This window comes from Lynx canadensis, chromosome A1 (genome assembly GCF_007474595.2).
Source record: "Lynx canadensis isolate LIC74 chromosome A1, mLynCan4.pri.v2, whole genome shotgun sequence".
NCBI classification, from domain to species: Eukaryota; Metazoa; Chordata; class Mammalia; order Carnivora; family Felidae; genus Lynx; species Lynx canadensis.
In genome coordinates, this window is record NC_044303.2 from 129,199,889 (window position 1) to 129,488,246 (window position 288,358).

Sequence of the window (288,358 nt, forward strand, 5' to 3'; positions counted from 1 at the left end):
GTATCTTAATAAGACTCAGAACCTTAAGTGAAAAGGTGTCATTTATTAAAATTTCAGGAGGTGAGGGGGTGGAAGGGTGTTTCTAGAACCCCTCAAATCACCCCCCCCCCCCAGATGTAGTTGCTTCATTCACGTACCAGTGACGCTGACCCTGGCAGGAAGTCACTTGTACTTTTCACTAATTGAGGTCCTGCCCTCTTGAATCTTGCAATCTAAAAGAGAGAACTTTGATCCGGGGTGATAATAAAACAAGTAAGTAATTAAAGCCCAGGGATGCGGATTGAGTAACTGCTCTGTCCCAGGTATTGGCATGGAGGTGCCGGGCGCACTGAGGTGGAACCAGACTTGTTTGCCTTTTAGAACCTCACGGTGTATTGGAAGGGACAAAATACATCAGACGGTGATAAGGAAATGTGTGTGAGTAAAAGGAAAAGAGGTGTGTGTTGACAGAAGACAGCCTGAAGAGTTTAGCAAACAGGAACGTTTCTCAAGAACTTGAAAGCGTTGGAGGTCTTTCGAAAGGGCTAGTTATACACTGCCTGGAGGCTAAGGTAGGAACTGGAAAGGGACTTAGGCCAGCCCTTGCTAGCTGGAGGGTTAACTGTATGCTTCAGCACAAGGATCTTGGCTGGAGAGAAATGGGAGCCGGAGCATCGATGACTCATTCTCATCTACTTGACATCATCTTCAGATTTTCGTTTAACTTTTCCCATCCACGTCAGATGCCCCTAATTCTTGGGTGGTCTGCCATGCCACTTCCTGCCAAGTCCCAGCAACTTTATTCTGGGTGGAGGTCTGGGGGTACTGGATCTTATTTCAAAAGGAGAGGGGAAATTGAAACCAGAAAGGCTTTGTGACAGACTTTAGGAGATTCTTTTTTTTTTTTTTTTTTTTTTTTTCTCCCAGCACAGGTTTCTCCAGGCTGGTATCTCTAGCTTAGACTTTCTATTTTATTTATTTGTTTGTTTGGTTGGTTTGGTTTGGTTTGGTTTGGTGAGAGTTAACTATTCAAAATGGAAGTCCTTTTATAATTCAATCTAGTTATGCAAACATAGCCCATTGATGTTAACAAGTAGAGACCAGATGCAAATAATCCACTGGGGCATAACATGGAATAACTAGCAGGAGCTAAAGCAGGCTGTCTCCCCACCACCCTATTACCTCATAAGAATTCCTTCCATGTGGAAATGAGCATGAGGAGAATTTTAAAAAATAATAAAAAACAGGACTCTTACGATGTTTCAAACGGCCTTAAAATGACAGCAGTAGTGGAGATGCTTGGATCACACAAGATTGCCATATAAACAACTGAAGTCACTCCAGAGTTCTGTGGAATTAGACATGCGTCCCTAAGAAAGGTTAGGTGCCTCCATCTCATGAAGGATAAATTGATTCCAATGGGAAAACAGATTCCAAACGGAGGTCACCGAGTCAGTGATTCATACCCAGGTGCACACGAAAAGATCTGGTTCTCTGCAATTCATTGAACAGGGCATCGCTGCCATGATGAAATTTTATGCCGTTCCCTGCAGCACTGGGTGTTTTAACTGTTCTGGATAGATAGTCAATCAGTTGTTAGGTGAGGCCGAATACAGGGAATCCTAGAATGGCAATGGTGAGGCCATTTTCTGCAGCAAAGAAAGTTTTAGTTGAGTAAAAGAGCTAGGCAATATAAACAAACTTACAGGGAGTCACCAAACCTCTGAGCTGGCCACCATTTCTGCCTGCTTCTCTCAAAATGCCATTGCCTTATGAGTGGCTATTTGATCAAGAGGCCTAAGTCTTGACTAATGTAGTGGGTCTGATTTTCTGCTTTCAGAATAATTCTTTATTTTAAAAGGGTTTTTTGTTGTTGTTTTTGGTATTTGTGTAGGTGTGTGTGGGGAGCGGGGGGGGGGAGGTGCTCCAGGACTGTGAGCTCTGTGAACCTTCCTAAGTGGCTGAGATTAAGATGAGAAGTTCTTGGGGGCAGAGGGTTGGCATGGGGATGGGGGCAGTGGGGGAGAGAGCATTACTTTGTGAGGAAAGCCAGAGTCCAGAAAAGCATTTGGGTGAAATCTTCCTGATTTAGCTCTGGGACAGAATTAGACACAACCAGGAAATCCCCAAAAGGTGCCCAGTAAATGTTGGCAGAATGAAGGTTAACCAAAACTCTGAAGCTCCTCTTGCGAGATTGTCCAGCTCTTCAATGTTCTCAACAGGAGTTCTTCCTGAAGTCAACCCTAAATCTCTCCTCCAGCATCCTTAGCTCATTTCTCTCTCTTGTTCCAAGGAGAAATAAGATGCTGACACTGCTATTCTTAGGCCCCAATTAAATTTGTACATATTAAAATCTGCCCTCAATCTTCCATTTTGTGGGCTACATAACCCCAATTTTGTAAGCTTTTCTTTCAAAAAGGTAATTTCAAACATTTCCATGTGCCAATCTTCAGAATCACAAATGTTTAGAAATAACTTACAGGTTACCATATAGACGTAGCCACACTGAAATGAGTAATGTACTTAATTCATGAAGGTGCCGCTTCCTGTTGAAATCCCTGCATCCTGGGCAGTGGGGGGCAGCGCTGCAGGTTTCTGCCTTCTCTCTGGAGCCTGGAAGGAGGTGAAAGCTGATGAGCCAGGCTAATAAGATGCAGCCTCACACTGATTAAATGTCCATTTTCTTGGGGGAAATGGCTGACAGGAGCAGGATAAAGCTGTCAGGAAGCTTGTAGCAATTTTCCCAAATCTACCACTACCAGTGAGCTTTATTTGTGTGCTTAGAGCTATTATTAGCAAAACAATGGCTGGAAAATGTACCAAGGAGAAAATTAAGAAATGACAGGCTTGTTTTTAAAAAGAAAGAGAAAAGTTTCTTTTGTTAAATTTTGTTAAGTTTTTTTGTTTTGTTTGTTTTTTTTTCAGCAGAAAGTTTCACTTAGCAAAATACATCGTCCAACCATGGCGTCTGGGTGAGGAAAGTGAACGAGCAAGAGTGAGCTCCGGTTACCTGTGTGGAGGCATTAATTTCAGCGGCTACTGCCCAGGTGGGAGCATGAGCTCAGGGCTCTCTACAAGGGATGCGAAGGGGGAATTTAACAGTACAATGTAGAGTTTGCCTTAAAATCCTAAAGCCACCTGTAAGCCATGGTGTAGGTGCTGATGGGGTAGAGAGGGCATGCAGGAGTGCAGTGGTGAACAGAGAGAGCTGCTGTTTTTCCAAAGTAACAGGGGTACCTGGGTGGCTCAGTTGGTTAAGTGTCCAACTCTTGGTTTCTGGTCAGGTCATGATCTCGAGGTTCTGGATTTGAGCTTCGTATCAGGATCTGGACTGACAGCTCGGAGCCTGGAGCCTGCTTCAGATTCTGTGTCTCCCTTTCTCTCTGCCCCTCCCCCACTCGTGCTGTCTCTCTCTCTCTCTCTCTCTCTCTCTCAAAATAAATAAACTTTCTCAAATAAATAAATAAACTTAAAAAATAAAAATGCAGGAGCGCCTGGATGGCTCACTTGGTTAAGCGTTCGACTTCGGCTCAGGTCATGATGTCAAGGTTCATGAGTTCCAGCCCCATGTCGGGCTCTGTGCTGACAACTCAGAGCCTGGAGCCTGCTTTGGATTCTGTGTCTCCCTCTCTCTCTGCCCTTCCCCATTCATGCTCTGTCTCTCTGTGTCTCTCAAAAATGAATAAATGTTAAAAAAAATTTTTTTAATAAAATAAAAATACAAAAGGAGTAACAGAGAGGTATCTAGCTAGGGTTGTGCTGTTCAATACCGTAGCCACCAGCTACAGGAGGCTATTGAGAGGGTGCATTGTGGCTGGTCTGACGAGATGGCTGTAAGTGTAAAATACACACTAAAGTTCAAAAGAGTTTATACTAAAAAAAGGATGCCAAAAACATCATTAATTGCTCTTAAGATTGACTACATGTTGAAATGATATTTGGGATAGATTCAGTTAAACAAAATATATTATTACAGCGAATGCTTCAACAGGGATGAACCTTGAAAACATGCTAAATGAAAGAAGCCAGATGCAAAAAACCCACACATTTTGTGATCGCACTTGTATGAAGTGGCCAATAGGCAAATCCATAGACAAAAGGTACAGGAGTGGTTGCTTAGGGCTGGGGGGGAGGGGGGGTGGTTTCGAGGGAAATGGGAAGTGAGTGCTAATGGGTATGTTTATTTTTTTTTTTTTCACGAAGTGACGAAAATGTTCTAAAATTGATTTTGGCAATGTTGCACAGCTCAGTGAACATATTCAGTTGTATATTTTATTTCTTTTTTACTTATTTATTTTTATCTTTAAATTTTTGTTTAGTTGCACATTCTATTTTATTTTTTTAATTTTTAATTTTTAATTTTTTAAAAGTAAGCTCTACACCCAACGTGGGGCTTGATCTCACGTCCCTGAGATCAAGAGTCGCATGCTCCACCAACTGAGCCAGTCAGGCGCCCCTCAGTTGTACATTTTGAAATGGGTTAATCATATGGTATGTGAATTATATTTCAATAAAGCCATTTAAAATAATTTAAAAATTTTGGAGGCAAAAGAGCTAATTTTACCTGTTTATTTTAAACTTTTAACAATGAGCTACCAGAAAATTTAAAATTACTTAAGTGGATGGCAGTATATTCTGTTGAAGCCTGTGGGCTAAGCAACCAAGGGTGAAGCGGCTATGGAAATCTAGGGCTAGTGCTGCCCAAAGTGAAAGTCATAAACACAGGGCAGAGGACCTGACAGAAAGGTTCACCTTTGGTGCAGGGTGAGCAGGAATGAGGGGTGAGGGAGAACCTGACTTGGAAGGTTGGGGGTTTTGAGGATAAGGGTAAAACTCGAGGACTGGGGCAGGCCTCTGCACCAAGTACCAGCACACGGGGCTGAGGAGCAGACCAGAATTTTTGGTCTCTAGGCAAACAGGGGGCGCTGTCTTTAGTCACCTCCCCGGAAGACTCTTATCAGCCCAGCCGTGAGCAACACTGAGTTATCTTTCTCAAGTGGCTGCCCCAGCTGCCTCAGGCTCTGTTCTCCAACCTCTGGGGCTGAGAGGAGCCAGGGCTTGACTCACCAGTAACATATTTGCCTACCTGGAACCCAGCCTCCGTGAGATGCAGACAGCAGGGGGGGACCTCCAGCCTTACCCAGGAGGGTGAAAGCTTGGAAACTTCTTCAAGGAGTACTAGCCAAGGGAGTTTTTCTGGTCTGTTTGTGAAATGTGATAAACAAATCCTAGTGTTAGAGGTTTTGCTGATTGTAGCAGAAGGGGAAGCCTTGGGTACCTTCTTGGTATCCTCTCCTTCAGTGAGGTTTCTTTCTGACTCAGTTACACACCCATTCCCAAAAACGTATAACACTATGTCAAAGAACACAGCTCAGTGGATGTTGGATAAGGAAGCTACACTTTTAGGGCCTCCACAGAGAAAGGATCCCATGGCTCATCTCTGGAGACGAGAGAGATAATGGGACTGAAGGATGCAAAGGGGTGATTAGCCAAATGAACTGCAACCCCAAAGGCCTAGTTCTGGAGGAGAGGTGAGTAGCCTAGAAAGGGGAGAGAAAATCAAATACACTGTACTTGGTGTAGAGTGAGTATTTGGCACTATTGTGTGCCCTGTCCAAAATATGTCCTGACATTTGCTCCCACTGCAGTAAACTTTACTTTTTTTCATGACGACTGCGTATCAGGTTTCCACAGACCCAGTGGGTCGCAAGAAAAGAAAACGGGGTAGGCAAATTTTGTGAACCTAGGGGCATTGTCTGAGCAAAGTAAGATCTCCTGTTTTCTTGTCCTGATGGAGTAGCAGCAGAAAGTTAATGAAAGTCAATGAAGGCAGAGGAGACACAGACGAGACCATCTTCTATATGACTGTAAGCTCCCTAAAAGCAAGGATTAGAAATTATTTGCCTCTCATGTCCACAATAGGGCCTGGAGGGTGGTGAGTACTCCAGGAATATTTGTAGCATGGGTGGATGAATGGAGGGCAGGTGAGAGGCACAGGACACAGGAGATAATTAATTAACATTGGGTTATGTAATGATGTTTTGCGGGGGTGGGTGATGGCAAGGAAAGGCTGGAGAAAGATTTCATTTATGTGATAGGCAAATAAATTCTGGAAGTGTTAAGTTAAAACTAGTATGATTGCATATTTAGTTTTGTCATCTTTCTAGCTTTTTTTGAGCAGTGCTTAATGCTGAATCAGAGTGAGGGTAGAAGGGGGAAAGGAGGCCTAGAATTATAGCTCATGGGCCTCTCTCATTCTGGATCTTGTAAAATGCAAACCACTGAGGAGTGGACAAATGACTTAATGATGATGTTGTCAGGGCCCTCAGAATAAATATTGCCTTTTCCATTCCCACCGCTGGTTCTACATAGTGCAAGCTGACGTATCCTCGAAAGGCTGAGATCTCCTCATTCTTATCTTCTGAGTCAGGCAGCACGAGATGGTGAAAAACTTGCTCAAAAAGCATTTGTATCATTTACCCCTGTCCCTTCAAGCCAAGGTGATCCTTTCTGGCCAAGGATCCTGTCCTATAAGTGAGTTGGCTTTTTGTATTTGGCAGTTAGAAATCTAAATTTAAAGTCAAGGTACTTAAAAGTCAGAATACAGAAAGAGTTTCTATCTCCAGATAGTTCTATCATGGAGCTCAAAAGGCTCATCTGGAATATTAGAGGGCAGGGAACTTCAAAGAAAGCAAAACCATGTGTTATTATCAGAATGAATGTAGATCTCTAAGAATTCTGTGAAACCCTCTTATGTGGGTCCATGGCATGCTAGTAATTGAGGTGGACGTGGTCCTGGCTGGGTGAGCTAAGAAAGCTGGATTCTTCCAAGGAAATAACTTTCTATGATATCATGATGGGGATGTGCAGGTGCAGTTGGGTGGGAGCCCTTGGCAGCAGGGCTCCCTGTCATGGGTCCAAATCCCTGGTGCCCGTGCTCTCCTGCTCAAGTCACTTCTGCTCATGGACCTGTACTATGACTCACAGGCAGCCAGCAGCAGCTGAGAGGAAATGATGTGGCAACTGTGTCCAAAGATGATGGCTAAATGTTGAAAATAGAAAAGAAAATCCATTAAAAAAATATGCCGTTGTATTTTATAAAGGCTGTGCAAGATTTAAAAAGCATGTTTAGCATTCCAAGTATTTTCCCTTTTGTGTCTTTAGAGACTAGCTCTGAGAGTGATTTTTTGTTTACTTAACATTTAATCAAAAGAGATTTGGACCCCGCCAGCTTTTGAACAACAGCTTCAGTAGCCCTGCCTCTTTGCATTTAGTGCGAAGAGAGAAACTTCAACCAGACGGAGAATTTGATGTCTGTAATATGCACTAAAAGATCAGCTGGTCTAACTTTACAGGGCTAATAAAAGGGAAGAATTTTCCTGTGCTCAGGTCTTTTATGAATTATAAATAACCATTCACTTTGGAAGATAGCACATCATAAAATTTTTTTTCACAAATATGCACAAATCCATTTTAAGATCCAAGGAAAAAGATGTTCAGAAGTCTCAGATGTACTCAGTTTTGATTTCGTGGGGAAACATGTTCTTTTACCATATGGATGCTTTTAAGGGGGCCTTCAGCTGGGGCTCAGTAATGGTACCCCAGTGGCTAAATAAGGGATTTCTTTCCTTCTAACATTATTTCTCTGTTATTAAAGGTGGAAAAACCTTCCACAAATAGCATACTATTAGACTGCTTTAGGGGGTGTCCTGGGAATCAAGGTTATGTATCTGCTCCAGAAATACTGTCTGTAATTATCATTCCTCAGTGGTTCTGAGGATGCAGTCTGGGTGTTTTCATTAATTTCTTGATTCTGCTAGTCTGGAGTGCGTGCCTGCTCTTGATATTCAATATTTTGCAGTAGGAGTTTTTTGTGTTTTTTTTTTTTTTTTTTTTTAGGGTCACAGGTCTCTCCCCCTCCCTTCCTCTCATAATAACCATTTCCTGGCTTCTTTTGTCTGCTAAAATAAAAAGGTACGAAAGACTAGATTTGAAAAGGAAGAGAGCTCAGATGTGAGATTCTTCCAAATCCAAGCCTTTATCTACCCTATTTATAATTTAATATGAATATTAAGAGAGAGAGCATTCAGATCTGACAAACAACTGAGGAGAATCCACAGGTCAGACTAGCATATCGATGTCTCTCCCCAGCACATTATTATGAGTGTTTCCAAACAAAGTTGAAAGAATTTTACAGTGAATACCCATATGCCCCACCATCTAGTCATAGATTCTACCCTTAACATTTAACCATTCTTATTTTATCACATATCTGTACATCTCTCCTCTATTAATCCTTTCAAAGTAGATTGTAAGCATCAATCAATTTCCACTTAAAAACTTCAATATTTCCTTTCTTTTTTTCTGTTGTAAAATTTATATACAATGAAATGTACAATCTTAAGTGTACATTTTCTGAGTTTGGACAAATGTATACCTGTGTTCCCAAGCTTCTGTAAACACATAGAACATTACCATCATCCCAGAAAGTTCCCTCGTGCCACTTCCCGTCAATCCTCACCCTTACTTCCCTTCCCAGAGGCAACCGCTGTTTTGAGTTTTGTCACTGCAGATTAGTTTTGCCTATTCTAGAATTTCATGTAAGTGGGATCAAATAGGATGAACTTTTTAATGTAAGACTTCTTTCACTCAGCATACTGTTTTTGAAATTCAGTCATGTTATCGTATAACACTAATTCATCTGTTCCATTGTGTTGCTGAGTAGTATTCCATTATATGACTATACCACAGTGTGTGTAGCTATTCCCTGCTCATAGATACCTGGGCCATACTCAGTTTTTGGCTATTGTGCCTAAAGCTGTTGGGAACATTTTTATAAAAGTCTTTTTAAAGACTTATGTTTTCGTTTCCCATTTGTGGGAAAAGACCCATTTGTGTTGACTGCTGAATCACAGGATGAATGTGTGTTTTGTTTCAAAGAAACTGCCATTCCTCTTTCTAAAGTGGGTGCACCATTTTGTATTCCCACCAACAATGTAGGAGAGTTCCAGTTGCTTCCCATCTTTGCTGACATTTAATGTTGTCAGCCTATTTACTTTTAAACCATTTTGGTGAGGGTGTAGTAATGCCTCATTGTGGTTTTAATTTGCCGTTTACCAATGAATAAGGGCATTGAACACGTTGTCATGTGCTTATTTGTCATTCATACATCTTCTTTTGTGAAGTATCTGTTCAAAACTTCTGTTCATTCAAAATTTTCTTTGTCTTTATTGTTCAGTGGGAGTCCTTTATACATTCTGGACTGATGTCCTCTGTGGAGTTTATGTTTCACAAATATTTTCTTTCAGTCCATGACTTGCCTATTAATTTTCCTTTAAATTTTTTAAAATATTTATTTATTTATTTATTTATTTATTTATTTATTTATTGCCAGCACGCTGGGGAGGGTCAGAGACACAGGGAGAAATTCCAAGCAGGCTCAGGGCTGTCAGTGCAGAGCCCCATAGGAGGCTCCAATGCACAAACTATGAGATCATGACCTGAGCAGAAGCCAAGAGTCAGACACTTACCTGAGGGAGCCAGCCAGGTGCTCCTCATTTTATTTATTTTTTTTTTTAATTTTTTTTTCAACGTTTATTTATTTTTTGGGACAGAGAGAGACAGAGCATGAACGGGGGAGGGGCAGAGAGAGAGGGAGACACAGAATCGGAAACAGGCTCCAGGCTCTGAGCTGCCAGCCCAGAGCCTGACGCGGGGCTCGAACTCCCGGACCGCGAGATGGTGACCTGGCTGAAGTCGGACGCTTAACCGACTGCGCCACCCAGGCGCCCCCTCATTTTATTTTTTAAATGTTTATTTATTTATTTTTTAGAGAAAACGAGATTGCTAGCGGGGGAAGGGCAGAGAGAGAGAATCCCATGCAGGCTCCCTGCTCTCAGCACGGAGCCTGACAGGGGCTCCATATCACAAACTGCAAGATCAAGACCTGAGCTGGAGTCAAAGAGACAGACACTTAACAGACTGAGCCACCCAGGATTCCCTTGCCTATTCATTTTCTTAAAAAAAAAATTTTTTTTTTAATGTTTATTCATTTTTGAGACAGAGTAACAGAATGTGAGTGGGGGAGGGACAGAGAGAGAGGGAGACAAGATCTGAAGCAGGCTCCAGGCTACGAGCTGTCAGCACAGAGCCCGATGCGGGGCTCAGACCCACAAACCGCTAGACCGTGACCTGAAGTCTGGTGCCCAACCAACTGAGCCACCCAGGCGCCCCTTGCCTATTCATTTGCTTAATGGTCTCTAGTGATGGGAAGTTTTTTTATTTTGATGAAGTCTGATTTATCAGTGTTTTCTTTTATGGTTATTGTGACCTAAACAAAGCACATTGATCTCAATAAATGGTGTACCCAAAAATCTATTGTAGCCTCAAAAACACTCAAAGCTTCACTGGCTTAATTGCAATACATGTGTCTTCCTGAAAAAAACATCTATTTACATGCATTTTTGGGAACAACTGAGGAAAACCTGGTGACTTGTAAACACTCACTCTCAGTATCCCAGAGGATGAAACAAATTCTAGACCTCCCTTGCTACTTTGCACTACAATAACAAGACTTCTGTTTTCGGTTTGTTTCGTTGCGAAGATTTTTATTTTTTATTTTTAAGTAATCTCTCCACCCAAATGTGGCTCAAACTCACAACCCTGGGATCAAGAGTCGCATGCTCCATAGACTGAGTCTTCTGTTTTATTGGTGGAAAGAGTCACCACCTGGTCAAAGTCATGTTATGGTATCAAGTCATTCCTTTGGCTGATGAGCATCACAAATGTTTTTTTTTAATTAATTAATCATATGTTATTGAGAAATCATATTATAAACAGTTTGAATGTATGGCATGAATGGATGAAGTCTTCCCCGCAAAGGCTTTAAGGAATTGAAATAAAGGAAAGAAATCTACAGAGAGACCCAGGTGTCAGGGACAGCATGGGGCAAAATTAAGAGCAGATTGAAGAGGGGAATGGTCGGCAATGAGAAAAGCAGAACTTGGAAAAATAGAGACCAGCTGAAGAGACATTCAACCTGTTGTGATTCTTTCAACCTGTTACTGGGCTCCACATCTTCCCAAGATTGCACCCCAGACTCTTTGCCAAATGCTGTGTTGTCACTAAAGCTGTTTGATTTCTCCCTTTGTTTCCTTTTGGGACCTAAGGGACACTCAATACGGACATGACATTTTGAAAACTAAACTCACATCTTTTTCACCCTATCTTCATTGTTGTTCTGGCCTACTTTCTCTTAGACACTTTCTTGAGGGTGTGGGCTGAATGTGGTCTTTCAAACTTTCATGCCAACTCCCTTACGTGTCTTTCCCTCTCTGATTCCATCTTTTCCTGGGATCATTAATGTTCTGAAACTGCTCATTTAGTTGTGGGTTACCCTGGGCCTTCTGTCCTCTATTTTTTTTTTTTTTAATCACTGATATGATTTCCTTCTTTATTAGAGACTGATTCAGGAAAGAAAAGGGGTGAGACTTGAGTGGATGATTTTTGCTGTTTGACTACAGGTTGAAATGAGCAGTTGGATTTTTGGGTTTCATTGATCCTCTAGGTTTTTATAACCAATTCCTTTGGTTACTGATTGTATGATTCTCACTGGAAATTATCTGGAAATATGAACTATGGAGAGAGAGCACCAATTAGCAAAGTGCTAGGTGGTTTTAACCCTGGAGAATATTCCCCAATGACTATGTGGGTGTGCCTGCCAGGCCTGGAGAGGATCTAGGCTAACGATGAGTTTCCTAACCCACCAGTCCTCGTCCAGTTGCTTGAGTATGAAGATTAGATGTGGGTGGTAAGATTTCCTGGCCTCCTGGATCTATTCCTGAAGAGAGCAGATAAGGTCAGGATGAGGGAAGTCTACATTCTGAGTTAGAAAAATCAAGTACGACTTCAGGGTCTCTGAAACAAAGATATGTCCTGAGTAATTCATACACAAACATGATTGAAGTAATCAGAAGGGAGAAATGAATGGGGTTAGAGTCACAGGGCCACATGATAAATTATGCCTGGCTATGCAAGTAGGTTAAATCATTTCCTAAGATGTTGCCAACAGCACAAATATCTGCATTTAGCAACACATGCAACCAAAAAGGGAACCAAAAATACTCTCCAAGTTTCTTCTCCTTTGGAATAGTGATTCCTGCTATTTTACTGTCTCCATTGAGGCACTCAGGGATCTTGGGTGAAGTCAGCTAGGTCGGTCCCCCTGGCCAGCCATGTGGGTGGACTTCAGTGGGTACCCGAAAGTGGTGGGGAGGGTTGTGAAGCTGTCCTGTTGCCAACCCTCCCCAAGACCATTTTCTGCTCCTGCATATTTTTCTTTATACCAATGGGAGTGGGAGGTGAAAGTATCCAAAACCCAGTCTTGGAATCTTTTTTTTTCTTTTTTTCACTTTGAGCTACTTCAAAATGTATATAAAGTAAAATGCAGAACCTTGAAACCCTGTTTCAGCCTGAAACTCACTTGGCTCAGTTGGATTGGCTGGGCTGCAGGGTCCTTTACAAGCAGAAGAGCCTGGGTAGGATAAGAGAAATGGATAATTCTGGATGGGACCCATGGGAAGCATACACTGATTCTTTCCTCTGACTCTTCCTTTCTTTCTTCCTTCTTTATTTCCTCCCTCCTTTTCTCCCTCTCTCTCCTATTCCTTCCTTCCTCCTTCCCACCACCACCCCCCTTCTCTTTTTCGCCCTTCCTCTCTTCCTCTCTGTATTCTTGTTTTTTTTTTTTTTTTTTTTTAACGTTTATTTACTTTTGAGACAGAGAGAGACAGAGCATGAACGGGGGAGGGTCAGAGAGAGAGAGGGAGACACAGAATCTGAAACAGGCTCCAGGCTCTGAACTGTCAGCACAGAGCCCGACGCGGGGCTCGAACTCACAAACTGTGAGATCATGACCTGAGCCGAAGTTGGACGCTTAACCGACTGAGCCACCCAGGCGCCCCTCTCTGTATTCTTGTATTCTGCCGCTCCATCTTCTAAGGAACTGGTCTGAGAACAAAGGGAGAGACATGGTAAGGAAGAAGACTAAAGAAACTTTTCTTGTGACTGAATAAAAACTGACAATAAAAATGCCAAAGTTTGGTGATTATACTGATAACTGAATGGGAAATCAGTACTGTACAGAAGCTTCACTTACTTCTTAGGCAAGATAATTCTTTTGATATATTTACCAGAGTTCGGCAGGAACATCTGGCTGACTAGCAGTTATATTTTCTGAAGGGAGGGGGCAGCCATTGCTACAGTCAAGTATCCTCTAACTTTTCCTTAGTACCATAAGGTTTATCTGAAACTCACAATATCTGTGATCTTCTGAGATCCAAATTTCCCTTCAAGCTGATGTTTGTCTTTCATTTGTTTTCTAATTAGCATTCAGGTTTCAGCCCTAGAGTGCACTGCCAGAGGCAGAATGTCTCCCTTGGTGGTGACCCTTGTTGTCATTCTTCTAAAGTGAATTCACAGGACTGTTCTGTGACTTTCAACTTTGCTCTGTGGTACGAGGTCTGTGAATGTTTAGTTGACAATACGTGTGCGCCTCTCTCATTTCCTGTTTTTAAGGGCTGCACTTAATTTATTTGAAAGGGTGGAATATTTTAAATTACAATTCAGCAGTTTTACTAAGGAAGGCTGTAAAACACAATGAGCAAGGAGTTTTACTTCCTCCTCACAATTGCTACTCCCCGGTTTTGAAATCTTGATATCCTCCAATCAGTGGGAATGACTTTAACTTAGGCTGGAACAGTTTGAACAGCAACCAAGCCATGGCTGGAACTATAGAAGGGCAAGGGATTCCTGCACACTATAATTCCATTTTTCCAGACGCCTTATTAGTACCCGGAATGTGTCTGCCTATGCTTGATATTGTTCTATCATGTTGAGTTCCCCTCCCCCAGGCACAGCATTTGGATTGGTTACAGAATACAGTTGCTCAGCCAATCAAGTGAAACCTTTCTCCTGCAACCCTAGCAACACCTGACAATGGTCATTGACAAATGTTAGCAGAAAAATCCCTCACAAATCCAACCAGCCATGAAAGTGGTTTCTGGCGAGGGCAAACAGCTAGTCCTGCCCACAGAGCACTTTGTGTGGCCAGAGGACTTGGTGTTTGGTGCCAGATCTGTAAAAACAGAACCTGCATGTGGATGCCTACCTCAGTATGCCACCACTTAGGCTGAGCTGGCTTTGGTCAAAGCCATTGTTGGAGTCAGCGATCTGTTGTATGTGTGTATGTAGGGGTGGGTCTCATCTTCTCCCCCACCGACCAAACCCTCATCCCCAAACAGAATATTTTCAGTGGTTGGAGAAAAAGTCCACGTAAAACTTCGGCTCCAAGGTCACACTTCTATGTTGGATGGTAATTTGTTCCTTGGGGTAAGGCAAGAGGAACATTTTCTGAGGGCGGCAAGATACCTGGCTGTGTCCCCAGTGGCACTTTTCCAAGCCTTCTGGCTACACATCTTTCACTTCCCAGCCAGCCTCTGAACCCTGTTAGGGTGCAGTTGGCCTGTCTGGCTCACCTGCGGGCACATTGGGACACTCCTCTCAGGAGGCTGCTAGACCTAATGAGCTCTCACTGCTCTCCGGGAAGCTTCATGACTGAGGGATCTGTAGGCAGACCTGGCAGAGGCTAGGGTGGGGGAGGGGGCAGGGAATGGAGAATAAGAAAGGGGACCTGCCAAAAACATGCACAGACAATTCATACGCAAACACATGTTCCCACAAAGACATAATAGCTGTGTGTATATGATACCCTCCTGAAGTCCCCTTACACGATCATTCCAGTTAGTCTAGCCACCTTGGAGGCATATTTCAAACCCTGGTTGAGTAATCCATTGTGTGGTGATTAGCTGTTAATGAAGCTGAAAATACCTAAATCATCCAAGAAGTAATCTGAATTAATTTTTTTTTTGGTTACACTGCAAGACAAGTCGGTGTCAAGACAAAGACCTGGGGGACACAGAGGCATTTGCACACACAGATATAATGCACACACAGAGATAAACCTAGGTAAGAGGAACAGAGGTAGAACAACCTGGGGTACAAGATGGGGAAAAGAAAGGAAAGGGAAACTTCAAGGACAGACATGAATTGAAGAATGGGAAACCCAAGGTAACATTTTGAAATTAGTGATGTTCATTCAATGCTCCCCACCCACACCCCAGACACCCTCTATTAGGACCACCCTACAGTGCCTGTCTGAATTTAATTTTCCATGGGGGCTGGGCGGAGGGGGTGGCAGTCAGTTTAACGAATTCCTTGGGATTATAAAATGGTAATGGCTTCAAGTCTTAGCCTTTCAGGGGATAGTGATATTTTTCAAAGGGGGCTCATTAAGGTCCAAAGAACCAAATCTCTAATGGTTGAATTGTAAATTGAGAGGAATATCTTTAGTGTGGAGATGTGGCCTTGCTCAAACACATTTGTAAGGTAGAAGCCTTACAAAGAAGGCTGGGGAGGGTGGGGAGTGCAGAGGCGAGCCAACCATCAGATGGATGCTCTACAGAACATGGTGTCTTAGATGGCAGAGGAAAAGCAGCAGGCCTGACTTATACACAGGAACAAACCAGGAGTTGTTAGAATATTCCATGTCCGTCCTTCAGGGAACTTGGAAACTTTCTGGTGACTTGAGATATGGAAAATTACAGGGGTGCCTGGGTGGCTCAGTAGGTTGGGCATCTGGCTTTGGCTCAGGTCATGATCTCACGATTCAATTTGTGAGTTTGAGCCCTGCATCTGGCTCTGTGCTGACAGCTCAGAGCCTGGAGCCTGCTTCAGATTGTGTCTCCCTCTCTATCCGCTCCTCCCCCGCTCACACTCCATGTCTCTCTCTCTCAAAAATAAATGATAAACATTAAAAAAAATTTTTTTAAAGAAAGAAAATTATAATAAAGGATACCATACATTGTGTTAAAAACCAAAACTTATGTAGCCATATACATGCACATAGTTCTCGGTTTCTGAAAGAAATGAAGCCATTCTGAAAGGAAGTAAAATTGTGGGCATTGTCTATTGAGGAATCAAACACTTTTCTTCCTTTCCCAGATTTTTAGAAGTTTGTCAGTTATTACTGGTCAAGTTTTCGGTGGGTATGAGCAACTATCAACTACGAAGACTATGGAACAACAACAACAACAAAAAGTCACATCAAATATTTACTTCTTGCTCTGGAAGTTCAGAAATCTTGTCTTACTTGTGAAACAGAGAAAGACAAAATAAAATTGACAATGTATATAGTATGGTTCTTTGTAACCCAACTTTCCGGGGGGTCAGAAAGAGCCGTATGAAATATCTGAAGCTTCATGAAAGTGCCTGGAGGGAAGAGGTAAAGGTTCTCACTTAGAGTGGATAGTTGATGCTCAACAGTTTGAACTTGACTTGAGGATAAACCAAGAGCCTGCAACTGGGACAAGGCATGTTTATCTTTAGTGCAGCGGTTTGGAGGTGGAGGCATTCCTGCAACAATTGCCTGGCACATTCTAGGCACAAAATATTTGTTGGTGACCCAGAACCACTGCCTCCAAATCGACCTTCTCTCAATTCACAGATACTATCAAAGGAGGAAAACCCTAGAACCCCAAGAGAAACCCATTACTCTCCTCTTAATCCCCAAGAGATCAGTGTTTGCTATTTCCATGGCAACCAGAAGACGCAAAATGGCCAAAACCTGAGAGCTACTTCAGATGAAAGCCAGAAAAAAGAAAATTAACAAGAGACATGTTACAGACAGCATGGATGACAGTGTGGCCAGGTTTCCGAAATTTGGGGAGATTTTCTTCTTTCCTTGGAAGAATGCAATGCTGTCCAGAATGTAGCAGTGGAGCTTCTTGCTGTGCTGCTAAATGTTGAGTACTTCGTTTTATTCTTTTCTTGAAAGGAGTGGAGGGACCCATGGGCCTTGGCAGCAATTAAGTGAAGGTAAGCTGTTGGAAATTGCTCTCCTGGCAAGCCTTGATGTTAACCTCAATGAGGAGGCCAGTCTGGCTACAGTGCCCTTGTTCCCTTTCTTCCACAGAGTGAACAAATATTTATTGAGCACCTTCTATTTTCTAGGTAATCTATTCCACACACAACGAAATGAAAACTTACAACTCTGATAAGGGCTCCTAGGAGAAGTCCCTGTAACTACTAGAGTGTGTAGTAAGCAGAGCTGACCTGTTAGAGCGGCCAGGCCCTCCTAAGGAAGTATGATTAAGCTGAGTAGGAGGAAACTGGGCCGTGGTTGCAGGGCCTGGGGAGGGAGAACATTCCAGGCAGTGGGAACTCTTGGGCAAAGGCCCTTTGGAGGAAGTGAGCCTCAAGTGTTCGAGGAACTGAAAGCAGGCCTGAGCAGCCTGTGTTGGCAGAACCCCAGAGTGTGAGGGGAATGAACTTGGGGCAAGGCCAGTTGGAGATGTGAGCAGGAGCCAGGTCATTCTCAGTGCAGAGACTAGTCTTGCAGGGTGGGTTTGTTAGGGACTTTGGTGTCTATCTCTCCTCATTCCAGGGTGAACTCAAGCTGTAACAGGAATGTATGACAGGCCCTTCTTGTGTGTGATCTGGGAATGGCAGCTTCCGGTTTATCTGAAATCCGTCAGAATATTGCCATACATTCCAGATGTGAACCACCAAGTTTCAAAGGATTATAATTTTATGAAATACTTTAAACCTAAATCACATTCAAGATATTTTATGTATGAAGACTCAGGCACTTTGGAGCCATCACCATGAATTTCACTTATCATCATATATTAACCGCCCAGAAGCCAGAATTTGACCATCTGATAACTTCCCCTGTATCTGTGACCCACCTGGAATCTGGGAAGTTTGCAAGAAGCCAAAAAAATGTAACAAATTTTAAATACATATTTTTACCAGAGGGTAGGTCCTCATTAAGAACTTAATTAATTTCATTGTACACACAGTTCTAACGAGTGGGTTTTTTGGGTTCCAAGGGCACAGCAGATAGGGAGCAATAATTTAGAAAGGGAGAAGGGATGGGGTGGTATATGTAAATAATTAAAAGTAACAGGGAGCAGTACAAATGTAGAGGAGACCAAAAAAGAACCCCCCCCAAACAAAACAAAACTCCTGAGACAAAAAACCTGTAAGAATTGAAAACTATATTAAAATAAAAAAAGTAAGGAAGAAAGAGAAAGACTAAAAGCAAACTGGGGCTTTAATTACAGACAAATCTTCTTGCATGCCTTAAGATCTTGAGGGCATTGTTGTGTTTATAATAAGACTTAATGCTTAAGAAGTCAGTCATATTTTAGAAGGATTTCTGGGCCACAGAGTCAAGCTCTTAAAAAGGGTGTTAGTACTTAAGAAGTAGATCTTCAGTCATTGGGGAAATTGTTGAGGATGGTTCTTACCAAGGTTCTGTGTAACCACGGGTTTATTGTAGTATGGTTCTGTGGATGTGTTAATACAGATTTTGGGCTGAGAAAATATGTGACATACCAGCTCTTGCTGAAACTGCTTCATTTTCACAAGCCCTCGAAATCTGGGTTTGAAGAAAATCATTGGAAGTGACGCTTTTCATATGTGAATTGTCATGGTGCTATTCTTGACAGTGAATGAGTTCTTGAATATTTAAAAATATTGTAGGTGATACAATGTGCTCCATAAATACATCTTAAAGTTTGGCTTTCACATTTTTAACTTTAATTTTCATGCTACCTCTTAAATGCAGATAATCTTTCTCCAGGCATAAGGTGCTCTCAAAAGTTATGTGGTTGTCTGAATTGTATGTTTTCACTTCCTCCAGATGGGAATGAGAATGAATAAAAAACAGTCCGAACACTTTGGAGAATGCTCATGCTATATGTTTATGGAATGATTTGGGGATGACATTATGCGTTGCAAATAAATCCTCCGTACATGTCAGGGCATTTTCTGTCTCCCTAGAGAATATGTTCACACTGTAGTAGTTGATGTTTTAATTGTGTTTTTCTTATGCTATCTCACTTATCAGACCCATCTGCAAAAGAGTGATGGAATTTTGAAGAAATCATTAATTTTCTAAATGACAATTCTTCTATATTGGTACTTTTTCAGTGTTTAACAGCAGGAGTTTTTGTTTGTTTTCTTTTTTCCTCCAGTTGACAGAGGTAAGTAAATATGGAAGTAAATATTTTCACATTATCCAATTAAACATATTCTTGGGTCTATCTTGTGACAAGCTTTACAAAAGACTTAGTAAAACGTTACAGCTATTACAAAGGGGAAAGACTAAATGCTGTAGTTAAATGTGGCATTTCCTATTTCTTCTGGCTATCAACTAGGTTCTAGGCCTGGTTGGAGGCCAGTAAAACATTCTGGTTCTGAGATGGCTTTTATATGATGAGACTCACCACGGATCTTCAGAGTGGAATGAATAGCAGAATGATACCAGTCTGGTCAGTTTTCACAATACTGAAATTGTATACAGTCTGTATTTACACTAAAATGTTTTTGCTCAAAATTAACATAATATAAATAAAAATAATAGCTTACCTAATATTTAACAAAAGCAAACATTTACCTCTTGAGAGAGAAATTATTGTTCAAATACAAAATTTATTTTTTTAGATTTTAATTTTTAAGTAATCTCCACACCCAACAAGGGGCTCAAACTCACAACCCCAAAATCAACAGTCACATGTTCTACCGATTAAGCCACCAGGCACCTCTCCAAATTATAAAATATAAAGCAAATTTATTTGTAAGCAAGTTGTTAACCTGATCATTTTGTGTATGTCGAGATGTAATGATTTATTTTTCAAAATTCCAGATTGTAACTTATTCCCTCGATTAGCTGAGATGACTAGCAATAATGATGAGGCAATGTCATTTTTTCTTTCTGGAGTCTTCCTTCTAAGCACTGGACTGTGTGAAGTTCTTGCCACTAAAGAGTAGTTTTCAAACTTGGGTGTAAAGAAGCCTTATGTGGGGAGTGACTGATGGTCAATATATGGTTCCCAGCTCCAGCATTATGTTCAGGTGCACTCTAAGCGTTCTCTCTTTGAAAACCACTACTCCAGGAATTTGATAAATCTCTATTGAATTTAACTCAATTTTTTCACTTTTTTAAATGTTTGTTTTGAGAGAGCACGAGCGTAAGAGTGCACTTGAGCAAGCAGGGGAGGGGCAGAGAGAGAGAATCTCAAGCAGGCTCCACACAGTCAGTGCAGAGCCTGACAAGGTGCTTGCTCTCACGAACTGTGAGAGTGTGACCTGAGCCAAAATCAAGAGTCAGATGCTTAGCCGATTGAACCCCCAGGCACCTCAAATTTTTCATTTTTAAATTAGAAATTTACCTGGGTAAGGGTGCCATGCTAGGTCTTTGGATAGGACTCTACTGCCCCTTTCAAATAAATTCCTTTGCCATACATCCATGTAGGCATCCAAGTACACAGAGCAGGTGCTAGATTTGGTGCTGGGGGAGGGAGTGTCTCTTCCTTGAGGCTCTCAGTTTAGTTCCTGGGAGTCCTGTTAATGAAGTTTGCCTGTCAGCCTAGCCCCTGACCACACTGGCCGATGTGATATGTGATGTGATATGATGAGTCACAGCATTTGGGAAGCTGTAGACGTTTTGTACTTTTATTTCTTACCATTGCCTAATGGCAAATATTGGAGCATAATCAGGGGCCTCTAGTCCTGATTTAGTCCCTGGGGTAGGGTCCTGTTTGAAAAGGGTAATTATAAGTAATTTAGTAACGAATTCTATGAACACCAGGAAAACACTGTAAATATCCCCACAACTAGAGCTGGCCCAGTACCAACCAATGATAACATATGGTGACTTACTTCTTCCTTGGCTCAGGGGTAAAGCTAACCTCTGGGGAGGTAGAAGCCTTGCAGTATGGTGCTGGGCACTTGGGGCCACAGAAATGGCTGAGGCATAATCCCAATCCTCAGAGGATTTCTAACCGGGGAAGGGAGAGAATGCGAATGGCTCAGGCAAGTGTAAACATAACTGTGATGCCAGGTAGAATGGTATAGATGCTATAGGAAAGATCCAAAGTGTTAGAAGGGCTTGAAGAGAGAGATCACACTTCTAGGTGGGTTTTCCCAGAGGAAGCGGCATTTGAGCAAGTCCTTGAAAGAAGGGTAGGAATTTGGCAAGTTGCAAGGGAAGAGAGAGACATTATAGGCAGTAGACTTGTCCTGAGCAAATGTGGGGAGTGGGAAAATGAGGAGGACTTCTGGGGGAACTGGGAGAAGTCCTGTTGGAGCATAAGAAAAATCCTGTTGGGGAGCTCGAAGTGCTATTGGCTTTTATGGGAGATGAGGCTGGAAAGCTGGGTTTGGTCAAGATCGTATCTGAGTTTGGTCTTCTGCCAATAGGCAGCACGGAGCCATTTAAAAGAACTTGAGCAGGAGGGTGACACAGTCAGAACTGTACTTGAGGAAGCACAACAGCTGGGTGGAGGAGGATTTGGAGGAGGAAAGGTTATACAGACATACCAGTGAGGAGGCCCTGCAGAGTGAAGAGGCGGAATAATTGAGCAGCAAGAGGGACTGGGATAGACAACACAGCAAGTAAGCCTACATGGGAGTCGCAGGAAAAGGAAAAGAGACATAAAGCTTGGGGGCCTGTAACAGGCGGCAACAGTAATGCCAGTCTAGGGGAAGGAAGAGATCCTGGTTTCCAGGGAAAGGTGGTACTCTGGATTTGAGGTGGCCACGGGCACCAGGAAGAAAGAAGTGAGCTGAAGCAGAGACCGTTACTAGGGGATGGGAATGGTGGAAACTCTACGAGGGGCAGGTCACCAAAAATGCAGAAGAGGACGAGGATAGGCTGTAAGGAAGGGTATTATATGTTAAAGAGTTTGGAGAAGGAGAAAACCAAAGACAAAGCAGAGAAAGATGAGTTGGAGATGATGGAGCCACAGTAAAGTGTCAGGGAAACCAGGGGAGAGCAATTCAAGAGGGAGAGTGGTTTCAGCTTAAGCTACTGCAGAAGGGAAAACTGAGAGGAGCTGGTGGCTCTGGATTCTTTTTTTAAATTAAACTAGATCCCTCCAACGTAGGATGATGCCTTAAATCTAGTCTCTTTGGTTCATTACAAAATTGAGATCTCTAAAGTTAGGCACCTCCAAAGTGTCTATTTTTCTGTTCAATATAAATTAATGTCTTCCACTAACACATCCTATGACCCTGAATAAATCACTTACCCTGTCTAGGGGCACCTGTTTTGTCATCTTTTACTTTCCAGATAAGCGATTCTGTGTGTATCATATGAAAATACTTGGTAATGTACACAATATTACACATGCCTGAGAAAATACTTGGTAATGTACACAATATTACACATGCCTGTGTGTATCATATGAAAATACTTGGTAATGTACACAATATTACACATGACTGTATTTGAGAAGAGCTCAAATTGTATTTTACTTTTCGACTTTTTTTCCTATCACCTATGTTTTTCAAAAGTTTAAACATTATGTTTATGTTTAATAGATCCAGAAATGTAATAACTAGAGGAAAGAGCCCTCCCCTCCCATTTGCCTATAAAGATTCTCTTCCAGCTTTTTTCTCAGGCCTTTACCTAAGCACTGAGAGGTGCACCCCCAAATACCAGACAGATATATAGAAACATTATGTCATCAAAATTTTCCTAACAAGTAAGGTAGCGATGGACAGTCTGCCAGCATCCCGTCCCCCAGGGACCTGCAGCCTGGGTCTTCTCAAGGCCTGACCACAGTTAAGAGCCAAGACCGGCAGTTCGAGGTCCCCTGGGCCTTGGCCTTCGGTGGGCGATTTTCTTTAAAATTCAGACGCACTCTATTTCATTTTAACCCAGGCAATGAAGCAGGCAGGTGGGTAACACCAGCCAATAACCTTAAAAGACGTGAAAGTGTCAAAGGAGATACGGTTTATCTTCCACAATAGCGACCGTATCAGTATCACGATTTACAGTAAAAACAAGGTGGGGCGAAGAGTAAGGATGTCGCCAACGCGCTAATTAAGTCTGCGGCTTGGACCCAGATTTGACCGAGCTCTGTGGAGTGCGAACAATATCCGCAGGGTTCCCCGTTCAGACCGGGACTCGCCTCTTTGCCTTCGCCGGCGCCCTCGTACCAGCGAGCAGCGCTCTTCGCTCGCCCGCCCCCCTCCGCTGCCTTTACCCGAGTGGAAGGGCCGTTCGGGTGTAGCCATCGCGGCTGGGAGGACGGCGAGCGTCCGGAGTGCCTAGGTTCCTGGCAGCCGGGCACCCGGGGCCGAGCCTGGCCGACTTAAGTGCGCACCCAGCGCGTTAGCAGCCGCCGTCCGCCGCCGAGCGGCCGGGGCGCGCCGTCTCCAGTCGGCGGGGCTGTGCGCGCGCGCGCGCGTGGGGTGTGTGTGTGCGCGCGTCCGTGGCGTGTGTACTCACAAAGGTGTGTTCGCTAAATCCACTGCCCCGGTGTACCCTCTGCCTCGAGCAGAGCACCCAGCTTGGAGCTGGGTCTCGGCGGCGCGGCCGCGGGGGCGACGCGAGCCGGTTCAAGTTTCCCTGCTCCGCGCTAGCGGCCTGGCCAGCTTCCTCGCCCGCCGAGCTGAGAGTGCGCTAGGGCCGGGAGGCCACGGCCAGCTCAGGACGCGCGTCGCAGAGCTGCGGGGCAGGTTCCGAGCGCTCTGCGCGTTTTGGAACACTTTGTCCGGCTCGGCTCCCAGACCGGCCGCCGGGATACAGCGGACACGGGAATCCGGGACGGGTGCACTGCAGCCATGCGGGGCAGCTGAGTGGCCGCTCTCCTTCCCTAGCCGGGTCTGCAAAAGTGAACTGGAAAACAGCCGAGCGCAGCCTCCTCCCTCTTCCCCAGCGCCGCAGTCCCGGCTGGCGTGGGGGTGGGGGGAGTTCCCCTGGGCTGACTGTAGGGGAAGCGGGCAGCGGGGCTGCCTCGGCCGCACCTCCTCCGCCTTCCTCTCCACCCCCGTCCCTCAGGTTCCACGCCGCATTTCTTTGTTTTGAAAGCGCCTCCTCCGCCCAGAGGCTTTTCCCCGGGCGGCCAGGCTCTGACGGGGGTGGGGGGGTGGGGCATTGGCTCGCGGGCCCCGCCCCTCATTTAGCCCGGACCCTTCCCCGGGCTCTTCTCCCCAAGTCCCCCCCGCCGCCAACTCCCCTTCCCTCCGCTTTTAGACCCACCAGGCGCGTCTTCACTTGCCGGACATCAAAGGGCGGCAGGGAATTGGAGGGGGAAGTTGAGTTGGCAGGGGGCACAGAGACCCACCCACCTTAGGCCAGGCTCGGCTGCCCGTCCCCTCCCGCGGGAACCCCGCCTGAGCCCCGCCCCCCGCGTCACAGCAGCCTGACATTCTCACAACCCACCGGGCACCCAACCTCGCCGCCCCCGCTACCCCCGTGTCCGCGGAGTGCTCTATTTATGTTTCAGCTCAGCGATTTGCATAGGCCCCGCCCCTGGCCCTAGGTCCCCCTATCCGTTCCCCGCCTCAACCCCGACGTCACGGAGCAGGCCCCGCCTCTCGTGCCCGTACAAGGAGCGGCGGGCCCTAGATGGCAGCGTGGCGTCGCCGCGGCGTGTGCGTGTCGCGCTTCCTTGTGCCGTTTATAGGGTCCCAGCACTTCCGCTGTCGGGTTAGAAGCGGCGCGGTCATGGCGGAGCGCGGACAGCAGCCTCCTCCCGCGAAACGGCTCTGCTGCCGGCCGGGCGGCGGCGGTGGCGGCGGGGGCAGCAGTGGCGGTGGAGGAGCGGGTGGCGGCTACAGCTCTGCCTGTCGGCCCGGCCAGCGGGCGGGCAGTGCGGCTGCGGCGGCGTGCGGGGGCGGCGCGGCGCTGGGGCTGCTGCCGCCGGGTAAGACCCAGAGCCCCGAGTCGCTCCTGGACATCGCGGCGCGCAAGGTGGCGGAGAAGTGGCCGTTCCAGCGCGTGGAAGAGCGCTTCGAGCGCATCCCGGAGCCGGTGCAGCGCCGCATCGTTTACTGGTCCTTTCCCCGCAGCGAGCGGGAGATCTGCATGTACTCGTCCTTCAACACCGGCGGCGGCGCCGCGGGCGGCCCCGGCGACGACAGCGGCGGTCCCGGCAGCGCGGGCGGCGGCGCGGGCGGCGCAGGCGGCGGCGGCTCCTCGTCCTCGCCGGCCGCCACCTCGGCCGCCGCCGCCGCTGCCGCCGCCGCCGCCGCCGCCGCTGGGGCCGGGGCCCCGTCGGTGGGGGCCGCCGGGGCGGCGGACGGCGGCGACGAGACACGGCTGCCCTTCCGCCGGGGCATCGCGCTGCTGGAGAGCGGCTGCGTCGACAACGTCCTGCAAGTCGGTGAGTCACGGGGCAGCCGCGGAGCCGTCTGTCCGTCCGTCAGTCCCTCGGGGGGCGCCCGCCCCCTCTCCTCTGGCAGCCCCTCAATTGGGCGCGCGTCCGCACCCCCTCCCGATGCCCTCACCGGCCCGAACCGTCCTCTCGAGCGGAGCGCCCATTTCCTTCTCGCCGCTCCCCGCCCCCGTTTCCCCGGACGGGCCAGCGCGAGTGGGAAATGAATCAGCAGGACTCGCCCCGCGGCGGGGTTGGCGGGGTGGGTGTCGGGTGCCCCCGGCCCGCTCCGTTCCCCGCCCTTCTCCCGGGGAGCACGTCCCGGAGGGCTGCTCGCCCTTTTTTGGGGGGTGGTTGTGGACAAAGGCGGAGGCGGACGGCCGGGCTCCGGCGAAGGGTGTGTGTGGCGGGGCCGTGCGGGGCGGGGGAGGGGGCGCGGGCCGCACAGACAATGCCGGCCGGGGCCGAGCCGGCGGCCGGGCCGCCCTCTGCGCTCACCCTGCTCTCTCTCCTTGTCTGCCGTTCGCTCCTTTTTCTTTCTCCTCTCTCCCCCTCCCCGCCCCCTCTATTGGAGGGGTGGGGACTACATTTTAATGCCTCTCGGCTGCCGCTCCTTTCGGGGCTCCGACGGGCTGGCGGCCGTGGCGCTCCGGGGTCGTTGCGGCGTCTGGTTTGGCCCGGGCGAGCTCTGCCGGCGGCCCGGGGATTTAAATGTGTCTTTTCCCCCCGCGCCTCCCCTGCCTAGTTGGTGCGTAGGAGGGAGGGGGGCGGCGGGCTGGACTCCCTCTCCTCAGAGATCTCTCCCCCCGAGGGCGTCCCCGAGTCCATGGGCGCGAGCCGGGGAAGGAACGGCTTGCGCTTCCCTTTCCTGTCGGGCCCGGCGGTGCCCGGGGGCCTCTGCCGCCGGAGTTTGGTTGGCGCTGGGTGGCCGGTGGCCGTGCGCGGGGCGAGCCGCGGTGAGCAGTTACGGGCTTTGCGCCCGCAGCCGGCGGCGGCAGGAGCGCGAGGCAGAGGGGCTCCGCGGCCGCGCAGGGTCCCTCCAGGCGCGGCCGCCTGGCAGCCGGGCGCGACCCCGCACTTTGTTCTCGTTTTCAGGTTTATTTGTGCCCCTTTCAGTTCTCTGTCATCCTCCGAAAAGGGAGACCCAAACAAAAGAGTCTCTTTATTTCTTTTCAGAGCTTGTAAAGTAGAAGATATTTGACAAAGGCGAGCAGGACTTGTGATTTAAAGCTGCACAGCCCTCCTTTTCTCTGACAGACCATGAGAGTTTTCTCAAATACCGAGTTTAAAAGCTTTCCCTGTCTTCACTCCCTACCCTCAATGTTTTTTTCTGGCCAGATATCTTTTTCAGCCGTAAGATGGGGATGTTTGGGATGGAGTGAAAAGAACAATGCTATAATGAAACTCCCTCCCCCCCATATTTTTCTCCTGATTGCAAACGGCATATTTTGCCCCCCCCCCCCCCGCATTGCTGTCTACTTTAAATAGTATTGTGGTGGTGAACATGGTACCTAATGAATGGGGAGAGGGTTGGAAGCATCGCTGTCTCTGATTTTTAATCTTTCTTTCCATAGTCCGTTCTTTTATCCTTCTCTTTGGGAGTCGGGTGGGGGTCTGGATAGGGGCCGCAAAAGAGAATTAGATTTATTTTAATTCTCTTTAGTTAATTTGAATTCTAATGCAGTCTGCAAACGTGATTTTCTGCATGGTCATTTATTTCCAAAGGCAGCCCCCAGTGTTGTCTTTTCTAGGTTCGGTATCTTCTCCTTATGTCTAGAGGAGGTTTAACTTTTGAGGCTATCCATCCTTAAAAAAAAAAAAAATCTAATTAGCATTCTTTAAAGTTATACCTCCTTTTTTTTTTTTTTTTTACACCCCCCCCCCTCGTTTCCTGCTGGGTTGAAACGGATTGAAGCACATCCACGGTTTCTCAGTATAACCAAACTAGAGTTTGGGAATTTTTATGGCTTGGCTGGCAATGTTGAGTGTTGTTTTTTTTTTTTCCCCCTTCTGTGCTTGACTCTGCTTGCAAGCAATGAGGAATGACAGGAGAGCACATAGGGAGGGTTTCTTGGCTGATTGCATTTAAGCCAGGAATTCACTGTGAAAATAAAGCCAAGGGGCGATAAATAAAAGATGCAATCTTCTCTAGGAGACAGACACACAGCGTGGGCTTTGCCTGCTTTCATCAGTGAAGAGGCCTGGGTGAGTTGTAAAAGAAAATAGTAACTTTTTGAATAGTCCCCAAAGGGGAAGGAGGCCACTGAATGGAGTTGGCAGTAGTTGATATGAAATCGTATGATGCTGTTTGCATAGCTTGAAGAGTTGACCACCCTTTCGGAAACACTTACATACGTGCTAAACAAGTGCTGTACAAATTGTGGAAAATATTCTTTTTTCCCCTCTGAGTTGTGCCAGTTTCCTTAACTTCCAAGTTGTATTACTTGTTGTGCCAGTCAGCTTATGAGATGGAAGGCTGTTAAATGCCTGGCAGCTGGCTCTGTGAGATAGAAAACTCAGGACCAGGATTTCTTTTCCTTGATGAAGAACAGAGAGAATGGCTAGATTAACCATCTAACTTAGCTTTAAGTGGTGGTTTGAATTGGTATACTAACACAAGAGGCTTATTTTGTAATTTTTCGATTTGAGGTAGAAGTCATTTTTGCTTCAGAACGTGACATGGAAAATAACACCATATACCATGATAGAACCATAAGCAATATTCTGGTATTTCAAAATTACAAGTTTTTGTTTGTACAGGAAGTATTCACTGACTTTTGTAGAGATGACTAAATTATAGATGCAGCAGGGAAAATCTAGTTGTTTGACACTGTTGAAGATTTTTTAAGTATTGAGGGTCAATGAATTGGGACTTCCCAGAAACTAAACATGTTTATTAGTTATTTTTAAACTCCTATTTTAAGAAGAAATTTAAAGGGAAAAAAATTAAGTCTTTGATGTAGTAGTTGTAAATGGTATTTAATTGGTGCAGAACTGTCCATCAGTTAATTATTGGAAGTTTTGGAGAAAGTGTAGTTCGCTAATTTTTTATTGATTGATATTATATCAAGAGAGAGTCATTGCTGAAGGTGCTTGTATGTAAATATTATCGACATCACTGAAGTAATTTAGAAGGCATGTAAAAAAAATTCCCCAAAGTTTTGCCTGGGAAAGAGAGCTTTCTTATTATGACCTGGAACTCAAATTTTAAGGACAAATAACTTGAATTAAAAGACAGACAAATTTAATTGGATAAAAAAACCTAAAAATTTTGGAAGACTGAAAACGTGATAAATGAAGTTAAGCAGCTAACTGGGGCAAATATTTGCAGCATGTTGGAGGCTAACGAGAACTTTGAAAAATTAGTTTAAAAAATAAAAGGGAGGGATGAATAATTTAGTTAAAACACGGGCAACACATTTCACAAAGAAATGTAAATGATCAATTTGTCTTCACTCTTGTTGTTAGTAAAGGTGACAGGCCACGTTCTTCTGCCACATCGGTGAAGACAAAAAAGATGGGTAGATAGTACGCAGAATTGGCTGAGGAGGTGGGAGAAGATGCTGCCTCCCTGGTTCCTTGGCTCTCTTTTTATGTCATTTCTAGGAATTTATTTTCTACGTTCATTGATATTCATGCACAAAGATGTTCTGTACGTTGAGCAATGCTCATTGCAGTATCTGTAATACTGAAAAGCTGGAGTCTGTGGAAATTTCCATCTGAAGGGAACTGGTTAAGAAGTACTCTATGGAATTCTATGCAACCGTGAAAAACAGAGAGAGAGATAAATATATATACTGATAAGAAAAGGTGACCAGAATATTTTATTTAAAAACAAGTCAGCTCTTCATACAGTAGGCTGTAATTTCTGTTTAAAACAAAAAAGATAGACTTATAGATGCATAAAAATTTCTAGAAGGCTACACAAGCAACCAATGAATAGTGGTTATCTTTGGAAAAGGGCAGTCAAGTGGATGGGTGTACTTTTGTGGGGGGGGTTACTTTTCATTTTTTGATTGTCTTATGGTTGGATTTTTCTAAGATCAGAAGCGCTCATTTTTGTAATTAAAAAGTCTTAGAAAAATTATCTTGTGTTTTTCAATTTTTTGTTTGTTTTGCGGTGTGTGTGTGTCCTCTTTCGGAAAATTGGTATACATTCGATTTTGTATTGAAACAAACAAGTTTGCTTAATTTGTGACTAATCAGTTTAAAATAAGTATTTAAATTTTTTTTTTTCAACGTTTATTTATTTTTGGGACAGAGAGAGACAGAGCATGAATGGGGGAGGGGCAGAGAGAGAGGGAGACACAGAATCGGAAACAGGCTCCAGGCTCTGAGCCATCAGCCCAGAGCCCGACGCGGGGCTCGAACTCACGGACCGCGAGATCGTGACCTGGCTGAAGTCGGACGCTTAACCGACTGCGCCACCCAGGCGCCCCTAAAATAAGTATTTAAACAAAACTGGGATCTTGCCTTTAGTATGGGCAGGAAGAAGATAAATTTTAAAAGGAGTTGCTTTTTTTTGTTTGTTCTGTTTTGTTTTGTTTTGCTGGTTACTTTTGGGAGAAAAGAATATTGCCCGGAATTTGTTAACACTTTGGTAAACATTTTTTTATGGACTTTGTAGATTCATAACTTAAAATTTCTTGTTTTAGGGAGTGGCAAGGCAGTAAAAGGGAATTTGTTTTAGAATTAGGTTGCATAAAATTTTTAGTCACTGTATTTAAGGCTAATTTGTGGGCATTTCTTGGAGTGTTTTGGTTTTCTTTATAGACCAGAGATTGTTATATGAAAGTATGATTCTGGGTACACTTTCAGAATAGGATGTTTTGTTTACTGTTGATAGTATATTTCATTGAAAGCATTTTCAAGAGGGAAGTGATAATATAGAACATTTAAAAATTAGATCCTATGTTTTCTTCCTTTTGATTAATGAAAAAGTACACAAAAGAAAGTTTGAAACTAGTTGCATATGTCTTCTTTTATTCTGTGCCAGTTAAAATGTTTGATTTGCTTACAATTGATTTTTGAAAGTATCTGAGTACTTAGTATGTGCTCAGCATTGTTCTGAGGAAGGTTAAGATTTCAATTTTTTCAATTATATGTGGGGAAATCTTGGAATTTCCATCTCTGGTGGCTAGTATTGGTCCAGTGAGGAAATCTAAAGTGTTCAGGAAACAACAATACTTGTAGCCGAAAGATTTCAGTAAGATGGAAGGTGAATTGCAGATCTGAATTAAGCAAACATTTTTACTATTGCTTCAGGCTTTAATTTCTTGCCATACAGTTAGTTGTATTCTGAGTACACCCTTGGGGTGAGGAGGAAAAGGCCATCCCCATTATTTTATTTCAACTGTGCATTGAATTTCATCCTTTCTGTAAAGACTTTGATGCCTTTCCTTTTAGAAACATCAGGATGACTGTGGAACATGTCCTTTAATAGAAGAATTATTGCAATTAATTGACCAATTCAAGTCATTATTGTCTTAAGTATGTTCTGGCCGATTTTTAAGATGTTTATCCTGGGCCTCTTTTCTTTTCACAATGGGTAATCAATTGCCATCAATTCTAACTCTAAATGTTTCATTTGGAAAGAAGCAGGCCAGCACATCTTTTCTGGTCACACTCATATTAAGGGTTTAGTTAATGTTTGATTTCACTGGGCAGTATGTTCAGTGAAAAGGATGGCAATGGAAGAATACCAATGTTGTCTTTTAAGAAAGCTGCCCCTTTTAAAAGTTACACAATTGGGTCTGTAGTAATTCCACATGCTTATTACATGCTCTGTTTTTGTGTTAGAAAACCGTTTTGCTTTAATACTTCAAAATGAATTTGGTACCTTTAAGAAGCTTTGTTACATACACATAAAATTAAACAAAACTCCTGTGGTGTTAGCAGTTTTTATAGGGGTGGTCATTAAACTTGAACTGTTGTTGACCTTCAACTGTTATATTTAAGGGGACAAATATCCTAGAAAAGAAAGATCATAGTTAACTATAAACATCTTAGAAACAAAGCAGATTATAGGCAACTATTTTTTAGGTGACAATAAACTATGTGGGACTCACAAAACCATTTTTAGTTATCTTTCAAATTATTGTATAATCTCAAGACCAGTGCTTTCTCACAACAAAAAAAACCTAATTTAATTTTCTTGTTTTATTAATTTTTTGACATGTGTAAATGTTTGGGGATTACAGTAAATTAGAAAACATAAACAGTTTCCTTTAAGTGGATAGGAAGACTCTCCATCTCCTTTTGAAAAATCAGTCTCAAATGGTAATTTGGAGAAGAATACTACATAGTCTTGTCTCATGAAAGGAGACTCTAGTTTCTTAGTCCTAGCCAGTCTCACAAATAAAGTATGTTAGTTAGATTTGTTTAAAAAACATATCTTTGCAGGGGCACCTGGGTGGCTCAGTTGGTTGGGCATCTGACTTAAGCTCAGGTCATGATCTGGCATTTGTAAGTTTGGTGAGTTTGGTAAGTTCAAGCCCGGCATTGGGGCTCCCCGCTGATAGCTCAAAGCCTGAAGTCTGCTTCGGATTCTGTGTCTCCTTCTTTCTCTGCCCCTTCCCCACCTGTGCTCTGTGTCTCTCTCTGTCTCTCTCAAAAATAAATAAATAAGCTTAGGAAAAAAACCCCCATCTTTGCAGTTTTTGCTTTCAGTGCCATGTGTTCTGCTAAGAATATGCTTTAAACATGGTTTTTAGTTCTTTAAAAATAGGATGCTTCCTTTTATTTTTCTCATCTAGAAAAGGTAGTTAAAGTAAGCTTTAGAGAGAAAGCAGTGCAAAATCTGGTTTTCATTTGAAATTTAAAGATTGACTTTCAGCAAATAGTAAGTGGACTTTGGTAAGGGTATGCTAAGTGATTTATATTTGTGGGATTCCTCAGTGATAATTAGATTCGAGTCAGTTAATATGTATTGTATATATTTACATGTATTTACTTACGTATTTGTAACTAATTTGATGTTCACAAGTGCACATAAAAGGAGATGAACTCAGTGTCATTTGGGTATCATTACCCGAAGCATATTTCAGTGACCCTGTGTGTAGATACATTGTGCTGTTTCTTCTTAAAATATGCTAACAGATGAGAAGCATTTTGTTTTTACAAAATGCGTTTGTATGATAGTTATTATCTACTTGTAGAGCTGAGGCGCAGACATGTTGAGTAGTTTGTCCAGAGAGGGGTAATAAATTGCAAAGTTAAATGTTGAATTTCTGTTTTTCCTCCCTTCAGTCCGCCTGTTAATTTGCTGGAGATGATTGGTGAATTCCGCAAACCCCCAGAACTCTGCAAATTCTTTTTATTTTTTTTAAAGATTTTTTTTTTTTTTTCTTTTTAAGTTATCTTCACACCCACTGTGGGGCTTGAATCCACAACCCTGGCATCAAGAGTTGCATGCTCCACTGACTAAGCCAGCCAGGCTCCAGGCTCCAGGACAAGTCTTTTTTTTTTTTTTTTTTGAGTTTATTTATTTGAGGCACCTGGGTGGCTCAGTCGATTGATCGGCTGACTTCAGCTCAGGTCATGATCTCACAGTTCATGGGTTTGATCCCCATGCTTTGGATCCTTTGTCCCTCTCTCTCTCTGCCCTCCCTCGCTTGAACTACTCTCTCTTTCAAAAGTAAGTATTTTTGAGAGAGAGGGAGAGAGAGAGAGCATGGGTGAGCGTGAGCGAGGGAGGGGCAGAGAGAGAGTTGGAGAAGGAGAGAGAGAATCCCAGCCAGGCTATCAGTGCAGAGGCAGATGCAGGGCTTGAATTTACAAACCCTGAAATCATGACCTGCGCCAAAATCCAGAGTCAGACGCTTAACCAACTGAGCCACCCCACATGCCCCATGCCAGGCATATTCTTGAATGTAAAATGATTGGACTGTTGGAGAGATTATTTGGCTAACATTTTACTGAATGTTCTAAAAGTATTTCTAGATAGCATTTCAGTTTCTGGTGGAAATCTAATGGCTTCAGTTAAGCAATGATTGTAGCTTGCTGAATACATGCTAGTGTGAAAATATTTGTAGACATTTGGAAATTGTAGAGGTTGTAGGATGAGACCAAAGTTCTGAAGAAGTTAGACTGTTAACTATGAAACTACATTACAGTTGTGTGAATATACATGAATGCACTCCTATACCTGTACACCTATGTAGTAAAGAATTTACTAAATGTTTAAAATGCTTGTGCAGAACAAGAGAAGTTAATACCCAGTAAGAAATTTGGCTGCTCTGAATTTAGTACATTTATGAAAACTTAACCAGTGTCTACATTTGACTTATTTTTGTAGGCTTTTCCAGTGTTTTTGTCAGAATTCCTTACCCTCATGCCAGTAAATAGTATATAAACAGTCCCTAGATGTATGGGATCTTTCATGTAATTGATGTGGTCTCAGAACCTCTCTAATTCCTAAAGACCTCTTGTTTGGGTGGCTTTTCTTTATCGAAGGAAGCATGATTTACGGTGAGCTTTTTAATATTACTGCAACAACATTTACTAATAATCGTAGTTAACACTTTCATACCCTTAACCTTGTGCCAGATACTGCTCCAAGCACTTTATATTTCTTAACAGTCCTATGAGGTAGGTACTTTTATCATTCTCATTTTACAGATGAGGAAACTGAAGTATTGGAAAAAAATGAAAGTGACTTTGCCCATTTACACAGACTGGTACATTACTGAGCCAGACACAGCCTCTCTGGGTGGTACTCTTACCCTCTAAGTAATACTGCCCACGAGGGGCGCCTGGGTGGCTCAGTTAGTTGGGCCAGTTAGTTGGTCTGACTTAGGCTCAGGTCACGATCTCATGGTTGGTGGGTTCGAGCCCTGTCTCCAGCTCTGTGCTGACAGCTCAGAGACTGGAGCCTGCTTCGGATTCTGTGTCTCCCTCCCTTTCTGCCCCTCCCCACTCACATTCTGTCTCTCTCTCAAAAATAAGTAAACATTAAAAAAAAATTAAAAAAATTTTAATGCCCATGATGCATCATCATTAACTATTCTAGAGGGCTCATCTTTAGATTTATTATAGTCTTTTCTACTTTATGGAGTGATTTTCATGGTGGCCAGAATTTTATATTATCACAACTGTGATTTTTTTTTTTAAGGTTTATTTTATTTTGAGACAGAGAAAGTGAGCGCGAGTGGGGGAGGGGCAGATTGAGGGTGGGAGAGAGAGAATCTGGAACAGGCATTGTACCATTAGTGCAGAGCCCGATGTGGAGTTTGAATGCATGAATCATGAAATTATGACAGCCAAAAATCAAGAGCTGGATGCTCAACCGACTGAGTCACCCAGGCTCCCGTAACTCTATGATTTTTGAAAAAAAATATTTATTTTTGAGAGAGGGAGCACCATTGGTGGAGGGGCAAAGAGAGAGAGAGAGGAGGACAGAGGATTCGAAGTGGGCTTTGTGCTGTGCTGACAGCAGTGAGCCCGATGCGGGTCTCTGACTCATGAATGAATGGAACCATGAGAGCGGGACCTGAGCCGAAGTCGGACGCCTCACCATCTGAGCCACCCAGGTGCCCACAGCTATGAATTTTAACATGTATTTTAGAATTTGACTTGAAAAACTGCATTTCACAAATTTCTCTTATGAATGAATTTCAGCTTTGGAAGATGGTTGTGTGGGGTGATTTTGATCATCTTCCATTGGGCATTTTTTAACTTTTTTAAAAGTTTATTTATTTTGAGAGAGGGAGAGAGAGCATGCGTGCAACATGAGTGGGGGACCCTGGGGGGTGGGGTGGGGGGAGAGAGAGAGAGAGGGAGAGAGAACCCCAAGCAGGCTCTGTGGCCAATGTGGGGATCAGTCCCACAAACTGTGAGATCATGACCTGAGCTGAAATCAAGAGTTGGTGGTTGAACCGACTGAGCCACCCAGGCACCCCCATTTTTAACTTTTGAAAGAGGAATTAACTTGTAGGTTAGATTTAAATGTGGTATATATGAAGCAAAGGTAATTTTTCAAGGTAAAATTTAGAAATTCTGTATTTATCTCATTTTAAGGCCCCTTTTAAATGTTTTGATTAAAAATCATTATTTCTTGTGGCTGGTAAAAAGATTTCATATTCTTTGAGAGGCAGAGTTCATTGGAAAGATGTTAATTTGAAGGATGCAGTAGGACCTGTCAGTACATTTAAACTGGTACTAACTGAATAAACTGATCAGATAAATTGGAAGCTCATTTAGCGAATTAATGTGCTTAAATTCAGGTGACTCACTGCCTGGTCCTGCCTTATTTACCAGTCTCCTTGTTTACTTAATGCATTTTTTATTGTTAATTGGTGTCAGATCTCTAATGATGGAAGATATTATACTGAAAATAAGCATAAGAAGGTAGCATGTAGAGTGAGTCCACAGAAGCAAGATTTAAATTCTCTTAATTAGATCGGTACAATTTAGAATGCTATATGTGCCACATTGTACCTGTTAAATATTTGCTAACAGTGACCAGCATTTTTATAAATGAAATATTGATGTTTTATAATTTCAGTGTAATGGGCAGAGCCTGGAGCCTCTTGTGTTGTGTTAATCTTTCTTGGTGATGGCCTGCCGAAGTTATACTCAACCTTTGCTCTTGCTACAGCTTGATATTAACCAATTTCCACAGACAAGATGGTCATGGTTTTCATAAATATTTGTCATAATATAAGCCCCTAAAATTCAAATACCAGAAATTTGTAATCTTATTGGTGTATGTGAAGGAGCATCTTTTTTTATACATTTGCATTATTTCTTTAGGACTTTGTTTTCTTAGCACTTCTTGACACTTCTGATTTTGTACTCTTCACACTGTCTTTTAGGCCGCCCCTTCCCTGCCAGTCACCTATGTGTTTTTTTTCTTGTACTTTCTCTAGACCATGGCAAACCTGAGGACTGAAATAAATGACCAGTGGCTGGTTTGTGATGATGGTAGAATCAAGTGAGAGAAACCTGAGAGTAGGAGGTGGCGGAGCCTCTGAACCTTCTTCAGCGCTTCACTGTCTTCCTCCCTTTCTCCCCTTCCCACACTTCCTTCTTGTCTTTCCTCCTTTCTTGAGTGTGGGAGATGGAGTGGTGGGAGTGAGGAGTAGGAGGGAGTGGTAGGAAAAAAGGCAAGAAATCTGGGAGAGGTAGAAAATACCAGCTGAGAGCTTATTCTGTTCCCTTCCTTCTCTGCTTTTAGTTGTCTCCTCCCCTTAAACCTCCCTTGATTTAGGGAAATAAAGCTGAGGTCACAAGGACCTATGTGTTCCAGCTGCTGCTTGGCTGCTATTTTTAGCCTGGCCCTGCATCAGGCTGGCACCGGGCCATGATGGCACAGGGCCAGCACGTTGTGGGACTGCTGGCAAATGTCAAAAACCTAACTTTTCAGTTATCAAACTGAAATTTCAGATATATTCTCCACGATGATACTCTACTTATCTCTACTTTTTTGAAATGGGACATATATGTTTATTTTTAGAAAAGATTGAGTTTTGACAGTGGTCATCATACTACTATAACTATTTTAGACAGGATGAAGATTTAAGAATTGCACTATCGGGTCATTGTTATATCCTGCTCAGTAATTTTGGTTTTGTGGTGGCACCAAGAAGTGTGAAATTTGCCCGACCTATTTAATATGTTTTGGGCATCTTTTTAAAAAAAAATTTTTTTTAAACATTTATTTATTTTTGAGACAGAGACGGAGCATGAACGGGGAAGAGTCAGAGAGAGAGAGGGAGACACAATCTGAAACAGGCTCCAGGCTCTGAGCTGTCAGCACAGAGCCCGACGCGGGGCTCGAACTCATGGACTGCAAGATCATGACCTGAGCTGAAGTCGGCCGCTTAACCGACTGAGCCACCCAGGTGCCCCTGGGGCATCTTTTTTTTTTTTTAATTTTTTTTTTTTTAACATTTATTTATTTTTGAGACAGAGAGAGACAGAGCATGAACAGGGGAGGATCAGAGAGAGAGGGAGACACAGAATCTGAAACAGGCTCCAGGCTCTGAGCGGTCAGCACAGAGCCCGACGTGGGGCTCGAACTCACGGACCGTGAGATCATGACCTGAGAAGTCGGACACTTAACCGACTGAGCCACCCAGGCGTGGGACATCTTTTAAAATTGCCATTGCTGTTGAAGTTGTAGAGTCCAAATTGGTTTATATAATTATAGGTGTCATCAGGCATTTTTAAAAAACATATGTACTGTTTTTTTCTATAGCTGTCAGTGTTCTCTTTGCTAATTCGGTTGTGTGTGTTTAGGTTTGGTTAATACTGTAGAAATATGTTTCACAAATAGAAAACTTACTATTTATTTTCAGGGGGAGCAGCTAGGTTTCTGGAATATCGGTGTCTTTGTATAGATTTAGCCAGTATCATGTGGATTTTCTTTGCAAACTGAGTTTTAAATTTTGGATGCACATGTGGATTTCAGTACTTACCTGATTATTGCACTCAAAATGAAAAGTAAGTTGTATTTGTTCTTGAATGCGTTTTGGAAAAAAGTAAAAAAAATGTTGGAGTGTGAATCTTTATCTTTGGAAGGGACTTTGGTAAGAACTGTTTATATTCTTTCCACAGTGGTATGTAGAAGAGCTTGAGGTTATGCTAGGTATGATTTTCCATTTACCATGGTCTACAGTGAATATGAGTAGAACCAGAGATGATGGTTATTATTCAAAGAGTAGTAGTGCTGTAATATACTTAGGTCTTTTGAATGGCAGGATAACATTTAGTTCATTGATCTGATGTCCTTTTGAAAGTAGCACAGAATTTTTGGCCAAAATAACTACAAATAGAGTCTGATTGATTTTTTTTTTTTTTCTTCACTTTATCTTTAAGGCACTTATTGGATGAATTCTGCTGAATTCATTTTTGTGAAATAAGGAAGTTTAGGAGAGGGATTTAGTGAAAGGTGAATTTGTGATCTAATAGCTGAGAGAAGGCAGATGTTTTAGAGTTTATTTACATTTTTACATCTTCAAGTTCTTTGTGGATAAGAGCAAATTGGGCAGCTTGCTGTTGCTGATATAAGAATAATTTACTTTTTTACTTGGTGAAAACAAAAATTTCATTAGGAAATATAATCAGAATGTCTTGGGGATAGATTATCAAGTACATTGAATTCTTTAAAAAAATTTTTTTTTTAATGTTTGTTTATTTTTGAGAGAGAGAGAGAGAGAGAGAGAGAGGGCACGAGCGGGGGAGGAGCAGAGAGAGAGAGAGGGAGACACAGAATCTGAAGTGGGCTCCAGGCTCTGAGCTGTCAGCACAGAGCCTGACGTGGGGCTCAAACTCAAAACTGTGAGGTCATGACCTGAGCCGAAGCTATAGACCAACTGAGCCACCCAGGCATCCCACAAGTACATTGAGTTCTAATGCAGTGTAGTAGTTGTACCATTTGGTTTCTTTCTGCAGTTAGTGGTTATAGTAGGTATTTCAAAGGTGTCTTAGAAAAAGACTATTGATCCATAAACATTATGTATGTCTCTGTAGGGGTATGTGCGTGTGCATGTGTGTGTGTGTGTGTGTGTGTGTAGATAATAGCTAATCTAGATCGATTATATATCTATCTATATACAGTAATATGATGCGTAGAACATTGTAATTTACTGGATGATAGTATGTAAGTGACTAAGTTATGGATCCTTAATGTAATTTATATTTTATTGAGGTGAGTCATGTAAATGATGTCCGCACCAGGTCAGCTAACAAGCTTGATTAAAACCAAAGCCCAGAAGGTAGTTTGACTAGTGCTGTTTAGACTCCTTAGGAGCAAAGTGCTCAAATGACGTTCCTTATTGGAACTTTGCTGGGGCAGTTTCTTTGCAGTTTTCATGAATCTCTATTAGCAGCTTACTAAAAAAGCATTTTGTCTAGGCTGTTTCATAAATAGGAAATTCCAAAGTACTGAATAGTATTGCATTTTTGCTTCCAATAAGGATGATTGCAGTGGGAAAAAGTTTAAAAAACTCTTATTTTAACGGTTTATGGCAAAATACTTCTATTTTAAAATGGGTAGATTTAAAAAAAAATTTGTTTTAATACTAATTTGTTTCATTTATGATTTTTCAAGTTTTTTTTCCTAGTTTATAAGTTTAGATGTGTTAGAAAAAAATTGGTGATACAAGAGCCAGTGATTATGAGTTTATTAAAAATTCAGTGTATAAAGCCTGAATTTGTCTTAGTAGCTCATAGTTTAGCTTGTTTTTTGGTTTTTGGTAAATCCTGAGACTTCTGAGTTCTTGTGCTCCTCTGTGAAATTTGTTTTTTGACATATAAAGGTATGGTTTGTATTTTTTTAAACGGTGTGTGTGTGTGTGTGTGTGTGTGTGTGTATGTGTTTGTGTGTTGGGGTCTTAGGAAGGAATGGTGGTAGTGGTGAGCCAAGTTGTGGTGGCTTAAAGTCAGAAAAGCACAACAATTTCAAGTAGCCATGTTCAAATATACAGTATTTATTTCAAGAATTTATATTTCTTTGGGTTGTACATTTATGTTGTCATATAAAAACTTATTTTTTACTTACTTTCCCTCTCCCCTAGTTCTTCCTGTTAAAAATACTAACAATTCAGAAGGTAATCTATGAAAGTTCAGTGTATATTGGTAGTCTGTATTATGATAGTTCTATGGATGTATTTTGTATTGCATCTATCTTTAAAAGGCTAGTTTAAAGAAATTTACTTCCTTGAGTTGCTGTTTCCCTCTTTGATCCTTAACAATTGTGGATCAACTAGTTTTCTCTTTTTAGTTTTGCCTTTTTAATCATTTAGAATAGAGCTTTGATTCTCTTTCAAGAAGACTTATTTAACAAATCTAGAAAATTCTATTGTGTCTTGACTCTTAAGAAGCCTTACTTAAGCTATCTAGAACTGTCTTGCTGTTTTTTAAAAAGATATAGTAAATGGGGAACATTTAAATAATCTGGTTTTCTTCCACTGAGAGTAGGTTGACCTTCTGAAAATCTACACGAGGTTGTTGTGGGGCCTGACACTGGCCTGATTCATGACCTTTTCCAAGCTTGAGAACACAACTGTGGAACTCATCCTTAATGTAAATATTGGAGGAAATGAGAGATGATTTATGAGAAATCAGAAAATCTAATCCTTTGTAGGATTGCAGATTTCTGTGTCTTTGATAGAGGGAGCAACAGTTGGCTATCGAATGACTGAAAATATGAAGTGCCAACAAACAAATGTAAAAATATTCTGCCGTGCACAGTTACAGAGTCATTTTGAGTTGCCCATTGTTTATTTTTAGTCTTTTTCTTCGGGACGAGAATCCCAGAGTATTTAAATACAAAGTCCCTTTTTGGTGTGAAAGATGTATCTGCTAGATGGAAAAAAAAAGGTACTAGGAAATTTAAATTCAGGAGAGCCAACTAGTAATAGTGCTCATGCAGTGTACTTAGTAGACATTGAAATGTTGCTTGAATGAAATAAGCTTAGATTTTATGCCAGTCTTTGTGATTGCCTCTATGAAATTCTCTTAGGTGAAAAAAAAAAAAAAAACCATCAAACTCCATTACCCAACGTGACCCCAGTGCACCTCTTTTTGCCTATGAGTCCTGTCCCCATGCTTTAATAAAATCACCTTTTTGCACCAAAACAAAACAAAACGAACAAACAAAAAAAACCCCTCCAAGTCCTAATTTCTGTTTGCTTTTCTGAATCTGAATTGCTGTAACTTAATCTCTTAAGAGGCATTTTGAATAGGAATATGACCACAAGATAGATAGTTTAATTTTTAGGACTTGGCTTATTATTATCAGCTTATTTCTACAGAGAGAAATAACCTCACAGATGTAAGGTTTCTTTCTTCAATTTTCTTATTTGAGGGGACTTTTTCTTTAAGCTTGTTAACTTGTTAATAACATTGGCTAAAAAGCTGTTCTAAAAGCAGTTTATTTGATGATTCCAGTCCTAAACAGAAAATAATTTGAGCATTCCTGTATAGAACAGTACTTTTGAGTTACCCAAGAAAATAACTTTCAATTACAAATGCCTTTGAGGGATTAAGAGATTGCTTTTTCCTTTTATTTGCTATTTCATTTTTTAAAGAAACTGGCAAAAATAAATTTAATTAGTTTTTTTTTTTTTTACTTTTTTTCCAGATAACTTGCAAAGCACATGTGACTTCAGAACATCCCACAAAATCTGACGTATTGTGAAAATACATTGGCTAATTGATAGGAATGGTTTATTAATAAACTGGTCTACAAAATGCTGATGACTTTCTCTTGAGGTAGAATTTGCTTCCGACTCAGTTTTGCCTAAAATGGGATAACCAAGCAGTTTTTTGAATAATAATTTGCTAATGAACATGTACGCCAAATGCTTGGCTCATGAGAGGGGGATGGGTTGTCCAGATATTGGGTGACCATGTGTTTCCATTTGTCCAGTCCACTGAATCTTAGTTTATGCCTCATTTCCTGGCATAATTATCAACAGTCCCCTCTTTCACTCTTGTAAGTGTTCCAGTTCAAATTATAAAATGTACACTTACTGTAGTTGTATAAATACCTCGTTTTTCACAAAGGATGGAGCAATTAAGAAATCATTTTAAAATTATACTCTATGTGACTGCACATGCACATTCCAGTGTGTGTAGAGGGAGAGGGAGAAAGGAAGGGAGGGAAGTTGTTTGAGGAGTTGTTTGGGACCGAAGGAAACCTTTTTGCTATCCCTGGTCTTCTTAATCAATGACTCCACTCAGTCTCTTTCAGATAGGAAATATTTGATTTCTCTCTGGGTTTTTAGTCATCTCAAAAGGAAACAATTAAGAGATTTTCGAACTCTTGGTTTGATGTGTCTCGCCTTCACTGCCCCCCACTGTTTTTTTCAATTTAGAGATATCCTAAATTTAATTTTCCTGTCCTTATTTGATGTCATAGTATTTTAGCATGTTTATATTAATGATACAGTTCTATTTGCACATTTTCTTACCTTAGATTGATGTTCACAGGTACTCTCATTTTAGGTACAGGCAGTTGACCACTTCTGTGACTGTGTCATTGCTCATCACATGACCATGAGCTTAGAGGGGATGCCTAACCCATCAGGAGACAAGAGTCCTCTGCTGGCTCTTGTCTTAACTACCTGTGTACCCTTAGGCAGATCACTTACTGGCTCTGGGCTTCCTTGACTCCTTATAAAATGTGAATAATTATACCTCTGTCACCTCTATCGTGAGGCTGTTTAGAGACCCACATGGAAATGAATACATGAAAGTACTTGAATTCTGAATAGTTACACAGGAGGAAAATACATTGTTATGCAGTGTTCCCGTTTTACCTAATTTTCTCCATTATTTACCTAATTTTCTCCATTATTATTTTCTTCGGTTTTCTCTATTTCCCGAAAACCCTGCAATAATCATGTATTGATTTTGTAATCAGATAGGGGAAACATTGTTTCAAAAATTGCTTCATTAACCATTAAAACATGAAGCTTTACTATCTGCAGATTAATCTCTTTTAATATTTTATTATGATTGCAAATGTTGCTTGATCTAGTGCACCTAAACAGAATATATGTTGGTCAACAAAGTATGCCTTGGCCTTGATGTCATACGCCTCTTTTGTTTTTGACCCGATTGATTGATGAATTCTGTCTTTACATGGAACTGTAGAATAATTTTTCTGGAAATGGGAAGAGGAATGTCTAATATCAATTCAGTGATATTCATGAGTAGAATGGACAGTTTATGGGTTAGCCTAGTGACTTGGGGTTTAGTTTCAATGCTTCCCTGAATATTTACCATAGGCAGGTGGAGAATGGAAGAAGATACAAAGCATTCCATTTCAGATATGCTTCTGAATTTCTCAGGTCATATGACTATGTACTGAGATCTACCTTTCCTTCTTTTGGCAACTGGAATCAATAAAAAGAGTTGATTACCGTTTTTCTCCTGATTTAAACATTTACAAATCAAGTGTTGAGAAAAATAGTTTCAAGTGAAAATTTAAGAGCTTACTATGAACTGACATTTTGGGTGTTTTTTTCCCCCTCCTCAATTCTATTTTTAAGTATCTCATAAGTCTTGCCCTTGAAAGCTCTGCTGATGTGACCTATTTACCCCACTGTCTTTCTAGCTGTTCAGTGAACGTAATGGCCTTTCTGCACTTCTAATATGTTCCACAGAGATTTTTTATTTCAAAGAATATTCTTGCTTTCTTTGTGTATATGCACATGTGTAAGAGTGGACTTCATGTGTTTCTAAGAGTATTAGGATCAGCTTATAAACTTTGGACAGGCAAGCATCAGCTCTTACAATCTGTATTGCAGCCAGAATGATGTTGCCCATTTGCTCCGTGTGTGGCCTCCCTTTGTGCAGAGGACTTAAGGTCGTTTGAGGGTGTGCAGGGCTTAGCATAATCTGGCCTGTACTCTCATCTGCCTCTTGCACATTTTCTCCCTTGCCCTTCTATTGCCTCCAAGCTGCCCTGCTAGCTGCCTTTGCCCATGTTCTTTTTTCTGCTTGGAATGCTCTTTTTGCCTGATTCGTGCCTTAATTGTCATCTTGGCTTAGAGAAATCTGGCAAAGGTTTCTCTCCTTTGTAACCATAATCACAATTTCCCGTGTGATTTTTTTTTTTATTGTCTCCCCCATTAGATTGTACGTGTGTGTCTGTATGTATATGTACGTACTTTTGTATCCATAGTTCTTAGTACAACCCTTTGCATGTACTCCACTCTCAGAAGTTTGTTGAATAAATGGATGCAGGAAGTAATGTTTTACTTTGAAAATATTTTCCTAACTCTCCAGGAAGAGGCACTGCTTTAACTCAGTGGTTCCATCTACCTTCCATCCCACACCTATGCCACAAAGAATGTGTTAGTTTTAAAAACAGTCCAGTTGTATGTTTGTGGCTGCTTTGGGCCACTCCCAGATTCCCCATAGGTACATTTTCATGCGTCTCTGCTATTACAGGGACTTTTCTTAGAAGAGTTTGAGAAGCTCCTTTATCAGGGTCACTTGTGCTGGTATGTGGGTTCATATGACTGAGAAATTTACTTTGTCATGTAGCACCTGGGAAAATCCAAACGGCCAAAGGTTTTGAGTAGATGGTAAGGCATGCGGTTAGAGCAGGAGATTCTCTTGCCCACGTGTGGGTCACTTCTTGTTTCCTTTTTTTGTCAGTTCTCTTGAACAGGCAGTTGTGTTTCATCTTGATGGGCAGGGCACTGGCTCTGGAGAGAGCTCATGTGCAGGGTCACTGTGGGCCACATAGCAGGTCTTTATGCAGCATTTTTTTTTTTCTGTTTATTATTCTGTGCATTCTTGCTTGTGCTTGAACCTCTGTTTTTTCCAGTCTATTTTTTGGTCATGTTAATCTTGGAATCTTCATGTTAGTTCAACTCAAAAGGAATAGGCTGGAATGATGCATGGAAGACCTATCAATTGCATATCTACTGCATAAAGGTATTTTTGTCCCATTAAAGTGATCTTGGACAAACTTGAACTTTTTTCATCACCTTGTTTGGCGTGGTGGAGGGGGTCAGCTCTAATTTGAAACTTGTATTCGTTCACTCCTCTATGTAGTTGCAGCATCAGAACATCTACCACTTTTTCGGTACTGGTTTTAGTGCTCTGCAGGCATGATCTCCAGCTGTCATAACAACTTTGAGAAGAAGGTATTCGCTTCATTCGTGACTGTGGAAACTGAGATATGAGATGCTAAGTCACATGTCCAGGAGCCCTCAGCCAGTCTGTGCCAGACCAGGACACTCAGGCCTCCTACATCTCAAGTGGGGTCTTTTCACTGTACTACCTTCTTTTCACGTGTTGCTGCAGGCAGCTTGTCTTCCTGTATGTGCACCAAAGAAGCCATTGAGAGACCTTCTTGGTCTGTGACACCATGCAGAATTGGCTCCCTGACCTTTGAACGATGGTCCATGATTTCCGGGATCTGCTACATTTTATTTTTTAGGTTTTGATAGTAGTAATGGGTATATGACCCATAGTATCTAATTGCTTCTTGGAGCTGGTACTAAACTCCGTTGCATATGACTTTTTTCTTTGTGAGCTTTTTAAAAGAAAGTTTCATTCACAGCATTTGATGATATTAATAATTTGGCTTGAAACAGTTATGTTTTCTCTTTCTTCGGTTCCTTGGTTTTAGTGGCAGACCTGGGTGCAATGTATGTAGGGAGATACTTGAAAGAGAAGGAGGTATAACAGAAGCTGTGTGAGGCTGCTGTGGTGCAACCAGCACTGTTATGTGAAGGCAGCTCCGGGTGCTGGTGGGTTGTGTTAATAGCCCTACTAATGGAGAGATTTAGCAGTTTGCTGAAGTGCTGTGAACAGTCTTTTCTTACTAATAAATTCTAGTCTCACTCTTAGAGCAGGCATTAAAACTTCCTTTTCCTCTTTTGTTTGGAGGGAACTCTCCTCCCTCCCTTAGTTGCAGGCTAAGAAAGGCTAGATGTGTCCTTCCAGGCAACGTACAGGGTCTTTCCCTTTTCCCTATTCTCTCCTGTGTGTACCATGAGATTCTATAAAGGGGCATTTATAGAGGCCATTGAATCCACTAGTCTGAGATGCCAAGACCTTTATTTTTCACTTGGGAGTAGGCAGTGTAAAGGTGCACAACCTGACTGGCTAATGTAAGATAATAGTCAGGACTCTATCCTTCCTTAGAAGACCTGGGTTGTTAGAGTTGTCTTCTTGTGACCTCATTCCTGCAGCCACTGTACCTTCTCCTCAAAGTGGTGAACTCTGCATATGGCTTCAACTTTTATTCTATAGCTGGGCCTTTCTGCAGCAACTGCAGCTTACTATGTAGATGTGTCTCCAGTTAAAAGCTTAGTAAGTCTATATAACTTGTCATAATTTTAGCACTTTACCTTATTAAGGTATATGTTTTCATTATCTGATTTACAAAAGTACCATATAAAAACCTGCCTATGCTATATAATTGCTGAAACACTGAGTAAGCTCTGCTTTTTATGACCAAGTTATGGGATGAGTAATTACTCTCTAGAGTGAATGGTTCAAAATGAAATAACTATATGCCTAAGGTGTGATGTGACACCAGATGTATTTAAGCCCCAAAGGTATGTAATTATCTCACTACTCTTGCACATACACACAAGTACACTTATGCTTATGGTAAGTTTTATGTGCAAAAGAAAACTCACTTCTGAAAAGTGAAGGAACGGAACAGTCCGTTATTGAGAGGCTCAGAGGTTGTTTAGTGTTAGAAGTACTGTTTTAGTCCCTCCTAACAAAATCCTACCTCACTGGATTCTACAGGAAACCAGCATCAAATTGTGGATTTCAAGTGTTGAGGCTAATGTACAGATTTTCTCAAAGCACCTTGTTTATAATTTATAGTCTGCTGCTGTGTACTCAGTGACTTGTTAAATATTCCATTGTTGGACTCTATTTTGATCATCAGGTGTGTTAATTAAAAGCATTAAAATGATGTACTCTGGTTTCTTACTGAAAATAAAAACTTACAGTCTCCTTAAATTTTTAATTTTGCATATAGGTTATCTGTCTAATCTCTTTCTATAGATCCTGAATAATTAAACATAGTACCTCAAGCTGATTTTTCCTCTCTAGTTTTAATTCAGTGTTAAAATGCTGTTTGAATCACATTAAAAATATATTTTATCACAATTCTACTAGTCCCATTGTGTTAACTGTGCTCCTATCTAATGGTATAAAGTGATCAGGTTACATCAGTTTCCGCCAGCAAATGACCAGACACTGTATTTTGAGGATTTGGTTGGTAGTTATGACTTAGCTCCCTGTTAAGCCTAGGAGATGAAAATTTCCTTAGCGTGGAGACCAGTGCAGGCCCATAGTGGCTGTTAGGTCTTCCCTTGGGCCAGAGAAAGGCGAATTGAGATGCTGCTGGCTTTGGGACTCACAAGTAAAATAGCAGTTGATGGTAGCTTACCTTACCTGTTTACAGTGTGATTCTCTTGGGAAGTTTTTTTTTTTTTTTTTTTTAAATACAGTATGTAAAAACTATTTCTGTTTCGCGGGAGGCAAATGTTTGCTTAGTTTTGAAACAACAATACAAAACATTTACAGCTCTAAATTCATAAAAATGCAATTTACAGGTAACTTGTGAAAAATAAAATTCACATGCTATGCTAACATCAGTATGTTGGGACACAACCACTGTATCAAGCATCAGTCTATTCACTGAAGAGAAGTGAATTTCACTTTGTTTATATGTGTGCCCTCTGATGGGGTAGCTGCTCGCCACATGTGTGACTACATTTGGAATGCACGGAGGTGTGCTGGAAGTGTGTAAGGCAGGCACCAGATTTTGAAGGCAGCGCAGTTAAAGGAAGCATGTGAAGTATATTGTCAGTAATTTGTTGAAATGGTGATCTTTTGGGTATTTGAGTTCAATAATATATATTAATTTCATCTGTTTGTTTTTACCTTTTTTAGTGTGGCTACTAGAAAACTCAAAATTACATATGCAGCTCACATTTTTCTTTTAGTGCTGGTTTCTGGACCCTGTGGTCTCATAAGAAGTTCTTTCTGCTTAGGTATACATTTTAGCTGTGATTTGGTTATATAATTTGATTATAACTTTTTGCCAACCATAAATTTGAGTATCTTGTAGTGATTCTTAAACCATGGTTCCAAGACACTGTTCTTGAATTGCTCTTTGTGGATTATTTAGGACTGTTTTTCAGTCTTAAGTTTCTAAGGTAGAAGAACCATCTGCCAATTGATTATTTTGTAGATTTGAAACTTCATTGGCTAAGTTATTTCCAATAATTTAAGAATCTAAATCCATTTTATCTTCTTAGAAGAGCTCAGTGGATTGGTTATGATATTTAAAATTGAGATTTTATTTCTAGGTAAGGTATACATTGAGAGCTAAAATTATATTTACTTTCAAAAATAGTTCCTTAGAAACCTATAGGCCTTGGGGTGCCTGGGTGGCTCAGTCGGTTAAGCATCCAACTTTGTCTCGGTCATGATACTGCGGTCCATGAGTTTGAGCCCCATGTGGGGCTCTGTGCTGACAGCTCAGAGTCTGGAGGCTTCAGATTGTGTGTGTGTGTGTGTGTCTCTCTCTGCTCCTCTCCCGTTCACTCTCTCTCTCAAAAATAAATAAACATAAAAAAATTATTAAAAAAACCTATTGGCTATAAAAAATTTAAAAATAAGAAACCTGTTGGCTTTGTAATAATGTAAGGAAACTGCCTTAAAAGGTTTGATTTCGCATATGAAGACAGAAGGATGGGGTTTCCTTGCGTTTCAGAGTGTTTTTTGGATTTTATTGTCTAGTGAAAAAAAAAAGGGAGGGGGGACAGACCAACATAAGATGGCCAGTTCTTTGTTTTGTAGTAGTTTTCATAGTGTGGTCCCTGGTTTAGTAGCATCAGCATCAACTGGAAATTTCTTGGAATTGCACATTCTTCTCTTTCACTCCAGATGCACAGACTGGGAAATGCTGGAGGTGGGGACCAGAATCTAGGTTTTAATATGCCCTCCAGGTGATTTTTATACATCCAGAAGCACCGGCTAAACGTACTGGTTAGGGTCCAGCCAGGAAAAGTTTTTAAAAGTTTTCTAAATTTTTAAAATAGGAATTCAGTGCAGGAGATTGGTTATACAACCTCCTGCTTGTGATGGACGAGCTGAGAAGCAAGATAGGATGGTCAGGCAACCCAGAGATTAACAGCCCCAAGAAGAGAACAGTATCACTGGTAGTTATGGGAGTTTAAGGAGCCAGGGCTGCTCTGAGATTGGAATCTCCTGGTAGGAGCTGGTAGGAGCTGGAGCCGTGGAAGAAATGCAGCTCTTGCTGGGAACACTGCCTGAAGTGGAGAAGTAAAAGGGAGAAATACCCTGGCTCCTCCCTTATTTCCACCTGTCAATTCTCCAGGAATGCTTCCCATAGACTGAACCTGGAGAAAAGCCGGGTGACCTGGGAGCCTGAGAAATGATGTCTACAGTGATCAACTTTCCTGAGCTAAGGAACTCTCAAAGTATATATCTGTGGGAATAGGCCTAGGACTGGCACGTTTAGTATTTATACTTTAAAACAAAACAATATTTTGCTATAATTAAAAAAAAAATTTTTTTTGAGAGGGGGGAGGGCGCAAGTGAGTGAGGGGACAGAGAGAGATGGAGAGAGAGAAAATCCCACGAGGTGGCGGGGAGAGAGAGAGAGACATTGGGGGAGAGAGAGAGAGAGAGAGAGAGAGAGAAGCAGGGCTCACCTGAAGCAGGGCTGGTGCTCACCTGATGTGGGACTTGAACTCATCAACTGTGAGATCATGACCTGAGCCGAAGTCAGATGCTTAATTGAGTCACCCCTGTGCCAATAATTAAAAAAATTTTAAGGCATTTTAATACCAAAAAATAATCTCACAATAGAGGACAATCTTCTTAATTGGGATAAATTTAGCTTTATTTTTTTATTTTTATTTTTAAAAAATTTTTAATGTTTACTTTCGAGAGAGACAGAATGTGAGTGGGGGAGGAGCAGAGAAAGGAAGACACAGAATCCAAAGCAGGCTCCAGGCTCCAGGCTCCGGCCTGTCAGCACAGAGCCTGATGTGGGGCTCGAACTCATGAACTGTGAGATCATGACCTGAGCCTAAGTTGGACACTTAACCAACTGAGCCACCCAGGCACCCCTAAATTTAGCTTTATGAACACAAACATATCTTTTTATAATTTTATTGATGGCCAGGGAAGTGTTTTCAGGGACCAGCATCTGTAAGTGTGGGAAACATTGCCATATACCTTTGAAAGACTTATTTTGCCCCTACTCTAGAACTTATTTTAATCGTCTTCTTATTTGAAGGGCTACAAAGCTGTCCTTGATTGTTAGCACTGTTGTGTGGCAAATGTGGGAAATTTGTTTCATCAGTTTCTCTGCCAGCTGTCCTGGAATATCCTGGATGTTTTTCTTTTCATATTTCCCTTTTTCATTTGTTTCTTAGAGTGTAGTTCTTCCGTTGTGTTATGTCCTCTTTGCCTGCAGTATTTACATTTCTCCCCTTGAATTTTCCACCCTTCTCTCTTCTCCCTTTTTCTTTTGCTGTTTCAGCTTTGATTAAACTGTAGTTGATAGGAAAAGGGTAATTACAATGATAGGCCTATAACAAGGAAAATGCAAGTTTCAGATTTTCAAAGTAAAGTTAGAAATTGTGTCTTGAACCTTTTAAGCCCTTGAAAGGATCCTGAAGATGCCCTCAGAATCCATGCAGAAAGTCATGCATTTCCTTATCCTTCTAAATGAATGTGTTTTTCTTCCCAGACAGCAGTATTTAACTAATATTTGAAACAGTATTGTTTTATACTGTTTATAACAAATGGAAGCTAAGAAGCTAACCACAGTTTCCCTCCTTGAGGGGGACTGTGTTCTGAATTCCAATAGACTGTTTTAGATAGAATCCAATTATGTGTTTAATGGTCCAAAATCAAATCTAATATTTCTGAATGCAAATGAGTCTAGAATATCTGTTTTTCTTATATTTGAAAGATCTGTGCTTTCTCTTCACTGACTTTCTTATATACACATTTCGTAAGTTAAGAAAAAAAGTTGTAGGTTAAGTAAGGAGTGGGTATAGTTTTCATTTAACTTCTAAGTTTTTTAAAATTTTTTAAATGTTTATTCATTTTTGAGAGAGAGAGAGAGAGAGAGAGAGAGAGCGAGCGAGCGAGCGAGCGGGGAAGGGGCAGAGAGAGAGGGAGACACAGAATCCGAAGCAGGCTCCAGGCTCTGAGCTGTCAGCACAGAGCCTGACATGGGGCTTGAACTCATGAAGTTGGACGCTTAACCCACTGAGCCACCCAGGCCCCCTTAACTTCTAAGTTTTTATAATAGTGAATGCTTCCAATTAAGGCATTGAAATGGGGGAGTTATATTTCATGAGGTCTGGTGGAAGACCAGAGCTGTTTTGTGTGAAAGGTGCTGAGTGGGATGCTTCTGGAGCAGTACTTCCAATCTCTTTTACTTCAGAACACACTGAAAGTAATACTTTGTACAGGACACGGGGATAGGAGGTTTTAAACTACAGACAAGCTGCCACTGGACTGGTAGCCCCAGATAGCTGCCCCAAGAGGTGAGATATCAGTATCTTACAACTTTCAGCTCTCATATTGGGAAGTTCTGCTCTATCTATAGAGGGCATTCAGGAGGTCCTAGTCTTGTGAAGAGCTCAATATTTACAAGTTATAACGCAAACATACAGTGTTAAGTTATGATAGTATTATTTGGTGAAATAGTAAGAATGGGCGTTAGATCTGTTTGAGGTGGAAAGGATCTAGTAAAGGCTCTGTAGAGGGGGTGGGGCATGGAAGGAATTATCTTGTGCAAAGGTAGAGTGGGAGCAAAGGGCAGAGGGAACTTGGGGACTGCCAAGGATTTCTGATGTGGTTGGAGGGTAAGATTTGGGGATGCAAATAGGAAGCAGGATAGTGGGAATTACTGTTAAGAAAGTAGGCTGTGGTTGGCTTCAGGAGGGCCTTTATGAGATTGAATGAGCTCATGACTTTGGGCAACACTGGTGGTGACACTTCCCCTATTCCTTTTAGGAAAATCCTTCTGGGGCAGTGTAGAGTGAACTGAAGCCTGCAAGCTGATACATCCCTGGGGAGGGAAAGATATTGATCCAGGCTAGATGAGGGATAATAAAGGCTTGCACTTTATTATTGGTGAATAGAGGTTGAAAGTGCTTCTTGAAGTGGGAACCCAAAATTCTGCTTATTGATAAGGAGAAAGGTGACTCACATTTGGAGTCTGGTTGAAGGAAAGGATGACTCAAGACTGTTTTCAGAATTAGAGTCTTGTATAGGGGACAAGGAACTTGATTTTGGACATGGGGATTTTAAGATGCTTGCAGAGAAATAAGTGTTAACGTTTATAAAATGCTAGGTTCTGATCTAAGCACATTTTAAAACTCCTTCTATTCTCATAATAGCCATAAAAAAGTACGTGTTATCAGTTAGTGTCCAGTCAGGAAAATAAAACGCATGGAATGTTTTAAGCACCGAAGGGTTTAATGCAGGAAATTGGTTACAGTGGTATTGGAAGAGCTGGAGGAACAAAAAGAAAAAGGTGTGTGTTGGAGCAAAAAGGAGAAGGGAACAAAGAGGAGGAGAAAGGAGAGGAGGAGAGAGTAAGTGCGTGCGTGTGTGTGTGTGTGTGTGTGTGTGTGTAGATGAATGTTGGAGGAACAAAAAGGAGAAGGAAATGTTAATCAGTTGTCAGACAGCTGCTGCATAAACTGTATGCTCTACAGATTTGCTGGAGGTCTTCATTGGTTCTGCTGCTTTGGAACCCCCACAGATGCTGCTGGAGCCTCTGGCTGTCTGTTGCTGCTTGTGGAGGTACCACCAGGAACAGGAAACAAAGACATTTTTCTTGCTCTCACCTTGGAATCTCCTGCCACCATATCCAAGAGGAAGGTAGTTGGTAAAGGGAGTTTGGAAAATACAGTTTATAGATTTCCAGCTCCTATGTAATAATAGAGAAGAGAAGAGAACCAACAGAAAAATAACCAGCACAGTGGGTACTGTTTTTATCCTTATGTTACAGGTGTGGAGACCAAGTCATGGGAGAAGGTCACACAGATACAGCTTGGCAGAGTTGAGATGTGGATGTAGGTAGTCTGGTTTCAGAGTGTGTGCTCTTAGCCTCTGCACTTTGATCTTGCCTCCACACATGGTTATTATTTGCTTTTTCTCCTTATTGCTGAGCACTTCAAATGAGCAGCTGTTTCCATTGATTTTGCTTATCCTGCACTTACTTTTCTTTGATATCTCTTACTGGCAACAGTTTTTCACCTCAACCTCTGGAACCTGTCTTCTGGTCCCTATTGATTTTATAGCTAATATAATCGGTTATTTCAGTTTCTATTTGTCTTTAATCTATTTCTGACTTTTGGTACGGATGGATACCTATTTATATGGGATTCCAACCTTGATTTCTATGATGCTGACTTTGACTTGCTTCGTTTTCCCCTTATCTCACTGAGGCCCTTTGGTTTTCTTCTTTTTCTTCCCATTCCTTAAACCATTGCCATATCTTGCCTTGAGTTTGGATTTTAGTGTATTATAAGAAGCTACTTAATGTTAATTTTATATTTAAATCAGGACCAATAAAATCTTAATGTATACAGTTCTTATGACCTTTTTCCTTTGTGTGTTATGAAGTCAGACAAGTCAGAGCAGGGTTTCAATTTGTGTTCTGCCCTGGGCAAGGAGGAAGAGAATAGGATGAGTGAAGGAGACAGACTCACTCTGAGTAACTACTATGTACCAGCACTGTGCTAAGTTCTTCAGATGTGTTGCTTCATTTAAGTTCTCCTGTGTGAGATTGCTTGTTTGTTACCCTTATTTACAGATGAAGAAACTAACTCTTTGTGATGAACCAGTAATAGAACTGGGGTTGAAACCCTCATCTGATGTGCTCTGACAGCCAGATTCTTTCCTCTGGACCACCTGGGAGAAGCTCCCACTTTCTTATCTGTTAAGTGAAGAAACTGGGCAAGATCAGTTTTAAGGCCCATTTCAGTATCATCGTTCTGATTTTGTCACAAACTAGTGTCGCAAGCAGTAGTTGCTTCTCGTATTGAAAAAGGAAGTTGCCTTCCCACTCCACGAAACATCCTGTTTTATTAAGATCAAGAGTACTAATGTGTTATTTGTAAAAGTTATGAAGTAGGGCACAGGCATTTAAAGTAGTCATGATGATAGATCTTCATGTAAGTTGCAAGAGAGCCCCATTACCTCCAAATGAGGCTGCTGCCTAGAACATTAGAGGCTGTGGCTTTTATTGACAGGTGCTCAGAATAATAGCTTTGGAACAACTCCAGTCTAAACAAAAGGGCAATCCAGTTATTCCATTATACTTTATGCTGAAAGCATGTGCTTCCAGATTATTAAGAATCCCTTTCTTTGGATGGAATTTAGTGTGAGATTTGCAAGAAGATAGTGCAAAATACATTTTAAAGATAAGGTTCACTGTAATATGGTTTGATTTCTTTATAAAGCCAGTGGACAACCCTAAAATGGTTAACTGTCATGTGGTTCATCCATGTCTTGCCATCAGACATGCAAATAGATGGTTTAAGTGGATACCAACATCCTCTCTTGATATACAGGACCCATTATAAAATACTCATCTAAGTATTCCTACACACACACACACACACACACACACACACACACACATCATTAGGATAAGTGCGTTTCGGAGCACCTGGGTGACTCATTCTGTTAAGCGTCTGACTTTTGATTTCAGCTCAGGTCATGCCTGATCTCATGGTTTGTGAGTTCGACCCCTGTGTCGAACCATGCTTCAGGCCCACACTGACAATGCGGAGCCTGCTTGTGATTCTCTCTCTCTTCTCTCTGTCTGTGCCTCCCTATCTTCCTCCCTCCTCCTCTCTCTCAAAATAAATAAATAAGCTGAAAAAAAAATAGAGTATGTTTCCAGATTCCATAGAATTTGTTTTATCTTCTTTACTCATAAACATCCTCCAGCCCTCCCTCATTCATGTTTTATTTTGTAAAAATGGGAAATTGAAAGGTTTATACCTCTGTTTTTAACTTTTAGTTTTATTGACTTTGCCTGCTTTAGAGGAAGCCTACAGGGGAATCTCGGCTCTCTGTCCACTCCTTCCTTTGGTTTACGCGGTTGGTTCTTCCTTTAGCAAACCTCTACCTATATGTGTCCCCGGCACCTGAGGCTGGGTTATTTTCTCCTACCTAGGTGATCCCAATCACCCCCAAATTCTTCTATGCTACCAAGTGATGATTACTACCCAATTTTGGTTTCCAGGTCTGACTGCTCTCCTGGTTGCTTATTTACTTCTTACGTCTATTTAGATTTGGTGGGAATTTCATGCCATACATTGGAATGTAACGTATTTTATCGATTATATCAGTGAACTTAACTATTTTCTTTTTTTATTAAAAAAATTTTTTTAATGTTTATTTTTGAGACAGAGACTGAGTGTGAGTGAGGGAGGGGCAGAGAGAGAGGGAGACATAGAATCCGTAAGAAACTATATCATAGCTGTGCACAAACGTACATTACTATAAATAATAGGAACCAAAGTTTCACAAAGACAGTAATTACCTTTAAAAGATGACATACTTGGGGCGCCTGGGTGGCGCAGTCGGTTGAGCGTCCGACTAAAGCCAGTTCACAATCTCGTGGTCCGTGAGTTCGAGCCCCGTGTCAGGCTCTGGGCTGATGGCTCAGAGCCTGGAGCCTGTTTCCGATTCTGTGTCTCCCTCTCTCTCTGCCCCTCCCCCGTTCATGCTCTGTCTCTCTCTGTCCCAAAAATAAATAAACGTTGAAAAAAAAAATTAAAAAAAAAAAAAGATGACATACTTGATGTTTTCAAAAGCATTCGGTTTCATTTCATTAAAAGATGTTCTCTGTGACCCACATCTACCTTATTAATGGTTTGTGACCTACTATTTGAAAAACACTGTTCTTGAGCCACTAGATGTGTTAGAGATACTTCAGGTTGAGGAGAGTCTGTCCACATATTTGGGGACCATAAATATTTAGAGTGCAATACATCATTATGAAAGAAGGCTTGAACAGATTCCTTGTTTTTCCCTATTTCAGGAAGCCAAAAGTTTCTTGTACTGCTCTTCTTGGGGTCACTGATAATCCAACCACTAGTTGGTTGACCCTCCTAGGAAACTGTATTTCTGCCCTTTCCCTGTATGAGCAAGATCTGGATAAATGGAATTACTAATGACTTTAAAAAGTTATGAAAATGCAACCAATTAGAATTCCCAGGTACAAAACAAATGTCTGGCCCATATATATTATATACATATACATATATACATATATATATATATATATATTTTTTTTTTCCTTCAAATACTTACTTAAGAGATTTTGATATCCCAGATCAATACATGTTTGTTCCAAGTGAATCACTGAGTTTCAGATACCTGAGGTAAATCATTCTGGTTTCAATTTGTCTCTTTTTCCCCTGAGGTTCATGATGAAGAGCTCTGTTTTCTTTAACACCTGCCTACTTGGCAGCTCTGACACTTGCTTGAAAAAAGTTGTTAAAATTAGGAAGCTTATTTCCTCTAATTTGACTGCATCCTTCTCTCCCCACCCCACAGAGGGCACTGCACACAGGAAAGGTGTTTGATCAGAGTCCACTGAGGCGGACCAAGTTGAAAAGAGTTATTATAGGCAACAACCCCAGTTTAAAAGGTTATCCCATATAAGAGTGATCATGTAAATTCCTCAAGAGATTCAGTATGGAATCAGAGCTAGCTTTTGGTTGTTCAGAATTGTTTATTAGTTAGAATTGGTAACGATGCTCTCAGTCACCTACTGACATGTGGAAATTGTCGGATTATATAGTACCTGGTTTGAATATATCTGTAACAGAACTCACTATAATAAGATTTTATAGGTACTTACCTTGCACGCTTCTGCTAAGCTCACAGAAGGTTGACTAATCCAATGTTCTCAAAAGCCTCCTCTCTGATCCAAGAGTGTTTGCATATTTTAGACCCAACATTTATTCTAATAAAGCTTCAGGAAATAGCTTGTATCATGCTGAAGAAATTTACAGTTGGCACAGTGACTTACTGGTTGGTTAGTTGACCTATAGGGATTATGCAGAGATGGGGGGCTCTTAGCTGTGCTACGATGGACCTAAAAATACTGTGCTTAATAATAGGAACATTGCAGAAGTTTAAGTCATTCCTGAGGGAAGTTCATACATGTTTAAAGATTATTACAAATACACAGTCTTATTTAACATTTTGGTGTTAACTTTAGAAGCCAGGATTTTTAAATTGGCTGTAAAGCATCTTTTCCATCTTTTTGAATTCAAAAGCACAATAGCACATTGTTTAACAACCACCTCTATATTTGAAGGGAACCTCATTTCAAAATTGCAAGTTAGTGGGGTTTTTTGCATTTTCATTTTTTTAAAGTTTATTTTATTCATTCTTGAGAGAGAGAGAGTGGGTGTGTGTGCACATGAGTGGGGTAAAGGCAGAGAGAGAGAGAAAGAGAGAATCCCAGGCAGGCTCCGCATTGTCAGTGCAGAAGCCTGACCCAGGGCTCGATCCCATGAACCATGAGATCATGACCTGAGCTGAAATCAAGAGCCAGTCACTTAATTGAATGAGCCACCCAGGCGCCCCTTCATTTGCGAGTATTAGTATTATGTCAAAGATCCGAAAAGTATGTTTCATTGGCTAACTCTGACCTGCCACCAGTTTTTATGTAGCTTGCAAAACGAAGATTGGGTTTTATGTTATTTTTATAGTTGGAGGAAAAAAACCAAAAGAATAATGTTTTGTGACATATGAAAATTACATGAAATTTAAAATTCAGGGTTCATAAATAAAATTTGATTGGAACATATTTGTGCTTATTATTTTGCAGGTTGTTTTTGCTGCTTTTGTGGTACAAGGGCAGAATTGAGTAGTTGTGACAGAGATTTTATGGCCTGCAAAACCTAAAATAGAAAAAGTCGTTTACTGAAAAAGTTTCCTTGTCTCTGGCCTATACATTTCCTGGCCTTTTGGAATGTAACATATTTTATCGATTATATCAATGAACTTAACTATTTTATTTTTTTATTAAAAAATTTTTTTTTAATGTTTATTTTTGAGACAGAGAGAGACAGAGTGTGAGTGAGGGAGGGGCAGAGAGAGAGGGAGACATAGAATCCGAAGCAGACTCCAGGCTCTGAGCTGTGAGCACAGAGCCAGACGCAGGGCTCGAACCCATCGACCACGAGATCGTGACCTGAGCCGAAGTCAGACACTCAACCAACCGACCGAGCCACCCAGGCGCCCCTGAACTTAACTATTTTAAAAGATTCTATTGTGGAATATCATGTTCATAAACGTAGGTAATAACAAGGGTTTGGGGGTTAAAAACAGGAATTTGTTTCTGTGGAAATAATTCCTAGACCAGCTTCTTGGGTGGGGAATGAATGACTTGCCGAATTTTGAAAAGTGGCAAGTTTTGAGAAATGGCAGTTACAAGGGTATGACACAGAAATATAGCAGTGCTTGATATAGTTGCTGTAATAAAAGTGGAATATTTTAAACTTTGTTCACATTTGACAGCTTCTATTTTTGAGGTATCTCAAATACATTTTGTATGATCACCTCCATTTCACCCCTCCCTTGTGTGCTTTTATTTTAATCCAGCGAAGCCAGCCTCACAGTAAACAGTGTGATTATATTCTCTTCTAACACTTAGTGGTTTTTGCTACTTAAGTTTGTCTAATGGGCCCATCACTAAAAGTCGGAGTCATTTCTCTCTGCTGCCTTGATAGAGAGCATGTGGGTTTGCGTGGGGCTGCCTTGCAACACAGCACTGAGTTCTAGTGTGCAGAAAAGCTGTTCTCTTGATCCACTACACCTGGCAGTCCCCGGCAGGTGTGTCTAAGATGAGGATGTTTTCAATGTACTTTAGTTCCTCTTCAGTATGGTGCCTCAGACCCCAAGACCTATCTCTTACTTATATTAGGCATCACCTCTTACCTCCCTTAACCCTTATAGTGAGCCAGAGGAAGAGGGTTGTTTGTGTTTTTGTGGACTGTTTAGGGCAGTGCAGTGTACTAGCCTGCCTTCCCTCACCATCTTTGTGTATCTGATTTGATGGAGCCGTAGCAGTGGCCCATTCTAGTGTGCTCCAGCAAGACCCTGCTTATCTGTAAGCCTAAAACGTAGGGTATTTTCTACATTCTTGAAAAAAAAATATATCACAAGCTGCCTAAGCAAAAAAAAAAAAAAAGCAGCACTCTAAAAAGTCTGGCCCTATTTTCCTCTTCCCTAATTAGGAGACCCTAAATCCTCCTTTACAATCTGTATTTCTTCTTAAGAGATCATTTTAGAAAGTCTGACTTTTTCCCTTTCTAGTTAACAGTGTATTTGAAGGAGATGTGGAAGAGGGGAAAGAAGGGTAAGCTCCATATAGGCAGGTTAGCATCCAAGAGTGCCAGCTTGAGAAAGTGATAGTTTGAGAAAGTAAAACCTTAAAAAAAAACAAAAAAAAAGATTCAAGAACTCACCAAAAGCATTTTGAGGCCATTTGGTGTGAGACCAAAGCCCCCAACACCTCACTCTTCCTTGAAGAATCACTGTGCTATTGCTTACTGATCTTCTTGAGTCCTCTACTTGAGTCAGTTCTGTTTATCAAGCATATTACACACTCTCTCCTCATAACAGCTCCATAATGCAAGAACTGTTGTATCAACTCTTACATTTATTTTGTAGCTGAGAAAAGTGAGAGATTTTTTTCTCTAGCTTTTCCAAGACTCATTGAGCAGGGGAGCTAGCATATGAATCTTGGTAGTCGGATTCCATAGTTCGTGCCTTTCCCATAATCTCCAGTCCCCAGAAGAGAACAGGCCAGAGCAGAGGGAGGCAGTATAATATAGTGGTTAGACTTTCTAGCTTCAGACTGTAGTTCTGTTACTTTCTGATTTTTTAACTAATGTTCATTGCCTCTGTTTCTGTATTTATAAAATATTGCACTGGATTTTAAAGTTGTTTGTACTTACATCATAGGGTTATTGTGAGGATTCATTGAGACTTTGTATGTAAATAACGCAGTGCCCAGCACATATTAAGAGCTGGGAACACGTTTATACTTTATATAAAATACAGTTACTAATGATTCACAGCAGACACATAAGTAATTTTTTTATATTTAAGAAGACAGATGTTTAATACATCCTAGGAACATTTTACGCAGCTGAAATATTTAAAGAGTATTAATACTTACACAGGGTCATCATTTATCACTATAAGTTAGGATAATTGGCATTGCCATTTTAGATATTGAGATGTTGTTTTGCTTGATGTATAAACATTAGAAAAGAAGGTGAAACAAAACCTTTCAGAGGTCTGCCTTTGATTTTCCTTTATGGTATTTGCTCCTGAACTTTTAAATAAATCCTTAAAAAAAAAGTCAGGGCTTTGGCTCAGTAGGAGGCTTACCTTTTTAATTATCAGTTTGCCTTTTGGGTAAAGAACTGTGGGTTTTCTATTATGTGTGTCATTAGATGAAACAAGTCTTACTGCTGGCTGGCTACCAAGAAAGGACATATATCTGGGGGTGTCATCACAAAGTTTCCCTTTGATCACATTGCCTGCACAAGATGCAAGTCCATCAGCTCTCTGATGGAGCTCTGGCACGGAGAGGAGAGGCACGCAAAAGTGTCCTTCACCCCAAAGTGTACTTTCTGCTTTGCCATTTAATAGCTATGTGAACTTGGGCAAATCACTTAAGCTTTCTGAGCCTCAGCTTCATCGTTTAATACCTGCCTTGCTTAACTTAAAAGGTTGGTTGGAATGTGAGGTGGCATATAATGTGTGAAGGGAGCACCTTGAGGGAGTGCTATAAAGAAAGGTCTAGATACATTTTAGTTATCAAATATTTTATATATGATGCCTTTTTAAAACTATGAAGTGTTGTACAAATGTTTGTTGGTGGTTTTAGCAATCACTTCCTTTGGTACTAGATACAGATTCATGTATTGTTCTAAGATCTGAAGACCCAGTAGTTTTAGTAATAAATGTGGCAGTTCTTGGGGAGCTAAATCTCACATTCCCTATCATAGAATTTATCTCCTATAACAATCAAAAGGTCTCTGAGCATAGGTAAGTGAAAGCCCAAGTTGAATGAAATAATTTCATCATTGGGTTAAACTTCATAAATGAGCTTTTTGTTAACCATTATTTAAGAAAAAAAACAAAACTTTTTAAAATGTTTATTCTTTGAGAGAGAGCGAGAGCGCGCAAGTGCTAGCGCATGAGCAGGGGAGGGGCAGAGAGAGGGAGACACAGAATTCAGAGCTGGTTCCATGCTCTGAGCTGTCAGCACAGAGCCCTACGTGGGGCTTGAACTTGCAAGCCATGATATCGTGACCTGAGCTGAAGTCAGGTGCTTCACTGACTAAGCTACCAATCACATTTTTTAAAGTTTATTTATTTTGAGAGAGAGACAGAGAGAAAGAAAAATTGGGTGAGGGGTAGAGAGAGAGAGAGGGAGAGAGAGAATCCCAAGCAAGCTATACGCTATAGCATGGAGCCTGACGTGGGCTCGATCTCATGAACTGTGAGATCATGACCTGGGCCAAAATCAAGAGTTGGATGCTTAACCAACTGAACCATCCAGGCATCCCAGCCACCATTTCATGTAATAGCTAAAAGAAACAGGTCTCAAAGTCTCTTGTAATAAATGTATTGATTTATGGTTGGCTAGAATTGATCTTCCTAGTGTCAAGCTTAGGGTGACATGGAGGTTTAGCTGGACTTTTTTTTAGTCATTTAGGTAGCCTATCCAGTTCTTTCAGAAATGTTCTAATACTGTGCACAGGTGTTATTGGATGTGGACAACCTAGGTATGTCTGCTTACTTGAGTTGTGGTTTGTGATTATCCTCACTTGTGGGACATTAGTGTTTCCTCTACTCAAGCATAGCTCTGTATGCTTGTGTAAGAACCAAACTCCCTGTGGTCTCAGGAACTGTCCTGCTAGCATGGGACACATTATTAAGATTTAGAATATTATTAAATATGATTTTTACCTAACAAAGTTTTTTCTTAGTATAAGTAGCTCTTTTCCAGCAGACATTTTGCTAAGTACTGAGGATGTCAGATTTTACAAAAAAACTAGAAAATGGAGCCTGTAGCATAAATCACATAATAAAACATACCAGGTTAAAAATCAAATGGTTTTCCGACTGCATTTAAAATAAAATAACTAGTGGAGTAATTTCTAAAGTCCTAGGTAGGCTCACAATCAATTGTTTTTTTGCATCCTTTGTACAGTGGAATTTGGATCATACATAACAAATTACCTGAGGAATCTTTATTGTACTTCCTATTTTTCATTTTTGGGAAAAGAATGTCAAAGAACACTCAAATTTCTGTTCTTATATTTTAAATTTGCACATGGTCTGTAAAGCACTCATTTTTCAAAAATTTATTAAAATCAAAGTAATTAAACCACATTTTGAGATTTTTGCACGATAGTGGGGGAAAAAACCATTCTGTAGCATCACATTAACCAACCATAGTCAGTTTTAGTGTTTTTCTTTTTTGTATTTTCCTGTGCATTAAAAAGGGGTTTCTATCATCTGTACATTTTTGTATCCAGCTCTTTTTTGGTTTGACAATGCAATGTATGAAAAGCAGTTTTCTTGGGGCTCCTGGTGGCTCATTTGGTTAGGTGTCCCACTCTTGATTTTGGCGCAGGTCATGGTCTCTCAGTTCTTGAGATCCAGCCCCACATCGGGCTCTGTGCTGACATTGCAGAACCTGCTTGGGATTGTCTTTCTCCCTCTACGTCTCTGCCCCTTCCCAGCTCATGGGCTCTCTCTCTCTCTCAAAATAAATAAATGAATGTTAAAAAAAAAGAGAATATATTAGAAAAACATTTTTCTTTTTATATACCTGTTATAATTATTTTTTATTTTTTTGATGTTTTATTTATTTTTGAGAGAGAGAGAGAGAGAGAGAGAGTGTGTGTGTGTGTGTGTGTGTGTGTGTGTGTGTGTAAGCAGGGGAGGGGCTAAGAGAGAGGGAGGCATAGAATCTGAAGCAGGCTCTGACCTCTGAGCTGTCAGCACAGAGCCTGATGCGGGGCGCGAACTGTGAGATCATGACCTGAGCTGAAGTTGGACACTTAACTGACGGAGCCACTCAGGTATCCCAAGTTTTCATGACTGACGATGTGTAATAAACCAGTGGATTTATCCCATTTTACACGACCATATTTTTCTTATTTTGGACATATTTTGGTTGTTTCCAGGTTTTAATTTTATGAATAATTGCCAGAAAAGCATCTTTGAGCATATGCAGTAAGCACCCCCCTCTGCTCTGTCCATATTTTTGTCCCCCCCCCCCCCCGCTTTAGAATAGACATCTAGAAGTGGACACTGTGGATGAAAGGGCATGGGGATGTTTTTAAGGCTCTGTGTACATATTGCCAAATTCCCTGCCAGTTTCACACACCACTTACCAGTTCTAGATATTACTGTGGTTTTAAATTTTTGCCCAGTTAGCAAGTTACCAAAGTTGGTATAAAACAAAAGTTACCTGTTGTTTTAATGTGAAATTTTTGGGTCACTCGGGAAGTTGAATATTTTCCTGTGTGTTTGCTTATTAGTCACATTTCCTATTTCAGGAATTTTATTCCTGTCCTCCTCACCTGTTAGTAAAGGTTGGGTAAAGGAACACAGTGGTGGAAAGCATGAGTTCTGGAGACAGTTGGCTCAGTCCCCACCTCGCATCTGCCCCCGGGAGTGGGGGATGTTGGGCAGGTGTTACCATCTTGCCAAGATTTTAGTTGCCATTTTTGGACATTTGTAAGATTTCTTTTACTTTCGGAATTTAAACAATTTTCCATTGTGCTTTCTTTTCTAAGTATAGAGAATGTTTCTCACCTTTCCAGAAGTTTAATACTCAGTTCTATTTTTGTTCTCTTTTTAAAAATTATCTCTTTACTGAGATTTTATTTTTATGTTGTAAGCTCCTATAAAATGGGTCACTTTCCTAAGTGCCCGTGCTTATTATGAAGGCATAAGAGACGTTCCTCAGGAATGAAATTTGTCATGTTTGAAATTTCAAAATTGGCACTGCATTTGTAGTACAACTAAATGTTCAGAAGTTAATGTCTTCACCTAAATCACTTTTATTTTAGAGAAACCTGGTCAGAGAACCGGAATTTATTGGGTGTATTAGCTAGTGTTTGGCATGGTGATTTGTTAGGGTTTGGATATTACAAACAGTTTTATTGGTTCAGAAGTATTTGGTGAGATATTTATCTTTGATTTTTTTTGTTCTCTAAAGGTGAGTGTTATATAGGAATCTGTACTTGAGAAACACGTGGCCTGTGTACGGTGTCCAGGGAGCAATTAGAAGGGCAATATGTTAAATCTCTTGCCTCAAGGCAAAACCATTAGTTGTGCTGTGTGTGAGCCTCAAGGGGTGTAAATAACCAGACCATTCATGAAATCATCAGTTTCCTTTTATTTCAAAGCAACTGTAAAACCTTTAATCTGTGGAAGAATCAGAGGAAGTTGACCTATTGGATTTACAGATTATTTTCCTTTATGTGATTATTTTGAGAAAGTATATTTCAGAATTTACCAATTCCTGGTTGAACATTAGGAATATGAACTTTGAATTCCATTTTCTGTTTTGATGTGAGCATCCTAAAGTTCTGATATGATTTAAATGCATGCAGACTTCTCTTATGAACTCTCGTATGTCTACGTAAAAGATTTTCAGATTGATTTTATTTTTTTAGAGATTTATTGTTGATGTTTTTTGTTAATTTATTAGAGCTTATCTTTAGGAGCAAATAAATTCCATTTATTGATGGCTGATATTTCTCACTACCTTAATAAGACAGACCATCCTCAGAAATGAACAGCAATCCAGTTTGTTTTCTGTATTAATTTGGGGGACATTATCAAAAGGGGAAGGGATAACTCTTTTTTCCGTGTTACTATTGTGTATAAATACCATTTAAACATTAGGAAGGCTTTTCTACTTTAAAAAAAATTCTCATTTGACACCCAAGCCTTCCCACTTCATTCTGTCCCTCAGTAACCTTTCTTGTTTGTTTGTTTTCATATTCGAATTTCTTGGAAGAGTGATGTCACTCTGTTTCTTCACCTTCAGCTTCATTCCTCAGTCCGCTGCCCTCTGGTCTTTGTCCCTGTCACTCCACTGAAGCTATGCCTGTTAAGGATCCCAGCATCACTGAATGCAATGTGTTCTTCTCATTTTCATCTTATTTAACAGCTGAACGACACTGAACGAAGCTGACCTGACCGCTCTTTCTAGTAACATAGTCTTCAATTGACTTTTATAATTCTAAACTCTCGGTTTTTCTCTTGCCTCTCAGGTTAACTCCGCCTCTCTTTGCTGGGTCACCTTCTACCCATGTTTCTGGGCCCTTTCCCTCCTCTTAACCTACTCTGAAAAATTCCACATTCTAGCTTCAAATCTTTACTTCTCATGAGCTCCAGCAGTCTGTAGTCTGTTCACTGGATGTCTTTACTTGCTTCCAGCACTTGTGCCTCAAACTTAGTATTTTCCTTACAAACTTGCCTTTCCCTATATGTCCCCTAGTTCTATAAATGGCACCTCATCCTCTGGGTTCAAGCCATCAGTGTCTTAGCATTGCTACTTCTTCAATATCTGTAAAACAGATCCTTTCACTACTGCTGCTACCCAAAGTCCAGCCATTATTGATCTGGTTCATTGCAATAAGTTTTTCTGTATCTTCCCGTGCCATACGACCACTAACCCTTCCTCTATACTGTACACAGATAATTTTTAAAAAGCCATTATGATTATGTTCTTTCCCTATTTAAAATCTCTCTGAGGCTAAAATGTAAAATTCTTAACTGTTGTCTGTAAGTCTCTGCTTGATCTGGCCCTGCATACATCTTTAATCTCATATCTTGCTCCCCTCACCTTTTGACAGAGAGAATACATTTCTCTTGATATCTAAGACCTGTAGCATTAAAATTACAGGATATAGCAGTAATGAATGTTTTGGTTTTAAAATATTGCTTATAAAATTATTCTTCATTTTTCTGTACTTTTTCATGTGTAGGCATATGTATATTAAATGAGATAGTGTATGCTAAGGTGTTTATAATTTGTAAATGTTAATATAAAATATTGTTTCTCTCAACTTTTTGCTCCCATCCATCATTCCTTTTGCTTCCATCTACATGATGGTAAAAGATACTATACATGTGGTAACAATTCTGTAGGAATGTTGGGGTAGAATGGACATGATTTTCCAATTTAGAGCGTCCTTTGAATGGGAAATTAGGAAACAGTCCATAAAATAAATCTTTACGATAGGTGTGATATGTTTTGAAGAAAAGGTTGCTTAGAACCTGGTCTAGATCATCTTTAGAAGCCTTTTTCAGTTCTTTACTTTTGTGTCTGTAGCTTCCATTTTAAGAAAACATATGGTGACCATAGAATAACTTCCTATTTATGTTTAATCTATGGATAAACTCAGTGAATGTGCTGTTTTAGCAGTACTTCTGACTTTCAGACATTTTCATATGACCCTTTTGTCTGTAGGAGGAGGGTTAAGGCCAAACACCACCACTACCTGTGAAGAAGACCATCATCTTGTGACTGGAGATATGCTAATGTGAAATATGAACGCTTTAACTAAGTCTTGAATCACACCATTAGTACTCAGTGGAACAAAATTGCCAGGGATTGGGGTTGTTGCTTAAATGAGCTCCCCAAATTTGTCTGTAAATTAGAAGTGACCCTAATAAAAATTCCAAAAGGGTTTTCTTTGGCTTGACAAACTAATGTTAATTAATGTAGGGGAAAAAAAAAAGTGATGAGAGGTAGAGCCAGCCCTATAAGATATCAAAAGGTATTATTAAGCTACATGAATTAAAACTGTGTGATGAAGGCACATGTGTAGATCTACAGATCAATGAAATAAAGTAGAAATACTGGAAAGAGACCTCAAAACACATAGGACATGATAAAATTGGCATCTCAAATCAGTGCTGAAATTTATTCAGTAAGTGGTGTTGGCATAACTGGGGAGCCAACTGGAAAAAAAAATAAAGTGGAATGTATAATTCATACTTCTACCAGAATGAATTTTAAGTAGATCATGCTTTAAATTTAAAAAGCAAAGTCACAAAAGAAATAGAACTAAAGAGGAGAGAAATTTTTTACAATTTAGAATGAAGTAGGTTTTTGCAACTTTGATACATAACTCTGAGGCAATAAAAGAAAAAGACTCATAAGTTAATTAGACTTTATAAAAAATGAATGTCTCTGCATATCAAAAACTAACACAAGCAAAGTCAAAAGATAAGTTGAGAAAACATTTAACTCCTCAAAGATTATAGGAGATTTTCTTTATATATAAAATTTTTCTACAAATCAGTAAGAAAAAGACCAACAATTTGTAGAAAAATGAGCAAAGGATATGTGTGGAGATTTCATGTAAATGAGATACAAATGGCACTAAATCTAAAGGTACTTATTTTATGAGAAATGCAAATTAAAACTGCATCAGATGCCCTTTAAAAACAACCCATCACATTGATAAAATAAAAAATTTAACACATTGTCAGCATAGGTTAGATAGGTGTGGGGTTATAAACTGGCACAGTCTTTATGGAGGGCAATTTGATAGCATCCGTTAGAATTATAAATGTACAGACCTCTTTGACGTAACAGTTCCACATCCAGGAATTTAGCTTATGCTGAATTGAAATGAAGTAGCTTATTGAAGCATTGTTTATGGTAGCAAAACTCTGGAAACAACCTAAATGTTCATTATGGAAGACTGGTTAAATAAATTATGGTCCTTCCACATAATGGAATATCGTGCAGTTGTAAAAGAACAATGAGGAGAACCATACTGATATGTAATGATACAGATGTTTGTTAAATAAAAGAAAGATGTAAAATAGTTTGTGTTATGCTGCCACTTGAGTAGAAAGGAGACTATACAAGCATTTATATTGCTTATGTGTAAGTGCATATAGTATTTCTGGAAGGATTAGTCAGAAAATGATAACCTTATGTTTCCTGGGGAGAGTTTGGGAGGCAAACATATCCTTTCAATTTTTTTTTCAGTTTTCAGCCATAATAAAAATCAAATAAAAATTAGAAAGGTAGATATAAAACAGTTGGGAATTTAACATTAAGTCTGTGTCTTCTTTTTATCAACTGAGAAATGTTTTTATGCTTACTACAATTTCTTGGGCTAGACCTTGTGAAGGAAATTCTTTTTCTATCTGGGGAACGATCTTTTGAATTTGTGAAGTGTGTTTTATTGCTTCTCTTTTCTTTTAAATCTCTATTGTCTAAACGACTGCATAGAAGTACACTGTCATCTTAAAATTGTAAGGATTTACTTGTGGTCGAGTAATCCATTGCCTTTTACAGTTTCATTTGCCAGAGGGTGCTTCGACTAGTTTTGAGGTGATAACTGTATGAAGGCAAAGAATTTGATACCACAAAAAACGGAAAGCCCTTTTTATTCCACTGCGTATCTGAAAAACAGCTCTTGTAGGAAATTTTCATTTCCATTGGTTCTTGCCTTGTGAGGGATGTCTTTAAGGAGGAATAAATTATATTTGGACCCACCCCTATAGGATATCAAGTGAACACTAGAATAAAGCAGTGCGGACCTTCCTTTTTACAATGCCTTCCCAAGAAAATAAACATCCCCCTACCAAAAGTTTTCTACCCTGGTAATATACCAAAAGTGGAAGTATGCATATCTGCATCTTAATGTTACTAGCATATCCTGGTCCGAGGGCAGGTATGAGATCCAGTTATTGCTATTCAAAAGGACCTGAAAGTCTGAGCATACTTGGAAGAAGGACTATGAGCAACGCAAATGTCAAGTTACATCTGATAGTAAACAAAACTGTTAAGCCTCTTTGTGTGATGTTTAAGATGAGAAAATGGCTTTGTTTATGATTTTAAATGGGCTTGGACCTATTTTGTTCTGTTTTTCACTATCCTCACACTAGATTTCGTAGAGCTTTAAATTATGCCCAGCATTTGGACATTCAGTAGTAGTTTCCTCATAATAGTAGAGCTCCAGAAAATATTCCTAGCAGCATCTGTACAATGGTTTTCTTAGGATATTTAAATCTAGTTTTTGAAAATACTAGCACTGTAAAATCCATTCATAGTTCTTAGGACTTCAAATCTTGACAAAACTGAAGTTACTGAGTGTATTGTATCTGGGTCAGTATTCTCTATAAAAGTCTGGAGCCCTTTCTGGGTATCAGTTCAAGAGGTGGAAGTGTGGGAAATGTTCAGCTGGGTAGGATTTTCTGGCATGTAGTAAGTACTGAAGAAATACTTGTTTATTGGAAGATGCTGACTGGAGCCCAGGGGGATTATACTTCTATAATCATTATTAACCATGAAGTCTTCTTGAGTGTTGACTTTTGCTCTCTTTGATTTTTGTGCCAGTAATTACCAGTCCCTAGTTTAGAATCGTCATTGTAAGCACAGACTCCTTCCTACATTCATAAGGAGGTACTGCTCCTTCTGCTCCTCCTTATAGTATGAGCCGTTCCAGGACTTATATTTAAAGAATACCATTGCAAGTTATTTTAAAGTGAAAATCATCTCGAAAGTTTTCTTTTGTGTAGAACACTGAGTTTACTTATAGTAAACTACATTTGTCTTGGACGAAGAGCTCAAAGTAACATTGTGATGGATGTCGTGGCTTCATCTAAAAGTGTGAAGGAAGGCGCACACATGCGTCGGTGGTGAACAGACAACTGCTGTAGTTTATTTTGTTCTAGTCTGTACCTGTGGCCTCTTGGCTGTAGAAAACCAACATACAGTATATTATGTCTTTCATCATCAGAGGAATATATTTTTCCCTGTTGTTCATTTGGAATTGCGTATAGTCAAAATTTCTGAGTGCCATGAGAAGGACTGTTTTCTCTTTACCAATTGAAGCATTTTTGCAGTGTGGAGTGAATAGATCCTGCCATCACAGTGCATTATGTAGTTTACTGCATAGATAAGTATAATACAATTCATTCAAAACAAATATGAAATTTACTGGGGCTTTTCGTGGAGATGTGGAATGTAGATATCTTTTTCTATATAACAGATGAAGTTGGTTGTAACTAACATGTGTTATGCTAGTAGAGGTCCACCTGTTAAACTTTCTGTTCTTTGTTGAGGGATAGAAAATGGAGTGATACAGATATGCTAGAAAAATGAGAACTGGAATGCAGGCCACAAGCTGGTCTGTTCCAGATGAATGCAACCAAGACTAAGTAGCGTCTTGTTTATTTGATAAACCAGTGTGGCTGGTCTTGTGTGCTCTCTTATGCATCTTTTCCCTCTCTCTACATGTAGTTATCAGTCATTTGGTTATAAAATAGCCAGAATATACATCTGTATTTCAGAGCCAAAAGAGAGAATCCTTTCCACCTCATTTCTTCTCTGAGATTTCTGCAGAGGGATTATGTGAGTACTGTACTGCCATTGCCTTTGACGCCCATCAACAGTGATAATCTTGAGATGTGTTTTTATTTATGATAAAGTACTTTCCTATAGTTACACAGCAGACAGTGACAAAATAAACTGGACCCTAATGGAATCAATAATTCTTTCTTTAGCAGGTTTTTTTTTTTTTTTTTTTCAGTTTCCTAAAAGTGTTATACCAAAAGCAGTAAAGTTTTGATGCCTTCCTTGTAGAAAGAAATTTGATTTTTGGGGTGAGTGAGGGCGGTTAGGTAGGAAATTAAAGAGCTAATTTGCAATGAACTGAAATAGAGGGTCAGGAAATCAGGAAACCTGAGATAGACTTTTTTTTTTTTTTTTAATTTAGAGAGAGAGAGAGAGAGTGCACGGGCAGTGGAGAAGGGCAGAGGGAAATAGAGAATCTTAAGCGGGGCTCTTGCTGCACATGGGGGCTTGATCCCATGACCCTGGGATGATGACCTGAGCCAAAATCAAGAGTCGGATGCTCAACTGACTGAGCCACCCAGGTGCCCCTAATAGTCTTATTTTTAAACAGCATTTTAATTATGATTTCTTTAACCTCCAAATAACTTTCCAGGTAAAGTTTCTCTGAATTCAAAGCAATGGATACAGTTCTTAATCTGAAATAAGTACAGTAAATAGTGTGTCCAATAAGTGTGGACCCCCCCCCGGGAAAATAATGTGCTTATTGATTGAGAATATTATTTTAAAATGTAACTTACATACTTACTCTGTTTTTTGAAACAGCTTTAGACACTCAATATTTTGTTTGTTTTTAGGATTTTTTTTCTTTCCAAGTTTCAAGCATAGTGCTATTTTAATTTATTTATTTAAAAACATTTTTTTAACATTTATTACTTTTTGAGATGGAGCATGCTCAGGAGCGGGAGAGGGCCAGAAAAAGAGAGACTGAGGATCTGAAGCAGGCTCTGTGCGCTGAGCACAGAGCCTGATATGGGGCTTGAACTCATGAGCTGTGAGATCATGACCTGAGCTGAAATCAAGAGTCTGCTGCTTAACCGACTGAGCTACCCAGGTGCCCCAGCATGGTGCTATTTTAAAATAACTCTACTGTCAGGAAGGAGGCTAGACAACTGACCAGCAATCTCCTCCCTTTTAGATTAAAGACCTTCTGGGCTGCTTGGTGCTGCACCTTCAACTTTGGAAGGTGGGGAATAGTGAAAGGCAAAGGGTGGGGATGGAGGCTGGTGTGGCTGGCTGGCTGGCTTTCTTTTCACTCCAGCAGCTGACTGTAGCTGTAAGTGAAATCTTGATCTTGTTTTGAGTGAGTTGAAGGCCTCAAATGGTTGATGATTCTTGCATAGCAGTACTATTTTGAAATTTCTTATTTTAATCTGGTACTTACTGATGTATAAAAACTTTTTCTTATACATACCAGTGGCTTGTGGGACTGGTTTAAGTAATACAATCACTTTATCTATTTGCTCATTTTTAGGGGGGCAGAGAGAGCGTGTGCACACACATGTGAGTTGGGGAGAGGGGCAGAGAGAGAGAGAGAGAGAGAATATCTCATGCACGTTCCATGCTCAGCATGGAGCCCCACATGAGGCTTGATCCCATGAGCCTGGGACCATGACCTGAGCTGAAATCAAGAGTTGGACGCTCAAACCACTGAGCTGTCCAGGTGCCCGTACAATCATCTTATTTAGAAAAATGAAAAAAATGATGCTAAAGTCAGTAATATTTCGGAGGAAAAACTACTACTTTAATGATACTGAAATTTGCCAGATAGGGATCAGGTTTACACTGTTAAAATGTTGTTCATGGTAAAACAGAGAATCTTTGATCTTTATTGATAAAAAGTCTTCCAAACTGATACAGAGTTTTTAGAACAAGTGTGGTAGTAAAAAGTATACGTAGCTCTGTAAGTCTAGAGAGGGAGGAGAGATTCGCAAAGAGTGAAAGAATACCACCACCCTCACACAACCTTGTGAACAGTTGCTTTACTCTCATGTAGTTGAGTATGACTTCATGAGATTACAGTGTTTAAGAAATGTTAAGATTGACAAGTGACCAGTTTGTCTTGTGATGGGCATTATTTCCCTTTTCTGGAATGAAACTCAAGTGTTGGTGGAGTGCTTTGAGTGTAGATGGTATGTTGGAACCTTTGTGTCCCCAAAGCTGCTGAAATGAATTTTAGATATCTTCAGCCATGTGTAAATGGCTTTCTTTTCATGTTTTTAACACTTTAGCTCTCTACCTTGGGCAAATCTTATGAGGGAGGTCCTGCAATCATGGGGTTTGACCAGGTGGTCTGTGCCCCTTTCTATCTGTCAGATGAGTGCAGTCTTTCATCCCAGATGGCGCAACACTGTGGACATGGCACAACACACTGTTCGGCGATGGTTGCTGTATTATCATGTTTAAGAAGGAAGTTACAGATTTTGAGAAAGCGTTTCATAGAAAGTGGTAAAAATAGAAAAATGTTAGTGATTAAAGGAGTTCTTCCAACCCAGTGTGCATTGCTTGGTTGTCAAGGAAATGCTTAGTTCCTTTTAAGTTTCAGACCACCTTTATAGATGCCTCCAGTGGAACTGTAACTATTTCAGGACAGCATGATGATGAGAGAAATAATACAAGGCACTGTGATTTGATAGAAAGAACATTTTCTTTGTAGTTGAGGAGATCAGTGTTTGGATTATGGTTCTAGCACTTACCAAGTTTGTGACCTGGGCAAGTTACTTAAATTCTCTAGGGCTCATTTGCATTAATTGAGGTACTTTATGTCTCATATCTAGGCCAGTGTATTGATGCTTTATCACTGTTAATGCTTTTTTCCTCTTTCATTGTTTCATGATGGAATGCACATATTTTGCACAGCACATAATGTCTCAAATAACCAGGCAGAGAAGTTTACTTGGCTCCATCTTTGACAATCCACCTGCATCTTGGTTCTTTTGAGAGCCTGTTCTCAGCTCCTTTACCCCATGGGCAGAGAGGTGTGGATAACTCTTGCTAGCCTTGGTGATCATACCCGCTTACTTCCGGTTTTACAGCGTGTCTAACCTGGCTCTCTGTCTTTTGAATAGCAGTGAATACCCGAGACTGTTTGGTGCCTGGTTGGATATAATTTACTGCCAGCTCCAAATACAGAGGTTTGCAGTCACACTCAGGAGAAGTCCCTCCTCAGCCACACCACTTGGAGGGGTGGGCACAGATAGGCATAGCAGATAAGGGGAACAGGGGCACATAGCCGATAATGAGAACAGTGGCACTGGTTCCCATTGCTAAAGATGGGAAAATCGCAGGCTAAAGATGGTAAATACTTGAGAGCTAGTCTACATTTGGCATTTATATATGACATACTAATTGAGAATACATTTTATGCTTTGAAGTTGTGAAAAGTTCTGCCTACGTTCTAGATTAATGTCTATGCCCCGAGCTTGCTGTTTGTTTCAAGTACTGCATCAAGGAAACACAGACCTCCGAGAGACCTTGAGTTTATTCCCAGTATATCAGTGGACATTTCTCTTCCTGCTGCTTCTGAGTGGTTTTGCCTTTGCCTTTGTGCCTCGGTAGTTTTTTTCCCCGCTCCTTGTTTAAACAAGGATTAATACTTCCTTTAGTTGAGCTGAGGCTATTTTATTTTACATGGATTGGTGATTGTAAGTTTTTCTGAGCAGGTGTGGAGCAATGAATAGTCTTTTTAATTTCGTTTTTTGGATTTACATTTTTTTATAACCTCTTCTGTAACAAATGGTAAAGCTCCACGTCCATACTCTTTTTTAGTCAATAGTTAATGTTTCTTCCATACTTCCCAGCTGCTTATCATGGGCACAGCTGACAAAACCAGAAGAGCCTTTCCAGTAAGGTGAGCTGAGCTAGCATTTGAGTAGGACAAAAGGCTTTGGTATAGAATTAGGGCTTTGACAAAGTGAACAAATGTAAAGGCAGCTGGAAAACTTGAGTGTTGCTAATCAGGAATATATTTCGTGATTCTGAAGTTTCTAAAACATGTATACTTAAGCAAAATAATTCAACAACTTGTGGGTTAATTTTCCTGTTTTAAAATCCCTTATGTGGATTTAAAAAATGTTTTTCATACCTCTGAATGTCTTACTTTCTCAAGAAACGTTGCTAGCTCCCCTTTTTCTTTATTTTCATATCTCAACAAAATCATGATTTACTTTTGAGCCTCTTCCTCCATTTGCTCTTGCCAGATGCCGTCTGTGCAACTTGATTATGACAGACCCCTTTATCTTTAGTTGCTAAGACTCTTTTCAAGGGAGCGTTTGCTTTTATTGTTTTATTTATGCTATTGATAGTGAGCACTGTGTAGAGTTCAAAGGGGCTTGTTCTAACTTGAGAATTTACTACTTTACTTGTAGTTGTTTGAGTATAAAACAGCTCTTCTTCAGTTGGACTGGCATTTGCGTTTGGGAGGTATCTATACTTTCCCTAAGTCAGTGAATGGGTAATATTAATAATAAGATAAAGTAAATCTGCTAGACCCCCCTCCCCCCCCCCCCCAAACAAGCCATATGTTTGCATAAGTTGCCTGAAAACCAGCGTTGTGTCCATTTCCTGTTCTCTTTCATGCCTGATGCTGGAGAAACTATGCTTATGTTAATTAACATTCCTGCACTATTAAAAATAATGGAATATGCTAAATGTAGCAAATAGAAGGGGCAAGACAACACTCCTGAGATTCAAAAGCAAAAGTTACGAATTAAGAAAGTGCTTTTTAAAATTAATTGGGTGCTTATAACATTCTGTACTTTAGAGCTGTAAGGCAAAAGTACTTCACATGTTTAACACTCTACAAATGTCTGTAAGACTAGTTTGAATAAGTGACCAGTCAAAGCCACTCTTTGAAAAACAGAATGAAACCAAACAAAAACACCTCCCAAACTATCTTCCTTTTCCTTTTTCCCTTTGAAAGGTGTAAAGAGGGAAGGAACAGGTTTAATTTCAAAACTTTTCTTGATGAGTATAACTCTTTGAAAAACCACTGTTAGCTGAATAGCTCACCACATTCCAAAATGTTATTTAAGATGTAAGAAACACTTTAGTTTTATACTGCCTTTTGAAATTGAGAAATGCTTGGGATGCTTTAGCAGTGATACTCTTCTTCCAGGAGAGAAGTTGAATTGAAATGTTCAGTGGTAAATCCTGATGATGGTAGTAATAGTAACAGTCATTACTATTATTGTGTGATGTAATGTTTTAAGAGTTTATGTATATTAATTTATTTAAATTAAGAGCTACATAAGGAAGCTGAGGTACAGATTTTAAGTAACTTGTCCATGGTCACATAGCTGGTACATGGCAGACCTGGAACCTGAGCCCACACAGTGGCTCAAAAAAAATCTATGCTCTTAACCACTTTGCTGTGTAGTGACTGAGAGGCTTTAAGTTTTCTTGAGTTAGAATTGTGGCTTTGGTATTTTGCTACTGAGAAATCTTAACAATGGGAATCTATACTGTTTATGTAGAAGTAGAAAAAATTGTGAAATTGACAATTTCACAGTTGAAATTGGTAAATTCTGAATTTGGTTCTGCAGTAAGCAAAAAGACTGCCTTCAGTCTGTCTTTTGAATCATTGTAGATTATTGTTTTTTTATTCTTTGTCACTTGAAGACCCATAAATGCATTTTGGCACACTGGAACCCTTGTCCCTAAATTTATTTGGGGAAAAGAAAGGAGAGAAGAGACAAAAAATGAAGAAAGTCACCATCTGTCATTGAAACTTCGGTCTGTTCTCCTGCCCTTGAGCACACTCTGTTTGCTCTGGGGGGCCCCTCCCACTCGGTCAGCTTCCCTTCTTAGGTCGGCTCTCCTCACCTGAGACTTGTACCATACTTGCATACTGAAATGGAAGTATACTTTCCTTGCAGCTTTCAGAGCTCCACATCTTAATGGAGAAGTTAGGGAAATGAAAAATCCTGTGGTGGTTCAAAGACTAAATACATTTGGGAACTGTCTTGTTGAGGAATAAAACCCAAGTTTAAGAATACGGTTTTTTCTCCTCCTCTTCCTCCTCCTCAGTTAACATGTAGTGTAATAATGATTTCAGGAATAGGACCCAGTGATTCATCACTTACATATACCGCCCAGTTGCTCATTCCAACAAGTGCCCTCCTTAATGCCCCTCGCCCATTTAGCCAATCCCCCCCACCCAGCACCCCGCCAGCAACTCTCGGTTTGTTCTCTGTGTTTTAAGAGTCTCTTATGGTTTGTCTCCTTCTCTGTTTTTATGTTATTTTTGCTTCCCTTCCTTATGTCATCTGTTTTGTTTCTTAAATTACACATATGAGTGAAATCGTATGACATTTGTCTTTCTCTGACTTATTTTGCTTAGCATGATACCCTCTGGTTCCATCCGCATTGTTGCAGATATCAAGATTTCATTCTTTTTGATTGCCAAGTAATAGTCCATTGTGTGTATGTGTGTGTGTGTGTGTGTGTATACACACACAGCACATCTTCTTTATCCATTCATCAGTCGATGGACATTTGGGATCTTTCCATACTTTGGCTGTTGTCAATAGTGCTGCTATAAACATTGGGGTACATGGGCCTCTTCGAATCAGCACTCCTGTATCCTTTGGATAAATACCTAGTAGTGCAGTTGCTGGGTCGAAGGGTAGTTTTATTTTGAATTTTTTGAGGAACCTCCATACTGGTGCAGAATGGCTGCACCAGTTTGCATTCCCACCAGCGGTGCAAAAGAGATCCTCTTTCTCTACATCCTCGCTGACATCTGTTGTTGCTTGAGTTGTTAATGGTGGCCATTCTGACCAGTGTGAGGTGGGATCTCATTGTGGTTTTGATTTGTATTTCTCTGATGATGAGTGATGTTGAGCATCTTTTCATATGTCTGTTAGTCATCTGGATGTCTTCTTTAGAAAAGTGTCTATTAATGTCTTTTGCCCATTTCTTCACTGGATTACTTGTTTTTTTTGGTGTTGAGTTTGATAAGTTCTTTATAGATTTTGGATACTAACCCTCCATCTGATAGGTCATTTGCAGATATCTCCCATTCTGTGGGTTGCTTTTTAGTTTTGTTGTTACCTCTGCTATATGGAAGCTTTTTATCTTGATGAAGCCTTAGTAGTTCATTTTTACTTTTGTTTCCCTTGCTTCCAGAGACATGTCAAATAAGAAGTTTCTGCGGCCAAGGTCAAGGAGGTTGTTGCCTGTTTTCTCCTCTAGGATTTTGATGGCTTCCTGTTTTTGTTTAGGTCTTACATCCATTTTGTGTTTATTTTTGTGTATGGTGTAAGAAAGTGATCCACTTTGATTCTTCTGCATGTCGCTGTCCAGTTTTCTCAACACCATTTGCTGAAGAGACTGTCTTTTTTCTTTGGATATTCTTTGTCAAATATTAGTTGGCCATACGTTTGTGGGTCCATTTCTGGGTTCTCCATTCTGTTCCACTTATCTATGTATCTGTTTTTGTGCCAGTACCATGCCGTCTTGATGATTACAGCTTTGTAATAGAGCTTGAAGTCTGGAATTGTGATGCCTCCAGCTTTGGTTTTCTTTTTCAGGATTGCTTTGGCTATTCGGGGTCTTTTCTGATTCCATACAAATTTTAGGACTGTTTGTTTTCATTCTGGCTTTGTGAAGAATGCTCGTGTTATTTTGGTAGGGATCGCATTGACTATGTAGATTGCTTTGGGTAGTATCTACATTTTAACAGTATTTGTTCTTCCAATCCATGAGCATGGAATGTTTTTTTCATTTTTTTCATGTCTTCAGTTTCTTTCATAAGCTTTCTGTAGTTTTCAGTGTGTAGATTTTTCACCTCTTTGGTTAGGTTAGAATATAGATTTGACATTACAAATCCATTTTGTGTCTGTCTGTTCTGTGTCTGTGTTGGTCTTCCATGCAGCTATCAGTGTTGTCATTAGAAGTTACAGCAGGCCACAGATATATCTTGATGAGGACATGCTGGGTTGAGAATAGCCACATGCTGTATATATACTAGCCTTGATGTACAAAAGGTGCATGCAGTGTTTGATTTGGAAACCAGAAAGAAACCAAGTCCCTTGGCCAATCTGGGGGATTTTTTTTGTAATGAGAATGTGTCATTTATCATATTTCTTGAGGGCATCTGCAGCGTGAGGCAGAGTTGAATTTTTCTTTCTTTTTTTCTTTTTCTTTCATCTCATTTGCTACAAAGTTCCCGTTCCTCTTCATCTTCTTTTTCTCTCTCCTTTCCTTGACTCTGTTGGCCAGCCTGCCTGCCAGTCTGCCTGTCTACTTATAGGGGGATGTCCTGCCTTCCCAAATGAATTCATTTCATTGGGAAGCTAGTCTGGTACAATGAAGAGAGTAGGGCATTTCATAATTGTTTATTGTATTTATTTTCAAAAGTATTTTTTTCATCAAGGGCTAATAATTTTGACAAGGAAGTTTGCTATAATTAACATTTTTTTTATCCTCTTATGCCTTTCATAAAAGGGAAAATTATTAGAATTCAGAAAGAATGTGACCAGCATTGTGCCCAACTCTCAATTGTTTTTTTTAGCTCACATACCTTCAGATACCTTATACCTCTCCCTTATTAAACCTGTACTTATAAGAAAGTAATATTTTTTGTGTCTTTCACAATTCTTTTCTACATGAGGTGGAAAGTCCTATTTCTCTCTGCTCCTCTCCTCCACTTTTGTCGTTGCCCTTTGTTTTGGAGAGCCTACATGCGATAACGTTTAAAAACAAATTTTTTTTAAACGTTTATTCATCTTTGAGAGACAGAGAGAGACAGAGCATGAGCGGGGAAGGGGCAGAGAGAGGGAGACACAGAATCTGAAGCAGGTTCCAGGCTCTGAGCTGTCAGCACAGAGCCCAATGCAGGGCTCGAACTCACGAACTGCAAGATCATGACCTGAGGTGAAGTCGGACGCTCAACCGACTCAGCCACCCAGGTGCCTCATTGATAACATTTTTATAAATGAGCACTGTCAGTTGGCTAGTGATCTCCAAAGTGGTATAGTTGATCCTTAACAACATGGGTTTGTATTGTGTGGGTCCAGTTATACATGGATGTTTTTCAATAGATCCGCTGGAAAATTTTTGGAGATTTGTGACAATTTCAGAAAACTCCAGATAAACTGCATAGCTTAGAAATATCAAAAAAAGAGAAAAGTATGTCATGAATACATGGAATATATGTAGATATTAGTCTGTTTTATCATTTACTGCCATAAAATATACACAAATCTATTATAACAGTTAAAACTTATCAAAGCTTATGCACACATCCAACAGACTGTATGTGACATCACTCACAGTTGAGATATGTAAACGTAAAGATGCGTTATTAAATCCTAGCCACAGAAAATTAACTGTAGTACATACTATACTACAGTAATAATTTTGTAGGCCCTTCTTGTTGCCACTGTACTGAGCTCAAGCATTGCACGTATCTGGTTAAAGTACCGTGTAACACTGATTTTCTCATGAGCAGTTTGTCTTTATGGTAAATTGTGTATCACGGTGAAAAGTTCTTTCGTGAGGTTCTCATGTACTTTTCACTGTGTTTAGTGCAATACTGTAAACCTTGAATGACAGCAGGGGCCCCACACAAAGTGCACTAGTGATGCTGGAAGTGCTCCCAAGAAGCAGAGAAAAGTCCTGACATTAGAAGAAAACATGGAATTTCTTGACATCTACCATAGATTGAGGTCTTCACCTGTTGTTGCCCACCATTTCAGGATAAATGAATCCAGCATAAGGACCACTGTAAAAAAAGAAAAGGAAATTTTGTGAAGCTGTTTCTGCAACTGTGCCATAGGTGCAAAAGCCTTGTACTTTCTGCAAAATACTTTTTCATCTCATTTTGAACATGCAGTTTTTATGTAGGTGAGGATTGCTGCGAGAAAGACATTCCTATTGACTCTTCAAGTGATTTGAAAAGGTGAAGTCATCATATGACCATATGAAAGTAAAGGACCTAAAGCTGGAGAATATCCCATGCCAGCAAAGGATGGTTTGATAATTTTAGGAAGAGGTTTGGCTTAAAAATGTCAAGATACCTGGAGAAACAGTTTCTGCTGACCAGGGGGTAGCAGACGAGTTCCCATACCCAACATTAAGAAAAGCACTGAGGTGAAAGGATATCTGCCTGAACATATTTTTAATGCAGACAAAAGTGCCCTATTCTGGAAAAGAAAATGCCGCAGAGGACATTTACCTAGTAAGGAAGAGAAGTGAGCACCAGGATATAAGGCAGGAAGGGATAGGCTAAATCTAGTGTTTTGTGGAAATGCAGTCAAATTTATCATCAGGACTGCTCTCATCTATAAAGCTGCTAACTCCTTGGCCTTGAAGGGAAAAGATAAACACCAGCTGCCAGTCTTTTGATTGTACAACAAGAAGGCCTGGACAGTGAGAACCCTTTTTCTGTACTGGTTCCATCGATGCTTTGTCCTTAAAGTCAGGAAGTACCTTGACAGTAAGGGACTCCTTTTTAAAGTTCTTTTGATATTGGCCAGGGCCCCTGGCCACCCAGAGCCCCATGAGTTCAGCACTGAATGCATCAAAGTTGTCTACTTGCCCCCAAACACGGTGTCTCTGATTCAGCCTCTAGATCCAGGGAGTCATGAGGACCTTTAAGTCTCGTTACACATGATCCTTTATGGAAAGGATTGTCAATGCTGTGGAAGAGAACCCTGAGAGAGAGAGAACATCATGAAAGTCTGGAAGGATTACATCATTGAAGATGCTATCATTGTTTTAGAAAAAGCAGTGAAAGCCATCAAGCCCAAAACAATAAATTCCTGCTGGAGAGACCTCTGTCCAGATGTGCGTGACTTCCAAAGTTTACAACAGAGTCAGTTAAGAAAATTATGACAGAGATTGTGTGTATGGCCAAAAAGGTGGGGGCAAAGGGTTTTAAAGTAGGGAGCTTGAAGAAATTCGAGAGCTAATCGACACCACGCTAGAGGAACAAACAGAAGATGGCTTGATGGAGATGAGTGCTTCTAAACCAGTGCCAGATGATGAGAAAGAAGACCTAGAAGAAGCAGTGCCAGACAACAAATTGACATTAAACCATAGTCCAGAAGAGTTCTGATTATTCAAGACTGCCTTGACTTCCTTTATGACATAGGCCCTTCTATTTTACAGGCGCTGAAATTAAAACAAATGGCGATACCGTATAGAAACATTTTTAGAGAAATGAAAAAGCAAAGCCAGAAATTATAATGTTTTGCCGTGAAGTGACACTGAGTGTGCCTGTCTCTCCTGCCCCCCCCCCCCCCCCCCCCCCCCCCGCCTCACTTCTGCCATCCCTGAGACAGCAAGACCAACCTGTTGTCTTCTTCCTCTTTCTCAGCCTGCTCAACAGGAAGATGATTTGGGTGAAGACTTTTGTGATAATCCATTCCCACCAAATGAATGGTAAATTGTCAGACCGTACAGTTAATGAACTTATCTTTTGTGTCTATGTATGTCTTCCTGTGGAAATCTAGTAACTGTATGGAAAGAGCTGTGTGAGATGTTTTTGTGTCATCATCATCCAGGTATTAATTGTGTAGAATATTGTGTGCAAGACTTGGATGGAAAAGGATAACTTATTCTTACGTAGGTTTAAGGTGAGTGATATTTAATATAAAATTAATAACATGAGTTTTCTTACTGTCTGATAACTGCTTTCAAAGAATTATAGTATTGTACAGTATGCCTCCCTCTCTTGTAATTGGAGAAAATGCCTATCAGCTTATCATCACAGGTAAGTGGTTTTAAAAATGTTAACAATATTTCCAATACTGTATTCTGAATTATGACCATAATACTGTATGCCCTAAAATTTTTATAATGATTAATTCATTAGGCTAGGCTGCTGTGAAGCAATCATATCCAATTATACTAGACTACCATAAAGTACCCATGTTGCTGCTTTTTAAAAAAATTTTTTTTTTTAAATTTACATCCAAATTAGTTAGCATATAGTACAACAATGATTTCAGGAGTAGATTCCTTATTGCCCCTTACCCATTTAGCCCATCCCCCCTCCCACAACCCCTCTAACAACCCTCAGTTTGTTCTCCATATTTATGAGTCTTTTCTGTTTTGTTCCCCTCCCTGTTTTTATATTGTCTTTGTTTCCCTTCCCTTATGTTCATCTGTTTTGTCTCTTAAAGTCCTCATATGAGTGAAGTCATACGATGTTTATCTTTCTCTGACTAATTTTACTTAGCATAATACCCTCCAGTTCCATCCACGTAGTTGCAAATGGCACGATTTCATTCTTTTTGATTGCCGAGTAATATTCCATTGTATATATATACCACATCTTCTTTATCCATTCATCCATCGATGGCCATTTGGGCTCTTTCCATACTTTGGCTATTGTGGATAGTGCTGCTATAAACATGGTGGTGCACATGTCCCTTCGAAACAGCACACCTGTATCCCTTGGATAAATGCCTAGTAGTGCAATTGCTGGGTTGTAGGGTAGTTCTATTTTTAGTTTTTTGAGGAACCTCCAGACTGTTTTCCAGAGTGGCTGCACCAGCTTGCATTCCCACCAACTATGCAAAAGAGATCCTCTTTCTCTGCATCCTCGCCAACATCTGTTGTTGCCTGAGTTGTTCATGTTAGCCATTCTGACCAGTGTAAGGTGGTATCTCATTGTGGTTTTGATTTGCATTTCCCTGATGATGAGTGATGTTGAGCATTTTTTCATGTGTCGGTTGGCCATCTGGATGTCTTCCTTGGAGAAGTGTCTATTCATGTCTTTTGCCCATTCCTTCACTGGATTATTTGTTTTTTGGGTGTTGAGTTTGATAAGTTCTTTATAGATTTTGGATACTCACCCTTTATCTGATATGTCATTTGCAAATATCTTCTCCCATTCTGTCGGTTGCCTTTTAGTTTTGCTGATTGTTTCCTTTGCTGTGCAGAAGCTTTTTATTTTGATGAGGTCCCAGTAGTTCATTTTTGCTTTTGTTTTCCTTGCCTCCGGAGACGTGTTGAGTAAGAAGTTGCTGTGGCCAAGATCAAAGAGGTTTTTGCCTGCTTTCTCCTTGAGGATTTTGATGGCTTCCTGTCTTACATTGAGGTCTTTCATCTATTTTGAGTTTATTTTTGTGTATGGTGTAAGAAAGTGGTCCAGGTTCATTCTTCTGCATGTCCCTGTCCAGTTTTCCCAGCACCACTTGCTGAAGAGACACTCTTTATTCCATTGGATATTCTTTCCTGCTTTGTTAAACATTAGTTGGCACCATGTTGCTGCTTTTTTGTTATCAATGCATGGATCATTATACCTATAAATACATATGAATTTCTTTTCCACATTATTTTTTTCATCTTTGATGTCTAGCGCTAGTAATATGTATGGCATGTACAGTGTTTTATATCATAAAAGACAATATTGTGAAGGTACTGATAGATGATGCATCGTGTAAACAGATGACATAAACTCATGGTATCAATAAACACAGTACAGGTCTCTAGATGTATTTTTTCCTCCTTATGATTCTTAATATTTTCTTTTCCTTAGCTTAATTTATTGTAAGAATATGGTGTATAATACGTATATAAAATATAACATTCGTCAACTGTTTATGTTACTGGTATGGCTTCTGGTCAGCAGTAGACTGTTAGTAGTTAGATTTTTGGGGAGTTAAAAATTATATGGGGAGTTTTGGCTGTTTTGCGGGTCATTGTCCCTAACTTCTGCATAGTTGAAGGGTCAACTGTATACGTCTTCAAGATTGTATTTTTCTTAAGGCTGAAATGCCGTGGTGTTTCAACAGTGAAAATTTGATGAAGTATTTCTTCCAGATAGAACTAAGAAACTATTTGAAATTGATAGGGTGATTGAAGCTATCTATAAGGTATCCTTATAATATTCTGTCTAAATACTTTGGCATTCAAAATTGTGTTTTCTTTTTTGTTTTAAGTTTATTTATTTATTTTGAGAGAGAGAGTGAGGGAGAGAGAGAGACAGCGTGAGTGGGGGAGAGGCAGAGAGAGAATGAGAGAGTTCCAGGGCAGGCTCTGTGCTGTTAGCACAGAGTCCGATGCGGGGCTTGAACTCACAAACTGCAAGATCATGACCTGAGCTGAAATCAAGATTCAGACGCTTAACCTAGTGAGCCATCCAGGTGCCCCCAAAATTCTGTTTTCTACTAGTATTGATGAATTTACAATGATGCACCTATATAGCCTTTTGCTGATTTCTCTATTATGGCAGATAGATGTAAAGCAACACTTGGTGGTTGTGTCCAGGCTAGTTACATACATGCAAGTACCTGCTTTTTTCTCCCTTTTCTTTTATTCTCTAAACCAGTGTTTGAGATGTATGTGCCTATACTGGAGTCTGTTTTTCAAAAATAATTTTGTTCTCATTATATATAAGATCTTTGATCCTGTAGAGCATTCAGACAATATAGAAAATTGTGAGGAAGCAAAAATCACGGTTAACAGTTTAGTAATTCCAGATTGATCACTGTCGACAGTTTGGTAATTTGCATGCATGGGTGTCCATGTGCACATAACACGAACATAACATGTGTACACTCTTGTGTCATGAGTGAACTTCTATAACACATGCCATTTACCAGTCTTAATTTTTTACTTAATACTTTGTTGTGGCTTTTTTCTCGTGCTAATGAGTATCATTTTAAAATGACTGAATTGTGTTTCACTTGATGTATATATCATAATCTATTTCTCAGTACCCTTTTGATAGGTGTTTAGTTTTCAGTTTTTCACTATTGGGAGCAATGCTACCCTAAGCATAGTGGCATATTCCTCTTGTCCGCTTGTATTTTGGGGGCAAATTTCTGTAAATAGAAATGCTAATATAATTTTATTTTAAATATAATTATACTTTGTGGCAATATATTAAAAAGTGTATAATTTTGTATGGTCAGCAGTTCTGGAAAGCTGATAATTTTCCCTTTTAAGAATCTGACCTGTGCTCTTTGAGACTGAGTGTAGTTATTAGCATCCACATATATAGGGCCAAAATGGTCCAGATTGCTGGTTTTGGGGGTTTGGGGGTCTGCATTTTTATAGATTTATTTTTGTCTTCCTTATAAAACTCTTTTCTCAAACCTGCTGCTTTTAACCTGTAGGGAACTTGGAAACAAGATAAGTAACTTTATTATATGATATATAAAATGAAATCAAGTAGCCCCTGAGTCAAAATCTATGGAGTGTTCTAGTTATAGAGGTAGGATAAAGTTGTTGACTGGTTGAATTTAGGAAATGTAAGGACTATTTTCATTTTGGGGGCTGTTTATTTTATGTCCACGTTCTGTTGTATTGAATTATTTCTACTACAAAGCAGCAATTTATTGCTGAATGTAGGAGACAAGGCTGTATGAATTGAGATAAAAGGTAAGCTTTTATGATTAGGAAATTCCCTTCCTTCAGGTGGGTGGAAATGCCGATGGAGTGTTTGCCTCCTCGTTCCTTCTCTGCCTGGCATTGCCTACTTGTGTTCTTCACTGGGGAAGTATATCTTTGTCTCTGGGCATGCTCTCGAGGCTGCTGGCCCCCTTGGTGCCTTCTCCAAGGCTGCTCATGAGGGAGTCAGCCAGGATCTGACTGCTTGGGCTCTGGCAACCCCTGTGTGGGAACAGTTTTCTGGGATAGATGAGCCCTGGTCTACTGATCAGTGCCAGTCTCCCTTCCATTATTGTCTGATTTGTGCTGCCAGCACTGGTGTGTATTAGGAGTGCAAAACTGAGTCAGACCCCTTCCTCCTCTTCTGGGAGCTCACCTTGTGGAAAGTAAGACAACCTCAAAGCATGTAGCTTGATAGATGGCACACCAAGTACCCTCTGAGTGGTGTGTTTGAGAGGGGAGTTATCAGTTCTTTCTGAGGAAGAAAGGATGCAAAGGCTTCCAGAAGAGACGAGGAAACTTGTACCCAGAGGTGGAAAATGAGAAGAGTTGGAGGGGGAAAGTTGTTAGGAGGGGGAAAGGTGGGGTCAGAGTTGGGGGTATGGAAATACACTCATTCTAGGCAGCAGGTAAAGCTTGTGCAAAAATGTGGAGATAGGAAACAGTTACACCTCTTTTGTGATTCACATTCTGCACAGCTTTCATGGCTGGCATGCTAAGTGTTGGAGGAGAGGGGGATGCTTGAAGAGGAGATGGTAGAGACCATAGTGGGCCTTGTGTGCTGTGATGAAGAGTTGGACTTGATCTTTTAGTGATAGTGGGGCATCATCACAAAGCTTGAATTAGCCCTGTGCCTTGATTCATGGGCACATTCATGAGCAGCAAATGAAAACCTATTGTGCTCATTTCATGGAGTGATAAAAATCCCATTTATGAGTTAGGGGATGTGCTAAACATTAGTACTAGAGGGAGTACATTTATAATGTGACTCATCCCCTCAGCAAGGCTTTCAGGGTCTGTAAGGTAAGCAGAAAGACTCCTTTAATAAAGGGGATGCCATTTCAGACAGGTGGTATAACTGCTTAGTGCTGAGAAAACTTATGTCCAGGCAGTCCAACCTGGTGTATAGATACAGGTTTGGGGGATGGCACAGGGTGTGTCCTTACCCAGCCTTGCCTGACAGCCCGACACAGGACAGACAGCAGTCTGTGCAAAGAGGAACAGTCTTTGTGCAGTGCAGAAAAAGACTGCTGTGCATTGATTTTTTTCCCCCCATTTCATACCTGCACACAAATATGGATCTGTCAGGGTGTCATCTCTGAATACTGGGTTAAGCAATATCAGAGTTAAGATAAAAATCAGTGGTTTAATTGATGAAATGAGCATAGGGCTAGACTTGTAATAGCTCGATAAATACTTAATTGATTTTTTTAAAAAACCTGACTTTAAAACAAAATGGATTTTCAAAAACTGAAAAACAGTTGGTTAAAAAATTTTAAAAATGTATCAAAAGAGATTAGGATTTAGAATTTCTAGTATATAAATTAAGACATTTTATTCATTTGATCTTTTAAGCAGAGTTTTTAAGTAAGACACAGTAGGCCATGGACTGTATTCATAATCTGATATTAAAGTGTACTTAGAGAATTTATTCCTTTATAAATTATTCAAATGGAGTAAATAAACGGGATTTACGGCGGGAGGGCAGTCAGTGGGCTGTTGACTTGAATATCTTACTAAGCTTTAAAGATGTTTTCTTGAGGGGCAGATGTTGGTTTGAGGAATTCTCAATCAGTGTATTGGCTTGGAAGTGAAAGAATCTGGAAAGCTTGTGTTTCTTTACAAATCTCCTGCGTATACTGAGATCAGAAGGTACAGTCTGGTGTGTGGAGGCAGATGTGATTTTGGCAGCATGGATCCAGAAGGTTGGGTTTCTGCTTACGTCTCACCACTTTGAGCACTGTGCCCTAGATGTCTTATTTACCTCTATCACTTCCATCTTCTTTTGCAGACTTATCCCTATAACACCTCTACCTCCTAATTGTACAGATTTTTTGTGAGAATTGAATGTTCTCATTCTAATGTGAATGAAACATTTTATTTAGCTTGCAAAATACTTTACTGATGTAAGATGGCAGTATGAGGTGTCAGAAAAGTTTTGTTTTAGTGGCATAGTGTTTTTAAAAAACGTTTGTTTATTTTTGAGAGCATAGAGACAGAATGCGAGTGGGTTAGGGGCAGAGAGAGAGGGAGACACAGAATCTGTAACAGGCTCCAGACTCTGAGCTGTCAGCACAGAGCCTGACGCGGGACTCGAGCTCACGAGCTGTGAGATCATGACCTGAGCCGAAGTCAGTCACTCAACCAACTGAACCACCCATTCGCCCCAAGCATAGCATATTTTAACTTCAGTTTAGCTTGGTTTAAGTAAAGAAAAGGGCAGAAATCTACATTCATCAATACATTAATTAGACATTTTTAAATGTAAGTTTTAGGTTATAATTTCTACATGCTGCTGAAGAAAAATATTCAGAAAACACATGGTTTTTTGGAGAGTGGGTTTAGGTTTAAATGACTGATCCTTCTGATGTCTTTTAAATATTCATTATTAAATTTTTGAACTGGACATAGTTAATCTCTTGGGAGCATTTTACTTACAGTGCCTTGTTAAAGTTGCAAGATACAAAATATGCAAAAATCTGTTGCATTTCTATGTACTAATAATGAACTATCAGAGAAGTTAATAAAACGATCCCTTTTATACTTGCATCAAAAATAATAAAATACCCAGGAATAAATTTACTACTAACAAAATTTGATTAGTCAAATTCACTTTGAGTGTTATATTAGGGAATCAGTGAAATGCTCTGGGGGGTGGCAATTGTGGCTGAATCCACATTTCAGGAAAAAAATGACAGTTTGTTTTATTGGTCTGCGCGTGCAGTGAATCCTCAGCCTCGCAGCAGGGGCCCTCTGGGGATGTTGGCATGCGCAGCCCATCAGTGACAGCCAAGCTGTCAGGAGGTGACTTTTGAAGGGGAATAGAGTTCTTGCTGCTGCCTGTACTCCAAGTGTATAGAGTGGGCTGTAGGATCCCAATCCTAAAGAGAAGAAATTTGATTCCAGTGCTTAGCACACAAAGCAATGAGAAATTTAATCATTATTAATGTAACTATTAGAGGCTTACCTTCATAATAAGGGAAGTTCGTTTTCATGTCTACATTTAGTCCCTCCTGCTGCCATTAATGTTTCTGGTTACAAAATCGCATCTCAGCAGTGTTTCCAAGAATGGCACTTTGTGCCCTGTGGTCCCTTCTGTCGTCTGGTCCCTGTGAAACCCTTGAATAAACTCAGGACCCCCTCCTTGCTGTGGTTCCAGTTGTTGCTTGGAGTCTACAGGATCACTCTCCTTGTGCAAGTAAGGAGGCAGGCAGCATTGTAAAGTGGTGAAATTTGCAGACTTGGAGTTTGGAGTTTGAAGCATGGCCATTACACTTCGTAGCTCTTGACCTTGGGCAAGTAAGTTAATCTCTTGGAGCCTTGTTTTCTTCATTTACAACACGGGGATAATATTTACCTTATCAATAGGCCGTAAAGTACTTAGCATAGCATCTGGCACCTGGTGAGCCTTAGCAGAGGTTCATTAAGATTGTGTTTTTATGATTAAACCAAGCATTGTGTGATTGCAATTCTGAGAATAATTTTGTGGGAGTTAGGGAACAAACTGAATTTGTGGACTATTGTTACTAGGGTGCCTGTTAGTGCGAAAAGGAAGGATGACTTTGGGTCATATGGCTGAATGGCAGTTCAGGGAGTGAAGAGGAGCGAGTTTTATGGCTCTTTAAAAAGTCAGTCAGCAACTATTATTTGAAAATGTATATTGATTGAAAACACTGAGTTTGATTGTGAATTTAAATCCTTTTGTGTGACTGGAGTGAGAAAATTATTCACGCTGGCAGTTTCTCTTACACACTGAAATCTGTTTCTTTGCCGGTGCAGATTTCATTTCTGTCTTTTTGACTGAGGAGGAAAAATAAGATCCTCTTTTGCCTTTTCTAGAATCCATCAATACTTACTGAATTAGGTGAAAGGTTTGAGCCATTCCTCTTTGTAGGCCTGAAGGACCTGAATCCTCAGTGCAAAGCTCTCAGGGCTGAATTTTTAGTAGAAGAAGGTGTATGATATCTGTGTACGTGAAGGATTGGAGTTTCTTGAGCTATCAGAGTAACTTTGAACTGTATGTAAAGAAGTAAGAAACAAACAAAATCACTTATCCCATGGGTTCTTCCAACTCCTCCTTCTCAAGTGTGAATGATCTCTGAGGAAGACAAGGGTCACAGTGGCCTGATACGTGGAAGAGCAGGAACAAGATGGAACAGGGTATGAAGAGTGTGGATCTGGGAGCCCGGAATGCTGGCTTCTGGTTCTAGCTTTGCTAATATATGATTGTGATACTTGAGAAAGGTAGTCTGCTGGTCTGGCTTCAATATTTTTTTTCTTTCTTTCTTTCTTTCTTTTTTTTTTTTCTTTTTTTTGTCTCTTGTCGTTCAGGGGTTGTAGGTGATCTCCAGGCTCTTGGGTTGGAAGTAGCTTATGCAGCCTTCCATAAGAGCACAGGTAGACATCCTTGAAGCACTCTTGGCAGGTCATTATTCTGTCTCTATTGGCTGTTTCATTCAGTCTCAGCTTCCCTTTCCTTCTAGAGATGGGGAACTCTTTGTTTTCAGTGCAGCTTTGAACAGCTTAATATTGAGGAGCTTTTCATGGTGTGTAGATTCCTAGCCTTCCCATAGCCCTAATTATGTCTTCCATCTTTCACGCAACAGATCTTCAGATATTGAACGAGTGTCAGGTTAATTTTTTCCAGGTTATGCTGCCGAAGCTCTAACCATTGCTCTTTGATGTATTTCAGAACTTCAATATCATGCTAACTTTTCTGAAATATCTCAGGTTTTCACTGCCACTTTTAAAATGTGACCGTTGGAGAAGTATATCCAGTCCTTTAGCTAGGATGTGACTAGCACAGTGCATGCTAAGAATGTTTGGAAACTGTAATTTAATGAGAATAGCCCAAGTTGATGTTTTTGTTGGTTTATTTTATAGACAGATTTCTGCTATGTTGAGCATGTAGCTCTCATCCTTGGAGTTGTCTTTCACATGAATTGCTCACAGATAAGGCCTTATTTTATAGATGGACAGCTTATGTTTTAGCTCTAGGGAAGTACTTTATATTTAATTCTTTTTTCTTGTGAATTGTTTTATACCTGTTCCTTGCTCCTGACTGCTGAATTTTCTGACCCTTCCGTCTGTCCTGGATATTAGGGAGTCCCACAGGTTGTGTTCTCCTCATTTCTCCTCTCTGATACTGCCCCTGAGTCCATCCCAGGTAGTTGATGAAAATGTTGGCCAAGGCAAAGCCAAGTGGAGACTCTTGTGGCAGAGAGCCAGCATCTTTCTTTGTTCTTTACATTTAACGTGTGGGGAACCATCATAGTGGTTCCAGGCTCTTACCAGCAATATGTTTTTAATCATAGCTGGATGTAATTTGTCTTGTTTTGAAGCCTTCAGTTCAAACAGGCTTCTCAGTAAGTTATCATCTGTCTTGAAAATTCTGTATTTGTAAGTTTCTATTTTCATGTGCATTTGGACTGCTGGTGCCAGCTCTTTTGCCAGTTCTTGTGTTCTACTTAGGTGAGCCTTTCCATATGTGATCTCCAATAATATTGCCCACTAGTCCCCATCTTGTGTTTTTCTTGGTGCTCTCAGTCTTCCTCTGGCTTCCTGACCTCTGGAATGCCCAGAACTGAGTACTGAATTGGCTTGTGGACCAATAGAAGGAGGAAATGTCCTATGTTAAGAAGGTTTCTGATCTTTTTTCCAGAGGTACTACTACATATATACCACAGAGTTTTTCAAAAGACTATAACTTTAGACAGTTTAAATTTATCCTCCAGGGGTAGAAGGAGAAATTGGAAAAAAACATTCCAGGAGTCTTTTTTTTTTTTTTTTATGTTTGTTTATTTAGAGAGAGACTGAGAGGGAGAGAACATATGAGTGTGCACGTGAATGCACATGAGCGCGAGCAGGGGAGAAGCAGAGAGAGAGAGAGAGAGATTGAGAATGGGAATCCTGAATCCCAAGCAGGCTCCATGCTCATGTGGAGCCTGACACCGGGCTTGATCTCATGACCGTGAGATCATGACCTGAACCAAAATCAAGAGTTGGACGCTTAACCAACTGAACCACTCAGTTGTCCCTAGAAGTCTTGTAAAGAGGGGGCAAAATTTAAGAAACTATCTCCTCTTATTTTATCACTCTTACAATGTCCTTTATGGAACATGTGTATCCCAAGTAATGGTAGCAGTTAGATATTTCTGTGTTTGAGGTTCTCTTTAGTGTAAAGTATTAAGCAGTAATAGAGCACACATACTGTGGAATGAAAGGACCTCATTTGTAAGGATTAGAAAAGATGAATTGTACTGTAAAAGGTAGAAGAACATTCGGAATGGAGGACTAACCTGTGAGAATGATTTTGAACATGGACCTATAAATGCTTGGAATTTTGATGTACTTAATTATTAATGAGAACTTTTAAAACTACAATAGAATTTTGCATTAAGTCACTCATTATCATTGGAATTTTGCCCTGTTTAGATTTGGCTTCCAACTTATATAAAGGCTTTAATTACTTGAAGTAAGTCAGACTTTTGCAGCATGGATTCCAGGAACAGTATATAGAAGAATTTCCATTAATATGGGAAATACTGTGTCTAGAAGCTCTTCAAATGAAGGAGTCTTTAACAACTAACTTTCTGTGGAGAACAAGATGCTGTATGGTTTCTAGATTACAGTGCTGTAGGGGTACATGTGGAAATTAGAACTCTAATGAGATTCAATTTTATTAAATACATAAGGTTTTGCACCTTAAAGGTTAAGTATCCAGTTGCACTTAACTTAGGAAATTCAAAGTTATTATTCTCAAAATAACTATTACTTTGTCCCCATGGGCAGATTTTGAATTTGCATTGTTGAGCATAATGTATAATTTATACTTCAATATATACAGTTGAGTCTTATATCTAAATGAGTGAAAGAAATTAACTTCATTTCTGTATATATTATAACTGGGCAACATTCATTAACCAATAGTGATTTGAACATATACTATGTGATAGGGCCTAGGGATATAGAAATGAACAAATAAAACAAAATCCTTGCTTTTATGTTGTACACTTAGGTAATATGGGGGAAATGCATATATCTGTGATTTTGTGATAAAATTAAGGGAGTAATTGTGCATTGCACTAAGAATAATATGTTGTCTACAAATGATGGTATTTGCCAAGTTTACACATCTGACATAGAAGAAACAAAGATTTTGGACTCCACTGAGGACACAAGTCTTTGATGTCCTTGAGGTAACTCTGGTTCTCAAAGACTATCTTGAAACCATTGGCTGGATTTACTTAAAAAAACCCATTCAATTTAGGCAGTAACTAAAGATGGAGTGATTATTCACTGGGACATTTTTCATATTACCAAAAAATTTAGAATTTATAGCGTTCAGAACTCTTGGGGCTGTTGAATTTATGTTATTGTTTAGAAAAATAAAACATAAAAATAAAAATAAAATGGAAAAATTAAAAAAAATGGAAAAAGGCCTGGAGTTTCTAAACCATGTGACTTGTGGTCAGTCCCATTTCTCTTGATACAGAGCAGGGAGCTGTTCTCAACAGGACCATTCTAATCTGTGTGCAGTTGGCAGCTTTGGATTTTCACAGACTAACAAGTAAGACCGCTAGGGGCCTATACCTCCTTTAGTTGTTGCAGGGGTGCATCATCACATGGACGAGGTGGGAAAAGGAACACTTTGTCTCCAGGCTTAGGAAGTAGGCTTGGAAAAGGAAAGAGAATGTTTTGAATAAAATCATGTCAAACACGAGTCTGGAATCATACAGAGTAATGGATACTCATACTCTGCATGGGAGTTGAAAACTTTTTTTTGGCTAGTATATATTTTTGTCCCAAAAGGAAGCAGTTTTTAATGCTCTGTTCATAGCTTGCAATCTTATGAGCTTCCTGGTATTTAAGTAATATTTTTGACAGTGAAAGCAATTAAATCATTTGGAAATCATTCAGCCCCTGAAGTGTATTTTCTAATTTCTTCCCCTGGAGAGCACTAGCTGTAGTCTTTGCTAAGAGATGAATTAGGCCCCCTCATACAGTCTCTTTAAGAGCCGTCTTAGGAGGTTTGAAAAGTTACTTTTTATACCATAGGGTAAAACCCCCTCCCTCCCCTTTCCTATCAGTTGAATTCTTAAAATGATTACATTTTCTTCTTGTTCCCTAGGACTAAATTTTTAAGCAAATAATGGCGTAAGTTGAGGCAGATGGAAAACCTCAAAGGGCTTCCAGCACCTTCCTGAATTATTGTTGCCAGCGCCTTTAAGCCATGGCTACCACCCCACAAGGAGAACCCTTGTCCCTGTTCTGCTATCTTTGGTTCAGATTTGCTGTGGGCAGCAGACCTTAAGGTTGACAAAGGCAGGTGGGCTTTAAAGAGGAAACCCTTAACAGTCGCTATTCCTGTAACTCTTGTCGCTTTTCTCCTAGTAACTGCCTTTTCATTTTTGGGGCTGAGATATGAGGCAGAGAAGGTGAACTGAAGAGAAGAAGGATTCTCACCACTTCCTCTAGTCCCCTTGTTCCCTTCATGGCGCTGCCCAGTCTACTATTTTCCAAACTACTTGTTTACAGATCAGAGAGTCATGTAGGGAGGTATTTTTGGGTTTTTTTGGTTTTTGTTTTAACCAAGTAGTTTCCCAGGCCCCACTGTCAGCTTTTATATTTTAGGAAGTCTGAGGCTTGAATCGTGAAAAATCTCTGTATTTGTTGACTTATTATGCAGGTAGGTGCTTTTGATGCCCAGTTAGATTTGAGAATTATTGGATACTGACTCATCCTGACCTTGGAAGTTCTGAGTCGTAAGTCATAGGTCCAGTGGGACTTACTACTCGACAGATAAAGCCACAGGTACCAGGGGTTCATGAACTAAGAGGGCTTCAAGGAATGAAAGAGCATTTGTACTTCTCTCTAGTCATCTGGTTGGTGGATGTTGTGTTTTTAGTGCCATATTAAAATATATTAGCTTTGTCCTCTTTTATATTTGTAAGTTGATAGAAAGCTCCATTTGAAGATGTGATGGGTAAGCTGATCCCATTCCCCTAAAAAAAGATGAGACCAATTAAAAAATGTATACTTTCTTTACATAAATGGGTTACCTAAGTAGATTTTTTATAAATAGGATCTACATTGTTTTTCTTCATAATCATCCGTCTTTTTCTATTAGTGGAGTGTGGTCTTCTCTTAGTTTCTTCTTTTATCTTCACATTAATTTGAGAAATTTAAACATGTATTTTGATGACATTTGTCTTTTGCAGTTTTCATCATCGTTGGGGAGGCTGATGGAGTTTATGAGGGGCTGACTCCTCAGAGAGGGAGGAAATTATGGAGGAGGCAGCATTTGAGCCAAGTCTCTAAAATGTGGGAGAAGATGTGAGTTTAGAGATAGGTATTCTCTCTTGTTGGGAGGATATTCCAGATACAGGAAAATGTGAGCAAAGTTAACAGGCATGTTTGAGAAACAGCAGGCCCTCCTCCCATGGGGTCAAAATGTAGGCTCCTTGAAAGAAAAGCATAGAATGCTAGACTAGGGGCAGAGTGTCAGGAGCTTTAAAGAATTTCTGTTTGGACTTTATGCTGTGTGTCATAGTTTTTATAGGGAAATGGACTCAGAGTTTAAAATAGTAACTTCATAACTATAATTGTAGCACTATATCTTAGGAGAATAAAATCTTTTATATGAATTCTATTTCAGAACTTTCAAAACTGCATATGTGCAGGTGTCTGTTTCACACAAAGCAAACATCTTTAACTGCTTTCTCCTGACACGTACTTTGCAGTCCGGTGACTCTGGGTCATGCCTGCCCTAGGAAAACTGGGGCTTGGGAGTACTGAAATAAATGAGAACCTCATCATGTGGAGAACAGCCTTAGCCGCGTTTGGATCTTCTGCCTCTCAGGGTTTGCGCCTTCTTCCTGCTTCAGTCATTCTGTTTTGTCCTCCTGCTCCCTGCCCTGTCTCCAGCTTTCCCCTCTCTTACTAACATACAGGGGCTTTGAACCTTGTGCTTGAAAGTTTGTGTCATCTTGCTACACCTTTTGGGAACTACTTGGCTACCCTTACGAGATCCTATTCAAAACCGTGTTTCTGGTGTGTTTTTAGCAGCTAATGAAAGTTGCCTGTTACTGTCTTTTCATATATTCTTAAAGTTGAAACCATTGGTATGCTTAATAATTTGTATAATTAATAGAATAAGTAATTATTTATTAATATGATGGTTTACATAAATATAAAACCTAGGAATTTCACAGAGCCCGGGTGTAATAATCTCTAACAGATCTGGAAAGAAGGTCAAAGACTAGTTGAAAGGACTAGTTTTTCCTCATCTAAAAAAAAATTTTTTTTTGATGTTTATTTGTTTTTAGACAGAGAGACAGAGCGTGAGCAGGAGACACTGAATCTGAAACAGATTCCAGGCTCCAAGCTGTCAGCACAGAGCCTGATGCGGGGCTCTAACTCACAAACCGTGAGATCATGACCTGAGCCAAAGTTGGATGCTTAAACCAACTGAGCCACCCAGGTGCCCCAGTTTATCCTCATTTGTAAAAAAATAGAATATCTTTTAAAGGATATATAAAAGATACGTTTGTCTACAATGAGTATCAAAATTTTGCTTTAACTGTTTTCAACGTTTTCAATCTTTCTAGTAATGGTCTGAGGCTTTAAGAAGACCAAAAGTGCTTGCCATAATTGGTCGGGAGTCATGTTTCTGAATGGATATTGTCAAAAAGCTACTTTGAAATCACAGTAGATACTATTTCAGTATGATACTTTGCTATAATTTATCCCAGAAATCCTGAAAAGGATTTAGTTTGGCTTAAAAATGGACAAAACTCCCCAAATCTAAAATGTATTTATGGAAACCAGATCTTGTTGTCTGTGGAACACATATCTTACTTTCTACTAGATTTTAAAATGATCAGTAACTTATATGCAGTGTGAAATATAATACATCATGAAAATCCTATGAACCCCATGCATACAAAATTTGATAAATATAATAAAGGTAGCATTTCAAATTGAAGGAGGAAAGATTATTCAGTAAATAATGTTGGAACTGCTGGGTATTCATCTAGAAAAAAAACAAAGGATAAACTTCACAAATACTGAAATGTAAAACTGAAAACATAATAGGTATTATAAGAAACCACAGGAGAGTTCTTTTATAAATTGCATTAGGAATTACAGTCTGTCTGATAAACAAAAGCCATAAAATAATTGATTGATAACAATCCACCTACATGAAATTCCTAAATTTCTGTGTTCCACAAACCACCAAAATAATTTACCAGAAGAAAAAAGTTTTTTGCAACTCATATTACAAAGGGCTAATTTCCTTAATATATAAAAAGCTCCTTCAAGTTCATTATAGACAAAAGATACTTAGCTAAAAATGCTTCTACAAAGCAGTAAGAAAATCACAACCAACCCAATAGAAAAATGGACAAAGTTTTAATTTTACAGTTCACAAGGAAATACAAATGGCTCTTAAATGTATAAAAAGATGCTCAACTTCATTCACATGAGAAATGTAAAATAAAACTACTTTGAGATACCTTTTTTTTTTTTTTAAGAGATCTGTTTTCCAAAAATAAAAAAGCTTCGTAACAATGACCTGACAACGAATGGGGGATCTGGGACCGCTGTGAAATAAAGGAGAGCCTCTTAATGCAGGAACATAGTCTGAGCTGAGTGAGGTTGAAATAGCATCCTTCTGCCATTCTGGTAGGAGTGGAAGAGGTACGCCTCAATGCAGGGCAGTTTGCAGGCATCTTTCAAAATTACAAATGTATGTTTGCTTTGACCCAGCAATTATCCATCTAGGAATTTATTCTAGAGATATCATCATATAAGAGTTTGACTGCATCCTTATTTGAAATAGTAAAAAATTGGAAATTACCTACATACTCGTATATGGGGGATCACTAAGTCAGTTGTGGGATTCCATGCAGCTCTAGAAAAGAAGGGAGCCAAGGAGAGAAAGCATGTGTGGTGTTTACTATTATGTAAAAAAGGGAGAAAATAGAATATATACTAAACTACTCCTGGGTTATTACAAGGGAAATAAATCACATTGGTTTTCATGGAGTGAGAACCGGTTACCCTGGGGTACAGGGTTGGAGGGAGATTTTTGTCACTGTATACTGTTATTTTTGTGTTTGGACCATTTGAAGGTATACTCTCTTGAAAAAATAAGTGCTAAGATAAATTAAGTAAGGGTATTGAAAAAACTGAACATAATATTGTTTTAATAAACTTAATTTCTTTGCTTGAAAAGTAACATTTTTAAGGGGGAAAAATGTGGGCCTTGTAGTGGGAGCATGTGTGTTTAATTAAATTGCCTCCTCAGCAATATTAAAAATCGGCCAGTTGTAATTTGGTGCAGAATATATTACAACCATGTAGGAGACCGAGTTCGGAAGTTTGCTCTGAAGTTCCAGAAAAGAAGGGGTTAAAGGTGTGATGCAGGTAAAGGAAGGGTTAAGGACATTATGCAAGCTGTTAAGTAAAAAGGAAGTGCATTACAAAATGCTGAGCTCAGGAGTCTGGCTGCCAGCCAAGCCTTTGCTTTCTTCACTACAGCTGAGGGCTTTCGAAGCTTCCCACCAGTGGGTTTGTCTGAACTGTTTAGGAATGCGGCCGCGGTCGCCAGCTGACGTCAGCGCCGCCGGTTCAGCCCCGGGCCAGAGCCCGGGACTGACAGCGTAGGGGGCGGGGAGGGGCGGGGCCTGCATGTGACTGACAGTGTGGGGCGGGGCGGTGTGTGTGTGTGACTGGCAGCCGAGGCAGGGTTGCGAGCGGGTTTGCGGTTTCATAATGAATGCTAAATTCTGATTATTTTCTGTGTGGTAAGGTGAAAGACTTTTCCCCCCCTCGTTTTCGAAAGCCAGGGCTCGTATTGCTTCAATTTAAATGGCATAAAACTAAGTATTTGTAACATCAAATTGTCAGATTTCATGGGCCGTTGTGTTTGTTTTTGCTTCTGACAGGGAAACAGTAAAAACTATGGCGATCTTTGATGGTGGAGGGGTAGGGGTGATGACTTTTGCTGGATAATGAGGTTGTTGATTTTTTTTTTTTAATCTTAAGTCCATTTTATTTCAGAATTGTACCAGAAAGAAATTGTAAAGGCTCTCAGATGCAGTTCTGTAAAACAGAACACCAAAAAGAAGAAATACTATGTGGAAAACTGCCAAAGTTGAATACAGTTCTATTAAAAACACCTTTGGGCATGACAGGTATGGGTTATTGTTGCTGATTCTTCAGCTCTTAAAAATGGGGACTTTTCCCTGGTGACATCTTTCAAAGATCAGGTTTGCTGCTACATTTTCTCCCCTTACATCCTGTTCTCATGTGGTTAATTTTACTTTGAAAAACATTTATGTTTCTCAACTATTAAGTAGATCATTTTGCTTAGCTATAGTCAAGAGTTTTGTTAATCTTCTGGTTCTTAGTTTGATGTGAGTCAGTCAGGAATGCAAGTTCATTAAGTTTTTGTGTGGGGTGATGAGAGGTATGGGTGGTCAGCATGGAGTGCAGTACAAGTTTATAAACAAGGATCTTTAGCTCCTTGGAGCCGTTAGACTTGATGGAAAGCTTTGTTACTTGATCAGGCCAATAGGGAAGCCTTCTTTGAGTGGCTACTGGAATTATTTAGTATAGCTAATTTAAGTGAGTGGCTTAGAGTAACTGTTACAGGAACCCCCAATTTATAAGTTTTTTTATTATGACTTTCCTTCAATACAGAAGGTTTTAGCTTTTTTATTTTTATTTTATTTTTTTTTAAAGTACACTCTACACCCAGCACAACCCCAATATCAAAAGTAGTGCACTCTACCATCTGAGCTAAGGTAGCCGGGAAACCCCAGGAGGTTTTAGTTTTTCAGGAAAGGAAGCCTTATGCATATTTATCCTTCTTGCTAAGAAGCTGCTTCTGCACTTGTTTTAGGCATTGATGGCATTCACCTTCTGGAGTCCGTCACTATGATTTCACTTGTGTGTAGCAGCCTCAGCTAAGGTGAAGCCATCATGTACACTAGGAGTAAACAAAGAGCAAAAAACCAGTACGTTGTTCGGCGAAACACAACATGGTTGACAACATGCTTAGCCTTAAATTATTTAGAGAGGCTCAAGTGGTCAGCCCTAAATTGGCGATTCGACAGAATTTTAGAGTTTTCAGAGTTTGTGCCTAGTGTCATAATTATTTATTTGTTTTCTTTTTAAAGCATCAGGCTACATGTTAAAGACTTGTGTTTTTCACTTAGGTGTCTTTGGTGATAATAATACATTTTATGCAGATTAATACCAGAAGTATAAAAAACTATAAACTATTCTGTTATTTATTGTTATTATTTTGTTTGTTTTTTGAGAGAGAGTGCATGCTTACACGTGTGTGATTAGGGAAGGGGCAGAGGGAGAAGGACAGAATCTTTAAAAAAAAAATTTTTTTTTTTAACGTTTATTTATTTTTGAGACAGAGAAAGACAGAGCATGAACGGGGGAGGGTCAGAGAGAGAGGGAGACACAGAATTGGAAACAGGCTCCAGGCTCTGAGCAGTCAGCACAGAGCCCGACGCGGGGCTCGAACTCATGGACCGCGAGATCGTGACCTGAGCAGAAGTCGGATGCCCAACCGACTGAGCCACCCAGGCGCCCCGAGAAGGAGAGAATCTTAAGCAGGCTCCATGCCCAGTGTAGAGCCTGACACAAGGCTTGATCCCACAACTGTGAAATCATGACGTGAGCCAAAATCAAGAGTTGGACACTTAACCGATTGAGCCACCCAGGCGCCCCTATTCTGTTATATTAGATCCAAATATTAAAGTTACTTCATTTAATACGTGGAATATCCACAGGAGTATTTGGTATATTCAACACTGAATTCAGAAAGAGGTTATGAATTCTTGCTTAGTCACCAAGTACATGGCATTCTCCACTCACTTTTGATTGCACTGTGTCTTGATTTCACTGGAGGGAAATGCTTTTAATTAGTTCCCCCATAATAGGACTCAAGGCAAAAAAGGTTATTAACATAAAAATTCCGAGCAATGATACAATCTGGTTGGGCTCCCCAGGCAGCAGAAGAAATGAGTTAGTGTGAGTCCTTACTGACACCCCAGTAAGGTGTCAGTCTGAAGCACCCCAGCACTGTTGTGAGGACCTCACTGGGCTGCCCTGTGTTCTGGGAGAGGAGCCCTGAGTGCTTTGAGTGTGGACAGGTTTAGAATTAAAGCTTTTCTTCTTTGTTTTTGCAAAAATAGTTATTACTTTTTCTAAAAACACCTTCAAAATAATGACTGAATGCTTATTGTCTTCTTGAATGAGTCTATTTGGAGTTTGTAGAAGATAAGTATGACTTAATTAATGGACCGCTTTTTAAGCTCTACTTAATACCAAGTGAGGTGAGCACATTTTAGCTTCTAAAGGATGGGAACATGGCAAAGATTGCCATGCAGCTGTCTGTGTTGGAAGTTTTTGCCCCAAACCGCAGTATGTTTTACTGTCCAAATACTATGATGTGTTTTAGGGATTTTCAGCCTTGTCTTTAATAAGAACGCTTTAAAATTACTTCTTGTCTAGTTAACCCATGTTTTAAAAGATACTATCTACAAATACATTGCGTTTGTAATTACTATGTGTTCAATGAAAAAAAAAAAACAACACCAAAAAAAAACCACCGAAGACATTATAGCAGGCAATACCCAACAGCCTCATATAACCAATATAACCACACTGAGTTGATTTAATTCCAGCCCACAAGGAAAAAGAAACAACTGTTGTTAGCCTTGTAGCTCACCCCTAGTAAATCTTTAATTTCCATTGGATGGCTTGATACTTTGAGTAAAGCATGTAGATACTTTTCCAGTGAATCACAGCAGATTGAGACTGGGACCCCAATACTGAGACTTCATGATTAAAAGAGAAAAACCTCAGGAGAGAAAGTGGAGCTACTTTTCTCGTAGGGAAAGAGCTGTTGGATAGGTCAGAGTTGCAACTATCATACTTCAGATCTGGCATCTTGTTTATTTGGAATGGGGTGTGAGGAAAGGCAGCATCTTTGCTCTGATCCTTTGAAGATTGATGGCTCAGACATAGTGCTGTGGTTTCAGTATATTTCAAGACTTGAATTTAGAATCTTCCCCTCTCCTTCTCTTGCATATCACGAAATAGTGATATGAAGGCATTTATTGTTTTTGGTATTTGAAGCAGCTGGCAGCACATTTGTGTCTTCGTTCTGGTTAGTGTTTTAACTATTTGCATATTCCTTTTATGAGCTACTTCTTGGTTTTTACTGACATGGAATTAAGAGCAAGTTCAGTAGTGACAACAGATTTGTCAAAACCAGAATAGAAGCATGTTGTACTTAATTTTCAAAACTTCTGTTAGTCTTTGTTTTGGTTCCTCAGAGCATTGCTCAAGAATCTTTTAGGAGTGTCCATTTTGAATATTAAATTTAAAAATGGTTTATTTTGGGGGTGTCTGGGTGACTCCGTTGGTTGAGTGTCCGACTTCAGCTCAGGTCATGATCTCACAGTTGGTGAGTTTGAGCCCTGCTTCGGAGTCTGTGCTGACAGCTCAGAGCCTGGAGCCTGCTTCGGATTCTGTGTCTCCCTCTGTCTCTGCCCTTCCCCTGCTCACGCTCTGTCTCTGCCTCCTCTCTCTCAAAACTAAATAAACATTTTTAAAAAATGGTTTATTTTTAATTTATTCTCATTGAGGCTGGTTTCATATATTGCTTTTCATTTTGTTGTTGAAGGTATCTGTCATTAAAATTTATTTTCTCTTCTCATTCATTCATTCTTTTCTCAGAAACTTTTTGAATAGCTGCTATGTGCCAAACTTTATGTCAGGTATTGGGTACATACTACTGAATAAAAACGCTTCCTTGCCTGATGGATCTTGCAGTCTAATGGAAAGTAGAGATTATTAATAAAGTATGTGGGAAGAAGTTCCTGAGGGAAGAAGGACCTGATGTGGCGAAGGAACTGAAAGGAACCAGTGTTGGATGGTGAAGTAGACGATGAAGGGAGAGTGACCCCAGATAGGGTAGGAGAAATGGGCAGGGCAAGATCCTGTAAGGCATTTTTGAGGCATGGTAAGTAAGTAGCTTTTATTCTGAGTGTAATGGCAAGGCCCCCAACCTGCCCCCCTCTACCGGCTGCTCCGTGGAGAATAGGTTGGTGAATGCAAGAGTGGAAGCAGGGTATCCCGTAGAGAAGGTGGTTGCATTAGTTCAGGCAATATTAGCTCTTGCTGTTGTGGGGTGGTGGACATAGAAGGGGACAAATCAACAGGGTTTATTTTCTGCTTTGAACATCTGGGTGGTGCCTCTGTACTGGAGGGGTTTTGGAGTGTGACGAATCAAGGCTTGTTTTGCATGTATGTTTGAGCTATTCAGCAGAGAGGTCAGATAGGGAGAGTGGTGAAACCTTTTTTTCTTTTATAGAGTTACTTATGCTTTTAAAAACTGAGGATACAGGATTTTAACTGCTGCTTGTTGGGTGTTCTTGTAACTCAGACTGAGTTAATAATAGTAGACTTCTATTTCCTCTGTTGAAGGGGAAATACCTTGTGGTAGTTATAATTGGCAACAAACAACCCCTGAACTGAAGAACTCAGCATGGGAGAACTCTCATGAAATATGCTATGCTCATGAAATATGATTGGAAGTTAAAGAAGACTGTATATGTTTCAGAGGAGTGAGCAACCAATACCTATTTTGATTTTTAGGTATTTTTTTGCTTATTTTTTGAATTATTTTTCCCTAAGGAATTTTTAGGAGGTTTAAGGAAAAGATATATTACAATAAAATTGTAAAATAGAAATAAAAAGTAAAGAATTATAGATATTTGCCAGCTGTTTATGAAAATTAGAAATAGTGTACAGGTGTGTTTTTGTAACAGTGTTAGCATGAGGACATTGTTCCAATCTCAGTACATTTTTGTATTGGATAGAAAATTGGAACGTTGGTGTTTATCATATATATATATATATATATATATATATATATATACACACACATATATATTCAGAGGATGCCATTGACCTATTCATTGTAAGACCTGCCCTTGATTTATTTTTCTGGTTCTGATATGTACAGACATTGTCATGTGATTCTCTGTAAAAACTAGTTACACATTTGTGACAGAGCCACTTAATAAAGTTGTGGAAGTAGAACAGAACAAATGATGCTTCATTTGGTACTTTTCTCTGGGTAGTTGAGATATTTGATTATATAGACTAGATTGGATTGGGAATGCTGTGTTCATTAGTCCAGGCTAAGACTTTCTTGATCTGGGGATATGGCAAATGAGGTCATAGGATAATAGAACCAAAGACCTCTATCTCGTAACAGAGAGAGAACTGACCCATATAATAGAATCTACAATAAAAGTTGAACACTGTATTTCTTGCATTATACTGATGTCTTACTGTGTATTATTTTATTCAGGCTTTAATCCTCATAAGAGGGCTGTGAAATAGTTGGCATGTGGATCTGCACTTTACAGATGAGGAAACTGGGTTGTGAGGAGGTTATTAGTTGGTGAAGGCTATGGAGCTAACATTGCCATTTGGGACTAGAACTCATGTTTGACTGTATCCAAAGCCCCTGCTTTCAGTCACTATTCTCTGTGGCTGGAACTGAACTAACAGGTCTGTGTTTTTTGCAGGCTTTGCTGAAGTAATGTGCTACACAGAGAAGTTAATGTGGTAGAGCTCAAGTAGGCTTTCATTTCTTAGTTTAGAAGCCCAAATGGCTGGAGTCTTTAATTTAGGGGTACTTTATAGATTATGAAGGCAGTGTTGTTTTAGTGTATGTCAAAGAAGTGTTTGGCTTAGAAATACTTGGTGAATCCTGTATATGAGTATGTTTGTTGTTGCAATGGGTAGGAGATGAGATATGGTATTGGCCACATAAAGATTCTGGGCCACATTTCTCTATAACTCACAGACGTCCCAGTTAGAAGATAGTATCGCTAGTGACCTAAAAGCCATCTTTCAGTGTGTGTTGCTAGATGAGCTTGGGTCAGTTAATGTATATGCTATATTCTACCTCAGAAAGACTAGTTAGGTCTTTAGAACTTCTGTTCCTCCCCCACCCGTCCTCCTCTTTCTGTTTGTTTTAAACAACTGAGAACTTTAAGGGCAAAAAGCCTTCATAAAAAATTTACCAATGAAAGGTAATAGGAGCTTAAGTTATTCAAGATAAGCTTATCAGGGCTTGGAATACCAGCAGCCTGATTTTACTGTAAAAGCAAAAGCACAGATCATAATCTTTGTCTAACCTTCTTACGTATGGGTTGGGTAGAGAAGTATGTGGATTGTAGGAATCACTGAGGACAGAAAGGGCAGATAGAAGTAGACTCTCTGCACATGAGCTTGTAGAACAAAAGACATTCCTTTGTTGCTCAAGGAGTCCAAACACTGGGAAAGGAGTATAGTGAAAGGAAGCAGAAAGACTTGGTTCTCACAGTGCTATGCTGCTTGGTCATACTTCATGGAGGCCTTCTTAAGATGTGTTAATTCTGGTTACCCTTGGAATTTTCCTACTACTGACACTTCTCTTCATATAGCTTTATCCCTTCATCTTTCCCTCCCCCAGAAACTATATGAAACTTGCTGAAATTTTTAATGAGAATTTTAGATACTCCCACAGTAATTTCTAGGAGCCACAGCCTCTGATATCATGCTGCTTTTGGTCTTTTCTCTTGGGTGATTATATACCTGTCAGAGCTTATATACTTCTGACTGCCTCCTGAGGATGTGATAGCATACTGTTCCTTGATTCTCTAGAAGTGATGAGTGACCAGCAGGTACGCTTTTTAGCCAGCTGATTAAGACCTCATGCCAGTGAGATTAAATCAAGGGTTTGATTCCTATAGGTCCATACCTCTGGGAGTGATTTAGTGTGGCTGTGCCATATCCTTTGGCCTCATATAGCCCAGTAGCGCTAGCCTGCTGCCTTGCCAGCTACCATGCTTGGATTGCAAGACAGAATTAATTGAAAAGATGGATGGTCAAAAATAAGTTACTGAGTTTAGAAAAGCATAAAGCCCATATGTCTTTACAGAAGCTAAGGAAAGTGAACAGGTGTGAAGAAAATGAGAAAGATGGACAAAAAGAATCAAAGAGAGGGGTGCCTGGGTGGCTCAGTCGGTTAAGCGTCAGACTCTTGAACTCGGCTTAGGTCATGATTTTGCTTTTGGGGAGTTTGAGCTCCACATCAGGCTCTGTGCTCACAGCGTGAAGCCTGTCTGGGATTCTCTTTTTGCCCCTACCTACCCCGCTATCTCTCAGAATAAATAAATAAAGTTTAAAAATAAAGAAAGAGACAGTGCCTGCATTTGGCCGGAACTGCTGTTGTAGAAATGACTCAGTTCACAAGAAACTCACTGCCTATCCTTGCTCTAGAGGGTCTTGTTTCAGTATATATCATCTACATTGAACACGTTTAGAAGATTACTCAAATTTAGTATCCAAAGTGGATTTTTTTGGGTATATATTGATCCAGGTTTCAAAAAAAGCCTTCATGTAAGTAGAAAAGCTATTTGTTCTTTGCTTATGAATATCTTTTTAAGATATTGTTAGAATCCACTGCTTCAGAATTGCTGAACACTGGAGGTGGAAAGGCTCTTGAAGAGGCTGCTGTTGTAATATATGAGAAGAGTTTGAAAGTTAAATGAAAAGCAGAAACGAACCAGTAAAGGTCCATGATAGCATGTGCTTTTCTTAGTGTTCTAGGTTGTTAACGGTATAAGTAATTATCTCCTTACCTCTTAAGAGTGTACTTTTTAATTTGTGCAGTTAGGAAGGATTTGTGCTTTTGAAATACTAGAAATGAATGTCTTTTTTTATACTTAAAAACTAAATTCTATAGTCAGAATTTTGGACAGTGGGTGGATCTTTGAATTTTTGAAGCAGATTGCACATACATAGGTTTTGCTACTTAAGCAAAATACGTGATTTTTCTTAATAGGAGGCTCTAAGAAAGACCATGAATCCAACTGAAAACCACTGAGGATATCACAGAAGAGTTGAGTTTTAAAATTGACATTTCTTCAAGGTGATCTAATCGTCCCATCAGTTAAAAATGAGGAAACTGAGGCAATGAGAAATTAAGTGGATTTTAAAGGACAAAATACAGTAGTCAAAGAATTGGAACGAAGACTCCAGGCTTTTGACTTGTAGTTCAGTTGTGTTATCAGCACCAGTAAGGCCCTTTGAACATGGATGAAGCTAAAGGAGTAAGAAATGACAAGTACTTTTGTTCATGGGACTCGTGAAACCTATCTGGGGGTTTCGAAAGTCTCGGTAGTTTTATTTTATTTTATTTTTTTATTTTTTTTCAACATATGAAATTTATTGTCAAATTGGTTTCCATACAACACCAGTGCTCATCCCAAAAGGTGCCCTCCTCAATACCCATCACCCACCCTCCCCTCCCTCCTACCCCCCATCAACCCTCAGTTTGTTCTCAGTTTTTAAGAAGTCTCGGTAATTTTAAAACAAAAATTTGATGCCATACTAGTCTGTTTTATTTAAATGAAGCCTCTTATTCCCTAGCTAGGTAATGAGAAGGGAGACATACTAACAAATGTTATGGATTGTGATAAGAGGTATGGATGTGATACTGGAAGGACACAGACATGGCTGTCCTGTCCTGTAAGATGTTCCTTTAAATCCTTCCTTGTAAAGATACAGTATTATTAGAGAAATAATGGCTGATTTACTAAGATACTTTGCTTTTTATATCCATCAGCTCTTGTTTATAGTTTAGTTGGTGTAGTTTCCATGCAGTGATAAGGTCTTTTTTCCCCAAGAAAGCCATTGTGACCTATAGAGTAGAGTTCCTTGCCTTTCACGGTCGATGCTATCAGCAGGCCTGGGCGTTTACAGTCACTTATTAGATTTGGCTGACCAGAGAGTTTGCAGAGATTGAAAGATTATTCTATGATTATCTTTTGGTTGTATTACTTTTGATGGCGTCATATCCATTCTAGTTCCTGTGAATCAGTGGTGTGCTCTGGGCCTGCTGTTTAGTTGATTTTCTTTTTCATTTATGCTTAAGTCTACAATATTAAGACATTAACATTAAGCTTCACTTCCCATCATCAGGGTCTAGACCTGAGCTGCCCAGTAAGTTAGCCACTTCCCACATGTGGCCATTTAAATTTAAATTAGTTAAAATTAAATAACAGTAAAAGTTCAGTTTCTCAGTTATGCATTTCAAGTGCGCGATAACCACAGGTATCTAGTAGCTACTGTATTGAACCAGTTCAGGTGTAGAAGAACATTTCCATTGTCAAAAAGTTCTGTTAGACAACACGGGTCTAAAGTGTTATTCCTCATCCACACAGTGCAAACCTTTCTGAAAGCCCCTGAGCATAGTATTAGTAAATGGCCGTGGCCCCCCAGTTGCATTCATTGCAGAAGAGGATATGCAACAGATAATGGGATTTTTCCTGGCTGGAGTTAGGTGTGCAACTGGGTTAGATGTAGCCATGATTTTATTAATAGATGAACAAATTTTATTAATAGAATAATGCAATCAGAAGATACACGTTGAGATCCAGGTCTGCTCCTTCCTTACTGGCAGTAGGGAATTGGGCTAATCACTTGATGTCTTTGAACTTCGGCTTCTTCACTTGTAAAATAAGGATCTGTTTCATAAGGTTGTTGTGTCAAAAGCATTGGAAAGTAGTTTATAAACTGAAGTCTCTAAGTATATGGTATGAACTTACATGTACCAGCAGTATTAATTTGCAGTAGTAATTTTTAAGTTCTGACATCCTGCCTGGAAGGCACTATGAACTCATTGATAAAGAACTCGAGGGATGCCTGGGTGGTTCAGTCGGTTGAGCAACTGACCGGCTCAGGTCATGATCTCGCAGTTCTTGAGTTCGAGCCCTGCATTGGGCTCTGTGCTGATAGCTCAGAACCTGGAGCCTGCTTTGGATTCTGTGTCACCCTCTCTGCCGCTCTCCCTGTCATGCTCTGTCTCTCTGTCTCTGTCCCTGAAAAAATGAATGAACATTTAAAAAAAAAAAAAAAAGAAAAAGAAGTTGAAAACCATACGAACAAGCCAATATGTGCTTTAGAGATCAGAAAACTGTCCAGTGACATTATATGGTTAATTTATGGACTGTGTTAAAGATAAAATGATAAGGGTGCCCCTGCTTCTTAATAGTATATCTAAAAGTTCTAGCAACCATTTCACTTGTTTCTGGACCAGTATGTTGCTCGTTAAACATCACATGGAAAGAAAGATCACTTATAACAACGTTTTTTAATGTTCTCTGTACAGAAGTTTCTAGTATTTTTACCAGAATTCATGATCTTTCTGATCTCACTGGGAATTGGAGCACAGCATTAGGGCATTATCCCTGTTACATAGTGTGGCAGACAGGTTGCAGTGGACCCTGGGCTGCTGGGGAGTGGGGTGGGTAGTATGTGGGGAGTTGTGCTTTGGATCAGTCTGACTTGGTCACTGATGATTAAGAAACAATTGCAGAGGTTGCATTTGTGTCAGTTTCTTACCTTAGATTAGTAGAAATGAAGTCTATGAGGCAACCTTCTGTTAGTGAAGAATACAAACATAATCTTCAGCAAGTGATACTGCTCCAAATCAGATGGCACCACCCAGATGGTAAATTTTACTTTGTTTATTCCAACCCTACACTCCACTGTCAGTAGGATGGTTATCTATGCATTCAGCACTGTACAAATTGTACAAGCCAATGAGCCTTCTGCCCAGAATCATAAAGTGAGAGGAAGCAAGAATGTTAGGAACCAAAAACATTTCATATGTTTAAAGTTCACCTTTTTGTTTTTATAGAATTTTACCCCAGTCTAATACTGAATTTTGACACTGACATTTTATCCCTCAAAAGCCACTTCCTCCATGAACCTTTATTTCCTCCCCACACCCCACTCTCTATCCCCCACAAATGAGCTGCCCTTTCTCTGTTTTTTAGCACTTTGCTTATGTCTTAGTTATACTAGCCCTTTCTTCCTCCCTCCTTTCCTTCCTTTGGTGATGGCAAGTTTTTGAAGTAGGCAGGGTGCCTGTGAGTTGTTACCTCAAGACTCTAGTTTTTGAAGGACAAGGACAGTCGTGAGAAAGAGAAAGTAAAATTTGCTGTGCAGGCTCTGACGGCAGACAAAGGATTGGGGGTGGAAATTAGAAGGAGGATGGACTTTAATATATGGAGTATCTTCTTCCATCTTTCTGAAAATAAAAGAAAATGCTTAAGTGTTTGAGCTGAGGCTAGATTACTAGCAGGGATGATGTTACAGGGATTAAGATATATAGCAGAAGGCTTGATTAGCTCACTTTTTTGGTAAAATACTAGTTGGGAGAGAATTAGGATTATATTCATTAGGAACTTGAAAGCAAACCTAAGGGAAAAGTTGGGGGGTGGAGAGGGAGCCAGGACTCAGACCCAAGCCTTTGGCTTTCTCTTCAGGCACTTGGAGGACCTTATTCATTCACTGCCTCTAAGCTTGAGGTTCATCCCAGCCATTTCTCAGGATCCTGGTGACCTTAAAGAGCAAGCTTCCTTTTTGTATTTGTCCTGGCTCTGGTGCCCATAGCCTATCCATGCTGTGGGATCACTCTTGTTGGGGAAATAGTATAACCTCATGGTTTAAGAGTATGGATTCTGGAGTCCAGTCAGCCTAGGGTTGAATCTTGACTCTTCTGTGCAACTTTCACCAAATTAATTAAATTCTCTTTTGTGCTTCAGTTTCCTCATCTATAACTATGAAGGAATATGTGGGAGTAAAACTGTATTTCATCAAAACTCACACCATTGATTGTAAGAAGCACCATTGCTTTACGCTAAGCCATTTCTTACTCTAAGAAAAATATGCTGTCCTTTTAATTATGACACATCCCAGTTTCGGGGAGGTTAAAATAGCAAAAACCCTGTGAGTTAGGATTGTTGTGAGGAGTAATTTGGTGTTTTGCACTTACAGTAGTGTCTGATACAAAATAAGTGTTCCAGGTGTTAGTTAGCTGTTGTTTACTGTTGAACCTGTTCTATTTAGAGAAGTTAAGTTAGTCATCGAGTCAGTGTGCTTAGAAGACACTGTAGACTACAATCCTTGCTCTGAGGGGCCTTACATTCTAGCTTTAGAGAAACTCACGGAAAGAGATCCTCATATGACTCAAAAGTAGGGATGTAATTCTTTGGGAGCAGAGTATAAGGAATAAGACTAACTTTGTCTGGAAGAGAGTCAGGAAAGGTTTCATAGAGGCTGTGGCATTTAATCAGAAAGCATAACAAAAGAGCTCACCAGAAAGAGGAGGGCATCACACAAGGATGGTCCTTGCAGAGGGACGCATGTGTAAAGGCTTTTGGTTTATAATCAGCATGGCTGAAAAATTGAGGGTGTGTGTGGGGGTGGTGGCTGCAGCAGATAAATCTCTAGAGGTAATCTTCTCCCCCAGATTGCGAAGCGTGTGGTATGCCGAGTTAGGGAGTCTGAACTTTACATTCTGTCCTGTAGGAAATGGGCGGATAACTGGAGGTTTTAAGCAGTGGGCTGATGTGAGCAGAATAACTTTCCTTCTGTTTTGTTATTATACAGTTATGCCTTGTCGAAGCAGGAACTGCTCTTTTACACTCAGCTATGGAAGTGTGAAGGCTGCTTTTAAACCTTTCTTTGACACAGGTATCCCTTCTCTGACACAGTGAGGCTGTTGTGTGCTTTCTAAGGTTGTAGAATGATAATGTAATGAAGTCTTTTTTTTCATAATACTATTTAAGGGCCAATACTGTTTACCAAATTAGATGGCAGAACACTAGAGTGATGCATATAAACTTTTTATATTTTAAGTTTAAAAATGTAATAATTCCAAAACTGCAGAAAAATAGTACAAGAATCAAAGACTGATTCTTTTTTTACCTCTTTCTTTTTTTACCTCTTTTTTGCCTCTATTCACTTGACTTTTTAGCCTATTTTCTTTATTATTGAGCTCTTTTAACACTGATGAAAACTTTTAAAATTAATGTACTGTTTATATTCCAGTTTTTTTCAATTGATCCAATAATGTTCTTTATAGGTTGTTGTTGGTTTTTTCCCCTTTTTTGGTAACAGGACCCAGTCTTGAATCAGGTATTGCATTTCGTTCTCTCTCTTTAGCCTCTAATCTGGGATATTTCCAAAGACTATCTTTTATGACAATCGACATTTTTAAAGAATTGAATTTTCCCTCTTTTTCTAATAGGAAGTTTCTTATTTGGTTTTCTCATGATTAGATTCAGGTGACGTATTCTCTGCCAGAATGCTACATAAGTAACGTGTTTTTCTCAAGGTATCAAATCTGGAGGCACATGAAATCCATCTGCCCCTCATTGGGGTGTTAATTGTGATCATTACTTGGTCAAAATGTTTTCCACTTTCTTCACTATATAATTTCCCCTTAGAATTAATGAGCATTCTATGGGGAGATACTTTAAGACTATGAAAATGTCCTGCTGTTTATCAAAATTTCTCCTAGACTTGGCATCTACAGGTGATTCATGCTTGTACTAATGTTTACTTTAGTAGCTGTAAAATGCTTAAATCATCTATATATTTTTTAAGTTTGGTGTTTTTTTTTTTAAATAAAAATTCTAATGCATATGCTTCTAGTAGTAATCAAAGAGCTATTTTAATAAAATTCTTAAATTGTTAAACATCATATATTTACAATGATTCTTTCTGAGTTAATAAACATGGGATTTTGAGGGAGGGTGCCTGGGTGGCTCAGTTGGTAAAGTGACTCTTGATTTCGGCTCAGGTTATGATTTCACGATTCTTGAGATCCAGCCCCACTCTGAGAGCTGAGCCTGCTTGGGATTCATGCTCTCCCTCTCTCTCTGCCCTTTCCCTGCACACACACTCTCTTTCTCTCAAAGATAAGTAAATAAACTTAAAAAAGAATGAGATTTGGGGGCACTTGGCTGGGTCAGTCGGTAGAGCATGTGGCTCTTGATCCTTGGCGTCATGAGTTCAAGGCCTACATTGGGCCTACAGCTTAATTTAAAAAAAAAAAAAGGGGGGCGGATTTTATTGTCCATCCCACTTCTGCCCTTTTGAGAATTCCTTTCCAGCTACTGACCATGGCCTCCTTGGTTCCTTTGTACCTTGATGATGGCTCCTGGATAGGTTAGGTATGAGCTTAGTAGATTTAATATTATCATTGAAGGGGACTGGGACCACAGGAGACATTGCATTTATAATGGTCAGTATCTAAGAGAACTCTAGTTTATATAGGACTTTCTTAATCTTTTAATTTATTAGTGCTCTAATCATTTTCTTGAGTGAACCACCATTTTGGTGATTCCCTTGGGCTTTTTTATTTTCAAAATTAACAGGGATGCCAGAAATATATGAAGGGATGGAAAACATAGTCCCATTTCATTAAATATCTTCATACTGTGTAACCTCTTTTGGTTTTTGTTTAAAAAATTTTTTTTTTTTTTTAAATTTTAAAATGGGCTTCACATGTATGCTTTCTGCGTGGCTTTGTGCTTCTTAATCACTGTGGCCTGTGTCCCTCACTTTGGCTGTGTTACTCTCTGTTATGAGGCAGGGAAGAGGAAATACTTTGAATGATTTACTGCAGGTCCATTGCTACTACTGTAAAACCAATTGTTAGTAATTTAGAGAAAAAGCTACTTCATGGGTTTGTTACATCTTTATTATTTTACATTTTGAGATGGCAGGGAAACCAACTTCAGGTAAAAACACCCCCTGTTTGTGGCTAGAGGGACAGTCAGATGTTGCCACTCATTTGAGGTTCAGATTCTGAGACATTTTTAAGAGTGCCTACGTTGCAGGAAGCACTGCTCATGCAAGGGGGGGGGGGGTTTGTTCTAGAGAGTGATGATGTGCTTCTTGCCTTGATCAGGTGGCATGATTATCTTGTTTTTCTTTTTTGTTTTGTTTTTAAACTGGGCAGATAATTCCTTTCTTTGCTGGATGGTTTATTTTATTTTATTTCTTTCATCATGATAAGTGTATTCTTTAAAATCCATCCCGGGGCGCCTGGGTGGCGCAGTCGGTTAAGCGTCCGACTTCAGCCAGGTCACGATCTCGCGGTCCGGGAGTTCGAGCCCCGCGTCAGGCTCTGGGCTGATGGCTCAGAGCCTGGAGCCTGCTTCCGATTCTGTGTCTTCCTCTCTCTCTGCCCCTCCCCCATTCATGCTCTGTCTCTCTCTGTCCCAAAAATAAATAAACGTTGAAAAAAAAAATTAAAAAAAAAAATCCATCCCGTTTCACCTATCCCTCCCCAGCTCCCCTCTAGTAATTATCAGTTTGTTCTCTGTAGTTAAATCTGTTTCTTAGTTTGTCTCTTTCTCTTTACTCGCTTGTTTTGTTTCTTAAATTCCATATGAGTAAGATCATATGGTATTTGTCTTTCTCTAACCGACTTATTTAACTTAGCATTATACTCTTTAGTTCTGTCCATGTTGTTGCAAATGGCAAGATTTCATTCTTTCTTATGGGTGACTAATATTCCATGATATATACACATACATGTGCATGACACACGTATACATATATGACACATGTATACATGTGTGTGTTGCGTGTGTGCGTGTCTTCTTTATCCATTCATCTATTGGTAGACACTTGGGCTGCTTCCATAGTTTGTTATTTTAAATAATGTTGCATAAACATGGGGTATCTTGCTTTTTAATTGAAATTTATTTAAAAAAGCAATCTAGAAATAAATAGTTCAACTAATAAGCTGATTTTAATTGGAAACATGTACATTGACATGGTTAATTATTAATATATATCAGAGTTGATTTGCTTCACATGACTGTGTTGTAGTAATTTTTATGTGGGGATTTAATGGAGGAAAATTTTAGATTTCTTGATAGAGTAAATGACAATGTGTATAAAGTGGATGAGGTAGAAAATGTAAAGATGAAGATGGGGGGGGGGTCGCAATCCGAAGCCTTCAGTTTTCCCACAGAATAGAGTCACAGTTTTGGCGTAGCATATAAAGTTAGTCTGAGCATAGGGGGATGCAGTGCTCCTACCTGTGCTTTAGATTGATAGTCTACATTGGAGTGGCAAGATGGCAGAAGCAGGCAGGGAGAGCTCATTCATTGAGGTCAGAGGCAAAGCCTGATTTAGAGAAGGGCTTTGGGAATGAAGGTGAAGCAATAGATGCAAGAGAGAATGTAGAGGAAGGCGTTTGCAAGATCCACTGTGGCCAACATGAATGAAATTAAGGAGTCTGACATGGCCTGGAAAGTGGTACTGGTTTTGGCAGGAGATGAATAAAGTACAGGTGGATATAAATATATATTGTATATATGGAGATAGCTCCAAACACTTGGGTAGGAAGGACTGGTCATCAGAAGAAAACAGAGATGAAGATACAGATTTGGGAGCTTGCTGGACTGAGTGTATGTATATCTGTTGTGTGTGTATGTATTTTGTATGTTGTATAGTTTGTAGTAGAAAGTGTGGGAATGGATGTTGTTGTTCATAAAAAGGAAGCCTTATCCCTGGTAAGGCTGAGAACAATCCCAGGATAGGTCCACTCCATTGCTCAGCTCCTGTGGGTACCAGTTTGCATTGTCATTTGTGTGATTGGCACCCCTACGATTTGTGCAGTGGGGCAGATATATATGAAAGGCAGATCTTAAGTTTGAGTCTCCTACTTAGGATCATTTAGATCCATGAATGCTAAGTGAAAGGTACTGAGAAAGAGGTGTTTTGACAGGTTGATGGAGAAGGATGCCAGTGCGGTATTGCAGAAGCCAGGTTAGAAGGTTTTATGGAGTAGTGTCAGACGTTGTAGAGATGTCAGAGCAAATGAGGCCTGAAAGAAGACCTTTGTGCTTTACATTTATGAGATTATTATTAATTATCTTTAAAGGATATCCCTGTCCATGGGATGTTTGGAATGGAACACAGATTACAAGGGGTTAAGCAGGTGAGAAGAGGAGACGTTGGAACTGACTTGAGGCAACATCATCATTGTGACATGATTTTATGAACTATATATAATATTATAGGGTATTTCTCGGTGAGGTAATTATTTAAAAATAAATTTGCATTTTAGAGATTATTTTGAATTGTTATAGTAATGTTTTATAATTTTCCTCATATTTTATAAGTTTTCTCAAAATTTTCTTACAATACTTTGGGAATTAGTAAGATTGTCAAATTTTATTTCCCATATTGTTCATATTATCTCATATTAATTTGTACTAATTTAAAATGTTACATTTCCTATAATATTCAGGAAGCTCGTTTGTGGTATTCTCAGTATACATTCTGCCTGTAGAAAATGAGTTATAGTAAGAATGAATCACCTTTGTAAGGCTGTACAGTGAATTTCAGACTTTACATCCCTTGTTCTTTCTAGCGGACCCAAAGTACTTTCTTCTCTTCTTTTTTCTTTTTTTTTTAAAATGTTTATTTTTCACAGAGATAGAGACAGCGTGAGCAGGGGAGGGGCAGAGAGAGAGGGAGACACAGAATCTGAAGCAGACTCCAGGCTCTGAGCTGTTAGCCCAGAGCCCGATGTGGGCCTCAAACCCATGAACTGCGAGATCATGGCTTGAGCCGAAGTCAACACACTTAACTGACTGAGCCACTCAGGCGCCCGCTCCCCACCCCCGCCCCGAGTATTTTCTGTTGAATATTTATTTTGAAAGAGAGACAGAGTGTGAGCGAGGGAGGGGCAGAGAGAGAATCCCAAACAGGCTCCATGTGTCTCCAGCGCAGAGCCCGACATGGGGCACGATCTCACAAACCGTGAGATCATGACCTGAGCTGAAATCAAGAGTTGGATACTCCACCGACTGAGCCATTGAGGCTCAGTATTTTCTGATCTTGAATGCATATGTATGTAGTAGAAGTTGTAGTTAGTAATGATAGCTTACATTTCACATATGTAGGAACATAGATCTGTGTTGGGAAAATAATATAGGAGCTTCATGTTTTGAAAAATTTGTTGTGTATGAACCAAGACAGTACTAAGTTAGTTTATCTTGTACAGTCATTGCTAGTGTTGGGGCAGGAGGGTTAAGATGGAAGAACCTTTTGATATGGCGGAAAGTCATTTTACAATAATTAAATAGTGACTTCCCTCCCCCACCCCCCGCCTGAATTATGTAAACATTTGACCATTTCAGCTACTTTCTTAATTCTTTTCTTAAAGAATGAGACTTAGGGGCGCCTGGGTGGCGCAGTCGGTTAAGCGTCCGACTTCAGCCAGGTCACGATCTCCCGGTCCGTGAGTTCAAGCCCCGCGTCGGGCTCTGGGCTGATGGCTCAGAGCCTGGAGCCTGTTTCCGATTCTGTGTCTCCCTCTCTCTCTGCCCCTCCCCCGTTCATGCTCTGTCTCTCGCTGTCCCAAAAATAAATAAACGTTGAAAAAAAAAATTAAAAAAAAAAAAAAAAAGAGAATTAAGAGATACCTTGTGTTGACGTGGACATAAAATCAGTGCTCAGTTTGCCTGGGGAAAGTTTTGGGTTTCCTTTTTCTGTTTTTGTTACTGGTTTTTAGTCTGTTTTGGGACTTGGCTAAAACTGCAGTGGGTTTTTCTTTCCTTTTTTTGTGAACTGCATTAGCCATTCACGGAACAGAAGCAAATAGCCATTTTTAAAATTCATGTCTTCAAATGTTAATTTGATGCTTTGAGGCATAAATGACCTTTCTAGCCAGCCCAGACTTGTCAAACAAAGGAATGATAGGAACAAGCTGCTGTTTGTTCTAATACAACAGGCTGTTTTTCACAGAGAATTTCAAAACAATTTTGCTTCCCTCCTCTCTAAAACATGAAACTTCAGCCTGTGCTAGGTTTGAATTGAGAAGGAATTGTATATACACAAGTGGTTAAATGGAATCCCAACCACCTGTGCAAAACAAACCATAGGCTTCAGTTTATAGAATCTATAGATGTGTGTAGGAAGTACATGCCTGGCTTCTCAGCCCAGTGTTGGGCCCAAATGTAGTTGAGTCACTGGGTTGGAAGAGAGAAAGGAAGACCAAAAACAGTACATGAGCAGAGTGAGGCATTGCACGTAGCTTTTCTATTATTCTTGTTGCAAATTAATTGCAATGAGTGAAATGAACTGAGGGAGTGTTGTGGAATGACTGCTGGACTTGGCACCTAAGGACTTTGGTTTTCACCACAGCTGGTTAAGTAGCCTTGGCCCTGATGTGTCATCTAACCTTCTTGAGTTTCGTTATCTGTCAGATGGAAATAATACTGCTTGTTCTAGTCCATTGACAACTCTGTAAGGATGTTTGTTGAGAGGCACCTACGACATGGATGTAGAAGTGTAAACCCTGTTGTACATTTGTCTCAATAATGATGATGTTAACGTCTCCCTTGTTTGTTCTAGATGTTGTCCACAGATACCAACTCTTCTTTTCCTGGTTATGTAAGGAAGTAAATAAAAATTCTGAGTTTCAGTTTTTCATTGGGTTCTCATGTTCTAAAATAAATGACCCGTAATCAGGAAGCCAACAAAGTAAAAAACAGTCCACCTATAAATACAAATCAACCCTTCTATACACTTATCCCCAAATAGTTTAATATCCAATTATTTCCTTTGAAAGTTTAATACTCCACATAGAAGAGTGAAACATGTGCTTTATTTTGGTGGATTGTTTGTTTGGTTTTTCTTCTTAGGTGTCGTGAAAAGGCATTAAAGAAGGAAACAGTTCATTTTTTGTCAAAACATTTTTTGTCATTAACCCAAATAAGCTTAAAAGAGTCACCGTTATGTTCTGAAATTTTGTTTTTCTTAAGTTTAAATTGGTAGTACTGTGACAACAGACGAATTCTATTAGGTACATTTGTCTTATTGCCTTTCATTCCTATCTAAGCAAGGCATAGAACATTTCCGCATTGATTTATATTTGGGGATTATGTTTGATTTTTAGGAGTGAGGGAATCATTTAGAAGTTTGATAGTTGTAAAAGACTTTCTATTTACAGGCGTACAATGTGGCATGTAGTTATACTATAGCAGAAAGGCGAACATAAGGATGTGTGTAAGAGCTAAGGAATTACTTTTGACCAAACATGGGATTGGTTTGTAGACCTAGTTTAACTATTTATTTATGGAGGAGAGGTTGGGAGGGAGAAGAAAGTAAAAAGGAAGGAAAAGGTTTATGAAAGCAAATTCTTATAAATTTCATAAGATCCTTTAAGCTTTTACCACAGGAAACAAATACAAGTCAGATTTTATAATTTGTCATGAGCTGTTATATTTTATGAAAATGCTGGATTTTAAAATAATCTTAACTTGGATTTAGTAAATGGTATTTTCCCTTTACATAATTCTATTTCTAATATTTCAGTATTTGGTTGGAGCAATTTTATGAAAAGACCCTTGTTCTGGAAACCAAAAGATAATCATGTTCTGGACATTGTCTAGCTACTAACTAGTCATGTGACCTTGGGTAATTCACTTGAGTTCTGTGGACCTTTTGTCATTTGATAAATGATAGAAAATATGAGTAATTAAGATGTCTCAAATACCACTTAAAATCTTACTATTTTTGTTCTTGGGGAATGTTATTAAAATCAGTAATGGAACTTAATTTTAGATATAAATTCAAAATACTGTATTTGTTTTTTCCTTGAAGAGTTTTCATGTAGCCAAATGATTTAAAGCTTTTGACCACAGCTGCTACAGAAATGTGTGCACAGCTACTGTTTTGGTAAACACAGACCAGTAACCAGATGGTAGTAATACTTTAAAAAGTTAGGCTATATGGTCTGGGAACCATCCAAATGAAATTTTCAGTGTTTTGCCTAGGTACATTGGATTTAGTACACACTAAATGAGTTTCAGTGTGTTTTATTACTGCAGTGGCTAGAAAGAACAAATAGAGTATTATGTGGAATACAAATAATGCTTATTAAGCTTGCAGTTGATTCCTTCTGATAGATGTTCCAAATTGCTGTCAGACTATATTTACTTACTCATAAACAGATGTGCTTTTGCTTTAAATCAGGATAACTATTGCAAACCTAGTTATGCATATTTTAAACAACTGTTAAGGATTACATGTTAAAATCATTGTTGATTAAATAAGAGGCTGATTTATTATGTTTTCTCAGGTTGTTGGTTTGTGGTGGTTTTAGATCACAAAGAACTTAATTTTGTTTTTGAAATGCTGATTAAAGATGGGATTAAAGATCAACTAAAATTTACTTTCTGGTGTCTAACCCGTAATGTATATCTAAGATGAACAATTACTTACATATTAAAAAAAAACTTTAGTCACGATTTAATTATCACCAGATGAGATGTTGGTAGGAATTTAGACATCACCTGACAAGTGTTTGAACTAAACAATACAGTGGTGGTAATTTTAGTCTTAAATTTTGCAGGTTTGATACAGTGTTGGAGAATATTTTCTCCAGGTTTAGTTTTTCTTCCATACGTGTATGTTGTTGTTAGGGTTTATTTGTTAAAATCTTTGCTAGGTGGGTGCCATACTATTCATTAAATATATAAAGCTCCTGTAGCCTCAGATTGTGACATTAATCAGATTGTGAACTAGCTTATTCATGGAAGTCTTGGTCACCATCAGCTCTTTTCTGGTTTGATGATAGGTTCTGTCTAGTTCCGTGGGTTCGTATGATAGTTCCTACTAATTTCAGATTGCTTATGTCTAGCATTCATGTCCACATGCATTCACAACAAATATTTATTGAGTCATCATTATCAAATATTAGACATTATGCTGGGACACATGGGTGACCCTAGTTTTCTGGAGCATACCTTCTAGAGGGAGGATAGATGTTAAATATATAACAGATGTAAAATTGTAGTTGTGAGTAAGTGCCTGAAAGTAGAAGTACCTTAATGGCTTCTGCTCCTCAGAAATAGAACTAGTTTTTTTTGATGATACTATAAAAACAGTGTAACTGGCTTGTCTTCCCAGGTTATAATGATTTCCAACCTGAAATATTCTTAATGGTTTTAATCAAAAATATTTATCAGCCTGCACTCATTTCTACTGCCCATTGTCTAAGTTGTGTTTTGCCAGTTGACCAGAAACTGTTCTTGGATCTTGCCCTGCCTCCCTCCTCTAGCGGAGAGCAGGAGAAGGCTAAAGGAGTATGAACATCTGCTTCAGACTGCACACACTGCTAACTACATTAGCTGCTGCAAAGTTATACTAAAACCAAGCAAAAAAGACACTGCAACATAAGGGAAGGGAAGTAGAGGCTCTACGGTTGCTTCAACAGCCACACACCTGCTTGGGAGCTTCTGAAAGACATGTGGGGTGAATGGTGATGGACATGCACTGACAGATTTATTGTTTGAACTTGTGGCATCTAAACTTATACATCTGAGAGAAATATCTATTAATCTTTTAAAGTTTATGACCAGATTTTTAGGCCTCATGTTTGGACTTTGGGTAAAAACAGATGGTACAATGCCAGTCATTCACTGTGGGCACCTCACATGGCCACTGTATCTTCATCATACCAACAGGCGTATATTCGCATCCGACTACATACAAAACCAAAATCTGCTAGTTGCCTTCTGTAACCGAATGCAGTATTTGTTAACCAATGTGGATGATTGATAAAGCTAGAGTGACCTTATTTATTCATCTAAGCATGTCCTGTTAGAGCAATACTAACTGGTAAAGCGGTCCAGATGATTGTGCCAATGTGGCACTTTTATTAATTTTGTTAACACCTACATTAATTCTTTATCGTACATCTAGTATTACATAGATTTGACTAGTATAATACTGGCATTTAGGGTACTTCTTAAAATACTGAATATTCTCAGCTTCCTGCTCAATATGAAGGTTAATGAACAAAACCAATTATAATCTGTAGGATGAGGACTATAGAGTTTAAAGCTAACCCCTCCACACCCCATTCAGAGGCTTATTCAGTGACACGTGGTACAACAATTTATAGAAAAAAACCCCTGTATGTTTAACACGGAGTGAGTTGCTGATAAGAGAGAGACTTGCTAGAAATATGACTTTGAACATCAGCCTTTCCAGAAAAACAACAGTTCAAATATTCTGGGTTTACTAATAGCTGTTAAAAACTTAACACCTCTCCCCCAAGACCCTCCTCCCCTATGGCAACCTAATGTAAAATTGTATCCTGGGAGCCTAGAATTCAAAGTAAATTGTTAGTAATTACAGGCCAGAAACTTGTCATGTTTGATTACATTTCTCTGAGTCATGATTGTTCAGTATTCTGTATGCTGCTAGTTTGGACCTTCTGTTAGAGACAGCACCAGGGAGGAGACCTGATAAAAGAATCCCGTATTTTTTAAGGGGAATAATTTAAAATAATGCTACTTAAGAGTACCTCATATCAGAACAAACAGGCAATGAACAGCATATAATTCTGCACATTATGCAGAGACATTAAATATACATATTAGTAAGGTAGCAGATGCTTTGGTTCTGAAATTGACATGTAAAATAGCAGTCTTTCTCTGCAGGGCTCTGCTCTAGCCAGCGCTCCTTCACATGTAATGAATAGCTAATTTCAGTCCTATGGTCCATAGGAGACTGACGGGGAACTGGGAAGAGGAAAGCATTCCAGCTCTAAGAACAGCAGGATGTGCTGAGATGTGCTTTTTAATGGAGAAACATTTTAGAGCTCTTGGGGGTAAACTCATAAAGAGGGTTGTGCATGTGTTTTTTGTATTTAAATTAAGGAATTATTAATACAGTTAGACAACCAGGAGTCTGGCAGCTATATTGCAGGAGGGAAAATCAGAATTTGGTGACTGAACTAAGCTCAGAAATACCTTGCACTTTTGATAAATTACATACTAAAACTATGCTGGGTCTAAATGGAGCCATTTATTAGAAATAAGCATCTGAAAATGTATTTAACTTGTTGAAATTTGGGATTAATTTGTATATAAGTGAAATGGCTTTTATTCTTCGGCCTCAAGGAGATTTCCTTGCCATGTGAGATCTCCCTGTGTCCATAATTCATTCATACATATATCCTTCCAGTGTTTGTTGAGCATCTGCTGTGTACCATGATGTTGTGGGAGCCCAAAAATGAATAAAATCAGTCTCCACCCTCAGGCAGTTGATAGTCTGGTGGAAAGGTAGACTTATAAATGCTGTAACTGAGGGGCGCCTGGGTGGCGCAGTCGGTTAAGCGTCCGACTTCAGCCAGGTCACGATCTCGCGGTCCGTGGGTTCGAGCCCCGCGTCGGGCTCTGGGCTGATGGCTCGGAGCCTGGAGCCTGTTTCCGATTCTGTGTCTCCCTCTCTCTCTGCCCCTCCCCCGTTCATGCTCTGTCTCTCTCTGTCCCAAAAATAAATAAACATTGAAAAAAAAATAAAAAAAAAAATAAATGCTGTAACTGAAATGAAAGTAAGGATTTTATGTGTGGAGACTAGAGTTTTTAAGCTAAAAGACTGCTTTTTTTTTTTTTTTTTACTGTGCAGTATAAAATAAATATTGAATAGTACATAAGACATATGCCTACAGTTGAACAGATACTTATGGAATTCCATTTTATGTATTCTTTGTGTTTGCTTTCATTCAGCATTATGTGATTCATCTGTGTGATTGCTTGTAGCATGTTCATTGCTGTATAGTAATCTATTTTATATCTCTGCACTACTTTGGATTGCTTTCAGTTTTGGGGTATCAACAAGGTTGTCAAGAGCATTCTTGACTATCTTGGTGGGTGTGTACACACACTTCTCTAGTGTAAATATACCTTGCAATGGAAATGTTGAGTCATAGAGTCATAGAGTGTTTCAACCCCACTAGATAAGGACATACTATTATTTCTAAATGATTTGTTCCAGAATAAAAAGACTTTTGAAGGATATTTGATATTGGTGCGTTTTTGGGGTTTTTTTTTAACATTGATTTATTTTTGAGAGAAACTGTGAGGAAGGAAGGGGCAGAGACAGAAGGAGACACTGAATTTGAAGTAGGCTCCAGGCTCTGAGCTGTCAGCACAGAGCCTGTTGCGGGGCTCAAACTCACGAACTGTGAGTTCCATGACCTGAGCCAGTCCATTGCTCAACCAACTGAGCTACCCAGGTGCCCCAGATATTGGTGTGTGTTTTTTTTTTTAAGTCAAATACTTTCTCATAGGATTTGGTTTTCTCATGAGAAAATGTGGTAAGGATAATTAATTGTACGTAACTAACACATAGTTCAAAATGTCTTTTCTACCTAACCTGCAGGAATCTTTTTGAAATGCCTTATCACGACTTAATATTTTACTCTGGTAATTGGAATCATCTTTGGCAAACGGAGGAATATTGGAAAGATCTTTGAGACTAGAAGACCTGCCACAGTTTTGTTTAATGCTATAAACAAAAGGTGATTAAAAAAAAGAGTATATTCAGGACACAAAAAGTTTAGTGGTTTTAAAATGTTGACCTCACATTTTGAAGTGTACTTCTATTTTTTGTCTTCCCTAATGGAAGAAGAAAGAGGACTGATATGGTAGGGTACTCTTGTTTGAAAAATTGACAGTTCTTTGACATGAGGCCCACATCTCTTTTCAGATTTTGTGTGAAATTGAAAAATGGAGGTTTCTTAGGTGCTATTTATTAGAGGTGGTGTAGGAAAAGTACTAACTCTTCATATTGTAGGAATATCGATAAGAGGTAGTGGATATTCCATGTAATAAACCCCTGTTACTTTCCCAGTCAGAAGAATGTTATGAATATTAGAACAATTAGCAGAGCATTACTTTAAAGATACTAGGGACATTCATTTTAATTGTTTTTGGTCTTTAAATCCATTAGAAATATGAATTATTTTTGTTTTAGTTTTAAATTATGGTGAGGCTCTGCTTTTACAATCTGTATTCATACTGAAAATCAAGATCAAAGAAGCTTTTGACCTTCTGGTCCACAGGTATGAAGACTTTTTAAATACTGACTGCTTTTTAAAAAAACCGTTTCCCCCAGGTTTCTCTGAGACCTGAATTTACAGGGTACTTAGAGTTTGTTTTTGCCACCCAGTATAGCAAAACATGTCTGAGCATGAATATTTGGGATGTTCAGACCCAAAGCTGTGTTGGTTGGTGAATAGGAAATTTTGTTTTATTCAGTTCAATTCAGTGAACATTTAGTGCGTGTCAGCCGTGTGCCTGGTCCTGGTAGGTACTGGGGACACAAAGATGAATAAAACAGTTTATAGTCCACTGGGACAGACAGGCATATAAACAATTCACCATAGTGTTGTGTGTGCTAAGAGCTGTAATAACAATGTGTAGAGAGTACTTTGGTGCATAGAGGACAGAACAAATACTTTACTGTGTGATATATAGGTGGTGAAGTTTTACATAGTAATGATCTTTCACTGTGTGGATGACCAGATTTGAAATAGGTCATACAGGTGACGAGGATTTCCAGAAGGAGAAGCAGCATATTTAGCTGAAGAAATTGAATGAACTAATGAGTTTTTGTTGTTCATCTAGATTGTAAATAATCTACATGAGATTATATTATGTGTAAAAGTTAAAATTTCATGGCAATTTAGGCAGTGGTTCCAAGTTTGAAATTGTTAGCCTTTCCTTTTTTTTTTTTTTTTAACTCACTAAAATACACATACTCATAACATTTTTTTCTCTCAGCCAGAATTCAGTAGTCAGGCAGACTCACCTTCAACTCCTCCTGGATGTAAAGATAACTTCAGGGGTAGACTCTAGTCAGTCCACCTTTCATCATTCAAGAGATATTTTTTGATTCCAAATCATCTGGATTCAGGAGAGTATAAGGAAGGCTTAATAAACTTAGTCCTAGCTGTATAGGGTGGTGATTTTTAATTAAAATTTAATTGAAATAGTGGTGGACATAACCTTAAAAATTACCCGGTTTACCTCACATTTTATATGTAGGACACTAAGGCCTAATTAATTGGTTAAGGGTCTTGTCCAAAGCTACACAGCCCAGCTGCAGGATGGGATTGGCTGAGGAGATGGTGCCGTGCAGAGCCTCTGACTGCACAGTCCCCGGCTCTGCCGTAGTTTCTGTATGCCTGCTTTTGGTCACAGATCAGCCTCTTATTTACTGCTGTTATGGTGTAGAAAACTTAGCTGACGCAGCTAGATTTGAAACAGTATGGTATAAATAAGAAAGCCTATGTGACCATAAAAAGATTTAGCTGGTGGAAGAGAGATGCTAGAGCTGCTGGTGGGCAGTCTGAAAGGAACTGTTCAAGGAGTTTGCAACCTCAGAAAGGCATACAGGCCTTATCTGATACATTTGGAGACAATAAAGTAAAAACATTGAACCAGGAAGTATATGGGAGCATGGTGAGAAGATTTATTTGTCATGTGGAAGTCCAAATGAGCATATTTTAGAAGTAAGAGTAGCTAGCAGTGAAAGTTGAATGAGAGTAGACTAACCTTGACTAGGGTGTTCTCTCTGACATTGAAGTATTCTGAGAAAATCATGGCGCCGGTGGGAGTAGAGAGTATTAGGTGAATACGGGATATTTTGACATTGTGGTCCTTGAAATGCCATTTACAAAGGGAATATGCTAGGAAACCTCACAAAATGGTAAAACTGTCACCCTGGCTGTCCTTGTAACCAGAAGCATCTTTTCCCCCTTTGAATCCTTGCGACCATTCTGTAAGATTTCTTTTTGGCACTTACATTTAAGAATGGTGATTCCTGGTAAGTGTTCTCTGTAATCCTAGGTTTGTGCTCATAACACAGTAGAACAGTAATTGAGGATAGCACCTTTATTCATAGGATATATCACTGTTTATTTTCAGTCACATTGGTTTCCCATTCTGAGTCACCCAAAATGAGTTTTATAAGAGAAAACTCTTTTTGTTTGAGTTGCAGGCCTGGTATTTAGCATGGACTTTTCTTCAGTGTTTAATATTACTAACAGGCATGTCACAAAGTGTTCCTGGTTAGGGTTATACAACTTTTTAAGGAATTGTTATTACTTTCTCGTTTACTTTCTTGAATTTCCAGAGTTTTAATACTTTTTTATTTGATTGTTTTTAATAGCCTAGGTTTGAAAAAGGCCGTATATACTATCTCACGACTCTCTTCTGGTTAAATTATCCCAGTCTGCTTCTAAAAAGGTGTTAAGTAATGGTGGCAGTGGTGGTGGTAGTAGCAGTAGCAATAGTTACACTAGTAGTATTTTATACTGGCATTTTGTTGTCATAGTTCCAAGAGTCACATTCCCAGCATAGTTGGGATGAGTAGTGATGCTGAATGTACAAAGCGTCGTGGGGACCCGCTCAATCCCGTTCATACTCCTTGCCTCTCTGCTTGTAAGTATAGTTATTTTAGGACAGGAACAGATGTGAAGCAGATGGGAGGGCAGTCTCAGTGAAACACCTGTCCCCTGATTGACCTCTAGGTGTGATTCAGGCAGTAACTAAAAAGGAGGCTTGACTGGAAGTTTGAATTCTCAACGTACCTCACTGCCAGCTTAACCAGAAAGGCAGAGATGGGCTGGGGTGCTGAACAGTTTGGACCGACTCTGCTAACTATGTAAGTGGAGTGAAAGAACATCCTCCTTTTCAGAAACATTTCCAAACTGATGTGACCACTGCTGCTTCTTAGAAGCTCTGAACCTAGTAGCAACCCGTAAGCCTCTTGTCTTCTGACATCCTCAGCTTCTTTTTGGTCTCCTTTCTTTCTGCTGCTCTTCTTGGATTATCTTTTCCACTTACTTTTCCCCTTCCAATAATTCAGTAGTATCAGGTGGCAGGAAGAATGGTGATTTGTTCAAAATCTTCTCTGCTCCATCTATGAAATGGGTATTGCTGAAGGCAGTGGAAATGGATGGCTGTAGATGATTTGATCAGCCTTCGCATTCTGCCAGGAAGGGAAAGGAGTGGGAACAAATGGGGATGCCTTTCCAGACATGTAAATATGTAAGTACTCTCACTTGAGATTATTTCTCATTTGGATGATTTATTAAAAAAATAAGTAATTGGTATCTCAAATAAAGGGTGCCGCTATATAAAGTATGCCTTCTACTGAATTGCCACCTTTAACACATTTTCCCTAAAGTGGGTTAATAAAACCCTCTGTCACTTACAGGCTACTGCTGGAGATTTTTATCACTTCCTGGTTATACTTCTGTGAACTATGAATGCTTGACATAATCAGTTAATTATTATCATTGTTACTAAATATTTACAGGACTCCAGAGTAGTGAATAGTATAGAAAGCAAATGGTACCTTTACCTCCTGAGCTGGGAAAAATGATTCATGAAGGTGAAGCTTGGGACAGGGATAAGCCAGCACTCAAGGGAGAAGAAATAAATGAGGGCAGAGAGAAGGAACCCCAGGAACATTTGCCATTGGTCATTTTGGGAACACTTAAGTAATCAAGTATATTTCTTAGAGCTATCTGTAATTTTACTTCATTCGATTGAGGCTTATTTATTTAAAGATAATGTGGTTCCAAGAAGTCTGTGTGTTCCAGAAGACTGTAGTTTGAAGCTTCTCTTACCTTAAAAGTGTGTCTGGACTCCTGAAGACTGACAGGCTGGGTTGTTGTCATTGTGATCAGTAAAAACTGCTTTGATTTAGGAGTGATTTATTCTGAGTGTTAACTGCTTACAACTGCACAGAAGAGGCAGTGGTTTGCATTTTGGCTCCTGTTCAGCTAGGGAAACTTGAGATTCCTTAGTCTTTTCAGAAAGCCTGACTAGAAAGCTGGCATCATGGCAGGAATGTTTTAGTTGGATTCAGGAAGTCAGGGTACAAATGTTAGAGCAATTTAGATTGATAGACTGACTGACTGACTGACTAACTAACTATATATATATATATATATATATATATATATATATATATATATATATTTTAACTCCTAATTGTGCCTTAAATTATAATCCTATTAAATACAAATACATTATTTAAAGTTTGTTCATATTTCAAGAGACTTGTAGGAAGTAGTAAAACCTTCTATAAGTTTGTTATTTTCTTATTTCTCTAGTGACCTTAATTTCTCAATTTTATAGTTTTTCAAAAGCAAAATCTCACAATGCAATAAAATTCCCCTATGAAAGGAAATGTGGTTTTTAAGCTTTGGTTACTTTTGTACTCCCTGGGTGTGTGCTTACTACAGCAGTACATCTGCTAAAATTGTACCCTCTGGGTGTTTAGGAGGTTTTTTCTTTTGAACTCAGAACTTGACCTTAAAGCATAATTAAGTAAATAATTATTTTCATGTGGAATCAAGTATTTCTCACCGAGTAAGGGATTTAGTAAATTTAGACCGAACTAACTTACATTTAAAAAAATAGTTTAATATTGACCAGAGTTAGCACTTTTTGATTTATACTTTTGGTATCTTATAGCTCAGTCTTGTCATAATGATAGATTTTGGCCAATCCCCTCTTTGGGAAATACTATATTTAGGCGTGGGTATTGAGCCTAGGGCCACTTTAGTGTTATAAATTTAGAATAAGCCTACTGTTTTTATTATAATTGGCTGTGGAAATAATTAAAAAGTTAAAGGAAGTACGTTTATCTTGATTTTTTTTAATGCTGTATTTTATACCCAGGTGTGGTAGCTAACTTGTGGCATTTACTCTAGGAATCTACAAAAATATCCTAATATTTAATTTTGTGAGCGTTTTATGAATAACTTGTGGCTTTTGGAAAATTGATGCATAAAATACTTCAAAATCTGAAGATATTTTAAAGTTTACTTACTCATTGAGGGGGAGAGAGAGCGCGCGCGCATTGTCACGAGTTAGGGAAGAGGAGAGAGAGAAGGGGAGAGAGAGAGAATCCCAAGCAGGCCCTGTCAGTGTGGAGCCTGATGTGAGGCTTGAACTCCTGAATTGTGAGATCATGACCTGAGCCAATGTAGTGTGTAGCATGTTGACTGGCTAATAATTCTGAATTGCATATTTGAGAGTTGGTAGGACAAAACTGAAGAGTTCTCATCCCAAGAAAAAGGAATTTGTAACTATGTATGGTTAAAATGTTAAGTGGACTTACTGTGGTAAGTACCACAGTATTTATATGTAGTACTTACTTGTAGTACCTACAAACACCGAATCGGTATGTTGTATACCTACACCTGAAACTGATACAATATATGTCACTTATACCTCAATAAAAAAAGAAAAACTCAGATTTGATTGTAGTCCATTCATTTTTCACAGCTGTATTGTATTATACTATAGGAGTATGTCACAACTTAGTCTGTTGCTGATGGATATTTGGGTTACCAGTTTTATAACAAAGCTGCTTTGAACATTATTTCGTGACTCTGACTTACAAATGGGCTCGTATTTCTTCAGAGTCTTCCTTCGTACCCTTTCTCTTGGCATGACAATCCTCTTAATCTTTAAATTGAAATACTAAGAATCTCTATATTAAAGTGGCCCAAACGATCTTTGTGGTTTAGATATTTGTGACCTGTTTGCCAGGGTCTCAGTAACCATACTAAGTAACCATACCAAGGTTTTTTTTTTTTTTTTTTGAAATAAGTTGAGATTTACAGAAAATTGTAAACATAGCAGAGTTCCCATTTGCCACTTACCCAGTCTTCCTTAAAGTTAATATATAACCCTGCTATGTTAATCAGAACTAAGAAATTAACATTGGTACAGTACTATTAAAGTACAGACTTCTTTCAGATTTTTCCAGCATTTCTACTAATGTCTTTTTCCTTTTTGAGTATCCATTCCAGGCTACCATAATGCTTTTAGTCATCGTGTTTCCTTCATCTCCCCTAATCTTTGACAGTTCATTGGTCTTTCTTTATCTTTTGAAGAGTACTGGGCAGGTAGTTTTGTAGAATATCCCTCAATTTGTGTTGTCTGAAGCTTTTCTCATGATGAGATAGAGGTTGTGCATTTTTCAAAAGGATAGCAGAGAAATAATAGTGTTATACACTTCTCATTGCATCACTTTAGATATCCCCCTGAACAGTGTGAGGAGTTGGGGGGGATACGTTGATATCCCCCTGAACAATGTGACTTACTATTGGTTATGCCGACCTTTGTCACTTGCTTAAGGTGATATCTGACTAGTTTGTCCATTCTAAAAAGCCACAGTTTTTTGTTTTGTTTCGTTTTGTTTTTGCTTTTCATTAGAAAGGAGTCACATAAAGTCCAGGCCACATTCAAGTGGAAGAGAGTTAAGCTTCACTGCCTGGAGGGAGGAGTATCAAAGATTTTGTGGATAGGTGCTAAAACCACCACAGTTACCTGTCTGGAGGGGAGCTACTTTGAGGCTATCCAAATATTTTGTTTCTTTTTAACGCTTTCCCCACTAATTTTACTATTGTCAGTGTATCTTGCACCAGATATTACTGGGGTTTTCTAATGATGGTTTTTATTTCTTTCAGTCTTTCAACATTATTAGTTGGAATTCTTCTAAAAGGAAGATGTGTGTCCTTTAGTTAATTAATTAAATTAATTCAGTAATTTTTATCAGTATACTTACTTTTTGAGTTATGTAATACTATAAAATTATTTTATTTTGTTGCTCAAATAGTCACAGCCTGGCTAAGTGGACTCTTTCAGGATGTGACAGTTCCCTCAAATTTTTTTTAAGCATTTCATTTCTGACACTATTAGTATTTTCTTCATCTCAGATGTAGAATAAGCTGTTTTCCCAAGAAGTTTTGGTTCCTTTTGTTGGAGAATGGTATTTAGAAACCAAGATCTGGGTGTGCCTCGTTGTCTTAAAACAAAGGTGTTTGTCTTAAAAATCATAGAGCTTTCTTATGTTAGACTTAATGTATGTTTATCTTAAAAATCATTTTTTTCCTGAGACAAAAGTGGGATTTATATGGTGACAGGTAGAAGAGTTAACTCTTATTACTATTGGCAGTAGTGATTAAAGCAATCAGACATTATACCACATATTTCTAGTAATGAATGAAAAATATCTTTAGAATTTACCTTTTTGAGCTCATGGCACTTTTATGGAAAACTTGAAAAGTAATGTATTCAGTTTCTCTGTTATTTTCTATCTGGGATATAATTGAGAATAAACAAGGACAAATGGTGGGCTTTTGAAGCTACCAGTCTAAATCCACCAATATCCCCAGACTGCAGCTTAAGCGCTTAACGCACAAAAGAAAACCTCAGGCCTGTATTCAGACGTCATTTACTCTTATTTATACACAGGTCTACAGACGATGGTTATCTAGTTTCCAAACTCCTAGAGGATGTAAACCAGCATTTTAGAAGAAGGAGAGGGGTTGTAAGTATTAAGTAAAATGTCAGCATGAGAAGGGGCAAGGGAGGAGAGAGAAAAAGAAGCAGACCAGGCTCTCAGCCAGCAGGGCAGTACCTTTTAGCTCTTCAAGTCTTCAGCTAAAGGGCTAGTAACCGGGCTGAGTGAGGCCTTGAGGGCATTACTGGGAAGACATAGTGTAGTGAATGTTGTTCTAATGATGACCTTGAATTGTCAAGCAAGTGTTAAATTAGATTTTTTGGATGCTGTTTAGGAAGTTATGAAGTATTGATAAATTTTTGATAGATGAATTTTTGATAAAAATGAAAATCCTTGGTTTTTCCAGCTGAACCTTTGGTTCTGAAGAATTAAGAGCCAGAGTTTTGGAGCATACAGAACTGCTATTTTAGTGAGGTGATGATCATGAAAACTGGATTCTTGTTAATCTGATTATGCTAGTTTCATCTTCTCTTAAGATATCAACTTTTCATTTCTGATTTTCTCCTTTAAACATAACAGTATGTCATTAGGTATGGCTGTCATTTTTATATTAGGAGAATTCAGTTTCTCAGTAGGATTTAATGTATCAGAGGCATTCTCAAAAATAATGTGTAAATATAATTCTTATATATTTATTTAGGGGGAAAACCCCCAACATTTGTTTGAGGAAGAATCATCAAAGAGAATGAATTAGGATTCTTCAGTGTTTTGGAACTTCTAAAATATTAAGCCTAATGTTTCTCTGGCCTGCCTAGATTTTTCATTTTCTTATTTAATAAAATGCTGAAATTTGATGTGTGTGTAAAAAAAAGAAAAAGTCAACTTAGATTTGTGCTCCTTGTAGTCTTGTAGAGCTGTTTCCAAAGGGAAAAAAACTATTTTAGGCTCAGGGTAACTGCAGACAATCCCCAATTAGTTTATAAATGGTCCAGGTGGAGTTTGGAGTTGCTGGGGAGTATCACTGCCCCAGAGAAGATTCTCTTAGCCTTTTCAAAATGGAGGGAGGAATAAGGGAATGAAGCAAGGTACAAATGTGTTTAGCAAAGGTTGAAAGTGTGTAAAGAATTTGAAAGAACGAATGCTAGGAGAGGGAGAGAAATGAAAGAGGAGAACGACCAGGTAGACTAGTAAAAGATACTGCTGTGGCTCTCATTTATCATTTATCATGTCTTTACTTCTTCCATATTTTGTGGTCCTAACATTTATTTGTAGGTTTCTGAAGCAGGGACATAGATTTCTGTTTGGCATGAGACGCTTCTGACTACCTTTTTACATAAAAGGGGCAAATTTTATTTCAACCTTAAATAGCAGAATTCATACTCTACCAGAGAAATTAATTTGAATTATGATGAAACATTTGTTTAGCTAATGTATTTGATTTACAAATGTAGGGCCATTTGCCTTTTCCTCGGAATTTGAAAACTACCACGTAGTTCATTCCTCAGGTATTTTGTTTTTGTTTTACATTGTGGAGCTTTCTTTGACAATATATATCCAATATATTTGTATTTTAGGCAATTAAAGTAGCTTTTTATAAAAAATATTAATTCTGTTCGATTAAACAACTAGACCACATGTCTTTGGTCTCTTAGCTGTTGAAGTACTGTATTTTTGTCTGCATTTAATCTATATGTCATTTGAGTTTTATGATGCCTTGGATCATATACATGATGTGTGTTATTCCTCATTATTTTTCCCCTTTAACTCCCGTTAAGAATCTGTTGTAGATTTATTCTTGTTTCATCATTTCATGCCGAGTATTACGTGGGCTATATTTACATTTGAAGTCCCCTATTCTCATGAATGGACAAAATAGCCTCTTGAGCCTGGGTAAGTTGGTTGCCTCCAGGTATATGGATACTTGCATAGGTGTTCCAGTTGCTTCTAAATGTCTAAATTCTTTAGAAAAGTCCTTGTAAGTCCATTGTAAACCAAAGAAAAAAGTAACTTGAGGCACAAGTCTGGATTTTCATTAGTTATTTTGAATCTGAGTATATATGTTTTGGTTGTTTTTCACTCAGAAACTAAAGTTTAGAATTTGAGGGTCTGTGGGGAGATCTACAAGGATGCCCTTAAACTAAATAAATGAAGATAACAGATCTTGAACTCTGAAATACTCTGAATAGTTTTGTGCATATTTGGGGGAAACATACATTGCCCTTTTTCAGATTCTCAGAGGATCAGTAATAGCTCCCTACCCCCCTTCCCCCCAAAAAAGACAGCTAGGGACCATTGATCTAGTCCTTCAGCCTCTTTTTGCAGATATGAAAATGAGGCCAGTGACTGAAGGTCAAATAGCTAATTAGTAGCAGAGCTGGCATTAAAACTCCAGTCGCTTTCCCAGGTCACTTCTTATTCCATTATACTGACAATCCTTAGACACATTATTTTGATTCTGAACCACATTAATCCACTGTATACATAATTGCTACTTAATTAGTACTCTTTAAGATTTGAAGCCATTTGCATTTATATTTTCTGTTTAGAATGAATGGTATTCAAAAATTTGGTGCAGGAGTTCTGTTACCTATTTAAAATTCTTATTATTTTTAATCCTGAAGTTTGGATTATTATTCATAAAGTTTCAGTTAACAGTTACTTGATGTTGAAAAGAAAATTGTGGCTAGAGCTCCTGGCCAGTACCTGTACTTTTCTGATTCTTTCTAGAATGTTAACCAATACCCTGTCCAATAGAAATGTTCTCCAGTCTAAAATGGAATATATCTGTTCGTTTACCTTATAAAAACTTTGTTTTCAGAAGCAATAAATACAACCAAGTTGTTATTTAAAATAGTGTATATTTATTATTAGTGGCACTTTTGCAAGATCTTGAAAAAGTCATGCATAAACAGGGTAATTATCTATAGTAAGAGTTTAATTCTAACTACTTCACATATGTTTCCTGTGTGAGGCACATACAATCATTTGTTTTCAGACTTCGCTATCTTGCAGCTTCTCACACTAGAGCAATTTGGTATAGAGCATTCAGATTTTATTTAATCGCTCTACAAAAAAAAAAAATTTTACTTTTTCATTCATTTATTTGTTCACTCAAATACTGAGTACATGTCCTGTGCAGGCCCTGTTCTACATACTTCTGAGTGCCATCAGCATCTTAACAGTCCTTCCTTCATAGGACACCATGTACTGTTCCTTTGTATTATGGAATAAACTCTAATACAGAATTTGCATGTTAAGACTCTTTCAGGTCCTCTCTCAAACAGATGTTTGAGCTTTGCCACTCGTGTTTCTAGGATTTGGAGGTAAAATATCATAAACACTTTTCTTAACCATTTTGGGTTGACAGTGTTTAGTATTCTGGTTAATTGAATATTAATAGGTATTTCTAGTTGAGAGAATGCCAGATGAACTTTTAAGTGTAATTGTGTACATAACAACATTGGTGTGCTTTCTTTTGTATTGTGTTGTAAGAAGACTGGCTTTCAACGATAGGCTTACTTTTCCCCATAAATGAATGGTTCTTTAATAGTAGAGGGGGAATATTGGTGATGAGGCTTCTCCAACCTTTAAGCCACTCATGTCTGAGTTGGCTTAAACTCCTGGAGAAAAAGTAACAAAAGCCTGTCAGTTGGCTCGTTCTGATTTATGATTCTAAACTCTGAGTTGAGCCTGTAGTTTAAGAAACCCTATTGCTCATCTTGAACTAAATACATTTTTTAATTTTCCTATAGCTGTTCTAGACCTTGTACTACCATTCTTCTTTAAGAAATGTGGCATTTCTAATTTTTTAAAAATATTTATTTATTTTTGAGGGAGAGAAAGAGTGTGAGCGGGCAAGGGGCAGAGAGAGAGGGAGACACAGAATCTGAAGCAGACTCCAGCCTCTGCTCTGTCAGCACAGAGCCTGACATGGGGCTTGAACTCACAGACTGCGAGATCATAACTTGAGCTGAAGTTGGACGCTTAACCAACTGAGCCACCCAGGCACTCCACTACCATTCTTCTTTAAAGTCCTAGTAAATAAAGTTCAGTAGGACTCCATGTACTGTTTAAGTTCTTAGAGCTCTTATTCTGAATGAGCTACATTCTCAATCTCTAAAAGGGTGGTGCTGGATGCAACTTAATAGAAATTTCTCTGACATAAGGGAACACCTCCCCAAACCCCCACCCTTTGATACCTTTTAACATATATAACACAGTTTGGGAAATGTCGGTCTGTTCTTCTTATGTATTTCTGAATTCAACCCTGATCTGACTTCAGAGGTGTAAATTGCCCAATAATCCAGTGATTTCTCAGAACTGGAGCCCATGTGTTATTCATGGATACTTCTCTGGAGACTTGTACATTGCCTGTTACCAAGTTAGGGGATTAGGGAAGTGTTGTTGAATGGTATAGCCCCTCATGTTCTTAATTAATGGATGGGAAGGGAAAGAATACTACTGCCCTTTTGGTGGTAAAGACAGACGGGATGATCTAATCCATTTGTTTCATTTCATTTTTAATGGGCTTTCGTGTTTTTATATTCTATATTGTATACATTTTGCATAGATAAACTTTACCTGTATTTATACAATCTGAGATTTTTAAGATTAGATTTTGATTTTAGATCTAGAACACAAAAAGCTATTATGCCTTAAGAATATCAGTTATAGGCAGATGGTTAAAAATTATGTAGTTATTGTTCACTTTTATATTGAATTTCGAAGTTTTAAAAAATTCTCCCACACGCTAGTGACGTATATACATAGATGCAACAATAGTGGTATTTATCCTTTTTGTTGCTCCTTCCCTGAGCCATAACTTCTAAGTCCTTTGAGAAGACCATTGCTTCAACTTTGTGGCAGCCAGGGTAAGTCAAAGGTCTTGGGTTGAGTGAGCGTGACAGCTACCATCCTTCATCTTGCCGTGGATACTCTCCATTACTGCTGCCAACCTTCCTAATTTTCTAGAAATCATCTAACATCTATTTTCCTTATTTAATACACGAGAAAAGAAGAAAGAACAAGAAATAGATTTGAAGCAACTTGCCCATGGGGCTGACATTAGCTAATGGCTGAAATTAGAACCAGGAGCCCAGTCTCTCTGCCTTGTTTACCTTGAGTGCTGAAGTCCATCTTCTTCTTTGGAAAGTGGCTGAGCCACGAGGAAGGCTGAGCATCCATGGGTTAAGGAGAGCCTGGGAGTGTCCTGTTGGTAAAGTAGGCTGGGCCAGGTAGTAGGGCAAAGCTTGACTGATGATCACTGTCACTGTTTACACTTGGTGTGTGGTCATTACCAGGCACCCAGAACATGTTTTGGGCATCCTTTATATGGCAGATTCTTTCCTCAGGAAGACTTTAAGCACTTTTGCAATTTTACTGAGAGCACTTTTTTTTTAATCTCTTAAGTAATTCGTCTTCACTGTAGAAATTTTAGAAAAAAACACTTCCTCCACACCAACCAAAACAAGGGAAGAAAATCATCTGTAATTACACTGGGCCAAGATAGGAATGGGAATATCTTAATAAATTTCATTTACATTTTGAACGGGTGACCAGTCCGTCTCTTTGCTTCTCATTTATCACTATGTACTTAAGAAAAAAAACAAACCACTTAGCCAAGGTGTAAACGCATCTGCTCACTGTTCTTAAAGACACATACATGGAGCAGAAAGGATTTTCTTCTCAGCTGGATCTCTACATACAGGGAAATAATAATACTTACAGCTCTGGCAGGGCTAGTGTTTCTTAGGATTCTTTGAAGAGGGCATAAGTTCTAACTTCACTCTGCTTGTCAGGCCATAAATTACCGGGAATGAAAAGCTGTGGTCACTTTTTCTTTCACAGTAAGAATTGCAAGTTTCCTTACGGTTGCATCCAACTTTGAATTAGTCTCTAGCTCAATGACAAGATGGACTTGAGCTGTGAAAATAATTTTATATACAGTGACACAGAAGGCAAACATTAGAAGTAAAAAAGGTGTTTTACATTTTAGAAGAGAGATCTTCAAAGATAGGATTGGAAAATTACTCACTGAAACTAGAAGTTACTTTCAGATAAAATTAATACGTCTTCTAATTTTTCTTCTTTTCTCTACTGTTTGGAATCAAATCACATTTTAAGAATGTCCTATGTAAAATGTGGACAGTTTGAAAAAAATTATAGCAGTTCCATTAATTTGGAAATATGAGTATATTAGAATTACTACAGTAACAACAAACCTTTTGCACGTTATTGTAATGGAAATGCGTCTTCTAATTTTTCTTCTTTTCTCTACTGTTTGGAATCAAATCACATTTTAAGAATGTCCTATGTAAAATGTGGACAGTTTGAAAAAAATTATAGCAGTTCCATTAATTTGGAAATATGAGTATATTAGAATTACTACAGTAACAACAAACCTTTGCACGTTATTGTAATGGAAATGCTAGCATGCTCCTGGAAGCTTGGCATTTCCAACAGCTTGTATACTCGCCAAAGGGCTAGGGTTTTTTTACACTTGTTGGAAATGCCAAGCTTCCAAGAGCATTACATTTCTATTACAGTGCTGATGATAGCAGGCATTCCATAAAAGGAATCCTTGTGGTGGTTAACGTACATTGTCAGTTCTACCACTTAGAGCAGTCCTGGAAGGTAAGGTATTATTAATCCCTTTTAATAAGAAAATCAAGGCTAAATTGCTTGTCTAAAATTGTTTAACAGAAATGTGTTGGAATTGGAAGGAAATTATGAAGTCCTACTTCACCTTTTGTTTTCTTGTACGTTCTGTTGCCTCTGACTTCTTCTTATTGAGTATACTTTCCTGTAGGCAAAAAATATGTTACTAAAATAGTTGCCAGTTTTTTTCTCATTAATTGGATTGCTTTACATTAAAAATATGTTTTATTAATGTTTTATTTATTTTTGAGAGAGAGGGAGAGAGAGCGCGCGCACACGCACACACCGGTGGGGGAGGAGAAGAGAGTAAGGAAGACACAGAATCTGAAGCAGGCTCCAGGCTCTGAGCTGTCAGCATAGAGCCCGACGCAGGGCCCAAACCCATGAATTGTGAGATCATGACCTGAGCTGAAGTCTACACTTAATGGAATGAGCCACCCAGGTCCCCCAGATGGATTGTTTTGAATTCACAAAGAGCCATCAATTATGATGAATCCATGGGACACTGTGAAACAATCTCTCTGTAAAAGTAAATACTCTCTGATTTCTAATTTTTATGTTTTAATTATGATTTTGAATGAAGGTTTTACTTAAAAAATTATGAATATTATGGAATTTTTTTCATTTTTTTTTCTTAATGCTGAGACCATTTAAATATTCCATACCTGTCTTCTTGGAATGAGGAGCATGTAGTTTACATAGTAAGCTAGAAATTGTTTACGTTCTTTATATCACAAGCTATATATTCTTTTCTGTTCTCTTTACTGTGTTCACTTAAGTATATTTTTGACTAGAAAAGACTTGTTTAAGCTTTAATTCTAATCATCATGGTTATTGGTTCTCTGGACCACTAGCAGCAGCAGCATCACTTGGGATGGTGAAACGGGCCCAGCCGTCTTGTTGTATAATGAGTTTGCCAGGTGATTCTGATGCACATTCCAGTTTGAGAAGCACGATTTTGTATGTTCCACATACCAAGAGCCTAAGAGGATTTGTGCATTCTTTCACCTAACAAATGCTTCTTGAGTGTTTCCTTCAGGATAGTCCTCTGTGATGAAAATACAGCAGATATCTGCTGTCTTAGATGGTGTCACAGACCTCTGTGTCTCGCTTAACTCAGTGTAAGGGGAGAGTGGACTCCCAAGTTTATAGTATCCTGGGCTTGAGACCAAAGCTTTTATTTTTTCTATTTGTGACTTCTGCAGGACAGGTCATGCATTGCTTGGAAGAGCCCCATCACTTCCTTCATTTGACAGTTACAAGGGCCTGGCCTGTTGCAGGAGCTGTGTTGGATCTTTGGGCTACATAGATGAAAGACAGTGCCCTGCCTCCAAAGGTCCTAAACCTTAACACTGTTTACTGTCTATATCTATTAATTTGCCTCCCTTCATCCTTTTAAACCACTAATGTGTTGGCATGGAGAGATTTTACTTGTGCAAATTTATCATTTGGAATATAGAGACCCATGTTCCTAATAGTCCTACAGAGCCCTATCTAATCCAGAGTGTGTTCTATCACTGCAACTCAGAGAGAACCTCAGTTTGTAAAAAGGGGAGGATGATTATAACCCACTTTGCAGGATGGTTGTGAGGTGTAAGTGTATCAGATTCTAGTCCTTAGGCATTAGGAATTGGTGAGGGCCAAGATGTGTGGGCTCATGTTGGGATTGAGGGCTCAGGCTGGAACTTCAGGGTGTGGTGGGAGGGTTTTGATCACTGAAGCCTGCAATCTCCCCTCTTTGGTCTGAGCAGACTTTTCTCCTTACCTCTTGGCTCTGGTAAACAGCATTAGTGTCTAGAGTTTCCCCTTTCTTTCCGCTTCTAAAGCAAACAGCCAAACATTTCTGAAGGTTGTTTGGCTGTAAGCAACAACAGGAAACAAACAGGTAAAAAGGATTTTCTGTCCCCTCTTGATTTAGGCCTGGACCCTGGGAAGTAAGACAAAGGTGTTTAAAGGTGCTAAGAGTTGGTGTTTGAGCACCAAAGGGCTCTAATAAACTTAATCTGTACTTCAGAAGTTGAGGACCCAGGTGAGAGACTAAGTAGGGGAGGGGAAGAGGAGGAAATACCGAATTGTAGGGGTGCAATGGCAGGGGTATTGAGGACTATGCAGATGGATCAAGGGAGCCTGGCTGATCTGGCCTTTAAGAAGGGTGGAAGGCTAGAACTCCTTTGCTTGTTAGAAAAGGTTGGCATTTAAGAAAGTGGAACTTAAAAGATTGGGGCAAATAATTTAAATTCCTAAGCACCTTGCAGCTTTACAGATGTGCAAATAAATCAAATTCTGTTAATTTGTTTACCTCCCCCACCATCCCCCTAATTCTCAGGTTCATTGATGGCTGTTTCCCTCACATATGCATGTTAAAAAACAGAACCGCATTCTGGAAAATTATGGTAATGGTGATTGTGGGTAATCCGTAGGTACTTCAAGATTTCAGATGACAGAATGATGTGATTTTTTTTTTTAATCCAATGCATTCCCCTTAAACTAATGTTCCTTCTAAGTGTGTATTGCAGATAGCTAAATTAGTAGATACGTGTCTTTTCTTCAGAAATAATTTTAAATAACTAATGCCATTCATATCTAACACAGGTATTGTGATCATATAGACCCTTTTATGAAATGGTGCAAGAATATGCATTAACTAGAAAATAAACCTGATGCTGAACAGAATGCCGCTGGGAACTCTTGGTTGGGCCCATCCAGTGCATGCTCCGTAAATTTTTATGTTGTTTATATGGTGTGCTGTGGTTTACAGTCTGGTCTTTGCATTAATTTGCCATTGTCTTTCTCTCAAATATTAATGAAGTGTAGGAGTGATTCCATCCCAGACAGACATTTTTAAGGTGAACTTAAAAATAAAGCTTTCCCTTTAAAAAATAATTTTTCTAAGAGACTGAAACTGCTTCATTAGTGATTGCCGACAAAATCTCCTAATGTCTCCTAAGCTGTTTAAGCTTAGTATTAGAAATTAGGGCTAGAGAATTTAATTAGCCAGCCCAGAGGATGCAGTCTCTTTAATTTAGGATTTTCCTTTGAGAAAATTATGTAGTTGAAGAAGGAATATCGTATTTTAGACAAGGTGGTTTTTGAGTTGTTTTGTATCTCCATCTTGGGCTCTTACCACATCTGTATTACTGATCTAGAAATTGTGCATGATTTGAATTAAAATTTTTTGTTTTCAAATTGATAATTGCAACATGGCATGTTAGATTGTATACAGTATTTATTAGAGTTAGGAAAGGTGAAAGTTAGGCTTTTGGAGGCAGTGATTAACTCATCTGTTTTACCAAAGGGCACATAATCAAATATGAGTTACTATGCAATTCGCCAATATAATGAGTTTAGTCAACCAGTGAATACTTTGTTATGAGAGTATTAAATGTTGACATTTTTGCATTTTTAGTCTTAGCTTAAAAAATCCAAAAATACCCTCTCATAACCCTTACCACCCTTTCAGCCATAACATTACATTGCCTTGGTTTCTACCTTTAATTTCCCCAGGGGTTCTTTTTATTTAGGAAAAGGGTGAAAAATGTATTTGTGTAAGTGCTACACCAGTGCTTCTGTTAAATTCTTTTTCAACAAAGAATATGTTACTTGAGCGCCTCATGCACAGGGTGCATATTTTTCTGAAAAGAATGTACCCCGAAAGAAGTAGTTTTTAGTGTGTATTTATTTCATGTCTCCCAGTTTATTTTAGCTTAGAAATTTTCTAATGCTTTGAGTTTGTAACGATTTTTCAGTTAACTGAGCATGTACATAGGTACATACATACATACCTACATACATACATATACATGTATATGTGCAAATATATATGCACAAAGTAGCCACCCTTTAGAAATTCTTTGTATATTTTAAAACCGTTGTCTTCCCAGTCTGGTATCATAGGTCTCCTTGTCCCCTTTAAAAATGAAACAGAAATCTAACCTTAGATATGGAAAATCAGTTTTCAAGGAAAGTTCATTGTAGAATGTTAGTGACAGAGTAAATGTTTGCTTTCTAGAAACTTTCATTAATCCTTGTTAATGTGAGATTAATGTAGAGGTTATGAATATGTGTTCATATGTGAGAAATTTGATGTAGTATAAAATACAAGTGGAAATAATGCCATTTAAAAGATGATTTGGTGAAGAAGATTTATCTTTTCTATTTCTTAGCAGTACATTCTAATAGCAGTTTTTTGTTTTTCTGATCTCATTCTTTGTTGTTTTTTTTTTTTTTAATTTTTTTTTTTTTCCACGTTTATTTATTTTTGGGACAGAGAGAGACAGAGCATGAACGGGGGAGGGGCAGAGAGAGAGGGAGACACAGAATCGGAAACAGGCTCCAGGCTCTGAGCCATCAGCCCAGAGCCCGACGCGGGGCTCGAACTCACGGACCGTGAGATCGTGACCTGGCTGAAGTCGGACGCTTAACCGACTGCGCCACCCAGGCGCCCCTTTCTGATCTCATTCTTAAGGAGTCCTTTGCTAATGAGGATTATGCCTATTGATATTTACTGTTTGAAATTAAACCTGAGAAAAAATATTTATTAAATAACAGTAATAAAGTTATTAACATAAATAGCATGCCTTTATGAAAAAACAACTTTAGCCCCCCCCAAAATATATATTTTCATGGAAAAGGTGGCATTGTATTACATTTTTGAAAATCTTTGTAATGTCTGTCTTTATTGGAAGAGATCTGGATTTTCCTGTCCCTATCTTCATTTTGTTGTGATAGCACACATCATGTAGCTTCTGGAAAATTAAATGTGTACACTTGAGAGGGAGAGTTTAAAAGGTCAGTAACGCCGAGATGGAATTATGAAAACAATTTTGATCTTGTAGACCCTGTGAAAGGGTCTTAGGGACCCTGGACCACGTTTTGAGGATCACTGCATTTTAACATTTTAGAAATATGTATGACTGCTAAAAAAAAAAATCTCTTCCCAATTTTCTGGTTTCTCTGTGTACAAAGTAACCATCGATCACAAAATTAACTGTTTATGTGTTGGTAGAACTTAATAGGAAAGGGGAAAGAAAGCTGGTATATAAGCAAAGGACCCTGAAGGGTTTTGGTTTTGTTGTCGAACAGCAGTGATCCCTTTAGTGTCCTCCAACTCATTTACCTCAAACATTCTCAGTGGCCAGGCTTACTTTACAAGCCACCTCTCAAGTGAGAACCACCACCCCCCCACCAGATTTCAGTAGCATAGATTAAAAAAAAAATGTTATAGATGAAGGGATTGTATCTACCACCCCTCTCCTGTTTCTCCAGCTGGGAGGGTAAGGAAAGGGAAATAAAATTTAACGAGCACTTTTACTATGTGCCAGGTGCTTTACGTATGTTATTTCATTTAAATTCCCAAAACAACCCTAGATGGTATTTCTAGCCCCATTTTGCAAATAGAGCAAGACTCAGAGAGGTTAAATAACATGTCCAGAGCACTCAGCATTTAAGTGACAGTCTGATCCCAGTCAAAGTGTCTCTATTACTAAAGCCCATACAGCACTGTGCCTTGGTTTGTGCTTTGTTTTCCTTCACTTTCTGCAGGTTGCGAATGTGAATACTAACGTTTTTTGGGGGCTCCCTGATAAAAACATCGTGATGATAAAACAATTTGCCCTGGGAGGTTTGCTCTTATGGGATTAACTATCTTTGACAGATTGTATTTTGTAAAGTCAAATAAATACTTTTATAAGAAAAGGTTTATGTAAGTTTTTTGATTTTAGTTCTTTGAAAATTAATTGCCCGTGTTTTACTACAGGGTATAGAATTGCCTGCCCCTTTCTTTGTCCTTAGATCTGTCATATAGAACAGTTAGCTATTCCAGAAAGAGAGTTTTTATTTGCTACTCAGTTTGTCATCAAGGTTTGTCAGAACTCCAGAAAGGCAAAGTCCATTCTTAGGAATATTATTTTGTTGCAGGTCACACACTCCCTAAGAGGTAAGATCAGCTTGGGTAGGAGGAAATAAGGGGTGGAGGAAGGATGGCTTATGTAGCTCTCTAGGGATTGCTGAGGGAGTATTCTTAGTTCTCTTGTGGGTGCTCTGGTATGATATAGGACCAACTAACTTAGAGTGTGTTGGAATTTCAAAGGTTTCTCAAATTGGAGATGCCAAAATACATGAGTACACGATCCTGAAGTGAGGCTTGATGGAATTCTTACAAACTGACTCAGTATCGCAGTCTTAAAAAGTATTTATACCAGCTGTCGCGCGTGCGTGCGTGTGTGTGTGTGTGTGTGTGTGTGATTTTCCTGTATTTAAAAGTAAAGCCATTCCCCTTAGTGACATCAACCATCTCAACCTAAAAGTAAGGGGCGGGGGACCCCCTCCCCAAACAAATAAGCCTCAGAGTATTTAATAGCTGTCACAAAGCTGGTCACATTAGAGGTGCAGCTGACCCGAGGGCAAATAATTTTCTTTGAAAAGGCTAGCAGTATAGGAGAGGAGTCCTTGTGATAGCTGATAGTGGAGAAAAGTAACAAAAAGCCCGCTGAAAAAATGCTGCCACCTGCAGTCGGCTGTTACAAAGAATGTTGCCCCACTCACTTGGTAGCACCAATAGTCAGCTGATTAGGGTGGCAGGGTAGAACTTAGAACATTTAGAAATATTTCTAAGAAAAACGTTTGGAATTTTTAAAGGAGTTGGGGGTACTTGAAAGATAATCTAGAATTGCTTAGAAAATGAACATTATTAAACACCTTAATCTTTGATGATATCAGATTAATGAAGTGTTACTCTGTAAGACATATGTATGTTTATGTGCGCTTTCATATATCTCTTGAATTAGATTGTTTTGGAGGCCACAATATTATATGGTTTGCTTTTTAAAAGTCTTTGTGAGAATAGTAAATATTTGTTGTAATGAAATTGAATAATAGATGAGTTTTTCCTTGGGCATAATTTAATGATCGCAGCATTCATTCAATACACTTTACTTCCTTCTGACTTGTGCAGCTTTTTGCAAAAAATTGTTTGAGGGGTTCATCACTTTTCTTAATAAGGGCCTCTTCTTTGGTAGTTAAATCATTCTCTTTTGAAGTACCTGTTATGTTATACCCTTACAGATTAAGTAGTGACTAGTCCAACTCTTAGATCCTCAATTATCTTGACTTTTCCTATGATTGGAAAAGTTGTCCAATATCACTGTCATGGAGAGACAAAGATGTTGACTTGATGGACAAGGAGAGCTATGGTGCTGTGAAGCTGGGAGAGATCAATTTTATAAATGGTCAGTTTATGGTAACTATTTTCCCATAGTGATAACCGGTTTCTTTGTATACAACATGTCTGTGAAGGTAGAAAACATTGAGATCTCTTGCACTGAACGTACAGAATATACTTCAGGACTTTCAGAATTGTCTCTTATCCATTGGGTTTTTTTCTATCTTAATCTGTGCCTGTCTTGTGGATTTTTAATTACTGTAGGCTCATCGTGCATCTGGTATATAGTAAGGTAAGTTTGTCCTTACTATTCTTCACTTTTGAAGTTCTCTGGGTGTTTACTTTTTCTGTGACTTTTTCCTCATGGGAAAATACATTAAATTAAAAAAAAATAGAAGTATATCTACTATGTATCTTTTCTTTAATTGTAGTATTAAAAAAAAACTTCTTGACCAAAAGAGGTAAAGGAGACTGGAATATTCATTCTGAAACAGGGATAATATAATCTCTTTGTAAGAAAAACGAAGATTATCATATTACAGTTCTCTAAATTTCTTACCATGAAATTTAGTAGTAACTTGTTTTTAGAGATTGCTCTTTTTAAATTAACTTGGTAAAACTTATTACCACACTTTTCTCTTTCCTTCTATGTTACTAAATATGAATTATTAGGATGAAATTATATTACTCTGAAAGATTTCTTCTAAACTGAATAGTGAGTAGTGTTTCTTCCAGCTCTCTGGCCTGATGATCATCCCTTGGGGGAGACAGTAAGTAGGGTTCAGGTGCCCCATATGTGAATTCTAGGCATTATCTAGTTGTCATTCTCATGTTATATGTCTGTCATCCCTCTCAGATTTCCCAAATGGTAAAGATCTTTCTTTTTGGGAATGAAGACAGTGTCCTGCTTGATGAGTTTTATTCAAGTAGCATAGATAGTGGAAGGCTGAAAGAAAGTCAAATCCTTCATTCTGGATCTTATGTTTCTGTCAAGTACTCAAAATCTTGAGGTAAATTGGTGTCCTGAAAGTTCCCAAAATTATCTCCTTAAGGTTTAGCCCTTACCTCTGAATGTGGTTGTGAGAGAAGGAAGATGGAACTGAATGGATGTGCCAAAAAGAAATTTGGGGTTAACTTTCCACATACTGATATTTCCACATATGGATAGTGAGAGGAGGTTTTGTCCCCTGGCCAAATAGGCCAGGACCGACTGATGTCAGTGTGGTGGGAGGCAGTTTTCAGTTGGCTGTATGGTTTTCCTAGAGCAATCCAAGGGGGAGTCGTGTGTGTGTGGGGTGAGCGTCTCCTCTCTGGACCATTGTAAGCAGCCACCAAATGACCTCTCGGTCAGGGAGGGTGTGAAGGATTTGTGTGTAGTTCTAAGTTTAAGCTGTAAAGACCCTTTCCCCTTGGTGATTCTGTGTGCCTGTGTGTTTGTGTATGTAAGCATGTTTAATAACCTTACTTCTGTACCAGCTCATTGTGAGCTACTTAGACTGTGGTATATAAGAGATTTGGTGGGCTTTGAAGTTCTACCAATAGGCATTGCTCATAGACATTGCTGTATTGGGGCATATGTTAGGCACGGATTATTAAATTAAAAAAATTATCTGATCACAGTCACCTGGGTGGCTCAGGCGGTTAAGCGTCCGACTTCGGCTCAGGTCATGATCTCATAGTTTGTGAGTTCGAGCCCTGCCCTGCATCAGGCTTTGCACTGCTGGTGTGGAGCCTGTCTGGGATTCTCTCTCCTTCTCTCTGCCCCTCCCGCACTCTCTCTCTTTCTCTCAAGATAAATAAACTTAAAAAAAAACCTTAAAGAAAATTTATCTGATCAGTGTCTGTGAACCACCTGCCCCAGAGTTGCGTTGTTGGTTAGAAGATGTTAGTGGCTGCCTAGAATAAAGGAGGGAAGGGAGGAATTTGTTGAGCACAAAGCCAAGCTGGCCTTGTTTTGTTTTTTTGTGTCTTTAAAGGAAGAAAACCACTGATCTGGGGATTTGTGTCAGGTATACCACAGGTTCAGAGATGAGTGATTATGGCTTGTTAGTGCGATCTAACAACTTCCTATAGGTGTGATGGTGGTATACTGCAATACATATTTTCATATAGATGTGTAAAATACTTTAGCATGTCTGTCAAATACCATTGCTTTTTTCCCTATAAAGTGTGGAGAACAGGAGGCGGGAGGATGTTTGCGTGGTCTGAATGTTTTTACTTGAAAATAAAAACTGTCAATATTTTTTTCTCGCTGCCGTCAAGTACTGCCCATTGCAAAGAATTAGAAATACTTCATAGCATCTGAATGCAGCAGCTAACCTCTCTCCTCCCTTTCTATCACATAGGTTTCCACTTGAGTGGCACAGTGACAGAACCTGCAATACAATCGGAGCCAGAAACTGTTTGCAACGTGGCCATCAGCTTTGATCGTTGCAAGATTACCTCAGTGACCTGCAGCTGTGGAAACAAGGACATATTTTATTGTGCTCATGTTGTGGCACTGTCTTTATACCGCATCCGCAAGCCAGATCAGGTCAAACTGCATCTTCCCATTTCAGAGACTCTCTTTCAAATGAATAGAGACCAACTACAAAAGTTTGTACAGTATTTGATCACAGTGCACCACACAGAAGTTTTGCCAACTGCTCAGAAATTAGCAGATGAAATTCTTTCCCAGAATTCAGAAATCAACCAAGTTCATGGTGAGTATAGACATTCATTCTGTAAGATGTCTTTTCTGTATTCTTTTTCATTTATAAATTCCTTTCTTCTGCATAAAAATGAATTAAATGTGAATTTAGGTCTTCAGCATTGTTCTTAGTAGCCAAGAGAGATTTAAAAAATTTTTTATTATTAAAGTATTGTTAACAGAGGTTTTTAAGTTTAGTTTTGTATCCTGAAACATTTGTTTCGAAGTGTTTTGTGCATTCTACTAGATAGCAAACCTTTTGTGCCCAGAAAAATTTCTCAGTTGTTAAAGGTTGACTCCTATGCTTTTACATTTGGTAAAATTTCATCAAATGTTAGATATTGGTTGTGGAAAACACAAGACTTATTTAATTCACCTTTGTCAGCTTTTATCAGTAAATTAACTTGGATGTACTCTGAATTTTCTTCCCCCATTTTCTTTTAAAATTTATTTTCCAAGAAAGGACATTTCTGACAGGATGCCTCATATTAAGAAAATTAAATTATTCTTAGAAAAATATTACAACTGGGCTGCCTGGGTGGCTCAGTCGGTTGAACAGCTCAGGCCATGATGTTGCAGTTCGTGGGTTTGAGCCCCGCATCAGGCTCACTGCTGTCAGCGCAGAGCCTGCTTTGGATCCTCTGTTGTCGCCGCCCCCCCCGCCCCTCTCCTACTTGTGCTCTTTAAAAAATGAATATTTTAAAAAAACATATTACAACTTGTTCAGAGAAAATTTAGGATATGATTATCACTGTGTAAGAAATCTCAAAAATGGTTTCTTATAAACACATTTATCAGGTGTTTATTTTGTGATTGCAGATATGTTGACTTACAAGAATGTATGTGCAACCTGTCAGAAATACACCCACAACCTATTTCATGGAGTACATTAAAACAGGATAAATAATATGGCTAAGTTATAGGTTGTTATGCTTTAAAAACATTTAGACGTAATTTTAAAAATATTTAAAAATATGTTGAGGAATGTAACACAGTCTTGACTAGGCAACTCTGGGGCCTAACATTTTTGCATTTCTTTAGTTATATTGATTTGAGATACAGGACTCAATCTATTCTTTTAGGTTTCTAAAAAGTCCTTAATTGCTATAGTGAATGTAAATATTTAAGGAAAGGAAGTTTAATATTTATTTCTTGAAAACTTTTAAAATTGTGAGGTAAAACATGTAGGAAAGTGCATAAAATATGAATATGTAGTTTTAATAAAGTGAACCAACAACACAGGTCCCAGAAATAGACTGCTGTCAGCACTTGAGAGGGTTCCATATGTCCCCTTTCTGTCACAAGCTCCTTTCTCTTCCCCATGGTAACTAACCACTGCCTGGTTTTTATGGTAATCACACCTTGGTGGTTTGTGTTTTGTTGTTGACATCATTAAACACTAGTTGAGTTTTATCTGACTTCTTTCATTGGAATCATGTTTGTAAGATTAATGCATACTGTTTCATGTACCTGTAGTTCATTCATTTTCATTGCTCTCGAGCAGCACTGTCCAAGAGAAATATAATGTGAGTCACTTGTATGGTTTAAAATATTGTAATAGCCTATTTAAAAAGAAACAAGTAAAATTAATTTTAAAAGTGATTAATCTCAATATTCATAAATATCAAGTCAACAAAAAGCTGATACATTTTATCCTTTTTTTCGTATTTCAGTCTTTGAAATCTGGTGTCTGTTTTATACTTAAGGCATACCTTAAACCCCCCATAGTCACAGTGCTGCAAGTGCTTAATAGCCACGTGTGGCTAGTGGTTACCTTATTTATTGGACAGCACAACTCTAGAATAGTCTAGCTCTGAGAACATCACCGTTTGTCCATTCCACTGTTGATCGATCTTATTTTGAATCGAGCTGCTGTGAACATTCTTTTACAAGTCCCCGAGTGCTATAAGATACTTTGAAAATGGTTTTTATGTCAGAGGGACACCCCCATAGCCATACTTCTTCTAGTACTCCCCATATTAGGCTCAGTTTTATTAGAGTGGTATCACAAGGTGTGTAAAGCATTTTACTTGGTAGAGCCTGCCCTTGTTAAATACAATATTGTAAACAACTGTGGCACTGAAGTACCTTTGACCCACCAAAGGACATGCACTCAAGGACTCGTTCAGGTAGGCTTCTTCTTTGTCATACTACCTCCCTCAATCTTACTGCTTTGTGAAAATTCAGGCTAGCTAACAATCATCTCAGATTTCTCAGGAGCCTATCCATGGCTTTTTTATTAAATTGTTCAGTGGAGGCAGAAGAATAGGATATACCATTTCTTCAAACTTGTATGTGTTCTTCAAACTTCTATTTCCTCCCCCCGCCCCCCGAATTTATATAATCCATTAGAGTTACTTTGTTCTCTGAGTTTTAGTTTAACCATAGGTCCACATCAACAATCATTTGTTCTGCATGGGTCTTCCTTGTTTTGAAGAATAGCAGCCCCCAAAGTTTCTTGTCCAAAAGCTTTGAAAATTCATTTTTATGTTCAAATAGTAAGACTAATGAATTAATGTAATGCAGAGCTGGGTGCAAGAAAGTGTTCCTATGATATTTATATTTCTTTCAGAATTTCTAAAATAAGAAGAAAAAGTTTTCCAAGGAAATAGCAAGGGCAGAATGCAGATTAGCTTTAGGCTTAGTGTGATTTTCAAATAACTTGTATGAGAACAGCTTAACTAGAGCAGTGAACTTGAGCAGTTTATCCCACCAGTTTCTTCTTCACTTAATTTATCATCAGATTTGCTCCCAGCCTGGAAATGGGCCAGTTACATGAGCTGCCTTCTTGCCTTCTGCCCTTGTATGATACATGGTAAAGAGAAGACAGGTAGGAAGCAGGCCATGACTTTAAGTGACAAAAGGGGAACCCTGGAGAGTGTTATTTTAACTATTAGATCGATGCCTTATTAGAGAGTGGGATTAAAAATATTTTGCAGTTATTTGACCACATGATTTCACCTGCCTCCAAACATCTGTACATAAAGCATTCTCCAAACCATTAAAGCAGTGCTTTTTTGTATGGTCTTTTGGGTGTAGTTTTTCTTTGAGTAGAAAGATGTCTTAAACACAAATATTGATAGAGTTAATTTTTCTTTAAGGAAAAGCATCACTTTTACTTGGCCAGATAATAGAGTTGGGATACGATTTAGTTTCAGTTATCTTAATAGGTATCTTAAAGACAAGTTTGGCTTCCAAATCCTTTTTAGAAGAAAGTCATAATTTAAGGAAATAACAAACTATGTTGGTAACAGGTTATTCATTTTTCTTAAGAACTTATTTATCCTAATGTTGCTTAAAATTCTATTAGTTGCTTTTCCTTATTATAGTTGACCCTTGAACAACATGGATTTGAACTGCACAGATCCATTTATACCTGTATTTTTCCCGTAAATATATGTATAGCACTATAAGCGTATTTTCTATTACAATTTTCTTAACATTTTATGTTCTCTGGCATATTTATGGTAGGGATACAGTATATAATACACATATAAAATACATGTTGATCGACTTTACCTTATTGGTAAGGCTTCTGAAAGTCAGTGGTAGGCTATTAGTAGTTACCTTTTTGTGTAGTCAGACGTTATACATGGATTTTCCACTGTTTGGGGGGTTGACCCCCCAACCCTTGCATTGTTCAAGGGTCACTGTATTTTGGAATATTTTCTTTCTGCAAGAATTTTATCCTGAGGAGTTAAAAGCTTTCTCAAGATGATTTCAGGCATATTATTCCTAACAATTTCCTTTTTAACTTGATATTGCATATTTATAATTGCAGTAGTTTCTAAATGAAGTAACTGAAGAGAATGTGTTAGTACATCCAAGCTCACAGACTGAGCAAAGGTACTTGGAATATAGACTTAGTTATTGTAATAGTTCATTCCTTGTCAGATTTTTTTTCATTTCTTTGTGTTTTCATAACATCCCCCCCCCCACACACATAATTTTGATTAGATTATAAAACTAACTACTGTATGCTAAAAAGTGGCTGTAAGATAGTGATGTTAATGGCCCTCCAGGGAGATTTCCCATTATATCCTGCATTTTTTTTTCAGCAAAATTGTTTGCTTTCAGTTTTATATTCTAATAAAACTTTCCAGCTTCCACATTCTTAAAAAAGATGCTGGTGTCTTCGCTAAGTACTTTTCTAAATTTACTGATTTCCAAGTGCTAGTCCTCTCTCTTACTTAACTCAGACTTTTTTGGTCCTTTACGTTTTGTGTTAAAGGAGGTGTATTACATAGATTGGTAAATCGTGGTGTAGAGACAGAACATCAGACTTAAAATCTGAAGGCTTAGAGTCCAGTATTGTCTCTATTATGTATGCATTACTTAAGTAACCTTGGGTGAAGCTTATTTTTTTCTCATTTACAGTGGTCATGCTCTTCTCTAACAGCATTGGAAGAATTTTAATAAGGAATACACGTATAATAATAATAATAGAAATATTACTGAGTTTACCTCATGTTTAGTGTATCCAGAAGTTCTCACAGAAGAGGGTAGAAACCAGTTGGGAGGGGGGAGGTGAATGATATCACAGTTGGAGGTCATCTTACTTTACTCTGACTTTCTGTCATGTATTTCTTTTCCTTCTACTTTCTCACTTGTGCACTTTGTCCCGCCCCCCCTCCCCTTCCTATGAGCTAGCCTGTAGTGGGCACACTACAGCAAAGAGGGACGGACTAAGCGGAAGCTGGTATTGGTCTTGGCTGGGAGCAGAGTGTGTATGTGTGTGTGTGGGGGTCATTTCAGTGGCCCTTTCACTCCTAGAGCCTGGGCCATCCTAAAAGTAGGGTAGACTCCTCCCTGATATCACTGTCATGTGCCCAGAGATACCATTTCAGTCAGCTAGAAGCAGAAGGAATATATTCACATGTTAGATGCACTTGACACATGACATCCAAGATCTCTTCCACCTCTGATTCTGTGACTTTGGTGGTGGTATTTCTACAGAGACACAGGAAGCACCTGGTATCATACTGCAAAAGGTGCACCTCCTGTGGTTCTACTCAAGTGTGCACTTACGTGTTGTTCTTTGATGAGACATTTGAATTTGTTTGAGCATGGTTCGAATAAAACCAACATCATAAATTCCATTCATGCCTGCCAGTCCTGCTTAACTTAGCCTCCAAATGCCTCTGTGTCCCAGCCATCTTATATATCAGTCCATTCAGCCTCTCTTAGATATTCCAAACAGACAAGCAGACCCACTCAGCAATCCTGTGTTCACTGTGTAGCTTACTTTTAGTTGATTATAAACTCCATCAGGTCCGAAACTATGACCTGTGTGTGTATCTTGGTGGCCTCCCTAAGGGCAGTACTTAAGAAGCAGTAGGCACTCGGAATTTGTTAAATAAAAAGTAACACTGTCATTTTTCGTTCTGTTTTGTTCTTAGCAGGAACTTGGAGATTTATTTTTGTACACATACGTGTTCCAAATCTAGCAGTGAGCGACAGTCGGAGTTGTTTGATGGAGGCCTTATGTCACATCTTTCTTCCTTTTGTTCCCCTGTGGATGGTCATGTTCATTGTAATTGGGCTTGCATTAGCAACCAGTTTTTACAAGTATCCTAGGGAGATAATTTGGTTATTACAAGCATATTCTTTCTTTCGTAGAACACTCAGGCATTGACATTTGGTGAAACAAAGGTATGATCTACTGGTGATTAATACAATTTGCAAATATTCTGTAGGAGAGAATTGAATTTGCTGTCCTAAAGTGCAGCAGTGTGAAACTTAGAGAAATTTTAAAACAATTTTAAAAAAGTATGTTAGAAAAATATATAGTAATATAGAACTGTGTGAAGATAAAAAGACAAATCCAGATTGGCTCCTTCATCAACCAGCTCCTTCCTTAGTGTCTCCAACAGTTCCCTTATCCCTCAAGGCAACTACTGCTGACGGTGTGGTTTGTATTCTTTGAGACAGCTTTCTTTGTGCACACACATATGTAGTTTTTAAAAAACAATTAAAAATATTTTTCTCCCTTTTGCTTTTTTCTCTTAATATATGGTGTATATCTTATGTTAGTACAGACGTGTCTGTTACTGTTTTAAATGCTGTGTAGTATTCCATATTATGGATACATTTAACTACTAACTTACTGAATAATTTTGAAGTTGCTTTTGTTTTGTTTTTGTACTGTGTGCAGTACCACTTCAACCATTGTGTGTGTGTACGTGTGTGAATTTGTGCAAATATTTTTGTTTTTTGGTTTTAAGTTTATTTAGAGAGAGAGAGAGCACATGAGCAGGGAAGGGGCAGAGAGAGAGGGTGAGAGGGAGAGGATCCCAAGCAGGCTCTGCACTGTTAGCTCAGAGCCTGACATGGGGCTTGAGATCATGACCTGAGGCAAAAATCAAGAGTCCTTCTGAGCCACCCAGGAGCCCCTGTGCAAGTATTTTTGAATAATAGATCCTTGGTAGTAGAAATGTCAGAACAAGTGGTACATGCATTTTTTAGTAAGTACTGCCACATTTCCCTCAAAGAATCACTGGGTTTATTTAAAAAAAATTTTTTTTTTAATACTTATTTATTTTTGAGAGACAGAGACAGAGCACAAGTAGGGGAAGGGCAGAAAGAGAATGAGACACAGAATACAAAGCAGGTTCCAGGCTCTGAGCTGTCAGCACAGAGCTCAATGCAGGGCTCAAACTCACAAACCATGAGATCATGACCTGAGAGCCAAAGTCGGACGCCTAACCAACTGAGCTACCCAGGTGCCCCTCACTAGGTTTATTTTTAAGTTTTGACTAAAACTAGATGTTTCTCTAATAAGATTTAATTTTTTTTTTTTTTTTACAAACTTGATGGAATGTATGACCATGTACGTATGACTATCTTCATATGAAAAAGCATTTCACTTCAGCAAAAGAAGTAATCTTAGAACTTCTGTGTCTTCATTTGGAGGAATCACATCTCTAGCTCATGAGGAATTTGCTAGGGTAATACAGAAACAGCCAAGTTACTTTTAGCCCAGTACCCTTCATTTTTTGTCTTTTCACCTCCAAATCTTGCCTTCCCTTATACCATATAGTCATCTCTGACACTGTCTTCACTCTCATGCTTTTCAAAGGATAGCTACCAGCTGTGATCAGTTTCCTCGCTAGTCCTCTGTCCTTGACCTGACCCTAAGTCTGTCCATGTTGGCTCTATGAGCTTCTTGTGCCCTCCTCCCCCATAAATGGGGTTTTCACTTTTTCTGAGACTCTTTAGAGTGTTGATGATCTTAGAAGTTAGCCTATGTTTCCTTTGCTCTCCAGCTCTGTTACTGCGGATAGCAACTGAATCTCTTCAGACCTCAGTTTTCTTATTTGTAAGACATGGACAATAAAGAGTTACCTGTTTTATAAGGTCAGGAGGGTTAAAGGAGTAAATTTGAATTACTGTTATCACTGTCATGGTGATGACTCAGTTGACATGAGTCTTCAGGGCAGTGAGAGTTGAGGAAAATATTTGTGAGCTGTTTTTTAAAATTTTTTTTTTTCAACGTTTATTTATTTTTGGGACAGAGAGAGACAGAGCATGAACGGGGGAGGGGCAGAGAGAGAGGGAGACACAGAATCGGAAACAGGCTCCAGGCTCTGAGCCATCAGCCCAGAGCCTGACGCGGGGCTCGAACTCACGGACCGCGAGATCGTGACCTGGCTGAAGTCGGACGCGTAACCGACTGCGCCACCCAGGCGCCCCTGTGAGCTGTTTTTTAAACAACGTCATTTAAATAATCTGAGCAAACCATTCTCGAAGCTTGCAAACATAGTAGATTTCTTTTAATAAATCTGAAGAGTTAGGTAATGTAAAGTCAAGACTTCCTGAGAACTTTGCATTTAAATATTTATATTTGTGTACCAAGTAATACATTTTTAGCTAAGTTGCAGAAAGTGACCTACCTGTTATGCACACTGTGTTTACATTCTGCATTTTTAAATGAGCCTGGAGAGTGTACAAATACTGTATCGCTTTTTCACCCATATAAGACACATGCTTATTTCTGTACATGAATAAACATATTATTGAGCTTCTGAAGGAAATTGAGTGATAATAAGAGATGAGTAATAAAGTCAGATGAGAGGAAAGTAATAGAGGAAGATCTATAAACCCTGACAGGCCTTTCTATGTGAGTTCCCTGAGCTATATGGTGATTGCAGTACTACTTATTCTCTTCTTTCGCATTGAACTGAAGGGAAGGTGGCTTGCTGAGGGAGCCCAGCCTGGCACATGCCAGGGCTCCCTCTGTCATTAGCCTCCCGAGATAAAGACCATGGGCCGACCTCTAACAGCTTTTGGAGCTGACCATTGAGAATAGAAGGTGAGGAAGGATCTGGCTTTTGAAGCCATCACAATTGTAAGTTGAAAGGAAGGCATTGCCACTACTTTGAAATGAGGATTTAAGGAATAATAAAATTTGAATCTTTTTTCAAGTGTGTTTTCATTCAGTGCATGTTATTTTTCAGCAATCTTCTAATTCTTGTTTTTTCTAAAGAAAGAATTTTTTTTGGAGTCTGAATCACTAAAGTTTGCTGCTTTGCCTTTTCCCTTGCGGTGCCAGTGGTTGATGTCAGGATTTTGCCTTCAGCTTGTAAGACAGGTGTACCGGTGCTTTTTTAAGTCACAGACTTAATGTTGCCTAGCTTTAGCAGCGGGCACTGAAATTTTAGGAGATGGCATTTTTCTAGGTGCCCTAAAAGAGGCTGAATTAATCACCTCTACAGTGTAGACATCTGTTGCCTACATTCTGCCTTTATAGATTAAATTTAACAATTTTAACCAAAAAACCCTCACTTCTGCATAAATATAAATAGTTAAGGCATTATTTAGACTACTGTATTGTTAAGGCAGTTAGGTCACAGTTAAGGTGAAGAGGTAAAGTAAAGCTTTTCATTTCCTTTTTGTTTGAATTGTTTTCCAGCAGATTAAGCCAAGAAAAGAAAGCATTAAGTTCCCTATTAGAACCCAAAGCTGTGAATAATTCCACATACCAAACATAGCATAAGCCAGTTGTGAATGTGTCTCAGTTTCTCAGTTTAAAATTTACAGAATGGTTTGCTGCCGCTTACTGCTTAAAAGCAACTGTTTCCTTGACATGAGACAGATATTTCATTTGGTGTGTCTTAAATATGCTTCATTCAATACACTGGAGAGGTGTCTGTTTGATGCTTCTGAACCCTGAATACTTTTCAGTATGAAGACCCACAAAGTACCAACATGTTTAACATTCTCTCCAAATATAGAATACTTCCCCTACCCTGCTGGCAAACATTCTGAGTCAGTAGTTCTGAAGTGTGGTGCCTAGGTATCTATTTTTTCCACAAGGTGCCTCAGGAATCTTGATAGACTCTTAATTTTGAGAACTGCCGGGATAAGGGGGTTTTGATACTGAGATAAACCAAATCAGGTATCAGACAGGGAAAGCCAAGGACATGGACCAAGTGCCCCTCCATGTTCATGAATTCTCTTTTTGCTCTCTTTCTATGGTATTACATAACTAACATAAGAGGGTAAATCAAATTCACACATCTCTAGCTGGGAATGAGAGACAATTAAACTGCTTGACTTTTTTCACTAGATAATTTCACTTTCCCTGAAGGCTTGAAACTTTGAAGAATTAAGCTTTGGTAATAAAATGCTCACAAAGATTAATTATACAGTTGTAAACTTACAGCGTTCGTAATTATAAATATAAATAAGGGTAAAAAAATATGATAGGTTTTAAAACCTTTTAATGGACCATTTAATTTACATACACAGATTCTGGTTCCTGCCCAACTGGGGGACTATCTAATAGCAAATGTATAAATACATGAATAATGTTTTTCTTTGCATACCTTTCTCAAAGCTAAACACTGAGAGGTTTCTTTGTTGGTAGATAGCCACTAACAAGTAGAAATAAATTTTGCAAGTCTACATTTTATACAAGGCTTAGGCAACACTTTAATACTTGTAATCAAGACATATTAGGATTTAAATAGCTAAGCATTAAAGTTTACTAAATGAATCTGTTCTTTTAAGGAGGTTATTATTGTAGACATTTAATTTCCTGGTCTATAATGTATAGTATTACATATTCCTAAAGTGTTGAGTTGTGTTTAGAGTAAATTTATGTTTTATTTACCAACTGGTTGTGTTTACTTGCATTCTTATTACCAAGTGAAGATGTTTTCTATGCAGTCACATGAAAAGATTTCTTTTTTTTTTTTATATATATATGAAATTTATTGACAAATTGGTTTCCATTCAACACCCAGTGCTCATCCCAAAAGGTGCCCTCCTCAATACCCATCACCCACCCTCCCCTCCCTCCCACCCCCCATCAACCCTCAGTTTGTTCTCAGTTTTTAACAGTCTCTTATGCTTTGGCTCTCTCCCACTCTAACGTCCTTTTTTTTTTTTTTTTTTTTTTTCCTTCCCCTCCCCCATGGGTTCCTGTTAAGTTTCTCAGGATCCACATAAGAGTGAAACCATATGGTATCTGTCTTTCTCTGTATGGCTTATTTCACTTAGCATCACACTCTCCAGTTCCATCCACGTTGCTACAAAAGGCCATATTTCATTTTTTCTCATTGACCCAGCAATAGCACTGCTAGGAATTTACCCAAGGGATACAGGAGTACTGATGCATAGGGGCACTTGTACCCCAATGTTCATAGCAGCACTCTCAACAATAGCCAAATTATGGAAAGAGCCTAAATGTCCATCAACTGATGAATGGATAAAGAAATTGTGGTTTATATACACAATGGAACACATGAAAAGATTTCTAATTCTTATCACCTAGTTAATTTTTTATTCCTCCATTATACAGTATTAGGTTTGAGGAAGTGGGAGGCTTGAGGGTACATAGTTTTTCCAAGCTGTGCCTAGAACTGAAGTCTTCCGAGGTCTGATCTAGGATTAGGTCTTCTCGGCTCGTGTGTAGACGTTATTAGATAGATTATTTGCAGTAAAATTTTATCTGGGCCATTTTGCCTCTGCAGTGTCTCCCCCTTCCCCCACACTCTTTAAGAAATACGTTAATTCTAACACTAGCTTACCAAACCTAACCTGCTTTTCCTGCCCTCAACATGAAAACTGAAAAACCCTCAGTTTTGTTAAAAACTTGAGAAACATTATTCATATATTTATACATTTTCTTTTAGATGTCTTCCCAGCTAGTCAAGAATATCTGTGTGTAAATTAAATATCCCATTAAAGAAACATAAAAATTATCATATTTTTAAAAATACGAGTGTTTTAAAACATATTGAATTTTAAGGAAAAATTCATTGTTATAATTCAAGTCAAATAAACATGATTTCTGGAATATTCTTTGTAACATTTTTCTCTTTTAGTATGAAAAAAATAAGAGTTGAGTGTATCCTGGAGTTCTTGTAGAGTGTCTGAATGTTGACCCCTTTGCCGCTTTAGGCCAATAAGCCTGGGTTTTTTTCCTCTAAACCACATTGAAATCTACTTATAATATTTGGAAATTTATGTGGTATATAGAAAAGCCAAGTCTCAACATGGCTCTGACCCAAGCAGTGAAGGGTAGCATGCCTTCTACTACACCAGGACGGTCAGTCCCCATCTCAGTCCTTTAGGGACAGGATTCCTTGTAGGTCTTGGTCTTCAGTGCCCAATAGAGAACAACTGAAAAGTGAGGAGTACTGGGGGAAGTAACCACTGTGAGGATAGAAATTGACTTTCTTTAGTTCAGCTCATCAGAAGGAACAAAGAGTAGATAATCAGTAGCTTGTCAGGATTTTCCCTAAAAAGAGGTTAAAGAAGGATGTGTCAGATTGCCCAGGAGGGTTTTAGCAAGATACTGGAGAAAGCTTAAATATGAAAGTTGACATCCTATCATTGAGTTGTTGGGCAAGTCTCTTCTGGTGCATTTAAAGAATCTATAGGGGCACCTGGGTGACTCAGTCTATTAAAGACATGACTCTTGATTTTGGCTCAGGTCATGATCTCATGGTTCATGGGATTGAGCCCTGTGTGAGTCTCTTTGCTGTCAGTGGAGCCTGCTTGAGATTCTCTTTCCCTCTCTCTGCCTGTTCCCTACTCACTTGGGCATGCATGCATTCTCTGTTAAAAAAATAAACTTAAAAAAAGATGAATCTTGGGGCGCCTGGGTGGCACAGTCGGTTAAGCGTCCGACTTCAGCCAGGTCACGATCTCGCGGTCCGTGAGTTCGAGCCCCGCATCGGGCTCTGGGCTGATGGCTCAGAGCCTGGAGCCTGGTTCCGATTCTGTGTCTCCCTCTCTCTCTGCCCCTCCCCCGTTCATGCTCTGTCTCTCTCTGTCCCAAAAATAAATAAACGTTGAAAAAAAATTAAAAAAAAAAAAAAAGATGAATCTTTAGTTGTCATTGTGCATTTGTATTTGTGTGTGTCTCTTTCTCTAGAATCAATGAGATGGGCTGGATTAGGGGCTCTCAGTCCCTGTGGGATACAGATGTAGCCCCATTAGTTAACTCTTCACAGCACTGTGTGTCCTTAGATCTTCCTGTGAAAGAGAGAAATGTGTTAATAAGTGCTTGCGAACATCCCAGTATCTTTCCTTAGATTTGTGTTTGATTTAGGGCTGACAATGCCTGTCTTGATGTCGTCAGGGTTCAACTTTAGCTCCAAGGTTCTGGGATGTATTCTTCAGAAGGGGAGAGAACCAGGAGACTGTGGATTTGGCACTGTGGCTCTGGACAAGTCCTAATCACTGTGAACTTGTTTCTGCTTCTGTAGAATAGGGATCATGATCTTAACTCACCTCTAGGGGACGTTGTAAGGCAAAAATGAGATAAATGTGAAAATGCTTTAGCGGTTCTTCTTTGATAGGAATCTTTCTCTTAGGGGAGGAATGTACACATGTCTTTCTCCTCCCTCCTTCTCCCCCATTCCAGTACTTGACTGCCTGATAGAGGCAAAAACTGGTTAAGTGTCAGGAAGAAGTGGTGAGCAGGGCAGCTACCATCCTTGCTCTCTGGAGCTTAAATATCTACTACATACTAAGCCCTCCTTAGTACAACTTTCTCTGCCTTACTTCTGGAAGAACCAGTCTCTCCAGCTCTTCCTTCTAGGCCACTCATTCCCGTTGCCATCCTCACTCATTTTCTTTCCCAGTCTTTAAACATTGGCCTTCCTTGGGGCCCTATCTTAGATACTCTTCCTATCTGTAGAGTCTCCTGTAAAATATCCAGTCCCCTACTTGAAATCGTTTCTCCTCTTCTTGGCTATCTCAGAGGTACTTAAAATTCACCCTATCTGAAACAGAACTCATGACCTAATAAACACTGCCCTCCCACCCCATAACCTGGTCCTGCTCTGATCTGTGTGTCATTGAGTTGTCCATCATCCAGTTGTTTAACCCAGAAACCCTTGTCTTTCCTAACTCCCTGATCTTACAAATCTCACATACCCACTTCTTTACCACTTCTTTGCTTTTATGTCTTGAATTCCTGTCAGATTCTACATTTCTGTTCTCACTCTTGTTTTTCAAGCTACCATCATCATCCTTTGTACAGACCATGAAAACATCATCCTCACTGTTCTCTTATGTATTTTTGCTTCCTAGTCCATCCTCCACACTTGAGAGATATTTTTTAGGTACCTAAATAGTTCTCAAATTTTAAAAATATGAAAAGGTGCAGGGAAGAGCTTTCTTCCCTCGTGTACCTAGGTTACCCGTTCTTTTTTTTTTTAATTTTTTTTTTTTTAATGTTTGTTTATTTTTGAGACAGAGAGAGACAGAGCATGAGCAGGGAAGGGGCAGAGAGAGAGGGAGACACAGAATGTGAAGCAGGCTCCAGGCTCTGAGCTGTCAGCACAGAGCCCGACGCGGGGCTCGAGCTCACGAACTGTGAGATCATGACCTGAGCCGAAGTCGGACGCTTAACCGACTGAGCCACCCAGGCGCCCCCTAGGTTACCCATTCTATGCATGTGGAAGGAAATGCTAAGTTTTAGGCTTTTCCTAAAACTTCATTATTTACATAAAGTTTTTTTTTTTAACGTACACTTTTCTTCAGCTTGTTTTATTTTTTCATTCAACAGCGTATCTTGGATATTTTTCCATTGTAGTACATAGAGATTCTCCACATTCATTTTTGTGGCTGAATATGTTCCATCGTAGGAATGTTGAAATTGATGCACATTAGAGCAAAACATCTTTACTATCTAGAGTATTTCATTCTTCTCCTTTGGATGACCTTGTCAGGAATTCCTCTTTATTACACTTAGGGAAGAGAAATCTAAACTCACTTGCCAGGGCTCTCAAGGTCTAGCCCTTCTTCTCTGGGTTGTCTTGTATTTGTCTTTTCCTCATCCTCTACTTTTGGATTGTATGAACATAGACTAGCTTTTATCTCATCTGTGTTCTGTGTTCCTTCCCACCTGAGACTTCTGCTTAAGCTCTTAGTCTCACATGCAGACCCATTCCTTCCTTTTCCTGTTTTCTAGTTAACCTCTAATCTACGTAAGGGAAATTTCAACTCAGTTTACATTTCCTTAAGGTGTGCTTACCCTGGTGATCCATGGCCAAGTCAGAGCTTTCTGATACCGTCTTCTGGCATTTGGTTGCTTCCTTTGAACAGTTATTATCATTTATTATTGTGTATTTATATGTGTGATTATTAGGTTGATATTTATCTCACTTAAAATAGTATTTCTCAAATAGTGGGTTGCAACCTGTTTTGGGTTATGAAATCAGTTTTAAAAATTATGATAAGCCCTTTTCAAAAAAAGAAATAGAGAATATCAGAGCCTTTCACTTAAAGTAAAGGTCTTTTTTCCATCATGCTTTTGCTTCAGATTAATAGATGTGATCACATAAACACCTGGATATACAAATATATTGGGCATGATGTTAATTGTTATTGTTGGTCTTAGTCAAAAATATTTTATGGTAAATTATATGACGATAGCAGTTCTATTTTTGTACACAATTTCATCCCCAAATCTAGCAGAGGACATTCAGTAAATATGTTGTCTCAATGTATAAATAAATGAATGCACACCTTTTCGGGGAGATTCACAGACTCATCCTTCCTCTTAGGAACTAATGAACCCTGGTTCTAAGCAGATGTTAGTGTTTGTTTCCTTGGCCAATTCATTTTTCATTATTAGATTATTAGAAGAAAAGGAAAGGAATGTAAAACCAGACTTTTAATGTATTTTTTAAGGGTTGATAAGGAGATTAAACACTATTGATGAAAAGTTTCTAGATTTAAATTTTTTATATTACTTATACATCTTAGGCCTTAAATACCATTTTACTTTTTGAATAAATAATGAAACTTAATTTTTACCTGCCTAAATATCTGGATAATGTTTGCGTTTCTAAGGTAGTCTACGTGGAGGGCTTATTACATAGCTCTTACCTTTTGTGTGTGCTTCAGCAATAAAATATTTATGCATTTCGGCAAGGTGATACTACAACCTGGTTTAGTACAACAGCTGCACTGCCTGTTCCCGTGTGGCTTGATTTCCCTTTTTAATCTTCAGTTTTTGTGCAGCTAAAGAGTATGTCAGCATGTAGTTTATACAGCAGCAGATAACAGTGAAAGCTTCTTGAATTAACATAGTAAAGAGAAATACTCTGCTCAGTTTACTTGGTTTCACATTTTTCTCATGTCTTTGAAAAACTTTCCTAACATGTTCTACACAGTAGAGCTTTATCAACAATCATGTATTTTACAATAAGACCTTTTTGTGACTTTTTAATTCTTTAGACGTGTAAACTCATCTGCAAAGGTTTAGTTTCTGATCTTTAAAAAGAAAATATCTCAGTTCTACAGTAATCTGCATTGTAGCTTAGCACAAATCAACAAAGACCTGGAAATGAGAGAATGATTTTCATATTTATTTTCAGTCATAAATTTGTATGTATAATTGAAATTGAGATTGGCTTAAAAAGTGTGTAGGCAAAAAGTACAGAATCTTAATTCTTCTCAAATTTATTATCAGAGCCCTTTAGCACAGAGTTTTTATCTAGCATATGTGTTATTTTTTCTTTCTATTTCTAGGTGCTCCTGATCCAACAGCAGGTGCTAGTATAGATGATGAAAACTGCTGGCACTTAGATGAAGAGCAGGTTCAAGAACAGGTTAAACTGTTCCTTTCCCAGGGCGGGTACCACGGATCAGGGAAGCAGCTTAATTTGCTCTTTGCAAAGGTATGATTTTTTTTAAAAGAAATATTCTAAATATATACATATATAGAAAGTATCTATATATGATTATGTGTACACTAGAATAAAGGCTTTTTAAATTATTTTTTTGAAGAATAGAGTCTGAGTTAACCAACCAATTAGAAACTATTATGTTGTAATGCATTAATTTACTTAGGTGTCCGTAGACAAGATGTGGAGCATTTTTGTTTCTCTCAGTTCCCATTACTAAAATGGTAACAGTTTATACAATTTTGAAAAACCTTTCAGTATTCAAAAGTAAATAGCTTAATATTATTAAAAATGCTATCTTTTCACATTTTTTACTTTTTCTAGTTAATGTTCTCAAGTAGAGCATAACTTTGAATACAGTCCCTATAATGTGCTTTGTATATATAAGGGTTTTTTTTGAGGTTCTGAAGTATCTCCTGTTCTAATCCATATTCTGTAAATTTTACATAATTATTTTTGAACAATTTATACATGCATGTGAGATATTATATATTTAGTTTAATAATGTCAGTGTATTTAAATTAGATTCAGAAGCAGGAACTTTGGAGTCATACAGACCTGGGTTTCAATCTAAATTCTAAATCTTACTGAATGTATGAACTTTAGCAAGTTATTTAAGTCCATTTCCTCATCTGTAAAATTAGTTAATGATAAAACATCTCCCTCAAGTTATGAGTAAATGTAATGGTGTCTAACATGTCGTTTTAGCCTTGGTAAATGTTAATTTTCATCACCAAAATTTGATGGCCCAGGAAACATAGTTATCATCGTTATAAATTCTGTGTGAGTAGAAGCTATGTCTGTTGCTTTATACAGAACTTTTAGTACCCATAAACACAATTCTCAATACTGGGTAAAATGCTTTTTTAGTCATATTAAATCACTCTCTTTTTATAGGGGATATAGCTATTGTTCTGGCTAATGTATTCAAATTGGTTTTTAACAGAAGAGATAACTGATTGATACTTTTGACAACTCATCAATACTGTGTTAAAAAGCTTTTCTAATATTTATAATAATTATTGTTTTTTTTAACTCTGAAGAATTAGCATATATTCTGTTACTGGTCATGTTCAGAAAATAGTGTATTCTGATTAATCAGTATCCTCTTGCCAAAGATTTATCCCATTTACTAAATATAGATCGCCAATTTTCCGAGAATTAGATTACAGTAAAATACATTTAACCCTAAAACTACTTCACATGTGATTTAATCATCATTTGGTAATTAATAGGTAGTCAAACTCATGTAGTAGATCAGAGTCTGCCTTCTGAAAATTAATTACCGTTAGACTATAGGTGTACTTGAGTGTTGCTTAATAGTTGTGGTTTATATGCTTAAGAGTAAAGTGTTTATTTTTATTGCTGTTGCTGAGTAATAGGTTAGAAGTTTATCAGGAAAAGAAACATTAAATCAAATCCATGATGTAGTGGTAATATTAAAGGTTTGGCATATTTTGATTCACAGGAAGTATTTCATAGATTCTCATGTTAATGAATAGTACACTTTGGCCTAGTGGAAGCAAAGTGAAAGAGGTATTAGACAGGCCTACAGCTGCTATTTTTATCCCTGTAGATGATGTATACATTATATATGCTGTATGAAGTAACATCATCTAATTTTGGAAATGGAATAACTTTTTTTATTTTTTAATTTTTTGGCATAACTTTTAGAGTTAACACAGATCTGGGCTCTGATCCCAGCGATTCCTCTTGTCCTTTGGGCAAGTTACTTCATTTCTCTGAAGCATGGTTTTATAATTCATAAAATGGGATTATAATCTGGCCTACTTTATATAGTTATTGTGAAGAATACCTGGTAGGTACAAATGTAAAAACTCTTTAGCGTGATGTCCAGTAAATGGCAACTCCCTTTCTTCCTCGCAGTCTTCATCTGTTCATGACTGTTTAGTGCTTCCATATGGGAAATAACTTTTTAAGATTATTGAAATAATCCTGGAAGCACAACATTTGTGATTTAGGGTGAAAGTCCTTTTGAGTTCTTTGCAAGGCTCAAATGTAAAGCCTGTGATGGGGTTCCATTACTTGTCAGGGTACAAGCCTGACACAGGATCTATGGATCTTTAGGCTTAGGCTGCTTAATTGAATATCTGCCATTTCCTCCTTCATTTGCCTTTCACACAGAACCTTGAATAAAAGGACCCCCTCTCTTTTTCTGCTGCTTATGACCTTGTTCAAGTAATGTCCTGTAGGAAGAACTGGTGGTGTTCAGCTCAGATTCTTATTTGTTGAACACATAGCAGTAAACACTTTTGGGATTGATAGATTTATTTAGGGTTTTCTCGAAAGAGACTTAGTCTTGTGTCCCCTCTCCCCCCCTTTTTAAAAATTTTATTTGGAGAATTTGGCATAAGAGTAGTGGACAGAGCTTTAAGTTCCAGCTTTGACAGGCGGAGTTAGCTTACCAGGTCACAGGTTATGGTTCTGCTTCCTGGATCTCTCATTTAGAGCAAGAGAATTCTTTAACCTGTGATGCAGTCCATTTCCTTTGACTATTGCAAAAAGAGTCCCATCTGAGTGAATATAAAAGTATAATGTTGCTCTTCTTGTCAGAAAACTTCGGTGTGAGAATGTACCAAAATTCTGATTTACCTCAAAAACTGAAGGACTTCGCAACTCTGGAAATATACTACAAAAGATTGCAGTGTACAGTTTAAATTGGTGAATTGTATGGTATGTGAATTATGTCTCAATAATGCAGTTTTTTAAGAACAGAAAGACAGATATTATTATAAACATTACTCAGTCGATTTAGAAGATCCCTAAAGAGTTATCAGTAGACTGCTTTTGGCTTGTCTATTCTGGTGGTAAGTACAATCAGTTGGAAGAGTCAGGAAGGTGCCAAATTATTTGTCTTGTTTAATTTGGTATGTTTCTGTAGGCTGGCAAAAATTTCTTCTTTGTAATTGGGAAGGTAACCAAATTTCCTCATGTGCATTATGAAACATGTTTTAAAAAAATTAACAGTTAATTCTCTGATTAAATTGCCATTTAGGATAGAGTCCAGTTTTTAACAAACTTTTGTTTGCTTAAGAGGGCTGGTGTCAAAAATTACCTGCTCTGGACCCCAGAGAAAGAAATAAAGTGGTCTGTTTGTGTATTGCTGCATATTTTTGAACACTTTTCTAAAGGTCTGATTTTTCCCCATTAGGTGCGGGAGATGTTGAAGATGAGGGACTCTAATGGGGCCCGCATGTTGACGTTGATAACAGAGCAATTCATGGCTGACCCTCGTCTGTCACTTTGGAGGCAACAAGGCACTGCGATGACTGACAAATATAGGCAGCTCTGGGATGAGCTGGGTAAATACAAGTTTCCTGATGGATTGCCATTGAGTTGTGTATGGGTAAAGATCATGGTGGAGTGTTTAAAAAAGCATAGTCAGAGTGTTGCTGAAGAGAGAGCTGCTCGTATGTGAACTAACTGCCATTATATCCTGGTTAGAAGAAGGAGGACTTGGGCTGACATTTGCAGGAAATAATCTTGGGAAGGTTTGGGGGAAACTGTGTGATCTTGAAAGCGAGCATAGGAATCTGCTTTAATATTTGAAAAAAGAAGCCATGTTGTTTTAAAACAGTTATTTTGTTTAGTAGAGCTAGTTACTTATTTCTAGAATAATACTGTAATCAATTCGTCTAAAATTTGGGTTTTTCCCCCCTTTGCCTACATTAAAAGTATCAAAAGTGGTTTGAACATTTTTTTTTTTGGCTGCTACAGACTTAGACGAACTTTTGATTGTCAGAATGGAAAAGATACAGCAAACTACAATTTTTATTGCTTCCCAGATCTCTGATAAAAATGATTGAAAAAAATGACAAATCCATTAGTCTTATTCACCGGGAAATTTGGGGAGATGAATATTTTTACCCAGTGCCCATTGCTAGGGAATTAATGCATTTGTGGTCTTTCTATTAAGAAATCTGTATGGGGAAAATGGAACTTTTGACAAATATCTCAATGCCTGTATTTTATGTTTTGGATATGATAACTAGAAGATCCTAGCTTCATTGAAATTGAATAGAATAACTCTTCATACCTTCACCTTTTTTCTCTCTTGGTTAATAATAGACCACATCCTGTTGATTGATCCCATGTTAAGTCTAGACCAAGGGAAGCTGTTGTTTTTGTATGTGCCCCATGATTGTAATAATTGGAAGGGACCTTTGAAGTGAACTGTTTTATGGGTAAGGAAACTGAATTCTGGGGAAGTTCAGGAGACTTCCAGAAAATGACATTGACTGACTTACGGATATGCAGCAGGTTGGTAAAGAATTGGACGTTAGAGTTTCCTCTTTCCCGTTAATAGAATGTATGTTCAGAAACTTGGTATGGATGACAGCTCTTTTTTTTTTTTGACAGGTATATCTGCTACTTGCCACCTGTTAGGTATTTGTTGACCTTTTTCCCTGGTATTTTTATTAACTATCTTGTAATAACTTAATCTTGGTACATTCCTTGGGTCACCTGAAGTAATGGTTAGTGATCTCTAACCCAATCAAAATTTAAATCAGTCTGTAACTATAGTAGATTGTTTCAATATATTAGAAGAGTGTTTGGGAGCATGGTCTGGTGATTGGAGAACACAAGTGTAATGCGTGGTTTAAACGTATTTTTATACAGTACTGAGTGATACACTTTTCCAGGTAAACCTTTTTCAATTTTATAATCAGTATATGTATACTGATTATAAAATTATTTTATAATCAATATATCAGTAAATGTTTAATTGATTAGTTGGTTTATGACATTCAAAAGGACTAGCATTACAAAAAAAACTATAATGAAGGGAATCATTTAAAGAAAAAAATTTTGGATTAATACTAAATGAATAAAATTTTAAGAACTTAGATGCTTGGAGGAAATTAGAATTACAAATAACTAATTAGGAGAAGGCAAACTAATTTTTTTGGTTACAAAAAAAAGTGATATAGTTAAATAAAACTTACAGTGTTCATATTTAATCCATTAGTCACATCTCACTTTTCCAAGTTGTTTTGGAAATTATGTGCCTCAGCCTTCAATAAGAATTATAAATTCTCATTAGGTGGAAGTTCCCACCAGCTGATTCTAGTTATACCCTATGATGAACTGCTTTCTGATTATGGACCAGGCTTTTATATTATTCAAGTTCTTTGATTTCAGTCTAAGATGAAGAATACATTTTCTTGCCCTGTATTTCCTTTTTTCACAAATCCCATCCCGCCCACCAATCATTACTAGACTGTTGTAAATTCTCTTGTGTACTCTGATGGCAAGCAGAGGTCACTAGCCATTTTAACCGCATCTATGTTCTGTGAAGAATCCCATGTAGAAGTAACAATAGCTACCATATCTTAATATTCATTCACCAAAAAATTAACTAAAAGTTGCTTCTGGACTACAAAACGAAAGGATTTTGCTTCTTAATAAAATGGGAGAATTTGACTTTGTGCCCCTGCACAGGGCTCACATTGCTTCAAGGCTCTGCTTTGGAATTAAATGCTGAGCACTGCCAGATGCCAGACATTGAGAAGAGGCTGAGTTTTGTCGGCAAATGGGATCTGCAAGTTAATTGGTGTTTTCTGCAGGCTTCTGGCTGTGAAATGAAATTGGAAGCCCTTTAGCCACATGGATAATACAGGACCTGAATACAAATGTCACATGTCACCATCAGGACCCACTGTGAGACAATAGTGTTCCCACTCCAACACTGCACCATTACAGATCATTTAAATATGGGGATTACATTTAAACTAAAAGCCCCATTTGCCTTTTACTGCAATTTAAATGTCCTCTTAGCAAAAGCTAAGTGACAAATTAAATGAAAAAAGTGCCCACATTTTTAAAGCTGTAATGCAAAACAACCTTTTATTGCTTCTCATGTGCCACGAATGAATCATTATACTTGTCAACCCTAAACCAAGCCATAATTGGAGCAGCTACTGTTATCAAAGTGGGGCCGCTCTGTGACAGCTTAATAAAGCTGAAACTGTTAAATTAAATCTCAGATGCTTAACTCCTTAGCACTGGTGAATTCGATGGGTCCATTTCTGGCAATAGCCAATACACCAGGAAAAAAAAAAAAAAAAAGATTCCTGGCATGAAAGCCTTAATCTGATGAAAGTGTACAAGTAAGAGTATCTTAGCCAAGTAACTCTGCTTCTTGGCAGAGGTATTTGGAGGCATCAGATTGTCAGCCTGATTATAAAATTTAATTTTTTTGGTAAGATCAGATATTCTTCTCCCCAATATTTACAGCTTACTGAGTATATGTGATTTATTAAAATTTAACTCTTGATGTTTCAAAATTAGTTTAAAAACATAATATATATTTATATAACTTTGTCTCTCTTTCAAATAAGTATATACAAACTTTTTTGAAGTAGCAACAGGCCCGATTCCTTTCCCCCTCGGGAACAGAGGGATTAATTATGCTCAGTTCTTCTTTTCTAAATTAAGTGCCTATGATATTCATTTAGTCTGAGTTAATTTTTGTGACTTATTCCCTGATATTCATAATGTAGTATGAAATAAATACAGATGAATACTATTAAGATCCTGTTCAGTGCATCCCATTTGCAGATACATTATTCTTATATATGAATCTTTTTCAATGTTAGTTTTACTTTTTCTGTGTGATAGTCATTTTCTAAACCATACGGCAGTCATCTCAGAGTACGTGTGGTATCATGATCAGCAAGAGAAAATGTATACGTTAAAATCTTAAAGGGGGTGCCTGGGTGGCTCAGTAGGTTGAGTGTCTGACTCTTGATTTCAGCTTGGGTCATGATCTCGTGGTTCGTGAGTTTGAGCCCCACATTGGGCTCTGCGCTGGCAGCACTGAGTCTGCTTGGAATTCTTTCTCTCCTTCTCTCTCTCTGTCCCTTCCCTGCTCAAACGTGCGTGTGCATGCATGCTCTCTCTCTCAAATTTCAAAAAATAAAATAAAATCTTAAGATAGAAAGCCCATTGCAGTGATAGAAGGTGCATATTTGGTAGATCTATAGAATATACACCTGTTTAGTTGCATTTTTTATTCTATAAAATGCAGATTTTCTAGAAAGCAGATCATAGAAATAATCCTTAGATTTCAAAGAACAACCCAGTGTCGATTGGTGGTGAGCACACCTACTGTTAGCCCTAATGGCTTTCTGTTCAGCACACTTAATTACCATGGGGGTCTTTAGGGATGAGGGGGTATATTGTAATCTCTTATCTATGTTGATGGGTCTCTTTCCTTAAATGTCTTCTAGACTGTAATTTTACTTTGCTTCATAAAACTATAGGTTGTAGCTGCCAGTCTATTAAAATCTAATTAAAAATGGATGTCATTAGAGGAAACAGTTAAATAAGATTTAATTACAGCTTTATCATAGGAAAAGATTCTTAAATTTTCATTTTTCATGTTTTACATATGTGTTTTTTTCCTAAAATTTTAAACACTTTCTCTGTGAGCTGAGTCACACATTTTGCTTTCTAGCATCTCAACTTTGTTTTTTAGGGAGAGGCTGGGCTACCATTGCAAGAGCCTTGCTACTCTGAGCTTTGCTCACATTCACAAGATATAAGGAGTTATCTTACAGAATTCTTTTCCAAGGTTTTGATATGGGGGTGTCACACTGGCTCAGTTGGTGGAGCATGCGACTCTTGATCTCGGGGTTGAGTTCAAGCCCCACATTGGGTGTACAGATAACTTAAAAATAAAACCTAAAAAAAAAAAAAGTTTTGAAATGGATACCTAAGTCTTTGTGAGTAGAAATAGTCATAGTTAGAAGTTTCTATTTTGAAATCCGCTGTAAGGTTAGTTTGACCAGTGGCTAAGCAGCAGCTCTTGTGTTCTTTGGTAGGGTACCGGATAGATTGAGTGGGTGTACAGATTCAGGGTGCATGGAGTCACAATAAATCTTTGTTCAGCAATAGAGAACTTAGCCTATCGTTCATCCACTGAGACCAAATCTGTTGCAAATACTGAAAATTTCCTGCTCCGCAGACTCAGAACACTTGTCTCATGTACTACCTCAGATACCAGTAGTCATCTCCGTGGGCCTCTTCCGCACCCACCCACCCACATTATTCCTGAATCGTATGCTTAAGTCACACATTTATTTTTTTTTTTTTAATTTTTTTTTTTCAACGTTTATTTATTTTTGGGACAGAGAGAGAGACAGAGCATGAACGGGGGAGGGGCAGAGAGAGAGGGAGACACAGAATCGGAAACAGGCTCCAGGCTCTGAGCCATCAGCCCAGAGCCTGACTCGGGGCTCGAACTCACGGACCGCGAGATCGTGACCTGGCTGAAGTCGGACGCTTAACCGACTGCGCCACCCAGGCGCCCCTTAAGTCACACATTTAAAATGATGCTGTAAGTAACTTCGAAGGGCTTTTGTGCACAGTCAGAAATAAGATTCCAAAGACTCTGCTTTGGAGGTCATTGTGGAGAAATACCTGGGAAATGCCACCTAACGTCTCTAAAAGTAATAGACTTAGTAATTTCATCTACTGTTTTGAGCCACTACTTGGTTTATATGATAAATTCAAATCCAGGCTTTCCCAAGTTTGAAGCTGATGGTGGTTAGTGAATGTCTGAGGAGTTACTCCTTTTCAGAGAGAACTTGGAAGCATTCCAGTGTGGTTTGCCATATAAGTAGTGTTCTCTTTGCTAGTGCCATGGAGAAAACAGCAACTCCCAGAGCTCCCTTGCAGCAAAAAGTTGTCAGGTGCAAAAGTTGGATACTTCTCTGTAGCTGTGAGTGTACAATGTAAGCCTAATGGACTACACATTAGGGATTGTTTCTCACCTGCCAGTTTGTCTTCCCTGGCCATAAGGAGAAGACACCTTTACCACTGAAACCACTTCAGTGTCTTCTCATTAACCCTTCATTCCAGAAGTCTTATTGTGGTTTCTTTATCAGTATGGTATTAAGCACTTGCTATGTTCAGAGGCATAGATGTATTAAGTGTTTGATTTTACTATTGGTGATGGTCCTGGTAGTATAGGGAGGGAATAGAGGGATAGAACCTTCAGGAGACAGAAATTAGACTAGGCATGAGTGAACTGAGGGGTACTTTGATAGAGTAATTTATTCACATATTAGTACAAATACTTGTAGAGACTGAATTTAACATGGTTTTACAAGGTGTTCATGGAGGCGAATTGTTAGGAAGTAGGAAGAAGTAGTGACATTGACTAACATGAACAAAGACAGGTATGAACTCAATGGGAAAGGGTTATAAAGGGTTCAAATTCATTGTCAACAATGTTGTCTTCAAGATTTTCAGTCCAATTTTATTGTCATTTGTTTTTACTCCAAAGGGAGGTGAGAAGGGAGAGAGAGTAGACCTAGGATCTAAGTTTTTCCTATGCTTTATTTCCCATTTTAGTCCAGCTACTAAAGATGACATAGATGTCAGCACTTATTTATCAGGCACTATGCTGAGCACCTAACGCATGCATTATTTTTGTATTCTTGAAACAATCCAGTGAGATTTAGGTATAATTATTTGCCTTAATTTTATAGCTGAGAAAACTGGCACTTTGGGAGACTAGATAACTTGCTTGAGGTCACAGTGGCAGAGCCGGAATTTGATCCCAGGCCAGTGGCTTCAGAGACTTAACCGCCAAACTACATACCATCCTCACTTGTTTTATTTTGCCTCTCTGCTAAGTGGTCTCTGCTCCGAGCAGAGCAGGGGCAAGGTGAAGCTCACCTAGATGGCAGTAAACCCTGTAAAAGCTGAACAGCTGGTCTGCCCACTCGTGGTCCTGCAGGTCTAATTATAGTCGTCAGAGCTTACCTATTCTAGTTGCTCATCTTTGTTTCTAGCAACTCTCTAACTTCAGCATCTGAAAAAAGATACAGTGTAGAAGAGCCACATACATGCTATTGACTGAGAACTGTTATAATAAACTTATGCTTATCACAAAATACAGAGAGAGTACATAGGGGATATAGGATACAGTCGAATTTTCATTTCATTTTCCAGGCTTTGGAAAGGAGCCAGTGAGACCTTTAGGTCATGGTCTTTGTCCTGGCCTGTATCAAGCCCTAATGATAACACAGTTGTCAATACTTGTTTATGTCATGTGGTCTGTAGCTCTGCAGATCCCTCCTGCACTTGGGCTAGGCTGTCCCGCTCTGGAGTGAGGTTACACTTCCTGTTTCAGTCTGTGGTTTTCCCCTTATTATTCATAGCTCCCTCTAAATACAGAGGCTTTGTCAGTTGTGTTGTTCAGGAGGCTTTGCTTCTGTCTGGCCATGTTCTCAGAACACTGATGCTGCTGCTGAGTCCTCACTACCTGTGCGTGGTGTATTTCTCTGTTGTGTGGTCCTCTTGCTTTTTGTCTCTTAAAACTGAGACTTCTGTGTTCGGGGCTCAGAGGCCTCTGGATTCTGCTCTGCTCTGGGAATGGGAAGAAGGGGGGTTGTTCTCTGCTCCTTGAAGTAGGCAGAGTTAACTTTTAGTTTGGGTCAGAACTTAACCAAAAGAGAGAATGCGTATTTTTTTAAACATTTTTTTATGTTTATTTATTTTTGAGAGAGGTGGTTGGGAGGCGGAGAGAGAGGGAGACAGAGGATCCAAAGCAGGCTCTGCACTGACAGCACGGAGCCTGACGCAGGGCTCGAACTCCCGAACCGTGAGATCATGACCTGTGCTGAAGTCAGATGCTTAGCTCACTAAGCCGCCCAGGTACCCTGTGAATGCATATTCTTTACTTCCTGTACAGTGCCATCAACCGTCTTTCCCTTGAGTGCAGCTGCTAGGGTTTAATTATCCATTCATTACTCACTTATGGGAAAGAGTAGAAATAAAGAGAACAACTTTTAAACAAATATTAATAGAAAATGGTAGATTCTCAAGATTAAAAGAGATCTTTACAGATTGTTTGATCCTATTATCTAACCAATTGGAGATTCCTAATGATAATCATCCTCTAAGTTATTTAGGTGTACAAATAGATGATCTGTAACAACACTTGGGGATCACCCCCTTGTGTATTTTTATGAAACTTTATTCTAAATATAGACCACAGAGATTTTATTAGGAGTTAAGATGCCTTATGACTTATGATAGTACATGTTCCTGTCCTATATTGTATATGTAGTGTGTTGGTAGCATTATTTGTACGAAGAATAGGTTCTAGTTTCTTTCTTTTATGTAATATTTATGAATCCGTTGGTAGTAGATATTTTTTCTCATATTAGTGGCTACTAAGAATGTCAGAGTATTAGTATAAAGTGTCTTTTTCTTCCTCACAACAATTTTAGAAAAGTTTTATTCTCTTTCTGTTTCCTAAGAGTTAGTATTGCACTTGCCCTCAAGAAACTGCCACCAAAGGGAAATGTGGCTGGGGGAGAGGTGGTCTCCTTGCTCAACTGTGGATCTCTGGGGAGCACCATCACAGTAGGGTGGGGGGAAGTGAGAGAGTGGGAAGGAAGGAAGGAAGATGGGTTGGGGAAAATTTCCTCTCATCACTTCTTACCCTGAAGTGGCAATGTACAAAAATTAATGAGGTCTGAGAAGCGTCATCTAAGCCCTCTGAGATTCTCAGGAGCTTCACGGGGATCAGAGATGCCGGGAGCCGGACTAGAAGAAGTAGAAGCCACGGGAGGAGTGAGACAGCCACTTAGGTTGTTCTCTGTGGGGTGCCGTGTGGAGCAAGGTGCTTTACAAATGTTTGTGCAGTTGATTAAAGCTTAGGTGGGTCAATGAGGGGGCTGGAGAACCCAAGGAAATGATGAATGTGTGTCTGTTAGACAGGGGGTGTTCACCTGTGCCTCACAGAGGCCCTGAGGCGGGATTGGGAGGAAGTGAGTGTGGATGGGGGGAGGCAAGTCCTCTCCGTCCCAACAGATGACTTTCACCACTTGACACATAGGCTTTCTGTTAAGATTTCTCTAGAACAAAGGGTTCTGAGATTAAAAATGCATGCTTGCTTCTTACTATCTTCAATAGGCTTTTAAATAGCTGCTCTTCTTAGAGGTGTACCAAAGAATGACTTTTATTTATATAAATAATTTTCTTTTTTGAGGAGAAGGCAAGCTGGTAAATGATGTATAGCAGGTGAGTTTTTGTGAGGCTGCTGTAAGCTTATCTAACAATTGCATAATCTTGTTTCAGTGTTTAAAAATTCCAAATTGGAATAAGAATAATATTCTGTCTAGTAAAATACAGGTGCCCTCTGACATTAAACTGCTTGGATGAGTTAGTAACTGGTTCTAGGTTATTTTCTCAGGCTCTGATCTAGAGACAAATAACCAGGAGTAGTGATAGTAATTGTCCAAAATGGGGCTAACTCACCCAGCTCTCTGTGTCTCCTGTTGCAAAGATAACCTTTGAAATAGAAATTCTACTCTTTGAATTTGGGCTGTGTCAGCTCTATTTTCTTGACCCTAGGTTGTGCTTCCCAGCCCCTTTCAATTTGGGGTATCTTAGTAAGTTTCAAAATTGCTTTGGGCATTCCTGGACGAGAGCATGACCACTCATCAATTAGGTATCAGACTTAAGTTATCAGCAACCTTGAAATGGCTTAGATTGGAAGCCACAGTCTCTCTTTATGGATGGGCATAAGCTGAGGGAGTTGGATGGGAGGACTGTATACAGGGCACTTGGATCCAATATAAGCTTGGAATTTGGAGAGAATCCTGTTAGGAACAGTGGCTTCAAAATGTTGCCAAGACCGCAAAAGTGGGACACCCCCGGTCTCCAACACATTTAAAGATGATAGTATATCCGGTAACCTATTCACCATACATACTGATCATACACATAGGATGCTCTTTGCCAAATGTTAGGGTCCTGTGTACAACAGCTAGTCTGAGAGATTTTTGTTTGTTTTGAAACCATTTAAACCACTCACTGTCCTTAATAATCTTGTCAGTTGCTGTCTTTTGGGGGCATTTAAACTAATTCCAGAGCCATCCTTTTTCATCTTTATTAGTGTTCATGTGATAATCTCACCCCCCTTTCCCCTTCTTGTCCACTAATTAGAATACTGAAAATGACACATTTTTTTAAAGTTGTTTTCCTGTACAGGTGAAAAAAATGTGCCTGGCATATAGTTGGTGCTTAGTAAAGTATCTATCAATAAAATAGTGAAGAAATAATTGAAGTGTAATGCTAAAACACTTATTTGGAAGCTTTACAAAGTTGAGTATTTTTGATGTACTGAGAATAGTGATTGAAAGGCCTTAATCTTCACTGTGTCTTCAGTTTTCTTCCCCTCCTGGCTTATCTTGCCGTCTTCGCCTATGTACAGGTGGATATTCACGGGTGCCTGTTTATGCCTGAATGTATGCAGTTGCATGCGTGCGCACACACTCAATGCACACTGAAATACAAACAGTATAGAGTACAGAAGGGCAGTGATTCCCCCTTGCCATCAGTGCTGCAGGTAATCTATTGCATTAATCAGCCAGCCAGTGGGAAATGCATGGGGAGTGATTATACTATCATACACAATACAATCAGCATGAAGCACTTGTCAAGACCAATACATCAAAGTTTAATTCAGTAATAGAATGAATTAGAGCAAAATGAAACATTCTGTTCTCCAAGAACTCAGCACTCATCACAGGTTCTTTCTCAACTCGGTAGAAAAGTCAGTGCATTAAGAAACTGTTTTTATGAATGAAATTGAAGTTCTCTTATGTCCAAATACTGCAATCCCTTTTACTGGGGCTTCTTATACAAGTCTAGTGCTAAACTATATTCATCAGTATTCCATAATCATAGCCATTGGTAAATTTAATTATTTTTTGTGAGGGATCCTGATGATCTTTTATCCTAATTGTTCTCCATGGTTAAGTGAAAGGCAGTTCTTGTCCTGTTGGCTCAGGGAAGCACTTATCTATAGATATGGCTGGTGGACAGTAGAGTGCCTTACCAGAAAGCAGATAAATTAACAATGACTTGGTGTTTACAGTGCTTTATGATAGGTACTGTATTAGGAGCTGATAGTCTAGTTGGGAAACATAATGAATAAGGGAAAAATAAAAAGCAGCCCAAGACCACCTAAGGCAACTGAAGAAATGAAGTTAGATAATGTAGTACCTGTTTCAGAAAAATTTGAGGATCTAACACATTTCATATTCTGAATCAGTCTTCTGTGTCAGTTTGTAACAGTCAAATGAAATACACCTAACCAAGCATGCTTTTTCAAAGGGACAGGGACAGGGACAGCTCACCAGGACTATTGTAGTTTTCAAAGCCTTCGACTGGAATACAGAGAAGATTTACTGAAGTCAGATGGTCTCTAAGTATGGATTCTGATCCCCATATTTACCAACTGTATATCCCTGGACAGGTCCCTTATTTTAGAGAGAACTTTAGTTTCCTTATGTGTAAAATGACCATAATGAGGATTCTTAAGGCCTAAAGTAAGATGATTAAATAACGCAGTACACTTTCTTTCTCATTCCAAGGGTCTTTTGCCTGTGTCGAGAAAGTGGGCCCAGTGGGAAGCTTATAGGAGAGAGACGTCACGAAAACCTAGGGAGTCTTTTTCAGAAATAGATTTATATAAACTTGGACTGTTGAATGGATCGTGGAACTGTTTGTGAAGACAGCTTGGTTAAGCAGCCAGTGCAGAGCGCATGGAAAATGCTCATGCAGGTTACCACAGTTCACATTCCTTCCCCTCACTAACAACACTGACTACCCTTTTTGTGTATGAAAATAAGACGTCTGTCATTGTGGCTTTTTTCTTTATGATTTTTCCTGTCTTTCCTCCCTCCCTCAAAAATGAGAAGGGTGGTGAGTGGTGGACGAGCTGGCTCTGGCCATTCCTACAGAACCAGATTCCCAGTAAGGTCAGGCAGGCTGTTTTTGGTGAATCTGGCATGTTGACCTGTCAGCACTGACAAATCACTGCGTATCAGAGGAGGGCCACAGGTTTCCCCAGAGGAAACATTATCAAGGATACCCATTAACTTTTTGGAGTATCTTGTTTGTTTTCTTTTTTTTTTTTAATTTTTTTTTTTTTCAACGTTTATTTATTTTTGGGACAGAGAGAGACAGAGCATGAACGGGGGAGGGGCAGAGAGAGAGGGAGACACAGAATCGGAAACAGGCTCCAGGCTCTGAGCCATCAGCCCAGAGCCCGACGCGGGGCTCGAACTCCCGGACCGCAAGATCGTGACCTGGCTGAAGTCGGACGCTTAACCGACTGCGCCACCCAGGCGCCCCTGTTTTCTTTTTTGATAGCAAAAAAAGATGGTTGTTTCATTCAGTCTTTTCTCAGAGCCTGGTTAAATAATAGCCGATTTTGCGCCCTTTTGCTTGAGAGTTAGCCCTGCTCGGGGCACCTGGGTGGCTCAGTTGGATGGGCGTCTGACTTCAACTCAGGTCATGATCTCACAGTATGTGAGTTGGAGCCCTGCATCGGGCTCTGCTGACAGCCCAGAGCCTGGAGTTTCGGATTCTATGTCTCCCTCTCTCTGTTCCTCCCCAGCTCGTGTGCACTCTCTCCTTCTCTCTCTCAAAAATAAACAAACATTAAAAAAAAAGTTAAAAAAAAAAAAGCCCTGCTTGACCTAACACGATCTCACAGACTCTCTCTATACAGTGAACCTGAGGTATTTGAAATTTTCCCAGAAATGTTTTAGTGCTTTCGAAACTATACCAAATTTAAAGTAAGGAGAATGTTTTTACCAGTTAAACTTATTTCTCAAACAGTGGTGACTAATATATTAAGACTGAATTGTACTGAGAACAATACTATAATTAGGGTCACAGTTTTTGTGTGGTCTGACCTAAGAAATTTTGTGACTATAGTTTTGGTAGCACAACTAATTATACCAGTGATCTCCTATTTGTGACTGCAATTAGGCATTTCATGGCCTCTAAATAAGTATAATTAGTTAATTGGATCATGCATGAAATTCTAGCCTCTCATAATAGCCTCTGAGAACAAAAATAAATATAAATATTATGAATTGTTTTATAACTGTGGAACCCTGGGAAATACCACAAGTAATTGTTTTACTTTGTTACTATTTCATAGGAATAAACATGGTATTAAAAAATAGAAGTTAAACTATGTAACATTCTTTATTCTCTACCTTTGAGGCAGAGAGAAAAGGGAATCACTAACCTTTCTGCTGCTCCTCTGCCTCTTACTCCCCACTTGCCACTGCACCTGTGTGTTGCCCCCTTAGCATTATACACGTTGTATCTTCTGAAAATAGGGAGAAGAGCCACATTTATCAAAAACGCCTAAGTGCCTTTATGGAAGAGGTGTACCTTTTAATTACTGAATTGATTTGCATACTAAAAAAAAACATGAAGTGGAAGGACTTTAAAAACAAGTGTTATAGACTCTGGGGGGTACCACTAGAGAATGGCCAACTGATTTATTCAGTCACAAATCATAATGCTCCACCCAGTAGTACACCCACAGGCAAAAAGCACACTTAGTCACACGCAAGTGCATTATCCTGGAAATGCTGATGTGACTGTATTCCAACAGACCTCGTGATACATCATAATTTCAGAGAAAACAGATTTCTTCTGACTTGGATAATCATTCTTGAATTGTAAGTTGGGTTTATCTTTTGTTTTAAATCTTCAGTGGAGTTTCTTGTTTGCTGTGACTTTCAAAGTCTTGAAAAATGCAGTTTTCTTTTCTTTTCATTAGGCTCTTTTTAAATGGACCTTGTGTAGGTTTTTGTTGGGGATGCTTTCTCTACAGGGGAGAGACAAGACATGGTTAAATAAAGTACAGGATTTCTTAGCTGTGCCTTTAAGGTTTCTTCATAATTTTAGACAATAATGTACCTTTTTATATTATGCTGCGAAAATATGAGCAATAAAATGATGATTCTGTCAAGAGACAAAAATGGTGAATCTTGGGATTTATGTATGCATAAGTACATACATGAATCCTAGCTTCACGGAAGTACTTTTTGACTACATAGGTAGGCAGAGGCTACAATACCTGAGTGTTGAGAATATTGGATTTTGGGGAGCATGAGTTTGTAAGTTACTTTAGCTGTAAAGTGAGTTTTTGTGACAGTGAAATGCGATTGTGTATGTAAAATACTTAGCACAGGGTTAGTGTGAGGTGAATATTCAATAAATGGCAGCAGTTATTGTCAGGTGGATAAGTAAAGATGCCATTCACTTTTAGAACTGTGTTAGCTGAACTAAATAGAGCGGTTTGTACCCTAAAGCAGACATTTTAAAACTTTAAATGTAGACTCTAATTAGAAACCTAACATGTGTAACCTGATATTGTTAGGATTTTCCTTGAAGGGATAAAAATATTAGCATACAAACCAGCACTTAATATTGCATTGTGTGTTGGGATACCTTTTGTGCTGTTAAGCTTTCATAATGACCTTTTTTTTTTTTAAGTTTATTTATTTATCTTGAGAGAGAGCGAAAGCACAAGCAGGGGAGGTGCAGAGAGAGAGGGGAGACACAGAATTACAGGCAGGCTCTGCACTGTCAGCACAAAGCCTGATGCAGGCCTCAAACTCGTGAACTGTGAGATCGTGACCTGAGCCCAAGTCGGTCGCTTAAGCAGCAAGCCGCCCAGGCATCCTGACTTTGTTTTTTCCTGTAGTTGCACCTCTTCTCATATGTTCAGTGGTTCATTTGGGTTTGATTAGTTTGACAATATTCACCTACTCATTGGTAAATACCTCACTTTTCTATTTTGCAATCTAGCAGATTTATAATCTTCCTGGTAATTGTGATAGATTAAAGATGGCCATATATTCTTTGCTACTCTCTCATTGAGACATGAGGTCTTTGTTTTCTCCTCTTTTATCTGGTCAATTTTTTAAAAAATGTTTGACCAGCAGAATATGGCAGAATAGATGCTGGGTCAGTTTCTGGGCCCAAGCTTTAAGTGACTAGCAGGTCTATTTCCTGTCTCATAGAAGGTTCTATCTTGGTTCCCTGAGTTTTCGTGTAAGAAGTCTGGCTCTCCTGAAGCTGCCATGCGCTGGGAAAGCCCCTGCTGTCCACATGGACGGGCTGTGTTGAGGCAAGGGGAAGGTTAGGAGAAAGGCACTTCTGACCTGCAGAATCATGAGATACAATGGTATGTTCTCTATTAAGCCAGTAAGTTTAGGGTAGGTTTTTACTTCTGTCTGACAGTGCTTCGTGCTTCTTCTCATGGTTATTTTCCAAATGCCAAATTTCTCCAGCAGTACAGGATATAACAATGTGTGAAGATGAAGTTCTGTATTTCAGTTTTTCCCTTAGGTTGGATTAAGTCAGATGTTTGTCACCATTGAATGTTTATTATTAATAAATAGGGTAACATGATCTTAACATATTCTGCATCTCCAATTTTAGGAATTTTTTTACAGTAATTCTTCCTCACCATCATATTTTCATTGTGCCAAATTTCACCTGGCTCGACTTCTGGATTTTTCTCACCTGGTAATAAGAATTTGAGTTCAGCTAACTTTTAATTTTGTGTTCCTGTAGAAGACTGTGGAACGCTGGGCATTGAAAATGAAAAAAGGAAACAGAGTGTACAGTAGCTACAAGTTTCAGCAGGGAGGCTGAGGAAGGGGATGCTAAAGGAAGAATAAGCCCACACTTCAGTGCTGCATTCTCTGTCCATCCATTGGCACGAAGTTACCATGGGCAGAGAAAATGTTACATGACCCTGTAGGGATGGGGACAAGTTTGAGAAATGCCTCTTCCATGCCAGTAGATAAGGACAAAATTGCCCAAAGCATCTCTGACCTCTAAGTGTCCCTGTGGGCCCCAGTTGGCCTTGGGAAGCTGGAGAGAACAATGCTTGCCAGAAAACAAAACACATTTAAAAGCCTATTGTGGAAACTGAGGGAGAAAGACAGACTAAAAGATGTTTCCTGCTAAAATCACACAGCGAGTGGAAATTAATTTACAGGAACCCATTATTACTAGCTTAAGCATTTAATGTCCGTGATATTTTATTGATGTAATATGTTCTCTTAATTGTTTTATTTTATTAAATATAAAAATGTTTGTATGGATATTCACAGAATCGCTTGCAGTCTGAGCCTTCCAGTCCTGTCTTAACTTTTGAGTCTCCTCAACGTGTTTCTCTAGCATTGAAGTCTTCTACACAGGGGTTTGCAGGGACTGCACCTTTTGGAGCTGAGTGAACTCTGCACTTTTCAAACACTTTATATATTATCTTAAGTCTCAATAGCCCTCCAAGGTAGATGGGATTTATTATCCCTATTGTTTAAATAGGGAGCTGCCACCTCAGAGACAGTAAATGGTCTTGCCTGTAGCATATCGTGTCCTTTCCGGATCAGACCTTGTTGATGAAACATTCCTTCTAGTTGGAAATGTAAAACAACGGATATGTGAGATGGGGCAAAATGGTAGTGATTTGTACAACTGAATGTTTGATGGAAAAGACAGGCTTTCCTGAATTCATTAATTCTTATTACCCACATTTTCTGGGAGTATGGGTGCTTATCCGCTGGCACTATTATTGGATTGTTGAAGTAACCATAAAGGCCTTTGTGATGATTTATCTTCTGCCTCCTTGTGAGTCTGCCCACATTTGCTGGTGATTTGGTCAGATAGGGGATATCAACAAGCTTAGAATGCTTTTTTTTCCTCTTCCCAGGGGAGTTGCCTTCCTGGTTTTGGTTTACTTTGGCTTGTACATTATAGTGCATCTTTTTGGTGAAGTGCATCTTTTGGGTATAGATAAGGTGGTATCGTGGAAAGAAGAGTAAAAGCATGCTGGTGGGAAAAAGCTAGACTAGAGCCGAACTGTGCTGTGGATAATTCAGAAACTGAATGATGTACACACCAGTGATTTGATAATTGCCTTTATACACTTTGAGGCATTGAAGCTAGAAAAGCAATTTAAAGGTATTGAATTTGTTTTCATTGTAATTCATTGCAAATAATTAAGCATCCTTTGTGAAAGAACCAGTAATACCTTTATAGATGTCAGGTCCTCTGGTAGGTGCTGGAAATGCTAAGTTCTCACTGAGTTCTGTGTTGTATTTTTGGTTGAGTCCTTAAAAGGGTTAATATTTCTGAGGGACAACAGAATGAAGTGTTTAATTATCAAAGAGCTTTATTTTTAAAACTACAGATGTTTTGGGCATGTGTTTGAGGGGAAGGAGATAAATGCCCAAAGTAGAACTCTGAATTAATAAAATTTGGAGAATGACTTACTCAATTTGGTTAATTTGGTTATTAAGTCTAATTACAGCTTTTGTAGTGGTGACTGTTAAGATAAAAGACCATATCTATTATAGCTCAGAACTTGAATCGAACATTAAGAACATCCTTTCAGGATCAAACCTCTTTTTGGGGAGGTGAGCAATTAAAGAATGTTATAGGCAAATTAATAAAGGCTTGGCTTTAAAAAATTTTTCTCATTCTGCAAAATGGAAATTTTCTAATTAGAGAAATGTAAGCACAAAAATCTAGATTGGATTTTTTTCCTCAAATCATAGAAATCGTTGTGTAAGGTTTCAAGAATATTTAGGATTTTGCTTTTAAGGACCATAATCTATTTGAGTTTTATTTTTCTTTAAAGTGGGAATCGAATATTAGAGTTATAAGTTAATGAGAAAATGTTTTTAAAGCCCCATATATGGTGCCTGTAGCACATAGTAGACATCCAAGAAATGGCGAGGATCAATGATAATGATTATTTAATTAAAGTTATCTTTGGTATTCTCCTATTTCTTAGAAAGAACACTTAAAAAATTTCTTTTATTAAAGAGAGTAAGAGAGAATATCTTAAGCAGGCTCCATGCTCAGCACAGAACCTGACACAGGGCTCAATCCCATGACCCTGGGATCATGACTGAGCTGAAATCAAGAGTCAGGACACTCAACTGAGCCACCCAGGTGCCCCAAAAGAACATTAAAATCAATTTTTTTAATTAAAGGTTTTATTTTTAAGTAATCTCTACACCCAATATGGGGTTCGAACCTAAGACCCCGAGATCAAGAGTTGCATGCTCTACCAAGTGAGCCAGCCAAGGGCACCTCAAAAGGACATTTTTAAAGAAAAGTAGTGTTATGTCATCAAAATCATGTTATCTTCTTATAGACTCTGACTTCTCCGTAGGTGAAGGTGAAACTCGCTGTTCTACTGTCACATTATCAACTCCTTCATAAGCAAGTCAGTCAGGCCTTCAGCACTATGTGTATTGGTTAATGTTTTTCTAATTTTGAGTTATTTCGAAAGAACTATTGCTTGATAATAAATTTGGTTATTCTGTTTTTAAAACCTTGTGTTATGTTTATGTGGAAACAGTGGGTTTGGGTTAACATATATCTTAGGGTATATAATTTCTGCATTTAATTTAAAATTAGCTCTAGCCCAGCTTTTAGTTGGCTTGGGGGTGCATGTTTCATGCTGATTTTCAGAATAAATTACAGTTTATAAGTTATGGACTGAAATACAGAATTCTGAACTATAGTGAACACATTAAAGACAAAGCACTAATTTTAGAAAAACATTTACATCACATTATTTGTCAACATTAATTTACTTAGTTGCCCTTTTACACACAACCTTGTTAATTACACTGACAACCTGATAATGAAACTATACTAGTCATGGCGCATCTTTCAGGGCAACTTCTTGATTTTAGTTTTGTCTAATGTCTATTTAAGATTAGGAGAATTATAAGATAAAAACATCTTGGAAGAAAACCTTAGAAGATTCTTAATTTTTAAGCATTACCTGTTGAATATTGATTTTATTTTTTCTAAAGGTCATTTGATGATTTGGAAATTTTTTTAGTTCATTGTGCCCTAATAAATATTAATGGAAATTTTTGATCCAGTATATAGCTTTTATTTAATCACTTAAATGTAACTTTTTTTGTGTTGCTAGGGTCTACAGCCTAAAACCTGGTAAAGTTGTATCTCATTTTCCAGTGGAGTTCATTGGAAAAGGCTGCAACTTAACAGGTTCTTTAGATACCGTTTTGATTTGTCCCTTGCTTTGTGACATGTTTCATTTGAAGCTGGGTGGCCATGTTTCATTTGAAGCTGATTGTCCTGTTCCCCTTTCTGGGAAAGGCATAGAATTAATAAGGTAGTGATTTTTGCAATGTCCATTGGCTCATTAGAGGATTCCTGCTTAGAGTGCCCTCATACTTAAATCCTTGGAGTACCAGTAGACAGTATTGTTTGGTACAGATATTATGTAGCAGCAGTTTACTTTGTAGTTTACATGTAGTAAAATTCTTACTGTAAAATATATACTGCAAGTACTTACTATAAAAATGCAGACACCTATACTTATGGTCTTGGGTTATCATGGAGAGTAGGCCTGCCATTGCAGCATTAAGCTGGTGGTTTAGGGATATTTGAAAATGGTATTACAGTGCTGCAGGGTTCAGTAAGCTGGGGTTATTGCAAGATGATACAGTATGTGAGAATGATAGTGGAAAACAAGCATAAGAAAGCTTCATGGGAACCTTTATAATGACAGGATGATTCACATTAAGGGAGCACTGTGCCTGACCATGAGGCAGTAGATTTTGCATAAAGAGCAGTAGGCAAAAGAGGAGGATAGGTTCTACTCCAAACTGTATCTGAAAGAGGTTATTCAGGAAAGAAGAGAGAGAAAAATGGGTAAAGAAAGAATCATGTAGTTGGAATCTATGGTTGCAGCTGTCCTCAAAGTATTGTTACGAAGTTGGTTAAACCTGAAATGTACAATTTAGAATGCTGGACTGCAAATGTATTACTTTTGAATAAATGTCTATTACAATTATTAAAAAAAATACATCTGAATTTTTTGATGTACAGTTTTGAGTTTGGACAAATGGCATCTTCTGTAACAATGACCACAGTCAAGATATGAAATGGTTATATCATCTCCAAAAATTCCCTCACACTGTCCCCATGTGTCCTTTCCATCATTGACTGTCCCTTTCATCGGTGATTTATTCTCACTTCTTTTAGTTTTACCTTTTCTAATATGTCATATAAATTAAATAGTAAAGAGGGTACACACACATGTCTTTTTCATTCTGGCTTCCTTCGTGTGGCATAATGCATTTGAGATGTTATGTGTATGTCAAGGGTTTGTTTCTTATTGCTGAGTAGTAATCGGTTTTATGAATGCACCAGTTTGTTTACCCATTCACCTGTTGAAAGCCATTTAGGTTGCTTCCAACCTGCTGCATTTATGAACAAAGCTGTTGTAAACATTCCTGTATAAGTTTTTTTATCAACATAAATTTTCAGTTTCCTTGGGCAAATTCCTAGAGGTGGATTACTGGGTTATGAGGTAATTAAATAATATGTTTCACTTTATGAGAATCTGCTGAGCTAGTTTCCAGAGTGGCTCTATCATTTTGCACCCTTTGAGCATTCCAGTTGCTCCACACTGTACTAGCACTTGGCATTGTCAAGTTCTAAATTTCTTTTTTCTGATTTTATTTTAATAGGTGTATAGTGGTATGGTTTTAATTTGTACTTTCCTAATGAGTGATGATGTTGAGCACATTTTCATCTGCAGTTTGCTATTATATTTTATTTCATCTGCAACATCCCATTATACACAATATATGGTTCTGTAGATCTTACTTGATGAAGTGTCTTTCCAAATTTTTTGTCCATTTTTATAGGGTCGTTCACTTTCTTGATGAGTTTTGTGAGGACTTTTATATATTCTGGATGCAAATCCTCTGTCAAATGTATGATCTGCACATATTTTCTCTCAGTCTGTGACTTATCTTTTCATTCTCTGAAGAGTATCTTTCGTAGAGGAAAAGGTTTTAATTTTTATGTTTGCTTTCTCAATTTCATCCGTTATGGATCTTGCTTTTGATATTGGATCAACTTTATCTTTGTCTCACCCAAGATCATAAGAGTTTTCTCCCCCTCCCCCAAGTGTTATGGTAAGGCTTTATATTTAGGCCTATGATCTATTTTGAGTTTTTAAAAATTTAATTGAACCAATCCTTTAATGAAGTTTTTGGTATGGATTTAAGTTCACTTTTTTCACAAGAATATCTAATAGTTGCACCAGGTGTTGAAAACGTTTATCTTGGGGCACCTGGGTGGCTCAGTCGGTTGAGCGTCCGACTTCAGCTCAGGTCACGATCTCGCGGTCCATGAGTTCGAGACCCGCATTGGGCTCTGGGCTGATGGCTCGGAGCCTGGAGCCTGCTTCCAATTCTGTGTCTCCCTTGCTCTCTGCCCCTCCCCCATTCATGCTCTGTCTCTCTCTGTCTCAAAAATAAATAAACGTTAAAAAAAATTTTTTTAAAAAGAAAGCGTTTATCTTTTCTCTACTGAATTGACTTTGAACCTCAAATTGACCATATTTGTGTAGGTCTGTTTATGAGCTTTTTAATCTGTACCATTGATCTGTGTGTTTTACCAATTGTGCATTGTCTTGATTACTGTAAGTATAGGAAGTCTCAAAATTAGCTACTATAAGTCTTTCCACTTTGTCCTTTAAAATTGCTTTGGTGATTCAGTATCTGTTCTTGTGTCCATCATGTACACAAACACCTGCTTGGCTTTTGAGTGGGGTTGTGTTGAGTATATAGATCAGTGTGGAGAGTATTGACATCTTAACATTGTTAAGGTTTCTAATCTATGAACATAGTAAACTTTCTGCTTTTTAAGATTAACTTATTTTGTCAGTATTTTGCTTTCAGCATAGAGACTCTGCACATGTTTTATAAGATTTATACCTAAGTATCTCATGGTTTTTTGGGTACTAATACAAATGGTAATTTTTTGGTTAAATTTTTAACTGTAATTTTTCAGTTTTAGCATATAGATTTACAGTTGGTTTTGTGTGTGTGTGTGTGTGTGTGTGTGTGTGTGTGTGTGTTTTATTTACAGAGAGAGCATGAACAGGGGGAGACGTAGAACAGTAGAGAGAGTCTCAAGCAGTCATGCTCAGCACAGAGCCCATAGTGGGACTCAATTCCATGCACTGGGATCATGACCTGAGCCAAAATCTTGAGGCAGACACTCAACTGACTGAGCCACCCAGGCACCCCAATTTTGGGGGGGGGTTGTTTGCTTTTACTTTGACTTTGTGTCATGACCTTTGGTAAACCTACTTATTAGTTCTAGGAGCATTTTTGTAGGTCACTTGTCTGCAAATAGAAATTGTTTAATTTTTTTCCTTTCGTATCTATGCAGTTAACTTCCTTTTCTCGCTTTTTTGGGTTTGCTGAAATTTCCAGTGTAATGCTGAACAGGAGATGGAAGAGATACATCTTTGCCTTATTTTGATCTCAGGAAAAATATTCAGTCTTTTGCCATTATGATGTTCATGTAGCATTTCTTTCACAGATGCCTTTATCTGATTATCTTCTTTTCCTATTTTGTTGAGAGGTTTATTTATTATGAAGGAATGTTGAATTTTGTCAGTTGCTTCTTCTGTTGGAAAAAATTACTTTATCTACATCTGTTGAAGATGGTCTTTTTTTTCCCCCTTTGTCTGTTAATATAGTGAGTTATGCTGATTGAATTTTAATGTTAAATCAACCTTGCATTCCTGGGATAAATGATACTTGGTTGTGGTTTATTTTCCTTCTTGTATATTTCTTAATTAGACTTTCTAGTATTTTGTTGAGATGTTTACTTCTGTGTTCATGAGGGATATTCATCTGTAATTGTATTTAATTATATTTTTGTCTGGTTTTGATATCAGAGTAATGCTGGGCTCTTAAAATGAGTTGGAGACCATTCCCTTCTATGTTTTCAGGAAGATATTGTGTAGAATTGGTATTCTTTCTTAAATATATTTGGTATAATTTTCCAAGGAAACCTCTGAACCTACATTATTAGAGACTGAATTGCAGATTTAATTTCTTTAATTTATTACTATTCAGGTTGTTACTTGTTGAGTGATGAACTTTGGTAGTTTGCGAGTTTCAGGGAATTTTTTTTTTTTTTATCTAAGTAGTAGAATTCATAGGCATAAAGTTGTTTGTAGAATTCCATTATAAGCCTTTAAATTTTTTTTTATTTTTTACATTTTATTTGTTTTTGAGAGAGAGAGAGAGAAGGAGAGAGAGAGAGAGAGAGAGAGAGAGCGGGCACAAGTGGGGGAGGGGCAGAGAGAGAAAGAGAGAGAGACAGAAGCTGAAGCAGGCTCCAGGCTCTGAGCTGTCAGCACAGGGCCCGACATGGGGCTTGAACTCGAGGAACTCTGAGATCATGAGCCAAGTTGAAGTCGGGTCCTTAACCTACTGAGCTACCAGGTGCCCCTGATTTTATTAGTTTTTTTTAAAGAAGCAGCTTTTGGTTTCACTGAATTGAGGGGGTGCAGGTTTCAATTTAATTGGTTTCTGATGTTATTTCCTTCCTTATGCTTGCTGGCTTTTGCGTTCTCATTTTCTTAAGGTGGATATTTAGGTTATTGCTTTGGGTGCCTGGGTGGCTCAGTCAGTTGAGCATCAGACTTTGGCTCAGGTCCTGATCTCCCAGTTCATGGGTTCAGGCCTTGCATCGGGCTCTGTGCTGATAGCTCAGAGCCTGGAACCTACTTCTGATTGTGTGTCTCCCTCTCTCTCTGCCCTTTCCCTGCTTGTGCTCTATCTCTCTCTCTCTCTCTCTTAAAAATAAACAGAAACAAAATTTTAGATGATTGCTTTGAATCCTTTCTTTTTTCCAGGATAAGTATTTAACCCTGTAAATTTCCCTGTAAACTGTTTTCAGGTATACATCACAAATTTTGATATATTTTATTTGTATTTTCATTCATTACAGAATATTTTTTGAGTTTTCTTGTGACTTCCTCCTTTACTCATGAGTTATTTATAAGTGTTATTTAGTTCCCAGATATTTGGGAATTTTCCAAATATCTTCCTGTTACTGATTTCTAGTTTAATTCTTTTACATCAGAGAGTATACTTCGTATGATTTCACTTCTTTCAAATTTGTCAAAGTTTGTTTTATGGCATAGAATATGGACTGTCTTGGTGAATGTTCTTTGTGCATTTAAAAAAAGTAATGTTTTGTTTTTCCTATTAATGGTAGGTAGAGTGGGCTATAAATGTCAGTGAGATTAAATTGGTTGATAGAGTTGGTATTCTTCATCCTTATTTTCTGTCTGCTTGTCTTATTAGTTATTGAAAAAGGAGTGTTAAACCCTCTAAATATAGTTGTGACTTTGTCTATTTCTCCTTTAAGCTCTGTTGGTTTTTGCTTCATGTATTTTGAAGTCTTCATGTTGGGTTTAGCTTACTCATTTAGGATTCTCATTGTTTTTGGAGAACTGACCCTTTTATTCTACATCTCACTTTATCCTTGATGTAACTATTCCTTGTTGTGAAGTCTACTTTGTCTGATATTAATATGGCCCCTTAAGCTTTATTTTGAAAGTTTTACGCAGTATATCTTTTTCCATTTAATCTATGTTATTCTATTTAAAGTATCTTTCTTGTACATAGAGTAGAGTTGGGTCTTTTTAATCTGAATTTACCATCTCTTTTAATCTGTATGATTAGACCATTTACATTTAATGTAATTATTGATGTAGTTGAATTTAAGTCTCTTTATCCTTTCTGTTTTTATTCCTTGTTCCTTCTGCTTTTTCCTGTCCTCCTTGGATTGTTCTAACCTTTTTAAGTATTTCATTTAATGTATTGTCTTTTTTGTTTTTATCTCTTAGTATATTTTTTATGGTTTTGGTGTTAAACATACCTAGCCTTAAACAGTCTATTTTGAGTTACATTTTGCCACTTTAAGTAGAATGTAGAGTCTAACAACCTTATAGGTTCCTTTACTCTCCATTCTTTATAGTTTTCTAAATGGGTATTACATCTACATACATTTAAAATGACACAAGACAATATTCAGATTTCTTCTTTCAGTAGTCATACTTATTTTAAAGAACTTAAAAGGACAAGAGCAGTTTGTTATATTTAGTCAGATATTTATTATTCTTAATTGCTCTTTGTTCTTAAAAGCCTCAGTTTCCCTCTGGTATTAATTTCTTTAGCCTGAAGAACTTTCTTTAGCATTTCTTCTAGAACAGATCTTTTGGCAACAAATACTTTAGTTTTCTCTGATGTGAGAAAATCTTTATTTCACCATCATTCCTGAGCAGTATTTTTGCTGGATATAGAATTCTAGGTTGACACTGTAGTTTCTTTGAACACTTTGAAGGTATTGTTTCACTGTCCTCTAACTTCTATGATTTTTGATGAGAAATATCTAATTATTTGAGTGATTCTTCTCTGTATGGTTTTTTATTATTCTTTACTTTCAAGTTTTTTTTTTTCTTTATCTTTGGTTTTCATTGATTTGATTATGGTATGTTTGGGCATGGCTTTCTTTGAGCTTACCGTTTTCCTGGTTAGTTGAGCTTCTTCGTTCTGTAAATTCATATATTTTCACAAATTTGGAAGTTTTTAGTCATTATTTCTTCCACAGTTTTCTGTATCTATGTCTCATCTTCTGGGACTCCAGTTACTAATACAAATATTACACATTTTGATGTTTTCCCACTTGTCTTTAAGGTTTGGTTCATTTTCTTCTGATTTTCTCTGTTCTTCAGATGAGATCATTTCTATTTTCACATTCACTAACTTTTCCCACTGCCATATCCATCCTGCCACTGATCCTATGTAGTGAATTTTTTATTTCAGATATATTTTTTTTCAGTTCTAAAATTCCCATTTAGTTCTTTTTTATAGTTTGTCTTTTACTCATTTAATAGTGTTTACCTTCTCATGGAGCATAGTTATATAGTTACTGTAAAGTCTCTGATCATTCTCACATATGGTTTATCTTGGTTGGCACTGTTGATTGTTTTTTCCCTTGAGAATTGATCACATTTCCCTGTTTCTTTGTAAGCCAAATAATTTTGGATCTTGGATGTTTTGAATATTGTGTTGTGAAAATCTGAGTCTTCTTAAAATCCTCTGGAGAATTTGTTTTTGTTTTTGTTTTGTTTTTGTTTTTTAAAGCATACAGTCAACAATCAGGGTAGATTCAGACCATAAGTTTTGTTTTACCTTCTTTGGATGACATTATCAGTAAAGTTTTCAAAGCCTTGCCTCTGTTGCTTGCGGTCTGCCCAGTACATAGGATGTGGGCCTGTTGGTATATAGTTTTTAGGGGTCTCCCTCTTCAGCTCCTGATTGTGAGGAGGGTCCCCTTTTCCCAGTTCTCTCACCAACTAGATGATATTTTCCTTTTTTGTTGTATGTGCCCTCTACAAAGTTCCCAAAATGGGACTAATTTTCTGCCAACCCAGGAGACAAAAGAGGGGGAAAAAAGTAACATGAAATCAGCCTCACATGGCTTATTTCTTAAAGTTTTATTTCTCCAATCTACTTGTTTATTTACTTTTTAGAGCCCTCAAGGTGCTGCTTTTTGTACATTTGGAGAGAGATAAGCAATAGTGGGTTTATTCCATTTTAACTGATCACATTTTGTTTTTAATTGGCATTTAAAAATATAGAAATGTAATTTTTAAATACTTGTGGCTTAAATAATCAGTTGTGGCAATTTTAATTTTCTGTTGGTAAAAATTGTTTGATATTTAAAATATCAGATTCTATAATTGAAGAAGTTTGCTAATTTTATTAAGTTTTTAATTTTAATTCCAATATAGTTAACATACACTGTTATGTTAGTTTCAGGTGTACAGTGTAGTGATTCACCAGTTCTGTACATTACTCAGTGCTCATCATAAGTGTACTCTCCAGTCCCCATCACCTGTTTCACCCATATCTCCACCCACCTTCTCTCTGGTAACCATCAGTTTGTTCTTTATAGTTAAGAGTCTTATTTCTTGGTTTCTCTCTTTCTCCCTCCCTCCCTCCCTTCCTTCCTTCCCTCCTTCCCCTGCTTTTGTTCATTTGTTTTGTTTCTTAAATTTCACATATGAGTGAAATCATACAATATTTGTCTTTCTCTGACTGATTTATTTCACTTAGCATTTATATTCTCCATCTCCATATATGTTGCTGCAAATGGCAAGATTTCATTGTTTTTTTATGGGTGAATAATATTCCTTGGTGTGTGTGTGTGTGTGTGTGTGTGTGTGTGTGTGTATACACATCACATCTTTATTCATTTATCTGTTGATGCACATTTGGGAATCTTGTTAATTTTATATGTGAAAGAATGTAAAACATCTCTTTTGGACAAACAAAACACAGTGGTTGTTTCTACCTTTATTTACTTGGCTAACACAGTTGATTAAAATACACATAGATACACGTACCTTTCTTTTTTTTAAAATGTTTATTTTTTAGAGAGAGAGAGAGAGACAACATCAGCAGGGGTGGGGCAGAGAGAGAGGGAGACCCAGAATCCGAAGTAGGCTCCAGGCTCTGAGCTGTCAGCACAGAGCCTGAGCAGGGCTCAAACCCATGGACCAGACTGCGAGATCATGACCTGATCGGAAGTCGGATGCTCAACCGACTGAGCCACCCAGGTGCCCCACACATGTACCTTTAAAAGAAAAAGTATTGTGAATGAGTTTGAAGTACTAGAATCTGTCTTGTTTTGAAATCAGTAAAGTAAAACTTGTAGTTTTAGAACTTCTGAAGTATTTGTTTGAATTAGCTACCTAATTAGCTATTCAAGTTATGAGTTATGCATTCTAAACTCATTATGGCAGGGTGCCTGGATGGCTCAATAGGTTAAGCATCTGACTTTTGATTTTGGCTCACAGTTTGTTAGATTGAGCCCTGCATCAGGCTCTATGCTAAGCCTCTCTTAGCATAGAGCCTGCTTGGGATTCTCTCTCTCCCTCTCTCTCTGTGCCTCTCCTGTTCATGTGTGCTCTCTCTCAAAAATAAATAAACTTAAATCATTTAAAAAAATAAATTCATTATGGTTTTTCCTTTGAAAAACAAGTGAAATTTTGATTAATGTTTAATGATTTCATTCACATAAAGACATAAATTTAGTGATTTCATTTATAATAAGATTAGTTTTTGAAGCACCTGGGTGGCTCAGTCGGTTAAGCCTCTGACTTTGACTCAGGTCATGACCTCACGGCTCGTGGGTTCAAGCCCTGCGTCTAGCTCTGTGCTGATGGCTCGGAGCCTGGAGCCTGCTTCTGATTCTGTGTGTCTCTCTCTCTGCCCCTCCCCTGCTCACACTCTGTGTCGCTCTCAAAAATAAGCAAACATTAAAAAATATATATAATAAGATTAATTTCTGGTGAAATCATTTAGGGGGAAGTATGTTTAAGTGAATTTTATTTTTAAAACATCTGTTGAAATATACATACGCATATCAATTGATATGCATTCTAATTTAAAAACATCGTAAAGTTTGGAAAGCTTGTAAAACTAGGAAATTATTTATTTGTGTCCATTATAGTACCTTTATGATTTTATTGTAAAAAGGTAAATTTAGAAGTAAATTTAATTTTTGCATGGAAGAAGCATTTAGAGTGCTTTGTTACAGCATCCATATATAAAATCTGTTTGTAGACTAAAGTGGTAAGTTGGACTTTACTTCTTTTTTGTCTTTTTTGTCCAAAATGTGACACAAATAGGAAGGTGATACAGTTAGCATTTGAAATATCTTTCATCTTTATATGTAACCATGTTTGGATCTTTGGTTCAAATTTGGGCTCTGTTGTCCTTCTTTCCATTAAACTCTATATGAGATTTGTAGCTTAGATTAAGGAGAGAATAGAGTTATAAAAATGGCAGAACTAGGTCCATTCTGAAAGGGTTTAAAATGTATCATTAGGTTTTAGAATTGGAAATTTTTATGATATTTGAAATTTACTTCCCTCTCTCCCTTTAAATTAGGTGCTCTGTGGATGTGTATAGTTTTAAACCCCCACTGCAAGTTGGAACAGAAAGCCAGTTGGCTAAAACAGCTGAAAAAGTGGAACAGTGTTGATGTCTGTCCATGGGAAGATGGAAATCATGGCAGTGAATTACCCAACTTAACCAATGCTTTGCCTCAGGGTGCAAATGCTAACCAAGGTGAGTCCACAGTAATATTTTGCTCACTTTATATTTGCTTAATTGTGCATATATGTTTACAACAGTAATACAGTATACGTGGGAAAATTATTTTGCCCACTAAGAATTCACAATTCAGGGACTTAGTGTTTTGACTGTGATTGTATGTATTTTAATTTTTACCTGATATCTTTGTGTATGCTTTTTCATATTATCAGAATACAAATGAATATTGTACTTTTATGTATTAAAATGTGTTAAAATTCCCTATTAATTATTTAGTTTGAAATAGTGTAAAAAAATCATGGAATAAGGAAGTAATATATTACCTTGTAAAACAAAATATTGAGAGGCTTGAGAAACTATTTTTATCTCTTTTGGTGCAACCCACTTCATATTTGGGTTGCTGTGTAATTTAATCAGTTAAAATTTGTTAATTTTAAACATAACAAACATTTATGTGACTGGGTTGGAGGGGCATGGGATGCTGTTGGCATTTAGAGTAGGAAAATTCTTTATTATAATGCATTGTGTAGCATACCTGTTCCCACGTACTGTAAGCTGATAGTGCCTTCCAGTCTTTGGAACAACTAAGAGATGCTTCCAGACATTTCCAGATGTCCTCTTAAGGACCTGTGTCTTTCATTTCTATGCTCTTTTTTTCAGCTTTTCCCTTTCTGTTGGATCTACCCATTTAGCTCAAGTTCCTCTCATCTTCAAAAAACAAAAACAAAAAACAACTCTTTCCTTGGCCCCATTTTCTCTTCCAGCTACTACACAATTTTCTCCTCTCTTTCAGAACCACGTCCTTACAGAAGTTAAGTCTTAACAAATAAAAATTTCATTCACTTATTCCTGTAACTATTTTTGTGTGATTTTTGTGTCCCTGCTGCCTCTTTTGGCGGGGGAGATGTCTGGGGGATTTGACAGACTATGACCAATGTAAAGTGGGAGTTAAATGACAATGGAAGGATCCAGAATCCAGATTGTCTTTCTGTATGTGTTGGCCCCATATGGAGTTGGTACTACTGAAAGAGCTGGCCATTGTGTCAAGTGTGAATGTTAGTATAGTGTTTTCAGTATCTACAGAGAAAGAAAATAAGGTCTTTTACTCCATAGGGACTTGTCTTACCAAAAAGAAGTTTTAAGGTATACTTGGCTGGCTCAGTTGGTAGAGCATGTGACTCTTGATCTCAGGGTTGTAAGTTTGAGCCCCATGCTGGTTGTGGAGATTGCTTTAAAATAAAATCTTTTGAAAAAAGAAGTTTTAGGACTTGGAAGAGATGCTTGTCTGCCTCAGCTTTGTCTAGAAATATTTATTTGCTTTGGGAATTCAGTATTTGAAATCTGTCATATTTTATTGCCCATGATTATGTTAATTCATAACTTCAGAGAAAATAAGTACATCCCAGTTTCTTTTCTAGAAGCATAGAATTTTCAGGTTTACAATTTAGTTTTATTTTCTTCCATTTCTAGGAAACGGTATATCTATATCTATATAGGTAAATTACTTTAATCTCCTTTTACTTAACTGTTTGTTTCTCTGTGTTTCACTTCCCACCCGCTTTTTGGGACTGCCATCCTAACATTTTACAGTTTACATTTTACTTTACATTTGGTTACTTTCCCTTTGATTAAACATAAATATTCCATAGGCTTTAGAAAGCCTTTAAGAAGTGGTCCAGCCTCCAGATGAAACCGCTCATTTCCTTTATGGTTTGGTCCTGGGATATGAAGTTAGAATCTAGTTTCTAAGGGTAATATTTCTTGGGCCTAAAGGTAAAGGCACCATAGTTTCTGTTTTTAGCAGAATATCCGCATCCTGCAAGAGGCTGTCAGAAGAGACATCTCTACAGAGGGACTCTGATATTCAGCCTGCAGTAGTGCTGGGAGTGCTGAGCAGGCTTGGTTGGGGAAAGCCAGCAGAGCCCAGCCGCCATGCCTCTGCAGCTGGGCAGAGTGTGTGCATGACGCAGACCATGAGCAGAATTGAATGTGCTGGCAGATTGGAGTGAATGTGAAGGGTGAATCAGGTCTTGTCTTCGCTAAGATTATTTGTTAGAATTAATTAACAACAACAGTATTAAAATCTGCACTCTTTGAAAGAGGTTTTGTTTTTTTTAATATACCAGAATTGTGGCCAGTTTTTTTATTTTAATTTTTTGATAAATGAGCTAATGGTTTCCTCTTTTACTTTTCTGAATTTCCCAAGTTTTCTTTAATCGACGTGTATTGATATTACATATGCTTTATTAACAACTTTTTACAAATTTGTGTATTTATCATTTTGAAAATTTGGCGAATGTAATCTGTTTCTTTTTTCCATCTTGTTGCAAAAATAAAAAAAACTACATGGGGCACCTGGGTGGCTTAGTCAGTTGGGCGCCCGACTTCGGCTCAGGTCATGATCTCACAGTTGGTGGGTTCAAGCCCCGCGTCGGGCTCTGTGCTGACAGCTCAGAGCCTGGAGCCTGCTTCAGATTCCGTGTCTCCTGCTCTCTCTGCCCCTCCCATGCTCATGCTCTGTCTTGCTCTGTCTCTCAATAATAAATAACGTTAAAAAATTTTTTTTTAATAAAAACAGAACTACAGATACTACAATAAAAATTGACCATAATTTTGATATTAATGAAACTAACTTTTTATCTTTGTAGCCATTGTCTTTGTACATAATCTTTATTTTATTTCCCAGGTTGTTACAGACAATGTTATATCTTACATTTTCATTTAGTTATTATTTCATTAGTATTTAGCCTTTTTTGTTAGAATTGGTTTTATTAGTCTTTTATAGCTAACCACCATTGGAAGTGTGGTGCATTCCTGTACCTTTCACTTTGCTCATACGATCACAAACATGTGAAAAGTTAAGATTTTTGCTTTATTTATTTTTTATCTTATTTATTGTAAATGTTCCTCTTTGAGAGAGTGAGTGGGGGAGGGTCAAAGAGATGGGGGGAACAGAGGATCCTCCAAAGCAGGCTCTGCACTAACAGTTTGATACGGGGCTCAAACTCAAGAATTGTGAGGCCATGACCTGAGCCGAAGTCTGATGCTTAAGTGACTGAGCCGCCCAAACCCCCTGAGATTTCTGCTTTTTTTAAAAAATGGAATCATACTCTACAGCTTACTTTTCTTAAGTGATACCACAGTGAGCCAAATTGACAAGTAGAACTCTTAATTCTTTTAATATATGCTTTATACTAAATTGCTTTTTTAAAGGCTTGATTTAGTTTTCAATTCTCTTTCTGTGATTTGAGCTAAATAAGTGTAATGACAGAGCCACTTAAAATGTGTAAAATTTGGACTTTGGAATATTTACCCAGTTGACACTGGGTGAGAGGTCACGGAACCAGTTTTTTGTTGGGTAGGGATATCTTTACTCTGCTCAACACAAAGCCCCAGTAGTTTCAAAGGGCCTTAAATGTAGGGCCCACTCTTCCTCTTTGCAAGGTGTTCATCTGCCCACTGGGCAGGGCCGTGACAGATACGTCACTATTTATGCCTTGCGTGTTCAGTCATCATACATTTTGATATGTCTCACATTTAAATACAGATATCTAAGTTGACCTGAAACCAAGCTGAAGGTTTGGTAAAACTGAAGGTCTCTCTTGTGAAGACCTCGCTGAAGCCTGTCACAACAGCTGAAATAGCTGAGTTTGGAGTGTGGATATTTATGTTTTGATCTTGATGACCATTGCCTGGCTGTGTGACCTTGGCAAGTCACTTTAATCTCTCAGTTTTCAGTTCCATTAGCAGAATAGGGGAGTTGCACCAGATGAGTTTTCAGAGTGCTTCTCAATTCGGTTGTGTTTTGGTTTTTATGATTCCCTTTACATCTTTGCGGAGCCAAAGCTCCAGTTTGCTTCTCATTTAGTTAAGCTTCAGTACAGTGAGGGGTGATACTTGAGCTAAGTAAAATCTATATAAGAATAGTTTGTTTTCCTGATTATCAGTTGAGGCTTGCTAAGGTTTGTGCCACAGTTGAAGGTAAGTCTGGAGTGGGGACCCGAGGTGTGGGATTGCAGTTGCAGAATTGGAACCATGTCATCCAGAGGGACTGAATAATCCCAGGATTTAGGATGAGAAAATTCTTTATTCCCCAAACATTTCTTTTCTCCGTCAGGTCCTGAAACTTGAACCCTCTTCGGAGTGTATGCTTCTGCTCTTTTGTGATGCCCCGGCATACACTATGCTGGGGACATCACACCAGTCATGGAACCTGCACAGGAGTCAGGAGGCAGCCTATAGGGGCAAGGTAAGTGCGCTGGTTTGTTTTGTAGCTATGTTGTGTGGCTTTGTGAAATGTTAACTATATGCATTTATGCCCTTTGGGATATAAAGTGGCATTTAAGCATTATATCCCAAGAAGCATAATAGTTTTAATTGTGCAAAACCGCACAATATAGTTAAAAAATACAACCAAAAGCACAACCCTTATGCATATCTTTTAAAGGCTGATTGCATCTTCCTGAAAGGTTCCATGGCTGGTGTCGCATCTCTTGCATAGTGTTTGTGAGAGCTGTTGATCCCATCAGGGCAGCCCACCACAGCACCTCAGAAGTGGGGAGCAGTGAGTTTTCATGTGACTTTTGTGCCGAGTGCCTCCTTTGAGTGTATTTGGCATGGAAATTAGACTTGACCCTTCTTTTTGCAGGATGCCTTTAACCTTAGCTTTGATGGCTGCAGAGTGTTTGTGTTTGATAAAACAAGTGAGTGGATGGTGGCTCTTTGGGCTGACTTGCCTCCTAGTACTTAGGACACGAGAGTATTCACCCTTCATCTTTCTGCTTAGGGGGTGCAGGACAGTGTGTGTGGGTGTGTTCATGAACATCTGGCCACAGAATGGTATGACTGATTTATTCACATGTGAATAATAGCTGACACGGCTTTCTGAATTGTGGAAAAAACAGATTCATCGAACAGGCCACATCGGACAGTGTTCACCCGAGCCATCGAGGCATGCGATCTCCACTGGCAGGATAGCCACTTGCAGCACATTATCAGCAGTGACCTATACACCAACTACTGTTACCATGACGACACTGAAAACTCCCTCTTTGACTCCCGCGGGTGGCCCCTCTGGCATGGTAAGTGGCCAAACCGGAAAGACATTTCCATGACTTACTTCTTTGTTTCGTTTCTATAGCATTATTGGAGTGGGAGGTGGAGAGTTGAGGGATTCAATGGGAGACGGATGAATGCTTGGCAGGAGGAGCTGAGTTTTGCATTCAAATCCAAGTTCAGAAATGGCTTCTTAGGTCTTTTTAATAGTATTTTGGGGGAAAACATCATTCTATTTACATGCTATTTTTGTACATATATCTGACTATGACAACTTTGTCCCCTTAACTTTCTGTTTTAGAACATGTTCCTACAGCTTGTGCAAGAGTGGACGCATTACGTTCTCATGGGTACCCCAGAGAAGCCCTGAGACTAGCAATAGCTATTGTTAACACGTTAAGAAGACAGCAACAGAAACAGTTGGAAATGTTCCGGACTCAGAAAAAAGGTGAATGTGAAGGAGTTTGTTTCCACTGGAATGGGATTCTTGGTGATGACATCACTGGATTTTGTCGTCTTTTGGGGAGAGATGGCTTTTGAAATTAGGAGATGGCTTTGCTCACCACTCATTTGGAATATGTAATAGCTGATCTGTGAGAAATTTGAGGCACGTTTTGTCTTGGTTAAATGTAAGAAGTAGGATTTTTAAAAACATTTCTTAGGTTAGTTAACTTTTTTAAGGGGATAATTTTGTTGTTGTTCAAGTAGTTATTTAGTGTGTCTGAATTATCAAAAATGCCAGTGATCCAATAGCTTATTTTGTGAAAGTGCATTCTAATTCTAACAGTAAGGGGTCTGGGGGCACACTGTCCATGTTTGAATCCTGGCATTGGGTCCCAGCTAGGAGACCTTAGGCAGTAGATTCCTCATCTGTGGATGGAGCTTAGTAGAGGATCTATTTATTAGAGTTGTTGAGAAAATTAAATAAGTTAATTGCTACAAAACTCTTAAAACAGAGCCTGGCATAATATGTAAGTACTTTAAAACTTCTTAGCTGTAGGGGCGCCTCGGTGGCGCAGTCGGTTAAGCGTCCGACATCAGCCAGGTCACGATCTCGCGGTCTGTGAGTTCGAGCCCCGCGTCGGGCTCTGGGCTGATGGCTCGGAGCCTGGAGCCTGTTTCCGATTCTGTGTCTCCCTCTCTCTCTGCCCCTCCCCCGTTCATGCTGTGTCTCTCTCTGTCCCAAAAATAAATAAAAAACGTTGAAAAAGAAAAAAACAAAACAAAAAACTTCTTAGCTGTAACAGTTTGTGTGTCGGGACATGGTATTTGTTTAAAGTGATCAGATTTGATTTTTCAAATTCTGTAAATAACATCTGATGAGCTGCCAACTGACAGGACACATTTAACTTCTCTTTATCTTAATTTACTATTAATCTTTTAAATAAGTACTGCTGAGTAACAGTAATTTCAGAGAGTTATACTCAGAAGGCCCTGATCAGAAAAAGAAATACATATGCTTTTTCTGATTAATTAATGCACTTCTTGTTCCTTCCATAGATTATAAATTTTTTTATGTTGCTTTGATTAGGTTTGTTTTTTCACTGTGGAGTTTTATTTCTTATTCAGACAAATACTTTTAGTTGCTAGGGGTTTTTTTTGAGTTATGTTTTTGTTTTTAATCCTTCTATGATTATACACACACCAAGGATACAGCTAAAATTTATCACAAGTTGTTGTAATAGGCTGAAAGTTGGAATGAGTGTTTGTTGTAACTTTTAATACCCTCTATATCAGAATTATTATAGATGTTAATTAACATTATCATTTATATGATGAAAGAAAATTTCAGAGTTAAAATTGTAACCAAAGAAAGGGGAGCTCAAATGAAATTGGAAGGTAATATCCCTGGCTATCATTATTTTGTTCATTTCTTCATGTTCTTCATAACATAACTGGTTACCAGATGTGTTTACAAAACATACTATTTAGATTTTTAAAAAAATTTTCTGAAATCCCTCTTCCCCTAAACACAATCTATAGCCAAAAGTAGCCACAGTCTATAGCTACTTCTGAAAAGTATAAAGGATAATAATAATTCAAGCTAAGAGAAGTGAGGCACTTTTTGTACTGCAGAAATAAAGCTAGGTCATGATGATTATCAGATTAAAAAAATCATAAACTTTTCTTAGAAATGTTGTTTTTAGGGCCACATGGATGGCTCAGTTGGTTAAGCGTTCAACTCTTGATTTCATTTTAGGTCTGTTCAGTTCAGGTCATGATCTCCACATCGGGTTCTGTGCTGACAGCATGGAGCCTGCCTAGGAATCAGTCAATCTCTCTCTCTCTCTCTCTTTCTCTCTCTCTCTCTCTCTCTCTCTCTCTCAATAAACCATCTTAAAAAAATGTTTTAAACAATATCTGGGGCATCTTGATGGCTTAGTCGGTTGAGCATCCATCTCTTGATTTTGGTTCAGGACATGATCCCAGGTCGTTGTGGGATCCAGCCCTGCACCGGACTCCATGCTGAGCGTGGAGCCTGCTTAGGATTCTCTCTCTTTCTCTCTCTGCTCCTCTCCCCCACTCATATACTCTCTTTCTCTCTAAAAATAAAAAATAAGTAAAGATTTTTAAAATGTTGCATTATCTAAGAAACGGAAAGTGTAAAAAATGTTAGTTTGTATAGGTAAATTAGAATATGTGTTAAGTTAGACTCCTTTAATTTGTCTTTGAGACCATTCTTAGACCCATTTCTCTTTTATCTTGTGAGCAATGATAACTTATTTCAGACTATTCTTAATTATTACTGTGATTACATTTCTATACCTGTATCTTTTCTACTTTTTTATTGGTTCATATTAAAAGAATAGGTTTTCCACAGCTGTTACAATTCCAAACTGCCATGACAGCTATTTGTTATGTGATCAAGATTAGTATATGTATATACACCTTGTACATTTTCAATACTGTTTGGCATAATATGTCAGCTTTTTGTTGTTAATTGAGGTATAATTCACATGTAACAAATTAGTTCAGGTGTACAACATAATGATTCGATATTTATGTATTTTGAAATGATCACATTTCATTTCATTTGTATTTATTTTTGAAGGAGAGAAATATAGTGTGAGTGGGTAAGGGGCAGAGAGAGAGGGAGACACAGAATCCAAAGCAGGCTCCAGGCTCTGAGCTATCAGCACAGAGCCTGACTTAGGGCTCGAACTAACGAGCCATGAGATCATGACCTGAGCTGAAGTTGGATGCTTAACTGACTGAGCCACCCACGCACCCTGACAAACTTTTTTTTATGATGAGAACTTTTAAGATTTACTTTCAAATATGCAGTACAGTATTATTTTTTTTTTTTTAATTTTTTTTTCAACATTTTATTTATTTTTGGGACAGAGAGAGACAGAGCATGAACGGGGGAGGGGCAGAGAGAGAGGGAGACACAGAATCGGAAACAGGCTCCAGGCTCTGAGCCATCAGCCCAGAGCCTGACGCGGGGCTCGAACTCACGGACCGTGAGATCGTGACCTGGCTGAAGTCGGACGCCTAACCGACTGCGCCACCCAGGCGCCCCTGCAGTACAGTATTATTAATACATTTTTAAGTGTTTGTTTGTTTGTTTGTTTATTTATTTATTTATTTATTTATTTATTTATTTTTGAGAGAAAATGAGCAGGGGAAGGGCAGAGAGAGATGGAGATAGAGGTTCCCAAGCAGGTTCAGCACTGTCAGCGCAGAGCCTCACTCAGGGCTAGAACTCAGGAACCCTGAAATCAAGAGTCGGAGGCTTAACTGACTGAGCCACCCAGGTGCCCCTGCAGTACAGTATTATTAACTGTAGTTGTCCTGCTGCACTTTATATCACCATGACTTGTTCATTTTATGAATGGAAATTTGCACCTTTGGGGCCCATTCACCCATTTCACCCACACCCACCCCTGACTCTAGCAACTACCAGTCTTTTCTCTGTATCTAGAAGCTTGGGGGTTTTTTTTAGATTCCACTTATAAGTGAGATCATACAGTATTTGTCTTTTCTCTGTCTGACTTACTTCACTTTGCTTCTTGATTTTGAAAAAAAAAAAATTACACTCCTTTTTTTGTTTATTTCTCTCTTTTCTCTTTTTTCACTAATGTTTGTGTGGAAAGAAATAAGAGGAAATACTTTATAAAATTTTATGTCGTTTCCATCACTTGATAATAGATTTATTTGTGTAAGTACCACACCTCCTTTCACCATATATCACCCCCCCCATAAAACATATATATTTTGTTGTTCCAAGAGTAAACTCCTCTTTTTTCATACTGATTATGCATATGAAAGACAGTGACAGAAACTAAAGGGAAAGACCCCTCCAAGGAATATAAGACTCAACTTCTATAAATTTTCATATATTGTGCCAAGCCATGGTTTATTTTTTATGTACTGATAGTTGATGGTCTAAAACCAGAAGGCTTCTAAAGGACTGTTGGATCCATGAAATGGTTCTTCAGTTATTTACAAAAAGTCAGCTTTTTTCTTGGATATTTTATCTTGTGTATAGATTTCATTATATTTTCCTCTAAAAAGGAGCTACTCTTATTTATTACTTTAGTAAATACTTGGATGTAAAATATTGCATATTTTACAACAAAGAACATATCTTAGAATATTTACAGCTTTTTTCTCAGGACTGGAATTTAACATAAGAACTTGAAAGTGCTACCATTCTGTTGAGAAAATGCAAAGGATATGTTTCATCCAAATTATGTTATCTTCTGCTGTAGTTCCCCTTTGTGGCAAAGATCCTCTCTTTAATGGCTTACAGATCCATGATAATGAGGAGTTTCATAGGTGCTAGGGTAGTAATTAAATGATACCCATAGAGAAGTCCCAAGTCGGACCCAGGTTACCACTGCCATCTAGTCTCCCGTGTAAGTGACCCAGTGAACATTGACTTTGATGTATCTTCTTAATATAGTTATCCAGTATAATTCCAGGGAGACTTCTTAGTCTTCTCTAATGCCACTCTTGGGGAAGTAAGGGGAGTTGTTCCTCACTTCTCGGTAAAAATTTGTAACTCATTTTTCCTCATGTAACATAATTTAATAGTATAAGTGGTAATGTTAACCCAGTACCTCGGACACACAGGCCTGTCCTCGAAAGTTGGCACCATTTATATGGATTTACAGGTAAACTTTGAGAACACCAAATTGTTCACAAGTTGGGTATTATGTGTACGATCGTTTTTTTAATTAAAGAAGAATTGCCAGTGGAATTCAGGACTAATTTTTTAGGATGCCACTATTAAAAGCATCTCTTCCTCTACTTGTCTCCATCCCTCAATTTTCTTTTCTTATACAGAGCTACCCCATAAAAGCCTCACCTTGATAACCAATCTGGAGGGCTGGGTTGGACACCCCCTGGACCCTGTGGGCACTCTTTTTAGCAGCCTTATGGAAGCTTGCCGAATTGATGATGAAAGCTTCTCTGGGTTCTCCGATTTTACAGGTAACACTGTTGGCATTGTCTCCTGTGCTTTTTTTCCCCTAAACCTTGAGTGGCATTGGTCAGTGTTTCTTGTCACATTTGGTGTTGTGAATCTGTACGGTTAGTAGTACTTTCGGTTAACAAGGGAGCAAGGAAATGGGCATTCCCATGGTTTTATGGAAAACTTAACACGCTGAGAAAAATCTTCGAATCCACAGTTGGGCGCATGTGTTAGAGAACCTTAGAAATACGTATTTTCTTCTAGCTAGTGATTCTGCATCTAAGAATTTATCTGCATTTATGACTGTTTTCCAGCGTTAAGATTTAAGATAAAGATGTATATCCTAGAATTGGGAACTAGAAATTTGGTTACTTTTTAAATTTGTTTTTGCCTTAGAAGTTACTTGTGACTTAAATGGGTTGTAGTCTACTTTAAGAGGATTATCTAATGTCACTAAAAGTGTTTTACATCACACATTATTTTATTTTATTAAGTTCATTTATTTAGAGACAGAGGGCAAGTGGGGGAGGGGCGCAGAGAGAGAGAGAGAGAGAGAGAGAGAGAGAGAGGGAGACAGACAGAGGATCCCAAGTGGGCTCTGGCTGACAGCAAGAGAGCCCACGCGGGGCTTGAACTCTCAGACCATAAGATCATGACATGAGCCGAAGTCAGACACTTACCCAACTGAGCCACCCAGGTTCCCCTGCATCACACATTCCTTTAAAGCATGTTTTGAGATTTCTCTCTGGCCTCTTGAAACTTAAGAATCAGCGTTAAAATAACTGCCTGTGGGCTGTGGACAGAGGTGTGACAGGGAGGGAGTACTGTCCCTTTTCTGCTCTCATGAATGGGTGAACACAGAGGATTAATAATGTTGTCCCTCCACAATTTCCCCTGTGGTGTTTGCCTTCATGGATTATGGGTGCCCCAGACTCTGTCAGGACGGTGAAAGCTATGACTCTGAATTCATTTTCCTTGGGAGTCTGATGGTTGAAGTTGGTTAAAATTTCTCATAGAAGTGCTTCAGCAGAGATAAGAGAATGCTCAAAGAATCGTTCCTCTTGATAACTGATATGACTCTTTGATAGCAGAAAGGACCTTGAAATTGGTTAGTATGTTGTGTTCTCTAATTTTTTCATTAAATTCCAATATTGTGATAACACTTTGGAAACAACTTCTTTTTTAATGCCGGGCTTTAAAGAGTTGGTAATTATGGCAGTCATTATATAAGTTTACTCTTGTTTAAGTAAAGTTTTTTTTTGTTTTTTTGTTTTTGTTTTTTTTGGGTTTTTTTTACTCTTTAGTATTCTTAAGATCTCTTCTTAAATTTGTAGGGTTTTTGGTGATTCATTTTCAGTGGGAGGAAAATATTTGTAATATTCTGTCCCTTAAAACATACATATCTAGTCATTCATGGTCATTTTGTAAAAGATCTAGAAAACTACGCACTTTAACGTAAGAAACGTTTTCTATTTTTCTTGGAATAAAGTCAACGATTCATTTAATGGTCCTGGGTAAAATAAACATGTATACCTATCGGTGCCTGCAAAAGTAGTATCTGAACTCTGCTTTCTTTTGTGACATTTTACAGAGAATACGGGACAGTGCAAGTCTCTGGAATACCAGCATCTCCCTGCACACAAATTCTTAGAAGAGGGGGAATCCTATTTAACACTAGCTGTGGAAGTCGCCCTGATAGGGCTGGGACAGCAGCGTATCATGCCTGACGGGCTGTACACACAAGAGAAGGTTTGCCGGAATGAGGAGCAGCTCATTTCCAAGCTTCAGGAAATTGAATTGGATGACACACTGGTGAAAATTTTTCGCAAGCAAGCAGTCTTCCTATTAGAAGGTAGTGTGATAAAGAAGTTTTCTGCTTGTTCTGCCAATTTTATTGAGGCACTAAGCTTTCTTATGTTGGGAATACTGTTTTTATGCATTCAGTATGGTAGTTATTCTGATTGGTATGGCCACTGAATGTCACAGGAATGTTTACTATCCAAAAAATAATATCACTTAATCAAAAAGTACTGATGTTCACTTGTGTGTCATTTGATATAAGTGGTGATGTGAGATAGCCTGTTAGAAATGAGCCCCTTTTAATGCCACAAACCTTGAAAAGGACTGTCACTATTTAGTCTATGTTGTTACTGAGATAAATGTTAAGTTTGATAATTTGCGAGTTCTTGCTGGTAGCCATGTACCTATTTACTTGATCACTTAAATGATGAAATGGAAATTCATCGGCATTCCTCTGAATTATTATTTTGGCTTTTACATGACATCTGGGTTTTGAGTGTGTCGTTTTGCATGTGTTAGCAAAGGACTTTGGAGGCTCCAGGAATGAATTACCACTCGCTAATTCTTTCAGAGAATTCATTAAGTGTAGATTCACCAAGTTCAAAGTTTCATGGACTCTCTAAGGCAGTCTTAATTCTCTTCTTTTTATAAGGTCAAGAGCTGAATGGCCTAAGAAATTTTGGCTGGCATTATTTTTAAAAAGTTTTTTTTGTTTGTTTTGTTTTTTTTCTGGAAAAGAGTAAGTGTAATTTGTATACTAGCCTAATCTTTTATGCAAATTTCGGTGATGCCTACTGGGTAAAGTTGCTTCTATATCTTAAGTACATGGGTATTATTATTGTGGGATTGTCTGTGATTGATAGATGAGTAAAGTGTGGTGTTCTCATCATATATTTAGAACTGTTGCATACAGGGAAAGGATTTAGAGAAAATAATATTTTACTGCCTTTTATTTGTCTAAAGCTAAAGATCTCTTTGAAAGAAAAACCTTTATCAAATATATTACAGTATCATACATTTGTGTGTTTTATAAGTGTATTTTAAAGGGAAAATGTTCTTAGTAACAAGAGTAATTTTGGTAAAATTCTTGATAGTAATTTTTTGAAGCACTCTCCTTAACTTTTTTTTTCTTCTAAAGATTAAAAAAAGCCTATCTTGGCAAATTTCAGGTGATCTTCATTCTTTTATTACTGTTTTGTTTTAGTTCCCTCCTGTTTAATTCCTTTTGATACAAGCAGTACCGTTAGCCACAAACTTTTATGTTGTCATTGGCTCTTAGTAACTGAGTTTTGATTTCCATTATACTGAAGGACAGGAAGAGAATGTGTGCTTTTTATAGAGTTGATAGTGTCTTATACCCGTTTATCATTTGCCTTTTTAAATGTCTCCATGTTCATTACTCATGAATATTTTAAAACTTTTTCTTAGCTTTTGATTAGCGCATCCCTCCCTGTTAAACATTTTTTTTTTTAAGAACTGTGCCTGCTAAGGAATGCTGTTGATTCATCACAGCTTCCTTTACTTTCCTGATCCTGCTAGGACTGTAAAGAATGGGTAGTGCAGGACGGGAAGCAGTCTAAGGGGAAGCCAAGGGACCATTTCTGTAAACTCCTGAAAATAAGCACTCCATGACTGAGTTGACTGCACTGGGGCATCAATTCTTCTTACAGTTACTTTGTAAATTTCAGGAGCATAGTAGTTAGCAGACACTAACTATTCTGAAATAAAAGATGCTAACTTTTTCTGAAAAAGAAACAGTAGTAACCCTGTATTGTTGCTGCGTGTTGATCGCTTTTGACCACAATGCAATATTGGCACATTGGGCCAATTGTAATGGTAAAGCACTTCTGGGAGTTCAGGGATTACACTGATTATTCATCTACAAATAATTCTGAATAACCGGCTGAATGTTTTTCTTGTTGGGAGATATCATAACAAGAAGTGTTGATTATGCATCCTGGCCTGTTTTGCATAGCACAAAAAGGTAACTTGATGATTTAAGGGAAACATTGAAAGGAAATGGAGGAGAAATGAAGAAAATAGATAGTCTACAAGTTTGCTATAACTAGGCCTTAAGTAGAGTTAGTGTCTTAGTCTTCCCAGGCTGCCATAGCAAAATACTGCAGAGTGGGTGGCTTAAGCAATAGAAATTTCACACAATTCTGGAGGCTGGGAAGTCCAGGGCCAAAGTGCTCGATAATTAAATTTCTGGTGAGCCCTCTCTTCCTGTCTTGTATATGTCTGTCTTCTTGTGCTCTCACAAGCAGAAGGGTAGAAAGAGAAAGAGAACTCTTTGATATCTGTTCTTATAAGGACACTAATCCTATTGGATCAGGGCCATACCCTATGAACCCATTTAACCTTCATTACCTCTGTAAAGGCCTTATGTCCAAGTATAGTTCACCTTGGGAGTTGGGGCTTCTGCATATGAATTGGGGTGGGGAATATAAACTTTCAGTCCATAATAATAATTTAAATAGTTTGGCCTCATTATTTAAACTAAAGGCAGAACTATAATGCTATATCAACTTTTGCAGAATATTTTTAAATGTCTTAAACGTAAAAGAAAGGTCATGGATTTGGTAAAATTAGAACTCTAGGGTGGATTTTAGTTTGCCTAGGTAAAAAAACAAATTTTTATGAGAATACGATTTTCAAAGTCCTTAAATAATGAACAGTTCAAAAATACTAACCAAAAAATACAGAAATGTTAAAATAATCTCCATTAAAATTATCTGTAATGTATCATGCTCCTACTCAGTGCCCAATTCCAACTCTTCACACCATTTCTTCTGAACTGACATTTCTTGCATTCTAAACTCTTCGCCAGACTGATTTTTCTCATGGAAAACAAATGTATTATGTCCTTTGAGCAGTAGTGTCATGGTTCATAATTCTAGAAATCATTAAACAAATGTTACCCAAAGGTGACATGGAAACTAATTTATTAAACACTTTACAGTAACTAAACCTCAAAGTACCTAAGTGGAAAGTAGTTGAACTAACCACTGTGGTTTCCTTTCAAAATTTATTTTAAAATTTGGTATTGCCTTTCTTCGGGCAGCGTTCAGAGAGCTCACAAGGGAAGTTAGTTCTGTCACCATGCCTGTCATAACCTACTAAGAAATGAGTTTTGACAGCTTAAATGTAATTTTACTTTTGAAATTGGTCTTTTGGAGCCCTCAAAGTAGTAGATTTCCAGTTACTTTAATTTTTTTTTTCTTTTGCCTGTGGTGAGTATCAAATGGATTACTAACTATTCTTTTATTATTAATCACTTTCCGAGAATTAATACCTATTTCTGCTTATTAGAAGCAACTGTGTTTAAAGTCTTTGCATTGGGATTTGTGGTTTAAGAGTCCTCCCTTGAGGCGAAGCACTCTTTTCTGGAAACCTGACTTGTCTGTGCCCACAAGACTGATGGGGTCCGGGGGCAGGTTCCACAGTTAAGCTGCACAGTCGTCTGTGCGTTTGCAAATCTGGATGCTCAGATGCCACACAGTGAGAAAGGATGTCTCTTGAATTCAGTGAGATTTTATGCTTCAGAGGGTTTCTTTTTCTGAAGCAGTTATAATATGAAAAAGCTCTGCCCCTTAGTTCTGTGATTCTCATTTTCGCTATGGTACAGTTAGTTGGGGACTGTTCCTGAAGTGATTGGATACTGGATACTACACCCTGTGGAATCATTTTTGACTAAGAATTGTATTTCTTTCTACTATGTCACTTTGGTTACATTCTTAACTAGAATAGCTTGTATATGTCATAACGTTACATAAAAATTTTTAAAAATATACTTTACAAGAAGTCTTAGTTCCTTTTTTAGGAATGTAAAATGTGTATGCTCTCTTCCCACAGCCGGACCATATAGTGGTTTAGGCGAAATAATCCATCGGGAGAGCGTTCCAATGCACACATTTGCCAAGTATCTCTTCACCTCTCTCCTACCTCATGATGCTGAATTGGCATACAAAATTGCACTGAGAGCAATGCGGTACGTATTCACAGCCCAGTCGGGCAGAGGCAATCCAAATTTCCCACTGGGAAAAAAATGGCTGTTAACTGACTTCTCATTCATTCATATCTCTTGTAGGCAGCAGCAAAGCTAAAGAAACTATTTATGCTTCTTGGATTGTTGTAGTGGTGGTTTGTTTGTTGGCTTGTTTGGCTTTTTATTTTACAGTAAAGGAAGAATTGTCTCCTAGACTGCTATCATACTTGTGCTCATGGTGGCTTTTTCTTACTTTTCTTGAAGCTAGAATTTGGGAATTAAACAACAATTTTAGGCCAAGTTTAATCACAAGGGAGCAACAGTTGAAACCTTCCTAATTAGTTAATTGTTTTGAAAATATTAGATTTTGAAACAGTGGTAAATAATAAGTTTACTTGACTGAATGTAATAACTGAGGGAGCCCTTCACACCTGCTGCATCAATAGTGCAGGAAGGCCATAGTATCGCTGAAACCCCTTTGTGCTCACCTGGAGCTTAAGGGAGGATGAGGCCTGGTGACTAGGGTTGAAGGCAGCACTATTAGGCATTTTCCAGGACCTGCTCTCCTCAGTCTGACTACTTCCGTCTCCTCCCCAGCCCTCCCTTTCATGAATGATAATTAGATTATGTTGTTCTCTGCCACTGACCTTCCTATTTTCACTTTCCTTTTTATTTATTCTTAAAAATTTTTTTAGAGAGAGTGCACAAGAGGGGTAACAGGGGTGGAGGGGCAAAGGGAGAGAGAGAGAATCCCAAGCAGACTTCACACTCAGCACGGAGCCCAGCCCAGGGCTGGATTCCACGACCCTGGAATCATGAACCGAGCCAAAATCAAGAGTCGGATGCTCGACTGGCTGAGTCGCTCAGGTGCCCCTTCACTTTACTTTTTAAAGTCTGTTCATCAAATATTTTTTACCATGAATTTGTCTAGGTGAATATTTTTTAATGAATTCAAGATTATATTTTTTAATCTTAACTGTTGCCTATTAAACGTTAAGGACCTGAAAGGCATATCTCGTTTTCTTAAAATATGAGATTTTTCCTTTTTTAAATAATTAAAACATTCCTGTCTTAAAGTGCAGATTAGACTTAGTTATAGTCACCAAAGAAAGACAGACCATGTACACACACGCCTAAGAGTTTGAGGTGCTGGGGAGTAGTTTGGTCCCGTAGAATCTTTTCATCAAAGTTTCTGTGTCCGGAAACATTGTAGTGGATTCGAAAGAAATTCTTGCCTGTGTGAGGGCAGCTTACATCTTTCAGGAGGCCTCTTTTTTTATGCAGTGAGTGTGCGTGTGTGTGTGTGTGTGTGTGTGTGTGTGTGTGTACCTACCTGTGTGCCCATGTGTATTGAGTCTGACGTCTTTTAACTTGGTATTCTTTCCTTGGCGCCATGAAATCTGTTTAACCTGTCAGAGAAACCTTGTTGAGTTCTCTCTTATCTAATTTTTAAAATGTCCCCAGATCAATTAATAACTAACATAAGCAGAAATCCCCCCACCAAATTACTTTATACCCCTTGGTCTATTTTAGGGCACAGTTTTGTAAGTTTTTATTCCCATTTTTGGAAGCTGAAATAGAAGTTGTCAGACGAAGACAGATGCTTAGCTCTATGCTTCCATAAATCTTAAGAATTTTGCTCTTGTTTGAAAGGGAAGAATGCTAATGTTATATGATTGCTAGGACCACTGTAAAGTTGAGGGGTAAAATAAAAGGTTTCTCTGTGATTCTAGCTTATGGGAAGGTATCTGTCAGGTAGAAAGGCTTGCTTTGTAACACTCAGAAACTCACTGATGTTTGTCCTTGGTTGCTGCCAAGGCAGTTTGTTTATGGGGGATATTAGTAGGGCCCTGGGGGATTGTTTTCCAACCTTTTCTTCTACTTGCCACTAGTCCTGCTAAAAGACTGCTGTGGAAGAGAGGTAGTGTGACTTACTAGAGCCTCTCAAGGCAGCCAGGGCAACAGGAAAGAAAAGAGACCTGTAGCTTACTTGCTTCTTCGTCCTTGTGGAAGTGAGAGAAGGGTGGGAGAGCGGGAAAAGGGTGTTTTTAGCACTCATTTTCTCATCCTTTTAGCATATTGACCAGTTTCCTCTACAGCAACTCTGGAAAGATCTGCCTGTGAACACAGGGGCATTCTAGGTTTTTTGAAAAGTTAAATAGCAACTCCACCAAAATTCTTCTTACTTAATAGCTTACCTTGCCACTCTTTAATGCTCACATCTCTTTGTCCCTAGATAAAAGGAAATGAAAGTGAGGCATTTGGCTTAGCAGAGCAGTAACTGCTCTTGGGTGAGGCCCCAAGGCCAGCCTCACACCCTTTGGTCTTCAGCTCTTATTCCATAGTCCCTAACACTGGTATACCTGAATTAAGGTCAGCGTTTTGATTATTGTAAAGGAATAATTGCAGTTGTAGCTACTCTGCTTATCTCTTTGGTACTTCTATCTGGAAGAGATTGCTAAGCACGTGCTTTGTTTTCCAATAATTGTTCTTTATTTGTCAACATATTCTCAGTCAAACATAGATTGATTGAAATTAGAGATCTCACTGAATTTATGCAAGACTGTCAAAGGACAAATACTTGGATCATTTGCATTCATCATCTCTGATAGGATTGATAGAACATATTCTAACTACAAATTCCTGAAGTAATAAGGAACTAATTCTGCAGGAAGCATGAGTTTATTTTTTGTCTAACTTCCTCTCTTATGTTGTGTTTTAATGAGTTAGCTTATCCATTTCAGCTATCCACTGACCCCTGACCGTTGCAAGCTCAGTCTTTTTTAAAGATTTTTTTTTTCAACGTTTATTTATTTTGGGGACAGAGAGAGACAGAGCATGAACGGGGGAGGGGCAGAGAGAGAGAGGGAGACACAGAATCGGAAACAGGCTCCAGGCTCTGAGCCATCAGCCCAGAGCCTGACGTGGGGCTCGAACTCACGGACCGCGAGATCGTGACCTGGCTGAAGTCGGACGCTTAACCGACTGCACCACCCAGGCGCCCCTCAAGCTCAGTCTTAAATGTTCACCTGACTGTCAGTTTCTGTTGATTCTTATTTTTTTAATGAGTGATAAGATTCAAAAATTTTAAAGTAGGTAAGCATCGAGCCTTGTGTTTCAGATCTCTTCATTGCTATATATCTTAATTTCCTTGAATAATTGCAACTTTTTGAATGATGCTAAGGACAAGAAATCTCTTAAGTTTGGGTAATGAGCAATTAACAAGGTGACTTTGGCATCCAGATAGCAGAGTGTAGCTGTACCAGCTCTTCTTGCACCAAGGACCTGAGCAGTTTCTCCCAGCATCTACCCATTCATCTGCTTTCTGACCAGACCCTGTGGCCAAGGTGATGGACCAGGAATAACTGGGAGCCAACTGCCTTGTCTTCTCATTACAGGTTACTAGTATTGGAATCTACTGCTCCAACTGGAGACCTCACCCGCCCACACCATATTGCGTCAGTTGTTCCCAACCGCTATCCTCGTTGGTTCACTCTAAGCCACATAGAATCCCAGCAGTGTGAGCTGGCATCCACCATGCTAACTGCAGCCAAAGGTATTGGATTGTCTTGAGACTTCATGATTAAATAGTTTGCCTTTTTTATTTAAACGGTTATGTTTTCCATCCAGTTCTCAGTAGTGGTGCTAATGTCTGGTTGTAAGGACATTAGCTTATAAGGTAAAACAAGTGCTACTCACTTGAACCTGACGTTTTCCTCTTTTAATTGCATCATTAAACTCGGTGCTGACAGAGTTTAGGTTTAGTGTCATGCCATGTAAATGTAGGTTTAGTGTCATGCCATGTAAATGTGGTTCAGTTTCAGAAGCAGATTAAAATGTTAGGTGACATATTTTTTTTTCTCCCTGAAATATTCACCAAAAATATGTAAGTAGGAACTAAGGAGGGTTTTTTACTATCTCATGTTCATTCTGGTTAATTTTGTGCCTTTGTTTTTTTTTTTTTTTTTTTTTAAATTTTTTTTTCAACGTTTTTTATTTATTTTTGGGACAGAGAGAGACAAAGCATGAACGGGGGAGGGGCAGAGAGAGAGGGAGATACAGAATCGGAAACAGGCTCCAGGCTCTGAGCCATCAGCCCAGAGCCTGACGCGGGGCTCGAACTCACGGAGCGCGAGATCGTGACCTGGCTGAAGTCGGACGCTTAACCGACTGCGCCACCCAGGCGCCCCAATTTTGTGCCTTTGTTACCGAGGATGTGTCTCCGTGTATCTTTGTGAAGCGGAGATTCATAGGCATGTAACTCTGGACCACTTAGTTGTAGTGACATCTGTGCCATATGTGAACATTTCAGGTAAATTAACGCGCTTTATGTTTTGTTTTGTTTCCTTTTATCCCTCCCTCTTGTGTGTGTGAATATGTATGTGGTTGTATGATTTGTTTGTTTTGTTTTGCTTTGGTTTGGTTTTCCCATGTTCGTTGCAGGCGACGTTCGGAGGCTGGAAACAGTATTAGAATCCATCCAGAAAAACATTCACTCCTCATCCCACATCTTCAAGCTTGCCCAAGATGCATTTAAAATAGCAACTCTCATGGACAGTTTGCCAGACATCACTCTTTTGAAAGTGTCTCTGGAGCTGGGCCTGCAGGTACATGACTGGTGGTCTTTCCTGGGGCACCACGAACTGCTAAATAAAGGCATCATCTTAGGGTTGTTTCTGTTTGGAGATTTTAGTGCAGGCAAATGACTCTTCAATGCACAAAATGGTTAGACTTTAGAAGAGCACTGTATTTCAGAGCTATGCTCATTGCCAGCTGAACCAGACTGCTGCCTGAGGTGCAGGGACTGTACTTTTAGAAACCCTGTATGTGTCCTTCAATAACAAAGGTCATTTTCTGAATTATGGCCTTAACACCGCTGTTTGTCCTTTAATGAATAGAGGAGATTGTTGCTAGTAAGAGACTTAAATAGAACTATCGTGTATAATAAAGAATCAGTTGTGGGGTTAAATTTTTAGAGGAAGTATGAATTTTTATTGATGTTTGCATTTTCATTATAGATGGGCAGTTCTAGCTCCTTTTTATAACCTTGAGAAAATTAGGTAAAGGAGGAATGATTGGGCCAGGGTCCAGTTCCAGTATTCCGGCAGGCTTTCTTAGTCATACAAATGGATGTTTGCTTCCTTATAGTTTCTAAAAAAAATTCCTATATAAACCAGGAACTGAAAAGTTTAAACTTTGATCTGTCTCAGGAAATCTCTCCATTAAAATATATACCGTATATACCATTAAAAGCATTGAAAGAAATTATTACATAATTCCCTTAAGTATGGGGAATAGAATGTCCTGATCAGATGATTAATTTAGATTTTTAGTTACGGAGTCTCCTCATGATGGTTAATAAAGTTTAAAGACTTAGATTACAGGAAAATGTACTCACCCTATATAGTAGTGTCCAAGTAGAGGGTAGAGAGGATTGCTGCTATACAATGACATTTTAGAAGTTTCTTTTTAAAAATAAATTTGTGCTCTGTGGCTTATTTTTGTTATCATTTGCCTCTTTAAGGAATGATGCAGAAAGTACCATTAACACAAGCTTTCTGGTTATTTGGAATTCTGGCAGTTTTTTTTGGATAAATCTGGCAGATCACTTAGAACTTAACCCCTGCCTTATTCTTTCTAGGACCCAAGAAGAAATCCCACAATGCCTTTCTAAGGCTTTAGGCATGTCATTCCCCAGATGTTCTAAATCTTAAAGGGTGGGGGAAGTAGGAAGAGGTGGATCAACTTATTTTAGGATCTTATTAGAAAGTAAAAAACAAAATCAGATGACTAATGATGCCAAAAATGATTTCTTTCCGTAGACCTAGGCATATCTTCTTGATCACCAGAAAAAAGAACACCCACATTTTGAAGGAGTAACTAAAATGATTATTTTAAAATACCTGTTTGTCCACTGAGAGGTCCTAGTCAGAATTAGTTCATGAAGAGCCTCAGAAATCTAGAATCAGAGAATATGTTAAAGCTGGGGAGGAGGTGAGGGCATGGACTGTGCTTAATCCTGCAGTCCAGCGCTCTGGTTTTGCAGATGAGAAAAGTGATAATTGAGCAACTGGCCCAGGATGCCGCATCTGGTCAGTTGGCCGATTTGGAGTAGAATGTGGGCCCCCTGCTTCCTAGGCAAGGTCAAGGCCAGCTAGGGAAGCCATGGTCGAATCTAAATTGATGTGCAGAACTTTGCTCTAAATATGGCTCTCCATCCTCCTGGTCATAGGGAATACTCCTAGTAGTTTATACCTTGGGATGAATTATTTCCTTTTTCCATTGACTTAGGGTCATCTTCTGAAATATTTTGTTATCCTGTGTTTATAGGTTATGCGAATGACGCTGTCCACCTTAAATTGGCGACGGCGGGAGATGGTGAGGTGGCTGGTGACGTGTGCTACTGAAGTGGGTAGGTAAACTCTGGAGAAGGAGAAACTTTCCCCAGTGCCTCCTGGTTGGATTTAACTCATCATTTATAAATACAAGAATGTTTTCCCTCTTTTACCTGGATTTCTCGAAGGCTCCTTGTTCCTTCTAGCAACCCACAGGGTCTTCCTTTCCTCCAACCCCTGCCTCCAGCCTTTAGTTGTACTGTTCCTCTTCTCAACTATCACATTTGTGAGGCTTCATACTCCTGTTTAAAATTGAATAAGTCACTGAGTAAATACTTTTTGTTCGTTTCTGTCATTCTTAAGGTGCTTTTAGTAACTTTTTGTGATAATCAGGCCTATGGTTGTTTCTTTAAGTTTTAATTTGTATTTATTTTGAGCGAGCTAAAGAGTGAGCAGGGGAAGGGCAGAGAGAGAGAGAGAGAGAGAGAGAGAGAGAGAGAGAGAGAGAGAATCCCAAGCAGGTTCCATGCTGCCAGCACAGCCCGATGTGGGGCTGGAATTCATGAACTGTGAGATCATTATCAGGTTTATAGTTTTATATTAAAGAGTTGCAGAGTGAATCCTTGGTAGGTTGGAAACCACATTTGAAACTAACTTGAGACTGTGGGTTAGTGGTTAGATCCATTTTAATTAAAATAATATAGAGTTATCTAGGTATGCTGAGATTTTTCTTTATCATCTGAGGGTATATGTCATCATATCCAACAGATAAATGACAGTGTGGGTTAGGTGAGCTTTCGGGTATGTGAAACCTATAAGAAGATCCTCCTGGTTGCCCATAATCTGCAATTTGTGAGACCATCAACCAACTGTTTCCCCTCTGTTGCGGTAAATCAGTACTAAAGAAAATTAGATTTCCAGTAGGAATGTCAACAAACAAAATGGTGGCTGCTTTAAATGAGTGTTGGTTAAATTGTTTTCCTGTTTGCATCAGAAAAGGGTATATACCCCTCTTGCTGAGAGGACACTGCCACCTGAGTTTTTAGATATTGTATAAAATCATACTTCTTGGTTTTTTCTTTTATTAATCTTAATGGTTTGTTACTTTGGAAAAAAGGAAATTGGTCTCAGTATAAAAATTGTATCATTAGATTGTTGAGGTGATGCTTTAGTGCAGCATTACAAAAGTAATACCGGTTGGAGAACTGCTAATACAACTTCCGTACTCCTGCACCAAGGCATATACCTAATTCTCTTTTGAGTTTTAGTACCTTGTCTTCAGATCACTCGCAGTTAAGATTTTCTTATGGCTCAGCCACATTGGGTCTCTGCCCTTAAAACGGTTATGTTATAAAGATCTTGTCAGACATTCCAACATCTGAGTCACCTGTAGGTCTGCTTCTGTTGACTTTTTTCTCTTGATGACGGATCATATTTTTCTGCTTCTTTGTGTGTCTTAATCATTTTGTATTGTGTGTACTTTAAACTATATACAAACACACACCCTCCATAAAAACTTTCTCTTTTGGTGAGAGTGGTCATTTTTTTCTGACTCAGATTCTGTGGTGGATAACTGACAGGAGGCCCCAGTGAACCAGAACTCATTAGCAATAAGCCATTTTCTGAAATGGCAAGCAGTGCAGTGCACATACCAGCTACCGAGGAAGTTTATTATGGGAAATTCATGTTTCTTTTAGGTATTTCACTGAATAATAATCTGTCATAACCTTATTCTAAAAGGTTGCGCCCAGGCACATTACCTTCCAGGATTTCGTGGCCTAGCTCACGTCCTGTGATGGTTAGCCATGTAAACGTTGATTGTTAGGTGGAAATAAGGCAAGACCTCTGTGCAGCCTCCTCGTCAGTAATAGGGCTTCTCTGTGTTCCTTGAAGGTGTCTATGCCCTGGACAGCATCATGCAGAGCTGGTTTACGCTCTTTACTCCCACTGAGGCCACAAGTATAGTTGCAACCACCGTGATGTCCAACAGCACCATCGTTCGCCTCCATCTGGACTGCCACCAGCAGGAAAAGCTGGCCAGCAGTGCCCGGACACTTGCATTGCAGTGTGCCATGAAGGACCCTCAGAACTGTGCCCTCTCCGCGCTGACCCTGTGCGAAAAGGATCACATAGCTTTTGAGACGGCGTACCAAATTGTTCTAGACGCTGCTACGACCGGCATGAGCTACACCCAGCTCTTTACGATAGCACGGTACATGGAACACCGCGGGTACCCCATGAGGGCCTACAAGCTGGCCACCCTGGCCATGACCCATCTCAACCTGAGCTACAATCAGGATACACACCCTGCCATTAATGACGTTTTGTGGGCCTGTGCGCTCAGCCACTCCCTTGGTAAAAATGAGCTTGCAGCTATAATACCTCTGGTGGTCAAGAGTGTCAAGTGTGCAACGGTACTGTCAGACATTTTGCGCAGATGCACTCTGACCACTCCTGGCATGGTGGGACTTCACGGAAGGAGGAACTCTGGTAAGCTCATGTCACTGGACAAAGCCCCCTTGAGGCAGCTCTTGGATGCCACAATTGGGGCCTACATCAACACGACGCACTCAAGACTCACGCACATCAGTCCTCGGCACTATAGTGAGTTTATAGAGTTCCTCAGCAAGGCCCGAGAGACCTTCTTAATGGCGCACGATGGACACATTCAGTTTACACAGTTTATCGACAACCTGAAACAAATCTACAAAGGCAAAAAGAAACTGATGATGTTGGTTCGGGAGAGGTTTGGTTGATAGAACTTGTATGAATGGGGGTGGGGGGTGGGAAGGGAGGGATGGTTTGTTTTTACTTGAGCCTGCCTTTGTACCCTTTTTAACTTAAAGAACAGAGCCACACCGGTATTATATGTGTATAGTTATATTGCGTTTGCAGACTAAATTGTCATGTTGTGAAAGTTTGTGTGTTTTTTAATTTTTTTCCCTTTTTCTTACTTTTTTTTCCCTTTCCTTTTATTTTATTATAATTTTTAATTTTTTTCTTTTGGTTTTGTATGAGAGAGAGGTTAAAAAGGTTTGGTTTACACTGAGTATATGTTGTCAAGTGGCGAAAGTCCACATAGCTCTCCTGTTTTCTGTATACGTTCACAGCCTCAAAAAAAAAAAAAAATAATTGAAATGGCTTTAAAAACCAAACAGAACACCTCCATCCTGTGATAAGTACCTCGAATGGATTCAGCTTTACTCCTTTGTAACTCATCTTTACATTTTCAGCATATTTAAACAAACCAACAAAATGAAATACTAATAGTTAAAAGGCTGACCCACGTGGCTTTGCAGTGCTGTTCGTCCGGAAGCATGGCACACGATGCTTGTGCATGTGGAAACTTAGCGACTGTCAACATACATTCTCAGGGATTTATCAAAAAAAAATTAAAAAAAGAATGAGAGCATTTATTGTACTGTATATATATTATAGTATATGTCTGAATATTGAAAATATAACATGAACTAATTTATAAAAAATATTCTATGTAATGCAAAATACTTGAAGCTGCAGTAGCTTGGTTTTAAACAAAAACAAAAAAACTGAGAGAAAACCTATCAGAAGGACTAAAAGAGTGCGCCTTGCTTCAGGGTTGGCTCAGGCGGTGAACTTCATGCTGGGCATCTATGCAGAGCCACCTTTTGGATTGCATGGTTGGACTGCGATCTATTGGGAGAAATGATATATGTATATATATTTATACAGTTTATGTATACATATATATATGTATACACACAGACACCAGACACAAACACACCACCACCAACAACCACTACACCACACATGCTTGTAACAGGCACTAGAATAAAGAGGGACAACAAAATACACAGCCAGAGCAGCAAGCCTTAGCATTAAGAATATACAGTATGCCGGAACTGGGGTTCGTGCCTCCTAGCCTAGGAAACTTAAAAGAAATATCCTTTTGACACGAAACGCAAAATGTTTTCCAAAACAATTGACATATGATACAACGCCTTTGCAGTGAGCTAATAATAAGCTAACCTTTGTGCACAAATAACATTATATATATTATATATCTATTCTGCATAGGTATTTTGACTTTGTGCAGGACAGAAAGTTGTGTAGGTATGACTGTTCTACTTTTCAGTTTTCTTTCTTTTTTTTTTTTAAATATATTTTATTTTCTCTAGAATTACTCAAAACAAAAGCAGCCTTCTATCTTGCCTTGTCTTAATGCTTTAAAATAACCAAACTGGAGATCTAACTACCAAACTGTTCATTATATTATTAAATACCAACTTTGGTTACAGTATAGTGTCTTTACTTTAGCTGATGGTTCTGTAACCTTGTGCTTTTTAAAGCAATTTTTATGTTTTGGTGCAAAAGTTGTCCAGTGTCTCCTGTTCCCTTCATTAGAGAACATGCTAGAGGTATGTTTGTAGGTATTTTTGTTTAGAAGAACTATTTCATGCGCTCCATTTTATTTATTATAATAGGTAAAAAGAAAAAAAAAAGGTTGTACTTCATCACCCATGTAAACATGCTCATGAAGTTGAAAGTAATTAAGATTTGATACACTGATATCAATTTATTTATGTAACTAAATCACTGTTTTATAAACTTGTTAATGATCAACAATTTTTGTTTTGATTAAAATTAGTTTTTTGAAAGTTGATTCTGCCTCCTTTATGGTATATCTCGTATTACGCTTGAATTTGGTGATTATAGACCAGGATATTACCACATCTCCAAGTGTTTAATACTATGTTCATTCATCCAGTAAATATTTCTGTACTATTTTCTGGGCCCTGGAGATACGGTGGTGAACAAAATTGCACGCTGGAGCTTACTGTCTACTTAGTGGAGAAGACTGACATGAATCATATAATTACAAAGATAAAATATGAGACAGGATAGCTGATTTTTCCTCAGTCTGTACGTTTGGTCATTCTCCCTAATTAATAAACTATAATATGTTCAGGACTTGCTATATTTAATAAATGCTGAGTTTGTGAGAGGTTTTCTGTGTGTGTGGTTTAAAAGGAAATTGCATAATAGGGAGTGAATGCTGCATATGCAATATAAACATTTGTCCCACCTCATCTCCCTCAGAGATTATAGCAAAATGGTGCAGTTAGATTGTATATATGTGTGTGTGTGTGTGTGTGTGTGTCGTAAAACCACATCACAAATATACCATGTTAATCATTTTTTTTAAAGTGTACATTTTGGTAGTGTTAGTATATTGACGTTGTTGTGCATTATCTCTAGACCTTCCTCATCTTACAGACTAAATTTTATACCCATTAAACAATTTTGTATCCATTAAACAATAGCAGCCCTTTTTCTCCCTTCCCCCAGACCCTGTATAACCACCATTCTACTTTCTGTGAACTTGATTACTTTAGAAACCTCATGTAAGTGCAATTATACAGTATTTGTTCTTTGTGTTTTGCTTATTTCACTTATTTCTGTAGTATAACATACTCCAGATCCATCCATGTGGTAACATGTGACGGGATTTTCTTCCTTTTTAAAAACTATTTATTATTGAATTATAGTTGGCATATAATGTTATATTAGTTTCAGGTGTACAACATAGCATTTCAACAATTCTATACATACTCAACGATAAATGTAGTTATCATCTGTCAACACACAATTTTGTTATAACGTTAGTGACTATATTCCCTGTGTTGTACTTTTATCTCTGTGACTTATTTTATAACTGGAAGTTAGTAGCTCTTAATCCCCTTCACCTATTTTGCCCCCACCCCCACTGTTTGTTCTCTGTATTTATGAGTTTGTTTTGATTTTAAATTCCACATATAAGTGGGGTGCCTGAATGGTTCAGTCAGTTGAGCGTCTGACTCTCCATTTCAGCTTGAGTCATGGTCCCGGGGTCGTGGATTTGAGCCCCATGTGAGGCTCCGTGCTGAGCGTGGAGCCTGCTTAGGATTCTCCCCTCTCTCTCTCTCTCTCTCTCTCTCTCTCTCTCTCTCTCTCTCTCTCTTTCTCTGCCCCTCTCCCTCTCTTTCTAAAATTAAATTTTAAAAAATTAAAAAAAATAAATTACACATATAAGTGCAATCATGTGGTAATTGTCTCTCTGATTTATTTCGCTTAGCGTAATACCCTCTAGATTCATCCATGTTTTCGTAAATGGCAAGATCTCATTCGTTTTTATGGTTGAGTAATATTCCTTTGCATATATGTACCACATCTTTTTTTTTTTTTTTTTTTTTTTTTCAACGTTTATTTATTTTTGGGACAGAGAGAGACAGAGCATGAACGGGGGAGGGGCAGAGAGAGAGGGAGACACAGAATCGGAAGCAGGCTCCAGGCTCCGAGCCATCAGCCCAGAGCCCGACGCGGGGCTCGAACCCACGGACCGCGAAATCGTGACCTGGCTGAAGTCGGACGCTTAACCGACTGCGCCACCCAGGCGCCCCTGTACCACATCTTCTTTATCCATTCATCCATCAGTGAACAGTTGGATTGCTTTCATATCTTGGCTACTCTGAGTAATGTTACAATAAACATAGCGATGCTTGTATCTTTTTGAATTAGTGTTTTCGTTTTCTTTGGGTAAATACTCAGTAGTAGAATTACGGGATCGTACATGATTTATATTTTTAAAGAGTTTGATATATATATATATATATATATATATATATATATATATATTTCAATGTTTATTTATTTTTGAGAGAGAGAGTGCCAGCGGGAGAAGGGGCAGAGAGAGAGGGAGGCACAGAAACTGAAGCAAGCTCTAGGCTCCGAGCTGTCAACACTGATCCTGACATGGGGCTCGAACTCACGAACCGTGAGATCATGACTTGGGCTGAAGTGGGACACTTAACCAACTAAGCCACCCAGGTGCCCCAGGATTTGTATTTGTAATTAGTTGAGGAGCCTGTGTACTGTTTTTCACAGTATATCTTCCCACTAACAGTGCACGATGGTTCCTTTTTCTCTATATCGTCACCAGCGTTTATTTCTTGTCTTTTTGATACTAGCTGTTCTGACTGGTGTGAGGTGATCTCTCATTGTGGTTTTCATTGGCATTTCCCTCATAATTTAGTGATATTGAGCATCTTTTCATGTGTATGTTAGCCATTCTTACGTCTTTCCTGGAAGATGTCTGTTCAAGTCCTCTGTCCATTTTTTAATCAGATTGTATTTTTGGTGTTGAGTTGTGTAAATTTGGATATTATATATTTTAGAGTTATCCTTTATCATATATGTCATTTGCAGATATTCTCATTCAGTAGATTGCCTTTTTGTTTTGTTGATGGTCCCCTTTGCTGTGCAAAAGCTTTTATTTTGGTATGGTCTCAGTTGTTTATTTTTGCTTTTGTTTCCATTGTCTGAGACCTATCCATAACCTAGACCTATGTTGCTGTGGCTGATATCTAAGAGATTACTGCCAGTGTTTTCTTTTAGGAGTTTTTATGGGTTCAGGTCTTACATTTAGGTTTTTAAATCTCTTTTGAGTTTATTTTTGTGTATGAGGTAAGAAAGTGGTCCAGTTTGATTCTTTTGGGTGTAGCTGTCCAATTTTCCTCAACACCATTTATTGAAAAGCCTCTCTTTACCCCATAGTATGTGCCTCTTTTGTCATAGATTAATTGACCACAGAAGTGTGAGTTAGCACTTTCCTTTTTTAAGCTGCGTGGTAGTCCATTATATGTATGTGTGACATTTTGTTTTTATCCATCAGTGTAGATTATTTGGGTTGCTTCCATCTCTTGGCTATGGTATATAGTGTTGCTATAATGTAGATATGCAAAAGCCTGTTGATACTCTGCTTTAAATTCTTGTGTCTTTATACCCAGAAGTGATATTGACAAATAGGGTTATTTTTAACAACACAATTTTTTAAATGCATATTTACTTTGAGAGAAAGATAGACAAAGTGCAAGTGGGGGAGGGGCATGGAGAGAGGGAAAAAGGGGGGGAGAGAGAGAATCCCAAGTAGGCTCCAAGCTCAGCACGGAGCCCAACGTGGGGCTCCATCTCGTGACTGCAGGTTCATGAACTGAGCTGGTATCAGGAGTTGGCCCCTTAACTGATCGAGCCACCCAGATGCCCTAACAAATACGTTTTTTAAAGCTACAGTTTTCAAAATACTTAATCCCTTGAGATATTTGTAAAGTTTCTCTTTGTTACACAGTCTTAATGGTGTATTCCAAATGTTAACAGGTTAAGTCAATAGGTGAAAGTTAAAATAAATGTGTCTCTGGTGACATTTTAAAATCCCATTAATGCCAAGTAGAAATAAAAATTAAAACTAAAATGGTATGAGGGTTGGTTCTGTTATGCAAGTTTATTCTTGTTTTTTTGAAAATTGATGTTGCCTAAAGATAAATGTAAATTCACGTGGGTCTATTAAAACAGACATTTCATAATGAAGTGGACTGCTGAAAAGTTAGGAGGAGTGGCATCAGAGGAATAAAGGTGACTGGTAGTATAGAATTGGAGATCTCCCCTGATGGAAAATTCTTTTGACCACCTTTGCAGAGAGATCTTAAAATTATTCTGAGCCTTTAGATAAAAGATGGAGTTCAAGGATGTCAGGCAAATGAACTCACATTACTTTCTCATTCCCGTTTTAGCCAACGTTCTTGAACCACCATGGCTTCAACTCCTAGGTTAGGACTGTGGTCAGGTAGACAAACAGATTTGATAGGTGCATGTTTTCTTACATTCCAATGGGCCCGTGCTAGGAAATGTCCTGAGATTGTTAAAATGTGAATGAACAGGAAGAAAAATGGAGGAAGCGTTAGATAATTCAAGGGGAGAGAATTTGTTCCTAATTGGGGCTTGGACTATAGAATTCTACAATTCACTGCTCTTGATTTGTGATTTCATTTGAGAATGGAAACTAGTTTGGGGGGAAATGAATGTTTCATAACTTTCCAATATTGTCAGTTGAATAAAAATATTAAGTGGAGTCATTGTAGCCGCAATATTATAATACATTATGGTAGCAAAGGACATCTGAGCTTTTTCCAAATTGCTGAAAATGTTAAATGGTATCTGTTTCAGGAAGTAAATGGTCAGTGAGAGGACAGGAAGATGTAGGGGAAGAAAATATCATTACGTAGTCAGGTATATTTTAGTTAAAGAAACGTGATTGAAGCAAAATTTAACTGTTTTACAGCAGTAGGAGAACAGATTCAAGCTAGTTGGGTAAAAGATTGAAATGTAAGATGTACTACAGTGGTTCCTTTAGCCAACATCTTTTGTGTGCCTACCACACGATAGCCATGGTTCTAGGCTCTAGGAAGACAAGTAATGAACAAAAAAATGCCTTTTCTCGTGGAGCACATATTCTTTTTTTTTTTTTTTTAACATTTACTCATTTTTGAGACAGAGAAAGAGCGTTAGCCGGAGAGAGGCAGAGAGAGAGGGAGACACAGAATCTGAAGCAGGCTCCAGGCTCTGAGCTGTCAGCACAGAGCCCAATGCAGGGCTCAAACCCACGAACCATGAGATCATGACCTGAGCCAAAGTCAGACGCCTAACCGGCTAAGCCACCCAGGCGCCCCATAATGGAGCATATATTCTAAGTGGGAGGAAGACCTAGATAATGTAATTAGCTAGTGATATGTGTTATAAGGAAAAGTAAGGGAAGGGGTGCTATTTTAGGTAGAATAGGCTCAGAGGTCTCCTCATATGGTGAAATATGAACAGATTTCCAAGGGAAGTGAGGGAGGAGGCTGACCATACTAGTGTCTGGCAGATGGGTGTTTCAGGCAGAAGGAACAGCAAGAGCACAAAACCTGAGGTAGAAATGTGACCATGCTCTTGCCTTATCTGAGATCAGCAAAGGAAAGGGTGTGTGACTGGAGTAGAATGGGGTGGGCAGACAGTGAGGGGCAGAGGGAGGGAGGAGATGAGGGTAAAGAGTAGGGGAGTTGGACTATCCCAAAATTATTTTTTATCATTATTCCTATGGAGGTTTGTAGGAAGATTTTTACTCCATTTGAAGGATTCAGAGTAGAGGGAGGAATCCTAGGACCTGATTGGTAAGTGAGATGAGAAACCATTCACTGGCTGCCATGTGATTAGGAGGGATACAGAGAAACAAATTGGGAGGCTCTTAGAATAATCCAGGCAAGAAATGATGGAGCCTGGACCTGGTCACATCAGTGGATATGGTGACAAGTGATTAGAGTCTATATATCTGGCAAGTTGAGCCATTTCCTGATAGTAGATGTGATAATGTGAAAAAGAGAGGCATCAAAAATGACTCCAAATTTTTAAACTTGGGCAACTGGGAGGAAGAAATTGCCAGTAACTGAAATGGAGAAGGTGCTGGGGAGCAAGTTTTTTGGAGGAGGATCAAGAGTTCAGTTTCGCACATTAAATTCGAGATGCGTCTAAGACATCCATGTGGCACTTTCAAGGCAGAGTTAGCTCAGGAGAAAGATCAGAGAATGAATGAAGATAATTGGATCCAAAATAGAATCCTGAAAATGTTCATTTCTCTTATTTGTTATCCTGACATACACCTTTGCCAGTCCTTCATCTTCCTGACTTCCACATGGCTTCTCCTAGTGTTGAGTCCTCTGAATGCTGCTCTTTGTTCACTGAATATTGACTTTATTCTCTTAAGAGTTACCTCACAGATAGGAAACAAATTTCTGATCCTCACATCTCACAGTTCTTGGCCAGAGATGGACCATCTTTTCTTAGTTCTAATTTGGCAAATCCCAAGGAAGACCTTGTCATGGCTTGGCCCCTGACATAAGGAGGAGGGTCAGAGAGCACAGACCTGGCCAGGCAAGGACCCCTTGGGGGTGTGGGATTCCAGAGAAGAGATTTATTTTCCACTGTGCAAGCATCATTTTTGGTGTCTTCAATGCCCAGAACAATAATAACCTATTGACAGGCAGCTTTACAAATGTATAACCTTACAAATATGAATATTATGACTTACGAATATTTTGACTTTCCTACCTGTCCTGTCATTTGGCAAGAATTTTACACTTTGTTCATTGTGGAGAATCTTGAGTTGCTTAAAGATTAGGTAAGGGATGGTCCCTATTCTTTCCTACTTACATTTTTATTTTTCTTGTTTTCCCTTTCCCAACTTTTTATTCTAAAATTTTCAAAGAGAAAAGTTGGAGGAGTAGTAAAAACTATTATTTCCTAAATGTCCACACAAGCTGTAAAACTTGAAGCACGTTTTGGCCATTAATGTTAACCTTCTCATGAATCAGTGTGATGTGGTGTGAATTGCCCCTGCACAGGGAACCCAGCTTGAAAATAGGAAAGGAAGAAAACAGCTTCCTTCCTCTTCTCTTTGTCTAATTTCACTGTGTATTAACAATCAGAAAAAAACCTTCACCTCTCCTGATAAACCCTAGCTTGCTGGGTGTGGGACCTTCTAACATAGGCACGTACAAAGGGATTTTGCTTTTCCTCCATGGATGATTTGTAGATGGACTGCTGCCTTGTAAATATGTTCCTTTAAGTAATATAAAATATAAAAGTAGAGAAGTAATATAAAAGTAGAGAAGCTGAAATCTACTTCAGAGTAGTTTGAACATTGCTTCCATTTTAGAATAGAGCAATGTGCGCATTCACAGATGATGAAAGAAGGTTTGGGGCCAGTGATAGCACAACTACAGTCCTTCCCTATGGTTTCGGCCATCATCACCATAACAACAATCATAATAATGATGGCAAGCACATTTAGCATTTACCGTGGTTCAGGCACTGTTCTATGTACTTTATATTAGCTATTTAATTCCTCACAACAATCCCATGAAATATGTTTTATCATCCCCCTTTTACCAATGAAACTGAATTACAGAAAGGTTGTCCAAAGCTACACAGCTAGTTAGTGGCAGATTAAAACACAGACAACTGGCTTCAAGGTCCCACTCATGCTTCTCATGGAATTAACTGTGTTAATTGAGCATGTGATGTATTCTTGGAACTGTAGAGGGCCCACAGAAAAATGTAAGACATGGTTCTGACCCTCAAGAAGAAAATGCCACAGTGAATTGTAAAATGGATAAAATGAAGTGGATGGAAATGTCTTAACAACCATTTTGAATTTTCATTAATGGTACAACATGACATGAATAATTTTATTTTTATTTGGGCCAAAGAAATGCGATTTTATGTGCATATGTGTTGTGGGTGTTTGAAAACAAGGTAGAAGCTTATTAGCTCACCTGATAGGCCAGAGATAGTCCAGAGAACACCCACATTTTCCATAGCTGGGTTCAACTTGACTAACCTGATCCTGCTGTCATATCACCAGTCAGGGGTTAGGAGAAGATAGTGGAAGGGAAGGACAAGCCCATGAATTTTTTTTTTTTTCACATGAACAAAGTATGTTTTGTTCTCCTTAATCCGTGAATCATCTCACAGAGCAGCATTTATCAGAGCATGGTCCATGGACCCCCTGTATTAGAATGACCTGAGGCACTATCAGACATGCTAACTCCTGGACCCCAACCCAGACCGGTGATTTTGACCTTCTGAGTAGGAGACACAGAAATCTGTATAAGGAAGCTCAGTTTTAAAGATTTTTTTTTTTTTTTGCCTTCATCACATCCAGCATTCCCAGGTCTGTCTGAACGGTCAATTATGAAACAAGGTGGACCAGAAAGAGTAAGCTTGGAGGCTGGGCTGCGTGCCAAGCCAGACCACCCCAGATATTGGAACCCTGCCGCCTTCTCTGCCAACAGCTCTTTGCAGAAGGATTTCTCTCTGCAATTCCCATGTGTCACCCAGAGAAACGCCATTTGTCATGGTCAGGGGGTGCTGCTGCACACGGCTGTGACATACAGTCAGAGAATACCTATGGGCTAGATGCTGGGTGAACTCTCACTAGGTGAAAACCATGAATAGAGCATTCAGCAGAATTTTAGACAGGAATGACTTCCTAGGGTAGTCAGTACATTAGATTACATGCACAACACCAAAAAGAAACAACCAAAAAAGTGAGCCTGGAAAAAATTTAGGTAGCAATGAACTTGGAAGTCATGAGCCTTCTTAAAGTCACACTGTGTGTGCCCCAAACAGTTTCAGATGGCCCTGCCAGCTCTGGCTCCCAGAGCTAAAAGTGCACCTGTGTCTGCTTTCAAACCATTCACTTATGCCAAATGATCGAATGCTTTCAGTCTTTCACAAGTCATACCTCAAACCCTCTGGTCATCTCACTGGCCATGAGATAAAGCCACTGAGCTTCCATATTGGAACCAGTAAATTTAATTTGTGGATGAAATTCCCCAAATCAATTTTGATTGCTGTCACTCTGGGAGATTTGGGGGACTCAGAACTGATGATGATGTGTGAAAAACACTTCTTTAAATTGCTAGGCAGAGAATTCACGCTCAAGGTCTCCTTGCCCTTCAGATCCCACTGGATTTTCATGAATATCCTGCTAGTGGTTCAGGTGAAATTGAAGTGGGGGTGGTGCATTTTCCTTTATCTTGATGACCTTGTCAAGTGGCTCTTTCTCTGAGCCCTTGGTTTGAAAGCCCCAAAGTTCCACCACATGCTTTATAAAGGCAATACCTTTGCAGGCAGTGGTTTGTTCCTTTCGAGGCTTTTTTGGGAAGACTTAGTCTCACTGTGCACAAGAATCTCTCTAGACAAAGTGGCTTCCTGTATTTGCAAAGCATTTCCAACCAGCCATGTTCTCACACCAGGTGACAAATGACTTTCTGCCTCACTGATTTGGTGACTCAGGAGTCCTTGTCTGACCCTGTTCAAGTCTAGTAAGAGAAAACCAGACAAACTCTCAGATGTTTGTTTTTTAATTAAAGAGACTTTTGAAAATATTCTTACCTAGAGACACCTGGGTGGCTCAGTCGGTTAAGTGTCTGACTTCGGCTCAGGTCATGGTCTCACAGTTCATGAGTTCGAGCCCCATGTTGGGCTTTGTGCTGACAGCTCAGAGCCTGGAGCCTACTTCAGATTCTGTGTCTTCCTCTCACTCTGCCCCTCCCTTGCTCACGCTCTCTCTCAAAAATAAACATTAAAAAATTTTTTTTAATTATTATCTGTTATTTGCCAATTGGTGCTTCTGTTTCTGGTTACTCTAAGGGGAGAAAGGCTCAGTACCTGGTAGTCACTGAGTGGATATAACCTGTTAATAACAAATCACCAAAAGAAACCTGCCTGGCTTATCTTGTTTCTCCAATTAAAGCTCTGACAGAGGCTGTTATGGTTGTGAAGCATAATGAGATTGTGTGATGTGGTAAAGATGCTTTGCTTTACCAAGAGCAGTATCCCAGATTTCTGAGTTATTACATAAAACCATGGTGACTGTGGGCTTTGCTCCAAAGGGAAGATAAATTTATCAATGGTGTAAGGCCTTTCATTTGCTCATTGAGTCCTCCAAGGCCTCCCTCCCCCAGTGTGGCTCCCTGATGGGGTCAGAACTCCTCATAAATGCTATTGGAGACAAAGGTATTGCTAGGGCTCTGCCCTTGCCTCTGACAAGCCATGAAAGCCACAACCCCACCAAGACAGAGAAAGAAATCAAGAAACAAACTAATATTTCATCTTGGATAAAACTAAAAGGCATCCTGTGACCCTCACCATAATATACGAGGGAGGGCTGCCAAATGGAGTGCTATGGGAACATCTTAAAGGAGGAAGTTTCCATTTATACATCTCAGACAGTGCTGGAACAGCATAATTCTCTCACAAACCCTAGTGGGCTCAAATCCCCATCCCATATTTGATTCAGTGGCACTAGGATATATCACTAGATGATAGGAGCTTTTCTGGCCCCTGTGTGAAACCGAAAAATAGCAGGGATGTAAGGCTGAATGAGGAGCATACAAAAATCATCTTTGAAGGAGACAGTTTGTTGGAGAGAATGAGGAAGAGAGACTCCAGTTCACACACAGTCTTATAACTGCTGATTTCTATGAAGGACAGATAGTTCGCTCATAGGCACCACTCTATGATCGTGCAGACTATTTCTGTTGGTCTGAAGCCCAGGCTAGCCTGCCGTGAGAATCTCCTGCGAAATGCTAGTCCAGGAAGAACTAGCCTTATTGAAAGATATGTAATAATTGAAAAAGAACCAGTACAGGATCTACACAAACATGTTATAAGAAAACATGAGGAAAAGAACGAGAATAACAGATAGGAAACAGGCACCAGAAAAATGTGGCCATCAAGTAGATGAAAATTATGACCATATCACCATGAACTCAAAAAATGTCACAAGTTGATCTAGGAACACAAAGCAGAGGCAAGAACTCAGAGAAGAAACAGCTGTCGTCGTCATCGTCATCATCATCATCATCATCATCATCATCATCTCCTTTTGCTAATTCATAAACAGACCTTAAAATGTGCCCATCATGGTTCAAATTGCTTTTTATGTATTAACTCATCAATTCTTAAAATAGCCCTGTAAGGTAAATATTCTCATTTTACTCAATTCAAACACAAAGTGCCAAAAGTCAAGTAACTCAATCCGATTTATGTTCCGGTAAGTGGTATCAAACCCTGACTTCAAAGCCCTCACTTTTAACCACTATACTGTATGGCCCAGCAGCCGGGAGAGTCCAGGAAGGAGACAAAGAGAAATGAAGTACACATTGGAATAAGCACAAAAAGGAATAAACACTGATGGAAATGCAAGAAGGACACAGAGGAAAGGACTGAGAAGCCAGCAAATTGAATTGGAAATGGAGAAAATTGTGACAAGACTAACATGAAAATAATAGAGAGGGACATCAGTCAAATGACATCCATAAATAATATCCCTATAGAACAGAACCAGGCAAGTAGAAGAAAATGCTCAAAGGTATTATTCAACAATATTACCAGAAATGAAAAAGACTTGAATTTCTACTATGGAAGGGCATACCACATCCCCAGAAAAATTGATACACTGAGCATCACATCCTAGTAAAGTAATTAAGCTTCACAGATAAGGAAGGAAGCCTGTGAGCATTCTAACCAAAAAGGAAAAGTTGCCTATACAGGGAAAAACAGAAGGCTGATATTAAGCTTCACGACAGAAATGGCTGATAGTTTTTCAAATCATGGAAAGAAAATGTAAGGAATCCAAGCATTTTATACCCAGCAAATATGTTGATCAAGTGTAAAAGTAGAAGACAAACAGTTTCAAATAGGTAAGATAAGCAGTTCTGTGGACCACTCTTTGAAGAAACTATGAGAAGGCAAATTTTCCCAGCCAAGAGATCGGTGGAAAAACTTTGGCTATAGGAATAGTGGTAAACATTGAATCCCTACAGTTGTAGGACTAAGAATCAAAAAGTGTGGAAATTATGGTTGAAATACAGAATGTAAGTGTCATACAACACTTCACTATAGAAATCACATAATTCACCAAGTTTCTGCAAGGAAAAAAGAAAGCAAACACACTGATTTCCAAAAATTTTAGAGTTAGAGGGCAAATGCTATTTTTTTAGGAGGTAAGTGACAATAGTATAAGTAGATATAATTGCAGATGACTAGACGGAACTATTGAATAATTTCCATGATACGTCGTTAAGTAGAGAGCAAGTTAGAACAATATATATAGTATAGTATTGTGTAAAGGGCAGGGAAGATTGTGTGTGTGTGTGTGTGTGTGTGTGTTTGTATGCTATAGATGCATACATTATCTCTTGAAGAATATGTTCAAATGTGTTAACAATGCTTACTTCCAGGGAGAGGATGTGCTTGGTTGGGATATACAGGTAGGAGGGAGACTTTTCATTCTCCAGAATTTCATACCATGTGCTTACATTAACTGATCAATAACTTATTTTTAACCCAGGCTTTGTTAAATCTTCATGAGTGTCAGGTTCACACCACTTTGTTCTTGAGCTATTTTGGGGGGTTGTTCCACTTTGGCATGTTTTGCTTGGGTCTGAGCTCCCTTTGCTGGGCTCCAGGTTATCATGCTAAGCCTGTCTAAAGAGATAATGCACGATTTTCTTCTTGTCCTGGAACCTTTAAGGCCCTAGTGAGAATCACCTTTTGATAAAAAGATACCCTCCCTGGTCCTCATCCCCACCCCACCACCCCACCTCCCTGCTTCTCACCAGGGACGCTTGCCCTCGATATGAAAATCTCTCCTCCATGACCTCTGAGATCAATGTGCACCACTAGAAGGGGGAAAGCTTTAACCTTCAATCAAGAAGGTTGGAGGAGAGCTGAGGCCCACAAAGAGGGTTAATAAAGTGACTGTTTTCTTTCTTTTGCAGACAACCTGCCACCCACTGAGGCAGGGATAGTCTGCACAAAGGACTCCGGATATAAACAGTGGCCTCTTTCTTTATTATTGATTCTAAGGGCTCAATAGAAGCCTCGGACTGAGACAGTGGAAGAGTTGGCTTGTGAGTCATGCCAAATCACCGCATTTCTCTGTGCCTCGCAGAATTCTGGACTTTCTGAATGGGCTCGATAGGACAACTCCTGCCAATTGAGGTCAAATATTGCTGATCACTTCTGCTGAGAAGGACGTTTATTCCCTTCTCATATTTGTAAATACATGCATCAGGATGTACTCTTCTCTTACCAGCTTGACCAGTTCTTCCTGATGGAGTGCTGCCTTCCTGCTGAAGGCAGCCTGGGGTGGTGTATTCCCCCACAGAAAGGCTCCAGCCAGGACAGAAATTGCTTCGGTTCTGAGGTCTGGAGCCAAAATTTCCCCTTGGTATGAGGTTGCCGGACTAAGCTGCCTACAACAGCTCTCCTCTGGCTTGTTCCACACTGGGGTCTTCTAGGCCCTTCCGTGCATGCATCTGACCTCTTTCTCAATCACATCTTGGCCGTCTGACCCTTACCACCCCCTGGGAAACAATGTAGGCAGGGCCTATGACTGTGCCAATCACTGTGGAATGTGCTTCTCTTTTCCTACTATCTGTTGAGGCTTACTGATGCCAGACACTACCCTAGGCATTTTCTGAGTAGATATTTCATAGCAGTCTTTTGGGATTGGCAATTGAAGGTTAAAGAAGTTTCAGACATAGGCCTATTTCTACCTGACTCCAAATCTACAATTTGTTCAACTGGGTCACCATCTTATTCATTCTCCACAGTGATCCTCTGAGGTACTTACTATTATCTAGATCTCTCCTACATCACTATGCATGGTACTCTTCCTGAATCTTAAGTGGGCTGATTGAATTGAAAATCAGGGCTGAGGTGTCAACTGTACGCCTATACATTTTTTTCTCTCCTTTCCCTGTCTGTCAAAAGAAGATAAGTGCTGAAGACACTGCAGAAGAAAGAAGGATTAGCAGATCTTGTTGACTGAACATAGACACACTGCTTCCTTTTCTGCCCTCTAAGATCTGGGGAACAAGGACTGTTCTGAGGCCACTGGCTTAGAATTTGGATTTGGGAATAGGAATATTTGGAGTTAATGAGATGAATGAAAAGTGAAGTTGTAGATAATCTAAGTAGTGCCATCTTCTTTCTCCCATCCATATGACACGTTTTGGATCATTTCACAGTAATGAAATAGGTCTTTATAGATTCATACAGCCATTTGGGATGTGAACAATTCTTAAAGGACTGGAACCACTCATGTATCTCTGTTTCTTGCTTCCTACCTTCTAGCCCTGCTTCTGAAGTCCTTACCCCCCTTCAGCTGGAGCCTCTACCCCCTCCTCAGGTCTCCTGTAAGTTGCAGAACGAGGCATGATCAGGGCAAGGGAGGGTTTAACCATCTCAGGGTGCCCTGTGTGAGGCTCACCATGATTGCTTGATTGTTGATTGGACTCCAGTCTTGGGTTGTAGAGTTGTTACTGAGTCTGAGTCCTTACACTGGGCCTAACGAGTTTTGACAGGTTTCAGCTTTATCCCCAGTCCTAGCATCCTGTTGTGGTCCAGTGACTCATATCCTCATCCCTTTACAGGGTTGGGACCCTGGCTTGTTCTTTTGAGTCCCCCTTCTAAGAGATGGAAGGTATAATTCACGTGTATTCAAATCCAAGTCTGTATAGGAACTGTGATAGGTATTATTCCATTTTATCTTCATAAAAGTCCTAGAAATTGACGCACAAGTACTGAATAACTTACTCAAGGTTGCCCAAGTGCAGATTTTTCTGTTATGACAGCTCTGTGTTTTCTACCATCACACATTCGTAACCCTAGTTTTGCCCTTCAGTTCAGAGGTTACTTTGTAGGCACAGACATCTCTTAGGGTTCAACCAGCCATGTTATTTTTTTTAAATAGTTTTATTGAGACAATTTATTTACATGCCATAAAATCTGTCCATCTAGAGTATATGATTAAGTGGTTTTAGTCTATTTTACATAGGTGTGCAGCCATCACCATAATCTTAATTTGGGATACTTTCATCACTCCAAAAAGAAACCCCATCCTCATTAATAGTCACTCCTGATTTTCCCCACTCTCTCCCCTCGGTAACCACTAATTTACTTTCTGTCTCCATAGATTTACCTATTTTGGACGTTTCTTATAAATGGGATCAAATGTGGTCTTTTTACCTGGCTTCTTTCACTTAGCGTTATGTTTTCAAGGTTCATCCATGTTGTGTATGTCAGAACTTCCTTTCCTTTAATTGCTGAACAATAACCCATTTTGTGAATATAGTACATTTTGTTTATCTCTTCTTCAGTTGATGGACACTTAGGTTGTTTCCACCTTGGACCATTATGAATAATGCTGCTGTGAACATTTATGCACAAGTTTTATGTGGACGTATGTCTTCACTACTCTTGGGTAGAGAGTAGAATTTCTGGGTCATATGGAAACTCTGTGTTTAATGTTTTGAGGTGCTGTCAGAATGTTTTCAAAGTGGCTGCACCATTTTACATGCCCCATATTAACGTATGGGTATTCTAGCCATGGTTTTTTAAAAGTCATTTTGATAATCCTTTTCCTCATCCAAAAAAGGGAATTAATAATTTCTACCCCACTTAGTATTTGTGAGGCTTGTAGAACAAACATAATGTGTAAAGAGGACGTATATCTCAAGCTCTGGAGTAGATGAAGTGCCTAGTAAATTGAGCTATTTCATTATCAGACAAATGGAGGCATTTGATTCACTGCTAACTGTGCAACAGCCATGATCAGCTATTGCATGTTTAAGGCATTCTCAGACTTTGGTTGTTTCTTTGGCTGAAGATGGTTTCATGAAATTTCCTGTCATATCAACAGACAGAAATACTTATCTCAGAGGAGAAGTGTTTACTTTTGGAGTCTTCCCAGACTGCACCCAGAGATGTCAGGACTTGAGGTAGCTCATAGACCAGCTTTTTTCTCTCTAATATGGCATCTCGGTAAGGCTTTCTGTGTCACCGAGAATCTTTAAGTGGCCCCAGTTTGTGTGGCCTGAGTGGGTTCTTGGGTAACAGTGAGCTTCCTGTCAGTTTTACTCATTGGGACTGGCTTAGGAGACAATTCTAGAATTCTCCAAGTGTCTGGAAATGCCCCATCACCACACTCACTTCTGCCATCACTGGGCCTGGAGAACCATGCCCACCAGGTTTCTGTTGTGAAGCCTTGGACCTACCTGGAGAAGCCCAGTAGAAACGAGGTCTGGTAGTTGGAATTCCTACTCACAGACTGAAAATTTAACAACGGGGACATGAAAACCACTCATGGCACAAAATTTGACTATTGTTGGAATTTGGCAAGATGCACACTTTACTTATAGTAGCAAAGTTCAGCCAGACAACCTGTCACCAAGTTTAAACCTTTCCCACTGTGAGCAGCCTCTGATTTGAACTCCTGTCTTTGTCCCTTTAAATATTTCGACTGGCAGCTGCTCCTTGGTCCTCCCCAGTTCTTGCTCTTAGTTGGCCCTTTGGTCCTCCCTTGGCTATGGCACATGTAGGGTAATGGCTTAGAAGAAGCCAGAGGTGTGTTTCTTCAGTCATTCATATGGTGCCATTATCGTGTCTGACTCAGAGGCCAGAACCACCCTTCTAGTGGGCTGGAGATCATCTTTGCACAGAGGCTTTCTGAGGGACTGACAGCTGGGATGATCTGAGGCCTCAGGAGACTGGGACCATGCCCAGTATTCTTCATCACTCAGTCAGCTGGAGGCTGTGAAAGCTACACTAATGAAATCAACATATAATGAGAGGATACTGAAGCCTCTGCAAGCCTGTAGAAACATCTACTTCATAGTGGCATAATCAATGATATTAGCACATTTGATGAAGACACAAGGCAGGACTAATCTGCAAGGAAACTCAGAAAAATGGGTACCTTATGGACAAATAGACCATGTGGTTCCCCTACCCCAGAGGAGAGGGAACCTCAAAACTGGGGACGTCCGGTATCTTAGTCAGGGTGTTGTGGGGGCTCCAGATATTAGAAAGCAACAACCTCTTCCTCTTCCACCCTCTCCTCTTGGTATCAACACATTGGCAGCCTGGCTTATCTGTGGGTCACATGTGACCATGTTTGTGTTACCACCACTGAGAGAGATCACTGAGAATATGTAAAGCTGGAAGAACAAGGTCCAGCTTTAGGATATGGGTCTTTTGGTGACTAGGCTGCCAGCAGCCCAACCTAACAACACCTTACACCTAGCCACAGGGTGTCTTTCCACCTCCTACCTATAGCCTTTGGAGAAAAGCTAGTGGAATGATGAGCTGATAGATATGCTGGCATCAAGCAGGGTGATCAAGGAAGGCTGCCTGAGACATGTAGGGTCTGATTTTTAAGCTGGAAACATTTACTGCATATCTTCTGTGTGCCTGCACTGCTCCCTATTTTTTCTTATTTAATCATCCCAACAGCGCCCCTGAGTTTCACATTATTATCCTTACTTTATGGGTGAAGGGATTGAGATTCAGAAATGTGAGGTCACTTCTCCACGATCACACTGCTGGTCAGAATAAGAGAGTCGTTTTTGACTCTCATTGGAGGCTACTTTCAAAGGCCTGGATGTATCTGGTCATTAGCCCTGGTCCCTCTTGTTCATGCCCTACCCTGGGATTATGAAGTTAAGGCCTTGCAGGAACAGAGAGGGATTTCCACCCATGTCCAGGCCATTCCCTGAGCACTAACCTGGCCAATTCCTTCTTTGTTGGGATAAAAGTGGCGCCAGGCATTGTTCTCACAAGACCCAGAATGGACAGGGCCTCAGTGAGGAGAAATACACAGCGGCTATTCTCAGTGTGAAGGCAAGGAATTCATTTGTGAAGGCATCGGCTTCCCTGGGAAGGAAACACACGCTGGAAAGGCTCACTGCCAACAAATTCTCATCAGTATGAAGAGGAAGAAAGGCCATTTCCACTCAGATCTCCATGTGGGAAGGGAGGAAAGGCAAACATCCTGGCCAGGGAATGAGCCGGGGGCGAGTCTCCCCGTGGGTTATGTTTGGCTGTTGTCACAGGGCTTGTGGGCCTTTGGGTTGGTTTTGAGGCCCAGGATCTTCTTTTTGGAGACCCCAGCCTGGGCTCTTATAGTCATCCCCCAAAGGCATAGTAACATGGTTTCTGGACAGGGTCCCTGATACTGAGAGCTCACAGTGTGTACAAGGACGTGGGGCCTGTTCCTTTTGATACTGGATTATCTCTTCCTCTGCTCCGGTGCTCAGCCGGGCACAACCAACCCAGAAGGAGGCTCTGGGCTTGTTTGAATAAGTATAATCAGTTTATCGACTGAGGTGGACTTGATAAGGTGTAAATCTGTGCTATACCCTGGTGTCTTCCTTCCATGGCTCTGAATCATCACCTGAGTTTCTACTCAAGCTGTTTTGCCATCAAAACTAGTTTAATCATCCACAAATATTAAAAATTGAGTATATCCAAATTAAAGTTCTAGTCACTCATATATTTCAAATCTTTGCACCTGCCCATCCCCTATAATGCCACACACACACACACACACACACACAGATACAGACACATATCCCTTCTTGGCCTGATTTGGTCTTGGAAGGCTGCACTGGGGAAGGTCTCTCTTCCTTGCTCTACCTCTTTTACTCACCCTCTTGTTATTCTGGCCCTTTCAGGATTTAGCCTAGGGGAAAGGGGACATCGAAGAATAAGTGTGCAGAATCTCGAGGATGATGAGGTTATAGTCTGGCATCAGGGCACTCTGGAATTATACCAAGTGTGTTATGCTTTTATGATTCTTTGGAGACTCACCCTGTCCCTAGGGATCTCCCATTTGTAGTGACTCACCATGGGCACTGCCTTCTCTTGTGTTCTTCCTTCCACATAGTAGTTTCCAGAAGTCCATTCCTCTCTTGGCGTCCCCTCCTCCCTTCCTGCCTTCTCAGGCTGGCACTATTCCGAGGGCCCATCTGGAACAGGCACCACATCACCTAGCCAGAGCTTTGCCTCCTGGCTCAGCCACCTGTTATCTCTGAGTCGGCAGTCAGTGTCTACATCCTCCCTAATTCCAGCAGACACAAATCAAGCTCCCCTCTAGAGAGACTTCCTTGATGACTTCCTTAATTTCCTCCTCACTCCCTGCCTCCACCAATAGACGGCCTCTCTCTAAAGAAATCCACAACTCTAAATCTCTAAAGAAATTTCACAACTCTCTCTAAAGAAATCCTTACCTTCAGCCTCTCCAACTTCCTCAACTCCAAAGCAGGGCTCTGGGTGGGCATTCACCCATCACCACCTCAGCTGCAGAGTGGAGAAGGCTATTGGCTAGATGACCAACACCTCACTCCAAGTCTGAGTTTGAATAGCTATTGTTCTCAGTTTGGGGGCCTCAGGCAATACTCAGAGACAGGAAGAGTCCTGTTTAACAACTGGTTAGACAAGGTAATGCCCAGGGAGACTCTGCACCACATACAATGTCAGCCTTCTTGTCCCATTCTGAAGGGCTGGCAGCTGGCTGTGCCCTCTCACTGCTGGAGCGCCCTGGCCTCCTCCTGTGCTTGCCTTGCTTCCTGGATGGACATCAACCCTCCTAAAGGACCTTATTGTGGGAGAAGAGGCAAAGTGGGGCTGAAATGCTTCCACATCATTTTAAGCCTAAGCTGCCCTGGCCAGAGAACTGGTCAAGGGCACTTCATTTTGGGGAATGTGAAAATTGAGGGGAGGATGGAAGGCAGGGCTCTGCCTTCACTCTTTTGTGAAGAGTTCAGGGGTGCAGTTTTTGAATTAGCTTTGGATGAACCACTAACCAGCAAGGGGGAATCTTGGCAAAGTCACCGAGCCCCTCTGGCCTTAGGGATTACCCCTGTAAGATGGAGCTGGGCCTCAGGTCTAAGGGCTCTTGCAGTAACAAGGTTAAAATGAAATAGACAGGAGTGGGAAGAGACTGCTTGTCATTGGATTACTTCATTGTGTCCTATTGGCTGCTCCAACCTCCTGTATAGTCAGCTGAGCCCTCTGTTGAGATTGTATCACGACTCACTCTCTCCCTCTGCCCACCCATGCCTCCTTCCCTTCCCTTACAGGTGTTGGTCCCAAGAGCACTCCTGATAAACACTCCTGCACAGTAATCTATGTCTGTCCTCAGGGGCACTAACCTTGAGACAGACCCCCTCTCCTTGCTTCCCCCCTTAGTGTCTCCCCACAGCCCCTATATACTTCTGCCGTGTAGATCAGAGCCCTGAGAACAGTGGCCCCTAAAAAGCCATGTAAATTCTGATTGGACTCTGGGGAACTATGGGAAGTTTAGGAGGAATCATTGAAGTGGCTTGTGAGTGTGTGTTTTAAAAATTAGGAAGGCTTAACCACTCTGATGTTTCCTTGCTGCCCCTGCTTGGGGCTGTTAGAGCACTTTCTTGGAGTCCCTTTACCCTATAAGTCTCCAAGCTCAGAGCAGTGGGGGACTGTGGCAGTGCCTTAGAGCCAATAACATGGGGTATTGTAAAATATGCAGAGACAAGTATCCTTTTTGCTGTGTGACCTAGAAGATACCACACAGGTAGGACTCAGTGTAGCCAGGGTTTACACCCAGGTCATCTGATCTGGGCTCTACAATTGTAACCACTGTACTAAACTACCCTCCTGTGGCTGTGGCTTGAAGGGGTACAGACCCATCTCCAAACTGGGAAAAGAGTGTAGGCAGAAGTACTCCTTCTTAAAAAAACATCTACTCTCTGGGCAGAGAGCTGGAGAGAAGAAGATGACAGAAGATTCACAATAAAGACAAGTAGGGGCTAGGCTTTGGCACAGGAGTCCTCTGTGAGCTTTCTCTGGTTTCCCCAAAGTTTTAAGTGCATGCCTGACATTTGGCAAGGACACCAGGAAAACTGGATAAAACTCTGAGCCTCTAGGCCCTCCCATAGGGCCCCCATCTCTCCTTCCCAGAGGCCTCCTCTGAAAGGTCTGCCTTCACTAAATTGCATTTATTCAAATGATCTGTCTCAGAAGGATGCCAGCCCTAGCAGAAACCCTCCTGGGATTTGAACCTGCAGTTCCCCGGAGCCGAAGTATTTCAAACCTGAGGCTTAGGTCACTGAGCCAGGCCTTGAGGGGACTGAATGCAAATTTCGTACTTTAATTTAAATCTGGGCAGGAGAAAAGGTGCCCCAGACGGCACTTTGCCACCCGGGAATGCTGGAAACCCCCAACTCTCCTGGTCTTTTGCCTCAGGCAACAGGAGGCACCATGGGCAACAGGGAGGCCAAAACAGCTCACGGTGCCCAGGGCTTCCTGCTGCTCCTGCACATGTGCTGGAAGATTCTCCTTCTTCAACCCACATCCTTGCATTTGATAAGTGCCTACTATGTACGGGGCGCATAAGTTCCTTCATGTACTCCTTCCCACAGTGAAGGAAGTATTGTTTGGCAGACAGTTCCGGCTTTATTGAAGTCACATATCTAGGCTGCATTTCAATTATTCTAGTTTTAGTTCTGGTAAATCAGAATGTCACGGGTTTGTAAAAACAAAAGCATCCCTGTTTTCTTTAGCGCCCTTTCTGGGCAAATGCACATGGACTGAAACCTGGGTGAGGCTTTCAGAGGGCAGCTCCCACCGCTTTACTGCAGCTGGGTAAACCACCAAGAACTGGGCTTCTGATGGAGACTGGGAGTCAGGCATTTGCGTGCTCATGCTAATGGACAACATCTATCATCAGCCCCACCGAGGCTTTCAAAGATCGATGTGTCGTTTGCTTGCTGTTGGGATATGTATTGTCATTTCTAGCTCTCAAAGTGTTTGTATCAGGAACTGTGTGCCTGGTGCCCTGTTAGGTGCTGGCAGCTTTACCTGCCCCAGGACGCTCAGGAAATTCCTCCCGGCCCATCCCCAGCTGCGGATGGGGCACATGCCATCTGAGCCTCCTTTCAACAAGCCCCCTCTTGCCGGATGGATTCATCTGAGTTATATCCCATGTCTGGCTTTTCAGGGTGAATGCATTCACTCAGGAGCACTGTTTGAGAACATCTACTTGGCAGGCTGAGAGGCTCGTAGCAGTGAGGGGCTATAGCAGGACACAGAAGAGCCTCTGTCTGTCTTTCCGAGGGAATCAGTTCGGGGTCCAGCTGAGGGAGGCTACGGGATGCCAAAGGGTAGGCGGCCTCCCCCCTGGCTGCAGGGAGTAGAGGCCCAGGGCGTCCACACTGCCTGGACAGTGGCCATCTTAAGGGAGCGCTGAGGAAGGCGGATACAGGCTCTAAGGCTGGGTTGGGACAATCCTGTCTGACAATCCATGTTCCTTCCATGGGAAGCAGTGAGAGGGGGCAACATTTCTGTCTCTAGACAAGGTGCAGAGTGTTACAGGTGACTTGTGTCCCTCAGGCCCACCACAATTCAGACATGGAAGTCCTACTCCCGGTTACCCTGGCGTGAGGCCTTATTAGGAAATAGGGTTATTGCTGATGTCATAGTTGAGATGAGGTTATAGGGTGGGCCGTCGTCCCAAACAACAGATGTTTTTATAAGAAGAGGAAATTGGGACACGGACACGCAGACAGGGGACACCATGTGAAGACAGAGGCAGAGATGGAGTTGCTGCTTTTACAAGCCAAGGAGCCCCAACATTGCCAGGGAGCCCCCAAGAAGCTAGGGCGGAGGCCAGAACAGATTCTGCCTCATAGTCCTCACGGGGAGCTCGCCCTGCCGACACTTTGATCTCAGACTTCTAGCCTCCAGAACTGTGAGACAAGGAAGTTTTGTTGTTGGACTAGCAAAGCGATCCAGTGTGTTACACTGCTCAGCCCCGAGGGGCCTTGCACAACCTCTCCTCTCCGTGGGGAGCAGCTCCCGCGAGAGTTCTGGCTCCCTTACTGATGCCAAGGGTAACTTACACTCCTCTCTTTTAACGGTGACAGCGATGATAATTCGTTATTTGGTAAAGATTTTTAATGCGCACGAGCATCCATTATTTACCTGGCACTGTTACAGGCACTGAGGGACCAGTAGAGGACAAAACAGCCCTCATGGAACTTACATCCCTAAAGGGGGAAAGCAGGCAGCAAACAAAATGTATGAGTAATGTGACAGTATGCCACGCAACGGCAAGTGTAGCAGAGGGAAATAAAGCTAGAGAGGGGAGCAAGGATCGCCGGGGGAGGGGGGCGTGGGGAACAATGTTTAGGAAAGAGCTCTCAGAGGTGATATTTAAACAAACCTGAACAAGGGGAGGGTGTATCGTGAGGACATGCAAGGAAAGAGCATTCCTGGCAGAGGGAACATGTGCAAAGGCCCTGAGGCTGGGACAAGCCTGGCTTGTTTGAGGAGCCGTGGGAGGCTGGAGCAACAAGTGGAGTGAGCTGGTGAGATAGCAGAGGGAGATGAATGGAAATGTGCTTTCCCTCTCTTCAGGTGCAAGCCCACAGTCTCCTTGCTGCGCCCTGTCTACAGAGGCAGAAGCTGTGCTGAGGAAAAGAACACTGTTCAGAACACCTCAGGAAACAGGCCGCTCACCTCTCCTGCACTAGACCTATGGGTAGAGTTTCTGGGATCCTGGGCCTGCTGGTGGGTTCTCTGCCCTGGAAAATCAAAAAGGTCAGTCTCACTCGGGTACCACCACGCGAAAGCTGCTTAGTCCTCTGGCTCTGGTAGGAAGCCATTTTGTGTGGAGCCACATCTCTCCCTTGTGGGAAGAGGTCCCTGTGCCCATGGGGTGTCCCCCCACCCAGCCTGCTCAGAGAAGATGGCTAGAACTCTGACCCCCTCACAGCCCCTGGGAGATACAGTGGGCCTGGCTCCATCCATTCTGAGGAATCAGTCTCCACGTGTTGTGCTTGGGGAATGATGGTGTTCCACCGTTTGAGCTTCTACCAGCCATGGTGAGGAAAGACTTCATATCATTTAATTTCCCTTCTAACTGTTATAAGTTGGTAATATTCACCACGTCATTCACGGACTGTCTTCAGGAGCAGGAGGTTTAGAGAGAAGAAAAGGTGGGTAGTTTGCTTGAGGCCACAAGGAAGGGGCCTCGGAATATACTCTTCTTTGCTTTGTTGGTTGTTCCACACTTGAGGACAAGGAGCCAATACTTAGAGCCTTCTGTATCTGATAGCGGAGGTGACTGGTTGCTATTATTACCTTGTCTTAGGAGGTGCGGAGAAAAGGAGTCCTTTCACAGAAAATCAAACCAACTGATCAAATATTTAAGTTGCCTGAGTTGGATCATCCAACACACCATGGAGGAAGGAAAGAAAGAGACAGCGAAGGCTCTGCCCCCGGGAGTCTCATAGCCCTGTCAGAGGAGCTAGGACTGTATGTGCACGGGGCTTTTGGAGAACAGGAAGACGAAGGAGCAGTGAGATCTGTAAAGAAACCCCTGGAGAAAATAAGCAATTTTAAGTCAATTGGACCCTGGAGGGAGTGATTTAGGTTAGAGGAGGAAGAAGGAAAGGATGAGGTTATGTGGGCAATCGCCAACCTGGATGTTCAGACTCCTTGGGGATCCTGTCACCCCAATTTTAAATGCCACAAATGGGGCTCTGAAAGGGCCAGGCAGGATCCGTGGTTTGAGTCGCTGAGTCAGGGGCACTTCCCAGACCTCGCATTTGGCCTTCTTTCCAAAATTGGCTTTGTCTACTGCAAGTCTACTTTGTCTTTTAAATGTCTACAGAACCCTCAGACTGTTTGATCCACAGCCATATATTTAAAACGCACACACACACAGACGCACACATGCGCACGCACGCACAGAAACAGCTTTGAATTTTCAATGTTTCTTGCCCGAGCAAAAGAAGTCGGGTCTCCAGAATCCAAGCCATAAACTGTCTTTAGAACGGGCGGATCCAGCCTTCCTTTGTGCAGTTTGCCGAGGGCTTGGAATACCATGTGTGGCTGCTCTTGTTCTGTCCCCTTCTGGTTAACAATGAGCCCTCCCTGAAGCCCAGGAATCTGCCTCATTTCCTGTGGCTCCTATTTCACTCAACATGTGGTGCATGATTCCTGTAACTAGCATGATGCAAGCTCAGTGGTTAGGGAGGTGGCAGTTCAGGGAGGCTTAGGTGACTTCTGCTAAATGACAGGGCACATCTCATCCCTCGGCCCCTTGTCCCGTGCCCAGGAGGAGCTGCCTTGTGTGGGAGCTTCCCTGCTTGTTTGTGACCATCTTAGAGGATTGACGCCTGGGTGGGGGGTTGGTTGACAGTGGTGGAATTAAATAGATGAGGAGAAGTCTCTTCATCAGTGTGATGCATCAATTCCTTAGGGTCCCATCACTTTAGAAAATTAGAAAATTAAAAACAGAAGAAAGTCAAAGGACAATTCTGTGTTTGGAGAATTTTTGTAAGACTACTTGGGACCTTGATAAGCAGCCACCCTGGGTTCTGGTGAACATGTATTCTTTATTTGACTTTCCCAATGTGGGAACACCTCCCAGGCCAAAAAAAAAAAAAAAAAAAAAAAAAAATCATTTACTCCACCAGGCCTCCAACAACGTGATTATGGCACATTTGTGGGGTTTTTTTGCTTTTGTTTTTTAAATATTTATTTAGTTTTGAAAGCGAAAGTGGGGGGGTGGGCCAAGAGAAAGAGGGAGACAGAGGATCCGAAGCAGCCTTCTCACTGACAGCAGAGAGCCTGATGTGGGGCTTGAACCCATGAACCGTGAGATTGACCTGACCTTAAGTCAGATGCTTAACCGACTGAGCCACCCAGGCACCCCTTCTCTGGAGTTTTCTAGTTTCATTCTTTCTGGAGCCATCTCTTGGTTAGCTCAACCTAATGAGCTACCCAGGCACCACATTTGGGGTGTTTTTGATCTTAGGATGAATGCCTTTAATTAATAAAGTAAGAACAGGACAGTGCCTGGCTGGCTGAGTCAGTAGAGCATGTGACTCTTAATCTCAGGGTCGTGAGTTCAAGCCCCACATTGGGCATGAAACCTACTTAAAAAATATAAAATAAAATCCTTTTAGGGGCACCTGGATGGCTTAGTCAGTAGAGTATGCAACTGTTAATCTCAGGGTCATGAGTTTGAGCTCCGTGTTGAGCATGGAGATAACTTTAAAAAATAGTAAGAATAGAGTTAGTCCATGGAATACCATGTGTGGCTGCTCTTGCTCTGTCCCCTTCTGGTTAATTTTTTATTAAAAAATTTTTTTTAATGTTTATATTTATTTTTGAGACAGAGAGAGACAGAGCATGAGTGGGAGAGGGGCAGATCGAGAGGGAGACACAGAAACTGAAGCAGGCTCTAGGCTCCGAGCTGTCAGCACAGAGCCCGATGTGGGGCTTGAACTCATGAACTGCAAGAACATGACCTGAGCTGAAGTCAGACGCTCAACTGACTGAGCCACCAGCACCCCCCCTTTTTAAAGATTTTTTAAAATGTTTGTTTATTTTGAGGGAGTACTAGTGGGGGAGGGGCAGAGAGAGACAGAGACAGAGAATCTGAAGCTGGCTCCAGGCTCTGAGCTATTAGCATAGAGCCCAATGCAAGGCTTGAACTCATAAGATGGTGAGATCATGACCGGAGCTAAAGTCGGACACTTAACCAACTGAGCCACCCAGGTGCCCCAGAGTTAGCTCAGTTTCTAATGAATGTTCTGTTTGACACAGGCATAGTGGGATTACTCCTGTGAGGTCCAGTTGCCTAAAACTTTAAACACATGAAGCAAGACTCCCTTGATTTTCTTGTTTTCTATACAAACCTAGAATCCATCATCCGTGAACTTAATTCAGTAAATGTGTATTAAGCACCTTATGTTAGTTAGAATATGAATGCAGCTGTTCTTAAGGCAGACCCAGAATAACACAGTGGCTTAAATGCAGTCGACAAGTCTTTCTGGTGTAATCACCTGTGCATAAGCTGCTCACTTGGCTGGGCAAGTGGCTCCATGTCATCTGGGACAAGCTCTTTCAGTCTTTCGTCTTTCCTGATCCTGTGGTGCTTGTTCACATCTATTCTGACCAACGTGGCTGGCCAGCACATCTTCATTCCAGCCAGAGAAAAGGAGGGCACGGGAAGGAGAAGGGGTGCTCCTTCCTTTTAAGGGAAAACTCCAGAAGCCACACATGCCCTTTGGTACATTTCTCTTTGGCCAGAACTTAGGCACAGGATCATAGCAGACACAAAGGAGACTAGAAAATGTAATGTTTATTCTAGGTGGCCATCTGTGCAGCTAAAAAACAGCCCTTCTCTGCAGAGACAACGACTGGATGTTACAGGACAGTTGGCAATTTCTGTCTTACATGTTTACTTTGTAAGTTTTGGGTAGGTGCTGAGTAAGGAGAAAGAAGATGGGGTCCTCTCACAATAGATGCATTTAATTTAAGGAACCTACAGTCTAGTATACTTTATAGAAAAGGACAGGGCTGACTTTGAGAGGAATAGAAGAAAGATCATGGAGGAAAGGAAATTCCTATTGGCATGAGAGCTGGGATTTAGGAGGAGGAGAGGCAATTCTGGGCAGTGAGACCAGATTGAGACCCTGAGGTAGGACAAGTGGTGTGTCTGGGAACAGTGGAGTCAAGCAAATGGCAGGATCATGGGTAGATGTGGATGGGTAGAGGGTAAGCTCAAATGAGGTTGGTTGAGCCACCCATGCCTCTGTGGCATTCTTCAGCTACAAAGGGACTTTGTCAGAGCTTCCCTGGATGGAGATCATTCTGGAAGCAGAGTAGTGCTCAGATGGGGTGGCAGGGCCATGAGTGTGTGTGTGTGTGTGTGTGTGTGTGTGTGTGCATGAACACCTATATTGGGGGAGTGGTGAGGGTAAAAGTGAGAAGGATGTTGGCAGAGAGATAATAAAACATTACAAGGTCATGAGAGCTAGAATTTAAGGGAGGCAGCAGGGAGAAATAGAAGGAAGTGCTGGGCTCCAGAAATGTTGGTCAATACAGAGGTAAATGTTATTTCTACAGATAGAAAGACCTTTGGGAGGAAGATTAAGGAGTAAGTATTCTTAGACCTCAAGTTCTGATTTTCATGAGGTGAGTCAAGAAGCTTCATTCACAGATGCACATCCACACTGCTTCTTCCCCTGAGTCCTACCTCAGGGTCTCAATCTAGTATCACTGCCCGGAAGTGCCTCTCCTCCTCCTGAATCCTGGCTCACGTGTCAATAGGGATTTCATTTTCTCTTTTTTTCTTTTCTTCAAGAGCTCTTTTCAAGGTCTGTCTTGTACATTTCTTATAATATATACTAGATTACAAATTGATTTACGGTAAGATTGGAGAGATGTTTGATTTTGGAATCGATTTTTTTTAACTAATAGAAAGATCTCAGGGTCAGATTATTTGGTGAAGAGCATAGCTGTTTGTTCCAAGGAGTTCTGACTTGGGTGAGCCGAAGGTCTCTCTATCCTAGGACATGCTGAAAGCCAGGAAGGTTGGAAACGTCCAGTGGTGTGCTAGAACCACATCTCACCAGCTCATGAGAGTCAGTTGCAAGCATCTCTTCCTAATGCAAGCATCTCTTCCTAATCTCATCCTCACTTGATGAGGTTTGATTGGTAATGTGAAACTGGCCATGATGGGAGCATTTACACCACGGAAATTGGTGTAAACTGGGGGCTTTTTCCTCCCGAGTGGCCAGTAGTTGAACATTTTCCAGTACACTGCTAGGGTCACCAACCCAGATTGGCCACTTTTGTTTTGTTGAGACCCTAATTGATTTTGGTGTGTTCCTTTCCATCTGTCCACCATGTCTTAAGCTAGTTGTCTTCTTCTACTAGGCACCATCTCCGTTGCTCACTCTTTCTTTCCTTTTACTCCTTCCTGATTGTTTCATCAGCTCAAGTTTAGCAAATAGACCAGTTGCAATGCCATCCCTTGACCTTACAAAAGGTACTCATTGGGTTGTTCTATATCTGCCAATAGTTTTCTTTTTTACACTAGTAATAGCAATTGTTGATACAATTTTCTTGATTTCGTTCAAAATAGCTTAATCAATCTTTCACCAACCAGCTTTACTCTTGGGCTTTATGAGTAGACTAGAGGTTTGTTGGTCTAGTTTTTTGGTTTATAAGTCGTGCTAGTTACTGTTGCATTTTGAACTGCAGTGGCCAATTCTTTGGCATGGGTCTATTGACTAACTCAGGTTACTGACTATGGTAAGGGCGGAGTGTTATGGGTAGGGTATTAAAGAAAGAGTACCATTAAGTATCAGTTTCTTCATCTGTAACCTCAAGGTAAAATATTTATTTTGTATGGTTCTTTGAAGATTAAATAATATATTATTTGAAAAGGACCTAGAAAAGTGCTTTTTACCTAATAATCACTATGTAATGTGATGTGATATTATTTTGTGAAAATACCTACCATAGTGCCTGGCGTTTGATAGGAAACAAGTAATTGTTAGTTGACCAATGTACTACCTCATATATATTCATGCCTGTGTCCTTTCTCTGCTTAGGATGTCCTTTGCCATCACATCCTCTAGGCTAACCCCTACTTAGCCTTCTCCTAGAGGTCTCTTAGGTAGGACCTCCTCTTTGGTGAAAACTGTTATTCTGCATTATTGTCATTTTACTGCTGTCTCCTCCTCTAAACTTTGATATCATTAAAATAAATCATATTTTCTTGGTTCCCCAATTTGTACCAACAAATTTCATGCATGATAAGGTCTCTATAAATTGTTGGTTAATGAATTAACGGGTGGATGGAGATGTCCCGTCTAGTCCTTGGGGCCAAAGACATCCCATGTGGGTCATTTGCCAAAAGAAGACACTTGAGGACTTAGGTGTGAATGAGGTCACCAGGGGAATGTAGCATGAAAAGTGAAAAGGATGAAGATAGTATGTGACAAAAACTTACTGCGTGGGAAGAAGCGGTTTAGAGGATGCAGCAGATAAAAAGAAAAAGACAACATTGCGATAGGGTACAGGAAAGAGTAAGAGAGTGACATGAGACAGAAATCAAGAAAGGAGAACATAGGGGAATTTAAGGAGTCGTCTGAGTATCGAAACTCCTCATAGTCGGGGAAGCAGATGATTTAGACAAGGATAGGGATATTTGGAAGTCATTAAGGAGATCTTGAAAGCAGACTCATAAGGCTGGCTGAGAGGAAAGCCAGATTTATTTGTGGATATGGCAAGTATACACTGTTCCTTGGGGAATTCAGTAAAAAAGAGGAGGAAGAGGATGATGGAAATATTAGGATAGCGAAGGTTGGAGCAGGTATTAGACTGCATATATATACAACTCAGCCTCGTGAGGGGGTTTCTAAGCTTTCTTCTTTGCTATGTCAAGTCATGTCATCCTTGCTTTTCCTCACTTGCCAGTCTTGTGAAGTTTCTTCTGACTTGATATATGATAAACAAGTTCTATTCATTCCTGTCTATGCTCTGTGTTATGTTAATTTTTGTATGGAAGTGCATCCAGCTATCCATCTGTCCGTCCATACAGCCATATGTTCATCCTGCCATACAATCAATATTTATTGGGCCACCGTTAAGACCCAGGCACTACTGTAGGAGTTATAGGGAAGCAGGACTTTGCTTGAGGAGTCTTTAGTTGAGAAGATTAGAACACACTGGCTGCCTTCTCTGGAGTTTTCTTTTCTTTTCTTTTTTTAAAAAAATTTAAATTTATTTTTGGGAGGGAGGGAGGGAGAGAGAGAAAAAGAGAGAGAGAGAGAGAGAGAGAGAGAGAGAGAGAGAGAGAGAATGAGCGGGAGAGGGGGAGGGAGAATGGGAGACACAGAATGTGAATCTCAAGCAGGCTCCAGGCTCCAAGCTGTCAACGCAGAGCCTGACGTGGGGCTCGAACCCATGAATCATGAGACCATGACCTGAGCTGAAGTCAGATGCTTAACTGACTGAGCCACCCAGGAACCCCTTCTCTGGAGTTTTCTAGTTTCATTCTTTTTGGAGCCATCTCTTGGTGTTGCACATTACCTGGCGGTGTGCCTGACTCCAGGAATCATGTGCTCTGAACTGAGACCTGCAGCTGGGGGTTCCTGGTGATTGGTCAGTGTAGAGCTCACCCCACACCAGGCACACCCCAAAGCAGACTCCACTGAAGTAGATAGTCTGACAGCAGGCCAGAGCCTAAAGGCAACAGGCTGAAGGTTTGGGAGCCTCTCCTTGAGACTCATGTGCATTATTCATAGCTTGTCATTTGCAGTCAGAGAGACAGGCTGCCCTCTGACATCTCTGAAAAAGTTCATGATTTATTGGAGGCATCAGAAGAAATATAAAACTAAATAGTAATATAACCCTCTGGGGGAGGCCTCGCTTCAGCATTTTACATAATATTAGAACCTCAGCAAATAGTTTCCCTAAGATAAAAACTTTGGCAAACATTCAACTGAAATGTTTGAGAAGTGAAACCATTCATGTTTTGATGTCAGGAGACTTGAGTCTCATCTAGCCTTCTAAATACCAAATTTTGAGAAATCCCCCACTACAGAGGAACAGAAAGTCTGTAACTCAAGTACCACAAGGGGCATAAGCTCTGACCCCTCTTCTAGAGACAGTGGGCAATTTTGAACTCTTCCTTTTTGCTCCTTTCCCCAACTCACCAGGACAAGTGCTGACCCTTTCATTCATGATCCTTTAGGGTCAGAAGAAGAGAAATATGCCAAATCTTCAGTGGCTCTGTGGGTTCATACTTGTATAAGATAGGAATCAGTTTTGTCACCAATAATAGAAAACTCACCCAGAAGAGACTTGAACTACTGACTTGGGCTGTATTTCCCTCACAGAACAAGCAGTCAGGAGGTGTGCAGCCCAGCGTTGGTACAGCTGCTTCGGGGTGCCGCCAGTTCCTTTGTATCTTGCCGTCCCATTATTCTTAGAATGCGGCTCTGGGCTTCCTGTTTGCAAGACTGCTTCCAGGCAGGAAGAAGCGGGCATGCCAAAAGCTGTCTTCTCGAGAGGCTTTATTTTTTATTTGGAAAGGGAAAAGCTACCATGTGGCTTCCACATATATCTATTTGGCCAGAATAGGGCCCTTCCTGCCTGGAAGGAAGGCAGAGTATTTAGCTTTTCAGTCTCTGTGTTAGAGAAAGGTGAGGAAAATAGCAGTTGGGATTAGGCACCAAGTAAACCATTCTCCAGTACCTGCCGCAACACTTTGGAAACCATTTTGGAATGTTTGAAGTATAAGAACTCAGGCATGCACACTGTTTTAAATAAGTCAGTAAATTAAATCCAAAGATTAATAGCTGACCCAAGAGCTGCTATGCTCTGCATACAATAGGATCTCAGTAGGAATTTTCATAATGGTTGATTAGGAAGCATATTTCAGAATGTTTCACTTGGACTCAGAGCTGGAGATAGAAGATGGTGGAAAAAGGGAAAGAGCAGAATCTCCTCATTTTCCTGGGAAAATGGAGCTGCTTCTGACTTTAGCTCCTCCCGGTAATAACCCCTGGGCTGAGAGAAGAACAGAGGAACCATTTTAAGGTGGTTTGGCAAAAGCCCCTGAGAAAAATCTAAAAGGATCTGTCATAAAAGTTCATTCCAGTGCAAGTCCCCTGTAGGTTTCTACATGTGCTCATAGTGACATGTACCATGGAAATAGAGTGACCAGTTGGAGTGCCAAGGCATTTGCTGCCCTGCTCTGAAGGTTTTGGCAACGCATGCCACACCGTCTTGCCTGTACCTGCTGGTACACGTGCTGGGTGTACCTCATCACCCGGCAGGCCACACATCCTCCATTTTGGATTAGTGGTTAATTTGTCACACCCAGGGAGCCAGTGGCTAAAATAGGAGTTTCCTCTGCCCCACATGACCAGGTCTGCTCTTCTCCTGCCTTCCCTCTCCCCCACCTGCTCAGGGGGATAAGGACAGAGCCAGGAGGAGCACATTTCTGTGCTCCCAAAGGCTACACTACCAGCTGTCTTTTGAAAGCTGGATTGCGTTTGCTTCATTAAAATAATGAAATTCCAGACGATGGTATTAGAGAGGCCAAGATGCTGCATCCAGAGAGAGGAAAGAGGATGCTCAGACAATAGGAGCCCCATGATAAGGATGAGGGAAGGAGAGCTTCGGGACTCATGACACGGGAGCCAGGTTAGAAGGGAGGAGTTAAATATCTTTATGAGAATTGGCATTCTTGTTTGCCCACCCTCTTCGTGAGATTCCGAAAACAGTGGCTTGTAAACCAGAGTGTCTTTAAATAAAGCAGCATCTTAGCCTTCATTGCAATTGTGTTGTGCAGTTTTTCTCTGAGGAAATAGGTGGAGAATAAGGAAAGAGAAGGAGAAAAAGGCTATGCGCAAACCATATGATTTAATCTTGACAATAATCCTATGAGGTAAGAAAACTCTATGAGGAAACTGAGGCTCAGAGAAGTTATATGGCACCTGGTATCACACAGCCAGTGAGGAGTAGTTCAGCATTTGGTGCCTGGTCTGTCTGATGATAAATCCCACAAGCTCTTCACTAGACTGCCTTTCAGGGTCCCCATCGAGCCAACTTTTTAGGAAACCCCTAAACTTAGAAGTCCCCTAGCCCAGCCAGGTGAGAAGTCTCTAAGCGACACGTCGGGCAGAGGGATGGTACAGAAGTGCCCTTTGTCCCTCAGAGTAAAACCACCAGGCTGGCAGCCCCCTCAGGAGCAAACATGTTATACTGACTAAAACGGCTGCAGAGTTCAGCTCAAGTCACTTTCCTAGTTCCATCTGGAAGCTCTTCAGAGGCATAATTTCATTCCAGCCAAATGTAATTAAGAATTTGATTTGATTAAAAAACAAATCGAAGGAGAGAAATGAGGTTTCTCCTCATTCCCTCCCTTTCTTCACAAATAGGGCACTCATTAACAAGGCATGTGCACATGATCAGTGCCCAGTTCAAGGGAGGGATGCCCTCTTGCCCCTTGGCCACGCTTCCAAAGGAACTGGAGAGGGGGTGGGGGGGGGGGGGAGGGGCGCATTTCCCACCAGAGACCAGAGAACTCAGCAAATGAAAGCTAAGGATTTAAAACATTCTAATTTGGCTTCAAGATACTAGCAAAACACAGCAGCTGCACCCCCTCTGCGGGAACGAGATGTCCGCTTAATTAAAGCATGGCCAGGCGGCGGGCATCTCCCGGGGAGAGAGAGATGCAGCGATACTGGGTACCAATCAAACTAGACCTGCTGCCAAGAGAAACCGTGGTCAGCGGGGATCACCAGCTTGCCTCTCCAGGAAGATGGGGCTCCAAAGCCAATTCGGGTAAAAAAGAAGAGGAGAAAAGTAGGGTGAGAGGAAGGGATTTGTGATACTGCGTTACTGGCCGTGACCCAAATAATCTGCCTCCAACCTACTCCAGCTTATCTCAGAGGCCCTAATGAGAATTGTGTGGTGAGCTTTTATAAAGGGCAATTCAAAATGAGCACAGGGAGGTCAAATGCTGTGGGGGCTGCTCCTGTCAGATTTCTGCCCAGCACACCCTCTCTCCTGCTCCCCTGTTTATAGGGATGCTGGGTTTTTCCTCCCATTTTCTGAATCTGCCTCTTGTCCTCTCTTTTAAAAAGCCTCATGTGAGGTTTGCAACCTTGGAATCCTTCCAGGTGCCGAGATTGTCTCTTCCTGAGAGGAGCAGTCATTAAAATGAAGACCTACTAACAGTGGGGTATGTAGTTTTCAGAAAACACCATCGTCTGCACTGTTGAATCACTTCAAATTAGCTAATATCCTGCTAATATCCTTAATAAGCCTACTTCTTAGGCCTAGAATCCTAAGGATGACCTTGTCTGTGGTGAGAAAGAGGGAGAAGTGAAGAAAATCTTTCCTATGGCCCCCATTGAGAATTATGGATGTCTGATTCAGTTAAAAGTAAATAAATTCCTCAGAGTGCAGAGCAGTCTGCTTCTGATATCAAGCTGTAAAGCTTCAAGCAAAGTACTTGATGGTGTCCCCACCATAATAAGGAATGTTATCGTCAATAAAAAAAATCTTTTTTTCAAAAAAAAAAAAAAAGAAGCCTCGTGTGAGAGTATATGCAAACTGAGCTAAGCAGGAGCTGGTAACTATTTTCCGATGTTTCTATGTAGTCAAATTAAGTCAGAAGTTACTGAAAAGAAATGGAATGTACAAGGAAGTTCCAGAACTCCAATCTGTCATAGGATGGGACTCAAACATGGACCCTAGGGCTAACCTGGTTGCTGGAATCAGTGTAGAGGCTCACAATGGCATCATGGGATCAGGCTCTTTCTGTCTTTCCTCTAGAATATTGCCTTTTGTCCTCACGTTTGTTGATTCGTGGTTGCAGGAGGGCTGCTGTAGGTTCAAACATCACATCTACACTCCAGGTAGGAAGGAAGTTGGAAGAGGGGGCACTGGTTCCACCTATTTCATCATATCAGAAAAGCAAAAACAATCCCAGAAGACTCCTTATATTTCATTGACAAAAACTGTCACGTGGTCATTCCTGGCTGCAGAGGAGACTGGAAAAGTGGGTATTTATCCAGGAAGCTTGTTGATCTGACCAAAATTGGCGTTCCATTTACAAGACAGATAGAAGGAATGGTCCTTGGGTAAGCAATGAACAGTGTCTCCTAGAGGTGCTTAGACTACTGAGTGGTAAGGGAGAATAGAAACTGCTGTAGGTATATCATACAGAAAGAATTCAGTGCAGGCATTTGGTTTTTCTACAAGAAATGTCAGAAGGCCCAAAGGAGAAAAAAGGAAAATGAGGTTAGGAGAAGTTATAGACATTAGGAGTTATGTGGCGTCATTACCACCCCTAGGCTATAGCCGCGGAAAGACATATGATATTACCCCAAAGTCAGGGTTGCTGGACTCTGGACTACTGGTATACTTGCTGCTGCTGCCACATTGCAGGAAGCCAGAAACCTGTGCTCTCACTGATACTCTAGGAGCCTGGAAACCTGAGCACCTCCACTGTGACAGTGCTGTTGCAGGGCCAGAGCCCTTGAGCACCGAGCCGCCAATCCTGTTCCCACCACTGCCCAGGAACCCAGGAGAGACCCCTTGCCTGCTTCCACTCCTGCACTGATGACACCATCAGAAGCAGAAAGAACAAAAAGATGGTCTTTCTCTTCTTCCCTCTTTCAGGTCTCCTGGCAGTGCCTGCTGTTGACAGAACCTAACTGGAAGCCAGTTGGCGTGGGAGTTGACCTGGGAAATGTTGTTTTCAGGCTTCTAGCCCCATGTGATATAGAGAGGAGCACAGATGGCCGGAATGGCACGAGACAGATGATGACACCGACATCCCTCCCTGCAGTAGTGTAAAGAGGTGGGGGTTGACGCCATCAGGTTTGTGAGGCAGCATGGGTGTGGGCTGTCCTCTGTCTATACTGACTGGTTGAGGAAATGGGAGGGACCGGTGACCACAGTAACCCAACTTCAAATACTAATATAGTGGGAAATCCAGAAAGAATTCTGTTAATTATCTTTCCAGAGAACTACCTTCGAAATTAAAAGATTCCTTCACTTAGTTCCACTCAGGATGACCAGGAAATTACAGCACTTGAATGGATTTTTTAAAAATGCCTGCCTTGGGGCGCCTGGGTGGCGCAGTCGGTTAAGCGTCCGACTTCAGCCAGGTCACGATCTCGCGGTCCGTGAGTTCGAGCCCCGCGTCGGGCTCTGGGCTGATGGCTCAGAGCCTGGAGCCTGTTTCCGATTCTGTGTCTCCCTCTCTCTGCCCCTCCCCGTTCATGCTCTGTCTCTCTCTGTCCCAAAAATAAATAAAATTTGAAAAAAAAAAAAATTTAAAAATGCCTGCCTTGAACATTGTCTCCTGTCTGATGTTGCTTGAGAGGATAGAGACAGCTAAGGACCTCTCTTGAAGATGTTTCAGGTCAAAGGATTTGTGCCAGTAAACAAACTCTGTTGAAAAATAGTCCCACAGAACTCTAGCATTGGGTTTGATCAGGCCATTGGAGAAAAAATTTGTAGCCAGCTGATTATGGTCATATTTCCACCCTCATGTCACTCGTGACCCTCTGTAGGGGTCTGTAGGGCTCTGTGGTTCACCATGATAGTGAATCCTTGGCCACAGGAGGATGAATATGCACAGATTCTGGCTGGAAAGACCTTAACTTCAGGGACAACTTAGAGCATCTAGTTCTGAGGGCACAGATGGACAGAGGAGTTTGTATCCGTGGAGCTGTATGTAGGTATTGGGAAACCCAGGGTTTGAAATGTCAGCTGTGAGCAGGATGTAGGGATAAGAGTGTAGTCAGGAACCTCAGGTAAGCAACCCCAAGGGTTCCTCTCTGTGATCTTGGCGTCTCTTAAAAGCTCACCTGGAAAATCTGAGAACCGGACACAGAGCCAAGGCAGAAGATTGCTGTGGGCTGGAACAAGGGCCCAGACTTGCTATTTGAGAGAAGACAGGAAGGGCAATGCAAGAACTCACAATATTAATAATAACTCTTTACATTTGTGGAGTGATTTATGATTTATAGGTGTTTTTCTATAATCTTGACAGTTAATCTCACATGGTAATCACTTGCTTTGCAAGTTAGGTGTTTCAGTGGTCTATTACTGCATAACATACTTCCCCAAGTGTAATGCCTGTGCATCTGGAATGGCACATTCACATGCCTGGCAGGTGACGCTGACTGTTGGCCAGGAGCCCAGTGGGAGTGCTTGCCCAGAACGTGTACAGGTGGGCTCTCCATGTGGCTTGGGCTGCTCAGAATCTGGTGGTAGGTCCTGAGAGAAAGCATTCCAAAAGCAAGTCACTCCAAGAGACCTCAGTGGAAGACCAGGATGCCATATGATTTAGCCTTGGCAGATAGAGTGTCACTGCCTTTGCATTCTCTTGGTCAAGGCAGTCATTGAGGATGGCTTGGATTTGAGGGGAGGGAAATCAGACTGTACCTCTCAGTGGGAGGAGTAGCAGAGAATGTGGGGCTATCTTTCATTTACTGCAGTTCATATTTTGAGCTTCATTTGGCAGTTTTTACACAAAATTAACTTGCTTGAAGTGCTCTAGTAAGTGCCAGAACTGAATTGCAACACAGGTTTGCTGACTCTAAATCTAGTATTCTTATAAAAATCGTGTGTGTGTGTGTGTGTGTGTGTGTGTGTGTGTGTAGTTAAGCCCATGCTCTGTGTACTGCATCTCATGACTTCATAGTCATTTGGAAAGTGTAGAACCTCTAGGTGAGCTGGTCCCTTTCTTGGCTATTTTGTTGTTGTTGTTGTTGCGATGATTTCCCATGCTTCTTTTCCAGAGAGGTCCCTCCATAGAAACTAGAGGGCCAGCCATTCTGGATCCCAGATGCAAATAGGGGGTAGCCCTTCCTGAAATCCCAGAAGTTTGAGTCAAGCTCTCCCAGGGTCCTGAGCCAGTTACCTGACTTGGCTCCTAGAGCCTGCTGCCCTATATATCAGACCTTGCAGTTCTGATATTAGACCTGCATCTAATCCTTAGAAGACTCTGCATCGTACTGAGCAGGTGACAGAGACTCATAGATGGGGAGAGAGTTCCATCAAGGTCCACAGCTAAGTCAGAGATGAGACCAGGTCTGGGGTCTGATTCCAACAACATAAATCCACCCAGCTCCCCTTTTAAGGAACACAGTAGTGGGGCCTCTGAACCCCAGGTCCCCTTCTCCATTGCTATGCCTTCTTGGACACTGTCTTGCCAGCCACAATCCCCCAGGTGGGAAGCAGTGGAGAGCAGGCCAAGGGCATGAAGGATGGCAAGGGTTTCCAATGAGGGTAGATGGCAGTTTAATATTTACACCGAGTTTTGCTCTGTATTGTTGCCCTGACTCTGCAGATAACATTCATGCTTCTGTATTCAGGGGCACTCCTCAAAGATCAATCACTTTTCAAAGATCAATCCTCTGATACTCAGGTTTGCCACCTATCACCCCTTACCTGTTTTATTTGTGTATGTGTGCATCTGAATCACTGTGAATATAATGTTAGGTGCCTTTGGAGGATTTTTTTTTTTTTTTGCATTCAGTAGTTTTATGAGTATATTGTCTGTGCTTCAGCATTAAACCAGTTTACTAAATTGTTTCTGGAAAACAAAACCACAACTTCGGTTTGTTTCACAGTTCATTTAAACAAAAAAAAAGTGGGGGGTGAATATTTAGTCTCTTTTTAGGTTGGCAGCTCAGCAAATTACAGAAGAACGGTTTGCTGTGGTTTTGGGTTTTCTCTTCGAGTCCCTAGTGGAGGCACAGATGTTGGAACAAAGTGGGAGGGGTCCCTGAATACGGAGGGGTGGGGGGGAAGTTTCTGAATGAGAAGAGGCAGGTGGCTTGGCTTGGGGGAGGGCAGAGGGAGAGAGACACAGAGACACAGAATCTGAAGCAGTCTCCAGGTCCCAAGCTGTCAGCACAGAGCGTGACACGGGGCTCGAACTCACAAGCCATGAGATCATGACCTGAAGCAGACGCTTAACTGACTGAGCCACCCAGATGCCCTTGGACATCAGGATTTTTGAAAGCCCCTTAGGTGATTCTGAACTGTGGCCTAGTTTAAAGGCCACTGGCTTCAGTGATCTATAAAAATAGAGACAGTGTGAAAAGGCAAAAGAAATTAGCAGTAAAGGGATGAGGAAATTAGGATACTGGGGACATGTGGATAGAGGGGATGTGATACCTTTGGGTTTCATGTCTCCGTGACAAACATGAACATATTTCTCGAGAGGAGCGCTATAGTCCCCAGTCCAGAGATTAAAAAGAAACGTCTCTGGTGATCCACCTTAAACAGTGGCTTCTGTGCAGTTTAGCAAAGATCGTCAAGGATCGAAACACACCATCTTTAATTCTGAAAGCAAAGAATCTTCCCCAGGTGCTTAGCTGACAGAGTTTTTAAATCAGTTACACACACAGGACCTATTCAGGATGCATATGGAGCTCTGCTGAGCCCAGCGTAGTTGCCCGTGTTCTATAAAGCTGGGAAAAAGCAGGGCTCCAGATGACGTTCTGGATTTGAGCAACTCCAATCTTCTTTATCAAATTCCCAGCTTGGAGCATCATGGCTCAAGCATCAAAGATGGAGTGTAGTGAGATGGTGAAGAGTTTAACTTCCTCGTTTTGGATTCTAGATCTGCCACTGACAAACTCTGTGACCCTGGCCACAGTACTTAACATCACTGGGTCTCAGTTCTCTCGTCTCTAAAATGGGTTTAACCATGGCAACTGCGATTATGACACTCTTAGGACGTGTAAGGGAGATAATCCATGTCAGTAACTTAGAATTCTGCCGGCTGTGTAGCAGATGTTCAAAAAATGTTACCTATTATTAATTCTGTCATCTCCCCTCACTGCTGAGGCAAACCTCAGGTTTGCCCCCACACAGAATTTTCTCAAAGCAGAGATAATTACAATGAAATTTAAATTTCACACAGTCCTGGTGACGTCCCCTGGTTCATTCAGCCTGCCTGGGTGGCTTGGGCACTGGTTTACTTGGAAACCTTTGCAGACGGTCTAATGTGTGCAGCCCGGGCTGAGATGCAGTCTCAGCCCCCGATACCGCTGCACCTGCTTCCTCGCGGCTTCTCACAGCAGCCTTGTCTTCTCGCTTACCTGGGATCTGCTTCAAAATGGCTCTGATTCCAAATGATTGTCCTTTTGTTTTCATACTTACTGGTTTTTTATTCAGCATACATAGAGTATCACTTCCATTTAATTGTTTTGATTTTGCTAGTTACCATTTTTTTTCCTGATTCTAAGAACCCATGTTCATTCTATTCCCCACCCAGAGATAAATAGTTCAGATATGACACCTTCACCCAGCCTTTCGCCTGAGTATTTATGTGTGCATAAATGTTTTAAAATTGAAAAGTTAGTTTTGGAATCTGCTTCATTTGCTTAACTTTGTGTCATAAGCACAGTCTCCAGTGCGAGGGCTTTTGGGAAGTATAGGGATTTTTCCTGATTCATCGTTCTCACATACCTCTCTGTATTTTACCATTCTCTTACGCCAGCTGTGTTGGTTTTGGGGGCCCCTAGAATAAAATACCACAGACTAGGTGACTGAAGGCAGCAGAGATCTATTTTCACACTTCTGGAGACTCAAGTTTGAAATCAGAGTGTCGACATGGATGGCTCCTTCTGGAGGCTCAGAGGGAGAATTTGTTCCTTGCTGCTCCCCTAGCTTCTAGAATTTGTCCCCAGTCTTTGGTGTTCTTTGGCTTGTAAATACATCTCTCTAATATCTGCCTCTATCTTCACATGATGTTCTGTGTCCCTGTGTATCTGTGACAAACTTCACTTTTCTTTATAGAGAGATAGAGAGACAGAGCATGAGCAGGGATGGACAGAGAGAGAGGGAGACACAGAATCTGAAGCAGGCTCCAGGCTCTGAGCTGTCAGCCCAGAGCCCAATGTGAGGCTCGAAACCACGAACTATGAAATCATGACCTGAGTCGAAGTCAGACGCACAACCAATTGAGCCACCCGGGCACCCTGCAAAGACCCTATTTCTAACTAAGGTCACATTCACAGGCAATGGGGGTTAGACTCGAAGATAACTGTTTTGGGAGACCTAATTCAATAGAGCCCTTCAGTCACTGGTTACTTCCACCCATCAGTTTTAGAGACTTTTGAAAAAGATTTGACAATTCTTGCTACTTCTGTCTCCCATCCTGCTACGAGTTCAGGCAGGTGCTGAGAAAGCCAAGTCAAGGAGAAAAATGGAGCAAAGGGTCAATTTCTGTCGTGTGCGGGCATTTACTTTCCCGGGAGCAAGCTGGGCGCCTGCCCCAGGGAAGTCCGAGAAGGGCCAGCTGAGGTAGGCAGGGAAGCCACAGGTGGTGGGGGGAGCTGGGCTGCAGGCTCCCTGCAGCTGCTCGGCCAGGTGGCCAGGCAGCTGTTCTCCCTATCAGGGAGCTATGTGAGGCAGGGCCTGCCCGGCCTATCGCAGCCTCTCTGAGAGTTAGGGGTTGCCAAAATGCCTGGTCAGATCTGTCAATTCTGTTGAGCAACTGTTTTGTGGGTTGGAGGAGCGGGGTTGGGGGTGTGGAATCACTAAACTGGTTGTTTATAGTCACTGCTCAGTTTAGACAGGAATTGACCCAAGTGCACCCACAGTTACTGATTCGGCTGGCTTGGTCTGGTCCAGGGATCCGCTTACTACAGCCCGCAGGCCAAATCTGGCCTGCTGCCGGCTTTGTACAGGGAACTAAGAATGGTCTTTACAAACGAACATTTGCAATTGATTTGATGATGGGGAACACTAACCTTGAACCCCAAGTAAGCAAAATGTGATCCCCTCCAGAAATGAATATCATTCTTCTTGTTAGGAGACCTGTATGATAAAAAATGTCATATTCAGTTGTTATCATATTTCAAATTTTAACAATTAAAATTTCTGGAAATTTGTTTCTGTCTTGTTACAGAGTACCTTATATTCTAGGCTTCATTTTACCTCTAGGCCTGCAGAGTCTGAAATCTTTACCATCTGGCCCTTAACAGAAAAAGATTGCCAATCCTTGGCCTAGTGAGGTAGTTTCAAACACCAGCAAACATCAGAAAAAAAAACTACAGGGCTTTTAAAAACACAGACTTCCGGGCCTTACTCCTGGAGTTTTTGATTCAGTAAGTCTAGGGTAGGGCCCAATAATTTGCATTTCTAACAAGTTCCCAGATGCTGCTGGTCTGGGAGCCATGCTTTGAGAACCACAGGGCTGGCTAGTCGACAATATTTTAACAAAGATTTATCTGGGAGGCAGCACCCTGTAACGCTCACAAGAAGGAGCGCTAGAACCACAGCTGGGTTGTTGCCCGATTCTGCCGCTAACTGTAATCTTGGGTATGATATTTGTGTGTCCTGAGCCTTCATTTCCTCATTTGTAAAATGGGGATAATGAAACTGCCTCTGTCATGAGGCTTGTGAAGGTTTAAAGGAAATCAAGCTTGGGAAGTTCTCAGCGCACACTAGCTACTTTTAAAACCCCTGCCCTCAGACAACTCATAGTTTGGAACCTCGGGAATGACACTAACTTTAGCAAACAGTGTTGAGTGGTAAGGGAGGTAAACAGGAAGGTTAGAGGAGCAATCGGGGAGGACTTCCTGGAAGAAGTGAAGTATGAGCTAATCATATGAGAAGGATGGGAAGACAAATGGGACAGCTTATGGGGACCTGGAGATGAGAGTGAGACCGGGATGCTTTTTGGACAGAGAGGAGCTCCGACCGCCCAGTGGGTGGAAGGAGGTGCCAGGTGGCAGAGGAGGCAGGGCCACTGTAGTGCCAACTCTGGGGGTCCGGTGAGAATCTCACAGTGCAGGTGCAGTGTGTGTGGGCAGGGACCTTGGAGTCCTACAGACTGCTCTTGGAATTCAGTTTAAAACCTAGGAGCTTTGGGGAAGCTGAAACGTCCTGCCTATTCTGAAACCCCAATGCTACTTCTTGGGGTTGCCCAGAAGGCGGGCCTCATCCTGTGTCTCTGTTCTGTTTACCCCACAAGCGTTCCTGTCATTTGGTAAGAACTGCTGCCTGGCAGAGAAGCCTTGGGAAGCTCTGCTCTGTCTTCTAAGAAACAGGAAATCATTATTTGCCCAAAGCAAACAAATTCACAAACTGCAGGGTTCACTTTCAGTCCAAAGCTGCAGTCCCAGGAGGTGTGGGTTGAGGACGTGGGACCCAAGCAAAGAATTCTTTCCCCTCCCCCGCTCCCCTGGCCAAATAAACAGCTGCCATAATTTCACAGCCATGACTTGCAGGAAGCCTGAGGTAAGTAACCCCACGCGATGTATAGACACTGAGCTGAGTTTTCTTCCCCAGACAGAATCCGTTCCCAAGTGGGTCTCTTCTTCCCATGACATCAGCAAAACCATTTCCATTATTCCTGGAATGGAGGATGGTTAACCTTCCACATGCCCTGGTTCTTACCATGGGGGAAGAATGGGAGTGAGCATTTATTAGAAGCCCACAGTATGCCTGTACTTGGCACCAGCCTCGCCTTGGCTCTTTCATTTAACTCTTGCAACAACCCTGTCAAATGGGCGCTGCTGTCTGCATTTTACAGATGCGGATAACCAAGGCTCTGAAAGGAGGGTCACTTCCCCAGGTCACCGGGCAGAGCTGCCCTATGAATTCAAGTTTGGCCAATTCTCCATGTGCTCCTCTGTTACTTTTAGAGTCCCTGCTAATGCCCTCTGTGCCGCCTCGACTTCTTTTAAAAAGCTGTGTCTCGAGCCTTCAAAAATGTGACTTCCAGCTTTCTGCAGCACACACAGTTGATGAAATGAACGGGATGGCTCTGGCCTACTTATGCGGGGCTTGCAGAACAGAACTGGGAGGGATTGTGGCACCCTGAAGCCGTCTCCAAATAGAAAAGACCCTACAGAGGACACGAACCCTTAACCAACATGGGTTGGAATTGCACAGGTCCACTTATATGCAGTTTTTTTCTATAAGTACAGTACCATACTGTAACTTTATCTTTTTCTTCCTTATGATTTTCTTAACATTGTCTTTTCTCTAGCTCACTTTATCATAAGAATGCAGTACATAATACACGTAACATACAAAGCATGCGTTAATTGACTTTTTATGCTCTCAGTGAGTCTTCAGTTTCAGGGTAGTCAAAAGGTATACGTGGGGAGGTCAACTGTCTTTACCACATTCAGGCTATGTGTGCCGTAGTGTGTGAGCAGGGCAGAGGAAGCCACAGGCAGAGACGGGCAATGAAAAGACATCTGTAATCTCCTGGCTGGGTGGAGAAGGCCTGTACCTGATCTGGGCTGTTGTAACTGGGTTTGTTCAAAGTGCGATGTTCTGAACGACATAGCACAGCGGCTTCCGGAGCCAGAGTGCTCGGGTCCAGATCTTGGTTTTACCACTTACTGGCTGTGTGCCCTTCCAGTTCCTCAGTTTCTTCATCTGTAAAATGGGGATAATAAAAATTATATTTCACAGGCAGCAAAGTACTTACGGAAGTGCCCGGGACACCTGGTCCTGGGACTCGGGAGTAGCTGGAATGCAGGAAGAGGGCATCGTCCCCAGCCAGCTTGCGAGTGGGTAAGCCTTTCCCAAACCCATGCAGCTTCTCTGGCTCTGGGCCTCAAACCCATCTCAAGACCCAAGCAGATCAAGTGGGCATGAGCAGTGAGGCTGAATCTTTCCTTCTGACAGATGTTTGGACTATCATAGGGAAATCTCTTGGGCCAAACCCTTGAAATATTTAAGGATGTCTGTTCCAACCAATGAATCACTGAGTCATAGGCCTCAACGTTGTATCAGTTTCTTCATGCAGGCTTCAAGAAAAAAGCAACCAAGACTGAAACAAACAAAAAGACCAAAAGATCTTTGTACATGTCTTCTCAACCTTGATAACCAGGCCCTTCTGTGGCTGGCTTCCCCATCTTCTCTGTGCTTGCCTAGGAAGCCCCATGGCACGGGACACTGGAAGGGATCATTTGCACTGAGGGCTGCCTGGGGTCTGTGGCTATCCTCTGGTCTGGGAAAGCCTAGCCCTGGGAGGAGGCCCAGCACCTGTAGCTGTGCCTGGGACACTGAGGTAGCCTTTCTTTGAGACCTCACTTTTCTACCTGTACCTAAAGAGTTCTTAGGTTAGAAATATAATATTTGTAATCATATGACACACCGTGTCTTCATAATGTGCATTGCTGGCCAGTAGCACTAATCATAAGATTGCTGATGATGGGAAGTTTTGAGGCCTCACTATGTCCCAAGCATTGTGCTGAGCCTCTTATAAAGTAAGACCCTAAGAGTGAGGTCTTCCTTTTTTCTTTTTTTTTTTAATTTTTTTAACGTTTTTATTTATTTTTGAGACAGAGAGAGACAGAGCATGAACGGGGAGGGGCAGAGAGAGAGGGAGACACAGAATCGGAAGCAGGCTCCAGGCTCTGAGCCATCAGCCCAGAGCCCGACGCGGGGCTCAAACTCACGGACCGTGAGATCGTGACCTGAGCTGAAGTCGGACGCTTAAACCGACTGAGCCACCCAGGTGCCCCTGAGGTCTTCCTTTTGCGAGTAACAGAGGACCTGGCTATGGCAGATGCTGCTGGGCGCCTGCCTACATCCTCTCGGTCCCATCGTTTCATAAACTCCAACCCTGCTTCCAGCTGCCTGCTCCCTCAACTCTGGGGGCCTTTTCTGGAAGCGGAAGTCTGCTCTGCCTGTGCTCGGGTCAGGCCAGCTGTGCTAGGGAGGTATTGCCCTTTGTCCCTCTGTTTCCCAGAGTTGCTCCATGGGATTACACCCCAGGTGCCTGCAGTGAAACTTACTGGATCATTTCCGCTTTCCTGGCTTTCTTTCCTACCCTGGCTCACCCTTCTACCCCACAACTCTTCCTGTGCTTCCTGTGGTAATCTCTTACATGAACCGCTTGCTGGTCACTCTTTGTCCTAGGGTCTGCTTCTGGGCAAAATCAACAAAGAGGACCCCAAAATCTAACTGCCTTAAAGTAAAAAAGGAATTTATTGGCTCATTCATTGAAAGTCTGGCTTCAGGACTTGCTTGATTCAGGATTCATATGATGCCCACTCCCTTCCCTCAAGTCTTCTTTGGTTTGGCTCTATCCTCCAATTTTTCTAGCTGCCCTCGGGCCCACATTATCACAGTACCCATGCCAGGGGAGGAAAGAGGACAATTCCCCGATGTCTTAAAATCCTGAAGAATGTCAGTCTTTACGGTTCCCTGTTGCCCAGACTTGAGCCACGTGCCATCCTGGTAGCATCCACGGTGGCCAGTCAGGTGGTGGTCTGGGGACTGCCCATCCTGACTCAGGTGTTCTGCCCCTGAAAGGTCATAGAATGAGAGTGGGGTGGGTTCCTCGCCAAGAAATGGACGAGCCATCACCCAGCAGAGGGCCGAGCGGATGCTGCATTGAAGACACAGTGGAAGTCACCAGCATCTGTGCTTTGCGGTTTTTCCTCACTCAAGGTTTGTTCCCAGTTACAGGGAGGATTCTGAGATTCAGAACCGTTAATTCATCCACGGTCACCCAGCTGGAAAGGGACAGAGTGAGCTTTTCACCCTGATTTAGCTGTTTCTGATGCTTTCCCTGCTACTGATCTGACATAAATGCATTTTTAACTTAAAACATACGGATATACACCTATTCCCCACCCTTGGATTTAGGGCCAAAGCCTTGTGTTCAGGGGTGGACTCTGCCGATTCCGGAATCCCCTCCGCTTTTTCACGTCGACCAGTGCCACATTGCCTGGCCACCAATTCCAACTCCAGTGTCTTTCGAGGAGGAACTTCAAACTCATAGTGAGCAATCTGAACACGGCATTCTTTCTCATTTTCGTGTGCCCCTCCTCCGTCTTTTACATCGGTCTCCTCCACTGCTATCTAATTTGACAGTCATCTTTTCTGGAAACGTGCCTTCATTGAGCTTTTCCAAAGCAATCAAGTTAATTTTCATGGAAACAAAAGTTCTCTTTTGTTTTGCATTTCACCAGTTTACAGGATAGTTAATTAAATTACTTGATCGCAGTGACACGCGCAGCTGGCGTCAGTAGGTTTGGGAACACACATAGCTGACTCTGGGCTGGCACACAGCTCAACTGGCAGAAGTGGCCCGTAGGGCGTTCTGGAGGGGCGATCTGCCAGCTGAGAGGGCCGGGCCGCTGTGGGCTGCAGACAGAAGCTTTTACAGAGAGGGGAGCCCTGGCCAGTCGGGCCAGTGGGAGTGGGGTTGGGTGGGGAAGCAGCGTGAGGGTATTTCTCTGCGAGTGCCTAGAATAGTGCCTGCGACATGGAAGGTGTTCATATGCACTGGCTGCTGCTGGGGTAGATGGGATTAGCTATGGAATGTTCCTTCTGTGGCAGCCGCTCCCCGCCTAATGGTCTGAGGTGGTGTAGGACGTGATGGGACCATGGAAAGGACTTGTCCCTCATGTGACTGGAGAGCTTCACTGTGAAACAAAGACTGAGGTTGGGGTTGTCAAAGCCACCCCCCCTCCCCCACTCCAGAAAGCCAGGATCGCCTATGACCTTGTGACCTCTCGGGGGTCACAGACTGGGTATGCCTTTGTTGTTCTGTTACACGTACTGGCAGGTGAAGGGTATTTCTTTAGGGTCACTGCTGCCTGTGTGTGTGCTTTTGTGCAAATTAGAAAAAGGAGGTACTCCCTATGGGTGGAAGAGTGGTACAAGGTGTCCTCTTGGGATACACAAGCCCCTTTTGCCAGGCCAGCATGGCCCCTTGGCAGAGCACATGGCTTGGCGAGCAGAGCATAAACTCACTTACCACGTCCCTCATCCCGTCATCCAAGTGCCTTAGGGCAGTGCACAAACTGTGCAGCCACACAAGGCAGGCCTTTGGAATGTCGAATCCCCTCCTGGTTTGAATAATCTAGGCTGAGGGATAGAGTGTGGCAGTAAGACAGTGCTCTTCCAAGTGTGGAGCTTGCCCCAGCAACATCCCTGGGAACTTGCTCGAAATGCAAATGAACGGCCCCTGCCCCAGGGCTGATTCAGAATCTCTGGGGACGGGGTCCAGCTATGTGTGTTTTAACAAGCTGTTCAGGTGTTTCTGATGCTTACTGAAGACGGGGAGGCCCCGCAGTCCCCAGCTGCTGTGGATCTTACGCCTGCCCACCTACCTCCAACCGTTGAACTCAGCCGAGTCTGTCCTTCCCTCTGCAGCCAGCAGATTTGAGTCCACCCAGGCTGGCTTCCCCTGGCCACTGGGCACTCCTGCTTGTGCGGGACAGGACTTGGGAATATCACCAGGAGACCCGCCTCAACGAGCACAACCCCTGCATTTCTCATGACATTTTTACTTCATGGGAATGAGGGAAAGTATTCATTTCCTGGAGAGGAGGAGCTCTGCCAAGTCTAGGCAGAGCTGGGCCTCCTGGTCCAGGAGGTTGAAGGGCTGAATGCCCTGCAGAATTGGGTCCGGAGGAGACGAGAGCTGGAAGGAGAGTGTTGGCGGATGTGGGGAAGTGAACTCCCACACCCCTGGCAAGTTCATCCTGTTGTTGTTAACCTTGAACCAAGGCAGAGGCTGGGGGGGGTTGCTCACCTCCCTCCAGCCCCGAAGAAAATGCAGTTTCTTTATTTTCTGTGATGAGTCTGGTGTCCTTGTGAGCCTGAGATCAGTTCTCCTCTGCTCTCCACTCCTCTGGGATAAAGCACGTTTCATCAGTCAGTGGTTTCTCTGCTTTACATGTGTAAACTGTCTCTGTCTGGTAAAATTCGGTCTCTTTCAAGTTTGAGCTCCAATGGAGGCTGCTGCATCCTTCTGCTTGCTTCTTTCTGAGATGAGATCTGGGCGAGTGGGAGATTGTGGTCATCTGTCAGCCCAGTGCTTTGAGGTAACAATTAGGGCATTTTCAGGCAAAATAATGCCTCCCAGAGGCAGAGGAACCACTACTTGAGTTTAGAACACCAGCAGTCTATGTTACAAACTCATTGAGGTCTAGTACAAATTTTAGTATTTGAAGCATTGAGAATTAGAAGCAGAAAGAGCAAAGCAAAACAAAACAAAACTCTTTATATGTGCAAAGGGGAAGAATTAGGCTAGCTTTCTCCTCCTTTTTCCCCTGGGAAAGAAATTTGAAAGAGTTGATTGCATTGCAGAAGTTGAGAGAAGCTTCTACCCTCTCAAAGTGGTGGGCCTGGTGGACATATCCTGAGTGGGTGCCTGCCAGAGAGCACTGGACCCTGTGCTGGAAAGAGGGCTTTGTCATCAGAGAACCGGAAATCAGTGAGTACTGCATTTACTTGCTGTGTGACCTTGAGTGAATTTCTTAACTTCTCTAACACTGGCTCCAATTACTGCACAGTAATATCAAATAGGCCTGTAATACGAGGTGGGTAAGAATTAAGTAGGAGGATGTGCTTGAAGTACTGGCACATAGTAGGCATTCAGGTGTTAGCTCCTTTCCTTTGCTCTTGTCTATAAAACATTCTTGATGTGCAATGTGGACAGGTCCTAGTGAGTGCTGACTGGGAGTTGGTGCTCCTGGAGACCGAGGCCAGGATTCAGGCTCCACGTGTTTCTAGTGGTGTGAACTGGAGAGTTGCTCAGTTTCTCTCAACCACAGTTTCTTCCTTCGTAAGACTAGAGATTGCCTTAGGACTTACCTTAGATGATTCTTGAGAGGATTAACTAAGAAAATGTATGTAGAACTGTGTTTGAACAGAGCCAGGCATGTGTTACTAGAGGAGGGCTATTAACACAATTATGATAATCAAGCACGTAAGGCTTTCCTGGAGCTGTGACTGACTTTGCAACAAGCTCTTTTGGGTGCCATAAACGCAGAGACCAAGGAGTCACAGTTTGGGGCTGCAGGGATCGTTCAGTCTGGTTCGGGAGAGAGCAGATAAAGCCCGTGATTCTCATAGCAGGTGGGCGATGATGGCTGTGGGATAGATCAGGGCATCCAGGAGGGTCCCAGCTATGGATGGTCTGGGTGGGAGGTGGAAGGGCAACAGAGGGATGGTGTGGGAAGGACATTCCAGGGAAGGAGAGTTCAGAGGCAGAGGTGGGGAGGCTGCAAGGCAAGATGAGGCACAGAAGCTGTCAAGTTCAGGTGGAGCCCGGATCCTGTTCTCTGCTGAGGAGGAGGCATAGGGAAGGTAACCTAGACTGTCAGCTCCACACACGCACGCACTGCTGTCTGCTCTGTACTGCTGTCTCCTGAGCCCCCACAGCACTGCCTGGCAGGTAGGAAACCATGTATCATTGGTAGACTAGAGGAAACTGAAAGAAGAGGTTGAGAATGGAGGTAAGAGGGGTCATACCCCAGGAACAGTTCTGGCAGAGAAGAGGTCTGGAGCAAGGAATGGAGTTGGTGTGCAGCCTTCCCTCTGCCAGGAGTGTGGAGGCGGGCACACCTGGGCCACAGCTCCCTGGGTGGCAGTGAGTGTGCAGGAGGGAGAGAGTGGGTGGGGCCCTGCCTCGGGTGGTGGTGGTCCAGGCCAGTGCCCCTGCGAGGCTACAGTTTTGACTTAGCAGTTGTGCCAGTGGGAGGAGAGCCCCTAGGAGACTGGGGGTGCTGCAGAGGGTCCAGAGTGAGGTCAACCCTGACGCTGAGGCGTTTTCTCTCACTGGCCTCAGCTGATCGTGTGGGTGCAAGGAAAGGCACCAGGGTTGGGGGTCCATCAAAACTTCACAAGGCACTGGATTTGGGCAGTGGAACAAAGTGATGGGCCATGGTGTCTGGCCTGGGAAGAGAAAGGCAGAAGATAGAAAGGATCTGGCCAAGTGCACAAGGAAGGAAGTCAGGAGGCTAAGGCTGAAGCCGGAGGTGCCATCTCAATGCACAGGTGCAGCTTTCTTGCCATTGCCAGGAATTTACTGCCATCTCTGTATATGTAATTTTCTCATCCTTCAAGGCTTTGAAGGATGTTTGAGCATCTCATGGGGGAAATTTCTTCCTCTCTTCAACTATCCTCTTTGGGGTTCTAATTATTGGCCTTGACAGCTTGACTCCCTCATGGAAACATCATCTTCTAGATGGGGCGCCTGAGTGGCTCAGTCAGTTAAGCATCTGACTCTTGATTTCAACTCAGGTGATGATCCAGAAGTTCATGAGTTCAAGCCCCACATGCGGCTCTGTGCTGACAGACAGGAACCTGCTTGGGATTCTCTCTCTCCCTCTCTCTCTCTCTCTCTCTGCCCCTCCCACACTTGCTCTCTCTCTCTCTCTTTAAAAAATAAATAAATAAATAAAGGAAATGTAATCTCCTAGAGACCACCATAGGCTTCACCCCCTTGGTCTCTGCGGAGTCTGCTGAAGTTTGTCTTATGTAGCATAGGTGAATACATATTTTTGAAATGAACGGACAGATCATTCTATTTCTGGTCAATGTTCCCTTAGAATTAAAAAAAAAAAAAAACCCAGTAATTCAATCTGTAGATTCTTTTTCTGTAGAAAAGCAACATTGTGTGGGAAAAACACAATGGCTTTGAGACGTGGAGTTCCTCGTTGTGAAATGCATCGATGTCCTAGGGATCAGAAATAATATATAAGCCAGTGGGCTTCTAGCACAGTGTGATAGGACATTATAAAGACACCCCTTGCTCTGGGATGACACAGTGCTCAGGGACAAAGGGTTCGGCAAGTGCATTTTAGTCCCTGCTTGCCCCTCAGCTGGCCACCTTTGTGCAGGGCACATCTGGAGACTGTGGGTTTGCTGAAATGCCTGGGATGCAGTAGGCATTAAATGAAAGCAGCAATTATATTTATACTTATTATTAATACAATATTATTATTATTGTTCACGGTGCCCACCTGGCACTGCACAGATTCTTTGGTTAATATTTCTCTACAATTGGAATTTCTCTGTTTTACAGATTCAAGTCATAGGCACACAGTAGCACAGTCAGTCTTGAAGAAGGAAAATGAAAGGGTGTTGTAAATGATGCTATTAGAATTATACTTTCCTCATTACAGAAGTAATATGATCCGGCTTTAGGGCTCTAAGTTGTCACAGATGCTGAAATTTAAAAGACAGGGCCTAGAACAGAGCCCTAGAGTATAAGGAATGATTGTAGAAAGCCATATAAATGGATTTGATCTCTTGTTAGTGGTCTGTATTCTCTTGGTAGGGCTAGGGGAGCCAACTTATTATCAATAAAAAAGAATAAACACTTTATAGGAAGCTATTTTCTCTGTCACCAAATGTTTTATATACCTGTCAATAATTATAACTGTTAAATATGACATATTGATGAATACAGTGGGACAACAGGATGCTTTTTTCTGATTAGGGTGAAAAGACTTTATAGTCTTTATTTTATAGATGGAAGCAATCCAACTCACAACTTCAGCTATCTATAATCCTCTATGGGAAGGCAAGGAAAGAAAAAGAAAATTCTGCAAGGAGCTCTTTTAGCCAGGAGTCCAACCCTGTGGACCTGACCCTTCTTACTGAACTTGTAGAATTGGCTTTCCAGGCTGCCCGGAGGGTCTCCGGATAATTCCAGCCCTTGTTTCTTGAGAAGACCTGTGGGTAGGATCTGCCTGGTGACTGTGTGATTAGGGGCGGGGGGGGGGGGCGCTGTACTCTGGACAATTGTCCATCACTGTCTCATGCACATGATCTTTGCTGTCTGGTTGGACCAGAAGTGGCAGTCAGCAGGTCTTTGGGTTGGAAGAGCAAACTTTAAAAGGCAGAGAGAAACACATTTGGAGGGGAGTTTGTGTGACTATCTGGTTCATAGTAATCGATCTGTCCCCAGTATCTCCATCTCTCTTGTCTTTACATGCATCATGAAGTTCTGCCCAGTTTCCTTTATAGATATGTAGATCGCTCCATTTCCCTTCATCCCGGCCACCACCCCAGTCCAGGCTGCCTCCACCTTGCACTTGCCAGTGCTGCAATAGCCAGAGAGTGCCCTCAAGCAGAGAGACCTGGAAACCACAGTGTGTCCCTGACTGATGTGCCCAGGCCCTCCAGGGTAGGCCAGGGGGTTTGGGCAAGGTCTCATAGAGCCCCTTTCCCTTCACAAGAAGTTTGTGCCTGCTCTCTCTCCTGCTGTCTCTCAACTGCCCTTCTTCACTTACTTGAGTCCGGCTCACTCTTTGCTTTTAGGTTGAACCCTCCCTCCCTCAGGGAGGTTTTCACTGACATCCCCTGAAACTGCCATGTTACATGGCTTTGTTGACACCTTCTCTTCCCCTCCTTCAATAGAATCCTGGGAGGGAAAATAGTATTTGTTGATGTATCCAGTAAGTGGGAATGAGAGTTCTGCTTTAAAGATTGGTTGCCTCAGAAGGGATATGGTTGTTCTTCAGACTGATGATTCATTTAATAACAGATGTAAGAACTTAAAGAAAATCTGTGAATTAGTGTGGGCAGAGCTTGCAACCTAACCAAAAAGCAACATGATAGCAATTTAGGCTGTGCTTGGACTTTTCTTGAATGTAGGTCTAACAAGTCTAAAAGGCACCTCATCAGAGGTCTACATCAGAGCCTGAAGTCAGAGAACACAGGAGACTTGAGGGCTGAGCCTTTGTCCCTTTTGAGAGTCAGAATTTGAAAGGGGCGGTACAGAAAGCACTGTTAAGAATTCGTGTGTGTGTGTGTATGTGTGTGTGTGTGTGTGTGTGTGTGTGTGTGTGTGTGTGTAAACACATCCTATTGGTTCTTTTTCTCTGGAGAATCCTCACTAATACAGAACAGGTAGTGTGACACAACCTTAGTTTTATGGATCATATTTTATTATTATATCTAGTTTGTGGGGAGATCACAGGAATGACTTGTGCCAAGAACTCAGAGGTCTCTGTAAGGAATCTTATGACCTTCAAGTCAAACAAAAGTAAAATAATTCCTGTCAGTACTCTTGCTAACTCTTCAATCTCCATTTTTAAGAGCTAATTTTCCCAAGATCAATGAGTTTCTAGTACGTGCCAGACCCTGTTCTAAATGCTTTTTGTATTATCTCAATTCTCACCGCATTCTTTTTTTAATGTTTACTTATTTATTTTGAGAAGGAGAGAGGGAAAGAGGGAGAGAGAGGGAGAGAGAATGAGTGGGGGAAGGGCAGAGGGAGGGAGGGAGAGATAGAATCCCAAACAGGCTCCACACTGTCAGCACAGAGCCCGATGCAGGACTTGATCCCAGGAACCATGAAATCATGACCTGATCAGAAACCAAGAGTCGCACACTCAACTCACTGTGTCACAGGCACCCCCAATCCTCTCACTACATTCTTAAGTGGTATGTATTATTGTTACCCTCTTTGTTCAGATGGAGAAACTGAGGAACCAAGAGGTTAAGCATTCATCCCAAGATGACCCAACTAGGGAGTGGCAGAGCTGGGACTAGAACCCTGGCAGTCTGACCCTAGAGTCCAGGCTTGCTTGCTTACATGGCTTTTTACACTTTAAAGGATGATAGAATGGGATTCATAGACCCACCCCTGACTTTAGGAACTAGAAAATTACTAATAATTTGTATCTTCCTTTGGGTTCCTCCCCCTCCTATTCCTCTGCCTTTCCCACACCCGCATCTGCACAGCTTACTGGTTGGTTAGAGTTGGTGGCCATTTTGGTTGGCGCTAACAGGTTGCATTTTGAATATCAGTTGTGTACAGAGGTAATCACTATCCTGAATTTTGTGTATCTTTCTTCTCAAAAAAGTGGCTTCAATACAAATGTATGCCTGTGTAAACAATAATTTGTGTGTGTTTTTGAACTTTTTATCCAATATGACAGCTTTTAGATAGTATCTTAGGGCTTGTTGTTATTTCTACACTTCATCCATATTGTTTGTGGAGCTGTACTTTGATTATTTTAACTGCTGTATAGTATTCCCTTGTATGATTTTTTTTTTTAACCTCAGTTTAATTGTTCATTCTGCATCAGTGGGCTAGTTCCCCCAGTTTCTTCCAATGCCAATCTGTGCTCCTAAGAACAATCTTATTATGCCTCTTTGTGTACATGTGTAAAAGTTTCTATAGGGCATTTGCTTAGGACTGAATTCTTGGGTTGTAACATATGCAAATGTTCAACCTAAAGCCTTTATTTAAAAAGTAACACTAGCTGCTGTCAAAGAAAACAAGCAAAATCTTAGGGACACAATGGAAGGGTTTTTATTCATGCAAACTCTATTTTCAGATGGTATGGGGGTGGGGTGCGAGGTGTGCCGCACCCCACCTCATCATTCAGGAGTTCAGGATGATGGAAGTGCCCCAGCTTGAAGATGAGGCATCCAAATACACGTTGGGAGCATACAAATAACTAACAGATGAGGAAGTGAGAGATACAAAGGACGTTTTACTGTCAAGTCAGGGAAGTGGCTCCAGTCATTTCTGCTTGTGTTCCATTGGCTCAGATCTCAGTCACAGGGTTATACCTAAGTGCAAAGGAGACTGGGAAATGTAGTCTTTCTGTGTCCGCAGGACAAAAATGAAATGGATTTGGTGAACAGCTAGTGTAAAACAATCCCAAATTGGTTTTCTAAAGTGATCTTTAGAATCTGATTTGGCAGGATATAAGAGTTTTGGTGATCTCAATTTTCTCCACCATGTACTGTTAACTTTTTAAGTTTTTCCAGTATAAATATAAAGTGTTATCATGGTCTTAATTTCTATTTCCCTGATCTCTAGTGAGGTTGAGCATCTTTTCTGATATGTATGAGTTACATTATTTCCTCTACTCAAAAGTACTTGTTTATGTATTTTGCCCAATTTTCTGTTGTGTAGTGTTGAAAACATTTTTTATATGTTCTGGGTACCAAAACATAGTAGGTTTTCTGTATTCCAAATTATCTTCTCTGGATTTTTACTTGACTTTTCAGTTTTTAAAGTTTAATTTAATGAAAAAAGTTCTCAATTACCATGTAATATAATTTACCAATACTTCTTTTTTGGTTAGTGTGTTTGGCATCCTGTTTAAGCAATGCTTTCCTACCTCTAATGTCAGAAAGAGATTCTTCTGTATTTTAAAACTCCCATATTTATTTGGTAAATAAACTCCTTCCCCACTCTCTACAGCTTGTTATTTTAAAAATTTCAAACCTACAGATGGGGATGTGAGAAACACAAAGGACATTTTAGTTGCAAAGTTGCAAGAATAGTGCAACAAGTGCCCATTAATCCTTCACTGGACCCATCAACTGTTAGTATTTTGCCAGATTAGTTTTATCTCTCTACATACATATACACATTATTATGACTATTTGCTAAACCATTTGAAAGTAAGTTGCAGACCTGACTCCTCAAATACTTCAGCGTATATCTCCTAAGAATAAGGACATTCTCTTATAATAAAACCACAATACAAGCATAAAATTTTCTACATTTTTTAATTAAAAATTTTAAACTGTTTATTTATTTTTGAGAGAGAGATAGAGAGAGACAGAGAGTTAGTGGGGGAGAGGCAGAGAGAGAGAGAGAGAGAGACACACACACACACACACAGAATCTGAATCAGGCTCCAGGTTCTGAACTGTCAGAACAGAGCCCGACGTGGGGTTCCAACTCACGGACCTTGAGATCGTGACCTGAGCTGCAGTCAGACGTTTAACCAACTGAGCCACCCAGGCACACCCAAATTTTTGAAACTTAACATTGATCCAATACTATAGTCTATCACACAGTCCTGTTTAGTGTCTTTCGACTTTAGAACAGTCCCTGAGTCATGACGTAGACATTTCTGAGAAGCAGAGCCTAGTTGTTTTGTAGAATTCCCTCAGTTTGGGTTTGTCTGGTATTTCTTTACAATTCAGTCCTGGTTATGCTGGTTTTGGCAGGAATATCACATAAGTGACATTCTGTCCTTCTGAGTGCATCATTTTAGGAAGCATGTCTTATCTGTTTGTCCCATTTTTGGTGATGTTAAGTTTGATCATGTGGTTATGGTGGTGTCTACTTTCATGATTAACAAATAGTTTTCAGAGAGAGAGAAATCAGGTTTTAAACTAAAAACACTTACATAGTTGGATAGTGTTGACAAAACCTTTACGAAATCCAGCCCATTGCTGCTGCTGGGAAGAAGTTATAGAAAGTAAATTCTCCGTCTTTAAAACTAGGAAAGTGAAGGTACTTTTTCTTTTCAAAAATGGAGAAATAAAAACCTTTTGCCTTTCTAAAATTTGTAGGGGAGGAAATACAGAGAAGGCAATATATCAATACAGGTGAAAATGCAGTGTGTGAATTTCAGTGCTCCGGACTTGTGGCACTCACCCAGAGTAACTGAACGATGGGGATATACCTTGCAAAGGTAGAGAACTATATATATACATATATGTGATCTCTGTGATAGTGCAGAGAGTAGTGCATGTTCCCAGCCAGGTCGTTTCAGTAACAGCAGGAGACAGGAGACCATACGCCCAGCCAAATGGCGCCTTGCGGGCTGAAGAGCTTCCGCTGTCTCTCTGCTTCCATACTGATTAGAAGTGCTGGAGATACATCATAACAGTGTCAGTGCAGTGTTTACAGGGAAATTGTCACTGTCTCTCCCTTGTGGAAGGTGACATAGTGGCATTTCCTTCCTTTGTCCTGGTGGCAGAATGATGAGCACTGTCTGGGCTCCAGTTCTGCTCCCTTTGCCATTCATGTATCCTGTCTCAGCAGACAAGCCAGAGCGGAAGAAGAAGGTGTGGCCCACTGGAAGGGTGGGGGGTGAGTGGGATGGGCCCAAACCTCCTATTCGAAAGAGCTCTTAGAAGTGACTATCGAGCAAACGAAAGGGGGAGGGTATGGACATCAAAAATGGGGACAGGGAGCAGTCTCACTGTTCCTGTGAGGGATCTGAGACTAAAGACCCAGAAGGCTTTGGGATTTGTGCTCAGGGCGCCTTTATTATCGTCGCTGTCTAGGTACAGATTCAAAATATCTTTACAAAACTCTTGTCACTGACTCCCCCAAGCCCCCAATCCCAAGTCACTCATACGATTTATCTCTGTATTCATAACATGTCTTGTTCCAGAAAGGTTTTAGGAAGTCTGGCTGTGATATGTTATTAAGAGTTGAGCTGTGTATTTAAATTGAGACAAATTAAACAATATAGGTTTATGTGGGGGCTGTGAGTGAGGGGAGAGAGAGAGATGGGGAGAGATAGAGAGAGAGAGAGAGAGAGAGAGTCCTCATTTACCTTGTCACTTTTTCCAAGTAAACTAGACCTTGTCCACCAGTACTCCAGGGAAAAGGATGGCATAGAAAATAAACAAACAAAAGAACCCCACTGTAAGTGCAACTGGTTAAAGAATTTTTAAGGATGGTTTTTCAATTATCATCTGCCTCGATCACTGCAGAAGCCTTCTATCTGGTCTCCCTGCCGACACTTACCCGTCTAGTCAGAGACTGGTGCTGCCAGGTCCACAGATCAGTACAGATAATTCTTCTAATGGACATTTCATGACATCTCATTGCCTACTTTCTAAAGGCCAAAGTCCATACAGTGGTTTGTAATAATTATAGTGATGGTGAGGATGGTCGTGGTAACAGCAACCTGTTGCCAGCATTATCGCTCTTCTGTGTTTATTGAGTGTGGAGAATGTACCCGTTTCTCTTTTCAGTGCATGTGTTCTGTAATTAATCCCTTACAACAACCCCGGTGAAGTGGTGAGGTAGTTACTATTAGGTATTCCCATTTACGTACCGGCAACCTGAGGCTCAGAGGTTGAGTAACTTGTCCGAGGTGACTGGCTAGTAGCACAGGCACTGCCCTGATCAATCTGAGTTGAGAACCTCCACCAATCCCGTTAGGGCATGCTTTGCCACCTGGAGGCTGAGCATCTCCTGGCATCTGCATAAAGCAATGCCACTGATAGCTAGTATTTTCTGGGTATGGAATATGTGCGAGGCACTGCTTTAAGTGCGTTACACCGATTTACACAATCATGCCTGAGGTAGGTGCTATTGTTAGCATCTGTCCATTTCACCGACGGGGACATTGAGGCCCACAGCTTGTCCCACAGCTTGTAGGTAGCAGACCAGTCTGGATCCAGAGACTGCACTCCCACTCACCCACCGTGCAGTTTCTAGCACCTGGCTTCAGGTTTCCAGCACCAGGTGTCTGCACATGTGGGTGTCTTACAAGGGATATCGGTGTTAGCAAAAATAAAGTTTTTGCTTGACAGTCCACAGGCTGGCAGGGCCCCCTCGCAGTCATTCGGCTGTGTCCCCAGAGTCGAGCCAACTTTACCCCTGATCCCTTGCGTACAGAAAACAGGTCATGGCCATGAAACGTTCCTGCAGGATGGGGATTCTGCACCCCCTTTGGTCTCCGACCCCAGTGTTTCATCTCCTCAGGATGCCACCAGCCAGACGTCTTCGAGTCTCTCAGCTGGAAAAATGACTATGAATAAAATAAATGAAACTCTCCACGATGGAAGCTTCCGATGGCGCCTGCAGTGGGGTATTGCCCAGCATCTGTCTCTTGCCACGTCGAGATCAACTTTTTATCGCCCAAAGATGTTGCTTCTGCTTTGTGGCTGGCCACTAAGCACTGGCCGCTCAGGTGCCAGCAGTCCAGAGCTGCCTCATTATTCAGTGCAGTCAATGCTACACCCCAGACTGCAATACATTATCATTCAAATGAGCCAGCCACAGTGGAGGAAAAAATATGCGCTCTGATTTCTCTCCAACGTCCCTTACCCAGCACTCCCTAATTACAGCCGGCAGTTGATTGGGACAGTTGAACATGGAGGCTGACGGGGCGGCCCTGGTGTTCCCATCTAAGCAAAACACAAACAGTGCATAAACTCGCCAACACTGTTTAGGTAAGCAGGATTTTATTCACAGCTCAGTGGTGTAACAATGCCCTGAATGTATCAGTCAGTGGTCTATTATAGCATCTCTCTTCTTGGTTCCATATTTTTGGTTGTCTCTCCTTTTTTTTAAAAAAAAAAAACTGCTTTATTAGTGACCTTGACTTATCCCCACTCTTCATTTTCCTTATCTTTCATCAGAGTGCTTTCATGATGGCTTTTTCCTATCTAGTGCTCAGTATTTTTCCAAGGATGAATTAACTCCCACTCTGTATTCTCTGTGTGTTTACTCATGCATGCATCCATTCATTCAGATAACAAATATTTACTGAGCACCTACTAAGTGCTAGGACATTGTGCTGGGCTTTGGGGATATAAAACAGTCATTCTTCTTGCCCTTACCATAGCTTAAAGGCTAGTAGCGGTTAGATATTCAGGTTAGAAATAAATGCTCACTATATATGCTTTTGTAAACTGTGGTAAGTGCACTGAAGAAGAAGAGGCTTTTCATATTCTTGCATATGGAATCTAAATGTTTAGAAGACTAATTCTCAACACTAGTCAATGGCACATAAGCTACCCAGTATTCTTCTCCAAGTAGCCTTTTTCTTAAGAGGATAGCCGTCGTACCTTGGGAAAAAAATGCATTAACTTTCAAAGGGCTCCATGCTTTTCTAAAGAAGAATTTTATTATTGGTGAAGTTCTTTGACTGCATGACAACCTCAAGTATTTCCTCTAGCCCATTTTTGGGGCTTTCAGTTATGCTGTGTGATGTTTTGCATCTCTCTGGCACTCATTGGTACTTGGAGTGGTTGCATGTATAATAGGAGGAGGAGAGCTTTCCTTTGCTTATGAGGCATTTGTCTTTCTCTCCTCAGCACCTGTCACACAGGCCGTACCATTGATTAGCTCAGATAATTTTTAATACATTGTTGTGAGTGCTGTTATTAATTCACCAAACACCTATTAAGCATCTGCTTCATGGTAATGCTTGACCCCGGAGATCTCGGGGTGAAATAGATTGAGTCTCTCCTTTCCCAGAGCATAAGGGGCACCAAAGCTATGGAGAAAGAATCATGCACTTACAGTGTGGCCAGAAACATGCAATGGGATAGCACAGGTGGGAAGGGCAGGGGGATAGGAAGGGAGCCCTTGGACTTGGGAGAGTTTGAGGGTCACGGACAAGTTGTGAAGGAGGCGGCACTTTAGTGGAACAGAGAGTGTGCGGCTGTGACTAGAAGTGGGGGCGCTTCTAGTGGAGGAAGCAGCACATCGGAGGTAAGAGAGAAAATGTGATGTGCTGCAAGAGTGGAAATTTTATGGTTGCAGATGGAGGAGATGGAGCAGAGAAGGCTGGACATGGAAGCAGGGTCAGGAGTGACTTTGTAGGTCCTGCCGAAGGATCGGGAATGGTGAACATTGGCGGGATTTGGTGGTGGGAGCAGTGCCGTGGTCGGATCTGCATGTAGGGATGCATCCTGAACCCTGAGTTGCAGGGATGCATGGGGAGATATTGCAGTGGGGATGGAAGTGCATGGATTTTGGAGACATTAGTGAGATGGAATCCACCAGACTAAGGTTCTTCTGTTGGTTGTGAATGTTGAGGGAGAAAGAAGAGGCCACTAAGAGGCAGGAAGGGCATAGAAATAAGGACATTGGCCTTGGGTCACTCTTGCCATTTCCACTTCTTATAGCAGTACATACAGAGATGTTGTTTTGCTGTTTCCTTTTAGAATCTCATGAGCTCTGTGCCTGCACCACGCTGCCTGCAGCGAGACCTCCATGCCCATGGCAAACAGTCCTTTTCCTCTTTCTTAAATTAGGAAGTGTGTGATGGGCATTTGCATCACTTCCTGTTGGCCACCAAGCAGCATGATGTACCAACACTGTTGCTCGTGATTTATGATAAAAACACTTGTTTGCTGAAAAAAGGAGTTTTATTCTCAGAGGGCCCTTTGGAATAGCATTATTAATTTGGAAGCATTAACCACCCTGTCGTGGACATCCCCAGCATGACTTTGTGTTACGGGAGAGGAAAGAGACAATGCCAACCATGAGTGAGAAGACATGGGCTCTAGCCCTGCCTCAGTCACTGATTATTTGGCACCACGAGTGCCTCTCGCATCTTTGTAGACCTGGTTTCCTCACCTGTAAAACTAACAGACGTATTTCCTAAGTATTTTTTTCCTCTGGGTACCCTATGCCTCTCTGAAGGGTAATTCAGTCGAACCTGAGATTTCAATGTCCCTGCCATTGGAAAAGAATCATTAGTCACAAATAACGTAAGAACTCATGTGGCATTTAACCCAAAAGTCAGAAATAGTTATTTCCATCTGAAACATGTTCAGCTCCACCTTTTTGTCATCTCTGGTATGCCAAGCAGAGGGTCTGAGAGATGATGCCTTTAAATGTGCATTTCCATCTGCTCTGGAATGAAGAGTTTCACAGAGGACAAGTGCCCCAAAGCTCCAGCTGTTCATGGGATATACAGTTCTGAGAGGGGGCTCCATGGAGCACTGTTTCCCACTTGGAGTCATTCTCTATGCTTGGTATCTGTGGAGCCTGGCTGATGAGGGTGCTAAGGGGAGAACCCTAAAGGGAAGGGGAAGTGCCCAACTGGCCTGGACATTTGCGTTCCAGAAGCCCTGGAATGGGCTTTTATAATGGGCTTCCTGGCTCTGAGCCCTCTCAGCTCTTTGACTGGCAGCTGAAGGCAGAATTCCACATCTATAGACTCAGCTGACTCCTGGCTGAACTGATGTTGATCCTAGGTTTACTGGGGGAAAGTGGAGAGAGACTGGATAGAGCCCTCATCAGATCAACGTTGAGTGTGGTGGTGGGTCCACTCCAGTCTTAGTGTCCCAGCTTCCCTGGCTCGGGTCCTTATATCATTTAAGGTGCTCTAAGGGGCAATTAACAGAAAACCCCACTGAGATTGGCTCAAATAAATGACATGTATTATGTTACATAACTTGAAGAGTCAGGTTGGATAAATGCCAGGCTTGGCTGTTTTTTAATTAATGATGTCATCAAGGACCCATATTCTTTGTGCTTCTCCCCTCTACCATCTTTGTTATTAACTTCATCATCTGGCTGGTAGCAAGATGGTTGCAGCTGTTCTGGCCATTACATTTGGATGTGATGATATCTAAAGGAAGAAGAGGGACTGTCCCTTTCTGGGCTCTCTTAAGAGGGGGAAAAACTAAAATTCCCCTATGTCTCATGGGCTTCAGTCATGGGTCCACTGGGATTATTTGATTGACGTAGATTAATCGTCTAAATCGTCTGGACTAGATTTGGAGGAGGCAACCCAAGATCCACCATGTTTTCTAGTGTTATCTATTTTATTGCTTGGTAATCTATCTGCTTTCTTGCTTGTTCAATCTTCATATCTTTAGTGATTTCATCTATTACTCCCCTTTTCACCCTCTAGCTCTATTGCAAGACCCCTCTGAATTTATTTCAGGTGGGCACCCCAAACCTAGACTCTGTTGAGGCCAGAGATGACAGGACTCACATCTGGTCTGGCATCTCTCTTGGCTTGATACATCTCCCTGCTGAACTCTGGTCCCCATGTTCCCATTCTGTGGGAGTAGACATTCAACAGTCCCATAGTCCTGGGTGAACATGGAACAGTGAGGCGGGTCAGAAGAGAGGCAGAACCATGCTCAGACTGAACTTCCGGTTGGGTGAATTCTCACAGGTCATGACCCCCTTCTGCCTTCCTTTATTTTCTGATCACATTGATCACTTGTAACTAGAACTGAAAGGTAATGTCATTTTAATCCCACCACCATGTATCCCTGCTCCCATTAACTCCTTGCTCCAGCAGTGACCTGGAAGGGTTTAGAAGAAAGCTAATGAAGTTCACGAGGCTTTGCTATTTTGGGAATCTCACCATGGCTTGCAATCACAGGGCACATGGAAAGTTAGCCTTTCTGCCAAGGGAAGAAGCCAGGAATCAGAAAGCTAAGACCCCTCTATGTGTTCTAGAAAGCCACAACTCTCCATCTAGAAGATCAGGGCCAACCAAGGGTTTGAGAGAAACGAATCCTGCTAACTTTCGCTCCTTCACCCTTCCTTTCCTTCCTTCCTTCCTTCCTCCCTCCCTCCCTCCCTCCCTCCCTCCCTCCCTTATATTCTGGGTTTCTTCTGGTGGTGGGTGCTCTACAGTAAGGGCAGTGCACTCCAGAGCCCCTGGAGTCTGCAGCATCTGGCACTATGGAATGCAGGTGATGTTTGCCAAACCACTAACCCAGGGATTCCTCAGAAGAGCCAGAAGGGGGAGAAGGGGGAAGAGGCTGAGACAGAACGTACAGTTAATTCCCCCAGCAGGCCAGCACTCAATGACACCTAGCTTCAGTAAGTCCCATTTTATTTTACAAAACATGCAGAAAAGAAATCATTTGGTTCACAGAACTTTCTATGTGAGATAGGCGGCAAAGGTATTACCATCCCTGTTTTATAGCTGAGGAAACAGAGGTTCAAAAAAACCAAGCCATTACCTTGCAGTCCAGAGAGTTAATGATGTATTCTTTCCACTGCCCTCCACACACCCGCCTGACTAAGCTGACTGCTCAAGGTCACACTGGTCATTAGTGATGGATTTGAACTCATGAGCACCCAGCAATCCCTGCCAGCTCTGCTGAGTAGCGCTGAAGAGCAGCACACAACTGAGGTGTGCCCGTGCTCTGTGACTCAAGCGTGTCCTGAGCCTCTAATCACAGTGCCTTCTCTCCTGGCCATACCCGCTGACATCAGGGCACATGGAGCTGAGCTGTGCCCACAAGCAGAATTGTGGACAGCACACAGGTGGGACCCTTAACGCCTATGCTGGGAGTCTGTCAGTAAGCAGCCCTGTGGGTGGAGGAAACTGGATCCCTCTGGGCATGCGTGCCTGTGCGTGTGCATATACCGCAAATGGGCACGAGCTGTGGGTAGGCGCCCAACTTGCCCTGTGCACACGCCTGGCTGTGTATGTCATGCCTTGCTGTGTTGGTCTCCCAGATTCCCAGGCAACACTTGGTACGTTCTGCAAAGCTTTGGGGGCCAGCTTGTGATGCTCTTTTAAGAAATAGAATTGCCTTCCAGATGCTTCTTCCACTTGTTTTTTTCCTCCACTTGACAGAGCTGCCTAAACTTCTCATTCAGGGGCCCTGAAGAGGAGTGTATCATTTCATGCTCCCTTGTTTAGCTTCTCCAGATCC

At 40.3% G+C, this 288,358-nt stretch overlaps 1 protein-coding gene across 3 annotated transcripts; it reads left to right on the forward strand.

Annotated features, from left to right (window-relative positions):
- The first annotated feature begins 24,554 nt into the window (after nucleotides 1–24,554).
- ZSWIM6 (zinc finger SWIM-type containing 6) lies at nucleotides 24,555–223,553 on the forward strand. Of its 3 annotated transcripts, none has more exons than XM_030321626.1 (14): nucleotides 24,555–25,217; nucleotides 147,949–148,305; nucleotides 164,289–164,437; nucleotides 167,616–167,766; nucleotides 196,150–196,329; nucleotides 201,219–201,395; nucleotides 201,671–201,817; nucleotides 206,662–206,808; nucleotides 208,380–208,640; nucleotides 212,444–212,579; nucleotides 215,975–216,132; nucleotides 217,020–217,183; nucleotides 218,907–218,988; nucleotides 220,805–223,553. In XM_030321626.1, exons 1-14 carry the CDS (start codon nucleotides 24,560–24,562, stop codon nucleotides 221,665–221,667), a joined length of 3,630 nt encoding a protein of 1,209 aa, XP_030177486.1. In that variant the 5' UTR covers nucleotides 24,555–24,559; the 3' UTR covers nucleotides 221,668–223,553. The 3 variants fall into 3 exon arrangements, with proteins under 3 accessions (XP_030177486.1, XP_030177495.1, XP_030177504.1); XM_030321635.1 differs by lacking the exon at nucleotides 24,555–25,217 and adding an exon at nucleotides 98,484–98,939; XM_030321644.1 differs by lacking the exon at nucleotides 24,555–25,217 and adding an exon at nucleotides 138,859–138,973.
- Nucleotides 223,554–288,358: the final 64,805 nt, after the last annotated feature.

Coding starts and splice junctions, on each gene's coding strand:
- ZSWIM6 (XM_030321626.1), top strand. CDS start 24,560: ATGGCGGAGCGCGGACAGCAGCCTCCTCCCGCGAAACGGCTCTGCTGC. Junction 196,330..201,218: donor GGGTGCAAATGCTAACCAAG/GTGAGTCCACAG, acceptor TGGAAAAAACAG/ATTCATCGAACAGGCCACAT. Junction 201,818..206,661: donor GTTCCGGACTCAGAAAAAAG/GTGAATGTGAAG, acceptor TTTCTTATACAG/AGCTACCCCATAAAAGCCTC.